General features: G+C 38.2%; 6 protein-coding genes and 1 long non-coding RNA gene across 10 annotated transcripts in view; 3 read left to right on the forward strand and 4 right to left on the reverse strand.

The window, feature by feature from the left end:
- Nucleotides 1-47,295: 47,295 nt before the first annotated feature.
- LOC118806528 (myelin-associated oligodendrocyte basic protein-like) lies at nt 47,296-47,991 on the reverse strand. Its single transcript, XM_036567957.1, has one exon. It carries the CDS (start codon nt 47,989-47,991, stop codon nt 47,296-47,298), a length of 696 nt encoding a protein of 231 aa, XP_036423850.1.
- Nucleotides 47,992-121,425: 73,434 nt separating this feature from the next.
- Nucleotides 121,426-200,419, forward strand: glra1 (glycine receptor, alpha 1). 2 transcript variants are annotated; one of them, XM_036568512.1, is made up of 10 exons: nt 121,426-122,392; nt 132,829-132,953; nt 142,832-142,870; nt 159,131-159,198; nt 165,076-165,299; nt 167,020-167,102; nt 168,570-168,707; nt 175,406-175,620; nt 181,446-181,592; nt 196,327-200,419. In XM_036568512.1, exons 1-10 carry the CDS (start codon nt 122,337-122,339, stop codon nt 196,612-196,614), a joined length of 1,383 nt encoding a protein of 460 aa, XP_036424405.1. In that variant the 5' UTR covers nt 121,426-122,336; the 3' UTR covers nt 196,615-200,419. The 2 variants fall into 2 exon arrangements, with proteins under 2 accessions (XP_036424405.1, XP_036424406.1); XM_036568513.1 differs by lacking the exon at nt 142,832-142,870.
- A 7,434-nt stretch (nt 200,420-207,853) lies between these two features.
- g3bp1 (GTPase activating protein (SH3 domain) binding protein 1) lies at nt 207,854-213,695 on the reverse strand. The gene is made up of 12 exons (XM_036568514.1): nt 213,562-213,695; nt 212,377-212,493; nt 212,147-212,228; nt 211,175-211,348; nt 210,800-210,890; nt 210,623-210,716; nt 210,314-210,524; nt 209,974-210,075; nt 209,660-209,777; nt 208,865-208,990; nt 208,643-208,752; nt 207,854-208,549 (listed from the first exon to the last, which is right to left on the reverse strand). Exons 2-12 carry the CDS (start codon nt 212,469-212,471, stop codon nt 208,334-208,336), a joined length of 1,419 nt encoding a protein of 472 aa, XP_036424407.1. The 5' UTR covers nt 212,472-212,493; nt 213,562-213,695; the 3' UTR covers nt 207,854-208,333.
- Nucleotides 212,574-217,407, forward strand: LOC118806862. The gene is made up of 3 exons (XR_005007155.1): nt 212,574-212,806; nt 216,557-216,604; nt 216,881-217,407. It is a non-coding gene; the product is annotated as an uncharacterized LOC118806862 (long non-coding RNA).
- Nucleotides 217,408-220,785: 3,378 nt separating this feature from the next.
- On the reverse strand, nt 220,786-234,523 carry sparc (secreted protein, acidic, cysteine-rich (osteonectin)). The gene is made up of 10 exons (XM_036568515.1): nt 234,402-234,523; nt 226,050-226,119; nt 225,704-225,730; nt 225,202-225,289; nt 224,188-224,309; nt 223,353-223,473; nt 222,609-222,742; nt 221,983-222,131; nt 221,376-221,524; nt 220,786-221,294 (listed from the first exon to the last, which is right to left on the reverse strand). Exons 2-10 carry the CDS (start codon nt 226,104-226,106, stop codon nt 221,266-221,268), a joined length of 876 nt encoding a protein of 291 aa, XP_036424408.1. The 5' UTR covers nt 226,107-226,119; nt 234,402-234,523; the 3' UTR covers nt 220,786-221,265.
- Nucleotides 234,524-254,581: 20,058 nt separating this feature from the next.
- Nucleotides 254,582-256,677, reverse strand: atox1 (antioxidant 1 copper chaperone). Of its 2 annotated transcripts, none has more exons than XM_036568516.1 (4): nt 256,532-256,677; nt 256,269-256,341; nt 255,484-255,650; nt 254,582-254,874 (listed from the first exon to the last, which is right to left on the reverse strand). In XM_036568516.1, exons 1-3 carry the CDS (start codon nt 256,535-256,537, stop codon nt 255,526-255,528), a joined length of 204 nt encoding a protein of 67 aa, XP_036424409.1. In that variant the 5' UTR covers nt 256,538-256,677; the 3' UTR covers nt 254,582-254,874; nt 255,484-255,525. The 2 variants fall into 2 exon arrangements, with proteins under 2 accessions (XP_036424409.1, XP_036424410.1); XM_036568517.1 differs by having other exon boundaries at nt 254,582-254,911.
- A 1,126-nt stretch (nt 256,678-257,803) lies between these two features.
- The window catches only part of slc36a1 (solute carrier family 36 member 1), a 56,970-nt gene continuing 37,332 nt past the window's right edge, over nt 257,804-277,441 (forward strand). Inside the window, exons 1-11 of one of the 2 annotated variants that reach the window (XM_036568518.1) lie at nt 257,804-258,005; nt 260,544-260,640; nt 261,344-261,455; nt 261,548-261,638; nt 262,641-262,729; nt 263,267-263,356; nt 264,642-264,726; nt 266,745-266,963; nt 270,260-270,358; nt 271,466-271,632; nt 275,435-275,604. In XM_036568518.1, the coding sequence (XP_036424411.1) occupies nt 260,613-260,640; nt 261,344-261,455; nt 261,548-261,638; nt 262,641-262,729; nt 263,267-263,356; nt 264,642-264,726; nt 266,745-266,963; nt 270,260-270,358; nt 271,466-271,632; nt 275,435-275,604 (1,150 nt within the window). In that variant the 5' untranslated portion in view covers nt 257,804-258,005; nt 260,544-260,612. The remainder of the gene's footprint in view (nt 258,006-260,543; nt 260,641-261,343; nt 261,456-261,547; nt 261,639-262,640; nt 262,730-263,266; nt 263,357-264,641; nt 264,727-266,744; nt 266,964-270,259; nt 270,359-271,465; nt 271,633-275,434; nt 275,605-277,441) is intronic. The other variant, XM_036568519.1, reaches the window with a different exon arrangement.

Consider the following 277,441-nt stretch of genomic DNA (forward strand, 5'->3'; position numbering starts at 1 on the left):
TTGGAGAACCTCCATATAATATAAAAAGATCTATAATTGAAAGTTTCTCCTAGAACCTTATGGAACCAATTCTTGTTAAAGGTGTAGTTATATCTGCTTTGTGGTTCCTATCTGGGTGTTTTAGTCATGTCTGTAGGATTTTACTACAGGCTTCCTAAAAGTGGAAGCAGGCTCAAGATTATCTTGAAGAATTTTATTCTTGAAGGAAGTTTTAAAGTGTAGTTTCAACCACTTTTTTATTTGTTTGTTTACTTTTTTATATGTGCCAGAGGAGTTATTTCAGTGTTAGTAGAGGGTTGTTTATTGGTCAGAACATACTTTGTCATTTCTGCTCTGACAAGTTTGTGAAATCCACAACAATCCTAAAAAAGGTGCCACAGATCATTCTTTGAGTAATGCCAACCACTTTTGGTTCCCTGAAAAATAGATCTGTGAGTGAGAAGAACCTTTGAAAGGCCTAAATAACCATCACATAGTATAAAGTGTTTTTCCTAAGACTTTTCAATCATGTAGATGTTCTTCACACATTTCCTTTACAGAATGGTTCTACAGGGAACAAAGAACACAGCATATCATACACACACACACACACACACACGTACACACACACACACACACGCAAACACACACACACACGTACACACACACACACACACTTTTTGTAATTAAAATGGAAGACATGTGAGTGACTGCGTGCAAAAACCATAAACCAGCCACATCACAAAACCTCAGGCAGTGTGAGCAACTGTGTGATCAGACTTAAGAAGTATCTTTCAAAGCCAGTTTCCACCACGGGACTCTTTTAAGACCTTGTCACAAAGGTCACAGATGGTTCTGATGTCATTGTACTGACAGGCCGATCTCACAAATTGTGTCACCAGGGTGTTCATCAGCTTACGCACTGCATCTGAAGATAAAGCAGCCGAATTACTGCTCAGCATTACATTTACAATGATACATCATGACATTTGATCAAGCTCAGTTCTTGGAACAAAATAATGAGTTTCTGTGAAATAAAGTTTCATCCAAATTTAATGAAAGAATATTTTCAACACAATGTAATGTCCTGTGTGATTGTATGACTATCTTCTGAATTAAACTATTACTGAACTAATCTATTGGTCATGCTTCTCTTTATGATGTTGTGATAATACATTGCATGCTAAATTTTGTATTTTTGAACTTTAAAAAAATCCTTGTAATCAAAGATTACCTGTACAAATTGTTGCTGCCGGATTAAAACTTAATGTGTCCTTTTTTGGTTTTGTTATGTTAAGATAAAAGGGGCCTATATCATACACCACTGAATTTAATTTCCTTTGCTTTTTTGAAACAAAGGACTTTAAAGTACTATGTAAACTTTAACTACATGAACCCAACGACCCAGTACTGGACCCCACTGGCAACACTAAAATCATTTTATCAATTACAGTGTGTAGAGCTGGAGCTTTCTCTGTGATACCTTATTTCTTTCACTATATAAAATATGTACGAAGCTTCTTTTATTGTTCTGTACGTGCTGTTCATAGAAAAGAGTAGATAAAAAGACAGAAAGAGCTACTTTCTTTGCATCAACCTATAGGGTTACCTTTTGTTAACCCTCTGTGGTCCACAAACTTGCCTGTTCATCAAATTTGATGTTTCTATATATGTTTCTCTCTCATTGAGACAATGCAGGGCAGAAATATGGCTCAAATATTTCCTGACTCTGTAGAGTCGCCCTTTCCATTCCATCTTATCACGAGATCGTAAGTGACTCATGTCTGGAGTGATGAGGCCATGAAGAGGTGTTGAGAAACACATCATCTGCCTCTCACCATGTGTAATTGGTGGATTGTTGTGTCAATCTAATCTAATCTAATCTACATTTTGTGTGAGACTGACCAATGGGCACTCAGGGAATCGCTCAGGATTGACCCATCATATTGGAAACTCTTCATTCTTCATTCGGTAGACACTGGAGACACGTGTGAAATGGCGTGCAAAGAGTTTACAGCTGCTGAAGTTGCTACAGCAGTTTTGGAAAGCAGCGATGAAGATGATGGAGCATTGTGATATGAAACATATGGGTATTGTGTTATACGCAAGTGCCTTGACAGTGGAATTTAAGAAGATATGCAAAAATAGAGAAAATGCCCTCAGACCCCAGAAGGTCAACGTTTCAAAATGTACCATTCACTTCCCAGTCCAAATGGTACATGCAGTTACATAGACAGGTTTCCTATTTACATTACATACAAACATTAGCCGGTTCATGCACAGCCAGGGGGTAAAACCACTTTGGTAACTTAGCCAGATTTTAGACTGTAATGACAGTCAACTGTTGTAATCTACATAGATTTGTAAATTCTTATTGACTCAATAAAAAAATGCCATTTTAGAGTTGGATCTGTTTGTTTATCTGTTTCATTTGTATATTAATATAGCATTATGTAAAATGTTAGCTAACAGTAGCTGACTATCAGTATTAGCCAATCATCAGGTCATTGTGAATGCCCTGCTAAGTTTGCTATTCACTAAATGTTTAGTTAATATGAGCTATCCAAATCACAAAAATCTGTATAGCTTGCTGACATGTCCTAAGCATTTTGCCCAACTGGTTTAGTTGTTTGTGGAGCCTGTCTTTCCTTATTTGACAATATCAGGAGCATAGCGGTACCACCAGTGTTGCTGAGTAAACAGACAATTTAGTTGGCCAGTTAGTTAAGCTATGACCTACTGAACAAAACCAATATAATTTAGTTTAGCTATCATTCATATGAATCACACACAGTGCTAACTTACTCATTACCTAACTAGCTAATGTTAGAAAAAAAAACCTATGGCGCAACCTTGTCAAAATGTTCTATTCTAGCACATATTTATAGGTAGAGTTGTTCAGCCAGCTTATTGTTCGAATGTTGCTGTTCCACCTTACATGGTACAGTAGTTACATTCTGGTGCTTCAGGCCACTGCCCACTCAGGCACCATTTAAGGTGGAATGGGAAAATTCGAACAAGAAGCTGGTGAATAGGAAGCTGATCTCAGCCTCGCCTAAATCACTTTGTTAGAAAGTGCTACCAGTATTAAAACTACAGTTCAGATGTGTTGATAGCCAATCGTCCTATCAAAGAAGCATTACATTTGGATTCAAAGTGGGCACTGCAAAGACTTCCACTGCCATTGGAACCATGGGGACCCCAGTCTGCCTTTTTAATGGCCTGGATCCATAATCTTCTGCAGTTTTTGGCAAAGTGATGTGATCCCCTTGGGATATTTAATAGTGTCCAACCATCTTCTCTGCAGTTGGTGCAATTTATCGCACAACAACTGCTTGTCATTGTTGCTTTATGCTGTGAAGAGAGCTGCTTTCTGCCATTAAGAGTGCCCCCTAGCTGCACGTATCTCTGTGATGACATTGCACAGAAACCAGTCTATATAAAAGTTTGAACAAATCGCATGCTTTCTTGCATTTTTTTAAGTGAAAAGATTAAATCCTCTACAGGGAACAAACTTAAATATTTCTGCTAATTTTAGTTTGCAATTTGTACTTATTTGCTACGTTTAACAAAAAATATAAAATGTTGCATTACTTTCGCACAGGCCATATTTTATGCTTCTAAATACGGGAACTAAGCTGCAAAATGGCTCATTTTGAAGGTATTGTATTTGTAATAGCACAAAAAAACAACACTTTTTATTCTTCTGCCTATTCAGCCTACAGCAGTTTAGCTCTGCCCCCATTATGAGGCATAATACAGGGCAGCTAATCAGACCAGAGATCAGTCTTAAAGGCTCAATAAACATAAGCAGCCTCTTTATTGTTAAAGAATGCAGAACAGTTAGTCATGTAGAAAGTATTTTCGTACATAAACATCACAAGTGAATACATAAATAGATTAATTAAATAAATGTAGGATTCTGGCTTTTTAAACTATTGGAATTTTACATTGTGTGGACATTTCATTATGAATGGACCAATAAAAATAGGTCAATATGGTTCAGAATGATTTTAAATAAAATCTCCTAATTATCATACATTGAAATGCATTTCCAAAATACCCTCCAAGCATACCTATTTTACTTAACTGAATGCAAAAAAAAACAATGTTTGGTATGTGGACGATAATGAAATTGCACAAATTTAATCTGGAATGTGATTGAATTACATGCGGCATGGTAGAGTGTTCAAGGCTGTTCAATTGCGTCAGCCCTTCAATGTCAAGCCATAATGCCCCCTGAATGGTGCTGAGAGAGGAATGACGGGCTGAGCTCCCTCGAGAGGAAGCGAGGGCTGGGAATGACAATGCCAGCCCACAGCACATGTCACCACTGACGCCTCAGAAATACAGAGAAATTGTCATTGTGCTCTCCAGTGGTGTCTGGAAGACAACTGTGGCAGGAAGTGGAAGGGACAGGAGAATGTTTGTTTTATTAAAACTGAATATAATGTTCCACGATGGCGATGATGTAGCACGTAAAGCTGTGGAGCAGGTCAATGCCACTGCACCACTCACCTTCAGAACTTCTTTCCTTTAAGCTTGGGAGGAAAAAAAAAGGCTATTAGATCAGGTACAATTCCTCAAACACACACCTGGTCCCAGCTATAAATCTCTGTCTCCATTATAGCTCTGCCAATAGCGCGGCCATGCTGGCTGCACACACTCTTTATTGTGGGGTTTGATGTATATTTCACCGAGGTGGGGGTGTGACAGAATGGGGTTGGGAAATGAGGGAGTCGCTTCATTATGGCGCCGCTGGATCGCTGAGTGGAGCCGCCCAAAACGGCATAAAATGAAGGGAATGTGGCAGGAAATACGGGAAGCAGCTTTGAATGGAAAAACAGGAGCGCCCATTTCTGCAACCAATCACCTATCTGTTTGTTTGGAGTGTTCTGCAGTGTACGAGCACCTATAGGGTCCACCTCCAGCTACGTATTGACAAGACTGCAGCAGCCACAGAGCAGCCATTAATGCATTCTTACTGAGCCTGCAGCTTTAAGACTCCATAATGGCTCCCTACCTCATATCAGAATCACTAGCCAAGCCAAGTACAATAGAATAAATCTATATACTGCAAACCCTGATGTTAGCAGAAGGCAATCGACTGTTTATAGAAAATACAGGTTTAAAATAAGCTGCACTAATATATTCAAATATTAAAATAACTTATATTACTAAGTAAGGCAACACAAATATTTTCAGTAGATAAAACATATAAATATTTTTTCCCATCACATACATATGTCATAAATAGACATATAACTGCTTACTCAAAACATTTTAAGCAACATTAACCTTTTTTCATAACCATAAAATACAGTCTTTGCCTCAAATGAACTGTGTTTTTGTCTATGGATAACATTGATGGAATATATTTTGATGGAAATATGTATGATTTACAAATCTAGAAGTGAACTGGATCTTTGTAGGTGAGCAACATTTACAAAAGTGTTTTATTGTGTTTTCATTTTACTGGCGCAGTGTTGTAAGATTTTGATATCAAGGAACTTGTCTTTGTGGAGAGGTATGAATTGTACTTGGCTTCAGTCCTCATTGCTCACTAGCAGTTCAACACGAAGTCACAACATTTTACATACAACCAGCCAACAGTGTCCACTCTAAAAACAGAATTATGGGGAAAATCTTTTTTATCTCAGTATATTCATTAAAAGATAAAAGATTTCCATTCTTCAGAAAGAGGATACACTTCACCTATATTTAATTGTGATTCCATCATAAACAACCAATAAATCAAAACATATTGTTGGGCACTTTTTGTGTAAACACGGTTAGTTTTTACACAAAAGGGTTAGGTTAGTAACTTCTGTTAAGTCATGAAGAAAGTGTACTTTAAATTTCCTGTTTGCAAGAAGAACTTTGCAAGAGCTATTTACCTGTTATTTACTTTTTTAAGGTAATAGGGTTAAGTTTGGTTTACTATAAGTGGCTTATTTGCACTTATGTTATTTAACTAAAACTGTTAGTCTGCATAATTACCAAAAAATGTTAAAATTCTTTAAAAAAATAATCCCTGCATCCTGCCATTTCAGTCATAACACATCTGTTTATTTCATCCATAACTATTTATACTATTCAGCAGGCTTTAATATTAAATTACACAGAGTATGTTTTAATGTTATATCACACAGAGAAACTTGTTGTGTCTATAAGAAATTAATATATTATCATAAGAAAGCGCTTCGGGCTTCTGAACACTTGCTAATGATGACAGTCACTCTGTTAGGAAGCTTTTATCACTAACACTATGTGATACTATGTAATCATAACAATTATAAAAACAATTGTACAATCCGACATAATACAAATCATATAAAATAAACTGTTGACTTTTTGCTACTTAACTTAGAAAAGTATAGTTATGCAACAACGTTCAAATATAACTTTCCATATTAATTTTTGGTTGTTTTTAATACCCTATATTAGACAACAAAAGCTAGTTGTAGATGTTTTACTCACTATGTCAAGTATTTAGACAACAACAAGAAGTTATTCACAGATAAATGATATACTGTAATTATCTATTTGTAGGAATTTTTTGACTTCAGTACTTTTTACTTTTTATGACTTCAGCCACCGGCATCTGTGTTCATCATTCTGGGCACATATAACATTTCTTTATTTTAGTGATTTTTATGTATGTATGTATGTATTCATTCAGCTTTCAACTAATTCTTTTTAACAATAGAAACATGTGAAGCTGAACTAGTGTGCCAAAAATTCTGCTAAACAAGACTGTATGCACAAAAATTACATTTCCTCCAATGCATCTCATAATAAAATCTATCCTCTTTATACTTACAGACACAAATATAAGGTATTGATTGAAAGTTTAGAAACTTTAGAGCATTAGAATTTCTAAACTTGTTTTAATAAGCTGTGAGTGATAAATAATAAATATAAAATTACATTTTTTTTGCTATTGCTTGCAATACCTGCAACGTCTAATGTTTAATACTGGGTAAAGGGTAATATTGTTTAAACATGTGAATGTATTTATATTTGTTTTCTCAGACCCGTCATGGTGCAGTGGATTTCAACAGTAATTGACTTCTATTCTGACACATAACAGTGAATGCTGTCACAGTCAGAACATTGGGCAGCAATATACACTGAATTCAATAATGTTTGTAGTGGTATTTGTTTTTATAGCCATATCTAATATTTGTGTCATTACAACTTTCTGGTCATATAATTTAAAGGCCACTGAAGGTATTGGTTCATAGTCTCTATCTTACTCCAAACTGCATTAACCATTGGATAGCCTGTGGCTCTTTTCTAATATCTACTGTAATCTTGCTAGTATAATTACATCATATCTCACAGAGGAGGGCTAACTCATACCATAAATAAAGTCACTGAGAGAGAGAGAGAGAGAGACTGTGAAAGAGGACTGACTCCAGATGGAAGAAAATGATTTATAACCTGTGATGGTTCTATGCCCCGGCTGGACTGTACAGACAGAACTGACTCCTCATTGAAAAAGAAAAGTCCTTTAAACAAATCCATTACCAAAATGTAACTGACAAGCAATGTTCTCCTCCTTTAATGTTCACAGCGCATTACAGTGAATTTCATTTTGTAGTGCTTAGATCCAGTGTCCCTAGACTCCTTCTTATAAAATAGACTTTTTTATCTGCAGGACTTCTTTGCAGATTATTTTCATCCTTATCATTTTACTCATGAATTGATTTCCCCGACAATAGAAAATCAAATTTTCCTCACCTTTTTTTTTAAATGAAAGAATTTGACATAGAATGTAAACGTTGTTTCAGAATGTACCATTTACCCTCCAGTCCATACTAAACTTAAACACATTTTTGTGATATCATGAAAAAAAAACAAACAAAAAAACAGCACATTTACATTGCTTACATATACAGTTGTATGCAGAATTTGGGGCACCCCTGGTCGGTTTACATGTATTGTTGATTTTCTAAGTCAAAGTTTTATTTTTTAGTATGTATTAAACTTAGCATATTAATAGAAATTGAGCACTAACATTTACAGAACAATGCCATATTTAAGTGTTTTCCCTGTAGGATTAACTTATTTTCACTTAGAAAAGCAACAAAACATGTAATTTGACCACAGAATTTTTTTTGCATATGGTTGCATATGACTGTATTTGCCATTCTGCCTACAGTGGTTTAGCCCCGCCCATTCACATGGAAGTTATAAGGAGTGTTTCAACCTAGACTTTCTAAATGAGGCACAATATAGAGCATCCAATCAGAACAGAGGTCATTTTTATATGTCAGTCTCAAAGGCACAGTAACAAAAACAGCCTGTTTAATTATAAAAGATGAAGAAAGGCTGGAAAATAGTCACGTAAAAATTAATTATGACTAGTTGGGCATATAAAATCAACCAATATTATAAACACACCTCAGGAAAAATAAATATTTGCAATGTTTTTGCATTTTCCAATTCTAATTTGGGTGACACTTTATTTTGAGTGGTCCTTTTTAGATGAAACAAATGCTCAACAGACTCAGTAACGTCAAAAACATATGAGGGTTAGGATTAGATTTTGGGTTGAGGTTGAGGTTAGGGTTAGGATTGGGGCCAGGGTTAGGGTTAGGTGTTGTGTAAGGTTGGGTAAAGTTTTGTGTAATGGAAGTAACATATTAACAATACATCTACTTAATGTAAGTAATGTATCAACAGTATATCGACAAGGTATTTACTTCAATGTGTTCAGGTGCTTCAGTGCTGCTACTTCACTGATATGTTGTTGATGTGTTACCGATAATCAGTTAAGAGTTTATTAATCATCAACAAAGGACCACTCCAAATAAAGTGTTACCAAATTTGGCATATGATATTAAGCATTATACACAATATCATTATGAAATGCTTTATGATATTGTATGGTATCATATTATGGTATTATTTGTTGAGCAGAAGTTACTGTTCTGTTTTACTGGTTTATGGTTTTCAAAAGTAGATTCTTTTATTCTTTTTTGTATTGCAGAGTTTTTATTCTTGAATCGATGTAATCCAAAAAGTGTACTCCTGCACTGTATTGTATTAGGCTTCAGAAAACAATGCCTTCTTTATTGACCATATTTTCACCATCTTTTCCATTCGTCTATCATTGAGCACAACCAGATAAGAACTTTGGGGAAAAAAAACTTTGTAGCTCCATTTCCTCAAGGCTGCTTCTAAATTACCATGCAGTTTCACGGCTTGAATCAGGAGAAAGTAAAGTCACCGTTTTATAGCCGCAGAAGCTTCTACTATATTGTCCTATTCATTGGACACAAAACAATCTCTAGTTTAACACCAAATCCCCCACCAAGCAGTAAAAATAAAATGTGGGAGAAGGGTCATCAGATTCAGAATGGCTTTTTAACTTTGGTGCAGTATAGCATACTAAATGAGAAAAATATATTTTATTGCCCTTTGAAATGCTGCTCTAAGCTTTTTTTTTCCTTCCAAGGGCAGCATTCACTCTGACCTATCAACATTCAGTCCAGAGGTAGCTATAAATTGCAAAGCTGTGTGTTAGAGAGGACTTATATTGATTCTAAGAGTGAGGAGGACACTGAAGCTCAGCTCTATTTAGATTCTTATTAGAACACACCGGCACACACTCACACAATCACATATACATTTCAGCTGAGTTCAACTTCGGAATGTGGCTTGATTGAAAGCCCCTTTGTAATAATGCAGCTTCTGACTGAAATTCCTAAGACCTGTTACAAAAAGATGTATCTATAATGAAACAGGCTTTGAGGAGAGCACTTTTGCGCATTTTGCCCACGTGGTTGATGATCCCTCGACAGGGGCTGGATCAATGGAAACAAAATGAGTAAGAAGAGCAAGACTGCAATCGTTTTGCCATTGAAAACAAAAGAGATCTCACTCTTTTAAGAAAACTCTCAAATCTTTTATCCTGCATAAAGATAATGAGCATCATTTGAGCTGTTTTTAAAGATGATGCTGTCTACATGGTTTATGTATTATAGGAAAATGGACTTTACTAGATGTGGTCAGTGATTTGAGTTTGGCCTAGAAGTTACACAATGCATAGCTGAAATTTTGGAGGGGTGCACCTTGTGGCCTCTAGGTGACCTCAACATGACCGAATGTGTTTGGATTACTTGGATCGTAAGGAGCAGAAAATGCAAGCAACTTCAGAGATTACATTTTGGAGGTGTGGATAAATGTCCCTGCAGATTTCTTTGAAAGACTATAAATGGGTCTCATGAAAGCAATAGAAGCTTTAATAAAGGAGGCAATAAGTTGACTCACTTAATACAAACAAAAGATATAGTTATTGTAGTTTTCTGTTAAATATATTTTATATTTTTTTCTTGATGCTGAAAAATGAATGATTTGTACTTAATGGCCATTTTGAGATGAATGACTTTTGCACTATACTGCAACATACATATAATAGCACTACACACTACTGATGGAATGATGGGGAAAACAAAAACAAGGACTGTAAATCTCTGATCTTACAGTGATTCAGTTTGATTACAATTCTTTAGTGAATGATTCAATGTATTATGAAAACTCTAATGTCAACACAGTTCAGGTAGATTTGATTTGACAGATTTTCTTTGCTTTTTTTGAAATAAAAGAGTTTGATACAGAATGTTAGCAGTGTTAAAGTTTCATTCATTCACTCCCAGTCCACACAGTCCATATTTGGAAACTAAGCTGCAAAACCAGCCCATTCTAAGTTCATTGTTTTTGTGATGTCATGAAAAAACAGACCATTCACGTATATCCATCTGTTTAGCCTTCAGCAGTTTAGCCCTGCCCATTTGCACTGAAGTTATAAGTTAGAGTATTTTAGTTTGAGCTGTTTTTAGAACGAAGATGTATTTTTGGCACATAAAACCGCACAAATGTCATAAGTGGATCACAAAATTAAAAAAAAAAAGTAAGATACAAGATATAAAAGATAGAATAGGGTATATAGAAAGAACATAGAATTATCAGGAACTAAAGTTATAAGGATTATAACGAACTATTCATACAGTAGTAGAATATAGATGATAAAAGCAACATGGGGCAAAATAGAATGCATAATTTATTGTATATTATTGTAACAGACTACAATCAATTATTATAGATTATAACTGATTTTAACATTCCAACACGGATGCAGTTGATTCACCATCATCACAGCGCATCAATGAATTTGTGCATGCCCAGAAAATAATTCTGAGGGGCAAATTGCTGTAATTCAGATTTGACTATTTACACACACACCCACACACACACACACACACACACACACACACATCATCTAAACTGCTTATCCTTCTGGGCTGCGGGGGGAGCTGGAGCCTATCCCAGCGGTCATTGGGCGGAAGGCAGGATACACCCTGGACAAGTCAATAGTCCATGGCAGGGCAGATTTGACTATATAAAATCTGAATACTCATTTTACAGGGTTAAACAATCAATCCCCTTTGTGTTCTGTTTACTGTAAGATGTATGATCCTCAGATAAGTGGCCTGTTAAACACACTGTATAACACAGTTTCATACGTTCGATCAAGCGTTCCAACTCCATCCATAAATTGTGAATCATTACTGAAAGAGGTTGCTTGAGTCAATCTATATAAGCTGAAGTGTGGCATTTTGAAAGAACAATAGATCATCAGGAACAGGTTGTCATTTAGAGGCGAGTGAGTAAGAGAAAGAAGAAGCTTTATATTCCTCAAGTCTGATGCATCTGGCAACATAAATGGTAAAGTATAGCTCTCCACATGGTGTGTTTTTATTGGGCAGTGGAAGATTCCCAACAGGCCTGAAATCAAGATTAATGTATTTAAGACTTATAGTACCATTACAATCGTGACTGTTCTTAGAACAGAATTTAATCCCTTAAAATCCCAGGTTTATTTCATACTAAAGCTTATTGTTTATTAACTACAGGGACTTCAATGCAAACTAGTTGAGCTATTCTTAGGTTATAGTTGTGTGTAATAAAACTTTGGGCCTGTCGGTGGGCCCTGAGCATTTAAGGGATGAAAAGAACCTTTTGCATGATTAAAGGGTTCCTTGCACCTTGGAATGGTTCTTCAGATTGATGGAAAATGTGCTGTAGATGGTTCTATATAGCACCTTTTTTTTAAATTGCCTCTTATTTGCACATGCACTGGTACAGGAGGCATTTTATGGTATAATTGTTAAAAAAAAAAAAAAAAAATAAAAAAAACAGGCCTAAGGGCTAATGCTGAGATATTTTTGCATTTTACAAGCATAATAATGGTAGGTCATTTTAATGCCATGCTTTTTGTTTAAAATGGCTTTTTGCACCATAGAATACAATCTTAAAGGTAAAAAAGGTAATACAAGGGTTCTGTAGTAAAGGAAGTGGTTCTATATAGAGCCATGAGTTCTATATAGAACCATTTGCATGCATAAATGGTTCTTTGCATGGTGAAATGGTTCTTCATGATTGATGAAGAATGTATTGTATATAGTTCTATATATAACCTTTTTGACAATGGATCTAAATAGCACCGAAAAATGCTCTTCTATTGTTACAAGCTTCACATTGCAAACCATTTTTGTTGTTATATAGAACCATTATTAAAAGATTCTATATAGAACCATATACAACACATTCTTCATCAATCTAAAGAACCATTTCAACATGCAATGAACTATTTAGCATACAAATGGTTCTACATAGAACTTATGGTTCTAATTAGAATCATTACCTTTATTAGATACAAACAGAACACAACAGAACAAATTTATACCAAACATGCTGTCAGTAAGAGTGGAAATATTAGCAATACAGAGCTACTCTTACATTGCTATAGAGCATTGTTGTTGCTTTTCATGTATGGTTACTAAGACTTGAAGAAAGACCACACAGAGAACAGCGATCATGCAGAGGGTCCTTCAAGACACTCGTGAAAGGATATCTCTATTCCTCAAGGAGCTGACTGGGATTGAATATCTTGCTCCTTCTTTTCTTTTTTTGTTGTCCTCTTGCTTGTGCGGATCCCACTCGCATTATTGATGGAGCCCGAGTCCATGTGTGGCTAGAGCTTTGTGCCTGCATTGCAGAGGCTGTCGGAAAACAGATTGATTTGTAGCTACTGAGACAACAATGATACGTTGCTATGAGACAACGGGTGTCAGCACTTGCCTCACAGACTATAGAGGGAGAGGTTTGGTGGAAGAGGTGAAGGGGATCTCGCATGATTTTAGGTCCGTCTCTTTCTGGTCATGGGCAGCATTTTCAGCAGCAGGGTCTGCATTCTATCACAGTGTAGCGCTACATGAAACAATGTTCTGGTCATTCTTTGAGATACGGCTAAATAAAAATGCAAGCCATACTAATTGTGAGAGAATTGCTGAGCAAGTTCTTTTCTGAATGATATAAAATGTATTATAGCAGGAAAGCTGGAGCTTATGTTCCACCTGCAGTAATCCCACTGTGTGGACTTCAATAGCTGAACTGTGCTTAAAGCAACGGTGGTAAAGCAATCTGTCATCCACATGAAGTCATTAAAGGTAAAGTAAATGATAATTCAAATGCCTTAAAAGTGCAGGATATTCTAAAAATGATTGTTCGGTGTAGTAAAATGAAGTGTATATATGTGTGAAAAGTAGCATTTCACTGAGTGTATTTGGGATTTCTTGGATGGTGAGAAGCAAAAAATGCAACCAACTTCTAAGACTGAACTTTAGAGGTGTGGAAAAATATCCCTGCAGACATCTGAAAAAATGAAAGAATGAAGAATGCAAGCTTTAATAAAGGCAAAATGTGAACACATTAAATACTGAACATTTAGGTTGTAATGATGGGTTGATAAATTAGACAGTCGCAGATAGAAGATAAACCGTTAGGTTTATTAAGAGGACAATGAACTGAAGTAACAATACATGGGCGAAGACAATAACAGAGTTGAATAAACAAGCGAGGGTAGTAACCAAAAAGCAAACATACACAGGTAGACTAAGCCAAAAGGAAAAAGATGAGAATTCATAATGAGGAAACAAAGCAAGGTCATAAATGGAATAGAAATTAGGGGCTATACTTTGCAAAGTAATGGTGCAAACAGACAGGCTTATATACATGGCAATACTGGTGATAGCAATCAGTATTCTGCTGGGTGGCTCATGATTGGTCGGTGGAGTCATGTGACAGATGGAAGAATTCGGTTCCACTTTATATTGTGTCTCTAATAACTGTGTAGTTACATGTAAACAACATATGCAACAACAATGTAACTACTAATGATTTAGTCACTGTTAGAGATGGATTACGGAAGTACAGCTTATGTAATTAAACATGTGTATCAACTTCAGTTTTGCCTCATGTAATTACACAAGTGTATCTTAATAGTTGTAACAGCCTATTCTCTCTCATGTAATTACACAAGATTAATAACATAAATTTGTAATCAGACTGGAACAGCATTTTTTAGACGTTTTTTTTTTCCAGCAGTAAAAGGAAATATCTAATAATGAAGATAAGGACATTACTTACACTGTATCTGACAGCTTTCCTAACATTTAGCTGTGACACTGTAACCAGTTTCAGCTTTAAACCAGTCTGTAATGTGACGGTACAGCTGACAACCCCTTATCTTAAAATGTAACTGTTATGACATTAATTAAATGTGTTGCATTAAATCCAAAGCAGTGTCTAGATTACCACTCCTTTATTTCATAGTACCTACATAACAACTACACAGGAACTGTCCACTTATTATAAAGTGTAACTTTAACATTACACCACAGGAAAGTTCCTGTGCAGAAGATACACTTGTGTAATTACATGAGGCAAAACTGAAGTTGATACACATGTGTAATTACATAGGCTGTACTTCTGTAATCCATCTGTAACAGTGACTAAATCATCAGTAGTTACAGTGTTGTTGCATAAGGTATTCTTATACTTAATATAAAGTGGGACCAAGAATTCTGGGAAGTGGAGTTCATAACAGAATGAGAGTCCGAATGAGAACCAGGAAGCGTGACACTGGTATTATGTAGCCATCTGAAAATGCTTGGGCACCCCTGGTTGAATTACATGTTCTGTTGATTTGCTAGGCAAAAATAAGTTCTAATAATCTCCTCTACAGAGAACACCCTTATGCACATTCAGTACACTATTACTGTTATTCGCTGAATTTAGCATATTTAAAAAAAGAAAGCATAAAATGTGGCATACACAAAAGTTATGGCACATTATATGTTTTATATTTATATTTTTATACATTATATTTTATATTTATATTTTTATACATTATATTTTATATTTATATTTTATATTTTTCCCCAAATATTTTGAACGTAGCAAATAAATAAATAAATAAATAAATAAATAAATAAATAAAATTTGTAGGATATGCCATATTTAGGCCTGTTTTCTGTAGAGGATGTGTTAACTTACTTTTACTTAGAAAATCAACAAAGGATGAAATTTCACGAAATGTTTACATACAACTATAGATTTGTAACTTCTGACATGTTCTTATCTTTTCTAGACTAATTCTATTGGTGCATTCATCACACAATGTAAAAAGCAGCTAGTATTTTTTAAGTGATGCCAAAAAAACATTAGTTTGCACTGTATATCACAGACTCATTGCTCGCTGATGGATACTTACATTAAGGTATTGTAAAGTATGATATCCATCACATACTGGAAAAATCTGGATTGACTGTCTTCCACTTCTGCATTGAAACATTGATGTGAGGACATTTGTATGCAAAAGTATATGAGTCATTCCGTTTTTTCATGCAGCCTCAATTTTCAAGTGATTCCCTGATGTCTGTAGGGAATGCACTGAATGTAACTCAGATTCAGGGCAAAGCTGTTTTTTCCGCAACATCTTGAGTTTGTCTGTGCAAGAAACTACATAATACCAAATATGTGAAATTAATGCTTCACATATTTGGTAAACCATGAAAACAAAGATGAGCTCACAGTGACATACAACACTACAGCATAATCTCCACTAATATAAACAGAATATGTTTTGAGAAAATCTCCACTTTTACCCTTTTCACATAAACTGAAAGCTAAAGTGAACAGCACAGCTCTGAAAGTGAAAAATCTATACTAAACACCTTGACCTTCATGCTAATTAGTCCAGAAGAGTGGCATATCCAGAGGAGGTTCCACAACAGCAGAGACACGCAGAACCTGTTAGGCCTCCACATTCATCACGACAGCTGTAGACTGGACACTAAAAAGACATTTCAGATCAGTCCGTTTGTATTTCTGTATTATCTCTGCGTATCTAAGAAAGTAGGCCAAAAAGTCTTTTGGGAACAATTCATACTTTTATCAAAGACTGCTGACAGGAAAGAAAGTTCCTGACAATCATTTGGGTAAATGCACGCAGTTTTAGCATCTGGCTTCACGCCATTTTCAGAAAATGTATGAAACCACTGGTTACTGACTCTGAGTCATTCCTTAGCCATTAATCAAATCCTTAGCTCTGCTTAGACAGGCTGGCTCTCAAGCAAAGCGAGCTGAGCTAAGAGAAGTCCTCTCTCTCTCCCTCTTTCTCTCTCTCTCTCTTTCTCTCTCTTTTTTTTTTACTTCTTCTCTGGAAGCAGTGGTGGCTGATATGCTTTACTCTGTGGGGAAGAGTAAAAAAGCTAAAAATGAAACCCATTACTTTATCTGCTCAGTTTGTGTCTGCATTTTCCACTTTTCAGTCCATTTTGGATCTTCAGCCTATTAAGTAGGTATTACATGCCCAGTAACTGAGAGTAGCCGACATGCAGGGAGAAAAATGTCTAATTATATGTCTGTTGAAATTTTAGAGAGGACACAGGATCTTGACAAAACCTCATAAGCCTGAGTCTCACAGCATTCTTCAGCTTGAAGACACTTACAGAGCTCAGTCTGAGAAAAATGTAGACTGTGAAATGTCAGCCAATTTGAAAGCCTAGACTGTCAACTGTATAAAAACTGTGAAAAATAATGAATATTCTATCTGAAATTTTAGGGATTTAAGAATCACAGGCATTGACAATCCATTTATATCCTTGTAAACCAGAACAGAATTTTAACGCTCTTTTTTTTGTTTTTTTTTTACTTCAACTGCACTATAGCATTGATATTAGGGGTGCGGGAAAAAATCGATTAGATGCATCGCGATGCGGACGTGAACGATTCTGAATCGATTCACAAATGTCAAAAATCGATTTTCTAAATATTTAATTTATAACGTAACGTTCACGGAATGCAAAAGGTGGAACTTGGAAGTGGGTAAGTGCAGCGCCCGGACAGTCTGTGGCGGCACATAACAAAAACACAACTGGATGAGCGAGAAATCCGACCGGCTCCCCTCTGCATTAAAAGCCAGGTTAGATCAGGAGTCACAACACAAATGTTCAGAAGAGCCATTTTGTCCTTTCAACAAAATTCAAACCACCTTGGGAGCCACAACATTTAATGTCCAGTATGTCTCAGTATGTGTTAATGTCCTAGTATCGACTAAACAATATAAACGAAAACGCGGACCTACTCTACTCTGCTTTAAGCTTTAGGTTTAGCCGCTTTCCTCCCATCTCTGCCAGAAAACTTTTCTTCAAAAGTAGAGCAGCTTATTGTAAAATGTCTCAGCGTTCGACTGTTTTCCGAGGCTGAAGTCGCTTCTTATTCTCCAGCTTCTTGTTCGAATTTTTCCGTTCCACCTTAAATTCTGACTGAGGCGCCAAATGTAAATGCGGCACCATTTAAGATGGAACGGGACAATTCAAAAGAAAAACTGACTTCAGCTTCCCAACTTTTTAGTGTTTGACAGTCTCGTTGCAAATTTAACATACCAGGAAACCAACTGCGCTGCTTATAAATGCGAATAACGCGTCGTTTCTAGGAGGTGACCTGCAGTCTGCACGCCGGTTCTCAGTCGTTGCGAAACAGGGCTTTCTCGCTATGTTGCACACGCCCCGTCTCGAAGATATTTCACTGACACAGCGACGTCTCTACAACGAGACCAAAACCGAAGTGATAAAATCACTAAAGAAAACGGGCAGGACGGCTGTAACGTGCTGCGTGGTCATCCACTACCACTGGATCTTATTTCACCGTAACTGCGCATTTTATTGCAGATGAGTGGCAGCAGCGTCTCATGTATTCCAATCAAGAGCACTGAATGAGAGCCTTCTAGTTCACTTGCCACATCACTTCCATTTGATTTATTAATAAAAGATATTGGAAGTAAATTCATTATGGATCATTACAAATACTTTGCTTTAACATTACCAAGTCCTCAGACAGTAAGAAAATAGAAATGCTGTATAGAAAAATAAGATGCATCGATAATCGTTTTATAATCGCATCGCAGCCCTCTGAATCGTAATCGAATCGAATCGTGAGGTGCCTAGAGAGTCACACCCCTAATTGATATCTATTTCAAAATGATATTTTTCTAAAGAAACCAAGTTTTGAATGTTGTTTAGTTTGATGTATTGAACACCATACAACCCAGATCAGATCCTAGATTGAATATATTTCTATATCTACTGCTGCAAGTACTTTGATATTAACTAATGATAAAGTTGATCTTTAGTATGGATCAGGGTTAGCTGGCAAAATGTCAACAAAAACTGCAATGATATGCAAATCATTTAAATCTTTATTTAATTGAAAATAGTACAAAGACAACATATTCAATGCTGGAACTGAGAAATTTAATTGTTTTTTTTTTTAAATATTGCACATTTTGAATTTAATGCCAGCAATACATTAAAAAAAAAATTGAGATGTGAAAAAAGATGGGTAAAATTTTGTAATGCAACATCTGGTGAAACATCTCACAACTAAAAAGCTTAATTAGCAGTAGGCACGTAGCATGATTGGGTAAAAAAAGAAGCTCTTCAGACTGCACAGGCGAATAGAGCAAAAGTTCAGGAATAACATTTCCCAACATAAAATAGCAAAGAACCTGGAGATTTCATAATCTATGGTACAGAACATCATGAAAAGATTTTGAGAATCTGGAAAAATCTGTAAGATTGTATGATTTGTAAGATGGAAGGGACAAGGCCAAAAAGCAATACTGGCTGACCATAATCTTCAGGCCTTCAAGCGGCACTGAATTAAATACAGGTTCGATTCTGTAGTGGAAGTCACTGCATGGGCTTAGGAACACTTCCAAAAAACACTGTCTGTGAACACAGTTTTTTACTACATCCACAAATGCAAGTTAAAACAGTACCACGCAAAGAAGAAATTTTTTATAAATAGGATCCAGAAACGCTGCCACTTTCTCTGGGCTCAAGCTCATTTAAGATGGATTGAGGAGGAGTGGAAAAGTGTCCTGTGGTCTGACAATTCAAAATTTAAAATTCTTTTTGGAAATCAGGGAAGCTGCATCCTCCAGGCTAAAGAGGAGTGGGACCATCTGGTTTGTGATCAGCACACAGTTCAAAAGCCAACATCCATGATGGTGTAGGGGTGCATTAGTGCACATGGCATGGATGACTTGCACATCTGTGAAGGCACCATTAATGCTGAACGATACATACTGGTTTTGATGATTACTTTTTCAGCAAAGATCTTGCTTATTTCAGCAAGACAATCGCAAACCACATTCTGCACATAGTATGACAGCATGGCTCCGTAGTAAAAGAAATCGGGTGCTCAACTGCCAAATCTGTGTTCATTGAAAATATCTGGCTCATTATGAAATGAAAAATATGACAAATATGACCCCAAACTGTTGAGCGGCCGAAATCTTATCTTAAACATGAACAGGTAAACATTTGACTTTCAAAACTACAGCAGTTGGTCTCTTTAGGTCCCAAACGCTTATAGAATGTTGTTAATTGCTAGAATTAATGTATTTATGACTAAATCTATGTTGTTAATTGCTAGAATTAATGTATTTATGACTAAATCTATATTGTGCACTTGTGCCATCCAGCTCCAACATGGCATATTATAGGGATCAAAAGGCTAAATCTCGACAGTCAGACCTTTTAAATCAAACCTGACTTACACGTGCCAACCAACCCCAAAATCAATGTGCCAACCAGCCCCACTTACATTACAACTCTGCATTTATTTTATGTTAGCTTGCTAGCATTACTTGTTGGCTTTCAGATAATCAATATCAAATATCAAAATATTGCTGATTGTCTTTCTTTAAACATTTCTATTATATATTTATTCAAGAACTTTGTTTTAGTTTTGTTCTAACACAAAAAACAAGGGATTATCCTCACCTTTTGTCAGAGCTCGTGACAAAATAGATGAAAGGTTGGGGAACCATTCTTATACTTCATGTTTGTGAAAGTTCCCCCTACTGACCCAGAAGTTACTGTGCCAACCAACCTTGTTCTGCCCTACATTAATAACATTTGTAGCGCATTCATATTCTGCATGCACCTGCAGCTATCAGAATTTTATAGCAGGAGGATTCTACATGTTCCTCATCTTATTGTTATTCAAAAGATCATTAGGTGTGATCTCTATTCCATTGCGGCTGGTACACGGTGCATGATAAAAGACAAATGTTCCGGGAGTACTGTTGCAAAAACGGGCTAATATTTTGACATGATTCGAGCTGCACATTTGTTTCGGAGGCAGCTGGAAATTGATTGGCAGTGTTTTTCACAACATGAAAAAGCACATTGTTAACAGGCTTTGCTTGCCTTTTGTACTCATGACAGCTTACATTACAGTATCAAAACTGAACTGCCTCCACCGTTTTGTCTCTTGCTCAGCCCTCTCTTGTCTTAAATAGGTGAGATGGGACTTCTTTGAACTGCACACATTTAACGCTGTTCTCTACTCTTTCATTATTCATCAATGAAGTCACTTACAGTGTGGATTTTGTGTCTCCTTTTATGGTACCATGGCCTTGGGATTTTGGAGAATAGGCTACTACTGCAGCACTAATGAGACAGCTGAGGAGGAGCGCACTGGGAAATACAACTACAATATGACTTAAAAAAAAAGACTGACTCTGATTCCAAAATCTGATTGACTGAGCCACATTCAAAACCACTGTAAGATGAGCTGACATACAACCATATGACCACAAACATCAATTGATGCGTCCATGCTCCACTCACCAATTTGTGCTTTTGTAGCAATTGTTACTTTACAGCTCTAAACAAAAATCCTTTCCATCTGAACAAAAAATTGTAGCAGACTTTCTTTTGAGCTGCTGGATAACACTGAGTTTCCAGTTTAAAATGCTACATGCCCAAGCTGGAGTATGTTGCTGGAACTAATCAAACCTCGGCAGGTGAAAAGCTACAACACAATTGCTACCATGTTAAAATTAGTTTAATTAATTAATTAGTTAATTAATTAATTACATGACAAGAAACTAAAGTCAACCTATCTTAACTATGTGACCTTTCACACTTAAAAGAATAAATATCAATGGGCCTCATTCACCAATATTGTAACAGTACAGAAGGAATCAGACACGTGCAGACTGTAAAAAATGAAGAGGCTTTACTTGTTTAAGGGGGGCCAAAGTCTTTGTCAACAAACAGGCCAAGGTCAGTTCCAAAACAATCCAAAACCAGAAAAACACCATGATAACCAAGTCAGAGTCGGAACAAACAGGCAAAAAGTCAATAAACAAGAAAACCAAACCAGAATGCCCAATGAAACACTCAGCAGCTCTGTAAACAGCAGTAATACCTCACAAAGTGTCTAAGCTAAAGCTTGGGCTTATAAGGCTAACTAAATAGATCACATGACAGACAAAATAGGTGAACATAATCAGTATTCAGACGAGGCTGATCTTGTACAGGTTGTGTTTGAAGGAGACAGAGTCACATGATCACCCAAGGGGTTATGGGAATTGGAGTCCCTGCTGGAGGAATGCATGACAAATATCTTCAAATATTTTTTCTTAAATTTGCTCTTGAGAAACATCCTCAGAAAATGTCTACATCAGATTCATGATGTGTTCTTATACTGCAGAACTGAGACTAGACTAGAATCTAGCAATTTCTTCTTAAGAACAGTTGGTAAGTGAGGTCCATTTAAATTTTTAACACATTTAAATTACACACACTCATTGGGTTGAATTGGATATGAGCTGGGAACACATTTGTGGGTATAGCAGCATGGATAATTGATTGAATTCTAATGTGCCAGGTTATTATAATAAACACTGTGCTGTTTATAGAATAGGCTAATCTTTGGTCATTATGTTGTATGGTAACAATGGCCTAGCATTAACAAACTACACTGCTTGGCAGAAGAATAGATGCCATTAACAGGCTCTCTGGACTACACTCTATATTCTCTGTAATAAGAGGAATATAGTGTCCTGTTAGAGTAGGCTGGACAGTTGGACAGATTAACCAACAGGCTAACAGACTCCTTCAGTAATGTTCAGAGGCACGCTTTGTGACATCAGCCTTTTTGAAAATGGTTCTATATAGCACCAAAAAGGGTTCTGCTGTTATGATGTCAAGCTTGTAACAGTAGAAGAACCCTTTTTGGCACTATATAGAAGTACAACACATTATCCATCAATCTGAAGAACCCTTTCACCATTCAAAGAACCATTTAGCATGAACTAGTTCTTTGAGTGTTCATGGTTCTATATGGTTCTATATGGAACTATTGAAGAACTGGTGCATATCTTTTTTAATAGTGTAGAACTTAATAATTAATAAATGCAACAAATTGTATAAAACTGCTAGCTTGGTGCTAACATTGTATAGGGAATGACATAAAGGTGCTAGCAGAAATTAGCATTACTCTAGCAGTGGGAATCAGATTACAAAAGCTGCTTCCAAAGCAAATTGCAAGGCATCATTAGTCTTTGCTGTTTAATGAAATACACTTCTGGTACATCATGATTTTATATATAATGTTATCTGGCTTGTATTGTAAACAAAATTAAAGAAAACACAAAGTTCTGAAAAGCTGGCAAGAAGATTACATATGGTCTAATTTTTTTTAGGCAGAAAAAAATATGATTTAGTTGACAAGAGGCAATTTTGGTGGAGGTGGGGCCAAATTTGGTAAAACCACTGTAATGCATGAACTCTCTCTAACTACTTTGTTATCTCCTTGTATCTAGAGAGTGGGATGTGTGTATTACTTACTTGATCTATCTCTCTTCTGACACTCCGCTCTGACAGTGAACCTTTATAAATATTACCTTATTGAGAAGATTATAAGGATTTATCACCGGATGTGGCGTAGAATGACATGACCTATCTTTGAAAGTTAAGCACTTTACATGGTGGGATTCGATATTAGAATTCCACGGCCGTCGCTGAGAACAGGAGACTGTTAATTACATTTCAGTGAACAGTCAAGGGTAATTAACCGCAGGTAAGGTGAGACGTTTGTGCAAATTATTCACGAGGTTCGGAATCTGGATCTCCGGCTTGTCATGCTCATTCCCCCTAGAGCGAGGTGGGCAGTGGTGGGTGTTTGAACACAACAATTGGGCAGGGGTCCCTTTTAAATATTGTTATCAGATCACAGTGGCAAAAGGTTACAAAGGATGAATTAGTCCCCGCTGAGAAACTATAAAGCCACCAAGTCGGCATTATTAGAGTGAGTAATGGTGTTAATTAAGATATCCATCACATACTAGGGCTAATATGAATTCATAAACAAACGGTGTTTGCGGTGTAATGAGACTATTCGTCCTGGCTGTTTTCTTCCAGCCCGTCACTCAGTCTGGGGAAGGAGCTGTTCCAAACTGCAGGGAAACAAATGCCGGTGTTTGCCGGAGATTAAGAGTCAAGGAAAAAAAAGCAGTTTTATCACCTAGTCAGGATTACACCTCACTCCTTTTTTATTTGCCAATTTCCTCCACATGTCCCACTGAGAATCATGCAGGATAAGCCCACCTGATGTAGTGGTAATATCATTTGCACAATATTTCACATAAACATGATTAACGCTGTAAGCTCAGCTCAGCGCATAAGCACACTACAAATACAACAGACTCGCAGACCTAATGATGATATATTTTTTGGTTATCTATGGAAATTAGTACCTCACAGAGCCTAAACTTATCTATCATATTCAATAAAAACTTGAAAAAATGCGATCTATCAGAAAGAATACAAACTAGCACTATTAAAGGGGAATTCCACCCATTATTAAAAAATTCCAAATAATTAAATGATTAAGTTGTAAACAAAGTCATGCAGAGTGGTTTAATGTGAAATGCTCCATTCTAGAGAAGCTCACTGATTCATAATTGTTCACAGTGGTGGTGATGGGAACCAGATGTCTGAAGCGTTTAATGCCTCTAAAAGCTACAACACAGTTACATCACAGTATTGCATGTAATGTAATTATGAAATGGTCAAGAATATGCTGTCTGATACCTGAAATATTGTTTTATGATAGTTGTGAGATAAGATTTTGGCTTAAAATATATATTTGGAGAGATACATGCAGGACACTGAAGGCAAAATAGTCCCCAAAGAATTTTTTTTTCAGATTTAACACTATTTTACCTTTACTATTTCATATTACCTTTAATCAATATTTCATATAAAGACTAAGAAGACACATGTACATTCATAGGTTATTTTGGACAGCTAATAAAATGGCTATGTTTGCATTGTATGGCCCCTGGTTCTTATCACCACCACTGTCAAGAAATCAGTCTGTAAATTTCTCTACAAATGAACAGTTTCACATGAAACCACTCTGAATGTATTTGCTTACATCTCAGTAACTAAATTGTGCAGAATTTTAGAAAAGCTGATGGAATTAACATGTTAGTAAACTGCATATGGTTGGTGTGATGAGAACAAATGCGATGAAAAAGTACTGAAAAACACACTGTTGCTGACGTAATTCTTTATTGCTTAGCTACTTCAAAAATATTGTTTCCCTGACAAAATGTTAGCTTAAGTATAGTTGTTCACATCAGTGTCCAACCCACAAAATCACTCATCTTGAATATACTTTGCTGTCTTTGATAGTACATATCCACTAATAATGTTGGTGTCAATGAGAAATGAGCTCATTGCCGTGCTGGAAAAGAATCAGCTTCAGAATCCTTCTCTAAACGCTCCTAGTGGACTGTCATTAAACATATTCAGTGCCTCTGTTCGGAGATGAATCCCTGAGGGTGCATATTTCAGAATGCTGTCAGGAGGCAGAGTGCAGACTCAGTTCAGTAGGGAGCCATACGCTAGCTTAGAAATTACCACCCACATGTAGATCACCTAGGGTGCTAGCCTGCTAGCGCTGCAACAAAACATCAATACGCATCACAAAATCAGTTCATGACACCATTTATACTGCTACAAAAAGCAAAAATCAATTTCTGTTGTTGATTTATGCAGTAGGCCTGTTTCATCACCTGAGATAATTAAATCCAGTCACTAATTATGTTTTAAAATGGATGGGAAAACATTTGTAAATGTTTGTGCATACTGAATGGAATCAATAGCCAAAATAAACATTTAACAGCCATTAAACTGGATGTGTAACATATTCATGTTGATGTTGATGTTGATTTTTATTAGCTTATAATAGGCATGTTCTTTATAGGGGGACCATATCTATGTCTTTCTTGTATTTCTTTCTTTGAGGTCCACTTGACATTTGTGTTTTTATATACAGGGGTGCAAATTTGGACTAAAAAACAAGGGGAACTAATGTCAAGAGGCTATAGTTTACATACAGCAAATCAAACTGTGTAAACTGTGTATGCCTAAAATTACACTTATCTTATTGATATCTCATGCATAATATGTCAATATTAAACACACAAAAACCCAAATAACACTATTTACAGGAATAGAACTATCTTATTCAGTATAAAGAGTTTGCTACCTATTATAATTGCATATTTCTTTTCATTTTGTCAGTAAAATTCATAGTGTTGTCTGCATGTTGCTACAAATATTTTATACCCCAATAAAGATAAATATGATAATAATTAAGAGAAAGAATGCAGGGCTATTACTAATTGTTCTGGCATAAGTAATCAAACAGTCATATAACAGTACAGAAGTGAAAACGATTCCAGAGCAGGTCAGTGCTTCTTTCTTTTTTGTCATTACTGACTATAAACAAAACAACATCCTATTTCAGCTTTAATTAGAGTTAATTTTTAATATTTAATAATTAATAATCATTTAATAATTAACATCTGACAACTCTTTTGTAACTCAGCTATACAGTATTTTCAACAACCATCCTACGACTAGCTAAAGTATCTCACATAATTTCAAAAAGTGAAGGAGGTACATTTTTTAACACGTGCACGAGCCAAATCTGTGTTTTTTTGAGTGCATACGTTCTATATGGTGTGGGTACTTATTAGTGCCTTTTGAAACTTACATACTATAAACTACTAAAGCTACACTATGTTAATTTTGGGGATTTGGAGACCTCTCTGGTGGCAATATGTAATTGCATGCAAAACAGGTGTAAGAACATTTTGTACCGTCGGTTGTGCTTCAGATGCCTTCCCTGAGTGGATAATCTGATGTTTGCGAGTGCATTAAAAGAGTATTCAAAGAGAACTCAGTCGCGTGTGACATTTATATGTAAAGACATATGATGTGATCTAAAAAACTCCCCAAACCTCTTTTAAATCATTAGTTCAGGCTTTTTATATTTTATTTTTATTTATTTATATTTTAGCATGTTTTTTTACTTCTCCTGACTCAGTAATGCTACTTCTTTCAGTTTTTACAAAAGAATCTTACATAGTGCAGCTTTAAAGTCTAATACTCTTAATAAATGGTTATTAACAGTAGCTGTACATTCTTGTGCATGATAAGTGCACACTTACTGTGTTTACAGGTCATGTGCTGTATGTTATGAGGGTTTTATCTCTGTACATGATGCATTATTATATTATGCATGCAGATAGTCATATCTGTTTGGAAGATAATGCCAAGATTTAATGGCTTTAAAATGTAATGGAGTCACCTCCTATGACTGAGGGTCAATACTCATTTCTAGATATGTGGCAAAGTGAGTAGGTGTAGGGGTCAAAGCACTCCAGTCCATTTAGACATTGGCATGAACTGGTCTTTCCAACTTATGTGTGACATGCTGCCTTAGATATACAAACAATGACATTGAAAGGATTAAGGGGATTCTGGAGGAAGTCTAAATGGCTGGAGTAATAATCCCCCGCTCGCTGATCTCAACTGATCGCCTTGGTGTCTGAACACCCTCAGTCATTTTGGCTTGGTGCAGGGGGCTGCCGGGCTCTCTCTCCCTACGTATATGCTGGGCATCCACAAATATTTCTTTGAATTATTCATGCTTTGGAGCGTGTTTGGAAAGTGCGCATATGTTTGAGATTTAATGACAGCAAACTTAACAGGTTTATTGATTGAGGCTCCATCGCACCACATCTCAAACGAGGCGCTTTAATTCACCTCAATAAATCATCAACACGACACAGACTTCACACGACACGGAATTCACATGCGGCCTGCGGATCAAAACCAGATCAAGAAGCATGAATCTCATAAGAGTTTGATCCAGGGAATTTTGAACACAAAGCTGGAGTAATTAATTTAGCTTGGGTAGGCTTTTGAAATTGTTCTGAATGGCTTTTGTTGGGTTTGCGAATGCTGGGGAATTTTTAGATTAATTAGCAAATTGATTCACTTTAATGATGACCTTGATAATTTTACTTTGATTATTCATTAGCAAAATAGAGCAGTCCTTCATCGTTAAAGTTTTTGAATGATTTATTAGAGCGCTTCACTGTCTTGGAGCACTAAACCATTCTGCCATTTCTTTTTTTGCCTGCTAATTTGAGGATTGGCTTTGTTCTCTTTAATAATGTTTATTGGTTGTAATTCACTTGATATTCTGAGAAGAATGCCAAGGGCCCGCTTGCCTTGTTTGTAGTCTGCAACTCTGAGCAGCGGCACATTCGCTGAAAATCAGAAGCAGTCTACATTTGTAAATCATCCCGACTGTTTAATGCACACAGAGACGGATATTGCTTTACGAACCATATTTCATAGTCTGTCCAATTATGCTCTGGTGACTTGAAAATGGACACCTAATTCAATTTTATGGCATACGAAGTTTGGATGGAAAAGCAGAGTGCCTCTGATAGCTTATCTCTGCTTATCCTGGACAAAAATCTAACACTGCCTGAGTGCTGTCTGGGGAGAGGTGGCGTATTAAGGTGGGCTGCTTGGAGGTGTGCTGAAAGCAGCTTAATTGCTTGTGAGGAATGCTCCTGTCTTGAAATATTCCTCACACTGCACAAAACCCCACTGTGCCAACCATCGCTGAGGTTATCCTCTTCAAAGCTATTGTGAAAACATCAGATTTACTCTTACAAGAGATCCTGGCAAGGCATTAGTCATGAGACTTAAAGGGGCCACATCCTTAATTTTTTTGGATTTGATTTATTTTCACTTGAAGTCCGCTGAATAGGCAGATATATGCAAATGCACTGTTTTTTGTAATATCATAAAAAAATATACAAAAACATGTATAAAAACATATATAAACACACACACACACACACACACACACACACACACACACACACACACATCAGCTTCTTTGTTTGATTTGCAAATTTTGATTTTCTCCTCTCTCTCACAGATAAAAGCTGTAACTACTGTTAAAATTAACAATTTTAGTGGTCTACCAGGTCTTGCACAATTGTTTGGGGTCCCTTTCTCTGTATCTTTTAATAAAGTGTTGAACTCCAGTTTTGGAAACTCCAGTTTTTTTATTCATTTTCCTTTGACCTTCCTCATGCAAGTGGATTATCTTATGTCTAAAATCACCAGAAATATCTCCTGAAAAAGAGAATAACTTATACTTAGAAGGAATTCCACCTGTTTTTCTGATTGTCTGCATAATTAAATAGTTCTGATATAAACATCAGAGTCATTCAGAGTGGTTTGATGTGAAATGCGACTTACAGAGAAATTTACAGAGAAATTTAGAGTTAGAATTGTTCAGTGGTGATGATAATAACCAGACATCTGAACCTTGTAATGCCTTTTAAAGCTACATCATAGAAAGCTATTACTTAAAATGGTTATGAATATGCTTCCCTAATATGGGTGGAGACATGTAGGCTAATGAACAGGATCGTCAACAATTGCTACAAAAGTCCATCTATGCCGACGTTACTCTGCTTGAATGAGCAGAGTTGTGAGGTATGAATGTTGATTTTTTAAAAGAGCAGACAGACCATGTGGTCCTACTGTGTACATCACCACCACTTTAAGCTTCAGTGCACAGTGTTAGCAGCGCTGCTGTGTCTCAGTGTGTTTGTGCTTAGCACCTGGTGCACAGCGTGTTATTTTGAATAAAACAGCTTTATTTGAAATTGTCCATAGACAGACCTGTCTTTATACACTGCGTTTCACATAGCATGGACTGAGCGTTTTCGTACAATGTGGTCATATAAATCGTAGCCTTTGTCCATACACAAAATACACAACGGTCTATTCAAACTTAGCATGAATCGCCAAAAAACAAGATTTCTAAAATCACACAGTGTATAGTGGAGGACATTCAACTACAGCTCAACCAGCTGAGCAAAAGATTTCAGATATAAAACTCCACAAGTGAGCTTCTCAGATGTGTTAGCCTCGAATGTGACTCCTACTGTCACTGTGCTACAGACACTGTTGTTGAAAGAGACAGATAAAGAGCGTTAAAGCTACGAAATGTAATTTATTTACAGCTGTACAGAAGTGCTTTTCTGACGTGTGACAAAAGCTGCTCTTCTCCAGTGCAATGCTACTCGATCACAGCTAATTAATATAGCACAGCTAGCTAATGTACATCGTTTAAAATCATTTAACAGTAATTTGTTATGGTATAGAACTCGGTATCGGTGATACCTAGGCTGAAAAGGTGGTATTGATGCATTCCCTAATATATACACATATACTTACTGTTAAATTGTTTATGTATATATATATATATATATATACCACAATGAAATGCGTCATTCAATTTCTCTATGACAATCTGATATCAAACCACTCTGTACAAGTTTGTTTGTATATGAACAAATTAACTGTGCTGAAATTTGTGAAAAATCTGTGAAATTCCCTTTTTAAGACTATTTTGACAGAGATTTAAAGTGCTCACTAATGTATTGTACTTTTTTATCTTATGTTAACTTTGAAACACTGAACCTAGCAGCTTTAAAAGCAGCCTGAGCATTAGACACACAGTGCTAATGTATCTGTGCTGTGTTGAACCGCTGTGTTAGTGATGTGGGCGAGGTGTAATGGCTGTGGCTTGCTGCGAGGTCATCTTTGGGGAGGACATGATTAGGCGGCTCTCCCACTCCCCTGCTTGCCAGGGGAACTGTGTGCTATGACGCTTAATGTTCCATGTGCCTCTTATTTCCACACGCTGCTGAATGGAGGAGATTGGGGATGGAAATTTCCAGCAGCGATATATTGAGAATGAACCTGTTAGCAATGAGAATAAATTGAACTGGATAAGCAGAACCTCACTTTCGAGTTAAGCTATGCAGCTCTGCATGTCAGCAGTAGGAATTCTTCACAAAAGAGAATGAGGAAGGTAATTTTCTAAGATGGCATCTACAGCAAGCTCAGAGTTACCACCACCAGTTTTCTGTAGCATTACTGTATATGTTTACATTGGAAATGAAACATTCTTGGTTATTTGAATACTTTTGAAGTACCTTAACTCTTAGGAGTCTGGAATGGTTATTGGAAATTTTTATACATTTGATTTACATTCTGTCTAATTACACGATTATGTAATTAGTTATGTAAAGAATTACCTTTACATTTATATTCTGTACTGACAGGTCTGAGTCTGCACTTCTGACTTTTTACCATTTGTTTGAATGGCAATCAGTGTCAATAACACGGCAATAATGTATAGGGATATTTCATATAATTCAAATCACAAAAAACTTCTACTTATAAACACAAATGTATCAAGACTGTTTGAAATTTGCATTTTTGGTGGAATTTCTAGATATAATTATCATAAAATGAATACAATTAACCCTTTAACATCCCAAGCTTATATGGCTTTTTTTTAGTAACTACAGGGACTTCAATGCAAACGGGTTGAGCTATTCTTAGGTTATAAAAGTGCATAATAAAACCTGTCAATGGGTTAATAAAGGTTGGATTGAACTCAAACCAGGCTTTTTATAGTCTGTGAAGTTATCTTAGCCATTGTTTCTTAATCAATACATATATTTTTGCATGTTTTCACAATTAATAACCACAGCATAATTGAAAGTAAGTGTGGTTATAATTTTTTTGTCAGAATCATGCAGTTCTATATTATACAGCTTTAAGTCTAGGCTTCTGCTCAATTATCAGAGGAATGCCTATGGTTATGAAAGCTTTACCTTTGAGCAAAGCTCCATCTATACCAGCCCTTAAAGACAGGTGGTGCATTAGAATTAGGATGAAAGTGGGACCATACTGCTCCATGTACAGTTCTATATTTGATATGCCTTATTTTCTTCCATCAGGAATATTATCGCTGTAGTAAAGCACTGAGCTTAGCAGCTGCTGATTTGCATCAGGCTGTAGGTATCAGATCTCATGATCATGATTACAAATCACAATTAATGTAAACACCCCGGTGGTAACTGTGCCATCTTCACTGTATTTGTTTTTATTTTCGCCTCAATGTGAAAGATAAAGTTAGATGATACCAGCAGCTTATTACATAACCGCAAAACAAGTCATTACCCACAGCTAATCTGCAGGTGTCATAACAACCCAGCAGGAAATCAAATGATGAGAGATTATACCAGCACAAACAGATGACCCGTCATTTCCACAGTTCATTCCTGCACTGAATATTTGATCATTATATAATCATCAGTCACAGGAGGAGCTGAACTACTTTGATGTTACACAGAGGTAAAAATGTTGGAGCTGCTTGGTCTGTCCTGGAGAACTTCAGGATTGATTGATGCCAGCCAAGGACTCTTCCCCTTGTAGATGCTCGGAGATTGCACTTCTGAGAGGAGAAATTAATCTTCGTTTGATTCCTGCTCGGCCTGGAGCTACAGCAGCACAAGAAGCCAAACAAGAAGAAGAAGAAGAAAAAGAAGGAGGAGAAGAAAGTAGAAGAAGAAGGAAAGAATGAATGTGCAGAAAGCAGATGCTACTGTCACCTTTAAACAGTTCCTGGAAGCTGTTTCCTCAGATTTGATTTGCCTCGGTTCCAGGCCCGGTGTGGGCCCGGCATTCACAAACCCATCACTATCCGTCCCCTCTGCCTGCCACCAGTGACAGCTGTACCCTCGCCCAACGCAACATCTTATTACCGCCTGCTGCTATTGTTCAGCAGAGAAACACTGGAACATCCCATCAGAGACAGGGGCTCTGGGAAGGGGGCTTAAGCCTAATGGATTAGTAATGCTACTGTGTACTTTACAGTTCTCTGTGCAAATGATGTGATTAAGAGATTACAGTGTTTGAAATGGGATTAATTGTTGAAGACTTTGGTCGAGCAGCTACTATGTATTAAGAAGGGAAGGTAAGAAGCAGCAGTGCAAATCTCTGACCTTATAATGATCTGATTCGATTACAATTCTTTAGTTAATGAATTGTGATCCTTTCTTATACAGCTCTAGAACATTATTCCAGAGAATATTAGCAATGTGAGCTTGATAGATTAAAACAAATTTGAATTAAACATAGTGTAGGCCTAGTATACTCTTTTCTTGTATTGGTTGTAACTGTGCTGTAAAAATTCATTTTAAAATCATGTTTCAATGTTTTGCTTATCTCCCTGTGTAAAGCTTTTTGAGTATTTGGAATCAAAATGAAAAATGCAATATAAATACAATATAATTACTATATTATTACAGTGTATTAATACTTTATTACTACATATTACTATATTATTATTATACCTTATACCAAATAATGATGCCAATTTGATTATTTTCAGAATTCATTTTAGAATATAGCACACAAATCTGACTGTAGGAACTGCTTATACAGTAGTGGAATAAAGACAATAAAAACAAAACACCGAGCCTTTTTTGGGAATTATTACCTTAAAATAGTCAGAGATCTTTATTTTGGCCAAAAAAAAATGAGCACAAATATTACTGATTATTATTACAGTTGATGATCAATTGTTACATTCTAAAGCTGGTGCAATTTAACCACCACCAGCAGATTAATGCATCACAGTGTATTCATGCATTTTTACACACCCAGCAAGAAGTTATTAATAAATATGAAGACAAAACAGAACACTGTTCAGAAAAAATCCAAGTGCAAAATGAAATATTCTGCATTAGTGACAGTTTGCATTAGTTCAAGTCTGTTCCTACTTAAGATTCTTCAGGCTAAATGAATGCTTTGGAAGGTACGGCAAGTGATTTGACTTAAAAGTTGTTCTGAGGGAATTTGCTTTTTGGTCTTGCACAGAGATCATTCAAAGATAACATGGTACGCCTGTAGCTTTTCTTAATGAAAAACATCCAGAGTTGCTGGCTGAGCCCAACTTTTGCGACTCAAAGGCCAAGAAAGAAAGGGTGAATAACAGAAGCATACATCAATGTCGCTCCTCCAAGCCTTGGTGATTGATGACTCCAAGCACTGGAGATTCCTAACTCGCAGCTCACTAATGTTCTGATTATGCCCGCTAGCCCATGTCGCTGAACCCCACTTCACTTTAGATTATTCAGATACTGACGAGCAGGCTCTCCTCCATCAAATAAATAGTTACCTTAAATATAGAATTAATGCGAACATGGATGACATTTACCGTCCACAGTCCTTATTCAATTCATATGCTGCCACCTCAAGCATGAAACAGGAGCTGGCAAAAGCATTTACGTATAACTCTAGCATAACATTTGGCTCTGATTCTTGTGATATGATCAGCAGCATTCTCATTGGTGCACTTAAAAGTCATAGCTAGGTGAGAGTGGTTTGCTTCTTTAGTTTTTCACTGGAGCTATGAGGCCAACATAGTTAACAAGGAATGTGACATGTAGCTGTCTGGTTAGCTTTGTGCTAACTTCACATACTTTCCTCAAACTGCATCAAGTTCTGCCAAAATGAAAAAGGTCTGTTGTGAACGTCTACCTGCCTCCTACAGTGGTGCTACAGTAGTCTTATTTTCCAAGTTAAGGACTATGAAAACACCATTCTGATGACGTTCCTAAAGGATGGAAGAAACTACCAAAAATGTTTTTAAAAACTACAAAAACTTAGTTGGGTAGTTGGGTACTTGAGGAAGTCAGACAGCTAACAGTACTGCTAGGAAGCTGAGCATCATGTCTGTATCTTTGTCACGTCTTTATTAGTCGGGTATGCTAGCAGTCAGGATTTCTTTATCACTATGGGGGGTTCCAACCGGAAATTGGAAACTACTGATAGTTGCATGATGTATTTGGATAGTGCATGCTGGGTATTTTAGTAAGATAACATAGATGGATGAAAACAACAAAGGAATCAAAATCATGATTTCTGTCAAATTGATGACACTGAGGGATGCAATGGTTTGCTGCAGTGTATTACATCAAACAATAAATACCATGAAATACATGGCCAGAATTCTCTTTTAAATAATTCCAAATAAACTCGCTCATGTGGTTTCTGGCACTATATGACACACTATTATCAATAAAAATAGACACATTTGATTTTTTTGTCTGTTTAAAGCATCTATGTTTAGGGTGTCTATGTTTGTCTATGTGTACAGCCATACAATGTCACAAAACACATATGCAAGTGTTTTTGTGACTTCATAAGTTGACATGGTTGTAGATTGTAGGCATGCTAGACCTTCTGGAAGTCCCAGATACATCACTGACTGTGAATGCCAGCAGCAGCCTAATTCGTGGGTTGCTAGAAATGGAAAACAGTGGCGGTAGCTCTATGCAAGGCCTCTCTACTGAAAGAGTCACTGTGAAACTGCTACAAGGTAAAATATATTCTAATGTGTCTGTCAGAAGTGTCAAGTAAAACATGTAAAACTTTTAGAAGCTTCAAATGTCTGTTCTTACTACCAGAATCACATAGGATTTGGAGGTCTAGCTCTAACAATCATGCTTCACCACTGCGGATACTTATTGGTGGCTTGCAACAACTGCTTTTATGTTCAGGTTTGAAGAATAGCTTAACAAAATTGGATGCTCTTGGTAATTTGCTGTGAATGCAGTATAGAAATGAGCAATAAGCTAACTACTAAACACCTAAAATACCTACTGACATGAAGCTTACTAGACTATATAGTGTCTGAGGGCCTGTTTACACCTTGCATTAATAAGCGTTTTTGGTGATCAGATCTCATTTGATTTGATTTGATTTCACTTGACTGCATAAAAATCTGCGTTGTGAGCAGATTACAATCTGTATACAATTACAATTACATCAGCAGAAATGTGTCAGCTGAGCGCTGACTAGCAAGTGAGAGGATAAACTATGAAATGAAAGATGGAGGATGCACGAGACTGAAGTTAGTCCAAAACCAAGACACATTATGCACTCCAGGCCAATAAAAAGATCCAGGTCAAGGTTATCCACTCTTATAGAAACAGGGGAAAAGAGTAAACAAAAGTAAAACATAAACAATGTATGTGTTGTTGTGTTTTTTTGCGTGGGAAAGGTACAGTCAGATCTCATCTGGTCACACTGGGGATGCATTTTAGTGAAACATGTAAGTGGAATTTGGCTAAAGTTTATCCAGATACACCTTGGACCCTAAACACATGTTAATTCAAGATGTATACAGGCTCTGAGTGTTCTTATCCCATTCAGGTCATTAAGCTGAGCTTAGTTCTTGGAGGCTGTAATTGGAGCTAGCCTCAGGTAAATATGTGGAGTAAAATTTTCATGATTATGCTGATAAGAATAATGAGAATGGAACTTTCAGCACAGTGGAGAACCAAGGAGCAAAGAACTAAAGGCTTGGGCACCATTTTTATCTTAATGACATTAATTCCTTATTACTATGAGAAGACTCACTCAGCTCTGTACTTGGGGGAGGATCTGCAATTGTGATTAATGAGAGCACTCAAAGATACTGTGTAAATTACAGAGACGGCAGGACAATGAGAGTGAGGGTGAGAGGGACAGAGAGAGGGAGAGAGGGCGAGAGAGAGAGAGTGTATAATGATGGGCCCATACTCATAAGTCAAAGCAGTGACCTCCATGCTGATGTAGAAGCACCTTTGCATCTGGGCAGTATTCTCTAGTTTGTGGATGTCCTGTTAAACTGCCGTCAGTGCTGCTGTGGTATTAGTATGCAGCGGGACAGGACTGAGCACTCGCAGATATTTATGAAACACATTAAACTCGGATCCTGGGATTCATTCCATCGCTGATCTGAAACAGCGTGTGAAATTAAAGATGTTCCCAGGTGCAATCTCCTGTATGTATTCAGCAAAACACTTCTAAAACAGATAAAGTAAAAGGTGAGATAAAGATAGCATTCTCTAAGAAAATACATGCAAATGCCGGAGGTCTCGTGTGTTGTTCATTTAAATTTACATGCCACATGGACAACACATTCTTTTGATATAAGTTAATGGAATTTGCTTTCAAAAGCAGCCCTACAGTATTGAAATGGCCTTGTGTCATTAACGTTATCTGGCCTACAGATGAAGTAAATCTCTCATGCTGTAGCGTCAGAGGTAAATCCGGTTTGTTTATTTACAAAAATGCTCAGCATTCAATTCACACCCCCGATTCCATTAGATGGTATAAACACTCATTAAATTCAGTGAGCTGTAACTACAGTCCCCTCACTTTTAAATGAATTCTTTTCTCCTTCTGCATAAACAGGTTTGCCCTTGACCAGTTGCATTTAAAATGAATGGGAATGGAAAGCTAGGCGATATTGAGAGATGCAAAACAACTAGATTTAAGTTTTGCCCAATCAGGAATCTGACCAAATGTTTCACAGAAATTCTTGAATACCCTTAAATCCAGACTTATTGTCGTTTTGCTACATTATTCAAATGAAACTATGTAATTACATAATTAATTGCATTATTGATTCCTTAAAGGGGAGTTCCACTGATTTTTCAACATATGAATAATTTGGTGGTTAAAATGTACCATTAAATTTATCGTTTCTTTACAGTGGTGGTCAAAGGAACCAGGGCTCAAGACGTCTACAATGCAAATATAGCCATTTTATTTACTATCCAAAATGACCAGTGAACCTAAATGTGTCTTGTGAGTTTTTATATGTAATATTGATAATGGTGAAATAGAAGTGAATCTGAAAAAAATTAATTTTCTTTGTGGACTATTTTTTATGCATGTAACACTCGACCATATATCTGAATATATTTTAGTTTTATACCAAAACTATCATAAAACAATGTCTCAGGGGGGTATTTGTAACCATTTCATGTGATAATGTTCCATGACGTAGTTTTAGAAGCATTAAACTCATCAGATGTCTGGTTCCTATCACCATTATTGTGAACTCATCAGAATATTGAATGACTTTGTTTACATCTTAATGATTTAATTATGCGGCGATTTTGAAAAATAGGTGGAATTGCCCTTTAATGCATTGCATTCACATTTGATTTACATTCTGCATCAACAGTTTCAAGTCTGCACCTGATTTGTTCTGCAATGTCAAGCAATGATGAAAACATGGCAAAAATGTGAAAAATTGTTTATATTTATGCAAAATGACAATAACTTTCCATCAAATTCAAATGGTTTTATATATGTCTACTTCTAACAAACACATAAACAAATTAATATAAATAATACATCGCCAGTGATAATTGTAATTTCTTCATGTTAATAACTGTGAGCTGATGTGGAGCTAATATATTAAGGGCCCAACCTTTTTATTATCTGTAGAATTATAACTCCTGGCACATGAGGCTTTACTAACAGCCATAATCACATCCATGTATTTTGCATGTGACCGCAGTGAGTGGGCTAATATATGTGCTATTTAATGGGTGGTGTAATAGACTAGCTGGGGTTTGGATAGAGATCTATCTCCATGGAGCATTAGTGAGGATAACTCCCCAAAGGGCAGAGGAATGATAAATTCAGTGTCCATTTATTTATGCACACACACACAGAGTGAACATCAAACACAAGAGGGCTCTTGGGTTAGCTAGACTGTGTTAGTAGTCAGCGTAACGTGCAGCTTTACGGTCACTTACACGTTCAAACAGAGAATGATCTTTGTCAACAGTAATGCTTCCCTGAGCTCTCTCACCAAATGACAGGCTCTTCAAATAGTTTAGGCAGCACCGCATGCAGTTAAAATCAAACCTCAAGTTGACGTGACGTGTCAGCTGGGCAATGGTAGGAGGCTGATGTATGTAAAGGAAGTGCCATCAGTGATTTTTGTGAGGATCAAGAATGAATGGGTTGATATGTGTGCACAGGATGAGCCAGTAGGTGCAAAACACACAAGACTCAAAGGGCAGGGCCACAAACAAACCAGGCCTCTCCACAGGTGTAGCACTGGCTTCTCAGTTGCATATTCAGACTATGCTGAGTTGGCAGTTTATTCGAAACATCTTCATTGTACATACACTGATATCATTTTATCAGGTCACGGCCTTTGGTACAAGAGAAGTGGGCTTGCATACTGAGGTGTTTTAATTTAAGATATTCTCCTCTGTCTTTGGTAACACTTACAGCTGAAGCCAATGGCAATTTAGCCATTTCTTCACTATTCCATGTGACGATAAAGTCACCAAGCACTACTACATGAGCAATAAATGCACCAGAATGTAGTCCATAATGGTATTTTGATAAATTTATTTTTCCACTTTGCAAAGAGTTGGCTAAGGTGACAAGATATAATTAGGAATCTAACATTAACATTATTAGCATTTATGCTAGCCTCACAAAAAATATTTCAGTATTTAAATATAGTAAAGTATTTAAAGTATATTTAAAGTATTAGTATTAATGCTAGCCTGTGTTTTATGCTCATATTTTTACCCTCAACAGAGAAAAATATCAGTTTTTTCTACACCTGATTCTGTGTAATTGTAACTAGTAAGCAAGATAGCTAATTGGTCAAATTAGACACTTCAGACATGTGCACATAAACTGACCAAAAACTAACTGAATCATTAATAGCAGTTATTATAATTGTTCCAGTGGTGGAAAATGAACTACAACAAGAGCCATAAGTTTCAATGGCTCTCGTTTAAGTTAATTCTTGTTTTTGAATGTGCAGTGGCAATAAATGTCAGTTGCAATAATTCTTACTGCTTCCTTGCTAAGCTAGTACTCGTATACTGCCATTTACACTTTCATAAATAAAGGTTCCAAAAGCGTTCTTTATAGTGATCCCATAGAATAACCAATTTTGGTTCCAAGAAGAACCTTTCACTGGATTATACTCAACTGAATATTATTAGGGAACCACCTTTGTTTCTAAGAGTGCACTTTATAGGTTTGCAGTGAGTGCAACCCATCTTTTGCTATTTGTCAGTCACCCTCACCTCATCCATCATAGACCAGATATTCTTTGGTGTGGCGAGCCATTCTCAGTACAACATGATTTTGGCAGGGCAGTGTGTTGTACTGGTACATGTTGTTGGAGTTTTCTGTCGCACTGGTGGGTTCAGAATGGTCCACTAACCAAAAACATTCAGTCAACAGTGGTCCTGCGGTTAGAAACTGTGCGATGATAAAGGGCTATTGGATGATTGATGCTAATTGTGCATGGAGCTATAGCCTCTAAATGTAGGGTGGACCAAAGGATGAGTGTTATTTGTGTGGTCAATAGATTTTTTTTTATTTGGCCAGTAGATTTTGTCCAGAATTTAAGTGTACATTCTTGATATCTTTTGATCCATTTCTCAGAGGTCTCTTGAGTTCTGCTCTGCTCTGCATTGCTCTAATTGTAGGTGGCACAAAGCCACTGCCTCACAGATGGTTCTCGGTCATCTCTTCCAACACCTTATGTTTCTCGTGTACGGAGCGTAGGTGCGGGGGCACAGCATTACGAACAGACTGAACTAATGCAGAGCTTGTTAGGAATGCAGCTCCATTCAGCACCATTAAACCAAGAATTGTCCTGTGATTTTAACAGGAAATGGTGCTATTTTCCTGAAATGTTCTGCATTTACATTGTTCTACACTAACTTTATCGTTGAGCACTTCAGCTGAGCAGGGAAATGTGTATGCAGCGTGGAATGTTTAACTACTAGTTCATTTGATAACAGTCATGAAATAAAGAATTTCTTTTTTAAGTTTTAATTTGATTTTCTGTTTCATTGATTAAGTTTAATCTATTTTCACAGCTTATTTCAGTGTATTTTGCTGTGAGACACAGGCACCTCCTTGCCTATTCTCTAAATATTGTGCTTCTTCAGTGCTGCATTTGTGATGTTTTGCTGCTCTGCTTATGCAGGCTGTGTGAAAACACTGACCTGTTAGTATGGGCACCAAAATAAAAAGTGAGATCTCACATCACACAGAGGCAGTATGTGTGAAACAGGCCTTAGTCCATTAAGCGGTGGTATAATGAGCTTAGTATAGAGGAAATCCAGTGGCCTGCACAAAGCCCTCACCTCACTGAATCCCACTAAATACTTCTTTAGGGCTGAATTGGAACATCAGTTGCAAGCCAGGTCTTCCCTTCCAACATCAGTGCCTGACCTCACAAATGCTCTTTTGACTGAATGGGCACAAATTCCCACAGATACACTCCAAAAGCCTTCCCAGAAGAGTGGAAGCTGTTATAGTCGCAAAAAGGGGCAACTCCATATTAAGGTCCAACAACCTCATGTAAGTGTGATGGTCAAGTGTCCACATACTTTTGGTCATATAATTTAATGATACAATGAATACTCAAAAGTTATTGGAGGAGTGACTTTTTTAGATGTAGATGTTAAAATTGGAAGAGCAAAGAATCTTCTTTTGACCAAAAAAATTACAACTTATTTTATTGAACATTATTAGAATTGATTATGACCTATTCAAAAAAAAATTATGTAGCTGACTCGCTACCTTCACATTGATAGATTGCAGTGCACTGCCATATTTTTACACCCATAGTAAGAAGTGATTACCAATATGAGGACAAAACATTATTTTTGCAGCTACATTCGCTGCCATTAAACAAACAAATGCCCTTTGATTTTACAGGAGAGTGAGCAATTATCATTTAATATTCCCTGTTTATATATCATGCAGGAGGTAAACTGACTGAAATCCTTTGGGCTGCAGAATAAATAAAAAACACATTGAGATTTTCTGCAGAGATTTTCTCCAACTACACTTGGATTGTAGACCTCACGTGTGACTCAAGGGTAAACACCAGCAGGATATGAAGCCAAACAATGTTGTGTGATGTGATAGCAGGTTGGATGGTGTGTCATGCGAGCAAATACACACTATGAATTAAAGAATGGATAGGCCATTTCTCAGCTCCTCTCCACACAGCAGACACTGTGCAACCGTACACATCTACGTGGGAGTGAGATGGCGTGAGGGAAAACAAAACAGATATAAATTATTTCACCTTGTGGTGGCGGAGGCAGGATAAATGAATTAGGGAGCGAGCCACCAGCATATGTCTTATTAGACAGCATCTTATTACATATTTTCCACATCTAAATGGACTGCATTTATAAATGGTTAGATTGACTCATTTGTCTTATGGAGGCCTGTGTTGCAGAGAGGAGTAGAAGCTCATATTGTGTGAAGTCAAAAAAAAAAAAAGTAGGCAAATCAAATTCAATTAAACATCATTAGACTTTCCTCTACTGCTGGGAGAAGAGATTAGATGGCTTTCCATCTTTGAGTGAAGAAACTGCACGTGTAGAGGAGCAGGGAACAGGCCGAATGGTGACGGATGGATCTTTAACACCAATGGATTGGAAAGAAATTGAAGAAATTGCAGCCGTTATCTGCACCGTACCTTCCTGAAATTCCCAGGTCAGTGTAATTGGTATTTCCCTCTTTATCTCTCAGTTTCTGCTCCACTGCCTCCTGGGCTCATGGTGTATGCGCCAAAGGTTTGTGCATTTAGTGTGAAAAGGCAAAAGATTTACACTTGATTAAAGCCTGGTTCCGGCTGAATTAGCTTTAGCTGGTGATGTAATTTTAATGATTTTCAATGAGATTCATGATTTCAACCCAATACAATTTTGCAACGTTAGTACTTTTTCCAAGTCTGACATGTAATAATTCTGGAGTGAATGACCTTCTGTAACTGGTTAAACCTAAAGCTCTTTCAGATTCATCTTATTCGGACTGATGGCAAAACCTGCTAACACACATGACTGTGCACTGTGTTGTTATTGTTATTGAGGGTGACGCCTGTAGGGTAATGCTGACATTGAACATCTGGCCTATGACAATTTAATCTGGGCTATCATTTATCTAGGCCTGTCGTACTTATTACATATTCCCCTGAGTGCAATTATTGGAGCTGATCACAGTCATTAAAGATGGCTATGCCCATTTTCCACAGTCATTAGATTTCACGATCATAAGTTACAATAAACAGAATAGGAATTGGTTATATTTCAGTCAGTTGAATCTGAGTCTGAGCGTTTTCTCTCAATAATAGGTGAGATTGTTGGGAGGGGGGCGTGAAACATGATATTTCTGATTAATATTGTTGTTCCTGCCTCTCTTGTGCACGGTGATGTAACTAGAAATCAGACAATGTTTTAGAGGCAGGCAAAAGATATCAAAAGATGAAAGCTTATGTGAAAACATGAATTATGCTTAATATAACCAGAAACATGAATTAACTAAGGCAGAGGGTCCCAACTCTGGTCCTGGAGTACCCGCTGTCCTGCAAATTTTAGTGTTTTCCTGCTTCAGCACTCCCATTTCAACTCAGTAAGGGTTTTCAAATGAGATGATTAGCTGGATCGGGTGTGTTGGGAGCAGAGAAACACATGCAAAGCAGAGGTTACTCAAGGACCAGGGTTGGGAATCACTGAACTAATGTAAAAAAGGCAAGTTTTGATTTCAAATTGACTGTCGCTAAGCGATGACCCCTGCGTTGGAATGGTGACCTGTCCAGGGTGTATCCTGCCTTCCGCCCAATGACAGCTGGCATAGGCTCCAGCACCCTCCCGCAACCCAGAAGGATAAGTGGTTTAGATGATATTTTGTGTGTGTGTGTGTGTGAGCACTATGACATGACCAGTACACCTGAATGTAAACTAGAATGGTATGTTGATGCGTCAATTGCTGTTTCTTGACTTATAAATTTATACAGACTTTGCAAAGGTAATGTAAGCTAGTTATATATCTAATGCTAACATTGGTAGCATGTATGCTAGCCGAACAAGTATTTGTTGCTCATATTTCACACTCTCAGGAGGAGCATTTGTGTGAGTGCTTGCATGCACACAACAGCGCAATGTACCATTTATACCATTTCATATCAGTTTAATCTTGGATTAGCTAATTAGCATTACAGTTAATTAGCTCATTTAGCTGCTTTAGTAATTTAATTGTTGCATAAAATAACAGGCCTAACTATTTTGTGTGTATCGACCTGCCAAATCCCTTACAAACTACATTACAGCACCTGCTTTGGTAAAACTAATCCAGCTCAAACGGTGCTAAAGATGATCAGCATGACTCATCATCCACACATGTGACGAGATAGTGCCCTTCCTCCTTCCTCCCTCAGACGACATGACCACAAGATGGGCTTTGGTCAATGTCAAGTGACTGTTTTCCACTAGATGCTCAGAATGCTCAGAGCATAGTACTACACTAACTCACTGCTTCACACACTCACAAAAAAAAAAAAAACGCAACAGCATCCCAGACTTCTCATTTTGACATTAACTGTCATTTTGCTCTATGTCACATTCTGGTAAAGCAGAGAGACCTTGCGAGAGAATGGCCAACAAAGATTGTTCTTGCAAGTGATGCAACTATCCAAGGAAAGCAGTGAAATGACATGCAGCTTTGACAGAAAACAGTTTTGTTTTATATGCCTCAGTAGTCTTGCTAGTTGGTTCATGCTTTCTTCCACAACACTGCGACCTACCATGTTCGACATGTCCTGCATTGCACTACATGGTACAAATCTAAAGTAAATATCATGGCAGATATGGGCAGATTTAACACAGCACATAGCTTATGTTCCAGCAGCTGCCTGCGGGCTCTTTTTTCTGGCTGTGTTATTGTGTTAAAGAGACTGCTATCTGCTCTTCAGCCAGGGGCCTGAGCCATGATATAAACAGCCAAATGCACCTGTATCAAGTCCCCTCTGAAATGGGCAAAGCCAGGTCAGACATGAAGTGTGGGTTTAACAGCCGTGAACTGAAGCGCATAAAGCCATCGGGACTTCTCAGAGAGCTACATGGGGCAACAGGCCTAAAGGCAGCCATGCCTGAGAAAAAGAGAGAGAGAAGTTCAGGTCAGGGTATCACTGCTGTCCTATCAAAACTTTGTAACTTGTTTGTTTTTTTTTTTTTCTTTCATTTTTACACTATTATTATTAGTACACCATATCATTGCCTTTACATTATGAGGACATCTCATGACAAATGGACCAATAGAAATCATCCAAAATTACTTGTTATATATTAAAGTCAGGAATGTAATTTACTTGTCCTAGATAGTTAGGCTGGCTTTAATGCAACTAGTTGCATGCTGTGAGTTGCCTGCAACATAATTTCTGTGCAACTTGAGAGTTACCTGAAGCAATTCAAAAACAATGTTGCATGCAACATGTTCATTTACTCCACTAGTTACTGCACTAGCAGCTTATATTTTTTGATACACTGTATCATTCATGCTATAAAGTCATCCACAAGGTACAATTTACATATTTGCAGCAATTTTATCATCTTGGTATATTTTTTCAGCTGTCACTGCTGTCCTTTTTTATCAATATCTGTCTTATCTATCTATCTAGAGTTCTTTACCATACATTCGAGGTTTAATCTGTTGTATGCAGTGTATGAAATACCCGCTGGTATTTGGGGGGGGTCCCATATTGACTGGCTGCTCCAGTCTTGGCTGGCTGCTAACTCACTCGCTATAGCTTCAATGGCACCGAAATGTTTAGTTAACAGTTTTTTATATGCTCTTTTCTAATTTAGTAATTCGTCACGTAAGTTGAGATCTTACACATCTCTTATTTGGTTTTAGGAATGAATATGAACTCTTTCTGCCAATCTCTTGGGCAACTGGGCAAGTTTTCAGATGTACAAATATGTTACAGCATATTGTAAAGTTTTTCAGAGGAATCCCAAGCATAGATACAGTTGCCAGGCTATGAAGGACTAACTGAGTAATTCGCATGCCTTTGAAAATTAATGTTTAAGTAGTTATTGCAGGTACTTGATGACTCACTCATCCTGTCTTAGAAGCACTGCAGGTCACCTCTTCTATAGGCCTTATAATTTTCCTCCTTTAGATCCCAAATGAATCTGAGTTCTGTGTAAAATTAGGGGCCATCAAGAGGGATAAAATTAATCTAGCGATAACAGCAGGCTAACAAAGACGAATAAATGCTGGTATAAGCAGCTGTTTAAACAGCTATCGGTGCTTGTTGGCTAGTTAACGCGGCTGGTTACAGAAACATTAGCTTTGATAAACATACGTTTGTTTCCATGGTTCAGAAAACGGACAAAATTAAACTACCTCCTTTTCAATCATCCTCATCAATCAGCCTTCTTCTGTTTTATTTTCTTGCCCATTGATATGTTGAAATCAGTCATTTTAAAGTACGTTGTTTGACATGATCACATGATGTGTTATCATCGTTTTGATTGGCTGTTTCATGAAACCTGTTCCATAAAGTTGAGACTCTTGCAACTTTTGTTTCAAGTGAGTTGCAGGTTGCTTTATGTTATGCAATTCAAATGCAATATAGTTTCAAGCAACTAAAACTGTGTGAAAGTTTCACCATGTAAAGCCAGCCTTACCATTGAAGATATGAGGTTTTGTTAGGACAAGCAATGACATTTTGTCTTACATCTCACATCCTCTTCCTCCTCTCAACAAAGGTATAATCGCTCAGTCCATCAGCACACAACCGAAAGAGTAAAGTCTGGCAGCGAATCACTGCAATACGGTGTGAACCATAATGGCCTTTGTCAGTAGACTGATTTGATCATTTGCAAAGTCTTAAGAAAGCTTTTGTGCAAACTTTTATGGTCAGAGTGGAAATGACTTTTTGGCGGAGAGAATTAGAGCGGTTTGATAGAACAGATCTAATCTGAAAGCCATTAGGAAACAGGAACAGACAACCAAGCTGATTTACCACTCAATTTGAAGGCTGTTTACTTTACCTCTGCAAGGTCTAAACCCTAAGAGACTCATATGCTGGCCCTCACTTCAGTTCCTCACTCTGATAAACATAAACTTACCTATTAGTTTCATAGTAATTACTGAATAAGGATTAATGACCGAATAATAGCCTGGGTCAAAGGATTAAACTCTAGGCTTAGTATTCAGTTATTAATCTTAATCCTTCTTATCCAAAAATCACTGCAAACTACTAAGCAACTACTATCTGGACCCACTGACAGGTTCTTAGACATAAAGAGCTTAAAAGGTCTCCTAAATATTTCAGTTTTTGTTGACTGTAAACTCCCCCTGCAAAGCAGTTGAGCAGCACTTCTGAGGATACATACTCTTACCTGTTGATTTTATCCTACTTTGAGTTCCTTTTTTAGCCTCTCCACCTGTCAGCAGCAGATTGTTAACAAAACAATGTAATTTCGAAACACAAAACAGGATGCAATTTATCAAGGGTCTGCAAGCAGCAAGCAACTTCTTGGCACTTAAATAGAGCTGTGCTTGTTGCTAAGGCAAAGGCTGCCTTCTAGACTTAAAAAAGCAACTGGGGCCAAGCGGTACAATTCCAGCACAGATACTCAGTATTCAGTCTGGAAGGAACGAATGTGGTGCCTGAGATTAAAAATCGATGTTGAAAAAATAAAAAAGTGAACAAAAGAGTAAAAAAGGGATGCTCTCCGTTCTCTCTGATTTCCCATTTTTAATGTAAGAAAAGATTACCTGCGGCATATCAAGGGTGATTTATCATGGTGTCAGTAAAATCCAGCTTTTTCCTATGTGGAAAAAGTAAATACACCCCTACATATATCACAACTTCAAAAGTGTCAAATTGAAATCAGGTGCACTCGATCAGATGCTAATGATTGTAACACAATTTAATATCTTGGAATAATGTGTTGTAACATAGGAGGCATTGGGGCAGGATGCAAGTGCGAGTTGCTTTTATTTAAACACAATTCAGAGTCCAAAAACACAGTAGCAGAGGTGTCCAAGACGAGACCAAACAAAGTAAACAGAACTAAACAAGAAACAAAAACAATAACCAGAGAAACAGGCAACAGCAACAGGGTATATCAGCACAGTAACAGGGACAGAAACAAAACTATGGAGTGAAGATTGGGCAGACGAAGAAGGAAACACAGAATTGAGGTTAGACTGGGCAGAGAACTGGAAGTGTGGTGTGGCCGGGAACTGAAAAGGTGGCTGAGCTGGGAGCTGGAACAGGAGAGGCCCTGGGAGCAGGAACAGGAGACATAGGAACTACAGGCGGGTCTGGAGACTTGGAAGCCGGCTGGCAAGGAGACGCTGTGCTGTCCTTGGGTACGGGCTGGACCACATTGACTGTCCTCGGGGGCAGGCGGGCCTGCTGCGATGTCCTCGGGGGCAGGCGGGCCTGCCGTGGCGTCCTGGGGCGCAGGCTGGGCCGCACCACCGTCCTCGGGGGTAGGTGGGCCTGCTGCGATGTCCTCGGGGGCATGCGGGCCTGCTGCGATGTCCTCGGGGGCATGAGGGCCTGCCGCAGCATCCTGGGGCGCAGGCTGGGCCACACCACAGTCCTCGGGGGTAGGCGGGCCTGCTGCGATGTCCTCGGGGGCATGCAGGCCTGCTGCGACGTCCTGGGGTGCAGGCTGGGCCACACCACAGTCCCCGGAGGCAGGCGGGCCTGCTGCAACGTCCTCGGGGGCAGGCGGGCCTGCTGCGATGTCCTCGGTGGCAGGTGGGCCTGCTGCGACGTCCTCGGGGGCAGGCGGGCCTGCTGCAATGTCCTCGGGGGCAAGCGGGCCTGCCGCGACGTCCTGGGGCGCAGGCTGGGCCGCACCACCGTCCTTGGGGGCAGGAAGCACATGTCAAAAGAAAACAAAAGCACATGGCAGATAAACAAAAACACACAGCACTAGGAAACCAAGGAAAAGGCAAAACACAGAAAGACCAGGACAAAGAGTGAACGGATGTTACATGTGTCTTATTTAAACCTCAGATATCTGGTCTGGTTTGCTCTTTGTTATGGGAATGTGTGATATCATCATGCCTAGATCAAAAGAGCTCTCTGACCCCTTCAGAAACAACATTGTAGATACACATAAACCTGGAAAGTGGTTTAAGAAGATTTCCAAAATATTGTAAATCAATTATTCCACTGTCTAGAAGATCATCTACAAGTGAAGAAGATTTAAAACCACTGCCAACTTGTCCAGGTCAGGCCAACCCAGCAAATTTAACCCATTAGCAGATCTTAAGATGCTAAAAGAAGTCTCTAACAACCCCAAAATTTCATCACAGGGTCTGAAAATAGCTCTTGCCACTGTTGATGTAAAAGTGCATGCATCTATCATTAGAAAAAGACTGCACAAATTTGGCCTACTTAAGAGGTACACCAGGAGGAAGCCTTTACTGTCTAAAAAGAACAATGGAGCAAGACTAAAGTTTGCTAATGAATATCTATGCAAGGACCTGGACTTCTGGAACAGTGTGCTCTGGACAGATGAGTCAAAGATAGAGTTGTTCAGACACAGTACCAGAAGCCATGTTCAGTGAAAACCAAAGACAGAATCTAATAGTAACTGTAAAGTATGTCGGTGGAAACGTTATGGTTTGGGCCTGCTTACTGCCGCATGGACAGGCTAGCTTGCAATCACAAGGTTATTCAACTTTAAATCAACTTTAAATTCTCTTTCATACCGGAGTGTTTGAGGAGAATGTGACACTGTAAGAAGATACGAAGCTGAAGAAGTGGAACTTTCAACAAGATAATGATCCCAAACATACAAGTAAAGCCACCAAGGAATGGCTCAAAAGGAAGAATTGGAGGTTTGTGGAATAACCTAGTCAAAGCCCAGATCTGAATCCCATCAAAATGCTGTGGATGGGTTTGAAACAAGCTGTACATGCAAGAAACACCTCAAACATTGCACAGTTGAAAGAATTCTGCATGAAGTAATTGGCAAAAAATTCTCCCCGTAGATGTCAGAAGCTGGTAGACAGTTATAGGAAACATCTACACAAAGCAGTACCAGTTACTGAAGCCAGGGGTGTACTTACTTTTTCAATGGAGACAATGATCAATTTACATTTCCAGATTTCTTGTTCGATTACATACTGTTTATCTGAAGATCAAATACTGATATGTCCACATATGTCCAAAAAAAGAAACACTTAATGGGGTGTACTTATTTTTTCACATGACTGTATGCCACTGAAGCAGTGAAAGACTTGAACCATGTCTACAACCATCAACCGTCAAGTATGGTGGAGAATCAGAGCAAGCTCCAGAATTTGGAGTTGGGAATTTGTTTTTGACTAAAGGCATTATGGATGCTGATAAGTACGAACTCATTTTAAAACACCATGCGCTACCTTCTGGAAAATATGTGACTGGGAAGAAATTTATTCTACACAAGACAACAACTCAAAGGCAAAGGTGGACACACTACATACTGAATAAAACGGTACTATATTTAATTGGCAAGACTTCTGTGTAATTTTCAGTAAAATATGTTTTCTGCTTTTTTTCCTGACAATGAAAAATGAATAACTTGTATTTAATTGCCATTTTGTCTGCCAATTCAAAATGAAAGGGTGGTCTCTGACAGAGTTGTCATTATCTGGTATATAAACTCTGCTTTTACTAAAGATGTCCCCTTTTTAAAGAGCATTATTTACAATAAGAGGATGTCAAAAAGGTACTGATGTGTATGTGGGTATCGATGTAGAGAGGTCAGAAATAAAAAAAAACTAGAAGACACAAGCTCTCTCACACATACTCTGTGAGAATGAAAGATGTTGGTATGCTTGTGGCAGGTGAACAAAGAAGTGGCTGCCATGCTTTTCAAATTCTTATGTTTTCTCCTCGGGTTGGAGATGGGGGAGATAGAGAGAGCAGGGAGGGATACAGGGACAGCAGCCAAGTGTGACTGTGCTGCTCGTATTTCTCTGGAAGCCTCTGTGGGCTCCTGCTCGGCGGCTGAGCTGAATACTGAACACCGCTGTGCCGCACTGCCGCTCCTACACCTCCAGGATGATAAAAAGCAACCTCTACACTCAGGACAAAGCAATGGCCTCTGCTGCACCGAATTAATACCACTCCTTCCACAGCAACAAAGGCAAGAAAACGGCCCAGTGTTTGGGCAGTAATTACACTTGACAACCATGAAGAATTATTTGTAAACAGGGTGACCTTTCTATTAATTCGATCCTTCACTTTGATGCATGGTCTCAGCACAGTGTCAGCTGTGTTAAGTGAGTTTTCATGAACCATAACGGCAAATTTCACTAATGTATGGATTTATCATACCTAATCGTGTACTGAAATTTAGCTGGTTTGAAGCATGGATACAGTGAAGTGGTTCTTAGGAACTGTCTAATTGTTTTTTGCTCTGTAGTCTCATATAGGCAGTGGTGAACCATGACTATTAGAGCTAGGCCTTTAGTTTAGGTCTTAAATGTCAAAACTCAGTCAAAAATAAGGGAAGAAATACCTCAACAATATTGCTAATTTTTTTAAGCGCCTATATGGAGTTCTAGTAGTATGTTACACTAAGCTAACAGCACCTCAACATTTTTGGTCATTCTATATTAAACATGGGCATCTGAAGCTTGTAAAAGAGATTTCATGTTTATTTTGACATATCAGCAAATTTTACTTTGTTTGTGACTTCAGTAAACAGCCCTGACATGGAGCTGTTGCTGTTTTACATTTCCAACCTCTTGAAACACACTGGTCAGTCTACCTCTCATACTTATGGTCAATGATGTATCTAGCTCTTCCAGAAGCCCTAGAGTGACAATTTTCTTCAGAAATTAAAACGTGATTGGTTCCACTGGTTAACCTGACATGTTAGGCCTTCAGCTCAGCTCCTGAAGCCCTGAACAATGAGAGAGCTAGCTTGTATCCACCTACATAACAAGGAGGAAAACGTCCTGACTGGATCATTTTCATTTGGCCATTTCAAGAATTAAAGCCTTTTGTTTATAACCAAAACCTAACAGTGAAATAGGAGAATTGCTGCAATACTTTCAGAGTTTAAATACAACAAGCATGATAATTATATTAAATAAAAATGAACTAACAATTGCAGATATGTATTTTTTTTTATTTCACAGAAATGATTAGCCCTGAGGGTTCCCCACTGCATATTGTCATAAAAAGACAACCCTCTTAAAAATAACCTTGCTAAAAAGGGTTCTTTTGAGGGATGCCATAGAATAAATGTCATTCCATAAACAATTTTTGCATTAATGGCTCTTTAAAGAACCATTTCTGTAAATTAAATGTGCATGAGTTAAAGAACCTTTTAAGTTCTGGCCTCTAGCTTGAACTCAATATGTTATTTGTTGTTTTATTGCAGTATTCGCTAATGCAGCATTATATCCCTCAGCCTCATTGATTTGATAGAATTCACTATTTCATATTGTTTTGAGGTTTTCATGAATCAATGTTCTCATTAAATTGCATTGCATAAATACATTATAACTACTGGGAATCCATGAAGTGTTAAGCAGTCCTTACTGCTAGTCTAGCTACTGATCTATAGGCTAATGAACACAACCAAGCTGTAACTCTTACCTCAGTCATTGAACAAAACTGTAAAGAAAACAGTACATCATTATTCACAGAAATAAACCAAACTAAGGAATCTGGATGACCAGCTACCTTGTTAGTTTTAGCTGTGTTTAGCTTAGACTTTTAACCAGAGCATCCCTTAAAGAACTTTGGCATAATGTATAGGTTCTACACTAATTACAGACCCTAGGACTGTATACTCAAGCCAAGAACCTCTTGGGAACCTTTGTAATTAAGATTACGATACAGCTGAAATATTAGACTGATTTCAGTCATATCTCACTGGCTCCATTTACTCTGATTAATGCTAACCCAACAGTAGCACTGACTCATTGTTTTGCTGAATAAATAAACAGCATATTCTAAAATTAAAGGACACCTGAGACCACTACAGCAAACCAAACCTCTGTGTAATAGGAGCTTTAATGTGCTTGCTGTCTATCTCCTGCTTTTTGTCATGTTAATAGCCTTGGGTGTGGAGCAGGGCGGAATAAGTGGGAAGTGGAATTGTGCACCTATATTAAGATTAAATCTAACTATTTTCCATTTGCTCGTCCACCGAAGTCTTAATCTCTAAACAAAATGAGTAGTGCCCTCCGCTTGGGCAAATACGCACTGCAAATGCAACTAATGATGTCCAACCCAATAACATTTCTTCTAATTGCGTGCAAGAGCCCCTCCCACCTTGGTGATGTGTAACCATTCTGCATAATTAATTGGAGAGCTTTAGCCATAACAGAATAGCTGGAGGGTTGCCGCAGTCCGGACACACCCCATTTAAATGCAAATCAAGCCTGGAGATGTAAAACAGAGATCTATTTTATTGTAGACTCTGAGAGATTAACACTGAAATACATTACGTGCGAGTCTCCAAGCTCAGTGTTCTGTGGACATTCAGCACTCATTACATTGGCCGGGAAGCTTGTAGGGTAGGGTCAGCACCATTGCCCAGGAGTTAACCAATGATCTAATTCTGACCAAGGTCAGGCTGAGGGGTATCACTGGGTTGATGTGCTGTAACTTGCGAGCTGGGTGTGGAGTGTCTAGACCTTCCAATCTGCCAATCAGTGAATGAAATGAGCTAAAAAGATGAAGGCTCTTTAGCCGAGGCCTTGATCCCGTGTTCTGGATGAGTGTCAATGTCTATAAAGATTCGAGGGCAGCTGTAGGAGAGAAGAGCGGATATCACCAAACCAGTGAGGGGAATAAGCTGGGAGGGAGATCAAAGTGACAGGCTCTGCAATTTAGGCCAGTGGGTTATTGCCACAGATTCACACAGAAGGAAATTAAACTAAGGATTTATTAGCCATAGATGCATTTGTGTATGGCAGTAAGATACTTTCTTACAGTCCTTTAAGGGCCCATATCCTCCATTTGTCCTGTAATTTATTTATTTCCCTGAGGCCCACCTTATAACTTTTGTATGGTTTTATGTACCAAAAACAGTCATAATTCATTTTTATATGACCATGATCCCTCTCTTTAGCCTTTAGAATGAAACCAGTTGTTTTTGTTACTCTGCATCTAAGACTGACCACTATTCTGATTTATAATAATAACCTTTATTTATACAGCACCTTTCATATAAGACAGCAGTACAAAGTGCTTTACAGTGTATTTAGAATAAATAAGAAAAGAAACAAGAAAAACAAAATAAAAACAGATTTTTGATAAAAATTTCAAAAGCTGAAACACTCTTTATAACTTAAGTGTAAATTGGGCAGGGCTAACCTGCTCTAGGCTGAATAAGTAGATACCAGAGACAGAAGTTTGTCGTCTTCTGAGTGAAGCAGGCTAAACAATGACCTTTCTCTGAATTTGTATTTGAGGGACCCAGGACCCCCCAGAAATTTGATTTTTAGACATTCAAGGGGTCCAAGAGGTTAATAAGAGGGTCCTGGGGGATATTTCATACCCTGATTTTGTCTATTGGGATTTGACTGGATTGCAGGCCTTTCAGAACCATCAATTGTGGGCTTCTGCAACACCTCAGGTGACTGCATGGAGGTGGAGGACAAAATCTCGGTAGTACAGAAGGCACGCTGGGGGCAGTGGGCGGGGTGGAGGGAAACTGTTAATATGATTTGTTTTAGGCCTGTGGTGCATGGTGACATAATCAACATCAGAATGTGAGGACACAATACAGTATGCTAAATCATGCTTAATATGACCAAGAACTTGACGTAACAAGGCAAAAGGATGATTTTTGGTATATTCCACTATTTCTTCTGGTCCATTAGTCATGAAATCTTCAGACACTGTCAAGGGAAGGTAACATTTTCAAGCAGTGTAGAACAATAAACAAGTTTTTTATGAAGTTTCAAATTGAGATCAGCTGTATTCTGTATTCTCTGCAGTGGATTCAACACCCAACAGAAAAGTTTAACTCATTATTTAATCTTGACCCTTTGGAAGTCCTACAAGGTCTAATTTGATATACTCTGATATATTATAAATCATTCTGAGATATAAAGTTTATATAGATTAATTAAGTAATAATGACTGACACAGATTTAAGAGGCATGTTGCCAAGCTAAGAATGGGCAGGAACAAATGGATAGTGTCTTAGCTTCACACACTTCATGAAGACTTAGCAGGCACTCCTGACCAGATCTTCTCCACATTCCTAATTTTTTATACATTATGAGGCCTAGAATGGTAAGAACTGGTGGACTGGCAAGGTTTATCTGTAGCAATAGAGGTCAAACAATATGTTACAGTTTCTTTATTCATGTATTCATTTAAAGCTAAAGAGCTAAAGAGACTCAAGCACGTATTAGAAGATGATAGAAAAGCAAAGACTTTCAAGATGATTTTTCTTTTAAAAATTTGGCTAATCCAAATAAATAATTCTGTTAGTGTGCAAAGAAATGCTCTTGCAATAGAACTTTAAGGCCATGTTTTATGTACCTTTTGACTAGGTGAATAGCTTCAGGCATGAACAAGGTTCTTTGGTTGTATGCTTGGTAAGGTGCAGGTATTGTTCAAGAGGGAGCAATTCAAACTGAAGAAAAAAGGACATAAATTCTGTCCTCCAGAATGCTGTAGGCCTTTCTCGTATACTGTCATTCACTGAACAACATAAAATGATGTGTATGTATGTACATGACAGCATTGGTGTACAGCAAAAGATGCTTCAGTCTAGCAGTGAGCTATCAATACAAGGAAACTTTATGAGTGCTGTAACAGATATATTTTCAGGGGTGTCACTAGAAGTTCATGGATGGGGGGGGCCTAAGCCTGTATTAGGGGGGTCTGGGGGCATGGTCCCCAAAGAGAATTTTTAGATATTGTATACCCTAATTTTATTGCTGTTCAGGGTTTTGTCACGGAGGAAACGTGTAAAATTGTTATTATAGCCATCTCTCAGATTACCTAACCCAATCTGAATAGGGCTAATGACTCAAATATATTACACAAACACAGAAACCACTGTAATAAAACCTCACATCTCTGAAATAAGGTAAAGGATGAAAAACTGACTTTTTTAGCTTGAATGTACGTTAATGTAACACGATTTTATCCCAGGTAGTGTTTTCACCACCACCTACCATCATGGCACCGGTCTGAAAAAAACCTTTTGTTGTTCCTATATAGTTTGTCATAGTTTATAATTGTTTTTATATAGTTTTTGTAGTATATTGAAAAGTAACTAGACTAAGGCCCAATCCCATTTCTTATTTTAATCCCTACCCCTTGTTTTTGAGTGTCATCTTGCCCCTTAAAACCGAGTTACAAGAACCTACAAAATGGGACCCTCAAATAAAGAAGAATATTACTTCATTAACAGGCTACTAGCGGTGCTCTGTAGGCAACCCTGCCAGTCTGCAGTGATAGCAGAGGAGGGTAAAGGTCAGCAACCTCACTGCTGGGCTTTAGTTAAATTTAGGGAATCATATCGGCCACCCCTAATTCTTCAGTGATATGAAGCTGAAGTCAGCTATTAGCCAGCTTCTTGTTCACATTTTCCTTTTCTACCTTTAATGGTACAGCAGTTACATTCTGGTGCTTCAGGTGTCAGTACTGCTGGACTATTTAAGGTGGAATGGGAAATTTAGCTAGTTAGGTACTGATACATTAGCATACCATTAGCGATTTTTTATGCATAATACATTGAAATGACATTATACTAAGATAATATGATGGTTATTGTAATTTGTAACAGAGAAAATACTCACATTTGTGGGTTTCTTTGGTCGCTTGTGCAGCATCTTGCCGGTTTTTCTTTTTTTCCTCATAATTCTCCATTTGGAGGGCTGTGTAGCCCTAACACTTCGCCCTACCCCTCCATCTCAACAAAAATTGGGACACTCTACCCCTAGACATGAACGTGCAAAATGGAGAGCTAAGGGCTAAGTGGTAGGGGCCAGGAATTAAATGGGATTGGGCCTATACAGCCATTCTCAGTTGTAGTCCAATAGTTCATAGAATTAGGGGTAATGTAGTCTCTCTCTCCACCCTGGCTGCTAAACTAACAAATGAAGCAAGTTGGAGTATGCCTTCTACTTCAGCAAACAATATGAACCGTACACTCTGTCTCTGTTTGAGTTCCTATAATAAGTCAGCAGCTTACTAGGGAAAGAACAAGATCATTTTTCTCAGTAATTCCTCAGTTGTAAGCCTGCTACAGTTAAAGGTGTATAGTTACTAATTGCAGAGCACTGGGAGTGCACGGTTATGCTGTGTGCATTAAATTGGTTAGGCTGTAGCCTACGGCAGCCCAAACCTAATTTTGGAGATCTATCCCCTGGCCTAACTTCACTCACCTCCCTCTAATGTTCAAATTCTCTTGACCTCTCTCTTGAGATGCATTAGATTAAATTAGGGATCTAAACTCTGTGTAGATCTCCAGGTGAAGAGTTGAACACCCCTGCCTATGTGTGTGACGGGGGATGGTGTTCATGAATTCTGGATTCAGACTTGGCTTGATCATGTTCCAGTACCTGATCTGGCAACTGTCTGTAAAAACTGAAATGGAGATGCACTAAAGCACTAAATCTACTGACCGGTAGCTTTTACATACCTGCCACATGAAGGAAACGCTCCACATCCTCCATATTTAAAGCAGTCAAACCCTGAAATTATGACATACTCAAAGTTTCAGTGTGGCACAGCATCCTAAACCTGTGGCACAGAAAAAGTCCAGGCTTGATTATCCAATCCTGTTCAAATGCTTCTTAGACAGCAGCCCAGAGCCTGTCTGTGCCAGGACCCGTTCCCATTTAAAAGTCTTCATAATGCATTTATGTCAAGAGTCAATAATATGGGCTGATTAGGGCGCTCCCTTGGGGCTGTGAAATGAAATGGGCCTCTCTTTGAGATGTTAGCGATATGCAAGGAGAAGGAACCTCTTCTGAAATAATACGCATTCTCCCAAAGCATGCTGAATGCATTTTTAATGATCTCCTTCGCCTTTATTACATTTTACTGCCCCAAACCTGGTAATTTTGCCAAGTGAATTATTCAAAATATGTACTGATGTACATGCCTGAAGGTAATATATTGAGTCTCATTGTTATTAGGAGAATAGAGTACCTAAATTTGTTTTAATAACACATCAAATGCTTTCCTTCTTGAAGACTTCTTTTGCTGTGTTTCCTGCATCTTTTCTAATGGAACAGTTTTAGTGTTCCTCGTAAAATTTGTTCTCATTTAATGCCCTGACCTTTATGGTTGTTCGAGCTTCTAGTCAAACTTTGTTTTAATAAGATGTTACTCCAAATGAATATCCAATAATCTGACTCCAGCCAGTGAAGGTTCATGACTGCCCATTTCAAACCACTGACAAACACAGCTTTAATCTGTTTTACTATAAATTTGAGATGTAACTGAATTGACAGGTCTGCATTAGCACTCGAACAGATGAGCCTGTCCTGCTGTCAATCAATCAACTGATCAATCAATCAATCAATAAGCTATGAAAACTTTACTTACATTTACAACCACTTTGACTCCTTAAAAAAACCATATCTGAAAAAGGGATTTGTGAGTTTGAAGAAACTTTTAAAATGACCTTCACATAATGTAAAGGTTGTTCAGAGAACCGTTTTGGTAAATCAGATGTGCAAGTGTGAAGAACCCCTTTTTCAAGTTTAAAGAACCTACATATTATATAGCGGTCCTAGAAAGAACTCTTAAATTGGTATAGAACCTTTACATTATGTGAAGGTCCTTCGAGCTTTTAAAACGTTATTCTCACCCCAGTCTCCTATTCAAACATGGTTCTCTAGGGAACTCAAAGTGGGTTCTATGGCATTTGTGATTCGTTTATCAGGAGTATATACCAATTTAACGGTTCTTCCTAGAAACTTTACATTATGTGGACGTTCTGTACTTTGAAAAGGTTCTTCACTCGTTCACATATCTCATTTACAAAAACAGTTCTCTCAAGAACCATCCATTGAAAGTTGTTCTTCTATGGCTTTGCTCCAAAGAACTCTTTTTGGCACCTTTATAGTGCATCACTGTTTAGCTCAACATTAGAAATATTGAAATAAACAGGAGCCAAACACTATCCTTTCAGCTAGCATACATTATGTATGCATATTCACATCTGTTATGGATGAAGGAGAGAGAGAGAGAGAGAGAGAGAGAGAGAGAGGGAGGGAGGAAAAAATTAGCCTGCTTAAAGGGATTCAAAATGTAACGTCACAACTCATTCCATCAGGAAAATACGGCAAAAATCCACCGCCCCGGGGTAAAATCATGCAAATTGGCCATGGCAGGGGAGTGTGGATTGGACATGACTATAAATAGGAAGGCACAGTCGTACCCCCTGGTTGTGGCAGTGGTGCTGGGTGATGGTTCTCTGCTGGGGAGCGACTAGAGGAGTTCCCCAGTGACTCAATGCCAAAACACTTCCAATGTCATGCACTGTCAGTGACACACTGGCAGTGAGCAGCCTTATGCCACTGGCTACAGTCCCTTTCCAACATGCGAACAATACATGGTACGACTAATTGATGCGTCTAAGCTCATATCTGTGATATACAATAACATTTAATAATGAAAGCAGTGCATCATCGCTGTCATGCCAAAACATTTTTTTTAGCATTGATTTTTTTACAGCATTTGAAAACACCAGCTGTCTTTCCATCAACGTTTCATAACAAATGAGCCAAAAGAAATGTCAAAAAGAACATGTGTCTTAATACACTAACATAAAATTAAGAATGTTTTCCTCCTCCTATAAAGTTACAATTCTGGAGATTTTAGCTTGAGCTGTGAGCAAAGTTATGCTATTTTGTATCTGTCATATTATCAGTGGGGGATTCTCTGTGCCTTCTAGGCCTTTAGTGATGACCTAAAGATTTACATGAATTAAAAAATATGCTTCTGTAATTTAGTTTAGCTTAATGCTATCATACTACAAGAATCTCTCAGTGATGCTAGCAGTTTAGTACTATCATAGAGGTGTTCTTTCCCCTCAGTTTTAACATTTATGGTCTGAACTGAAGAACTTTCCTTCTTTACATTCTAATCCCAACATAAGGTTCCTAAATTGTTAAGAATTAAATAAGAAAAATGGTTAATTCAAATCTTTTTCCGTAGGTTGTATGTAGACCTATTATAAAGTAACAGTAGGTTTGAAAAGTTATTACACTCAGCATCTGTGTTTGATAAGGTCACATTCACACAGAGGCTATGGAACTTTACCAGTAAATTGCTCCAACATATACTTATGAAGTAGCCCACAACAATTTACTGGAGATTATATGATTAAAATAAGTCCGAAAGCAATGTTGCACATTGTCAATAGAGTTCACAAAGCAAATTCTTTATATAAAAATTCCTTACTAATTGCATCATGACACAATACAAACAAAATCACATGAGTGTACAGAAAAGAACAGAGCTACTACCTTCCTGCAGGTTGTGATTACTAAATTAATCTTTAGCTTGAGCAAAAAAAAAAGAAAAACTTATATATGCCTTATAAATCTTTCAAAATGATTCACTGGATGAAATCATGTGAAACATGATGTTGATCTAAAAAACCTTTGGGTGTTTGGAGAGGAGACATAAATAATAAGCTATTGAGTTGTAGGTTTGATGTGAAATAGTACATTGTAACCAGGAGTAATGATGTCACAATACAAATATATACATTTTTTCACTGTCCAATATGACCAAGGAACCTACATGTGCCATCTGAGTTTTTACATGTAAAATTATGGTAAAATGGTGATAAATCTGAAAAACTTGAAAAATAATCATTTTTTGGGGACTATTTTGCCTTACAACACCCTGCATGTACATTCTCCACCATGAAAGGTTTTTAAAAATCATGGTTTAGACTAAACTTTCTCTCTAAACTATCATAAATCAATGTCTCAGGCATCAGACTGCATGTTCAGAATGACTTTGTGTACTAACTTTATGTGGTGAAACTTTTAGAGGCATTCATTGTTTCAGACTTCTAGTTCCTACCAACCGTGATGACAGACTGTAGACACATGCTGTAAGCCATATTCATTCAGACGTATCAGAATGAATGGATCGCAATACACGCACAGTCTAGCCCTCTAGCCTTACCATATGTATGGTCAAGGTTAAATATAACAAAATACTTGTAAGCTTGCAATTCATTTCTTGCTCATTACACATTATCCTTATTATTGACTGACTGCATGAAATAAATGACCTAAATGTGCATAATTATACCACTTTGTCAAGCATACTAATCAGCCAACATGATGCAAAGACCATTAGTAAGGAATAGCATTTACACAGTCACATATTACAAAGGGATACTCTCTTCTACTGTATTATAAAGGCGTATTTAAGTGGATCTGCAATGACATCTGGATACACAACAGTCTGTGAAACACAGCGAACTGGAATTTGATCAGTTCTAGGAAACTCACAGCAGGAAACTGCTTGAGTGACAGCACTTCTATCCTCTAATGTCATTCCAACAATTTTGGGTGACGAGTATGAGTGTGCTAATGAGGGAGGGATAATGCCATTTTGCCGGAGTTGGATGGTGGCCAAACCCCCCTCGCGATCTAAGCACAAGCAGAATATGGAAAGAAGATGGAGGTGGAACAAGCCTTTCTACCAAAACAGGCAGTAAGGAGTGTGTATATGTATAGTTGGAAAGAGCTCAGGTTTGTTTGTTTGTCTAAATGTCAGCTATCACTCTCCATAAAAAGAAAAAAAAACTTCTATTCCACATGAATTTCAAATTTCTATTACTTTTCTCATATGAGTACCAAGTTTAATATTAGTTTTGCAAAACTCTGATGTGTTTGGCATATAATTTATAGTTCAAGCAGTACATTTATGTCCTTGCAAAATGTCACCGCCGTCTGTAACAGGTGCATATCTTCAATTCTGAGCACATCTCAGTGCACACCAGTCTAATGTCAAGGCCAGCAAGGTCAGCAATTGTCTCAGCTGGTTACACCCTTCACATTTAATTACCTGATATTTCAGCCATTCCTGCCCAATTACTGGACAGCTGTTTTATTTCCGGAACTGAGGACAAAGTGACCAATGGGCCCACAAATGTTAAAATAGTAAAAAGGATCAGTGCTCAACTTTATGAGACACACATTTTTATTCTCTATATTCCCTTATCAGCTGTCAGCCAGAGTTCTGTGCCGTTTCTGTACAACCTTGTTTCCAAAAAAGTTGGGAAAATGTAAATAAAAACAAAATGCAATGATGTGCAAATCATTTACAACCAAAATTTAATTGAAAATAGCACAAAGACATCAAATCAAGTTATGAAACTTTATTGTTTTTTGAAAAATATATGCCTATTTTGAATTTGATGCCAGCAACATATTTCAAAAAAGTTGGGAAAGGGGCTTGTTTACCACTGTGTTGTAGTACCTCTTCATTTAAAAAAGTGTTTGGGAACGGAGGAGACCAACTGCTATGGTTTGGAAAGTGACATGTTTTCCTCCTCTTGCTTTGTATAGGATTTCAGCTGCAGTTTGGGGTCTGCTTTGTCATATTTTTATTTTATAATGAGCCAAATGTTTTTAATTTGGGGTCTCCTTTGTCATACTTTTTATTTCAAAATGCCCCAAATGTTTTCAGTGGGTGACAGGTCTGGATTGCAGGCAGACCAGTTTAGCACCCGGACTGTTTTACTATGGAGCAATGCTATTGTAATACATGCAGAATGTGGTTTGGCATTTTCTTGCTGAAATAAGCAAGACCTTCCCTGAAAACGACATCATCTGGATGGCAGCATATGTTGCTCCAAAACCTGTAAATATAGTTCAGCATTAATGGTACCTTCACTCCAGCATTAATGGTACCTTCATTAATGGCCACTTTTCCACTTTGCCTCAGTCCGTCTTAGATGAGCACAGACCCATAGGAGACAGCGGCGAATCCTGTTTATATATGGTTTCTTCTTTGCATGGTAGAGTTTTCATTTGTAATTTTGGAAGCAGCAACAAACTGTGTTTACAGACAATGGCTTTTGGAAGTATTCCTGAGCCAATGCAGTGATTTCCTCTACAGAATTGAATTTTTTTAATGCAGTACTGACTGAAGGCTCAAAGATCATGGCCAGCCAGTATTGTTTTTCAGCCTTGTCCCTTACATGCGGAGATTTCTCGAAATTCTCTGAATCTTTTAATGATATTATGTATCGTAGATGATGAAATCCCTAAGTCCTTTACCATTTTACATTGAGATATGTTATTCTTAAATTGCTGCTCTATTTGCCCGTGTAGCCTTTCAAAGAGTTTTAAACTCCTCCTCATATTTACTACTAAAAGACTCAGCCTCTCTGGGATGTTCTTTTTATGCTCAGTCATGTTACTGACCTTCAGGTGTATTTTTAGCACTGAACAACTTTACCAGTCTTCTGTTGTCCCTGTCCCAACTTTTTTGAAATGTGGTGGACGGCATCAATTTCAAAATAGGCATATATATTTTTTAAAAAACAATAACATATAACAACAAATAATTTCTCTGTTTTCAACATTTAGTATGCTGTCTGTCAATTAAATATAGGGTTTAAATGATTTGCACATCATTGCATTCTGTTTTTATTTACATTTTGCACAGCGTTCCAACTTTTTTGGAAACGGGGTTGAATCTGTACAATGAGAGAACAATAAGGCCTTACTGCAGTGTCCTCACTCACTGTCCTCAACTGCAAAGCACTTCTGTAAGCTGTTCTGTAAGCTGGTCTGGAAAAGAGCATCCACTGAATGCTAAAACTCTTAATGTAAATATGTTTTCTGTGGTGAATCACACTGGGGTAAAATGGCTTAGTGTTGAGTATATCAGTAATATCAATGAACAGTGTTGACCCCAATGTTAGTCTGAACGTTAGGCCCAATGTTAGCATCAATGGGGTTTTCCATGTTACATTCAACAGTAGCTTTAATATTAGCATCAAAAGGAGCACCCCCGCACGAGACTATTAGCCATCAGTGGGGTTGCCCAAGTAAGACCCAATGATAGCCTCGATGTCAGCATCAGTAGGGTTACTAACGTTGAGTAATGTTAGTCTCAATGCTAGCGTAAAGGGGTTACCCATGTTAGACATAGCGTTAGCCTGAATGTTAGCATCAGTGTAGTTACCCATGTTGCATTCAATGTTAGCCTCAGTGTTACTTTCAGTGGAGCTACCCATGATTGATCCAAAGTTAGCCTTAATATTAGCATCAAGGGGTTACCCAGGTTGGACGCAATGTTAGCTGTAATGTTAGTATGAGTGGTGTCATCTATGTTACATCCAATGTTAACATCATGTCAAATCCAGCATTTGGGGCCACCTATGCTAGGACCCAATGTTAGTGTTAATGTTAGGACATGTTAACATGACATGATAACATGAGGTTAACATGACAACAAAATGCCCAAAATATAACAAACAGTCATTTTTTGTAAACCATTCACAATGATTGCATGAAAACAGAATGAGTTTCTGTTTATATTTTTAAAACACATTTTCATTTAGAACAATTAGATAAAGGTAAAATGATGAGGACTTCTGGAAAAGCCACAGAGGAAGCAGACGAGTCAAACTTATTATACTTAAGAACTTAATCAAATTTCAGGTTAAGTATTTCCATGTAAAAAGCTTTGCCGTGTATTGTAGGTAAAATATCATGTATATTTACTGGGGTTTTCAAAGAAGACTTTATCCTGCTGGAAAAAAAGAACAAGGCCATGTAGTATATTCATTCTTTACCTGGAGAGAAAACAGAGTTTTCTTTCCCTTGGAAAAATGATATAAAACATGACCCATGGTTCTTTGTTCCTCTTACATAACTACTCAGTTTGTCATTGGTGGAGCAAATGTAACTTAAAGTTTTATAGTTTACTGGTGTCTAGAAAAGTAAATCAGCGTCATCACATCATGAGCTTAGTTATGTATGCATGAGCACCATAAACATGTGTTTATGAGCCCAGTATTGTAAAAGATCAGTAAGACTTACCTCCCAAGGGACACAGCATGCCCTTGTTATTTACCTGTCGGGCTACATTTCAGCCTTACTGACGATAGATGTATACGTGAGCTGAACTCTACCTCACAGTGCATACAAAAAACCTAACCTTGGCTTTATCAATAGATCCACCTTGAGGCCAAAAGCCCTTTGTAATTATGCATCTATCTCTTTTGTCCTAGTATCAATTTTCACTGCACACAAGCTCATGCTGCATTCCTTACATGTGCTTAGTGGAATCAAGATGAATTTGAATTCATTTTATCCTCTGACGCTTTTCCTTAAATAACAAAAGAGAACCTTAATTTAATTGTGCAGGGCTTTGTGTCTCTAAGCATCCTCTGAGGTTTAAACCAGCGACAGCAAAATAAGACTTGGTACTATGGCCTAGTTCATTCTGCCATTCTGATTAGCTTGGGGGTCCACATCATACCGAGCAGTGCCCATTTGTTGCAGCACGATTTATCAGCCCCCTCTGTCCCATCCATCAATGGAAAAAGACCACCACAGGACCATGGCTGACAAGATATTATTTGGATGGTGGACCATTCTCAGCTCAGCAGTGATACAATGTGGTTTGCACTGATACAAGCGTTTCAGGTACAGTAGCTTTGCTTTGGCTGTTAAACACTGTGTACACTTCATTAGAAACACCTACTTTCTAAGTCACCCTTGAAAGTGAAGAGTTACAGAATGTGGCTCATTTTTTTCATGACAAGTTATCTGAGTCATTCTCTAGTCATCCACTCATCAGCAGTGGTAACCATGGCTATTAGAAATAGGCTTTCAGTTTGGGCCATAAATGTCAAAACAAGGAAAAATATTTCCTATAAAATAAAATTTTACAGTAACTTTTCCTGTAAAGGGCCCTGACATTAAGCTGTCACTGTTCTGTAATTCTAACACTTCTGACTTTCTAACTTCTGACTTAAACATATTAGTCAGGCTACCACACATCGTCACAGTCAGTAATATATCTAGGAAGGCCTAAAATGTTTTTTTCTCTCAAAATTTGTCCCATTGTTTGGAAATCAGAACGTGTTGATGTCAATCATGTTAGTGGTTAATACGACATGTCAGAGCTTCAGTTCGGCTCCTGAAGCCCTATCCAATGGGAGAAGTAGCTTGACTGTAACTACCTAGATACTACAGAGAAAAAAAATGACTGGACTATTTTCCATTGTGTGGCTCAACAATTTAGCTCTTTGGTTTCCAACTAAAACATAACAGTTAAATAAGAGTATTATTACACTACTTACAGTATTATGATAATGATGATTACATTAAATAAAAATGAACTACAAATGTTTTTTTTGTTTTTATTTCACACAATCATTAGGCCCTGAGGGTTCCCAACTGGTCATCAGTGGTTAGTTTATGACCACAGGACCACTGTTGGCAGGATATTTTTTGGTTTGTTGTTGCTGGGTTTAAAAACCCAGCAGCACTGCTGTGGCTGATACATTTGATTCATCACAACAATCCATCGATGGAGGCTGATAAACTGTGCAGCAACAGATTGGGTACAGTCTGTACAAACTGCACTCATAGGGTAGATGTTTATGATAAACTGGCCAAGGAATGTTGGTACAAAGTACCTAATAAAGTGGCAACTCTGTTGATGATTGGCATGTTCGTATTAGATCTCATGATTATAAAGTCAGTGCTGAAGTGATAAGCTTTGGCAGCATCATTTGATGGTTCTACCGTATGACCTACTGCACTTATTTGAAGGCAACATATCAATATTCAAGTCACTTTCTTTTTCTGTGCTGTATGTCGAAAACCAATCATTAACATTAATGCAAACATTGAAGCTCCATTGACATCAGTGAAGCCTAGTGGGCAGATAAAGGGGCTCTGTGGGGGAACACAGATAAAAGCAAGTCTTCCGTCCTTGCTTATCAATGAAATGACATTGTACGTTACTTATTGTGTAGGTGTCAGGTGAGCAAATGGGTTTTTTATAGCAGGCCCATTTTTTCAATGCATAACATAAACCTAAGCTGCTATATTTCGGTACAGTCACCTTCCAAACCAGACAGGACTGTTTTAGATTCTTTTCTAATGCCTGTACAAGCCCTAAGGCCTTTGTGTGAGTTTGGATGAAATGGGCAAAAGTGCATCAACTCATACTTTGATGTGCAACAACTGAAGAAAACAGAGGCTCAGCATCTCCTGGTGTTGGTGATTCAATGCTGGGTTTAAAACTGCAAATAAGAATCAATTCTGTACAATATTCATAAGTATTGATTGAAGTAGAACAGTGCAAAATACAGTACTGGCTCCAGTAAAGAGACCCGCAGATGACTGAAATTGCTCTGTATCTATGGACACCCAATTAGCTGTAGCTTCAGCTAACCTCAGAATACTTTGATGTGCTGGCCTAATGGTTTAAAAGCATAACTAAATTAATGAACAGCTTCTGCAGTTAAGCACACGACTGCTTGAGCACAGTCCATTTGTGTCTTGAGGCGGAAGTTTCGTGATTTACTCGGAGGCTGTCTTCTCCTTCACTTTCACAGATTTTATTTATTTCATTTTCCTTTTGCATCTCATTATCTATCCATTAAAGGCAATTAGGGAAACTTTAAAATCAAAAATTCATACCAGTTTGTAATCTCCTCCTGTTTACGTCTTGCAAGGTAATACAGGATGGACCCTTCTAGCATACAGCACAGGTGTTGGGGTACAAAGTGCTATAAGCTTCCTCACACATACCATTCATGTGTATTTAGAGAAGTCAAGTTTTCAGTTCTTTTTTAGTTTTGGATGGTCAAGGGAAATATGCTAATTTCACAGCTGTGTTTCAGCAGCAGAATATGATTTTTCCCTGCAATATACAATACAATCACCATCAAAACTGTTTGCAACTATGCAACTTGGCTATTCGACACAGTTAACACTTAAACTCCAAACCCGTAGAGACCTATTAAAGCATATTCTGGGTTCATTAATGTCCAACTTCTTCTCACTCCAAAGCAAAGGACTAACATAAGGCGCGGACGGTAATGTTACAAATATTTTGTCCATTGCGAAGAAGCGCTGGGTCTAGTCAAGTCAAGTCAAAGTTTATTTAAATGGTGCTTTTTACAACAGGTGTTGTCACAAAGCAGCTTTACAGAAAAATCTGGGTCCAAGCCCCCATGAGGAAAAACTCCCTAAGAGCAAGAGGAAGAAACCTTGAGAGGATCAAAACGGTCCAGAAGGTTGAAACGTTCCAGAAGACTGGCAAGCAGTGAGCACCCGATCAAGGCAGAAGAAGCAACAGCATCAGGCTGCACAGGATGGGTGGTAAACTTAAGTGTTACAGTAGTGTATTTACTTTTTCCTGTAACAAAAGTAGTGTAATTACCATTTAGACAATGTTAATTACACACAATGCATTTAAGTTGAAGTTTCCTCCATAGATTACCAATATAGATTATCCATGACTGTTTCTGCATGTGATTTGCACTCATGTGTGCTGCCTGTGACAGCTGACTGAATAGCTTACATTCATCTTTGTGAACGTGAGCACAGCAGTATGAGCGTGAGTGTAGGCAGAGTGGTAAACTCTCAAAGCATCCAGTCTTGCTAATATGAAACTGATGGATACAGGTCCCCATTCTGAAGAAGAGAGAGCCCCAATGTTTATTTCAAGACAGCTGTTTTCAGGCTGTTTTTACTGGTTAGTTTATAGGTTTTCAAATTAAGTTGGCATCAACCGTTCATATAGAAGCAAGCAAGCAAGCAAAGTTTATTTATATAGCGTGTTTTACAACAGGTGTTGTCACAAAGCAGCTTTACAAGGAAACCAGCATTACAGAAAGAAATCCAGGTCCAAGCCCCCATGAGCAAGCCAGATGGCGACAGTGGCAAGGAAAAACTCCCTAGGAACAGGAAGAAACCTTGAGAGGAACCAAGACTCGGAAGGGGAACCCATCCTCCTCTGGTCGACACCAGATAGTAAAACATTGTTAGTATAAAGTATTATAGTACAAAAACAGGGAAAACAGGTGGAGCAAATGATTAATTTGATTAGTTTAGTTCATGCAGCAGCAGCAGCAGCAGCATCAGGTTGTGAGGGTGAGGTTTGCGCAGCGAGCAGTGGCGCCCGATCAAGGCAGAAGAGGCAGCAGCATCAGAACGCACAGGATGGGCAGCTGTTCAACTCGGCAAAGAAAAGAAAGAAAGGAAAAACACAGAGAGTCAGTTCTGTAATGGGTGGTTGATTCATTTGATTAGTTTAAATGATTGATTTAATTAATTGATAGAATGTGCATTTATCGTTCATAACTGGCTGTATCTTGACGACACTGATATGCCTTTTAAATTATGCTTATTTCTAAATAAAGTAGTAAAAACGTAGATTTTCCCTTTTTTCTCTTGTGCTTCCAGTTGGTCAGGTTTGTGTACGTTTTAGAGAGTAACACAGAAGTAATGAGTAGTGAAATAACTTTTTCTCAGGAAGTAATAAGTGAAGGTATCCCATAACATTTTGAGAGAAGTAATTAGTCATTTGCAATGGTTTACTTTTTTGAGTAACTTCCCCAACACTGTTGCCAAGAGATCTGCACCCTTCTGGATTTGTTTGCCCTTCTTGCCAGAGAACCAAGCAAACTGAACCAGGGTGTATGGAGAGAGAAACAGATAGAACTAACTGGACAAATCTAATTCATCATCACTGTGGCATTCATATAGGGATGTCTGTGCCTCTCCCCATGAAATCAGATGCAGAGGTAAAGGAAAATCATAGGCAAATTAAAGGGGAAATATCTTGAAACTCCTTCGTTGTTGTTGTTGTTGTTGTTGTTGTTTGTTTTTCTGATAAAACTAGCATTGTGTGTCAGCACAGGTAGGAATTTTGGTTCCCCTGAAAACTTTATGCATGGGCCCCTTTGCCTCACCTCATTTCCCCTAGCAACACCTGTCGCAACATTAAAATGTGCCAACCCTACTCTTTATTTTATTTTAGCTCCATGACTCCAACTCTTACTTAGCATGCAGCAAGCTGCAAATATGAATATAAGCAACATGACTCTGACTGCATATCAATATACTCTATTCAGCTGGTTGAAATTTTCAATTGCATCTCAAAAGTGTTCTTGCTGTCAAAGCAAAACTCTGTAAGGGGCTGTTTCTGACTACTTACAATAGGACAGATACATGATTCAAAGTACAATACAATTTTCATAAATGCACTCATTCATTCAGCTATAGATCATGGATTTCAGCCAATAATGGAGACATTTTGGTTTCAGTTTGTGCTTTACCCAGGCTGAGGGATAGAAAGGGAGGCTAGAGGGCGTCCTTAACATACATAGTGGACACTGGACCACTTTCTACTTCATATATACTTTCAAGTTAAACGTTTACATTTCAGTTGTCAAGAACATGAAATCTTAATACTAAACAGAGTCTACCCTGTACTGTTAATGTGGTTTTGTTTAGACAGCTGCTTCACATCATTTCCATTTGCTAACTGCAGTTACTATAGCATGAGTTCCTTTCTATTTAACAGCTCCAGTATATCTTGAAAACTCATATTTACTTCAGAAAAACTGGGTGATGTTCTGCATTCCCTGTTTTTTTTGGTGGCTTTTTCATTTAAATTATAGGCCAAGACTGGATTAAACCACTAAACATTTACAAGGGGGGAATGTATAGCTATTGGTACTGTCTCTAAAACTAGTCTTTAATTATTTTTTACTGAATGAAGCGTTTAATTAAAAAATCTTGCAGTAAGTCACATGCAAGAAAAGAAGACAATCTTTATGGGCCCCTGTCACTTTGGGGTCCTTGAAATTGTCCTAATCTTCTGACCCCTTAAGGAGCACCTGCTGACACTATAACAACATCCACAGAACCCCGCCTACTTTCATGGGTGCTGTTGTACAATGGAAAACAGACCTAGGTACTTGACCAGGTTTTGGATAGTTCTGGATTCTAAATGATAACTGTAAGGTGTTTAATCACACTATCCGGTGGAAAAGCAGCTTTAAAACCTATAACATATATGAGCTATATTGAATAACATTGAAGCAATACTGAACAACAGTGAACAGTGAACAAGAAAAAAAAAGTTAACCAAAACATTTGAGTGCACAGACACACTGAGCACCGATCATTCCGTAAATCTTCTGGTGTAAAATATAGTGCAGCTTCTTAGGAGTCCATTTCCCCTCCATGGGAGATGAGAGCCCATTTTTGCACGAAGAAACATGGAAGGAAAGTCCATCAGTTTCTCTGACAGTGAGACGGCAGTGTGTGGAGCCTGCACCTGAGCGCTGGTGTGATTTATGGGCCCGTGGTGCCGAGCCCACGCTCTGCCTTTAATTAGAAAGCAGTGAGGAAGCAACCGAGCGCTTCAGGACCATCATCCATGAACACTGCACCATCCTTTCTTACAGCTGAGAATGAAGCTGTAACATCCACCATGAGTGGAAGTTTCCATGCGCTGCTGTGATGATTAGGCAGTATCAGGCAGTAAGTCTCGCGATGTTATGCCTGAGCAGGCCAAAGTTTGTGGGTTTTGGCTTCCATTGTTTAGCGCATTATTAGCCTCACCTTGCTTTTAGCCAAACCTGTTCCAAAGAAATTTAATAGTGAAATTGATCAATAATACTGCAGTTCTAATAATTATACTAAGGACATTCCTGATGCTTCTCATGTTGAATAAAAACTGAAAAATAGCTTTGCAGCATAGTAGTGTAAGCTGATGCACTTGTGCAACATCATTATCACACCTTTAGGCGGACTTGTTTGTAAAGGTGGGCAATGTCCTGTAAACATATAACATTGCGATACTTTAAGACATTGTTAACAATACATAACATGCATGAGGTTTCCAAAGACCCCCAGTATATCAAAATTATGAATACAATGATTTTTATTCAACATTTCACATACTGCACTTTAAATCCAATTAAACAGGACTAAATATGCTCTCTTTCTAATGAATAATGCAGTTGTTCAGTGCTGATGATATCCATGAAATGCTCACACATTTTCCTGTAATGAGACAAAATGTATCACAATAACGATAAATATCATCATATTGCCTACTCATACTTCTTTTTATTGGAAGCTGAAGAAAGTGTGCTAGCTTGTACTATGTCCAGTAAAATGTGAGAAGCTCTAGGACAAAATGTACAATTTGTGGCTGCAACTACGGCCACGCAATGCTAAATGCAAGACTAGGCATGTTACAATCATAAACCTCCACTCTTGTCCAAATCAAATACAGATGTGGCTTTGAAATCACAGCTTGAAAAAGCCTAGATGTCAATGTTGAAATTCAGGCCCATAAAATGCAAGCAGATGAAAAATTGGTCTGCGGAACATCAGGCCTTCACAGCTTTCAGTAAAGGTCACAGTGAATTGTGCCAAAGTTGATTGCTGTCATTCATAATTACATAGATTAACATACAGTAAGGTCCACAAACACTGGGACTTAATATTTGACAAAGTCATATCTATCACAGCATTTCAGAGTTGAATACACATGTTGGAGTTCAGCTGGAGTGTTCTCAGGCCCCTGAAAGGGGAGGGGCTATGTAGAGTTCTACTTCTTACACTGCTCCTCCTATTTAAATGTATATATCTAAAATTACAGCTGAGTGTATGCACGTTGAGCTCATATTAATTATTTAATTTGAACACCAATATGTTATGGTAGACAGCCAATATATGAATAACTTTGTCAATGTCCAAATAATAGGCCTGACTGTATTTATAATCATTCACACATCAATATACAATGTCAGATTGAAAAATAGTAAAAAAAACACTACGATATTATGAATCCAAAAAAGCAGCAATTTAAATAAGCTATAAACAGAACTCTCTGACTAAAATTAGCATGTCTCACACAGGCTCCTCTGTCAACAGAGAACAATGCTGTTAGCGTTTAGCATAATGTCTATTCATGCTCTGCTGGAAATTCTGGCCATATTGTTGGTATCTACCATATGTGACATGATATATTAAAATAACCTGGGAGAGAATTTATGAAAAAAAATACAACCAACAGTGCTACATAAACCCCTTATAATCGGAGGTGAAACATGCTTGGGGCTGTTTATCATGCAATTCTCCACTACTTTCAGGATTTCAGCCTTCGTATTATGTTTTATTCATGTTTATCATTCCATGTGTTTCTGTACATAAGAGCAGGGGCTCCTCACGAAAATCCAAGATAACAAAAGCAAAGGTTTTGACATCACACTGCTGTAAGATAAAAGATATACAGGGTAAACACACAAAGATGAGGCTTGTTGGCTCAATACGCTTTCAAAAATAAGGGTTCCATATAGAGGTTCTTTGTAGTGATGCCATAAAAGACACACTTTTGCATCACTAAAGAACCTTTTAGTAAATGGTTCTTGTGAATAACCTTTTAAACCATGTAGAACATCAACATAAAGGTTTTAAAAGTTTTATACTGGTTAAAGCTGTTTCTAAAACTGTATGTCCAAGCCAAGAACCCTTTAGGAGCCTTTATTTTTTATAAGTGTAGAGTGTAGCAGGTACCTAACTGTCCTTTCTCTGGGGTCACATATGAACCCTGATGCTTCTAGGAAGACATTTCAATTTACTTCAAGAAGGCTGGGCCATGTTTGAGATTTCAGTACTGCAGACACAGTATACCCAGAGGCAGAAGGAGACTCTGTTTGAACCTCTTTTTTTCTAAACATCTAAGTCTTGTTTATTTTTCTTTCCTCTAGACAAAACGTGGACTTGGAGACCACTGAGCGTCTTTGATCAAGGAGGAAAATGGCTCATTTGAAAGGCCCCGCCGTTGCTTAAAGAGCTGACCTTCGAAAACTGGGGACTGCGCTACATAAATAGCTAACTCTTACTCTCTGACATTAAAGCCCAAACGTCTAACAAATGCTCCCCTACCAAATCCTACGGTAATTAGATTTAGCAGCCTTGTATTATTCATTAGCAATGTGATGGTGCAGTGCATTTTGCCTGTAATATTCGGGAGTGCTCACTTCTCATTCTCCAAAGCTCTGAAAGGTTGAGTAACGCTTCTGTCAAATGAAATCGTTTCCCTTTGGAGAATCTGCCATGATTTCAGTTCAATCAGCTGAAATTCATTCAATTACAGTGTGTGTCTGTGGACATCTCTATTCAGTCACTTCTACTACCAAAGTGAAGCTACAGAAAGACGACCAATGCAAGTAAATGCCTTTACTGTCATTACAGGCGCCTGTAAAATGGCAGAAACTATGACTTGAGAGGTGTTTGGGCCGGTATGAACTTTTACCTGTCTCTTTTACCATAAATTGCCCTCCCAGACAAAAAGTTGATATTTGAGCTTCTTTGAGTTCTTTTAAGTAGAAAAATCATGTTCTGATGACTCTCCTATGCAGATCATGTTTGTGCAAGCAGTGATACAGAGCCTTACACAGTTCCTCTTAACTGTTATTTTTTTAATGACATGCAAAATATGAGCTGGAAGCACTTTATCTTTTATAGCCTCCCTCTGCTTTGTAGACATCGAGTAATTGTATTTGCAGATCCTCAGTCAGTTGCATAGAGGAGCCTATAATTGTTGATTGTTGAGCAGAAAGTTTGAAGAGTCAGAGAATTTTGAATATAAATTGTGTATTATTGTTTGCAGAAAAATAGCTGGAGTTGTATTATTTACTTCTTTTCATATCAAAAATCAACAAAATATGTAATTTGGCCAAATGTGCCCACACTTTTGCATACAACTGTAAATGTTTCTGTGGGTCTATATCAGTTGTCATGAAGGGCTTATGTAGGTTTCATGTAACCTTGTGAACACTGCCTGGCAGTAAAGTGTCACCTGATTCTGTAATATTCCATCTAAGCAAAAGATTAACATATAGCCTGTGCATTTAGACTGACCATACTAGCACTTTAGCTAACGACTATTTCTAACCAAATAATTCATCAACTATAATCATTTGACTAATTGAACCATTGCAACTGCTTATTTTGGTCCTGTTACAGCACCACCATCACGCAATTTCTTCTTTTTTGATACAATGTTATGACAGACGTCATACTGGCCAAAATCCTTCCTGTGTATTGTAATATATCAGAATGAATGTGTGTATCATATGAACATTATAGGGCATAATAGAGTGCTTTTGTTTTTAGATATGAAGCGCCTCATGTATGTGGCTTGTAGCTCACTTGCTCACTCACCCACTCACTCATTCACATTTAGCAGGCTCAAAATTCCCCACAAGCAGAGCTATTAGCACTCAAAAGCTTTTGATGTTTCATAATAGCAGTACATCACATCAATGACACAGTGTATCCTTGCTAAGTTTTGATAATCAGTACCATTTTGACTACTCATTTTTGCTGGCTTATCCGGTATTGAACACTAAAACGCCTTTGGCAGAACTCTGGATGTTTAGTATACATTCCACTCCCTGATGAAAATATTGATAGCTGGCATCCTAAACATACAACACATATAGACCAGCAATTACCTGTTTTCTTGACAGTTTATGTTGTTGCTCCCAGCTTACATCTGGGTTAAAGACAGTGGTGGGAATGCCCAGTTAGTCACCTCACTAACGAGCTCATAAAAGGCTTATATTTAGCCACCTATGAACCTAAGCACCTTGAGTTTGCGCATTACAGCCCTCTCTCTCTAATTACCCTGCTGAGAATACACACCATCACTTAGACCCTCTTTCATTCAACCTGCCATGAGAACACAGTGCACATACAAACAAACCTGGGGCCATTTTTCCTCTTACCCATAGGCTTGATATATTGATGTTATTTTTTCTAAACCTGAATGTGTTTTCTGAGCCTAGATGTGGGCGAGGTTTTCAGTCCAGATGCTCTAATTAGGAGTTATGTGGGCACAACTCCTCTGAGTTTCGTGCCCTCTGCTAGCGCTCTTTAAAACTATTATTGCACTATGGCAAATAAGGGGCCTTCTAAACCCCACTGTTGAGTGGAATGCTAAACAATGTAATGATTTGAGCTGTTCTAATCAGGGCTCCATACTGACTAGAAGAAAGAAGCACAAAAACTGGAAGCAAACAGTATTTTGCTAGGAACAAAAAACCAACCACCAACATAATCATCCTTAACTGTTCTGGAAGAGAAATGTTCCTTTGAAATCTCTTTTACCAGTTAATGATGTTAATTTTTCATTCTGTTCAGTCCACAACTTAATGAGAATTTGAACTAGCTTATTATTTATGTCCTCACAGCTCTTTTATTATTTATTATTTTATTATTCATGTCCCAAATGTCTATGGATCAACCTGCTTTCATTTAATGTATCATTTTACACACAAAAGAACTGGCTGTTAATGACTGAAAGAGGCAGCCAGCTTATAGCACGTCCAGCCTTTTTCACTGCTGTCACTAGACAAGTTATAGATGAAGGTAAATGGAGCTAACTATACAGTGACCCCAAAATACTTGGACACTTAAACATTGGTTATATTTTAATGATGTTCTTTGGTTTACTTTACAAGATGTTTTGAAAAATGACATTTATTTCAGAGAAGAACATTTTTGGCACAACATCAAGCTGATCTTTGTGTGGAGAAATCTTAAAGAAGAACTCCAACCAAAACTCCACTAAAGCTACTGTAAAGCACAGAGAAGGTAATGTCAAAGTCTGGGGCTATTCTTCTTACAGTGGTGTCGTGAGCTGGTGTTCATTTGAACTCAAGAGTGCACAAAGGTAGGCTATTTTGAATGTAAAACTTTGCCAAAAGGAAAATTACAGTAGAATTGGCTGTGCCACTTGATTTGAAATTTTGTTTCCTAAAACAATGTCAATACCTTTTGGGGGCCACTGTAAATACTAATACATACAGTTTTCGCAACATAGACCTCATTACATTAAAGAATGCATTAGATCAAAGCCGTTACAAGATCCAGTTTCCTTGGGCATGTGCATAAATATACAAATGTTTGTACATCTATGTTTAACAGTAAATCAGCCAGCAGCACCCAGAGTAATGCTGCACTTGTAGCACACGAAAGATGCACATTAGCCCACTAAATCAAAGACATTAGTTAAGTTAGCAACTTATGTAGTCTAACTGACTGTAATACACCAATAATATTTTATTTCATTCTCAAATAAAATGGACATTGAACAGTTAGTAACGTCACACTTTGTAAGTAACTAGCATTAACTAATATAGCAAAAATAAAATCACACAATTGTTGTGTAGATTTTCTGTCTCAAATGAATTATTTCATATAATTGTGAGCTAAATGTTTAAAATGAAAGTGAATAAGGCTGTCTCAGTATCCACATCAGTACCTTGGCACAAAAGGGAGCTTTTAATTGTGCCTGGTTAGACAGCTTTTCCTGGTTTGAGTGTTCACTCAAAATAGATGTAGGTTTCTGTTCTTAATGTTGTCTGTTCTGCCCATCTGACTGACAAGCAAAGAGGTTGAAGTATGCCTCCTTAATTTAAAGTGTGTGACCCATTATGACCAGTGTTATGTCCTGTGTTGTTTTTCGCCTGGTCTTGTGTATTTTGTGTGTGCATTCCAGATTCCACTCTGGGATCCTGCTGTCCTCCACTGCATGTTTTCATCTCCTCCCTTCCACTTTTAAAAGGCACCCCAGCGGCACCATCAGAGGGAGACTTCCTCATTTACCCTCTGTTTTTCCAGTTGTACACTTTGTTAAAACTCGATCCTTTACCTTGTTTTGCTTGTTGTTGATTCTGCCTGTGTTAGACTTTGATTGAGCCTGTCCTCTGTAAAACTAAAAGCTGTGTATACATTGTAATATATTGTATATCTTAGGTGTACACTGGGTACAGGGTAGTAGCTGTCTTTTTGTTTGGGAATTGAGTTTGTCTTCGTGTAGGCCTAATCAGGGGGTAGGTTAGCACTGTCTTTTGTTATTTGGTTGTGTATAGGGTAGTTAGTGTTTGTTCTGGAGCTGGTGTGGTTTTTGTTTGTTGTGTTGGCCTGGGTTACTCCTGAAGTCTTTTGCTGGTGTTCTGTGTAACAACTTCCAAACGTATCAATTGTGGCTGGTGTTTTCATCTTCCACACCTATTTTGTACTCTTCGCTGTTTATATACACCCGTTTATTTATGTTATGGCCTGACCTAGACTGGGTCATAACATATTTGGGTCCCGGACGAGCCCCCAGTTCCTAGACTTACGACCCAGTCTAGGTTCATGCTATCACAGAGAATGAGATGCTCAGGGCTCTCTCCCATCTGACATGACCTGGAGGAACACCTGTCCAGACTAACCTGGCACTCTTCACTCCACTCTGCTTCGTTTCGCCTCCATTGTTCAATTTGTGTCGGCTTCATTAGACTTAGACAAGTGCCATTTTGTTTGGTTACCCTTTCTCCTGTTTTAATGTAGGACATTAGGGTAGCTGTCTGTATTTTTATTTCTTTCATTTTTAGTTCAGTTAGATTTGTAATCATTAGTTGTTTGTTTATTATTTTGGCATATTCTCATCCTTGAAGCCATCATACCATTCAGCTTGTCCGCTGGTAAACTTGCATACTTTTGAGAAAGTCTAAATAAACTTGCCGTTTTCTGGTTTAAATGGTGTATGGTGTTTGGTCTGGCATCACAACAAAGCCCACTCATAGTCTCCATTACAGCCTGACCCAAGGCCGGGTCATACACCAGCAGTCTAGACACGCTTCTGCATTAGATCACAATGTCTGTTTGCTGTTTGTTCTGATAGCTGTGCTTGTTGGGCTGCCTATGCTATCGCAGCCTCTCATAAATTATTATGGGCTCTCTGATAATTTATATTTTGGAGCAACAAACAGTAAAATTCCCTTGGCTAGAATTCCCTAGTGTGAACATCTTTATCAGTAACTGCTGAGTCTAGCAATGTAATGAAATGAAAATTCTTGTCGGAAACTGAAATTCAGGACACACTCAGGCAAAACTGAAAACTAAAAGAAAGTGTACTTTAATACACTTTAATTAAAGTAAAAAGGCGCACAATGCTTCAAAGATGACAATCACTGTGTTGGGAAAGAGAAATGATGCAGAACTAGAGGAATAATTTCATTTTAAACAGCTTGCTAAATAATGTTGAATGTTAAAAGTTGTAAATTATGAAAATGTAATATTTCATGGTTCACCACAGGTGTCTAAAGCTGAATTCCAAAATGGCTACAGTGTAACAACACACAACTCGCTTTGTAATATGTAAACCACATGGACTGGATGTGGAACTTGTAATGACCCCTAGCAGTCTGAAGTTTCTCTAGCCGGGATAAAGAATTAGTGTTCATTTAGAGAAGAAACAGCCATGAACCTCAGCAGGATCTAACCAACACACGTGTTTGCAGTAGCAACTTTCAAAACGAGAGGTAAGAAGTTTACTACCAAAGGACGTTGAGTTACTCTCAAGCGTTATTTATCCGATTTACACTAAAGAATTTCATTAAATCACTTAACGCTGAAAAGCATGTAAGTTAAAGTCTGTATACTGTGCAGCTCCAGAGGACCAAATGTTTCGTGATCTAATGCACAAACGTGTCTAGACTGCTGGTGTTTCTAAGGTCAGGCCATAACCAAGACTGAGAGTGGGCTTTTTCCCCAGACCTGCTGTCAGACCAAACACCATACACCATTTAAACCAGAAAACTGCAGGTTTATTTAGACTTTCTTAAAAGTATGCAAGATTACAAGAGGATAGGCTGAATAGCATAATAGCTTCAGAGATGAGCATATGCGAAAATAATAAACCAAATAATGAATAATTACAAATCTAATCAAACTAAAAATAAAAGAACTAAAAATACAGATGGCCCCTCTAACTCCCTACATTAAAACAGGAGAAAAGGTAACTACACTAAATGGTCTAATAGTCTAATAAAGCTGACCAGTGCAGGAGAGTGAAGAAAATAATCACTATCATATTCATTGCCATTCAAATTATTTGTTATGTGTTATGACACTTCATTGTTGATTTATTTAATAAAAAAATGGAAACTGGATGAAATTTTAGTGCATCGCTAGCTGAGCCTAATAACATTCCAAACCTTCCATCTAATTATGTTAGCCCTACATACAGCATATAGAAAAGGAACAGAACTGGTTTTACATTCTGTTATAACTGGTTTAGAAACATTACAATGAGGTTGATACAAGAACAAATTGGTTCTGCTTGAAGCAAGACGTTTTGTTTTTGGTTCCAGATCAGTCTGAAGATCAGTTTATGTTACAGCTCTGTGGCATTCACACACCACCAATGTGTTCCTACATTGAAAGAGAAGTCTGGAGATCAGGACTCTATTGATGGAGTGGCGTGACATTGGCAGGACCATTAACACTGGGGGAGCCAAATGAATGAGTGTGCGGTGAGCAAATGCGGCTCAAGACTAATGATGATGATCTTCACTGTGCCTCAAGGGCAAAATGTGCCTCTCCTCACCGTCAAATTAAAGGTAGGGAAACAAATACATGAGCGGCAGACACCAGCGCTTCTGTTTATTACACTAAGTAATTTACGGTCCTCAACCGCAGCATGTATTGATAATTAGGACAGGTTTCAAGAAGAGAGGAAACAGAACGTGTGCAGCTGAAACTACACTCCGGCTCTGGCCTCCGTCTAATGCATGGAAACTAATTTTCATTGCAGCATTCTAATGACTCTGTTGTGCCTCAGTTCGTTTTGTGTGGTAGGTTGTTTTCCAATGTACTATATTGCACAGACACGTCTTTCCAAGAATGCTAATAGGAGGCTGCAAAGCAAGGGGGAAGGGCGAAGAATGGACTGGGAGGAGACAACATAGCAGGAGGCAGATTCCCCTCTAGTTATTTCAGAAATATTTCCACGTTTGTGCTTCCTATCACCATGAGCAGTAGACAGTGTCTCAGCCTTCAGGATATCTATTGTTCATTTAGCACAGCCACTCAAGCACTGTGTCTGGGACTGCAACCCCATGGAGCTGTACAGACAAACAACAACAGTGCAGGCGAGTACCTGCTGTCAGGTATCCAAGTAATAGACTTGCGCAGATCTTTCAAAATGCTTTTTTTGTTGTTTTAGCAGTAGTGAGTAGTGTTAGAAGTCTCTTACAATAATCCAATTCGGTTAAGGGGCCCATATCACTTAAAACTGAATTTTCCTTTTTTAAAAAAAATTAAAGAGTTTTATGTAGATTTGAAATATTGTTAACATTTCTGAATGTACCATTAGTCCATACAGTCTATATATGCAAACTAAACTGCAAAAACAGCTCATTTTGAATTCATTGTATTTTGTGATGTCGCAATAACCTACACATTTACATATATCCACCTATATCCTACAGCGGTTTAGCCCTGCTCATTCACACTGAAGTTATACAGAGTGTTTCATCCAGGACTGCTTTTCAGTGAGGCACAATACAGGGCAGCAGGGCCAAAGATTATATATAAGGTAAACCAAGATGGTGCATGCCTTTTTGAGTCAATGGGGTGAAAAGGGGTACATTTCCTGTCTGCTTAAGATTTGAATCAACCACTTTGCCCTACTTCCGAGTGCAACCAGCAACCTGTGCAGCTGTCTGAACAAACCTGAAACAAAACTGTTTTTTTTTCTTAAAATTAGCTCAGAAAATGCAGCTTTAGGCTCAAAATACTTGCAAACAAGTAGAACATTGGCCACAAGTTGCTATAATTTTAAAGGGAAGAAAAATAATCACTGAAGTTTGGTTAGATAGGCAGAATTTGCCACTTGTGTGAATGAGGCTCAAGTCTCTGTTGTCTGCAGTCTCCAAATACTCATTATATATTACCAAAAATTAGCATTTTTAGTCATCCGTCTAATGGAGGGTCTCAAATTCAAATGACCTGAGGGGTACTAGTCAGGGGGTCTTCATCAAGGGGGCCCTTATTTAAGCACATCTTAGTCAACGCTTTTTTGTAATCCTCCTTTCACCACAAACTACCACTACAACTCCAATTACTTCTACTACTAATGATGGTGATGATGATTATGATGGCTAGTAATAGTAGCAGCTGTATTGTAGTAATGTGAATACATAGAGCATTTAATAAACATTTTATCATTCACTTGAATTAAGCAAACTTACATTTAACAGTAGAACTGCATGGGACTCTATGATAGCACTGGCGTTTCCACTGAAAGCAAGTGAAGTTTTTGCGAATGAAGTGCTGGAATAAAGACCAGTTAATACTGAGCTCTCAGTGGATTCATTTAAAAATCTATTCATGTCTTAATGCTGACACACTGTATCTACCACTATTTCATGAATGAATCAGGTACACAGCACTTTTAACTTTTGGTCTGAACTAGGATAAGAGCTAAGTCAGTTATAGCTAAAGTAAAGCCATGCATGTTCAACATGCAGTGTTCATACTATGTAAGGTTTTTGTTTGAATGGCTGGATTTAAGAATACACTGTAAATATCTGACATAGTGGGTACTTTGAGACCCCTGGTTTAACGGAACACGTACGCTTCCATTTTAATTAGTGTTTTAGTCCACACTGCTCTATGTGTATTACATCCATGAAAATGTGAGCCCTTCTGACCTGTTGTATTTATTTTCCACTTGCAAATGAAGCGGAAACTTCACAGAAATCCAGTCTAATCACACACTCCCACTTTCTGCAGCAAACTAACCCATATGAGTAAAAATAAGTAGGAAAACGTGATGATCTTACTGGCTGCAATGCAGCTCCAGTGCTGTACTAACAGTGTGTAGACTGTTCTCTGATAAAGCAGTAAATTCATTCAAAATAAACAGATCTGTTGTTTATGGCATCAAATTTTAAACCTGCTGGAAAAATGTTTCATCAGAAAAGAAAAGAAAAAAAAGCTGATATTCCTAACTGAAGTGGTTATGTGACAGAGCTGAGTCGGAGGCAGTGCTGACTGGATGAAGGGTAGATTATGATAATTACATATTTGAGATGATATCTATATGGAAGGCAGCACAGGTTGTTGGGCTCTGAGGTTATGTGGATGCCTGCCAGGAGTTACGATTCAACTAGACCAGCTCTAATTTATGTATTTTTTAAAACTTCTGTATAGGAACAATAAGTGTTCCATCTAACAGCATTTGCTAATGAAATTTACTTTATGCTACCATTTCTGTGGCTGACAAAGACAAAGGGAGACAAAGCCTCCAAATACTAAATAGGGAAATGAAGGCCAACATAATAAATGAATACTGGAGTATGCTGATTAGCCCTACAGGGCATCCAATCAAAAGAAAGGCATAAGTCTAAATAAACCTGCCTTTACATATAACAGTCTTAAAGGCACAGTAACAAAAGCAGCCTGTTTCATTCTAAGGTATAAAGAAAAGTTAGAAAATAGTCAAGTAAAAATTCATTACGCAATCAAGTATTTTGGTGTGATTCACAAATATTTAGAAAAAAACAACAAATATGGAGGAACTATTAATACAGTAGTGGAATACAGACAGTATTTGTGTTATTGGTGTGAGCTGTATGATCTAAAAGAAAGAATTTAGCTGAACGTTTTCGTTTGGAAACACAGACTCAACTCTGTAATGTAGTGAAGTGTAATGTAATGTTAGGGTAAATATACATCATCACTCTATTTGCTTGAGCATAATGACAAAAGCATGATGCCTGAGCCTGTTTCAAACCACATTCAGTGAGCCCATGCACTTTCCATGTATTTTCTTCTGGGTCCCATTCTGACTTTGGGCCTGTGCTTACTGATGCAGCCAGAGAGCACAAAAGCAAATGTTGATGTCTGGAGGCAATGCTGTGCAAAAAGCTGAATCATGCACGATGCCATCCCATTGAATCTCCGGCGCTGGGCTGGAGCCCGAGGTGCCCTGCAGATCCACTGTCAAGACAGCAGTGCATTACAGTATCATTCAAAGGTCTAGAATCACTTGTATAATAATTTTCATTATTTTGGTTCTTAAACAGCGCAGATTCAATGTTATATTATAAACCAGGCGCCAAAAAGTAGATTTTAAATGTTTAATTCCATATTTCAAGTACATCTGAGAGCCAGAAGAAGAGATAATGTTAATTAATATACTGTAATTATCAGTTTACAATCATTTTTGTCAAGTTATCTGCCTCTAAATTTGATCACTGCTTTAGAGATATTCTGGATATTCATTTTACTACAACTTTTTTTCTGTATGCTCTGCAGCTTTCTAGGTCATTGGAAAATCATTTACAGCACTGTTCATCATTCTAGACACATAAAATTTGAAAGCTGTAAATTTGCACAGGCCATTTGCACAGGCCTAGCATATTAGAACATTTTATTTATTCATAACCAATATAAAAGTAACCAAATGACTTTTATATTACAGAAAACAGTAATTTCAAATCTTTTAACATTATAATGTGATGGCAAAGTGCTTTGACACCTCATCAGCAGGGGCACCCTTGCCCTCTGTAGGGTGTTTTGCGTCATATAGGGGGCTCCAGGAGGGGGCTCTTCCCCTGAGCTGAAATCAGCGGGCCGATCTCATGGCAAGTGACATATCCGCCTGTCCCGGCCTGTTCATTAGCGGGGTAATTAACTAGGCCCCCTCCCTGGCACACATACAAGTAGCAGCTGCGGAGACACCCCATCAAACACTCCCCCCCTCGCCACCTCACCCCCAACCCGTCCCACCCACATGCACACAGACCCTCGTTTGCGAATCATTAGTGAGAATGCATGCAGGCAGACATGGCGCTGGCCTGTGAGGGGGGAGTGAATGCTGGTGACGAAGTTGAATTGTCTTCTTGAATTGTCTTGACTCCGGAGAGCAGAAGTAGAGCGCAGCGGAGAGCGATAAATCATCCCCCCCAACCCTGCGCTTTGTGCTTTGTTGTGCTTTTTTTTTTCCTCTCAGCAGGGCCCGTGATAAATAACTGTCCTCAGAGAAGGGAGCATATAAAAACAGGAAAATGAAAGTAATAAAATAAAACAATTCTGGCATTCCGGCATGACAAGAGAGGCTTTCCGCAGACGCTGGTAGAGGGAGAGGTGTGAGTCTCCTGCAAAGGCAGAGCAAAGCCAATGGAGGAAGCCGTCTGGACTGCAGGTTTATGAGCCATTAGGTGCTTTCAGGGCGGCTCTGGAGCTGCTGACTCGAGCCGTGTCGGAAAAACCTGAGGTGCCTCCTCACGCATTCATCACCCAGCCTCAGGGCATTGCAGGCCACAGTCCAATTAAAATGGCCCTGCTTAAGGCCACAGATAGCCATATTGCTCTCCCTCACTCAGCCAGACTCTCACTTCTGCTCTGCCTCTCTCTCTCTCTCTCTCTGTCAATCTCTCTCTCACTCACTCTGGAAAATATTCCAGTGTTTTTCAGCCTAAACTCTCTTTGCCATAACTGTAGCATAAGGTCAGTTACCATACACAAAATGTTGCAATGTGTTTCCCTGTGGTCAAAATCTACTGAGAATAGAAGTGCTTGGGCAAATGCTGAAGCAACTGTCTATTGGATTCTATAATATGTGTATTTTGAGTCAACAAGTTTTCTGTTCTGTTCTATGTACAGGGCAAATGCCGGTTCATCTGTACTCACACTATGCAACCTTACCTGCCCCCTATGGCAAGAATGACATTATATATTTTATAATCATTTAACAGATAAGCCTATTACACATGTAGGTGATATTCTGTCAAAGTGTGACTGCGCCTGTGTAGCAGCAAAGAGTTATGTTAATTTTTTTCCATCCATATGAATGTAATAGTAGCAGACAAAATGGCTTCAAAATGGCATAGGTTTATCCCTAAACCTTAACACTCATTAAGAATGCAAAGATTTACGAACAGGCACAATCCCAGTCCCCAAACCCCTCCTCATAGCTTCACCACCAGAGACACTGAGCTTTTTACCTTTGGCAACGCGAAATACAGCCCTCAATGCTCAAACAGATTTCTAGCAAAATCTTCAAATCATCTGTGACATATAAAACTATGCTGCTAAGTAGCACCATACAAGCTGCTTTTTTAAATCAGCGCTGAGAAAGCCTGTGTTTACAAAGGAAAAATGTGATCTCTGCTATGGTAATACATACAATACAAATATCAGTCTCTATACAGTCATAAGCAAAAGTTTGGGCACCCCTGGTCAAAATACATTTTGTTGATTTTCGAAGTGAAGTTTCAAAGTGAAACACATCCTCTACAGTAAACACACTTCTGCACTTTAATGCGCAATTACTGTTTATTTTCTGAATTTAAGAAACAGCATAGATTGTGGCCTGTGAAAACATTATGACACATTTTTTTCTCCCAATAAAATAAAAAAATAAATAGAAATTGTGCACTAACAATTGCAGAAAATGCCATATTTATGTTTATTCCCTATAAAGAACTTATTTTCACTTAGATCAACAAAACATGTAATTTGACATGGGGTGTTCAAACTTTTGCAAACAACTGTAATCATAACAAGCCATCCAGATTTTTGAATGCAAGTGATATTTAAAAAACTACTATTATCATCAAAATATTAAGTAGATTGCTTGAAGGGAATCAGTAATGACAATGCTACTGCCCTAAAAGCATATCAACTGCACAAGGCACAGGTTCAAATATTAATGAAGCCAAGAGGAGGCGGAGCCAGTGGTGGAACCAAGTGGACAGGCTCTGTTACAGTTGATAATTTACATAACATTGGTATGGAGAGATTCCTTCCTTTGAACGCATCTGTTCAGAAATCAGAAAAGAATGGGGAGAATACAGCACTAACCCAGGTGGCACCTAGCAAACGCATCTGTAAGCATGTTTACAGTCTGCATAACACCAGGAGTTGTTTTCTTTTTTCTCTCTCCAACGACTCGGCACCAGAGGGTAAAATCGCACACATAACGTGCTCGGTAAACATTTACCTCCGGTACAATGCACTTAACAGCACATGCACACTTTTCTCTGCACAGGGATATGTAGGCCTATTGTCTGAGGCTGCCTGGGGAATACATTGATGCCTTGTTAGAGGCAGAGCATGTACGGCTTGAATGGGTTAGTGCCAGCCTAAATAGAGTTATGAGTGATAGCACAGCATGCGCCACTCTCAGGTCTATGGCAACACTCCCACTGGAGCATTAGCCTGTGTAATATACAGGGTGCACTATACACTCTCAAGCTGCTTCCAAACGGCCGCCCACACCCGTGTTAATGAAAAATTACTTTCCTGCTTTTACCTGGCCTTTATCATTAGCGCAACCGTGTGGGCGCTCTGACTTATAGCTGGCATTGCCCTGTTTGTTTTATGGGCACAGGAGCAGTCCTCCCCATCACAGCTTGTGCAGCCGAAGCATCATCCTCATCCTATAATGAAGCCATTAAAAATGCTCGGCTGCTGCCAGATGGCTTGTCATTGAGGAGAGGGGGAGCGAGCGAGCGAGGCCGGGCTGCAGCTGAGGCCTGCCGAGCCGGGGATGCCTTTAAAGGTTGTTGTTGCGCTTCTTTGAAAGCAATACCAGGGAGATTAGCGGAACGGCGGTGGAACCTCAGCTTTTTCCGGAAGCTCAATCCTCGCTTCATTTTCTTCATTAGTCCACTCATGTGGGAGCACGCAGCAATCTGCCATTGAGCCACACTGCAGCACACATGGACACTCTCACTTTTCAACTACACTCTTTGAAAAAAAAGGTTCCTAATGGTTCTTGGCTTGAATGTATGGTTCTAGGAAAAATCTTCAACTGATATGGAACTTAACATCATGCGAAGATTCGTTAAACTGTAAAAAAGGTCTTCACACTCGCACATCAGTTTAGAAATTAAATCTATACAGAGCCATCCATTGCTAGGCCCTTAAAGGAACCAAAATTATGGCATCACTCACATTTACATTTGATATTCACACTGACATTTGATAAAGGATCACTATTAATTTGGAAAAAACATGCAATGTAATTTTAGTGGTGTAAGATGTTTATGTAACCAAAAACCTTTTTACAGTAGTTACACTCAGAATGTCTGGGAAAATGTGCTTTCTAGAGGTGTAAATCTCAATATTTTTAATAAGTGCATCATGAAATCATACATTTCATCATAATTCAATACGATTATTTAGTTATGATTCACAATTACTGTTAAAATACTTGGAACATGAGTGGAGGAGCTATTCACACCATAGTAAATATAGACAATAATGACAATACATCAACTTTTTTTATTTTACCTTTAAAAAAAGCTTTTTATTTTAAAAAGAATTTTATTTTGGCCAAAACAAGTTGATTATATATTGTTATAATCATTTAAAACGAGTAGGTTTTCAGGAGTTCATATGCAAAAGTTTGAACACCACCACCACCTTGAACACCAAGTTAACAAATGCTTTACAGAGAACACACCTAAATTTTTTTTTCTGCAAATATTACTGCACAACTTCTCTTTATTTAACATATTAAAATAAAAAATAAACATAATATACAACATGTACCATAACTTTTACACAGGCCTCATTTAATATTTTATTTTTTCCCCAATATGTTCAATTCATACGCATTAATTGTGCATTAAAATGTGCAGAGGTTTGTTCCCTATAGAGGACGTGGAGAAAGCTTTTATGATAAAAGTGACATAATCATGACAGTTAATATGCTAGAAAGTAATGCTAGCCAGCTACGTTCATTCAGTATTTCTCACTGCCCACCAATATATCCAATATTTCAAAGCATTTCACTGCATCCTCCTCGTGCTTTTTTTCTTCTGCCTTAATTTTTTCACTTTTTGCTACTTCTGTCCATCATCATATAATTCATGCACATTTTGTAAAGCACTGCCTGCTGTGTTAACCTACGCCAGGTTCACACCTCTGCACCAAAGTTGAACAGACTAAACTACCCACTCTACAAGACTCATTAACTGACCAATTACAATCAACCCTGGGTTGTACCAACTGAGGATAGGCCGCTGACTTAACCCATAAATTGCTACAAATATAAACAGTAACGTCTTGTCTTTATGGGTTTATATTATCCCACACGAACTAGCTTAAAGTGTTACCGACCCCCTGGGAATTCTTCCGACTCTTCCGCATCTTGGCTTTGTCTTTATCTCAAAGTTGATGTAGGTGGATCGGCACCTTCTGTTTCTGGCCTCAGATGATTTTTTTCACCCCATCAGACCCCCCGTGTATCATGCTAGCTAGCTTCATGACTGCAAAACTGCATGACCGGTTGAAAGAACATTTAAATGGAGAAGCTCCTGGACTGGAATTAAAGTGTGGGTGGGATATGTGCCCCAGTAAATGTCAGTTAAATATCACTTATTTGACCAGAGTTCACTGGCTATTATCATGTGAGACCCACTGTGAACCAAATCACTGCTCAGCCATTAAAGGAGTCCAGCAATGGATGAATGGCTTCTTTTTTTTTTAACTCTATTCAAAATGCTATGCAGTAACCAACTACAAGCAGAGTTTTAAAGCTATTATCCAAACTCAAACTCCAAATAAAGCAGAAAAAGTAGAGTGAGGAATAACAAGGTTCTGAAAGGTTATAATGTAAATAGGATCCTGTTTTTTGAACATGAGTAATTAATGTGGCACCTATCTGCCTTGTCTTTTTAAAATGATAATATACTCAGTTGGAGCAGCTGTCTTGTTGTTTACTTGCTTTGCTGAGAGTATTGCATGGCTATTGATATTACTGGGTCCTTTGTCCATCACAACTCCATTTGAATAAAGCGTCCTTTGTACCTAAAAGAGCAGGTTCCTCTCGGATGCAGACTTGCGTTAATAGACCATGCAGAAGAACTCATAACTGTGTGCTGATATCTGTGACACAATGACTTACTCCTAGAGCCATGTCCATGTACACGGAGTGGCCAGTTTTGTAGGTACACCTATTTTGTATGTCCACTCATTGGCCATTTAATCAGAAATATTAGTTGCAATTTGTAAGTGCACAATTATGGACTGTAGCTGATCTGATCTGCTGGGACCACCAGCCGACCAGTGTTGGACAATTCTCAGCCGTGAGAGCCTGGTAATGATATGTTAGAATGCATTGCTATCTGGTGCATCTGGTGCAACATCACCAAAAAAGTTCTATGGTGTGTAACAATAGCAAAACCATTTTTGGTGCTATTAGAACCATTTAAAGAATTGCACACTGTAAAAAATGGCTCATCAATTCAACCTGAATATTGTACCTAAAAACCTAAATAAATACATTGAATGATCGATTCTTTCAATCAATGTAATATTTTGAATTGAATAAAACTAGTTCAATTGCTTGTTATTACTCGTTACTCTGATGAGCCATTTTTACAGTGTACTATATACAACAGGCTCTCTACCATGGAGAAGAACCATTAAACCGTGCAAAGAACCACTTAAGCATTCATTTAAGTAAATGGTTCTCTGTGTTGTCATGGCTCTATACATTCATATACAGACTCAAAAGTTTGAATACTGCTTGTCAAATGATGTTTTGTAGTTTCTAAGTGATCATAAGTTCCTCTACAGAGAACAATTTTCTGCAAAAGTGAATAAAACAATTTCAATTTGTCACAGTAGCCATAAAATGTAATTTTCACCTGCTTCTGGGGTCCCTCGGATTTTACACTATCCATTTTCTTTTTAATAACACTACATTTTTATTTTTCAACAGAAATGTGTTACAAGTCACAGAACTGTTACAGTAACTGTAACTGTGAACTGGATCTTAGTTTCCATCTTTGTAGGTGAGCAAGCAAGTCCACATTAATTAAAGTGTTGTCATTGTGTTTAAATGCTATTTTCCATTGTGGAAGGTGTACAAGACTGTTTAATATGAAGAATAAAGGTGTAGGAGATCACTAACATAAAATAAGCATGGAAAATATGAGCTACTGTTTATACATGCTATATATACACCTACAGCATTGACCAAGCAGATCTAATAAAGCAGCCAGTAAATGTAAATGTCAGTAGGGTTGACCAGTGATCAGTGTCAGTACACTTTTGTTTACGATTCTGATTCACTGATCTTAACCTGAATATTGCATATAGCTGTGTTGTCAAAAAAACAGTAAACAATTCCATTTTACATTGACATACAATAAAAGTTAACAATGCTTTGAAAGGTTTTTCAGAGATATGAAGTATTGATATGTCAGTAACAGTACATTGAGTGTGTAGGTCAAAGTTTTCTAGATATGCTCCAGGGAATGTTATACCACATCCAATGTAATTCTAGTTTTGAGCTATAAAGGACCACAGTTAAAAATCCTTACTGATGCTGTAAAATAACCAGTAGCAAACAAAACCAATGTCTAAAAAAATAGTGTCATAAATGCTGGAGTAAGAAGAATGAGAGTCATAGTGAATCCAGCAGGCTACAACTGCAGTGGTACCAAAATAAAGCGGAAAGTAGAGCACTCGTATGTCCACTGTCCACTCTGAGGCTCAGGTCAGCAGGGAGAGACAGCTAGTGCTAGTGTTTAACCTTCAATTAATACAGCCTCCATCTGTGCTAAACCTGCGGCCTTAACTCCTCATAGCAGAGGCGCATTTACTTACTGTTATGCTGCAGTGTGCGAGACTGGAAATGGGGGGTATTGATTGTAGATGATTTATACTTATTGCCTGAAGGCAAGTGGAGGATACATTAAAATCTTCAGTGCGTGCAGTAATCCATCTGCAAAGATATAATCGCAAAAAAATAATCTGTAGACTGTTGCAGTGTATCAGACATAGAGATGCATGAGGAGTACAAATGCACCTAATGAAAACACATGGATGGACAGATAAAAGACGAAAGTATGCAACCAACTAAGCGTGTCGTGTTTTGTTTCGGTACGTTTGTGTCTGACGCAGCAAAATACCTGCATCTGCATCTGTGCATGCATAAACCTCTCACCAGCAATTTTTGCTTGCTGTTTTATTTTTTTCCGTAAGAAAGCTCCCTATAAGTAGAAACAGAGGTGCATTTTCTTAATGAATAATCGTACATCACTTTAGCAAAGTGCTCTCAGTGCTGTATGGGTGGTAGATACTCCAGCTGTATTCAAACATAATGAGAAAAAAGATTGGAGGAGCATGAAAGAGCTCTTCCAATGCTTTGTGTTTCTACCTGCCTTTTCCTCCTTAATTATATCTCACAAACAACTTCTACAGCACACTCTACCCTTCATGCTGCAGTCTTCTTTGCATTCCAATTATTTACAGAGAACAGCATTAACTGGTTTGCCTATCAAAACAGGAGACGTTATATTACCTATATATGGTCCTACTGACATTTCATTTCTTCTATTATGTCTGTGTAGAGCGCAGTATACACTGAGTCTTATTATATATAATATATCACAGGGCACATTGCATCTATATTGTATGTATTCTCTCTCTGATGTCTGTCTACTGTACTGTGCAAAAGTCAAAGAACACCTTCATGTATTAACTTCCAGTCAGAATGGCCATTAAGTGCAATTTATTTATTTTTCAGCGCCAAAGAAAAAGCATATCTAACTAAAAATTACACAGGGGCCCCAGCAGCTATATATATATATATATATATATATATATATATATATATATGTATCAGTATTTATTGTGTCTACCTTTTGCCTTAATTACAGCTTCCATTCTTTTTCAGAGACTTGCTTTCAGCTTTTCAAAGAAATCTACAGGGAAATTTTTCCACACCTCCAAAGTACAGTCTTAGAAGTTTTTTTTGTTTATCTTGTTATGTTTAAAAAGCAATGCTGGCATCTGTCTACATATTGTTCTTCTCTGTCTTTACTATTTCGCCCAATAAAGGGATATCCCAGCATTTTACACCACTGTTAATCTACAAAATAGGTTTACTTAAGCTTCCAAAATAGTTTTATTTGAAAATAAGCATAAATAAAAGCATTATACCATGATATATGCCAAAATTGTCAGTAATTTTAATGATACTATAACAAAAAGTTTTGGCCATGGCCACCCACTGATAATCTTAATGTGTATTTCAGTATAAAAATATGGCAGAACCTGATATTTTAGGACAGGTTTTTGAAAAAGTTTCCATAATGAAACATGATCATTTCCAACCCGTGATTAATTTTTTTACATAAATGGTAAAGATGGACTTCAGAGGAAAAATATAACATGAGAAAAATGTAGAATATGGGCCTTTCAAGCATATCATTACACCTGTAATTACACTGGCTTGAATAAACTTGAAATCATTACTACAATCCAAAATTTATGAATTACTTTACCCCCCACTGGGGACTATAGTTCCCATACCCACCCCAGGGTCATGATGAAAGCCATTTTCCAATTCAAATATGACCCACTAACTCACACCATGTGGTTCAGACATCCTGCACTTCAGAGTGACAGCTCCGGGATGAAGCTGTCACTGCAGCCTCAGATTCATAGCCGGGCAAATTGCATTAAAAAAAGTGTGCAGTCTTAGCTTAGTCCCTAGTGGCTGTGGGGGCACATTATACGAGGCATTGTGCAATTGAGAGAGAGAGAGAGAGAAAGGGCGAGAGAGATGGGGCAGAGACAGAGGGATGGGGCGGCACTGAGACTGAATTAGTAACTTACTCCAGGCGCATTGTCAAAGCTGCAGCATGAGGACACGACCTCCACCCTGCTACCAGAAGCTGGGGCTGCCTGGCTGGGCGAAGAGGAGGGGACTTCCACATGTGCCATACAGACCTGCTCCCCCTGGGACGCGATGACATGTAAATAATTACACTGAGCCTATAGCTTTGGCTCAAATCTACAGCTACTGTGCACAGCAACGGTGCAGCAGCTGAGCCAGAAATGCCTGCTAAATATACGCCTTTAAAATGAACACACCGTAGAATTACAAGCCCGGCTCTTTGACAGAATGATTAATCACTTGTGAAGGTGCAGCGCGGATCTCTCCACACTGATAGAATGATTAATAAGCAGTAATGTGGCAGCAACTCCATGCAATGATGCAGGATATTCAGTTGTAACATTGCAAACCTATATATATATATATATATATAGGTTTGCAATGTTACAACTGAATATCCTGCATCATTGCATGGAGTTGCTGCCACTTATATATATTATATATATATATATATATATATATATATTATATATATATGTGTGTGTGTGTATATATATATATATATATATATATTATATATATATATATTATATATATATACACACACACACGCACACACACCTCTGCCATATTGCTTATGTGTGTTTGTGTCTGTCAGTAAGCGATGTGAGAGCAAGAGAGAGGTACAGTTTATGTGTATAGAGGGAACAGTGAATAATTTTGCTGTGGAGGCTTGTGGCAGGCTGATGTGAAACAGCACTGAATGAGACCGCAGAGAGTCCAGTAAAAGCCCAGCTTTCAATTTCACCCTGCCATTATGCTCTTCCACATACAAACTGGAACACGCAATATGATTTAATGGTTAAAGAACAGCTTGCTTACAGTGGTGGGCAATAATATGATGTCACTATCAAGATAAATTATATTACGCTAACAATATCATCAGCTTATTAAAGAACATTAATCAGCTTTCATTAAAAAAACAGATTTGGATGGGGTCCTAATGGTGTAGATGTTGTAATATTGTCAGGAGACTGCAAGTTTGAGTCTAAGCAGTCTAACTGGTCCTGTTTAGTTGGATGTAGTGATGCACAGTATGTTAAATTTTGAATAAAACTATATGTAGTAGCTTTCCACTTCCATGAACTTCAACTGGAACATAGACGGGGGTTTCAATGCATTTCTAAAGACAACAAAACAACCCCAGTGTGAAATGGAACCAAAAATATTTCATTTGTCTTCAGGGCTTCTTGCCCACCCCCACGTATTGTCCTGTAGGTAATGATACAGATTTCCACACATGAGGTTAAAAAGTACCAGTACAAGCAAAATCTTATTTTTCCCAGTTTAGTCCCCCCTGCTAGCTAGATCCCCCTCATACCCCCACCCCACCAATCATGCAATGCTACAGTCTCAGAAAAATGGTCATAAACTGTTACTGGCAGGACCCCCTTGTCACTGTGGTGGTCTTCAGTACTATTAATAGAAAACACAATTGTACCATATTCCATTGAATTCTACTTTTTGGAGTTACATTGACTCCACTTGCTCTGTATTGTCTCAAAGCTTTTGATTTTATTGTTCTGTTTTAAAACATTAGTTTATGAAAAGGTACAAATACAATTTTTTTTTCTCTGGAACAACTTATTTAAGGTACACAGTTGGACCTTAAAACCAGTGTACCAGTGACAGTGTACCAAGCTTGGAGGGTGAAAACTAGCATGCGCTTCCTTCTTTTCAAACTACCACCAACACAGCATCATTGAATGGCTCTACATGCTTGTAGGAGAATTCTAAAGGCCTTGGCATACTTTTCTGCGAAGGTTACATTTGCCTGGCCTTGAGAACAATATGACGTAATTGTGGTAAACAGGAACACAGGCAGACATCGTGCGGAGGCTTTGTTTGCTGTGTTGTGCACATGGCAGCTGGGCGAGCTCTGTTGTCTCACTTAAGGGGGATCCATTTACTCTTATTATACTTACATCGTATTGCCCACCCCTACTCAATTATGTGTCTGTTTTACCTTGTATAGTAAAGATATCCTGCAGCGCTGCATGTTGTCTGCAGTCCTTCATGGGTCAGTGGATGTGTTCTGAGGCAACACTTTTTTTTGCTTTCCAGGAAGAATCTGCCAGAAACCACTGAAAACCACCTTCACTTTAAGCTTAGTCAGCAGCCATGTACAACCTGACCATCTTCACTACCATATACTGGGTGTAGCACTGTGCCGGTACAAATCCAAGTCTTAGTGCCTATGATCAATAGACTCATTGATATCTGACCTCAGCCACTCTTAGCTTACTTCTACCTTTGGGGTGAAGAGTATTCAGTAATTGACTTTCTGTCTTGTGTGTATAGCTGTGAAGATGACCATACCGCATGCATGGTTTACCTCCTGATCTCCCATTACCAACAACATGGGGTTTTAAACTCAGAACATGGACAATATGATTTATGTTATACAGTTACATAATTTTTCTAATGAGTCTATGTGATATATATATATTTGCTTCTAGAAAGCTGACATTATTTAATTAACTTTATTTTTCCTTTATTTGTTACTTAAACTCAAACAATTGATCTTTCTATACTCTGCCCACAGATGCATGTTTTTATTGTAGTGCTTGCCAGATTTTGTCAAAACACATAATTTTATAGTGGTTTTAATTGCAAATTATTTTTATTTATATGTGCATGTGAATGGTCAGACAGGATATTTTTATGTTAACCATGCTAACATTAGCATGGGAACAACATCTATGTCATTGTTGGCGCCAACTTGCCTAGTTTCCTTTATATGAAACAACATAACCAACTTAGTGGAATAGAGTTTTAAACTGAAAATACAAAACATATGTAGCAACCCCAAACAAACATTGTAGCGGTCCAATGTTAATCATTTATGTATTTTAACAACAACAAAAAAAACAGAGTTGTTCATCACTACTTCTTATTAGGTTTAATTGCATTGTGCCAACATTGTCTGACGTTACAATATTTGCTATGAATGACTGTATTGGTGGACAGAGCGTGGACGATTCTCTAAACATTTAGTCAAATATCTCTTTCATTTTGACTTTTAAAGTTGGTTATCTGGTGTATCATATTTGTCAACAATTTTGGGTCTCAAATTTCCAATTACAGTGATTAAAAAGAAAGAGATACTTCTCCTTACTGAGCACAGTATTTCTCCTGATGTTTTCAAATATTGTAATATTATGGAAACAATAGATTGGAATTTCCAGTCAAAACAGCCATTAAGAAATTAAGTTATTTTTTTTACCATCAAGAAAAAAACAGAAAACATACGTTTAACAGTTAATTACATAGAAGCCTCAACAGCTAAATATACTATTAAAGTTTTGAGTATGTAATATGTCCACACTTTACCTTTTACTCTTTCACTCCTTCACTCTTTTTAGGAGATTCACTTTCAGCTTTTCAAAGAAACTGGTAGGGATATTTTTCCACACCTCCAAAGTTCTGTCTCTTTTTTTTGTGAGGGCTTCTTGACAGCTAAATGTCCTGTCAGACTCCTAGATTCTCACAGTGGAAGGATGAACAGAAACACCTGCAAATTTTTTCAGATCTGAAGTAAGAGTGGAGCTTGATTTTCTCCTCTCTCTTAATGATGAGAGCTTTAGGTGCTGTTTATCTGGTGGTGACAGGTTTGGTGGTCTGACCCTCAGAGGTCTCCCTCTGTATCTTTCAATAATTTCTAGAACTATAGTTCTGTAGGAAACTGCTGCTATTTCGCTTATTTGCCTTTGACTTTTCCCTGTGATCATTTTATATCGAATCTCCTCAGAAATATTTCCTGAAAAATGAATAACATACTTAAATGCCATTTAAACTGAAAATAAAATAAACAAAGGGTGGTCTCTGACTTTTGCACAGTACTATAAAACATGATAAATAAATTTTAGAGGAAGTTTAGATATGACTCTCTCTCCCGCTGTGCATTTAAAACTCTCGTAATGTAATGTTTGCACTGTGACCCTTTTCCATTTAATTTCCATTCCAAAGTTGTGCTCATTAAAAGACTCACTTTTAGGCCACACCTACTCCAGCTGCAGTGGCACATTTGTTTGATTTGATTGGTAAAGATATCATTGCTACATGACTGCACTCAGCACTGTTGCTGGTTCATTTGCATATTAATTGAAGTCTTTAAGTACAGTTTTTTGGAATGATTGGGGGAGTAATACTTAACGCCTTTCTCTTGTCCCTGATGACTCTAATCCTGGTAATTCTACCATCAGGAAATGGTGTGCAATTTATTCACTGTTTATAGGCCATTGAAAAGCTGTTAGTTGCGAGTGGACTTTCCCTCCATTATGACAAACACACGTTGAAGAATTTGATTAGACCACATCTAAGTGAGAAACAAAGCATGTTACCAAGTCCCAACGGTCGCACTAATTAAGTTATCAGTCACCTTTAGGGCGAGAGCTCTGGTCTGCAGCCAAGAGATACATCTAGCCAAACGGCGAAGTATTAGAGGTCTAACAATGCGCATTTTCACGTGTTATATGATTTTTTTCAATTATAAGGTCAGGATTCAACTTCATGTTTTTATATTTTATGTGCTAAAAATGCCTTGATTCTACTGATTATTGATTTTACTGAGTATTGATTATTATATTGTCGCTGTCAAAAAAAAAGTATCTCAATGTTTTTTTTTATTTTTTGGTATCTACATCATTTGAGCACACCGGCTACCCTTTATACTGTGTGATTTTTTTTCTTTATTTTATGATAAATGGACCAACAGAACTGCTCCAAAATTGCTTGGGAAAAAAAAAAATTACATTAACTTTTAATTGTAAGCTTTTAAAGTAGACATAAAGAAGGTTTTGGCTTTCTCCTGTAAAGCTGACATTTTGGATTTTGGATACTTGTCTTTTTTTAAACAGTGACAATATGAGTTCTTCCCATGTCTGCCATTCCAGCCCTCACAGAATAAACCTCAAAAACCCAAGAATTTATATGTGACTTCAAAAAAAACCCTAGTCATTTGAGTGTGGCTGCATGCATAGCATAGACCCCAGCTCCTCCTCTCCCTCTTTACTCTAACTGGATGCACTGAGATGCACTGCCAGGTTTGATCATTGACAGTGGTTTCGATGAAAGACAGAGAAGACCTCATGCTTTCTACGAAATAAAAAAAGCTGTCCATTTTTATTTAATATAATCATGCTTGTTGTATTTAAGCTCTGAAAGTATTGTAGTAATACTCTTATTTCATTTGTGTGTTTTGGTTAGAAACATAAGGGTTAAACTCTTTAATTGTCCACCAGAAAATTATCCAATCAAGATATTTTTCTCTGTGGGATCTAGGTTGATACAGCTATGTGAGTTCTGTCATTGGTTAGGACTTCAGGATCTGTAAAGAAGTCATAACAGGCCAGATTAACCACTAACATAATTTGGAACTGGCAGTCACGTCAGGCATTCTGGAAGTCTTAGATTTGAACCCTTTTCAAGTAGATTCTATATAGAACCATATCCAACACATTCTCTATCAATCTGAGGAGCCATTTGATGATGCACAAAACCCTTTAATTGTGCAAGGTTTTTTAATGGTGTTCATGGCTCTATATAGAGCCATTTTCTTTACTACAGAACACTTGAAGAACCATCTTTTTAAGAGTGCACAAACTAATGAAAGTAATCATAACAAGGTTTAATTAGACATGGAATGTCTTTTACAAGCTTCAAATGCCCATATTTAATCTAGAACTGCCAAAAAACTTCTTGTGTATTACTGTTAGCTTAGTGCTAACATAAAACTGTAGCTTAGCACTAATATAGAATCCCATGGGGGCTATTAGAAATGAGCATAATTGGTTTACTGGTTTATTTATTCAAAAGCCTTGCTTTAACCGTCACGGATCGTCACTGCAAATGAGAGACCCTCAGAAGACACTCAGGGCAATATCGGTGATGTGGCTTAGACTGTTTCCATCATCCATTTTTTAGATTTTTCAATACAACACTGAAATCATACAAACTGCATGTGGACTCCTTACCTGACCACAACACCAATACAGAAAACTAATATCCTGCAAATAGACTAAGCCATCCCTGAAACACATTGCTGTAGGGCATGTTTCTCCTGAGGGTACACACACAAAGGCCTGTGCTGTATTTGCCCCATAACTCTTTTACTTCACTTGCTTTTTGTGTGAGTGTTGTTAGCCTTGTTAGAGCAAAACATATAATGATGCAGCTTGGCAAAACTGAACATGCACTGTATCTTATCACTTCAGAACCTTTGCTGTGGGCTAGTGTTTCTGTTTGCTTGACAACTCATCCTGAGTGCCATTTCGTTGCTCTATCGATCGCTAGATAGCTCCAGTCCGCCTGCTCTCATGGAAGCCGCAGGTACTGACGTCAAAAAGGAGGGGCAATACAAAATGTGTTCCAGAACAGCTCACAGTGAAAAGCAGTTCTGGCTGGCATTGTGGACAAAATGAAAATGGACAGAACAATGGAGGATAGCAGACAACAAGTAGAATTTGTTTAAAGGGAATTCTCTCTGAAAGAAATTTACAACATGAAGGACTATTTGGAGAAACCACTCTCTCCACTAGAACATGAAGTAAAAAAAAAAAGGTTACTTTAGCTTTAACCCTTTGAATTGCATGTTTGTTATTTATAAATCTCAAAGAGCACATTTAACAGACAAAAACATGTTTAAAAAAAAAAAATTCATGCAGTGTAAACTTTATCCATAACATACCATTCACTCTCCAGACCATACAGTCAATATTTTCTATATTTAACTATACAATATATAGTTAAAGGAATATATATATATATATATATATATATATATATATATATATATATATATATATATGTGTGTGTGTGTGTGTGTATTTCTTTAGTTAATATTTCTTTAACTATTTATTGTATAGTTGGCTATCCTGTATTGTGCCTCATTCAATATCATTATTATTACTATTATTACTATTATTGTTATTATTGATATTACAAAACAAAAACTTACGCATTTACATCATCCAACAGCAGTTAAGCTTACTCATTTATGTCAAACTGTTAAAGTCTTTCAGTCTGGACTGCTTTTTGATTAAGGGACAATACAGGATAGCCAATCAGAACAGAGATCATTTGCATATATCAGTCTTAAAGGTGCAGTAAAGGAAAACAAGCTGTTTAATTCTAAGGGATATTTTACATGAAAAATGGTCATGTAAAAATTAGTTATAAATAAGTTTTTGGCACATAAAACAATACAAATGTCATACGTGCACCTGAGCAAATCAGTGCTCACTAATTATACATTTAGTACACATTATTACTCTTTATTACTTCTTTGGACATTCTTACTACTAATATGACACTAACACTAATATGTCGGTTATATCGCTATGAGAGTGAGTAATTAAAGAAAGGACCTGCATACGGATAGTATAGTGGGCTAAACTATACCATTTAACAGAATGAACTAAGGCCAACAAATCAGGTGGGCATAGCTCTGTGTAACAACTGAATTATTTAGTAGAAAAATCCTCTAGCACAAATCCCTGACTCAATCGCTTACATGTTACTGTTCTCATTGACACAGGTAATGTGATTTTATAGGCTACCGAGAGTTGCTTGATTGACAAACAAAAGCACAGCATGGCCAAACAATAGCAGCTAAGCCTCAAATATACCCAGTATGCCTCAAAAAATTGGAGAAGAGCAAAGTCAGAATCCAGATATAGAGCTATTTCTGAGGCTGTTAAAGTAGGCGGCCTGGAATATTGTTATCTTGGGGTTTAAGCTATCTTGGTCCAGTCTTACTAATTATTTAAAATATCCCCATTTCTGAAAATGTCTGCAAAATCTGTCCACAACTAAACATACAGATGTAAGGTGGTCATATTACTTAGAGTGGTGGTCACAGAGCTGCTGTATTGTGCTCTGCTTCTCCTAAACTAGTCATTTGCCGTGTAACGCATGTCAAAGTAGCATTGCAGCAACAGCGCTGCATGCTCTAATGTAGTGCCAGACAAATGTCTGTGGCATATTTGCTCGCTGAGGAATCATTAGCGCACAAATGTTCCTAAAAGCTCTGAGCAGTCTATGTATAATCATTAGTGCTTCAGCCGAGGGGAGACACAGTAGGGCTAAGTGTGGTTTGCCTCAATTCAGCTTAATAGGCCCTGAGATGTAGCACTACATGGTCTTTAAGGAGAACCTCACTGCTCATCTGAGCACTTTTGGTCGAAAATAAAGATCAGAACTTCTCAATAAAGACACCAGAGAAGCGTTAAGCAGGGAATTGTAGATTTTTTTTGTTTTTAAAGAAAGCTATTCATTTTGAGGTTCAAGTTAGAAGAACACAGGTCTGGTTCCTGACATCTTGCTGCACTCTAACTGTTGTATGGATTTGTTCAATTCCACCAGCAGCACATCTGATTTAATGTAATGAAGTATTGATTAGATAAACTAGGCACTGAAAGGTAACTGTAAATACTAGGCTTCTTCGAGGAGAGGTCTGGAAATGGTCAATACAGCACACTGACAAATCAAATCACAATTGTTTATTTGTGTTTATTATAATAGTGTTTTTAAATAAATAAATGCTTGCTTCAGATAAGACAATTTGTTTTACAAAATGCAGGTATGTTTTTTTATTTAATACATCATCATTATTATTGTATTTAAACTCTGCAAGTACTGTAGTTACACCCTCATTTCATTGTTCAGTTCTTGTTGGAAAGGGTTAAATATCCAATTGGTCAGGTCTTCAGGCTGAACTAACATGTCAGATTACCTGCCAACATAATTAGAAGTGACAGTGGAATCAAACACAATTTGATTTACAATGAATGGGATCAACTTTGTATGAAAAAAAAACTGTAAGTTCTAGGTACATCATTGACCGTGAATACCACCTGCTAACCAGGTTTCAGTCAATTGTTGGAAGTAGTAAACAGTGTCAGTAGTTCTGTATTATGACTCGTTACTGAAGGAGTCACTGTAAACTTGAACAAAGTAAAATAGATATTGACTGGTCACTTCATGATTTACGCCTCCTTGTATCTACACTCACTGTCTATTATATCAGAACCACTTAACACATAAGTGCACTTTGTAGATCTACAATTACAGACTGTAGTCCATCTGTTTCTCTGCATACTTTGTTAGCCCCATTTTACCCTGTTCTTCAGTGGTCAGGACCCCCACAGGACCAACACAGAGCAGGTGTTATTGGAGTGGTGGATCACCGCACAATATTAGTTTGGAATATTGATCAAATGTAAACATCTATACGATGCCGATGCCAATTCTGATATCATCATGCATCCCCAGTGCTAAGATTAACTGTTGTTCAATTGTCATATAATCTGACCCACAACTAAGGAGCTGCTAAGTTCTTTTGATATACATACATTTTTTTACTAGAATTGACTGATTGCTCTGTACTAACATACCATTCTTTCATGTAAGGCAATATTACTCAAACTGTCCTTGTTTTGCAGTGACTTCACTATTTTAACATTATTAAATGATGCAGGATATTATACGTTGGTATACAGTACATGCAGTTGACTGAATGACAACAATAAGAGACATTTAAAGAAATAATATCTCACTATCTGCTGCATCTATAGCATATAGTTGATTACCACAAATAATAATTTATTAAAATAAGTGCAGTTCTCTGTACTTCATAAACACCAGAAAACTCATTGCCTCAAAACACACTCACAATAGACGTCAATGGGCAGGTGCTGAAGCAACTGTACATAAAAATACAAAGGATTATGCTAGAGTATTCCCAATGCTATAAGTTTGCTGGCAGCCTGATATCCTAAATATGCCATCCGTGCACAGCATCTGGCTCCAAATTTAGGAAGTATGGGGACAGTAATCTACTGTGTGACACTTTCAGTACATAGGATTTAATTTTAGCTGCACTACAACCTGCAGTCTCGGTCTATATTAGGTTGTATGCAGCCATTGACCGTTAGTTTGGGGGACTGTTTACACTCCAATACAATATGTCCCAAAACTCCTACTTGCAGCATCTCTATGCATTAGCATCCCTCACAACAACAGCATCGTGTACCGTTTATTTTATTCTGCAGTCTAGCCTTGGCCGCAAAACTAATGCGGGCGTAGATGGCCAAGATGATAAAAGAATAATTCAGGCTAGGTCCTTGATATTGATAAGAGGCTCTACAGCAAAGCTGTTGAGTAAATTGTATTAATCTTGCTGCGCCATATATCACCACTCAACACGATCAGACGCAGGATAAGGCCTGCAACAGAAGCCTGTCCCAGACGAAATGAAACTATAAAATACACGCCTCCGTGTTCTAGGAGCCCCCCCTCACAGCCGCATTTCTTCTCTCTTCTTCCAGGCGCTGGCTTGCCAGAAACTGTTTACTTCACTGCTTCTCTCTCCATGTCCAAAAAAAGAAATTTGTCATTTTGTTGGTATCCAGAAATATAAGATATTACAGTACGCAAACTTTCTTTTGCCTCTAGGTGAACAAAAGAACTAATGAGAACATCATTTCACTAATGAAGGATTAGTCATTGACACAGAGCCTCTGAGGGCTGTTCTTTGGACATGAAGAATGACGCTGTCATCCGGCTTCGGACTACTAAAATTGCCTGAAACCCAGGGGTTTGAGTTTTTTTTCATCCATTCCGCCTGCTCGTGTCTGATCTTCAACATGTACCTCTTGCATCACAGGACGCGGCGAATTTGTAATCGAGCTGCGGCCTGTGTTGCTGGCACCGAAAATCCATCATGCTCAAACTGCTATTGATGTGAACGTCAGGACCACTGAGAAACCATCTCGCAGTGAGCCGCAGAGTGCACAACAAAGCACTCACTATAATTAGCGGAGAGACCCCGGGCCTGCATCCTGTGAGATCACCCTGATGGCACTGGACGTGACAGCTATACCACCGGGTTGTGAAGCTCTCTGCAGTGTAGTGCCATTGAGAACTGATCAAACAACAAAATGAACCAACTTTCCAATAATCGGCAGGGGAGGCATAAGAGGAGTCTGTGAGCTGTGTTTACCTCTGGGTTTTATTGGGCTGTTTGCGGTTTGGATGAAGGCTCTGAAGTTAAGTAATGTCACTCTCACTTTCAGAGCAGCGCAGGACGAAATTGGGCCTGTCAGCGTGAGCGAGGGTTTGCTTGGTAATTTGGAGAGAAGAAAGGAGTCGGAGCTCGCTACTGTTTTTAAGGCCGAGAAACGGGCTGACACACCGCCACACATCCACAGCACTAGTGTTTAAGAATACGCTTGGCCTATTCAAGTTTATCTTGTGTGAGGTAATATGTCATAGCATATACAAACATGCTGGAATTCAACTTCATCTCTCAATAAGTATGACTTATTCAACATCAGGCTGCTGACTAGCAAGCAGAATTACCATCGGTGTTGGAAAAACTGCTAGAATTTTCGTTGTTGTTACCTTCCTTATTAACTCAGAGCACTGAAAAACAAAGGTAAACACCAACAGTGAGGAGATCATACCTGTCCATGGCCCTGTTTACACTTAGCATAACATCTAATCACCATGATCTGATTGTAGTGACTTAATTAAATCGTCCATCAAAACAGCACGTTTACACTAGCATTTTTGCTGGACCACCTAATGGGCATGCCAAGAAGAGGCAGTTTTGCTCACTGACTGACAAACTTTGTGGTGGTAATGCACCCTAAGTTAGTCACCCAGTAAAAGAAAACTTGGACACCAGCTTCTCATACTACACAGTGTATCTTTTTAACTTTTTATTTAAAATGGTGCATGAAGAGTTAATTAAAATAAGCGATGAAGAAGCAACTGGGGAAACATCTAAGCAAAACAGACATAGCACCATCATTTGCTGTTTAAGAGAACTTTTAAAGAATGATATTTAATACTGCATTCCCTGTTTAAACGGTCACTCAAGTAACCCTTTTTCTCCCAGTGTCCAGTTAATGGACTTTTACTTCACTTTCTCACGCTGGATTTAGCTTATGAGATGGTGAGACGTCTTTTAAGCAATGTGAGATTGGCTATGTAAGATTAGTACAGATTGTTTGGGGTTTAGAAAGTAACGTAGATGTAGAGTAATGAGAAATGTGAGATTACTGTTCCTTGGAAGTAATAAGTGAGGTGATCCCATTACAGACTAAGAGAAGTAGTAATTTGTAATGGAATGTTTTTTAACATCAGCTTCTTATGTTGGAGCATAACCATAGTTTTGTGTTCTTGGAGCAGATTGTGTGTCTAGCTAAAAACTCAAAAAGGCTAATTTTGGACCATATGTTTGTCAGCTAGTTAACTTCCCTGTGGAGTATGTTTGTATATTGTTGACCCAAGCACTCAAATTGGCTTGACTGTAAAAATGCAAATGCTGCTACAGGCTTTATAACAGTAATACTGAATTTACAAGTGTGGGGTTAAAGAGTGTCATGTACTGACTACTTACTTTTGAAATGGCTGCTTTGCCCCTGGCGTTATTTACCAAAAGTTTTCCCTTGCGGTCTGGCAAAATTAGACTTTTGCTCTTTCTCAAATGTAGCTTCTACACCCAGACTTTGATTGGATCTCCTCATGCAGTATTTAAATGTTGCATCATTTAGACAGCTTGTGGTAGTAATTTTTAATAGTTTAAGTCTTTAATTTTACAGTATATCAGCTAACAACATGGGAGGATCTGGCCCAGAGAAATCCTGCTTAGGGCCCCTAAAATGCTAGAGCCGGCCCTGCTCCTACAAGGTCAACTCTGATATAGTCTTATATACTCTCATACACTGAATCATTCTGGGATCTAGCGAAAGATTAATGGAGATTCAAGGAGCAATAATGACAGACACCATTTCACAAGGCATATTATAAATAATGAGATCAGGACATAACAGTGAGTTTGATAAACAAAATGACTGTTGAATTTGTACTTTGTAGTAGTTTTTGTAGAACACCTATTTTATGATGTAGTCCCCGCTGAGATACATTTCTTAATCATTTTTGTGTAGATAAATTGCAGGCTAATGAGAACTATGTGTCAGAGGACTGTATTTACATAGTGAGATGTAATGCTGTATGTGGCAGTCCTGGCTTGATGACTCATCAAGTGCTGCACGATTTTTTTTTGGACTGTTTTTTGCACGATGCAGCTCTTTTTTGCTCGTTCTGACTTCTCGCCTGCTACATCTGCTCATAATGCCCTTTGGGAATGCAGCTGGGCTGCGGCCTACAAGGAACAATATAGATGAAGAGCAGGGAGAAAATCATATATATAGCTTTATTCCGGTCATATTCCTGAAGTGTCATTAGACTAGATTTGATTTTGTGTGTGCAGTTACATTATGAAAAATACAATATATAACACAACTGCTTGAAAAACATGTAAGCTGTACTCAGATTGCACATATTAAGTAAAAGTTCATCTGAGGACTGTTTCACAAAGCACGGCTCAGATGACCACGAAAATTCCCATATCCTCTCTCCGTTTTATGAGACGTGTGTAATATGGGCTGCAATAAGCACACTGAGTCTACATTATGGCGGCTCTCAGCACGCAGCAGGCACTTCTAATGAGTATATTCCCTCGCTGCAGGGTGGACAAGAGAGTCTACGATTCAGCAGAGTTGTCTTAGCTCGCAGCTTCTTCTGGCTGACTCCTCTCTCTCTATCTTTCTCTCTCTCTCTCTCTCTCTCTCCCTCTATCTTTCTCTCTCTCTCTCTTGGGCCACTCAGATCTGTTTGATAGCATTTAGCAGGACAAGCAGATGTCAACTGCCACTGACCTTGCCAATTATCGCCCCGACAGAGAGTTAATGACAGAATTCCTATTCACTGCTGCTGAGGAACCTGAAGGCTGAAACACTGTGCTTTTATTCCCTGCCTGTAAGCTTTATCAATCTTCCTCATGCCATGTCAAAAATGTCTATGCAGCAAGTTAAACCTGCTACCATAATTACAACATAGGCTAGTTTACTCTAATGCAAAGGGTGAGCAATATGGAAAAATGTAAAAGTAATATCACAATACCTTTGCATGCCATATGATATGTTTCACCTTTTTTTTTAAGTTTGTAAAAAAGTTGGAAAGAACAAAATGCACCAGCAAAACACAAGTGCCATATTACACATTAATAAATACAATAATGGCACAATACATTGACTTCCAATCAGCTACTTGTTACTGTGCAGTTTATGCAGTCATAAATTGTAATTCAACACAATAATGACAATATATTGTCATATTGTGCACTTTTACTCAGGACAAAAAGGATTTATTAACTGCTATTCCTGATTTCAAAGTCACATAGAGATTGTCCTGGATAGTTGTCCCATAATAAAATAGCTTTTTCAGAGGTTGTTGAAGTGAGTTTTCCAGAACTATAGCGCTCATGTAAGAGATTCTAGAAGGCCTAATAAGGGCTCTTGCATTCCAACTCAATAGAAACCAGTTAGAACAAAATGAAAGAGTAGTTCATTTTCTTCTTGTTACATGCAAGCAGGCCTATCAGGCCTACAGTGCCCTTAACAAGTATTTGGAAACTTAGCCAGTTAACCATTGGTGAACTTTATTCCTTCATAAAATGTTTAACAGAATGATATTTGTTTGAGAGAAACATCACAACATCAAACTGATGGTAGACACCTTTGTGTGGAGGAATCCGGGAGAAGAATTCCACTAAGAGTACTCTACAGCACAGAGGTGGAAAACTCAGAGTCTGAGGGTGTTTTTCCTACTGTAGTGTTGGTGAGCTTGTGTTCATTGATGGAGTTGTGAACTCAGAAGGCATTTTGAATACAAACCTTGATCTGAAATTTATCAGCTGCCTTTTGAAAGAATCCTTTGACAGAAAGAAATGTACAGTTTTGGAAAAGCCATTTTTGAGTATTGCATAAATGTCCAGAGATTTCTGGCGGCACTGTATAATAAAACAGTTTGGAAAGCTTATTATTTCGAATGACCCAGAAATTCATAGAGCTCATAATGCAAACTCCCCTTCTGAAAATGCATAAAATAAATAAGCACAAAAAATATCATATACATACTCTGGCATTGGCCACTTGCTCTGTGTTTCAGGAGGGGCTTTGGTGGTGTGGTATGTAAAGCTGTGCTGCACATTTCACTCCCCCCATAAAAGAGACATTTGTTGTTGTTTTTGTTGCTGTTAATGTTGTTGTGTGGTAGTTTAAGATGCATGTTTGAGTTGATCATGTTTTATTGTGTTGGACTGTGGGTGCCACATAAACCTTGTAAAATGATACACTGAAGAAAGTCCCCTGAAGATGTGATGTTAATGCAAGACCATTTTGGTGTTTGGAGGATTGGAGGACATAAATAATAAGCTAGTAGGCAACTAGTGGGTGGTGTTGGCTTCCACAGAAAGGAGTTATTTGGCTAGAAGTGACCTTTCATGCTATTCTGGCTCTTTTTCAGTTGCTTTTTCTGCTTGTTCAATGAAAGAGCATTTTCCTGAGCAGAGATAGTAGCATTCTCTGGTTCTTCTTCATGATGCCACAATACTTTGAAAAAGCAAAGTTGGCAAGTGTTCCACTGATGCTAAGAAAAGCAAAAGGTTCTTTGTGTGATGGTATAGAAGAACCACTTTTGGTTCCCTGAAAAACCTTGCAGTGGATGGTTCCTTAGTGAACCATTCTTGTATTTTTTCCTTTGTTACAAACAATTAACTTTAAAGAACCTCCACATAAAGTTCAGGGAAGGATCCTTAAATTGATTTAGAAGCTTTACTTCATGTGAAGGTTCTTAAAATCTCACACATCTATTTTTCATGCAATGTCCTTTGGGCAACCAAAGTGGTCCCTTTATGGAATTTATAAATTATTTTTAGAATGCATGCCACATAAACCTCGTAAAATGATACACTGAATGAAGTCCCATGAGATATGATGCTGATGCAAAACCATTTGGGTGTTTGCAGCTAGTGGGCAACACAATGAAAAAACAATGTTATTAAAAGAGATTTCAAATTAGCATTACTGTTTTAGAACAGTTAAGGACAATTACATTTTCAGGTTGCATTTTTGTTCCAAGCAAAATACCATTTGTTTGCAGGTTGTGTTATCTTTCCTCAAACTGCTCAGAGACCTGGGCCTAAGGCCTGACACAATAAAAACACAACTTTAACACAAAAAAAAACTTCAGTTGTGTTAAAAAGACTAAAAAAATGCTAAAAATCTAACATCATCTCTTTATAGACTGTGGAAGTGGTATTGGTCCAATCAGCTCCTTTGTCATACGTCAGCACAGAAGTGTCTACTAATCAATGTTGTTAATGCAGAGGTCACACAATGTCTGAACTCAGCACACAGTCAAATTCATTACTCTTCTACCTCCAGCATGAATCACTGAGTGTTGTCAAATAATTCTTGAGTGAATTTAGGCTTGACAGAGAAGGTCATTTAAGATACCATCACTCAAATAAGTCAGCAGGTTTTGGATAGATGTTTACTTTGGTTACCAGTACCAGTTCTTATCATTATTGAAGTGTGTCTCAATGTTATCGTTCAGAGCATCAAATTAACTTGTGTAGTCTAAAATTCACAGCACGCCACCCTGAGAAATACCAATTTTGCTTCTGAGAATCAGTAAGCTTCATCCTTTTCATAAAAAAACTGCACAACTTAAGTTCGACACCTGAGGGGGATGTAATTGTATCCTTCCCAGACCAATAACACAAGCAGACTGGTCTGATGCATTATTCATGTGCGTTCTCCATGCTGTAGTTCAAATTAGAGGTCATCTTCTGACTGAGAGCAAGGTGGTATTACGCCAGCTCGCGGGAATAAAACTGTGGCTAGGCTGGGCAACAGGGCCATAAAACTTTCATTGTATTTACAAATTCAGCCATACACTTCAGTTATCTGACAAGCTGTTTTTCACAGCCTCCCATCTCTGCGTACCTACCGTAATCCATTCCCCCTTTTAACATTTTCCAGGTGTGCTCACTGATCGTTGCGTTGACTATGCTGTGGTCAATAACCCAGCAGGTTCAACTGATTGCTGACTATACTGTGCTCAATAACCCAGCAGGTTCGCCCTAGGTGCACTAGTGTACTAGGAGCACAATTAGGGAGAGTGGCATACTCATTTCTCCTTCTGAAGTGTAAATGTAGTCTTTGACATTCATTCTTTAGTACACCATACGGCCAAAAATATGTTGAAACCTCTGCTAATTATTCACTGCATTCACTGTTGTTTCAGCCACATCCACGCTGTTGCCAGCAGGTGTATAAAATCAAGCACATAGCCATACAACCTCCATCGACAAACACTGGCAGTTCAATATGCCATACTGAAGTGTCTTTAAACTTGTCACAGTCATAGGATAACACCTTTGTCACAAGTTAATTTCTGCCCTTCTGCCCTGATCTGCCATGGCCAACTGTAAGTGCTATTCCTGTGAAATGGAAGCGTCTAAGAGAAACAACAGCTCAGCCGTGGCAGTAGACCATGCAAGCTCACTGCCAAGTTCTGAAGTGTGTAGCACATAAAAATCGCCAATCCACTATTGCATAACTCACTGCAGAGCTCCAAACTGCCTCTGGAAGCAACATCAGCACAAGAACTGTATGTTGGGAGCTTAAGGAAATGGGTTTTAATGGCCGAGCAGGTGCACACAAGCCTAAGATCTCTATGTGCAATGCTAAGTAAAAGCTACCTACCGGAATGCATAGTACCAAAAGAAAAGGTTTGGTGGAGGAGGGATGATGGCTGTTTTTCAGAGTGTGAGTTCGGCCACACTCTGAAAAAACTTAGTACCAGAGGAGGGTAACATCAATGCTACAGCGTACAAAGACATTTAGACAATTTTAAAACCTTGCATCTCCATTTCTGACGATATTTGAAAATGCCTGTTGTCTGTACATTATGTGTAAATTTCAAGGTGAATGGACCAAATGAAACAGCTCAAAATTATCTGGAAAAACCTCTGGTTCCATTGACTTATATTAAAAGTAAGGTATGTTTTTTCCTTCTCCTGTAAAGTTACCATTTTAGAGATATGAGTTTTGTTTCCGACAGCAGCGTTATGCTTCTTTCTGGAAACGGTTTGGGGAAGGCCTTTTCCCATTCCAGCGTGACTGTGCCCCTGTGCACAATGAAAGGTCTACAAAGACATCATGTGACGAGTTTGGTGTGGAGGAACTCCAGTGGCCTGCACAGAACCCTGACCTCAACACCACTGAACACCTTTGAAATGAGCCAGGTCTTCTCAGTGTCCACATACTTTTGGCCATATAATGTATATCATCATAGAATCACCATGTTTGTCTATGTAATGAAAATGATCTGCTGTTCATTTTCAGTGTATTCCAGGTTCCGCATACATAAGTTATCTTTAGTCAAAAGGGCAACACTTTACTGAAGAGCTATATGATACCTAGATTTACCTTTAATGACAACTGATATAAAACTACACAGACTTTTATAAAAGCTTATCAGTTGAGGTAAAATGATATTAAAATTGACATTTAAAAAGCTGCCTGACCACTGAGGCTTGTTGGAATAAGCCTTTACAAATGTTCATGTAAGTTTCTATCAGTTATTATGAAAGGCTTATGTGGGTAGCATGAAGACTAATGAAAGTTGTCCTTCAAGTAAACTGTCACCTTCAAAAGTCCATACAGACCCATTAAAATGGTCTGTATGGACTTTTGAAGGTAACAGTTTTTATTGTTGTGTGTCATGCGAGCCCCAAGGACATTTTGTACTGAAGGCGCAACAATCTGTGGCAACTGAGGACCAGCACTACAATTTATCTGTCTGCCAAATTAAGGAGATTGCAAAATGTGGTCCCCTTGTGTGAATATGAAGAAATGTGGCTTTTAATGTGATTGCCAGTGGCAGCTGTGCTATCACTCAAGGTTAAGGTTGGTTGCAGATAGGGAGCCGTGTACTGCATTATGTGAAAGCATTTGTATGGCGATGCCAAGCATGCATCATGGCTAGCTGTATTGGTCTGAGGAGCACCTGTTAAAATTCATGAGGCAGGCCTTACGTAAGAGATTATTGCTAAGTACTTTCTGCAGTGAGCTAAGATCTACTCCCAATTTAGCACATGCCAGTTTCTCCATGGATACGAAAAATTTGTCATTGGTGTGTGCAAGATCTGGCAGGCATCCAAATGCCATGTTTACCTTAATCTGACTCCTTTTACTGGCTGGAATTTGCATGACTTCATTTCCATCACCGGTAGCATTGCCTGCTGCTCTTTAAAACCCAGCTTATAGCAGAAACGTATCTTAGACGGCTACGCAGTTTCCATATATCTCCCGGCAGAAAACATCCTTCACATATCAAATAAACTGATGCGTTTTTAACAAGTCAAGACAGCTGCCTCTTGTCTCGTAAATGATACAGTTTTTTGAACAGGCAAGACTTTCGGGAGCTGCTTGTAACGCAAGTCACCTAACAGAGGCTTCATCGAAGTTTCAAAGGAATTTGTAGAGAAAGCCATAATCTCATACTGTCTTCTTCTGATGCATCACTCGACATGACCTACATGTACTCTCTCTAATCATACTGAGCCGGGATGAGAAGCAGAGAATGTGATCTCTCACTCTAAGACAGGTGGATTTACTATGCACTTCACAAATGCTAGACATTTCTCCCGAAGACGGAAACCCCACACTGCATTCTCAAAGAGGACTTCAGCCAAGAATGCTAAGTTGCTGACGTTGTTAATAATGGTTGAAAGCTAATAGCCACCAGTTACCGTTATCTAGGATCATGCTAGTTTGTGGCTACTAGAAATCTATCTACCTACCTATCTACAATACTTTCAATGTTAGAGTCAAACCTTTTATTTATTTAATTTCCAATCAGAATGGCCATTAAGTATAAGTGAATATAATTTTTTCAGTATTTATTTCAGTGTTTTTTTTAAGAAATCTGCAGGGAAATTTTTCTATACTTCCAAAGTTCAGTTTTAGAAGTTGGTTGCATTTTCTGCTTCTCAAGATCAAAGTAATCTCAACTACAAATTTAGACTCATCAATCCATAAAAACTTACTCCATGTTTCTGATGTCCAGTTTTGGTGTAAATTCGAGTGCACATTTTCTTCTTTTTTGTCTATTTCCTTTTTTCAGTGATAGTCTCTTGAGTTTACTTTAAAACTCATAGAACTGAATCGTCCTCTCACAGTGGAAAGGATGGACAGAAAGATCTGTGGATTTTTTCAGATCTGAAGTAAGAGTGGAGCTTGATTTTCTCCTCTCTCTCTCAAAGAAAGCTTCAAGTACTGTTTATCTGATGGTGACAGTTGTGGTGGTCCACCAGGTCATGCACAATTGTTAGAAGAACTTTTTGCTTTAGAAATTCTTCCGTTATTTTCCTTTCCCCATTCCTTATGCAAGTGTATTATCTTACATCTGATTTTCTCAGAAATATCTTCTTAACCTCATTTTAAGTGCACATGAGAAGGAAGTTTGAAAGGCAGCTCAGGTGTGTTTGGGTAGTTGTTTGTGTGAACGTTAGTGTCTCTTGGAAGGGGAACAAAATTTCAGTGACTCCACTAGGAAAAGCTTTCAGTTACACATCTGTAACTGGCTGGTTTTAGTACTAGAACAATGGAAGTGTTAAAGTGGCAGTAGGGCACAAAAGTAAAGAGTGGACAAGTTAAATACTGATAGATCAGATATTGTACTTAGTGTTGAAGGCTTTTCTGTAATTATCAGTTAGATATATCTTTCCCACTTTTTCTGATGCTAAAAAAATAAAAACATCTACTTAATGGCCATCCGTCCATCCACCCATCCATCCATCCATCCATCCCTCTGACTTGCAGGCCTGCACTGAGTAGTTTGACACTAAACAGGAAGATCAAAGGATTAGCATCACTGAGGTAAAATGACCTCTTAGAGCAGATGTTAAAATGAGCGAGCTCTGACAGTTGCTGTTCAGACCTAGCATGTGTGACCTGCTACAGTCGTCTCTCTGGTGCGTGTTTGTTCCTGGATGCAGTGTCCCAGTCACAGGTGTGCCCATTCAGCGTGCAAGATCAAGGCAAGCTGCCATCCTGATTCATACTGTGAAGAGTTGAGTGAGTTCTCCAGTTGCTGTGAAGGCACTCGTGGGTGCATGAATGTTGATACGGGCAGAATGCAATAAGGAGAAAGCAGGGGGGGGGATTTCAGAGCCATCATTGCTCAAGTACACTTGCTGCTTGGTTTCCAGAGAACTCACCCTTAATGATATTTTGAGTTTTTGCAGAGTCCAATTTCTCTTTCACTTATTTAAGTGGTAAAGTGATCCAACAGAACTCTACTCCTCATGTGATGTTTTGTGAGGCTATATGCCTAAGCATGCACCTAGGCATGCAGACTGCTTCTACAAACAATAGGATGTCACCTGTGCAAGTCCAGTCCAGTTCCAACATGACTGCGTACCAGTGCACAAAGCAAGGTCCATAAAGACATGGATGAGCGAGTTTAGTGTGGAAGAACTTGACTGGCCTGCTCAGAGTCCTGACCTCAACCCGATAGAACACCTTTGGGATGAATTAGAGCGGAGACTGCGAGCCAGGCCCTCTCGTCCAACATCAGTGTCTGACCACACAAATGCGCTTCTGGAAGAATGGTCAAAAATTCCCATAAACACACTCCTAAACCTTGTGGAAAGCCTTCCCAGAAGAGTTGAAGCTGTTATAGCTGCAAAGGGTGGGCTGACATCATATTAAACCCTATGGATTAAGAACGGGATGTCACCCAAGTTCATATGCGTGTGAAGGCAGACGAGCGAATACTTTTGGTAATATAGTGTATATACAATGAACTTTGATATATATGGAATGAACATTGATATATATTGAATGAAAGTCGCTGTTGAAGGGATTGAGGAAGGCCAAAAAAACTGTGCATCAATAAATGGGCATCAACAAACTCCAGGTAGAACTTAAAGGAAGGGAATTCTGATAAAGTGACCAGTATGTATATACAGTGATCCCTTGGACAGAGTGATCTGAGAGTGGCTGATATATGATGTGAAGCTACAGATGGGTGGGTCTTCAATATGTACATAATTTGACATGGTGCAGAAGAAGAGTCAGATGAGGCCATAATTTCTGTTTGAAAAATGCTCTTTTATTGAGAGCAAGGGAAAACAATCTCACCTGAAAAGCAACTGAAAATTGAGGTAGGTCACTCCTAGCCCTACTCTTTCTTCTGATGGTTACCAACACACTCTAACTAACCCTGAGCTGGACACAAACTAACACAATAAACACATACACACACTGTAACTGAAGAACAACAACATAACAAGATTAAAAAACAATGTGAACAGTCTATTTAGCAGGTAGGGGAGGGCCAAGACTACAACACACACAACCCCTAAAAGTCCCTCTCTGTCTGAACAAAACATTTTATAAATTATAGTATCCATATATATCAATGTTCATTCAATATATATCAATGTTATATATAAAAATATATCAACATATAACTATTATATATATATATATATATATATATATATATATATATATATATATAATTTCTACCATTTTACTGTTATCAATACTTTATTACACAACAAACAATCAAGGTAACACTAATAAACATAGGGTCAGTTTACCTTCCATCTAAATAAGTCTCCTAAAAGAAAGTACATTCTGTTTTTCATGCATTTTTTTTATGTATTCTGATCATTTTGGTTTTATTTTGGAGAAAAGTCTTGTGTTCCCTTAGCAACAAATTGTGTGCAACATAATGGTTTGAAATTCTGAGGAAAGTCAAAACTGATGTCATCTGAAACAACTGGGTACATTTCTTCGAGTAAGGGGAGGGATCAGGTTGGGCTCCGCAGGCTCATTTGGCCAGGACATTTAAACACCCGAAAACAGAGCTTTTTAATGGCCCATCGCTCAAATGCCCTTCCCTACGCACTTCAACTCACACAGCTGACACACAGTCCAACACCTGACACAAACATTCCAAAGCACCACTTTCTGCTCCGCAAACTCACTTTTTATGAACTAGAGGCTATCCGTAACAGCACAGCTCGGCTTTAATAAAAACCCATGGCCAGACAGGCACCATCTGAGACAACATTAAACTATCTCATAAAGCGCAGGCAGGCAAAGCCAATGTGGCTGACATTCAAAATTGGTTGGCTCTCCTGTGGCGTTCTTTATTTGCTGCAATCAATGGGACTGGCTTATTAATGAAAACAACACCTTTACTGTCATTTCTGTAAATGGATTATTCTGTCATTGCAGAAGTCTGCAGAATATTTTCTCTCTGTAGTACTATACGTCAGTCAATCTGTTACTGTGTCGAAGATGAAACCTAGAAAAAGCATGCCAAATAAACGCAGCCTGTACTGGATATTATCATCACTACTAATCTATAATTCATTAACCAATTTTGCATTCAGAATGCTAGTTGATTCTTAGAAAATGAGCCAAAATCTGTCGGTTTTGTTTTCTGTTATTTATGCAAGTACATCCTTATATTATATTTAAGGGGCCTACATCCTTACATACATTTTTCTTATCTCTGATCTCTGCTCTGATTTTTGGCCAGGTGTTGTGCCTTATTAAAACTAGTTTGGGCAGAAACACTCTTTATAACTTCAACATGAATGGGTGGGGTTAATGTCACTAGTGCAAAATAAGGGGAGGCAGAAAGGAACATATACTCTCCACCTTTTAAAATTATGCAGGGTAGAAAACTGTTGAGCTTGGCCTGCTGGAGTCTCTGTTTCACCGCCTTAACACTGTATACTGTAATCAGTCTGTCTTAACAGAGCTAACTGCCTGTGTGTTTCTCTGCTGAGCTGAACAACTGCCCATCCTGTACGGTCTGATGCTGTTGCTTCATCTGCCTTGATCAGGAGCCCACTGCTCGCCTGTTTCCTGGACCAGTCTGACCACAACGGAGCTTCCTTCTGTACAATGCTGTGCAAACCTCACCTGTATGAACTGACCCTCCTGATGATGCTGCTGAATTTTTTTAAATCATAGACATTACTACTACATTACTACTGATGTCACAAAAATGCGTGGACTGGGCTGTGAAGATTATGTATTAAAACTAAAATAATGCTGAACATACTTTATCAAACGCTTTTATTTCAAGAGGTGAGGATTTTTTTTCCCTTGATACAGGCTATATAAACCTGCCTATAGTCTACTAGCCTATTCAGTTCTTTAATGTAAGGGCAAGATTTGGATGTAACAGAACACAAGTATTTGGAGAACATTTTACATATTAAGAATACAGAAATTAAGTATCTTGATTCAGTCCAAGTTACACTGTAAAAGCAGTTTTCAGAATACAGTTACCTTTAATATTTTTTGGAACATAATTTTACAATACTTACCGGCTAAATTAAAAATATATATACCATCTTTAAAAGAAATACCATCGATGCTTGTTTATTAACTATTTTAAAATATGTACATGGTGTGTGAACACGTACTCTAAAGAAGAACTCAAATAATAGCTTCTTTACAAACACTGAAGTTCTTGCTAAAGACTGAGTAGACTGATAAATCAATGTGATGAGTCATTAATTAATCTTAGTGTTACTGAGCTCTGCTAAAGCCTGAATAGACTTACAAGTCAATGTGACGAGTCAGTTATTAATCTTAGTGTTACTGAGCTCTGCTAAAGCCTGAGTAGACTTACAAATCAATGTGACGAGTCAGTTATTAATCTCAGTGTTACTGAGCTCTGCTAAAGCCTGAGTAGACTGATAAATCAATGTGACGAGTCAGTTATTAATCTCAGTGTTACTGAGCTCTGCTAAAGCCTGAGTAGACTGATAAATCAATGTGACGAGTCAGTTATTAATCTCAGTGTTACTGAGCTCTGCTAAAGCCTGAGTAGACTGATAAATCAATTTGATAAATCAGTTATTAATCTCAGTATTACTGAGCTCTGCTAAAGCCTGAGTAGACTGATAAATCAATTTGATGAATCAGTTATTAATCTCAGTATTACTGAACTCTGTTAAAGCCTGAGTAGACTGATAAATCAATGTGATGAATCAGTTATTAATCTTAGTGTTACTGAGCTCTGCTAAAGCCTGAGTAGACTGATAAGTCAATGTGATGAATCAGTTATTAATCTCAGTGTTACTGAGCTCTGTCAAAGCCTGAGTAGACTGATAAATCAATGTGATGAGTCATTAATTAATCTCAGTACTGGGTTTTCCGTCCACCAATTTTTTGCAAATTTTAAAAATACACAAAAAAAGAAAAAGGCTGAAATTTGAAAAAATGAGTTTTAAAGAGTTTTACATTAGAACGAGGTGGAAATATTAGAATATTGCTAAAGCTGAAAAGTGAAAAAGTGATGGAAAATGTTTTTTTGAATAAATTATGTCGTATTAAGCTGTAAGTTACATGATACTTTGATTCCTACAGACGGTCTGATCAGGGTGCTTGGTTTTTCAGAGGTTGCTTTCAACATTCTGAAATGCCTAATCTAAAGTGAAAAGTGGCTCTGTACAATGCAACGCAATTGCGTTCTCAGATGCAAGGTGGACGTTGTCGGGGTGGTACAGAGATTTCAGCCCTCATTAGGTGGGCTGTTGCCCATCCTGTCCGGTGTCTCAAAGCTGCAGATAACATGGCCACAAAAAGATGGCAAATGGTTGTAAAGATAATTCTATTTATATTAATATAATTATATTCTGCCCTGCGATGGACTGGCGACCTGTCCAGGATGTATCCTGCCTTCCGCCCAATGACAGCTGGGACAGATGGGTCTGTGCTGGGCCTGTGTTTTCCCAGCACCCCCAGCGATCCAGAGGGATAAGCGGTTTATAAGATGCATGTGTAACTATATTCTATAATTACATTTAAAGTAAAAAGTGAATCTTTCCATCTTGCTCTTTTCGATGCAGCCCCTAATCATGGTAGCCTACATTATCAAAAGTTTCTTTTTTTTTCTGCCAAAATTTTGTAAATGCACATAACATTTGCAGAATGTTTGAATGGAAACCAGATCTGGGTTACTGAGCTCTTTTAAGGAATTATGAAACTGAACAGTCTCCTCAGTAGTGGACATGTTCATGAGCAATAAACTTACAGTAAGTGTTGCACTCCACTCATGCAGGTGTTTTGTATACATACACGTCATTAACTGAAAATCACATAGCTACTCACTTTATAATCAAATTTGCAAGATTTTGTTACTGGGGTATGGAAAATTGTTTGCTTTGTTCCTGAGATGGCTGTGGGATTATGGGAGCAGCAGTGCACTGAAGCAGGCAAGGACAGCCAAAATAATGTTAAGAATTTTATAACTTCATTTAAGCAACTAAAAACAGTGTGAATTAAAATAAAATTACAACAGCAGAGGCACAATGCACCTTATTAATATCTTACCTTATTAATACCTTCTGCCCAACTGTATAAGAGGTGATTGTGGACACAGGTGAAAACGCTACAACTAGCCTACAGACTACTTAAACGACTCAGCAGTAATTAGAGATGTAAAACTTTTAACTGCCACGCTCTTATAAGAGTGATATAGTCTATATTGTCTCATGATTGGCTAATGCACTAGTTACACACTCCAGGCTGAAATGCTATTCCCCTTAGCTCAGTGGCTCATTGTAATTTCCACCACACTCTTCTTAAAACTGTTGCGAAGCATAGCGGCCAACGTTGAAGTAACACCTACAGTGTTGAATTAACACCTACCGTGTTCATTTAAGCCCAGCAGGACACCAATGAACACTGTTAGTGCAGTCAGCACTGGTGGGGGGGTTTAGCTGTCTGCTTCACGTCCGCCACTCTGTGAAACTGCAGGCGTCAGAACCAGCATCACGTTTCAATGGACAATTGAATTCAGTGAGTAGAGAAGTGCAGAGGCCCGCTCTAGGTGTCCTCTCCAGGAGTCTGGTATATCGATCGGCTTGGATAAATAAAAGACAGGTGGCGTGCACGGTATCCGGACTGCACAATCTTCCATGAAATAAAAGCTCTTTTCCCTACACATGTTAATTTTATACACATGTGAAATGATTTCATTGGGGTTTCATCACCCAGAATATGCTGATTATGATTTGAAGAGTTTCATTCTACAATGATGCATCTCCTTTTAGAACACAGTTTTTGGAAGGAATGTATAACAAAAAAACATTTTTATTTCACCAGTCAGTATTAATCATAATGCATGTGTAAAGCCCACTTCCAAGATCATATATTATGAAAAAAGAAAAGAAAATACTTGAAAATAGTCTATAATACATTTTTGAACAAACCCTTCAGTTACATATTTCAGTGTTCTTTAAAACCCTTTTTCTATTACAGTTTTTCTCGATTGCTTACACATGGTTATTGCACGCTGGTACAGTTCAGAATATCTAAAGCTCAAGTGTTAACATCAAGGTAGCAAGGCTCTGGACACATTTCCCTCCATTTCTTTCTCATAAGACCCTGCCTACATACTTTTTTTGCAGAACACTAAATAGAGTCCTCCATCTCTAATCCTGAAATTCATGATGATCTCTGATGAAATATTTTTAAAGATAAAGGCAGATAGTCAGAGACATTTATCATAAATCAAAATATAAAAGAAATATAGTGCAAATACAAATAAATAATGTATTATGCATGTCTTACTTTCTGCAGTGAAGCCACACAGTAATGTTTTGTATGAACTGGCTATACCTGCCAGCATTCAGCCAACGAGCCCCAGCAGCAGACACACAAATAAAAAACAGCAATGCTGCCTGCTGTACGATCAAGCAAGCTGAAAGAAGAAGAGAGGAAGAGGAGGAGTGTGTAGAGACAGAGAAGGAGAGAAACAGTAAGATGTCGGTGGTCTGTGCTGAGCCTGTGTTGTTCTGCTGAAGTCATTCTAGAAACAACTAAGGCTCTGATTTACACCTCCCACCATACTCACCAATTCTAAATCCAAATAAAGAAGCTTTTCGCTTTTGCTTTTCTCTATTTAAAGTTATGGAGAATGCATGTAGCATCAACAGAGTCAGGAACTGAAGACTGTAGATTTTTAAAACACTGGCTGATGTAGATCACTTATGGAGATGAGAGACAGGATCCAGCATCTACTTATTATCATTATTATTCTTTATTTACCTACTTATTCATCTATTCTTAGAAACACACTGTAAACGTTTCCAATAAACCTTGTTTTGTGCTCTGAGTTTATTTTTATGCTCTTGAAAGTGTGATGAATATTTTATTTTTATTTCCAATGGCCCACATTTATCAAGCATCCCTGAGTAAGAGCACTGATGTAAGATGAGGTCTCATCAGGTCATGGAATTTTATTCAGTATTAATTAAAAAGCATAATCTGATCCTAGATCAGTATCATTACTCTAAGAAGTTTGAGAAATGTGGGCCATTGTCTCTGTATGTCTGCAGTTTCTTCAGCTCAAAGACAGCAGCAAACCCAGAAAACTACCTTCTCAGTTTCTTTTGTGTGAAAAACCTGATTTGCTGTAGAAATATATATGATTGATGTGACTGGTATTTTGATGTGATTACTATGAATACTGATGGTTTTGTAGCCAGAGGCTCATATTGCTCTCAATAGGGAATCTGCTAAATGTGTGGAGAGTATTGAAAATGTGTTTGTGCATTTGAAAGCAGAGAAACTGTGTCCCAAAATGTGTTTAAGCAATCAAGAAAAACTGCAAGCTGCATGTGACAGCGGCGCATTTAAAAGTAAATTGTGGAGGCTGCTGCAACGCTATTGCCATGCATGCATGGCACGAAGAGCAGCATGTTAATAGCAAAGCTCGCCTCCAATCCGGTGACGCGGCCCTTGTCTCGAGCTCCGTCCTGACCAATGAGAGCGGCGTGTGGGCGTGGCCTGAAAGGCGAGCTGCTTTTTTGAGTTTAGTAAATGACTGCAGCAGGGAACACGGAGGGCTTTGGCAGCGATTACGCGGGGCTTCCGAGCGATGGAAGAAGCTCTACCCACCGCAGTTCGCGCCGCTCCGCATGTGTCGAGGGGATTCTAAACGGAGGAAGAGAAAATAAGATGAAACCGAAAACGAGCCGCGTCTCCTAAACTCGACCAGACAATGGAACGAGCTCCATGCAGCAGTAACGACTCACCCCTGGGAAACAACTACGTAGGAAATAAGAGCACCTGCAGAAGCACATCAGTCAGCGCCGCCGGGGTCCCTGCGACTACGTGTGGCTGGAAACACATGGTTTTACTGGAATGCACGTTACTGAAAGCGTGAAGAAAGAGTAGCAGCGGTCGCGTAGGTGCAGCCTGTAAGAGATTCTATCATTCACACAACTTCTGTGGGATTCCGCTGCTCTGAGGCGGAGGAGGAGGTCGAGAGTTTCATTTGATTCAAACCGGACAGACTTACGAACGACCACTTTGTCAGCTGCACTCGTGAAGGAGCGAGTGCGAAGCCTCTGTGTGAGAACGCCGGCTATGGATTGCCCAGAGTGAACAGCTGAAATTTCCTTTCCTCCAGTTACCTCAGTGTCTCCCCCGAAGCAGCTCTCTCTAACCGGCTGCAGTTCCGCAAGCTGCTCTGCTCTCTCTCTGTCTCTCCTTCTGTCTCTCTCTCTCCTCCTCTCTCTCTCCGCGGTATTGTAACGTGAACTCAAGCCTCGCGTTGTGCTAATCGATAGCCACTGTCTGGAAAAAATGGTCGCCTCGTCTCTATGGTCTTAAACTATTTTTTGGCTTACTTTTGGATCTGCTGTATCCCCAACGAGCCACAGAAGAATCCATCATCACCACCCCGCAAGTCTGACATCTCAGCAGGAATTGTGCTAACGGTGGCCCAAAGCTCCTGAGCCTGCCAAAATGTGCAGATTAAACGCACTCGGGATTTATCTGTGGGAAACTATAGTGTTTTTCAGGTGAGTCCCTCTGTTATTGCATTGTGAGACCATTTACTTTGCGGTGGCTATTGTTTCACATGGCTGAGGTCAGTCTCTCTCCACACTAAACCCCTTTAGCAGGACAGTTTGAGGTCGAGCTAGTGAGCTAGTCCTGGGTTAGTCCATAGATTCTCGTAGGCTACGTGCTGGCTTTGCACATAAACTTGCGCGGACAATTTTGTAATATTTGTAACCTGTAATTCCTTCACATTCAGGCAGCTGCATTACGGTCCCGGGCCAACAGCGACTACTAGTGGCCGCTGAGCGCCATATTCAGTTGCATATGAAGAAAAGGACATAATCAACAGGCTTATGATTTGAAGGGGACTAGTGAGCACAAGCGGTGTAATAGTGTACAGGATCTATATATGCATCAACATGGCAGTCCTTTATTGTCTTGTTTTTGTTTTGGGTGATGAGGCTAAAACTTGGCAGGGTGGTCTCTGAAGAGCCTTAGAGACGGTGGAGATATTTGCCATATAACACCAGTATTACGCCATTATATAGTATAATGTTAAATATATTATAAGTAATAACTACAATATGGTGTTCTATCCTAATATTGAACTTGGTTTCTGAAATCTTGCTTCTTGACCTCTGTGGTGCTTCACCCGAAGGTTAATGTTTTAAAGAAAATCCAAAAAATGTCCAATCAGATGCTTGCCTGACTATGTCCTCGTCAATAGTCTCTGAACCTTATCACACAACACAACAGCATCATTCAGTGTGTTCCTACAATGAAGAACCATCTTTGCCCGCTGTGTCTTTAATGATCAGTCCTACACATTGTCTCCATACAGTATATTTTCAAACCTGAAATACTGTGTTTTTCCTTTGCATAGTGGCTTGCTATAATTATTTTGTATTCTGCGTGCACCATTAGTTCATGAACTGGAGTCAGGATATTGCAGCTTCAGCGTTTGCTGCTGAACTTTGCAAGTTCCCTTAATTGATATCTCTTTCCCAGTCTCAGCCTGCACCCCGGACCTCATTTGACATGCAGACTTATTACCAAACATTGATTACCCTGTCCACGCCAATATCACTGATGAATACAAATTGTGCACCAACATGATTTTTTTTCCTTCTGTGAATCGCACCATTCTAATTGTTGTTCGTGTTTGCTTTCACATTATCCATGCTTGAGCTGTCATATGAGAGGTTGCCTTCTGTCTGAGAAGGGGGATGTCAGTGGAGGGGCTGATGCATGGCTAATACTGAAATACTGCCCATGCAGAAAAAGACATGATATTGTATCATCATACAGAGAAATTTGCCATCTGTAAGAAGAATCGGCAATTTGTATTTGACAAATTCACCTTAACGTTTGAAATCTTTAACGTTAGTCTGTATATCATGCAGCAGTGCATATGCAAAGTGCTGTACTGAATAATATATGACTAAAGAAATGCTAATAAAAACCAGCTATGGATGGCGTTTGTGTTTGTTGCCTGTTAAAACTAGCTTGGGATTTTAAAAATGCAATATACTACAAATTATTCTTTCAGTACATCATGAACGTGAGACCTTGTCCTCTTTCCTATGAGACTGGTTCTCTTGTGGCTTTTGTTTTTTTGCTCTGTTCCTTGCTCCTTTGTTATACGTGCCTTATCATTGCAATTGGGGATACATAGTGTTTAATGGAGATCTGTAGACCGGAACAGTGAAATGCAAAAATTAATATCTCAATGGAGCTGTTGAATTATATTATAAATGAAAAGAATAATTATGCACAGCACCTTTATAATATTCTTATGAATATACAAATGATTCCTTTTTTTATATGCTCTTCTACCATTTTGCACCCTCGGTATCTGTCCCTTATGAAAGCCCTTATGTTGGTTTAGGGGAAGCCCCAGCATGCCCTTGGGTCGGCCTTGAAAATGCCAGGACGTGGCTAGTTTGCCTCACTGCATGTGCTTTGATTGCATGTCATAAGTTAGGCCTTTCGAGCTCACTTCTGAAGACTAAAATAGTAAAAAAATAAAAATGTGCACTCTAAGCAGTGATGTTTAGTGGTAATGGGGCTCAGTATGTCTGGTCTGATCACTCGAGACCCTCTGTGGTAATTAGCCAAGCACAGTCGATGGCAGTGGACCAGTGCTTGATTTCTGTCTCCTCAGCATTTTATCTGGACGTAATTATCTTTGGCATTACAAGCAGAAGAAACAAAAGAGAAGAATGTTCACTTATAATTCTAAAAGCCTTTGACCAAAAAGTACATCGCCTTCTGCAGTCGAGTGTTATTCTCGGTGTTATTGGTTTCTGGAAAGTTCAAAGGCATTGTAATATATTATTGACTAAAGCAGACTGAGACTGATTGCACTTCACAAGAATCAGTTTATTATCAATGAACTATCAATCTCACTCATGGGGGGAAAAAGGTGAATCAGCAGTGCAGTGCACTCCAATCAGTAGAGCCATAACTCAGTTTGGTTTTTAGGATTCTCGGAACCTCTTCTGTGCTTATTGAGACTGACACTTTGGATTTATCCTGAAGTTGTAGGAATGCAGAAATAGGTGGGTAAATTAGTGGGTAAAATAAAATATCACAATATTTGAAACCATTTTCAGGAGTCATGATGTGTACCACGATATAACATCTTTTTTTCTGAGGTTGGTGAGCACACTGGAATGCATGAAAAACAGTTTTAAAGAGCCAATTTTATGTAAAACCAAATTTTGCCTGCTTTTTTTTGGAATAAAAATTTTGATTTAGTATGTAAACATTGTTAAAAAGGTACAAAATGTACTGTTTACTCCCCAGTCTATACAGTCCATATAAGGAAACTAAGCTGCAAAGCCAACCTTTTTTTGAATTGTTTTTGTGATGCCATGGAAAACCAATGTATTTACATATCCAGCCTAGAGCAGCTTAGCTCTGCCCATTCACATGGAAGTTATAAGGAGTGTTTCAGCCTGGACTGGTATTTTGAGTGAGGCACAGGGCAGCCAGTCACAACAGAGGTCTTTTACATCTATCAGTCTTAAAGCTACAGTAACATAAAACTGTTTAATTCTAAGGATAAACAGAGGTTGGAAAATGGTTGTGTTAAAATAATTAGGACTGTTTTTGATACATAAACCCACACAAATGTCATTAGTCAACCTAAAAAAAATGAAATGTAAGAAAAATGTACAATATAAGCCCTATAAATGAAATTATGCATCTGTTAGTGCAATCTTTAAAGAATACAATTTAAGAAGCAGCGGGAGAGAAAAATGACAAAAAATACATTAATAAAATAATAATGGCTTAATGATTAATTAGCTACTCGTTACTGTGACGTTTATGAAAATACTATACTCTGTAGGAATGCAGAACGAAACCAGCTTAAAAAGTATTGGCATTTAACAGATCGTATAATTTGACCAAACCGATATGTGATGATGTATTTACTGTACTCAGGAAGAGCAGAACATTTAGGTGATGCTGAGGAGAATGTCTGAATTTGTAAAAACCTTAATAAATACATTTCTCCATCTAGTCCCAGTTTTTACATATAAATGTTTATTTATCTACATTGTTACTAGCGGATACAGTCTTATGCAAAAGACTGAAGTTCCCTGAAGAGAATTAATTTATTTTCACATAGAAAACATGTAATTTGACTGTATGAAAAATATCAGACATCAGCATCAGCCCACAGTTTTCAAAACGGTGCATTCTTAATACCCTAATTATTGTTTTTAAACAGCCTCTCTGAAATTGGTCTAAATTAGTCTTTTTATTACGCATGTAGTTGTTCTGTGTTTTAGAAGTAACAACGATGCCCCTGGTATACTCATAAATCATCAAAGCATATCACAATGTAATTTATCATGATAAAGACAACATACAGTATTGTCCAACTCTAGCTACAAACCACATTATCTCTGTAAATCCCCTGTATTGGTTTGATTCAGTGCTGCTTCTCGTGTTCTTTGAGCAAGACTCTGGCTGAACGGTTTTGAGCGAGAAATGGCCAGAGGAAGAGGCGTATTGGAGCCAAAGAGGTCTTTGATTTTTCGAGTGTTACAAAATGCAAGGATAGGATCAATTAGGATTTGGTTCTTCTGAGGCTCTAAGAACATAATGAGCTACACTTAGGGCTAATGATTGGAGCTTCACATTAAAGCACGCAGGTCTCTGGGTTGTTTGCATATTATTTTCTGGCAGGATGCTCTTCCCTTTTTTACCCTGCTGCATCAGCACTAGCGTCAAGACCTCACGACTGCTTCGACCAGCATCGATTCGAATTAATTAGAACAACAGCGCAGCTCTGATCTTTAAAATCTTTAATCACTAGACGTGGTTTAGTAGTGGGCTAAAAAAAACGAGTCACGCTAACCAGCGCGTTCACGGTGATGAAGCTGAAATGAACAGATAGCAGAAAAGCAGAACAAATCCCTTGAAAAGAACGAGCATCCCCTGATTTCACACTGTCATAAAGATTCCCTCAGCAGTACGAGTTCATGTAAGGGAACTATAGGGATTATAAATATGTGAAAGGGGCACAACAGTCAGGCGAACCATGACTAATCTTGTGTTTCCACTGCGAGGGTATGTCCAGCACAGAGGAGTCAGATGAGGCTTCTGTCGGTCATGATGGGGACATTGTCTCTATATACCATGCAGTCATTGGAACATAATACTCATGGTGTTATATTTTACATTTCTGGATAAGCATGTCTTTTATCCGTCTACACAAGTACAGAACTGTACAAAAGTTTTAGGCACCTGATAGATTTTAACAAAGAGAAATCTGAGATATCGACTACTTTTTTTGGAAGCAAGACATTTGATACTTTTTACTAGATTTATGTTTATTGGTGTTTAATCTGTGATATATAGATTTTACAGGTAAAACACACACTTATTGCAATGACAAATAGTTTTAAACAGTTTGCTTAGGCGCCTAAGATTTTTGCACAGTACTGTAGTTTGTAGTTCATTCTATTATGATTATAAAATTATGGTTCTCTTTTACATGCTGACCTTTTTATTGCTTCTTTTACTGACCTTTTTTCTATTTCCTAATCTACTGCAATTAATTATAGGCTATACAAACAGAACATTACCAGCTACTTAACTACACACATATATACTTCGGAAAGATTATAACATTAAAGCATTTAACATTTAATTTAGGCAAAGTATGTTGGGATACTTGCAAGTGAAAGAAACTGTGGTACATGGTTAGGCTTGTCCAGAAGTGCCAGTATGCCAGTTCGTCACTATTTCCAACCAAATGAACACGTAGAACCACTGGATGTTAGATGTTAGACATTATATGACGTCTGTGCAGAAAATAGTTACCATTGTAAATTAAATAATATTAGAAGCTATCCCAGTTGGTAATTCTGTGATAATTATATTATCCTCATGGAAAATGCAAGGTATAACATTGATATCGTTTATGAAATAATAGAACTGGTCCAAAACAACTTGCATACATTAACATTTGTTATGTCATTGGCAATATGTTAACTAGTACTTTATTTACTAAACAAGCACATTTTCATTAAGATCATTATATAATTTACCTTAGACATCATTTTTAGTTACGCATTTGATCAAAATAAGAAACATACTGCATGATATACAGATATACTCATGTGATATGGACAAAATACTAGTGTTGTGATTATATTGCTAGATGTTGCACATGCAGTGTGCCTTGCAGTACAAATGCAATGGTGCGCCAGTCTGACATGGATAAAAAGGGAGCTGCACTGATTTTTCCACATTTCTGCATAATTCAGTGGTTGAGATATAATTCAGTTTGATGTGAAATGGTGCATTGTAAAAAAAAACAACAAAAAAAAACATACTGATACTCAGATTTCTTTACAGTGGTGGTGATAGGAACCAGGAGTCACAATGTCTAAAATGCAAATGCAACCAATTTATTTACATCAGAAATGATAAGTGAACCTACACATGTCTTCTGAGTTTTATATGTAATGTTGACAATGGTACAATAGTGATAAATCTGAAGAAAAAAAAAAAACAGGTTTTCTTTGGGGACTTCTTTTGCCTCATTACATCTTGCATGTACCTCTCCACAATGGCTGAATGATTAAAAATATTTCTTAGGCCAAAATCTCAGGCATCACAAATTTCTTTTTCTGAAGTAGCTTTAAATTCTTTGGATGTCTGGTTTCTATCAGCACCACTCTGAACAGTTCTGGCTCTAAGTTTCTGACAACAGAGCATTTCACATCAAACATTTTTTCAAAAATCATTGAAAAATCAGTGGAACTCCACTTTAAACTTTGGCTTACTTGGACCCATAATAATGAACATACGTTGGATTGAGTGAATATCTTAAATCTGGAACTGTGATTGGTTGGGATGCTCACAGCAGACATTAAAAATAACAAATATAAATAATTGTATAACAAATTGCAACCTTCTAATATATCAATATTGCAAAAGCTAATATTGCAATAATGATCAGCAAAGATACATTGTGCAGCTGTATGTTTTTAGGATTTGAAAAGTTCACTGGATCTTACATTTCCACTGTATATCCCCTGCATGTAGGCTAAAAGCTAGAGAAGAGTCTGACTGACATGCTGGTTTTGCAGTTTGCCACACCAGTAAATGTTAATGAGCTGTAAGCTAATGATGTACGGAACAGGATGAGGCTGACTGCTGGTTAACTGAGAACTGAGAACTGCACAAATTCCACAGAAATCAAAGGGAAACCAGATGACGCACCAAGACAACTAGAAAACAGAAAAATGGATGAATGGAGCAGTGCAGCAAGTGAAATTGACGAGGTTCAGTCTCAAGGACGTAAGAGCGGTCAATATACCGCTATGACTGTGTTATGATCATTGGTGTCCTTTTGTCTGACATTGATTCTGTGGGCAGCAAAACTGTCCTTTGGGCCAATTAATTGAAATCATTATGTTAGGCGTATATGTGTGTGTGTGTGTGTGTGTGTGTGTGTGTGTGTGTGCGTAGTGACGCTGAACATGAAACCGTTGTCTGGGGAGAAAGTCCATCACTGAACAGCAGCTGTATGAACAGGAGTAGTGACCTTTAGACAAGACAGCTGACGAGTTGTGCAGGAGAGTGAGAGACGGGATCAGTACAAAGAGAGAGAGCAGCGATGCAGAAGGCCACACTTCATAGACTCTCTTTATACTCTGTCTATTGATTTTATTATAGAATAAGAGCTTGTGTACATTTAAAAAGGAATATTCTCCCGTTTGCCTGTTTTCTAAGGTTGTAAGTCGACTAGCTGGATGATCAGTTGTAGTGTTCTTGCTTGACTAAGATTCTGGCAGTCGACTCTTTGCATTTATTCATTGCTTAATTTATATATTTGTTTATTTGTACAAGTGAATCATACTTTCACTTGTGTAATAACAATAACAATTACAGTATTGAAAAACTGAAACATGATCCTTTGTTTCTCCTTAGTTTCATTGACAGTCTCTCATTTGCTATCATGGACGGGGCTTTTTTAAAGTTATTTGTAAATTTTCAGGGTTGTGATTTGAGGTTTATTTGCTAATCAGCTGCTGCAGCCAAACCAATGTGTAGCTTATTGTATTAAGAAATTTTTACATCTAAAATAATGGAAAATTAAATCCAAGCTTGACCTCAGGTATCATATCAAACCTGAAAATATGGATATTGTAGCACTATTACTAAAAGCTGTAGATATTCCTTGAAGTTTAGACAAAGTAACTAGCAAATTTGTGTATAAGTTCAAGCACTGTACTATTTTACTGAACTTATTATTTACATGTAGCAGTCAGGGAACTGAAGAGCAAGGCACAACATGGAGATACAGAAAAAAAAAGGTTGAAAAGATCATCCATATGGGTGCATTTTGAAATTTGTAAGGATGATTCCAAGAAATTAGAAAGTAAACTCTTCTTTCTTTACAAAAACAGTGTTTTACTTACAGTGCAATATCAAATATGATACTTCACTGCCATTGAATAGTATGGAATCACTTATATGCAATATTAATCATTTGTAGGGATGCAAATAATATTGGAAATATACTGGGATTGACAGAAATTTAGATTTGACTGATATTTCACATCAATATTTGATGCTGTTTTTACTGCATTTTGGAAGAGCAGCATGTTTGTTTGAATCTGGGCTACTGTATATGTAAAATATCTGCATTTCATTCACTTTACTGCATTTGTTACTAGGGTGGGCAATATGACTTATTATTGTGAAAAACTATGTCACAGTATGCTTTTCTGAGCCTATCATGGATATCATCAGTACTTAAAGAACACTGACTAATAACATGGTTTATTATAAAATAAGCGTAATTAGGCCTGTTTAAATGGATTTAGTGCAGTGTGTAAAACATTGAATACAAATCACTGTAGTTGTAGATTTATTATTGTTATTATTACTATAATATTTTTTATATATATGGCACTACAGGTTCTATTTTGTCTGTTCCAACTTAATAAATCCTAGAAAAACTACACATCATGAAGCATATTGTGCATTGTGAAATTGTCTTGAAGTATTGTGATATAATATTTTTTCCATATCACCCACCTCTATGTGTAACCCTGTAGAAATGAATGTTTCTCTGTAATGCTAATCCAGGTGGATTTTATCCCAATTTCTACATTGTGTGTAAATGTTTATGTATAAGCCTCAGCTCATACGCCCATAAAAAATATAGGATATCGGCGTTGACCCACAGTTCTCATATTGATGCATCCCTAATAATGTGTTGTTTATATAATATATGTATATATGTGTGTGTATATATATATATATATGTAATCTAATAAGTTACAAATAAGTTAAATACTGTAAACTATACACTGTAATAATCTATTTACAAGTAATTTTTTGTCAAGTCATCCACCTCAAGAATTGATCACTTTTCAAATATGAGGCATTCTGTGTGTAACATTTACCTTCATTCTGGATGTTGCACAGCTTTCTCAGTCAATCAAGAATCATCACAGTTCATCATTCTGGACACATCTAATGTCGTGTCATTTGCTTAAAAGGTTCCTAGTTTTCTACTAATGATCTGAAATCTGTGAAATTGCACAAGACCGGCACACCCAGTTTATATATATTTATACACATTTATCTGAAAACAAATTAGTTTTATATTGTTAAAAACATTCCAAACTTTTGCACTGTAGTGTTACATAACTTTGGGACAGTGTGAGGAACTGTCATGCTAAATTGTAGCTTAAAGGTTTAATAAAGACTTCCTCTTATAGTCTGTAATGATATGAAAACAAGCAAGGTCTATAGTACAGCATTTTCTGATACTACAGACGTCTGCATGTCAGAAAACTCCCAGTCAAAGTACATGTCAAGTTGATTTCCGAGGTGAAAATAACATTCCTGATAGGGAACTTAGTTAAAAAATTTTAGTGTTCAATTTCTGTTTATTTTCTGAGTTTAACATATTGGGGAAAAAGTAAAACATAAGATACAAAATGTGTAACGTGCACAGAGGCCACATTTTATGTTTCATTTTTTTCCCATGTTAAATGCAGCAAATAAACAGTAATTGTGCAGAAATGTGTTCTGTGTAGAGGATGTTTTAACTTATTTTCACTTCAAATCAACAAAAACATGCAAATTGACCAGGTGCACCCAAACATTTGCACAGAACTCTGTGTTATTTATTAGCCTATTTCATGCTTAAAATGAGGCCGGGTTCATCCCTGCATGTTTTCATAGGTCTTTAGAAAATCATAGTACTTTAGAAAATGAGTGGCGTGTCCTGCTCCTTGAACCCTCTCAGAGGGTAAGAGAGTATCAGTGGTGAGAGTGGAGGCTGGAGTGATCCCCAGGCTGGTTAGTGCCCTGTCATTTAGAATGAGTCGGAAGAGCCGCTCACAGTGAGACTCACTCACGTATTACTAATGGTGCCCATGATGTCTAATGACCGATTACTGTAATAGGCCTATATGTTCATAGGTTCAATATTCACTTTTACTCATTACTCCAGTAGATAGAGAAGGATGAGCTTTGACCAGGGAATGGTCACTACATTAGGCTACTTTGTTCTTAAATTGCTATTTTTTTAGCTCACCTGTAGACATCTACACAGAAGACTTTGTTAGGCTGTGTTTAGGCAGCATTGTGAAAAGCTCAGATTGATTTTTCTTCTCTAACGGAGCCGTATATGATTGCAGTACAAATCGGAACTGAAAAGAACAAGTTAAACGTGTTCGGTTGTTGCTTAACTGTAAAGAAAAAGTGTCCAATATTTTTAGGAATGGAGTTAACAGCCTGTTTAACAAAGCCAAATTTTGTGATTTTCAATGCAATTAAAAAGCAACAGATCAAGTAACACACCAGTGAGCCAGTCTTAGCATTTACTGTCTGCACATTGTTATTCAGCTGGTGAAATGATAATATAATGCACCTGTCTTCTTCTCTGTCCCTCTGTCTTATTTCTCAGCTTGGCAGCGTCCCAGCAAGCCGCAGCCAGGAAAGCTGCCTCCCCCATGCCCCCTTCAGAATTCTTGGACAAACTCATGGGAAAAGTGTCTGGTTACGATGCAAGAATCAGACCTAATTTTAAAGGTAGGTGCAGCCACCGAGACACCATTGGATAACACAGGAATGTAGCCAAGCAATGTCTGCAAAAAAACAAAAAAGGAGGAGGGGATTGAATAGATTTTGGAAATGTGTCTTTAAGAGCTGGGGATCCAGTCCAAATTACATATTGAAGTAAGTGCATTGATCACTGGTCAAGAAAAAGCCACGGAAGCAAGTGATCAATTTTGCTATTGATCCAAAATGTCTGCGCCATCCACTGAAATGCTTGAGCTTTACTGGGTTTCCCTCCAGAAAACAAGGTATCATTCTCCATCTAAAAATCAGAGTTACAAAACCAAAGCATTCCATCAGCTCTCTGCAATGCCTGTTCCAGTTTGAATCGCACTCCAAAAGAATTACTGAGAAATCACATTTGCATGTAAACAGAGCAGCGAGCTATGTCCATGTCTCGATTCAGCAAAGCATGACATAACATTAGCATCTGAAATCGGATATTCATTTCTTTATCCTTTATTCGGAAGTGATGATCCTTGTGCTGAAGATTTTAAGAGGCTGTTTCTAAGCTGGCTACATTCCTGTATGAGGTTCAGAACCTTGATTCAGTATCCTGAGAGTATGTCTGTGGTGGTACGCAACTTCTGATTTAGTATTCGGTGTGAAATGTTCGCTGAGAGTGTTAGAAATGGCCTGATCCCAAACTAGAGGCTCTGAAAGATACATGTCAGAGGTTTCCTTATTCAGCAGCGTTCAGCACTGCTAATGATGGCAGATTTAACACATCAGATTCCCAAATTATACATAAAACAATACAAAGTACAAAGTCAAGTTCTCTAATTTAAAATTAAAGGTTTGATAAATTTACTTGTCCTATTACCTGTTCTACTCTCATTACTTTTGCAGTTTCTTATTAATAGCATAATTACTAAGCACTAAGTATTAATAATGTTGAAAATGATGGATGTTTATGTGCCAGACCCTTTATTGGTTAATGTGTATTGTGCAATAATAATAATAATAATAATAATAATAATAGTTCTAGAATATCTCATGAAAGGAAATAATAATGTTAAATAATAAAGACTGTGTGTTTTTGTAATTGAATATTTGCACATCAGTGTTGTAACAAAAACCTTGTGTCTCAGAAAGGAGTCATTCTACTATTGCGGTGTCCCTCAATATTAAAGCCATTAAAATGAGCTCAAAAAGATGATGCCTGTTTATTCTTTGTTCTTTGTTCAGCAAAGAAATTATGACAGTTCATCTTATTGAATTTTTGTTTTTTTGTGTTTTTACTCATGTATGAAGTACAGTATATTATGAAATACAGCAGTGACTTCATAGATAGTAGTAGTATTATTTTTATGTGAAACAACAATTTTAATGCTTGTTTGTGTGTCTATTTTAATTTCATAATAAATCTCAAGGGTTTTTTGTCAGTGGTGTTACAGAAACGTGTCATTAAAAAACAGGAAGGTCTTTTTGAATTATTCTTGTATGCAAGCAAGACTGATTCCAGAGAGACTCCAGAGTGAAATTGTTATATTTCTGATATATTTGGCTAAAATACTGACAGCTTCATATGTCACAAAAAAGATTATCAGTGATTTTACTCATGAAACATTGAAGTGATTTTGAAAATTGAAACAAAATAACAATATGAATGCAATATTTGTCGTTTTCTGCATACAATATGTCTTTGAAACTAGGGTGCCTTATATTTTAGAAAAGCCCAAATTTTTGTCAGTGGTGTTACTATAACAGACTACAGGTTATCCTTGAATTACGCATCAACATTCATACCCTGTTCGACACTGCAATTGTAGAATGACTTAAATGGTAATTTTTACAGGACGAGAAAGTTAAAATAAAACAATTTTATCCTGAGTAGTTTTGGAACATTTAGATGTGCTAATTCAGTATAAAATATCAATGCAATGTAAAAAGCCACTGTCATGATTTAATGGCATCAAAAAATTAAAAAAACTAAATGGAGATACAAGGTTTTGTTTCAACAGCAGCAATATTATAATTATGTAATATGCATATATGCAGTTATTTTATACCCTTATATTTGCATATTTGTGCTAGAAGGACTTGAGTATAACTTGAATGGCACACGTTTATCAAATGAAAACAAACTTGCAACCCATAGTGAATGTTCTAATATAGACTGAATGACATGCTTACATAGAAAAACAGTCCCAGCTGTTTGTGTGATTTTCCCTGTGACAGTGGAGGTAGGTAAAAGTGATGTGAGCGCGAGAGGAATGTTTGTCGTGACTCTGTCCAAAAAAACTTCTGTTAAACCTGCCTGAATGCTCGGATAGAGAAAGCCTTCCCCGGTTCTGTGATGGCGTGCATCTTAACCTTGCTCATGGCAAAGGTTGCCGTTTTTTGTGCTGTATGCAGAAATGTTCTGCTACATTGAAAGATAGCGCTGTTAGCGTTTGGTGAATGCATTCTGACATTTTAAGCTGTGCTACGCTGCGCTCTTGAATATTGTAACCAAAGTCTTTCTACAAAGTTGGATAATTGTTTTCTCACCTGAGCTGACCTTTGACTGTAAGATATTCAACATATATCAAATTCATTGTGGGCTGAACCTCAACAGTACCTGTTTCGATTATGATAATTAAGTCATCATTTCTCATTTCAAATTTACAAACAGTTGGAAAGCAGAATTAAGTAATGTGATGTCATCATTTGAGAAAAGCCCTGGCCTTTCCAGTGTGACCTTAACACAAAGGAATTAACATCATTGTCTGAGAGCCAGGAGGCAGCCCGTAGTCACATGACCCGACATTATGAAATTCAATGGTTCGTCATGGCTGTCAGGTCAACAGCGTATGAGCACATTGAGCCGGAAGCTCCTGCCTTTTGCTCCTCTGCCATAGAGCACAGTAATGAAATTCATGCGGCGAGGGGCCTGACACAGTATCTCTCTGAAACTGCGAGGGTGTCCTCAGCCCAACTCAGCCTGAGTGAAGGTTACTCCCAAACAAACACCATCTAACGTGAGAAGACATTTGTTTCCAGCTCTCTGGAGGAGCACACCTCTGCACATTGGCACCTCTCCTGCTAATTTGGTGCCATAGCAAGCAGGGGTGGGGGGAGGGAAATGGGGATATATAAGAATTGCCTGAAGCTACGAATGTGCCAGCATGAGCAGAAACTACACTGATCATGACTGGGACCCACTGTGGGGAAATCCATCCAAATCATTTTGCAGGAATACAATTGAAATGGAAATAAAATCTTATCCTGGCATATTTGGGACAGCCCACATAGTGATGACCAAGTACTGCTGCATTTACATTGGTACTGTTACTGTTACTGATCTCTCGGCTTATTATTCAGTTGTGATAACATAAGTACAAACTAATATGCAAGATGTAATTATTACAATTATAAATCTTATAATGATTTGATTTAATTTTGATCCTTTATGGAAATAATTCAATGTTCTATGAAATCTCAAATTTTACTATAATTTAGTTTCACATGATTGTTTTAATGTGATTCAGAATTACATTTAAAAACACTTTGGATACTCTAATTTGACTGGAGGAACTGATTATACTAGGGATGCACGACTGGAATTCACCAGGATCGGAATTAATCTGGATCAGAATCAGCCAGTCGGCTACATTTGGAATGGAGAGATTTTTGCTCCAATCATATGAATGCTAATCGGTCAATTTACTATTTTGTTATATTCATATTAGGGTTGTGAAACGATTAAAATATTAAATCCTGATTAATTGCTGCATTTTGTGTAGTTAATTGTGATTAGTCACATTTCTCCATTTAAAAAGCAATACATTTTGCTGGATATATATGAGTGGACAAAATAATCTTCAGACTTGATATAATTAGCTAATGGTAGAAGCTGGGAATAACTTAGTTATAGTTTTACTTTTGTCAATACAGCCATCAGTGGAACTGCTGCTACACCTAAACTAAAAAAATTATGCATGACTGATTACGCTAAATAGCCTCATAGTTTCATTGAAGCACTTTATTTTAACAGATTTTTCTGGTGTTTTCAGAAAAGTTTCATGAAGTTTTTTGAATGCTGGTTTGGCCTGTTAAATAGCAAATAATGTTATTTATGTTGCAATTATGGCTGATAGACAGTACTAGAAATATGCTAGCATGCTTTATATGTTCATATAGCCCACACAGTGTATGTTTCGGGTTGAAAAAGGGCTAGTTTGGCTGTAAAAGAAATATTCAAAATTGGCCAAAAAAGATTCCGGATCGTTACATTCCTAGTGAATACAGTATTGGAATATCAAAACAGTACACCAAGCATGATTGGATTCTTACAACTGAAAATAGCCTGAGAATTTCATGTTGACCAAAAATGAATTCATACTGTATTCCAAAATTGATGCAGTTGAATCTTCACCTTCAGACTGATGCTTTTTTACACTTCTAGCATTCATAAGAGTGCAGAGCTGAAGTGTGGGCCCACATACGAATTTTAGGGGTTAAAATTTTGCCAGAGTAAGATTTTTTTCCTCGCGCAGTGCTTGTTGACAGCTGCAGGTACTGTAGTGTAAAATGAATGGGGGAGTGGGAGAGTGTGCGGCAGTGCTAGTAAGATAGGGGAGTGGGTCTCTCCTCCACACACATGCAGGGAGCTGGGCTGTGCTGTAATCTCGAGCCTCCGCTGATGAACGCTGTGCAGTGCAGCTGCGGCTCCGCTCTCCCCGTTAACCTTGTCCCTCCTCATCAGTCGCCGTGAGGAGCAGCGGGCTCGACAGCCATGAGGTGCAGCGCATCCCCGCCAAATATCACTACCATGGGTTGCTTTTGCCTTGTCGCAGTCCTACCACCCACCAACAGTCCCCCACCAACCCCCTCCAGATTCTCAAATGAGCTACCACGATGCATTACAGTGATGATCAGTGTAACGCTTTATAATGACTGTCACTTTGCTTCTGAATGGGTCCTTTTAGACAGGTGTACCTTCGTAAATATACAGTCTGCTGCGGTATATTTACTGACTGCTTTTCTTTTTTTGGATGTTCTGTATGTCTACGATACCTTGCTGCATTTCCTCCCCATCCATATCTTAACCTGAAGAGAAGATAAATGAATTGCTGGTGGAGCTTGAAGTTCATTTTTTGTGCTATCTGCACCTGTTAATGGGACTTTAATAGGATTGATGAGGATTCTCTAATGAGTGGGAGTGTAGCATTCACATACAACTGTAATGGTGAACCTACTTGAGTGTTTTTCTGGCTTGTTTAGAAGATCTACAGATATTGTTAAGATTAATGTGTCATGTGTAAGAATGCAAAATAAAGGGTCTTATAGATAATTAAACCGTGTAGCAGTTCATACAAGCCCTTTGCTCTTTATTGCATGTTGTTGCCATATGGCAACATTTTTTTTGCTTATCTACAATATAAAAGGCTTTTCTCCTTTTCCTTTGGGAACCTAAAGGCTTTATGTGTAAAATAATATAGTTCTGATCACTTGCCTTTCTGTTGCAGTCTGTACTTCTTTTTCACACACATCACATGAGGCTGGGCTCCTGAAGTGTGTATAATTCAGTATTTATACAAAACAACTTTGAGAAAACAAATTTAAACACAAACACTTTTCTTTTTAATAAATAATTTAGATGTTATGGATTTTATATAAAACAAAAATGTATTTATTGCCATATGGCAACAGCACGCAATAATGGAACTGCAGTGTGCAGTGGATTGAATGGGAGTAAGAACACACTGCCACTGGACACATTGGACACATTTTCAGATCCTTTTTACAAGTTGATGTTTTAATCAGTATAATATTCACATTTTTCTGTGTTCTTAACACATTTACACATTTATGGCCGTCATGCAGGTGAGTTTCATCATATCTGAATAATGAATGTGTCTATATGGCAGTGCACTGGTTGACTCCCATTGTATGCATTGCAGACTGTAGTTCTGTTGTCACACCGTTACCATATGGCAACAAAATGCAAAGTACCCCCTCAGTTTTTAAAATTAATTAATTAACTAATTAATACATTTTTGGTCATGTATATTATATAATTCATGTATTAACGGGAAGAAGTCAAGAGATGTTGCTTTTGTTTTGCTATACTATCCAAACCTAATAACTTAATAATAGTATAATATTATTTATATTTTGTATCAATAGCTTCTCAATATTTTTTTCTTTACAATGTCAAGCAATGACAAACATGGCAAAAATGTAAAGAGTGCTTTTACTTCCCCAAAACAAGACTGCACACAATCAGATCATAATAAAATATCTCCTCTTTTACATACACAAATGTGATTATGACTCACAGCACTCAGTGAGTTACATCATTTGTAATTGCTGGCAATAAATGTGACTAAGGCTTAATTATTACTCGCTTGTTACATGTTGAAAAAGATAAGTTGATTCATAGTTTCCAATCAATGCCACATTTGTGTTTGCAAGCAAAAGAGGAGATATTTTATTCTGATTTTGAATTTGATAATGCTATTGTTGTGCACACAGTCTTATTTTGGTGTTCTGGCTATTTTTGATACTAAAATAACTGGAAAAATTCAGAAGCATGGACTCAGACCTGTCTGTACAGGATATAACTTAAATGTAAATGTATTTTATTAATTTTGTAACTACTTACAAACAGTATAGCAAACAGCAGTAACTCTAGACTTCTAAATGTAAAGGTGTGCCTGTGATGGATTCTCTCCTACCAAATACTGCAACCTTTCCATCTTATGTTGCAAAGTATTGGGTGAAGGTTTGAACTGTATTTCCAGTGTGACACTGACTGTCACAAGGTAGGAGCAGAAATATTGTTGTTTTCCCCCGGGAAGAGAAAAGGCAAAGCTGTACTGCAGGATGCTGCAGGCCAGTGAATATACAGAGTGATAGAGCAGTCATCCAGCACAGACGGAGAGTACGTTAGATTCGATTTTAACATTTTATACACATTTTAACTCCTTTCATACAGATTGTTCCAAGTCTCCCAGGACTGGAGGAACTGTAGAGCGTGGGAAATTTATTCTATAACTGTTTAAATTTGAAGTCAGCGTTGCGCCACCACTGCAATTTGGTTCTGTTTACTCAAGGGCACAAGATTAGAACTGGGCATGGAAATATGCCAACGTGTATGTGGAGTATGTCTGAGCTTTAATCCCTCAGTGTACACATATACTGTAATTTATGTGAGTAGATAAGTGTTAGAGTAGATTCTGTATTTGCTTTTAGTTTTATAGATATGTAGAATATTCTGTTGTATCTAGATGAGCTCCATTCATCGTTCTTTCATTTTCAGGTCTGGGTTTAGTATGTTTCATATCACTGCTGTTGTAACAACCTCATATCTCTGAAACAATGACTTCATAGAAGAAGGAAATACCTGGACGTCCTGATTCAGTTTTTTTTTTTATTATTATTCCCTGATTTGATCTGAGTACCTTAACATTGAATCGGCTGATATCAATTAGATCTTTTCATAGATAATACAGCCACACAATTTGCTCTGCTAAATAATACAACAGTAAAATCAGTCAGCTTTATTATGTATATAATGTGATATTCTAGACTGACTTTTTTGGCCTGCTACTTTATTTTTAATGTGTTTAATATTGATTATGATCCATTTTGATTGAACTCCCTGATTATTTGGCTACAAAAAAATATTTAAAGCCATATATCTATGCTGCGCACGCAAAATCATTTAATGGAAAAATCGTATGCAGATGTTTGGACGCCGCCAGACATGTTTTCTTGATTTTCTAAGTCAAAAGAAGTTAACACATCCTCTAAAGAGAACACACTTCAGTACATTTTAATACACGACTATTGTTTATTTGCTAAATTTAACATACTGGGGAAAAAATGAAAACATACACATGCATTTATATTACAGACATTTTAAATGTTATGCTTTATTTTTTCCTATATATTCAAAAATAAATAGAAATTGTACACTGAAATTTGAAACACTGAAAAATGTCATATTTAAGTTCTCTGCATACAATGCATTAACTTATTTTGACATAGAAAATCAACAAAACGTAATTGGCCTGAGGGTGTTCAAACTTGTGCATATGACTGTAGAGGTCCTCAATAAAATGGGCTATGTACCTTTTGTGACAAACATCCAGAGTTACATCCATATGCTTTTAAAAGTATAACATAACATACTTACTCGCTAATATGAGCTAAACTTTCACATTTTTCAGTTCTGTTAAAACAAAAAATCTTTGACTGAATTGTTGGTCTGTATATTTTCTCCTTCTTTCTGAGTAATTTCAGTATTCAAATACCGCCACCTTGAACGGCCGACCAAGCGCTCGAGAGCCCGAGCACATCCTTAAACATTGTGTCCTTGGGCTTTAATGTAAATAGAAGTTTTGTTTGAACTGTTGCTGGTTGACTTTTTGTAGAAAGAAATGTAGCTCTTTAGCTGAAAGTTTAGGACAGATGTTTGTAATTGGCCAATATTTAATACAAAGCTTTAAGAAAGCTCGCTCAAAGCCGGGTCAGAGGTGTTGAGGCTTGAATAGTTCATATAGATCCTCCTCACAAAGGATAAGCTTCTTTGGATGTGCGGGATTACTCTAGCGCTGGGGATTGGGGGTCATGTCGAATGATAGAAGGAAAAATGCCTCGCATTACAGAGCTTAAGTCACCTGTCTCCAGCAGTTCATGTTTATGCCAAGTAATTGCGTTTCATTTTACGAGTGAGTTCCTTTGCAAGTAACACAGATGGATTACTGCAGTCAACAAGAATCTTTCATCCGGGCACATTCTCATTCCTCACCAGGCAGATAATGATGATTTTGCCTTACAGATGCACAGTACTTTCTGGAGCACAGAGCAATGTGTGTGTGTATGTAAGTGAATATGTGCCTATAGAAAATCCCCCTATAATATCCAGCATAATCCTTTTTACTCAACAGGGAAGCCAAGATGTTTCTCAGACTTGTGTGTGGTATTATCCATTCCACCATGCTTAATGGCATTTACTCTCAACAAGAAATTCATTGTTATTCTTTTTAGCCGTATTAATAATGCTTCTGATTTCTCAAACCGGGGATAAAATACGCTTATTACGTGGTGCTGCTATATGTATGTGGTAATAATGAGAATAACCTCAGCATAAGCTGGCAACAGGCCAGTTTGTATAGGAATTTTTTTCAAGGCGAAAGCCAAATGGTGCACTGCAACATGTATTTCTGTCTGCTTAAAAATACATAAGGGAAAATGCCGCAATTTGTAGATGGCACACTCTAATGAAGCATAGTAGGGCTACAGTATGTGCGAGGCATTCGCTTCGAATGCCCTCTCCACCTCCGAGTAAGTTCCCATTCCTTTTGTATGGCACAGTCCCGCAATCTGTTGGGAGTAGATACAATCAACGGAAAGTAAAGGAGCCTTAAGGAAAGGATTACGGAAATTGGTTTTCTTCAATTTACCAGCCGAGAAAAATGAAAAAAAGCTAAGTGAAGCCAGTTTGACATGTAGTCTTTGCATTTTCCCTTCTCTCTAGTGTATTGCATCTCTTAGTGCATTTTGCTAACCCACCTTTGCCTCCCATAATGAAATCTGCATTGCAACCCCCCACCCCCACCCCCACCCCTCCTTTCATTTCTATGCATCGCCTTCTCTCCTGCCCGCTGACCTTCTGGACAGATAAGTGCATCCCTCCTACCTGCTCTTGCCTTTAGTATGTTGGCCCCAGTCTTTCCCTGCCATACACTTCAAAGCCCAAAGTGTTGGCAAGTAAAACTAATCGAAGGATTGAGCCATGCTTCTAATTTTTCTTTCTTTCTTTTTTTTTCTGTTGTTGTTTCTTCAGAGGAAATAACAACAATAACATTATTGCTGTTAGAATACTATGTGTTTAATCCTGATCTTTTTTTTATTAGACCCACAAGGCTCCAAATCGGATGGTACTCACAAGAAAGGTACTTCCTTTTTCTTCAATCCAGGAATAAGCGAGCTTAGTGGTTAATGCACCTGGAGCAATGTCCCATTAACTTATATAAGGCAGCACCTAGACTGTGTGCAGTTTCTGGGCTAAATGGGCTATAACAGTACCTGTAGATGTGTTTCTAGATCATTCTCTCTGCATAACATTCTTCTGAGACACTGATTGTTTGTGAGATGCTGAAGGAGAGAGTAATTGAAACCCACTGTCTGCATTTTAATAGTAGAAAGTCAGTGCAGCCAGTTCTGTTGGTCAGACGTTTCTCTCTCTGTAATGTAAGTTAGTAAGAAGGCTGAGTGACAGTTTAAATGTCCTGAGCACACACTCAGATGGCATCTGATGTCTGTTTTTACACTGTATCCATGTGTATAGCATACTTCACTCTTAGAAATAAAGGTGCCTGAACGGTTCTTTGGAAATACACTAGCATTTAGGGATGCACTATGATATTATAATCGTATTGGTATCAACAGGTAATTGCTTTTATATATATATATATTTGCCACTGTATATATTATATTTGCCACTGTATTTGTTGATTTGATTTCTTTATCTGTACCCTGGAAAAGCAGAATGTGTAGGTGATGCCGGTCTACTGTGCTACACTGTTTGCATTTTGTTCATTTTACCTCATTTGTTACCCTACAGAAATAAATGTTATATTTCTCTGTAATGCTAATCCAGTTTGATCAATTTCTACATTTCAGAAATTCTTATGAACTGGTATTGGCAGATATGTACATCAAAAATATTTCAGATATTTCAGATATTGCAATTCCCAGTTCGTTGCATCCCTACTAGCACTGAAAAGTTTGGAATCAGTGGTCATGTTAACAGTTTTTGTTACTGTATACGCCACAAGGACTTACACTGGATTGAAATATTACATATATTTTAAAATTCAAAATATTTAAAAAACTCTGTGAACAAGAAGTTATTAAATGATAAATAATAAACAGTATTGATCTATTTACATTTTTTTGCCAAGCTATTCACTTTGATATTCTATCTCCATTTTGAAATTTGCTGAATTGTGGACAACTTTATTCTCAATTTTTTTCAGATTTCTCTGTCTTCTACAGCTCTGTTCATCATACTGGATGCATCTAATGTCTCTCAATATTTTTACATGCTCCTTTGTTGCACAGGACTAACATATTTTGCACTTTTAACAATCAAACTTGTTTTATCTTATTAAAAACAGTGATTCCAAACTTTTGAACGTTAGTGTACAGTGATGGGGAAAACGTTTCATTGGTATAGAATGTTTGTGGAGGACTTTAAATATGTTCTTCGCACTCACACGTCTCATTTACAGACATGGTTCTGTAAAGAACCAGTCAATGAAAGGTTCTTTATGGAATCATAAGTGGTTCTCCTATGGCTTTGCTTATATGAACCCTTTTTGGCACCTTTATTTTTAAAAGTGTATTAGGGCTGCACAATATATTGTTTGTTAATTATTATGACTGTGCCATACTTCTGTTGCTAATATGCAAATGAACCTGTTAATAAATCACAAAAAAAAAATCATTGTTGTGCTGTAAGCATCCTGAACAATGTCGTATGTTCCAGATGAGTTTCTCACTCTGTTTTGATGAATTATGAAACCCAGCAAACGTCAATAATTATGGTCAAAGTAATGCAAGCCTGTCTTTAACCATGTTACATCAAAGTGTTTTTAATATATCACAGTCACATTATGTCACCATATAATTACTATATGGTATTTTGTCCATATCTTGCAGCCCTATTATAGCAGTGGTTTGTTTTAAGATGGCTACTAGAAGTACATCAGTACATTTGGCTCAGTGTTCAGAAAACATTCAGCCTGGGCTGTTTGCTATTAAACCTGGCATCCCTGTGGATAATGGCCTTTTGGATTTTTGCTCTGGTTATACCCTGCAGTTCCTGATGCTGTATTGAGCTGGCGAGCTTGGCTTTAGAGCTAACGTTGTTGAATGGTATTTGCCCTTGAGTCTCAAGAGGCAGGGCTAGGCGTTATCACTGGACCACTGATTTTCCTCGATTGCTGGATTAAGAACAAAATGAGTTTTCACACCTGACTGAGTTCAGCCAGAGGGGTGAGCAACACTGCTGTATTTGTGCAAATACACACCATTTTTGCTCATTAACCCCTTAAACTGTAAGAGCCTGTATGTGAGCCCACACTTTAGTTCCTCAGCCTCGTAATTACATATCGTCGCTGACTTAACAAAGCCTCATGTCTCTAAAATAGTAACTTTTCAGGAGAAGGAAAAAGCATTCTCAAGTTTTAATGTAAATTAATGTAACAAGACTTTTTTTCAAGCATTTATGGCCCTTTCTGTTGGTCCTTTCATCATGAAATATTCACATTTTCTGACAAAAAGTCAGAAAAGGAGATAACGTTTTGCTCAGACAGTGGCAATATATAATTAGTCTTATAGTATGTGTGTGTGTATATACACACACACACACACACACACACAGATCAGGCATAACATTATGACCACCTCCTTGTTTCTACGCTCATTGTCCATTTTATCAGCTCCACTTACTATATAGGTGGACTTCGTAGTTCTACAGTTACAGACTGCAGTCCATCTGTTTCTCTGCATACTTTGTTAGCCTCCTTTCCCTGTTCTTCAGTGGTCAGGAACCCCATGGACCCTCACAGAACAGGTACTATTTGGGTGGTGGATCATTCTCAGCACTGCAGTAACACTGACGTGGTGGTGGTGTGTTAGTGTGTGTTGTGCTGGTCTGAGTGGATCAGACACAGCAGTGCTGCTGGAGTTTTTAAACACTGTGTCCACTCTCTGTCCACTCTATTAGACACTCCCACTTTGTCAGTCCACCTTGTAGATGTAAAGTCAGAGACGATAGCTCATCTGCTGCTGCACAGTTTGTGTTGGTCATCCTCTAGTCCTTCATCAGTGGTCACAGGATGCTGCCCACAGGACACTGTTGGCTGGACATTTTTGGTTGGTGGACTATTCTCAGTCCAGCAGTAACACTCAGGTGTTTAAAAACTCCAGCAGCACTGCTGTGTCTGACCACTCAGACCAGCGCAACACACTAACACACCACCACCACATCAGTGTTACTGCAGTGCTGAGAATGATCCACCACCCAAATAGTACCTGCTCTGTGAGGGTCCATGGGGGTCCTGACCACTGAAGAACTGGGTTAAAGGGGGTTAACAAAGTATGCAGAGAAACAGATGGACTACAGTCTGTAATTGTAGAACTACAAAGTGCACCTGTACAGTAAGTGGAGCTGATAAAATGGACAATGAGCGTAGAAACAAGGATTGTCAGTACAGCAACATTGAACAATTGCAATTAGAATAAAGGCCAATTATAGAGAGCCTGCAAACAACAAGCAGTATAGTAATGGGATAAACTGCATAGTAACAGTAGGAAGAGTAGAGACCACAATGGAAAAAATCTGAGGGCTTTGTGTGTATCCCTAACCATTTCTGTTTTATATTATAGCATAATCTGCTTTCAAAGTGGGTAGGCTGTTTGTTTTAAAAATATGGTCTAATAAAATCAATCAGTCAAAGAAGTAACTAATTGTATGTCAGCCCATTATGGTCTTATTTGATTAGTTTATTTTTATGAATTGTTTTTCCTTCATGCTCCTTAAATATTTGAAAAAAAAGAAAACTATTGAATAAATAAACAAAGACCCAAATTGTACTCTTATAGGTTGTAGGGGTGTAACAATTCTTTAAATCCATGGTTCAGTTCAGGCCTCGATTTTTGAGCCATAGTCTGGTTCATACATCTTTTTCAGGGGTAAATAAGAAAAAAAGGGAGAAAAAAACGGGTTAAAATTTTACACTTGCGTATTTTATTTAGATAAAGCTAGGGTTAAAGCTGGGTTTCATCTGATATAAGGCTTGTGCTTTTCTCAGCTGTCATATACGGTAAATGTTGAAAAGAAAGAAGAAGTTTAGCAGTGACTGCAGTCGGAGTCCTCTGGGCTCAGTGCTGGCACTGAATTCTTATTAGAGCCCTGTTATTTAGCTTTATTAAGAACTGTTCAGCCTGTTATAGACGCGCCTCGCTCCCGGATGCAAAAGCTTTGTGTTGAGTAGTGCTGAACCTCGGGGATGTTTGTCAATGCGCCAGCTTCTCAAATGAATAGGAGCAGTATCCACAAATCGCCTTACAGGGCATTATTCTCTATTCATCATCCAGCTTTTAATTATCATTTATCCTCAAAAAAGATTAGCACTTGGTCTTTGTAGTATTCTTGACAAATGCCCTGAAAATTGTTTTATATATTAAACTGTTTTTTTTATTAATGATTAATTGGAGCTATACATTTCTCAGCTGAATTGGAAAACTGTAGTTCTGCTCTGCTTTGCGCTCTCAACATGTTATTATGATGATGTTCACCTTTTAAATAGCATCCTGGATAGAGATGTAGTGGATTTCAATACTTTCTTTGGACAGAAGCAATTTTAGGATGGCTGTTACTCTTCCAGCTATTGAGTTCCACTTAATTTCCTGCTGATATATGTACTGTGCTGATATTTAAACAGATATAGAGTATGGGAATACCGGGGGGCTGGGGGGGGGCTGCGGCTCAAAATAAGAGCTAGTTTGTTTTAATTTTTGCTTCAACAACAAAGCCACCCAAAGTAAACATTGACAGCCATACCCCTGTATATATATAAAAACGAGGGCTTTCTTATTCACAGATTCAGTATAGATTTATAACATTTTCGTATTATAATTTTAATATTAAAAATACAATTTTATGTAGGCAGGTTCAAACAACAAATAATTAGACCTTAAATATTTACAAAGATTATGTTATGATCTATTTAAACCCAAGGCATTAATAAGCTAAAGCATGTTATAAGCTAAATGTGTACAAAATGATTAGTAAGCTACATACAAAAGTACATACAAAATCATCATTTACAGGGTCCTTTCTATCAGAGGGTGGCTGTCCCAAACCCTAACCCCTAAATTTCAACTTGTAAAAATAATAATACTTCATTGTTTTTTGTTTCATTTTTATTTATTTATTTTTAATGCTGTCCCATAAATGGAGCCTTATTTCAGCCACACCCTGCATTTTAAAGCAAGAAGCAGAAAAAGACTGCATCCTTGTACCTCATGGTCACATGGTGAGCAGTGAGATCTCATTGTTTTAAAGGAAATGTGTCCCAAAGTCTGAAAATCAGTGTAGAACATTAAAAATTGTCACTACTGAAACACATTTTCTGCAATTAAGTAAACTTTTTTATGTTTTAATAACAATATGATGATGTTATATGTTCAAACTGTTCAACTGTTTGCCAGACAAATACTGGCCAGTATTTTTGAGTTAAAATTAGCTGACATAGTAACTACCAAAACAGTCACTATTGAAACATTTGGTGAAGTTTCTGTAGTGAGATGGAGATGGAATAGTCAATCATTTATTTTAATTTTAAGGTAAACATAATTAAAGCGTAGTGCCTTTCCAAGCAAAAAGATTTTAGTCTGAAATGTGTTTTGAACTCTGACTTTGAACTAGTTAGAATGCCTCTTATACATTTTAGTAGAAAGACAAGCCATATAGTTCTGCTCTAAACGAAGGCTTAATGCAGACTGTTGCAGACATACATTCAGTGTCAACAGTCTTTGAACTTGATGCACAATCACTAACTGGTTGATAATCAGGACTAATAATACATGAGAATTTTACGGCAATGTAACACTTGGAGAAGCTGAATGTCTCAGAAAGTCACACTAGTTGCTCCAAATACAATCATTTTGGGTTTTCAGGCTGTCCCACTGTAATAGGAGGTTATAAGCAGCTTTAGTGCAGAAATTCTATAGTTCTAGATAGAATTATAGTATAGTATAGTACAATTCTAGAGTGTTATGGTCAGTGGACATGTCATTTCCTGAGGTGCTGTATAATTGCTGGGATAGTTGAAGCAATCTCTCAAATTAATCAGTATACATTACAAAGTTCAAAGGTCACAGTTTTCTGGCTGTAGAGGTAATGCTGTTTAATACTATGCCACTAGCACAGCTTGTATGACAGCATCTAGTATTTTTCAAAACTTATCACTGATGAGCTGATGTGATTCATCACCCCAAAAAGAAACTCAAGAAACCATTCAGGAGACAAATTCAGAAATGTTTCCATCAAAATCTGTTACACCCTCGTAAAAAAGCAAAATTTAAAGGATGCCTTTTAAAATAGTGTAGACAGCTGTAATAATCCCCTGAGATCATGCTGTACACCACAATACAACACAGTACAGTGAAATGCTGCTGGTATAGAGCAGGGCTGACAGCCAGTCATATGGTCACAGTCGTATCTCCGGTAACTGGCAGGCAATTTAAAGCTGTGCCATTTCTGCTGTGGATTTCACTGACGGAATATGGGATGCAGCCAAACCTCAACCTAATCTTGTGTAACCCAGTACTACCCTTTAGGCCACATTTAAATATGCTGTGAGTTGATGCAGAGGTGAGACAATGAGGTAGTTATGAGGCTGTGGTTTTTATGAGAGAATCTTGACGTTTGGTACTGTCACAAATGATATACAGAAATATTGAGGCACAATATACATACTGTGTTAATTAAAAGCATTATGTTAATTATGTGGTGTAATAAACAAAATAAAAAAACAGACTGAAGTGAACATTAACAAACCAAAATACTTTCTTAGAAGAAGATGTGAAACTGTGAAGCCTGTAAGAGGTCAAGTTGTGGACTATGTTTTTTTAGTCAACAGAGAATGTCCATTCAGAATGCTGTGGAGTCCAGGACTAGACTTAGTTCCTGCCTTGAAATTGACCTGTAGTGTTATATGTAATTTTTAAAAATTGCGTCATTGAGTTTAATTGGTGTGCACCACCGATATGGGAAGTGTTCTTTTTTCTGTGCATATCTGCGACGGCAATGCTGATGTTAATACAAAACATGTAACGCAGCACTGCCTATACATTCTGCTCATACAATAAATACGTCATCAAATATTGGTAATACAGATATGATTCTGATATCATTGCGCATCCCCAGAATTTTAGCATATTAGCGTTTTTTTTTTTTTCATCAGTTACTTCAGAGATAACCATAGGTGTCAGCCCATACAGTGTATGATGTATGTACGTTTACGTTGCAGTGTTGGCGGTAAAGGGCTGTATAAGGCAGGGATAAAGAAATATATATATATATATATATATATATATATATATATATATATATATATAAATATATATATATGTGTGTATATATATATATATATATATATATATATATAATCTGCCCAATGATTTTTTTAATTTATTTTATTTTTTTTATACTAGCCTAATAAGACGGATCAGACTGCAGGTGGTGAAGTATAAGCATAGGTACAGTTATGTGCAGAAGTTTAGGTGCCCCTATTTAGTTCAGGTTACATATGTTGTTGCTTTTCTAAATGAAAATTATTTAAAATGTGGCTTGTGCAAGTTATGGCACAGTTTTTTTTTTTCAAATATGCTAAATTATGCAAATAAATTGAAACTGTGCACAAAAACATTGCAGAAAGATGACATATTTTATTGTGTTCTCTGTAGAGCAGTGGTCACCCACCCTCCTCCTGGAGATCTACTTTCCTGCAGAGTTTAATTCCAACCTGCATCTAACATGCTGCCTCCTCCCCATACCTACACTGTTGCATCTTATCTCAGTGAGCTGGAGCAGGTGTGTCAGATTCTGACTCTGCAGAAAGGTAGATCTCCAGACCCAGGATTGGTGACCACTGCTGTAAAGAATGTATTAACTTACTTTCACTTCAAAAATCATCAAAACATCTGACCGGGGGTGTTCACACTTTTGCATATGAGTGTGTACTGATTTATGAAATTCTCATGTCGTGCTCATGCCATACACAGACAAAACAGATACAGCCTCGTGTGAGAAACGAGCCAATCAGAACGTCATTCGGTTGTTTAACTTGCATTATTATAAATGCATTAGTAAAGATACATTTGCTCCCTGATCTCATCTTGCAGATGATACTACATCATCAGAGACTTTTGTTTTGTCAGTTCACCACAAAATGCAGCGTGACTCTGTTTGCTTGCTCTCACTCTCTCTTACTCTCTCTGTCTCTGACTGCCTTTTGATTATGTTTGACACCTAAGAAGTAATTAGTATAGATATTAGTATAGATTACTAGAGTGATATGTTACAGTATAGAAAATCAAAACTGGATAAGTTCCTGTCGTTGCTAAGGAGTGAAGTGGTAGAATTCTTTGGAAGAATATCATTCAATTTATGCTTTTCAAAGTGAAAATAAGTACACCTTCTGCATATTTTAATGCACAATTACTGTTTATTTGCTGAATTTAACATGCGGCCTTTGCAAAAGTCATGGTTCATTTTATATTTTGTTTTATTTTTCCCCAATATATTCAGCAAATACACAATAATTGTTCATTAAAATTTGCATGAAAATGCAAATTTGTAATATATCATTGAGTGTGTTTACATGCACTTGATAATCCGATAAGTGCAGAAAATCAGATTTTGTCAATAATCCTATCAACGTGTTTATATGCACTTGAGTAATCAGATAATGGGGAAACTCAGAGTCTACATGAGTCAGACAATAATCGTATTTCTGCTTTGCAACCAGCCAATAAACTCACAGAAGATGTAACTTAAATGTACTGTAAAACTCAAACTTCATGCTGCGGCTTTTTTTTTTGTTTTTTTAAATATCGCACCACTTTACCTGAAAATATGAATATACATCATCTAGAAGATGAAGAATATTTAAATCCTTCATTTCGTTGAGATTGTAGTTGGTTTCAGTGTCGCTCCAAAAGTGTTTTGCTTCCATCTTGTGGCAACACTCCTTGCTTATTCCTGGTGCCACGGTCTGTTTTGCAAATGCGCAGACTGAGAAATCTGAAAGAAATCAGAGTAAGAGTTTACATGCACATCCAGCTCTTTTTATTGGATTTCTTAGTCGGATTTCTAGACCTTACTCCAATCCAAGAAACCGGAGTATGCTGTTTACACTATCATTTAAATAATCAGATAACTGCAGAAATCCTATTATGATTGGATTATTGGATCAGTGAATTTATACAGTTTGGAGGCTCTGATTATAAGGGTTAACGTCTCTGGAGGTTGACACGAATGGCTCTGTGAAACCATGAACAGAACTTTAGAGTAAACACCTGCATGAGGTCATTGACCAGTGTGTCCTATCCATCTGAGCTGAAGGGAAAAAACGAACCTCGTAATCCAGTATAATCACACTGCAGTCAACTGGTTCTCTATTCTGGCCTGTGTGCTGCAGCCCTGCTATTGATTTATGTCCCTCTCTGTGCACACTCCTCCAAGGCTGTCATGTCCCCCCGTCACTCAGCGCTAGCCTTAAGGGCAGGAAGGGATTCTGGTAATTTAGCAGCCTGTCATTACTTATAGGCATGTGACAGTGCAAGCTCAGACTCTCTCTCTCTTTCTCTCTCTCTCTGCGGCTGGCTGTCACCGTGCAGCCTCGCTCTCTCCTATCCTGGCCCACCGCTGCCAGGCTCTTATGAATTTTAATACAATCCTTCTAATGGTGAGGGTCGCCTCTAGCTGAATGAAACGTACAATGATGGATGGTGGGCCTGCCTTCTAGTCTCCTTATTTGGATGTTGTTGTGGTTTAGGTAGGCAATCTTAAATGGAGCATAAATGGAATGCAGAAATACATAAGTGCTTCAAATTTTCAGTCAGGACAGTGTCTGAGAACAGTAATCAGTGTTTTTTTTCCTTGGCTGTGTTTGTAGAGCTTGTTTGGTAAGCTGTTTAGTTTATAGTGAAGGAATCTACCAATTGTAATCATTTTTTTTCTTTTGATTAAGTTGTTTTAGGTGTGCACCAAAATGGGAAATAGGGACAGGTGTTGGTGCCTGACACTTTAGCTGTATTTGTCAGTGCTGCTTTATAAACGTACATTTGTACATATAAAAAGTACAAATTGGAATTACGTCAACCTGGATTAGCATTACAGAGAAATGTACGTAAGATAACATTTAAACATCTGTCCAATGCTGATTTTTTTTAAAGCAAATATGTGCTGATACCAGTATGATTCTGATATCGTTGTGCATTATAAAGCCAGTTAAGGAAGCTATTTCGATTTTAGATTAGTTGAAGGTATCTGCTGATCTTTTTTCCCCATCTGATTGGTTTGGCAATCTTATTGGACTTTAGCTAAAAGTGTAGTACTGTCTAAAAAGTCAGAGACCAACATTGATCTATGTAATTTCCAGACAAAAGCTCCATTAAGCACGAGTTATTTCTTTTTTTAGCTTCAGGAAAAAAAGCAGGAAACAGATTTAGCTGAAAATGACACAGAAGCCTCAACAACTAAATATAATATCAGATCTTTCAGCATTTAGTCCACCGTTTACCTTAATTACAGCTTCCATTCTTAGCAGGAGACTTGCTTTTAGCTTTTCAAAGAAATCTGCAGGGACATTTTTCCACACCTCCAAAGCATTGAGTTGTCTTCTCACAGTAGAAGGATGGACAGAAACACCTGTGGATTTTTTCAGATCTGAAGTAAGAGTGGAGCTTGATTTTCTCCTCTCTCTCAAAGATGAAAGCTTTAAGTGCTGTTTATCTGATGGGGACAGTTATGGTGGTCTACCAGGTCTTGCATGGATATGAGGAGATCCATTTGCTCTGTATCTTTTAATAATTTCCTGAAACTCCAGTTTTTTTACTGATTTTACTTTGATGCTCCCCTTTCTCATGCAAGTGGATTATCTTATATTTAATCTCCTCAGAAATATCTCCTGAATGAATAACTTGTACTTAATGGCCTTTTTGAATGGAAATTGAATACATGAAGGGTGGTCTCTAACTTGCACAGTACTGTTTCTACAAATGATAATGATTTTTTTCCAATTTGGTTGTATTTGTAGAGCTAGTTAGGAAAGCTATTTGAATCTCTTTCCTCAGCATTATTTTATCCATAGGCATTATAAAGCGGTTTTCTCTAGTTCACACTGGGGAGTTGTAAAGCTATTCACCATGACATTGTGGGAATCTGTAGAAAATGACTCTATGAATACTCCCATGTTAACACCAAATCCCAAGCTTGCTGATGCAGTGGAGAAAATGTGGTTCTCCGATTTGTCTTCCAAAATGTTTTTTTCTGTAAAAGTGAATACCCACCAGGGCTATTCGCAGCTTCAGTTTGAACTTTCTCTCTTCTTTTAGATCAAGTGGGAGCTTGACATCTTTTTTTCTATATCGCAGTAGCTTCTATATTGAGGTGCAAATTGAAAAACGCTCTGTGCCAGTAGACACACTGTGAGTCAGCTCAGACGTTTATGCATGAAGAGCAGCAAAGGGCTCTTGACATTTACCCCACTGTTGACATACAGCACTGTGCACTTGTAGAGGAGGAGACTGAAGAGCACTTTCTCCTCTTCTTCACAGAGGGCAGAGCGAGTAGTGCTCTACTTGTCTATGTGTGAGGGCAATATATTGTATATTAGTGCAATAAAAAGTGAAGTTGCCGTGCCAACACCTTATAGGTACAGCCTAAGCGATATGAATATTTAATGTGGCCTGGCCATTGTGTTTCTGCTGAGAGCAGCTGGATTTTTAGCCTAAGCAATATCATTAAAATTTCTTTATTTATACGGTGCATTTTCATCAGGGGCACTCTACTTATCAGGGAGGCATCTTGAGTGGCTGTTGATTGTAATAAATTTGTTCCCTTTGCTTTTTCGAGGGGTGTCATGTGGGGACACCACTTTAGACACAGTGTTCTCTTAGATAACTGACTTTAAAGGGCCCGTATTCTACATTCTTCCCCACACAACTCACATTGTGCAGCTTTATGACCATTATGAACATTTCCCCAACCTTTTTTTATGCTTTAGAATTAAACAAGCTGTTTTTTAAAGGTACTGTGCCTTTAAAACTAATATGTGGATGAGCTCTGTTGTGATTGGCTGCCTTTATTGTGCTTCGTTCAAAAATCCAGGCTGAAACAGTCTTTATAACTTCAGTTTGAAGGGTGGAGCTAAACTACTGAGGGCTGGATTGATATATGTAAATGTTAGTGCACTGGATCAGTACTGGCATTTGTACTGACCTTATTAAGCGAAACATGTATCGGCAAGATGTGACTAATCCACCATTAATACTGTTTCTTAGACACAGTCAGTCTAAAATACAGCTAATGATTAAGAATGATTGTATTACAGGCAAACTTGTTTGTTTAAGGAGACTGCAAGTTTGCGAACATGAAATAAAATGTGTTTCTCTACAAGGTGCTGTAGCGTGGCAAAATTAAAGCCCCTCTGAACAAAGCCTGACTCTGTGCAGGAAGGCTTTTCGAGTTCTGTAGTGCTTCACACCAGCAAATACATATGAATGGTGTAAAGTTACTTTATTAATGGTTATTTATTAGATGATAAACACCATATAACACATAAATAAATGGGGAAAAAAGCGACCTGTTGCTTGCCAGAATCATGAGCCCACATTTATTTTTACTGTTAAACCTCTTGTTGCTTATTTATCTTACTTTCTCTTCTTCATCAGTCAGCATCAAACCTGTCAGCTTCATCAGATATTCATATTCTTCAGACATGACAGGTCACTGCTGGCCAGTTTTAAATGTGTTATAACTTCTTATTAATGGTTTTAGTGTGTTTATGACCTAATTAACCATAAATAAACATTTTAAACCATTCATAAACCCTTTAGGTAGTTTTGTTGTAAGTGGTACTGTTTTATCATACAGTATAATGTAGATTTTGAGATAAAAAGGTGATAGTTAAGGTGCCTACACTGATGAAATTAACAGTTATAACATCACACAATATGACATCACAAAAACAATAAATTCCAAATGGCCTATTTTAACAGCTTAATTCCCATATATGGACCATGTAGACCAGACGGTGAATGGTACATGTTGAAACTTTAACAGTGTTTACATACTACATCAGTGTCTTCAGCAAAGAAAATTCAGTTTTTCGTTATATGGTCCCTTTAAATCAATGCCTTGATTTGGTTTGACATCATTCTCAAAGTTCTCTGCTGCCAACAGAGCTACTGATGACTTGGCTGAGACATTGTGGTCTGAAAGCAGCTATAAACGAGTCATCATGCTGAGTTGCAGCGTTGGTTAATAAAATGGTGAATTGCTCTCCAGGCTCGCTGCACTCTCCTCTGCATTTGCATCTGTGGGCAAACCTGTAATTTGTCTGCAGCCCATGAAGGTTATATTCACCCAGGGGGAAGCTGGAAAAGTGATCTATTGCCCGTAAGTGACAAAAATAATCCCAGTAATGAATCTGCGAATGTCTTCATTCAGCTTTTTAAGAACAGAATTGTCTCAGCTTACTGGTAGCTGCCATTGAAGAAGCTTCGAGAAGCCACCCTCTTTTGGATTGGCTCTTTCCCAAGGAGGGGAGGCAGTGGGGGGCGACAGCGCAGCCCTATCGGGGTGGGATTGTGTCATGTTTATGATGGCGCAATATACAGAAGCGCAGTGAAACGTGTGACGCTTCTTAACTACTTCATTTTGTGCACAGAATGTGTGGGGTGGTATGGCGCTGAAACGAGCATTTGATTCGCTAACACGGAGCAAAAAAAAGAAAAGAAAAGTCGACTTGAGCCGGCTGTTGCGGCCCTTTCTCAGCGTGTTGTGTTCAGGAGTGCTTTGTTTGCAGGGCCCAGCAGATCATTTGGCAAAAGCCTGGTAAAGCAAATCATTCTGGGCAATGAGTCACCCGGCCTGACAGTTAATGAGCACTCTCCCTTTCCCTTCTGCTCATTGGAGGGGCCGGCAAATGAACTGCAGCGGCAGCGAGGACGCTACATCTCCCTATAGCACTGCGTCACATGCAGCCAGGAATGTCAAGACCAGACAAATTATTCCAAGCAAAGTGTTACCCAGTGGAGAGAGAACACCAGCAGCGTAAGGATAAGAAGCCACCCAGTGCACATATAGACCAGAGTGGCCTTAAAGGAATACTCTAGTAGTTTTCAACCTGATCTCTATCTGACACATTTGTGGAGTTTGGTCGATTCACCCAGACCAGAATTTCAGCATGTTTCCCTGAACTTAAAGAACAACAGAAAACCTATTGGCTCAAAACACACTTCTAATAGAAACCACTGGGAGGTTGCTTTAGCACTTGCTCATTGGTTTCTTTTATACATGTATTTAAAGCAACTGACCATTGTCGTTAGAACTTAAATCGGGCCTGATTCTGAACTTGAACACAGCCTGAGAACTTCCTGTCCACAACCCCAATCATCAAGTTTTGCGTCTCAACCTGAACTGAGCCCAGCAAAATTTTGTCCGAACGTGACCCGACCCAGACCATACCATCGAGTCCAAAACTGACTCAAGCTCAACAAAATTCTTTACAAAACTGACCTGAACTGGCCCATCATCATTCCCAAAGCCTTTTGATTTTAATGATAGTGCCACTTAAATTAGCATGTAGCAACAATAATGGCTATCATTAGATCCTATATAAATGTAATAAAAAAGACTATAAAATAATGACATCATAATATAGTCTGTCCAGGATGAAGTTAGAATTCCACTTTGCTTTCACAAACATCTCAAACGTTGTTTAGTCTGGATAAACTTTTCATACTGTACATACTCATGATGTGCAGTGATATAGTATGTTGTTAGGCTTCATCTGTTTAATCCTAAAACAAACATATTATATGTAACATAAAAATATCTTTTTGGCCTAACAAATAAAATATAAATGTTCTTTTGACTGCAATAAACTGTACTTTCCTGAACTGAACTGCATTATTTACCTGGCATCCATTTTATCACAGGCATTGGTCCTGTGGACCTTGTTGCTATATTCTGTCCACAACATGAGAAGGTGTGAATTTGAAAACACGTTTTATTATTCAAAATTTGAATAATAAAAAAATTGAAAATGTTTTTATTATTTAACATTAGCAATGGGAAACTGGTAGGTGTTCATGTTGGAGGAGTAAATGAAGCAGACAGTGTCGGTATGGTGTTGGATGCCAATGAGGCTCTGTTGTCTTCTGAACAAGGTCTTTTCTCCTCAGTGAACGATGCACCAGCACGTTATTTGTCCTGCTGAGTTCATGCAAATATGCCTAGCTCTAATGGCCTTCTACAGAGATTAGACTGAAAAACACTGGACTATTCTTTTACAACATGCTGATGCTGATTCACACCATTTTTTTGGAAATAACCCTGGTGTCTTGTACAATTAAGCCTGATTTGTTTCATTTTTTTTCTTATAATGCAAAACTTCAGGCTGCATACCAAGATAAAAAGGTCCACTGGGTATATACTTTTATATCGTAGAGGAAATTTGCAAGCCTAAAAGTGATTAAAACTGCACTGATAATCTACCTATTCAGCACTGTGAAATGCTCTATGGCTTTGGACTGTGGGCAGAAACGGAGTTGCATTTTCAACAGGCTGTTTAGCAGGCCTGTGCGTGACCGTATTGGAAGCGTGGAGCAGTTTGACAGAGTATTTATGAGGTTGTGAGCGCTGCGTCACTTTGAATATCCCCTCTCCGTTTTATACCGCAATACAGAGGTGATGGCGTCTTTACTTTTCATTCTTCTGTTGCAAACATAGGGATTCTGTTATACACTTTAGCACTTCTGTCTCCTTGAAAGACCTTTGATATTAAAGCATCTTGGCAATCATACAATAGACATGGACCTCACAACTCGCGTAAAGAATAATGGCTGGCTTGTTTACAGCAATGCCCTCTCAGGTTTCATTGAAAGTCTGTTCATGCCATGGTCTAATCTTATTAATACTTGTACTAGCAGGTATTCCGGCCCACTGAGGAGGGTCACCTCAACGTTGCATTATTGTCTCTAACCTTGAGGCTGTCCTCTGAGAGGAATTTATTTTAGCTTGTCTGTTCACAAAGTATCTTTCCTTATCTGACAACAGACTGTCTTTATTTTTAGGGAAAATACCTTTAGCCAGTGTCACCTTGGTCAGTTATGTATTTCAAGGTTAATGACTGTAGTCTGTAGTTTAGGATGTTAATGGTATTGAAATTGACTTTTGCATGTCTTAAGCGTCAAAAGAAACAAGCAGGTAAGTTCTGAATTGTAAACTTCTGATATCAAATGCTGCATAAAGTTTAACTGAGTATATGGGGTTAATTTGTTATTGTTAGCTTGACCAGTATTACATCCTGCCTGGTTAATACGTCCTTTTTGCTTTTTTTCCACAGGCCCCCCTGTGAACGTAACATGCAACATTTTTATTAACAGTTTTGGATCCATTGCTGAAACAACAATGGTGAGTCTCATATTTATTCACTTGCATGTAAAACGTAATACAGTACTGTGCAAAGTCAAGAGACCACCCTTCACTGAAAAAAAATAATCGTACATCGGTTGCATAAATAAAAGTTAGGTTTACTTAAAATGATGTTATCATGTTCTACACACTAAATTTTCATTTGTTAAATCAACATAACGTTTTGATATTAATTTAAAGCTTTTCTTTAATGTAAAGCATATTATCCATTAAACATGACTTTATCCCAAGACGGGTTCACTGATAAAATCTGTTTTTAAGGACTTGGGCTTCCTTGGAGAGTGTGTTGGAGAGTTCCAGCTCCATGACAACCTTCTAAAGCACTTTGAAGGTGTACTTGAGTTCAGGAGGGTAGTTTAGGTTCAAAGCACACATTAAGGTCAAGGTCTGGTTGATCACTGGCATCTCTTTGTTTGAAAATATATATATTCCCACTGTGGTCTCCTCAGTGGATCCCTGGATGAGGGCTTCATCTGCCAGCCTGCACAATGATATTTAAAAGATATTTAAAGACTGCTAACATTAGCATAGCTAGTGAATAACAGTTAATGTTAGCATTGAGATTGACTTTGTTTTGCTCGACATCACCAGCAAATAAGAAGCTAAACTTGTTAAAACATGGCATGTAAACAGACTACCTCTAACTCTGACTGACATTTAATAGGTTTCAGTTACCTTCACCATGTAAAGTGCTGTCCAGATTCACAGTAAAGCTTCCAAAACGAGGGAAAAGATGTGTAGTATGCTGTATGTATAATTTCACAGTGTCTGTTGGAGACTGTATCAAGGAGCTGGGATAAAACAGCTACTTTTATTCTTCTTAACATGACTGAGACTAGCAGAATTACAAGATTTAAACATGTTCAGAAGAGAAATCTAAGTCAGTTCTGCATATTTGCAAACTGCATATTTGTAAATTGAACAACCCTACATCTTCCATTTTTCCATTTAATTTCCAGCCAAATTTGCCATTTTCCAAATGTCTGTATAATTAAATCATTGAGATGTAAATGAAATCATTCACAGTGGTCTAATGTGAAATGGTTCATTGTAGAGAAACTTACTCTGATGTCTTTACAGTGGTGGTGATAGAAACCAGGAGTAGCCTTGCCTACAACACAAATACAATATATTTACCATCCAAAACCACCAGTGACTTCTGACATGAGTTTTTATATGTAATGTTGATGATGGTAGAATAGTGGAACATCTGAAAAAATCTATTTTCCTTTGGGAGTATTTTATCTCACAACCCCAGCATGTACTTCTCCACCAAGAACAGATTTTTAAAATACATTTTAGGCCAAAACTATTTCAAAACTATTGTAATACAGATATTATAATTAAATAAAACTATTAATACAACAAAAAATAGCAGTCAAAAAATTATAATATAAAAAGAAAGCTAATGAAAATTTAAGAACTATAATAACCTGCTTAGGCAGTGTATTCATAACAATTTCATGTTATAACTGAACTAAGAAATCATTTAATTATGTAATATGCAAAAGCCTCAACTCTGCTTTCAGTTTTTCAAAGAAATCTGCAGGAATATGTTCAGTTCAGTCTTAGAAGTTGATTGTATTTTCTGCTTCTCATGATCCAAGTAATCCCTTAACGTTACTCCTCATTTCAAATGTCGTTTTAGTATTCTAGTGCAAATTTTCTTCTTTTTTATCTATTTCTTTTGTCCAGTAACAGCTTCTTGACAGCTTCATATCCTTTCAGACCCATAGCATTGAGTTGTCTTCTCACAGTGGAAGGATGGACAGAAACACGAGTAATGGTGGAGCTTGATTTTCTCCTCTCTGTCAAAGTTGAAAGCTTTAAGTACTGTTTATCTGAGAGGAACAGTTGTGGTGTCTACCAGGTGTTGCACGGTTGTTAAGGGTCCCAACTTTTAAGAATTTTTATTAACTTCAGTTTTGGAAACTCCTGCTTTTTTTTGCCTTTTTCACCCATTTAGCTTATTTTCCTTTGACTATATCTTCTGAGAAATATCAAGAAAAATAAAATGAGTAACTTCTACTTAATAACTTCATAGTTTTGATTGGAAATAAAATAAATGAAGGGTGGTCTCTGACTTTTGCACAGCACTGTAAAAACCAATTCTGAAGTTCTTTCTTAGCAGGAATTAGTTATTCCATGGCATACATTTTGCCCGAGTTCTAAAGGAAATGCAGAAAGGATTCTGGCAGCAGCCTGAATGCCTTTGAAAGCCTTTGCCTATAGGCTGTGGTGTCACATTGCTGTTTTATTGAATGTTTGATTAAGCACGCATAGTGTGTGAGTGCGTTTTCACACTCATACATGCAAGAGCTGACTCGGCATTGCCCTAAAACGCCCGCGCTTTTGATTCACACGCAGTCCGACAACTTCCCCTGCTAGGTTGTCGGATAAACTGTACACAGAACACCCTATATTACTTAAGGGTACAATGGGAGGTGATGAAGCACGCCTGCTGATATCTATTCACACCCTATTACGAGCACTTCACAGTCCTTTCAAATGTTCTCCAGGAGGCCTATACAAGAATCTCAGACGCCAAACCCTGCTACTGAGCAGCCCAGAAACTGCTGTGGCCTGCAGGAGCAGCTCATGCAGAACAAATGCAGCATTTTCCACTCCTTTTCTCCGCCACAGCTAGTGGAATTGATCCGAGTGGCCGGCACTCACGTTCAGACCCGTGAGAGGCTGGCCAAAGGACTGGGGTGAGGCGCTCGCAACCAGAATGACGTCAATAAATCTTTAGTGCTTATAAGCTTGCTGAGAACAATCTTTCATGCCGTAATGATCCGCCCAGCTCCGGCCACTGCTGGGACCAGCAATCCCCCCTGGACCACGCCTGTCCTAATTGTTTACGCCGTTTTGAAGGTACGATGCCCAGGGGAGTGGTGAGTGGCTATTTAATTAGCTCACCGGCTCTTCATTTTCTAGAGGAGGTTAGAGAGCGAGCACATAAATCCAAGAAAGTCTGCCATTTGTTTGCGGAGTTAGTCATGGCAGACTCGTGCGAACAGCCAAACTTTTTCTAATATGTCACCGTCAGGAAGGGATCTGGCCTTGGGCTTGAATCACATTATGTGTGGGCTGTTGTCATAAATCAGTCTCTTTAGCCTGGAGAAATCATAGAGGGAAATATGAAGTCTTTTTTTTTACTTTCCCCTTTAGTTTGTGCTGATGAATGTGTGCCCACTCTCTGCTTGTTTGCTAGATCATTCTGTTGGAAAATAGCTATGCCTTTGAAGGGTAGCCTTTCGCTTTAGGCACACTGTTCTCTGTCCAAAGATTGGCTGCAGTAATGAATGTCAGATAACCATAGTTGACTAGAGAGAACGATTTACAGCGGACTGTGAAGCTCGTGGTAATCTAGCATGCTCCTAAAACAATACGGACAATAGCGCAGGCGAGCCGAGCACCTGAGAAATCACCTGAGGCCATAACATTATAGGAAATGTGCACCACTAGCTTGCCGTGCTGCACTGCTGTTTTTCCAGTGGACATATTCTGTATATTTATTATATAGAAGTTGATTGTTATTTTACAGCGGGCGTGGGTTGTTTATTATAAGGGAAAAATATTGACATGGTGAAATCAATAAAGACTGCTACTCCGACTGTGCTGTAGCGATTGTTCTTTCCGAGACGTAAATCTAATAACCTGAAACAGATGATTCTCCTCCGTCAAAATATTTTGTAATTTGCCGGACTAAAGGGTCACCTCACATTAATATAATTGCCCTGGAATGTTGTGGCTGATTGCCATCACAAAGGTCACCTGGTATATTTCCTCCTGCGCTGATAAGTCACCCAGAGGTGCGTTACTGCCCAGACAGTTTAATGATCTCCCAGAAATGATAGAACTGCATGACTGTTTTTCAGAGGAGCTCACAGTCACGACTGGCAGTCACGATTTTGGGAGTGAACTGCTGCTGCTTTTATGGGGTCGGTTTTTACACAGCTCACATTTTGCCAGCCTGTCTTCACAAATATCGATTATTCTAAATTATATTTGGAAAGAAACGCACTGATGCATTCAAATCACATTTAGCCAAATGATGGAACTGCACTATGTATTGTTTGTTAATCATAATAACATTGGCTTTTGTCATACTGATCACAGAAAGGCTGCAGTATGCAGATCTGCTCAGACACAAGAATTAGTTTGTGTGCTGTGAGCATTCTGAATCATAGCTCTGGATGAGTTTCTGTGGGTGAATGAATACATTCCCACAGTCCAGCAGACACAAATATGCTTTTAAAATAAAATGCCAAAAAAGGGTTTTTTGGAATGAACATTTGGTTCCCTAAAGAACCTTACAGTGGATGATTCTTGAAAGAACTGTTTTTTAAATGAGATGTACGTGTATAAATATGAAGTACCTTTTTAAAGTTTAACATCTTTTTAAGTTTAAAATCATGACCGAGACTTGGACAAATAGGGTCAGATTCCAAACTTTGTAGCAGCTGAGAGACAAGTTCAAGACCAGATCAACAGTTTTTTAAAGAATGTAACAACAAAATAAATACATGAGTAAAAAAGAAATTGTGGTCAGTTATATAAGAATATAAAATTATGTAGTAGTAATAATAATAATAGTAATGATAATATAAACCAATCTAACCTCTAGAAGGAGATCATGATATGTTTAAAATATATTTGTCCCTTCTTCTTGATCTTAATGTTCTTAATGCAGTGGCAAACCACAACTATTAGAGCTAGGCTTTTAGTTCAGACCATAAATCTTCAAATCTATGATAATGCTACAACAGTGCACTACAACGATGCTAGTTCCCCTGTAAGATTTCTATAGTATGTTAGTGCTAAGCTAACATTGGTTTACATGAACATTTTTTGGCAGTTCTAGATTGAACAGGGACATTTGAAGCTTGTAAAAGAAGACATTTTTATTTAAGTCTTGCAACAGACATTTCCATATGTTTGACCATGTATGTTGCACTTTTACAGTGACTCCCTCAGAAACCAGTCCTGGTGTAGAGCCTTTTCTGCTGTTTTTCACTGGTAACATTTGACTGAAACCCCTAATTACTACTTGTATTGACAATCAGTTATGTATCTAGGACTCCCAGGAAGCATAGTGACAGTGACCCATTGGGATTCAAAACATGTTCGGTTGATTCCACTGTCACTTGCTAAATATATCTGGACGTTTCATAGGCATAGTGTGCTATATTATGGTAATGTGTAAGGCCTTCTGTCTAGCTCCTGAAGCTGTAACCAGTGAGAGAGCTGTATCTACCTAGATACTACAGGACAAAAAACCCTGACTGGACGGTTTTCCATTAAGCGTTTCAGGATCTTGAGCTTTTCTAACCAACACTTAATAAGAATCTTACTGCTCTTAGAGTTGAAATAAAAGTATGATGATAATATTAAATAAAATTGAGCTAAAGACAGAGTAAAATTACTGTTGAGACCAAGACAAGAATGAGATCATTAATTTGTGTTCTCAAGACCACAAGACCTGAGAATTGAGTACTACAACACTATCTTTATTTGAAGGTGTTTTCCTAGAACCATACATCCAAGCCAAGACCCATTTGTTTTTAACCTTTGTTTTGGTCTGAATAATGTAGACAAATCTTTAACCATTTTAAAAAGAGGATTCACCTCAGTTTTTAATATATTGCATGGCATATTGCAATATTTAGCAGTATAAATATAAATAGTAAAATAGTATTTTGTCTATATAGTGCAGCCTTACTATATGGGTAGATTGTGCTGAAAAGCAGCAGCGTAGACTGGCAGTGCTGATGCTAGCAGAGAGCATGTGGAGGACATGCTGTGCTCCTCTCACCTTTGTTCTGTTGACATTGCTGCGCTTATGTGTCACAGGATTACAGAGTGAACATTTTCCTAAGACAGCAGTGGAATGACCCGCGGCTGGCCTACAGCGAATACCCCGACGACTCGCTCGACCTGGACCCCTCCATGTTGGACTCCATTTGGAAGCCTGATCTCTTCTTCGCCAATGAAAAAGGAGCCAATTTCCACGAGGTCACCACCGACAACAAGCTACTGCGGATCTCCAAGAACGGGAACGTGTTATATAGCATAAGGTGAAAAGTGTTGTATTAGAAAGCCTGATTTACATAATGAGATGAATTGTTTATTTAGGTTGTATCACTTGAGGCTTTTTTCTTTTATAGTGTTTCATTTTTTGTGATAAAGCTCAGACAAAATAGATAATAGCCTATGCATTTCTAAAAACAGCAAACAGTCAATTCCAATTTCCAAATTGATTTTAGATCTCATCTGTCCTGCAGCACAGTGTTAAACAGGGCTTGGAGGACAGGAGTGTAATGAATAGCTTTGTGTAGAGTCTAGAGCTTCCTCATCTCTTAACTTGACACCATCAAATGAACCCTTCAGTTCAGTTTGGTCTTGGCTGTGAACTTTAAATTGCGCCAGTCGCGGTACACTTTGATTGAAAATCGCTGGTAAATAACTGTTATCCTGCCGTGGTGATGCTATCACAAGATGGACGGAACAGTATATTTGTGAAGTGCACTGCCTCAGACTCATTTCTGCGCCAAAACTAGATGTTGGAAGAAAGACTGCGTTTTAAATAAGCCTCGGCTTATGCTTAACACTGAGAAGCTGCAATAACAAAAGGATGTTGTTATTTGATACTAGTTATTTCTCACTCACAGCTCACTGAAATAAGCAATACTCTTAAAAGTGTGGACTTTCAAAACATAACCCATTCATATTTAAGTAGAAGAGGATGTTTTATGGTGATTTGATTTTGCTTTGTCACGTTTTGTACTGTGCTTTTCTCATTTCTTGAAATGGTTCATTGGGATCTGTAAAAGTCGTCATTATTAAGTTTGGTAAAAAAAATAATAATATACATAAAAAACATTTAAACCAGATGTAGTCAATCAGCTAAGAAATGTTTGCTATGCAAATTTTGCTTCTAAAATGCCGGAGGATGACATTACAAACAAACACTAGAGGTCAATAGTCACCCATATCTTTTCTGGACATATATCCCCAAAACTTCTCTCAAGCTTCTCAAACCATGTCCAGGCCATGCAGACTAGTCAGAGTGGTTTAGGACACAATGTGACGTCCTGTAAGCTATAAAAATGAACAAATCTGCACTGTGTAGCTGTATGCAGCATGCAGCCTTTATAGATAACAGGTGTTGTGCCGTATTCTAACTCTCCATTGTATGTGCCCGTGTCATGCAGGCATAAGGAGACTACAGATTACTTTCACCACTTTCACTTCTGTTGTTTCTATTCATAAACTTCTATCTTAAGTTAAAAAAATCAAGATTAATAGTTATTTATAAAAAGAAACAACAGAAATCTCGAATGTAATCTCTAGTGCCCATATACCTGTGTAAGTGAGTAGGCACAACACCTGTTGCCTGAAGTGGCTGCCTACACAGTGAGGTTTTGTTCATTTTCATATATCATACTGTGCTCTAAACCACATCAACAATTTTAAACAACCTTACTGAAGACTTTGATTAGTTTGAGAGAAGTTTGTATTAACAAAAGATTTGGGTGACTACTGACTTCTAGTGTTTGTTAGTAACGCTTCAGCTCTAAACTAAAGAAGCAAGATTTGGAGACCAAACATGTCTTAACTGATGGACTTCTTTTGAAGTAAGTGGAGAATTTTGCTAGTTTGATTTTCACCATTTCTTTAATTTTTTTCAGAATTTTTTTCAGTATTTTATTGTGTAGATTCTGACTTGTTGCGAGAAGATGATTGATATTGAATTTGCTTTTTGTAGTTTAGCTGTGATGTTCTTGTTATTAACAGGATAACACTGGTTCTGGCCTGCCCTATGGACCTGAAGAATTTTCCTATGGATGTGCAGACCTGTATAATGCAGCTGGAGAGCTGTAAGTACGCCCTGCTCCTCACGACCAGCCAGCCAGGATTTATTCACTGGCTCAGAGACGGATGCTTTGCTGGCTCGTAGGAAGAGATGAAGAGCACAGTGATTTAAGTCCTGCCTTCAAGTAGATCCAGCAGTCAGTGGGGAAATGCTGCAAGCTCAGGCTACTGGCTGCTCCTGCCCGTGCACTTATAGATTTTTATTTAGTTATTGTTCTCAGGGGTGCGGCAGATTCAAGCAATCCGGTGCTTAGTGCGAGAAACCGATGTCAGAAGTTGTTCAGTGTGATTGGTTATGTGATGCCTGTTTTCTCCTTTATGAGCTTTAATCATTCCAGATTATAAGATTCACCTTTACTCTTGAGTGTTAACACACTGTATTTGCTTTATGGGAGGGCAGTATGACAAATGTAATCATTCTCGGGATAAACTGTGGCACAGTGCACTTTTCCTATAGTATGCTATAGGTACTGACTGTATGCATTACTGTGCAAAATCAGAGACCGTTCTTCAGTTATTTCATTTCCAGTCAAAATGGCCATAATTTTACCAAAAGAAGATATTTCTGATTAGATGTAACATAATCCTCTTGATTAAGGAATGGTAAAGTCAGTGGAAAATAAAGGAGTTTCCAAAACCAGAATTCAAAAATTATTAAATGACATTGGGAAATGGAATTCCTAACACTGCACAAGACCAGGTAGACCACCAAAACTGTCACCATCAGATAAACAGTGCATAAACCTTTCATCTTTGAGGAAAATGAGGAGAAAATCAAGCTCCTGCTTCAGGTCTGAAAAATCCACAGAAGTTCCTGTCCTTCCCCAGTGAGAAGACAACTCAACACTATGGGTCTGAAAGGATGTGTAGCAGTTAAAAATCTGTGATTAAAAAATGAAATAAAAAAAAAAGCTACTGGAGATCTCAAAACAATGAACTGACCTCCCCAGAGTCCAGACCTCAAAATCACTGAATGCATTTGGGATTATTTGGATTGTAAGAAGTAGAAAATGCAACCAACTTCTAAGACCGAACTTCCCTGAAAAATATCCTTGTAGATTTCTCTGAACTGAAAGTAAGTTTCCTGAAAAGAATGGATGCTGTAATAAAGGCAAAGGTGAACACAGTAAATACTGAAAAAAATACATTTTGTTTAGTTGTTGAGGCTTCTGTATAATTATCTGTTAAATATATGTTTTCTGCGTTTTTCCACGACACTGAAAAATGGCTGCTTTGAATAGAAATTAAATAAATGAAGGCTGGCCTTAAAACCTAATTACAGAGAGCCTGTAAACAGCAACTACCAATGTATAGTAACGGCATAAAGAGTACAGTAAAAAGTAACTGGATGTCAGCCCATTATGCAGTATATTAATTTTAACCAATTTTATGATCTTCCTTTCTCTACCTTCTTAAATCAAGCATGGTGATGTCACATTGCCCAGCTTCAACTTGCCTCTCTTTTCTAACAGTTGGCTACACGATGAATGATCTGATATTCGAGTGGGATGAGAAGGGGGCAGTGCAGGTGGCTGACGGACTGACGTTACCCCAGTTTATTCTGAAGGAGGAGAAGGACCTGCGCTACTGCACCAAGCACTACAACACAGGTCAGCTGCTTGCACACACATGCTGAGATTGTGCATGTGAGCCTCCCCTGCCATTTCTGGAGTGCAGAACCAGCACAGCCCCCAACATACAGAAACACTAGGGCTGAACTATATAGGCATATAATGGTGCTGTGATTAAATTGCTTTGTATTGCAATTGTTTTGCCTTGCAGTGTGTTAAAAATGTACTGTTCAGCCAAATGCTGCAATATAGTTAGTCTGCATTATTAATTCACTTTTGTTTGATGACATGAATATTGCATTAGGGCTGTCAACTGATTAAAGTAATTAACTGTGATAAATCACATGTTGTTGTGTAGTTAAATGCGATTATTTGCATTTGTCCTATTTCCTCAAATTTGACCCTAAAGAAAGCTCTTTTTTTTCATTTAAAAAGCAGTGCATTTTGTTCTAGCTGTATGAGTACAAAACAGGATGAACACAGTTTACCAGTACATTCTGTTAGATTAGAGTTGCTCATGAACTTTGCAGTAAACACAGCCAGCAAGAAAATGTAGGTTATTTGCAGGTACATTGGCCAGCAGAGAGTCAGCACTACATGCATTATATCACTGTCTTCTGCTGGCTGCAAGTTCAGCATGGATTTTATATAGTTCCTGACATTATGGTGTAAAGTAAGTCTACATGATTCAGCAGTGAGTGTGGGCCTTCATGCTCTCTAGTGATACATAGGTGGGCCTTGCGGTGGAAATGGTTGAGAACCCCTGATATATGACAGAAGCACAGCGTTACTTTCTGCTTGCTACTGTTTAAAAGCTGTATTTGGATGAGGGGGCTACAGTGACAGAGTCAGTCACAGAAACATACAGCACGCAAGCAGTTGATTTGAAGGAACAAACTAGGAAAATGCATTAAAAACATTAGTACCGTTATTATTGCATTTAGATAGTTATTCATGTTTACTTTGACATTACTGACCTACACTCATTACCTCATGTACAGAAACATTTAGAAGTGTGACTGCAGTAGGGCTGCAAAAAACTAATAATAATAGACCAATAATAGATTAATCAGCTTGAATGTGGTGTATAAATATAAAGAGCTGTAACAATGAAATGTTTGCCGATGTTCTAGCAAACTGAGGTACTCTTCACCAAGAGCTGTATCGCTACCATGGGAAAAAATATGGAGCTTTGTTTAAGCCTCCCATAATTTTGAGCTACAGTAAGAACTATGTAGTAGCTAAAATAAGTGATATAATAACTATGTAGGTTACATACATAGATTAACAGGTTTCCAGAATGAGCGGATGGCATTTTTTCATGTGAAAACTAGCCTTGGGGTGACAAACGATATTATCGAATATCACGATAATTTCAACCAGTCATGATATTAAGTAAATTATCGTCTTATTTTTTATCATGTACCCTTGCCATGTGACTTTTCTCTATTTTGGTCATTCTTTATATTTAACCATTGACTTTGTACAAGTATTCTATGGTAGGTTAAAATTTTAGACCTATGCAATAACAGAAAGAATGGCATTTAAGTATAGACCATGCAAACATAACTAATCAACTACAAATATACATTTTTAAAATGCCACTTGAAAAGATTAGAATGTAGCGTTTCAGTCTGGCAAAGAATGCTGGGTATATGCGAATGAAACACTCCGCTACATGTGACTTTCTCCCTAGATGGTGAAAAATAGATTAGCTTGTACAGAAGAAGGGTGCTACCGCGCCCGTTTGGCAATATTTTGGTTTCCAACCAGACGAACACAGAGAACCATTAGATGTTAAGTGTTACATGACGTCTATGCAGAAAACCGATCATCACCAAAGGCGGCAAAACAGTAAGTACTTCACAGTACGAGCTGCCAAGCCATAAGTACTTCAGCAAGACAGTGGTGCCTGAGATGTATAATAATGTTAATTGTGTATGAAACAATCTAGGTTGTTAAAGACTATAATCATAATAATATTAATAATTATTATTATTTCTTCTAACATAACTGTTTTTTCCAGAATTAAGATTCACTGCTATAATTCTCCTTTGCTGTTCCACTGAGATGCACCTACTCACTTGGGTTGTCTTCGTAAATTAATTTTTAACACGATAATATCGTTTATCGCGATAATTCTGGAGACGATAATTGTTTGTCTAAATTTACATTATCGCCCAAGCCTAGTGAAAACTGTTTCTAAAATGAGTTATTTTTGAAGCTAATTAAACATAGACAGCTAGCTAGTGAATGTAACAGAGTGACAGGAAGAGCTGATGAATGGTCAATAGTTTTTGAAGTAGCTGTTAAATGCTTTTCATTAACCAAAACTGATATGGCTTAGAATATTCCAGATGTTAGTAATGTAACATGGTGAGTTTCGGTGATGTAGGGGTAACATTAGCTCACTCTGACAATTCACTAACAGTGCGAACTGCACATACTTAGGGAGTAGTTTGCTTTGTCAGAACATCGACACGGAGGGAAAGGTACCGTTTACTCACCATTCTGCTGCTTCAGAATCGACAATAGCATGTTTTGTTTTCTGCTGGCTGTAAGTAACGCTGTCGCTGTGCTTATGCAAATTTTGAGGCCCACAGGTGGGAATGCACAAAAAAAATGATTTCTCAAGTGCTGACAGAGAAAAGCTGAGAACTATGACCTGGACAGCAGCTTAAAAATAATAAATGACAAAGTACAATAAATAGTGAAATAATCATGAATAAAAATAATATTGACTAAGCAATCAGTTTTAATTCAACTGTTCGTTCTAATTTTTGGAAGCAAATGAAATTAAGCTAAATATATTTCTCTGTGCCTTCTTGATCACAACATTAGGCTATATTAAATGTTGTAGCTGGAAAAAAACTGCTGGAAAGCACAGCAATATGGAACATGTGGATGAGTGAAATTTCAGGGGAGGCAATAAAAGATGTATTAGAAGAAGCTGCAGGTCTTGTGTTAATATTGGTTTCCATTTGAAAACTTTTCATATGTCTTTCTTATAATTGTCAAATATTTCTTCACTAATGTTTATGACATAAAATGCCATTACTATCCCACTTTGACTTAAGAACCATTGGCTCCCCCTCAGTGTAGGCCCCATGCACCACCAGACAGTGCGTCCAAAAGATTTAGAAACCCTGTTTTATGTGACTACTTTATCCTTCATTTTAAGAAAATGCTTCCAGGCTTCACTTCTTTTTAACTTTCAACCATAATTGGACATAACTGGATGTCACTTTGAAAACATACACGAAAAGCTGACAGTGGAAATGTTTGTAGACGATTTTTTATTATCAACATAATAATGTCAGATAACTGTTTCAGATTAGTTAGGGGGCTCATTTGCATATTGCAGTCCGTAATATCAGAATTGCACAAGAATATCAGAAAATGATACTAACAAACAATATGTGGCGCAGCCCTAACACACACACACAGACACACACAGCTACACAAACCTCTGCACACTCATGCTGAGATGGAAGATTATTAAAAAAACAAAACACAAACAAAAACAAACAGAATTCCACACACACAAGGAAACACAAACACAAAGCCATACACAGCCATACACATGCACACACATTATGATTCTTTGTTACAGTGAGTGTTTTGAGCAGATAATAGTGTGTGGCTGCAGTGTAGAAGCATTGCGGCTATGCTCTGTTTCTCCTTCATGGTCGTTCAGTTGGGCTGAAAACCATCTGTCCGGTCATCCTCGCCAGTCAGGATTTGTTACTCTCTAGATAAAGTGGGAAAAAGGGCTGAAGGCCAATCTAGTCAGGATCTAAAATAGAACAGGCCAAAACAGAAGGGACAGGGGGAGCATGGCTCTTTTGTTGTCTCCTCAGAAATTAAGAGGTGTAGAGTGTGTGTGAAGAAGAAGGTCATCTGGGCGATTCTTGCGTCCTTTCATGTGTAAAATGCAGTCACACATGGCTGTATCAGTTGTATAAGCCATATTTGGACTATGCAAAGCATGCAGTTTATTTCACAAATGCTCTTTGACATCACTACATCAAATAAATTGAATGTTCAAATCCATATTTCAGTCTATCCATTCAAATACCATATCTGAAACATTTTCCATTCGCCAAACAAAATCCAGGCAATTCGGCCCAGCTTGACACCACTCAAGTGATAGAGCTAGCTGTCGGAGAGTGTGCGCGAATCTGTCTATCTGTCTACCTGTCCGTCTGTCTGCCTGCCTGTCTGTGAGGAGCTGAAGCTGGAAGGCTGGCTACGCTCTCTCACTCTCTGCAAGCTTCATCTCCCGCATAATGAAACAGATTAGAATAAGCCGAGCGAGCGGACAAGTTCAGACTACGTTCGCTCTGAGATCAGATGTCCTCTCTTACTCTCATCCTTTCTTTTCGTTCTTCCTGTCTTGCTCCTTGTGTGTAGTCAGAGTATGGACAGGCATGAAAAACCGACTGTCCAATCAGTCAAAAAGATATAGAACTCGAGTACTGTAAAGCTGATGTCAGCATATTTTTTGTGTAGGTAAATAGTCTTTAATAGAGACGTGGCATGATTTTTTATTTATTTTTTTTTTTTTACATGGAATAAAAAAAATCACTGTCTGGTTTGAAATCACTGTGAATTTTAAGCAGAGCGCCAGGTCGCTGTACCACCGGCGTCAACTAATCTCGAATAGCATGTTACAACTGGATGCAAAAGTTTGCTTATGTAGTGGGGCTGAAAGAATTTTATCACAGTTATTGAAATTTGAATGAGTACAATATTCATTAAAAAGTGAAAGTTCATGAATGTGAGGCTTGAAAAAGGCTTGAAAAAGCTAGCTGATATTGCTAAAATGTTAGAGCAGTTGCAAAACACTATTGCCTTTTTTTGATATTTTGGTTTCTGTAGTCATTCCAGGTAGTTGCTATGTTGTTGCTACAAGGTTGTCAAATTGTCTTTGGGGCATTGCTTGTTTGTTGCTTAGTTGATAAGTGGTTGTTGCTATGCTGTTGCTAAGATATCACATTCACGATATTGGTCAGAAAAATAGCAATTAGACATTTTGTCCAAATCATTTAGCCTTATTATGTCGTTTCTGACACTGTATGACAAGGATGCGTGAAGCAAGGGGGGCTGAGGGGGCTGCAGCACTCCCCAGATTTCAGTATTGTTTAACTGTAACTGCTTAAAAACACACAGAACTTGAAAATATTTTAAGCATAGCAATGTCCAGAGTGTGCTTTGTGTAAAGTTTGTATTTTTATTTTTGAGTTGTTAATGTATGTTCAGAGTCTGCAGTAGCTGTGCACTGTTACAGTTCATGCTGCATTTAGAGTTACAACACAAGCAGGTTAGGCTATTTCTGTGCCAGTGCCAAATATTGCCAACTCAAAATTTTCAGTCAACATAGTTATCTTTTACTCTCATCAATTTTTTAAACCACTGTAATAATAAACACTCCTGCTAGATGTGCACGTGTAGCTTAACTAAGGGCGTGACACAAGGTGGTTCTGTGCCTGTCATCTACAGTCTGACTGAACGATGCTCAGCTCATTGGCATAAAGTTCATCCACTCGTCCAGAGGAGAGACAGTGAATCAGCGGTTGCTGTGTTGGTCATATGTGTATGTTTGCATTGTCGTTTCCCACCACAATCTAGAATGCTATGATACCTTCTGTTTCATGTAAACTGTCCAAACAATTCAAATGAAAAAAAATCAAACATTTAGCATGATGCCACGGTGTACATTACCCATAGGCTTCTTAAAATTTCAGTGCATCCAGCTTAAAACATCTTCCTGTGTCCATGCTGTATGATGTATTGTTATCTATAAAAATGGCCGGCTACTATTACTTCTTACCTACGTTAGACTTGTAGCTCCTCCTGTACCCTTGCAGCAGATCTAAAGTAGCAGATGTCAGAAACCAAACATGTCTTGGCTGATTGCGTACATTTGAGGTGCTGGGTAAACTGTGTACATTTGATATTTTGCTTCACTACTCCTTTCATTTGTTGCCTATTTCTGATTTATTAGCTGCAGTCTGGTTTGATTTGCCATGTCCCTACTGGCCTATGCTGTGGAATCTGTTTACTTGTCTTTGTTGCCTTTTAATCCCACACCCCCCACTGAGTCCCTGTGGAGAAGCTAGACCGTAGATGTAATTTTAATCATTGCACTAGTTGTTGTAGTGCCACAACTGTATCTTCTCACTTTCTGCTCACATACTTGTTTACATCCTCAGTGATTATCATTTTTTAGCATTCTGTTTGCTGTGTTGTGCTGACTGTAGCCTTAGCCTTATAAACAAAAACACCAAAAGCATTGTCTCTGTTTAGCATGGAACATTTTAATGTGCATTATTAATGCTGCGCATTATTAGATGAACTAAACGAATAATCTTGCTGATTGAACACAAGTGATTGTGATACTGCGCTGCTAGGCTGTACTGACTATAGCTTCATAACAAATGCAGAGGCTTAACAATTCCAGTAGCGTGAGTGGTGGAAGCAAAGTTAAATAGACCCAAAGCCTGGTGATTCTTGCACATTTGGTTGTGTTTACTGTGCTTACTTTGTTGGATTTTAATATATTGTATGCCATGTGAAGAAATAAGGAGTCTTATGAAAAAAAGTGCTGTGTAAGATAATGAATATATATAACAAGTGCAGATGTCATATATATATATATATATATATATATATATGTATGAGAAAGGGAATCCCTTTGCCCAGTTTGAACTGTATTTGTATGTTGTGTGTTTCAGGGAAGTTCACGTGCATCGAGGCTCGCTTCCATCTGGAGAGGCAGATGGGTTATTACCTGATTCAAATGTACATCCCCAGCCTGCTGATTGTCATCTTGTCATGGGTGTCCTTCTGGATCAACATGGACGCAGCCCCTGCTCGTGTAGGCCTGGGCATCACCACCGTGCTCACCATGACCACCCAGAGCTCAGGGTCCAGAGCCTCTCTGCCTAAGGTTAGCCTAGTCAACAGCCACAACAATCAACTCTCACTCTCAGTAGCTCTCTCTCTCTCTCTCTCTCTCTCTGCTTGTCTAAAGCTCAATATTCACACATGTTGAATTTGATGCCATAATGATTGCAGGTCGGAGTACATTCTGAGTCTATGGTAAAGCACAAGTGCCATGAGATACTTAATACCAGAGTACTTAATAAGACCAGTGTTTAAAGCGGCACTATATCACTTTTTTTTTTTATTGAAAGAAGTAGCATTACTGAGTCAAGAGAATAATAAACAGTATGGTGTCTGTGTGCTGCTGTGAGTCACCCTGGAAAGCCAGAGCTAGTAATTTAAAAGTCAGAGGTATTGGGTTGGATTTTGAGGGAGTTTTTCAGACGTCATACGTCTATATATATATATAATAACGTCATGCACAGACTCCAAAAAAAGGTCCAGCTCTATGTTTAATTCTACAATACAAAATCAACATTATACTGATGAAGATATGATGACGAGAGTAGATTATTGACTAACTAATGTTTTTCTGCACATTCTCTGCCTCTCTCCCTCTCTCTCTCTCTCTCTGTGTGTGTATATATATATATATATATATATATATATATATACATACACACACACACACATACGCACTCAACATATATATCATCTGATAATAACCAGGTTTAATGGGTGTGTTTGAGTAGGGAAACTACCAGATTGTGCTGGACCCCCCTGCACCAAACGAACATCAAACTGTATAAAATCTTTTCTTTTGTACTGGAAAGAATGCTGTCTCTCATCTTCACCCTCTCCCTCTCTTTATCTCTCCTATCAGATGCTCTTATCCAGAGCAGCTTAATATTTTAGACAGATGTAGTGATAGGAGTCTTGTTTGTATTACTGCCTGAACAAGGAATTGGACGCTGCTCTCCTGTGTGCAGAACACTGTACTGTCTGACTTATTTACACACATATCCAATTTTGTAATGAGGCTTAGCACACCCATACTCACGATACAAGGAGGGCTCACATGACTGCCTTGGACTTCAGGAGACTCAACTACGAGCATAAAAGGCATATTAACATCTAAAGTATATGATGGTGATCTTTTATCTAAAAATAAATATTGTAAATACATTTCAAATATTTGATCCATCACGCAGCCCTTGTTTGCATTAATAAAGTTAATAAACCCATGCTTTCTGAGAACTGGTACTCTAAGCTAAAAGAATGTTTTCCAAAGCCGACATAACATTTAGTTTTTATGTATTTTAAACTGTTCTTTCAAAGCACTCTGAAGCACCCAGCAGGTGCTGTACATTACAGGTTTTTGTATCAACTATGTTAAAACTAAAAATCAATATTGTTGTGCAACACCAAAACTAATATACTGGTATAAACTGTATATTGTCCAACACTACCTAATATTTCACCAGTATTCTTTGAATGTTATTGGTTTTATGACAGCTGAATCAGTAGAAGACACATTTGAATTCAGCTCCAGTAACCTAATTTAAGTGATATCTCTTCTTAGCACCTGCAAGTGGTGTATTTGTCACATTGATTATAAGCCTTGAAATTGAATTGAATTGATTTTCTAATTAAATCTGCTCACACACTCCTCGACAGCATGTAATGACCTTTTTGTACATTATGGAAGATTCTGCATACTGTTTTCGGAACAGATAACATCAAATGAGATGAACCGTGTGTCTGATACTACTTTGCTATAGTCAGACAATCATGCCATTAATTATGCAGTACTATGATTCAGATGAAATACAAGAATAGTGGGCGTCATGATATCATTGACCCACTTGATCACAATTTTCAGTATTTTTGCAGTACAGTTACAACATAAAAGAAAATGTAGAAAAAGCACTTTTAAATGTTGAAATCATTTTACCACAGGTTAATACTGTTCATCTTTTAACAGAAAAAACACAATTTAAAAATCCAGTTGTTACTAATTATTACTAATTGATGCAAACATACAGGCCTATGCAAAAGTTTGTTTTTTGCAAAATGTTTCATTGATTTTATGAGCAGAAATAAGTACACATTCTCTACATAGAACACACTTCAGCACATTTTAATGCACAATTACTGTTTTTTGGTGAATTTTACATGGTGGGAAAAAAAAGGTTTTATATTTTGTTTTAGCTTTTTCCACTGTGTGACAATAAGCAAATAAATAAAAATTGTACACTATTTGTACTGTATGTACTATATTTAAGTTTGTTCCCAGTAGAGGATGTTTTAACTTATTTTTACTTAGAAAATCAACAAAACATGTAATGTAACTAGTTGTGTTAAAACTTTTGCATATATCTGTATGTTGCCCTGGTGTTGCTATGCAGTAGCCTATTTACTTCCACCGTGACTTACAGACTCTACATTTACTGGAATTATTAACATTTGGAATCTGTATGATTATCATTGGGTTTTATGCAGCGGTATGTCATTAAAACCAGCAACTGTCCCTATAGAACAGAGGTTGTCGGCTGGTGGAACTTGGTCCAGATGTAGACCTAGCAAAGTATTTCAGTGGTCCGAACCGTGATCTTGAAAAAATACTTTAAAAACAAATGAACAGAGAAGTGTGCATTGATTCTCCCCAATTCAGGTTCAACACTGATCTCATCTGTTCAGAGTCAAAAGTTAAAACGTGAAGCACCACTGAGAAACAAAACATCACATTAAATTAACCCATCCACAAAGTTCAGTTCTAAATACAAATAAAAAAAAAAAACCAAATGCTCAACATGAAGGGTCCATCAGAGCACTCATGCATCTCCTGAAAGCAAGTTTTTAATCAATGTATTATTATTATTTTGCATTTTATTTTACCGTGTGAAAAGACAGGAACTTTTCTTCTGTGAACTAATGTCTTATTTTATTTTATTAATAACCAGTTATTCATGTTTAAGCATTACAAATGAATTGTCCTTGCCATTTTATATTAGTCTGTTTATCTGAACCTTTGTTAAGTAACATATTAACTAGAACGTCACAGATTTAAGTTGAAACCCATGCTATAGAAGATAATGGTTAACACATGCTGTCATGCTTAACATGAAAAAGACTTCTAAAAGAATCTCTCTGTCGGTCTCATGGTCTCTCTCTCCTCCAGCCTGGATTGAGAGCGTAAACTGCAACTTTGCGTGATCTGGCAGTGTTGTATAATTATATCCTGTATGTTATTCCCCAGTGTTTGCAGACATTAGGAGATTTGTTTGCTCTAAAATTTGAAGCGTGCTTCTTATTCCATTGTGCTGTCACAATAATCAACGCATGCCCGAGACGAGAGATGGTGCACGCATACTGTATTTAGAGATGACGCACTGATTTGCTGCATTGGTGCTGGACGCAGATAGAAACGGCAGCATTCAGCCCCTTTCCTCGCGGCATTTATTATACTGCTTCCCCTTTAGTCCTACCAAATTTATCACGTATATCCTTGGTTCATCAGGATTCTGTTCATTCGTGCTCTTTTTCTCTCTCCCTCCTCACCCCCGGCCCCCCAACCCCCTCTTTTCCAACCATACCCAAGAGAGTGATGCACATTATTAGATTTTTAGGAGAATGTTCATGTTCTCATGTACGACTCGAATTCTGATCTTGTAAGGTGTGTTATTACAGTCTCGCATCAGGTAAATGAAGGTGAAATAAGCTGTAAATGTGGAGCATCTGGGAGAGAGAGGGAGTGTATCACCAGCAGGCCAGCTCTCTCTCTCTCTCTCTCATCACTGGAGTGATGTCTCATGAACCATGCTCTCAGTAATGCCACCTATGTTGTGTTCACTGGCTCATCAAATGAAGTGAGTCTCCACCAAACAGACAAGCCTGCAGCTGAGCCATTTTATAGGCCGAAGACACAGCTTTCAACAAACTGAGCGTTTACGCAGATCACTGTCTGCTGATAATCAGATTTAAATTAAAGTGGCTTTGTTGGCATTTGGCATGGCATATTAATAACTGTTGCCAAATTACTAATAAGGATAATGCTGTGTATACACTATGAACACAAACCACACACATGCACGTCTTTACTATATGATTGCACACGTGCAATCACAGATGTTTTCACCATATATTCAAAAGAATTCAGGCACTCCTTCTGACTGAATTTAGTAAATATATCTAATTGTTTTGCAATACAGTGACTCCAATTTAAATTGCAATCATTTTCTATAAAGTTGAGGCCTGTTTTTTGGCTTGATGCTTCAAAACTGATCATAATGTGCCAGACTATCAGTTATTTTTGGTTGTGTTGTACCTGGCTCATGGGTGTTTAGTTGCTTTTGTTAGGTCTAACTCATCTACAGTTTATTTATATTAGGTTAAATCTCCCCACTGAAAACTTCTTAAGACAATGTATTAATGTATCAGCATTGTTGATAATGTAGTCTTAAATAAAACTGCAGCTTTTGCGATCTGAAAATTGCACCCTTTCAAATTGCAAATTGGATATTAAAATGGTGAGTATTTCAGCCCTAGCCAGGCATGATCTTGTAAATAGAATACATGTCTGGGGACAATGTTAAACTTTTGGTGATGGATTGTGGCGAAATCTGCCACAAACAAGGATATGCTCCCCCTAAATCCCTTTAATAAATGGTCTTTTAACATCCAGAACACAATTCTACACAACAGTCACACAAGCAAAACAAGGCAGACAGCAAAATGCTATCTTTAGCTAACGTAACAGTTTGTTCCTTGCAAGAGGTAATGTTTACGTTACCACACTTAATGTGTTCTCTGCACATGCAACACACATCTTCATGCTTAATGTAAGTTTTTGGGGGGGTTTTACATCCATAGGCTAACGACAGGCTTAATGTCCATTGGACAGTGTTGACAAGCACACCATCGTGTCATTGGCGTTCTGCGTTCACAAAGCACTGGATTAATTTAGAAACTTAACACTCAAGTTTGTTTTCACCCTAATATGTTTGCGCTCCCACCAACATTTATGCCAACATGGTTGTCTCTAGACGTTCTTATTGAGAAATCATGCCTGGTCCCACAAGACTTCAGTAAATTTAGCTACTTTAAGGCGCACTCATTGTTGATGCTTGTTCAGTTGCACACAGAAAGCATATGTACTCACTAAAGGAAAGTACAGCCAGTAGAATGGGATGGTTGGTTAATCTGTTGGATTGTTGTTGGATTGGACTGCTGCTGGACTGCTGAATGAGCAGGTGTCATTTGGAACAGGAATGAAAGTATATTTGGGGAAAAATAGAACCAGTACACTGCAAATATTTGCTTCAGCAAAAGAATCCTTGATAGCACTATAAATCAAAAATGCCATTATATCAAATGAAGGCTGTAATGTCTTTCGGGTGTTTAAAATCCCTGCTCCGCTCCCATCTGCTGCTGAATTTTATGGAATCGCAAGCAGTGCATGTAGTCAGTGGTAGGTTGTTGCATAAGGTGAAACTGGATAATCATTTATGTCCTGTATGTCTTTTTCTTTTTTTGCCCCACTGTATCACTGCCAATGATGACAACTGTATACATATTTTGCTGATGAACAAAAATCAGGAAAAATAATTCATTTTAAAATCTGTTTTATTCAGTAATATTTTGCCCCCTGCATCAGGTTGGCAAGAGCACAATGCTTCTGCCTACTTCCCTGTCTGAGGAAAAGCCTCTGGGGGTTTTTGATTAAAATGGGCTTATTTTACGAGTTTCCCAACTGGCAACTTTTGAACCCTTCGGCTGAGGAGTGCGTGACTCACCAGTGAACCGTGGGCCAGAGAATGACTCAACAGCTATGTTTTCTCTATGCACACACTCCGCACTGCCAACCCTGTCTCTGTCACCCTGCTTCAGGTCTCCTATGTGAAAGCCATCGACATCTGGATGGCCGTGTGCCTCCTGTTCGTCTTCTCTGCTCTGCTGGAGTACGCCGCCGTCAACTTCATTGCCCGCCAGCACAAGGAGCTGCTGCGCTTCCAGCGGAGGAGGCGGCACCTCAAGGTGAACAATCTCTCACTCACACACTGAAGCACGCCGCAGTACTGTGATAATTCCTTATGCTTAGTGATAGTGATGCACTGAAATTTAAATTCTTAGCTGATACTGAAACACCCTGTGCAAAAAAATCAAAAACAAGTAAAAAGGAAATAAAAAAAAATATTTTTTATTTTGAAAAAATAATTATGATTCCAATTTCTTCACAGCCAAATTGACTATTCGCCAATTTGTAAGGCCAATTTTAATTAGCCTTTTTTGTAATCCAACACTGTGTTGACTAAATGAACACTAGCACATTTCCAGAACTTTGTATTAGCCACATCTGCAATATAAACATTTGCTCTTTAAGTATATTTTGGTTTTTCCATCTGAATTTACATGACCAAATCGTACGGCAAATTATTCAGTAACTGCATGAAATAAAAGTAAGTTTTGTTTTTGTTTTTTTTTGTAGTGAAAGCTCCCCTCAAATTAACAGAACATGCTCTTTGTATTATTTTATAAGAATAATTTTTACAGAGCAGATCACTGAAGAGACACCATCTGTTTATAGTTTATAGCTCAGATTTGTGAAAAATGGGTCGACTTTCAGTAGACAAAAAATTGTTCAGAGTTCAGCTTCTTCTATTATAAGGGTTTAAAATTACATTACCCATCTATTTGACTGGAAAGAAGACAGTTACAGCTCTCATATGAAACCCACCTTTTGAATGTAGCTTATGAAATATGAAAGTTATGAAGAATATAACGAAGTGCGTTTTGGAACCACCTGTGGTCTCAAGGAGTTGAAGAGGTTAATGGGCCGAACTGCCATTTTAAATGTTTAAATTTTAAAATCAGTTGACTATGTAAATAACAAATGAAGTGCTACATCAAAAATAAAAAGGTAACTGGCTGTTTTGCACAATGAGTTATGTATAGTCATGCTTTGACATCTGGTATAGCAGCAGCATTCAAATACAGTGTGAGTGCAATTGCCTCTCATGTTATTTACGTCATAAAGCTGCAATACAGACCTGCCAAAATAAAAGCAATAAACTGTCCAGTTGTTCTTATTGTGCATTACTATGAAAAATCCCTTAAAAACGCTTTTGTTATTGAGAAGTTAGTCCTTTCAGTAGGAACTGAGTTGCTGCTGCTGTTTGAATGTGTCAGTGATGACTGGTACAAGGGAAACAGTCTCTTTTCAACCTCAGTTTCTCTCATTACCACTGAAATGATTTGCAAAGTACTATAATATTTTAATGTAGGCCTATTTAATCTTTTAAAAATGCAAAGAGGATAACTTATGTTTTTCAAAATTATTGGCATTCACACACATACACACAATCGAAAGTTTGGACACACCTGTTAGATTTTCGTAAACACATGATTTAAGGCCATGCTTAAATGCTTGAAATTTGTTTCAAAGCCAAATATAAAAAATGAAGTTGACACTTATGCATTATATCATTGTGTGCCTTGTTAAAAGTTTACTTGTGGAATATCTTTTCTTGTTAATGTGTTTTAGCCAATCAGGTGCGATGAGTAGTGTGGGTCTAAATAGCTCTTTTTAGTAAAACACCAATATTTGAATAATTCCATGTACATTATTTCATAGTTCAGATGTCTTTATTGTTCTTCTTGGATATGGATAACAACATACTCCTACAAATCTAGCATACCCCCCACACAGACTTAGACACACTTCTCAAACGCACACTACGTATGTAGCAATGGACTGATCAATGTTTTTGGGGCCGATACTGATTGTCTTTCAGCACGATTGGCCGATAGCCGATACCAATCAGTGTTTGCTAGTTGTAACTTTTGTGCACTGCTCTGAGTTCTGCAATCATCCAGACCTACACTTGTTTGGGCTGAAACCATGACAACATAGCATGATTTGAATGCATCCTTACAATGCAGAAAATAGAGCAGGCTCCGATTAAAAATTTACACAGCGTCGCAGTCCATCAGTTTTGGACTTGGTATGAAAGATGGCATAAATATACATGTGTTTGTTTTCAGAACTTGACGTGCATTTTTTCATCCATAAAAATTGGACTCTGTTTGAATAGGCCTTTAACCCTTGTCAAAAGTCCATTGTTTGAACGAGGAACTGCAGAATCCTATGACCAAGGAGCCTCATGCAGGTTTGCAGCAATCCTTAAATAGGGCTCAGGTTTTTTATGTTGCTGACCAGCTCTCTCATGACCAGCTAAGTTAAAGAAATTGATCGACTGGCTATGTATCGGTATCGGCCGATTTTTAGCCCAAATATGCAAGCAGCTGATACCAATACATAGCCAATCAATCGCTACATCTCTACCTGCATGCTTTTGATTATGCTTAGTCCAGACACTCACACACACACCCCCTCAAATCTATACCTATATGCACACTTGGTCCCTGTACACACGCTGCTTAATATTCCGCTTAGTTAAATATTCACTTTGTTAAATATTCAGAGCCTCTGTGGTTTAATGTTTGCATTTAGGAGTACAAAACACACAGGGAGTTAATATTTCATCAGGGAGAGTGCTGAGCATAATTAGATTCTGGACAGAACAGCGGTGTCTGTGGAGTAGCACTGCTCTATGGCAATTCAGTGAGAAGCACCCTATTTCATAACATCGGCTTTAAGCCATGCTTAGACAGAGTGGCAGGATAAAGAGCTGTTCAATTTCAAATGAAAACATCTTGACAAGCATGTTAACCAGGTGCAATTCTGGCAATAATTATCTTACAACAAGATCATCTACACAAACATAGTAGATACCAGCTAAGTCCCAATCTAGTACTTTTGCCCCGCTCTGAACTGACTACCTTCATGCTGATAATGATCCATTCCAGTTTGGTGTTTGTATGTTCACAGATAATCAGATAATACAGACATATTATTTATTGTCGCTGTCAAAAAAAAACATGAGGTTTTTTTTTTTTACTTTTTTCTACTTTTCTACACCAGTTGTAGTCCTTTACATTGTGTCAAAAGTTCATGATGGATGGTCCAATAGAAAATGTTCAAAATAACTAGAATAAGATCTCATTGCATTAACTTCCATTAAAAGTTAAGGATGTTTTTCCTTCTCATGTAAAGTTACCTTTTTTAGAGATACAAGTTTGATTTTTCCTGACAGCAGTGAAATGGTAGTCTGCTAATTAATACTACATCTACATCAACAATAACACTTCTGGGTAACACTTTATTTTAAGGTCTGCCTCTTAACAATTTACTATTAGCAAGCAATAAATAATACCCTAGTAAATATAACCATATTTATAATCAGCGTATAATTGTATTCATATGTTCTATCATTTAGTTATTAAATGTTGGTCACTTTTCAGTTACAAGTGTACTCATTCATGTTCTGTTATCTGAATATGGTTTGTGTGTCCTGTGAATCAGAACTCACTTAAACACAAGTTCATATTACTAAGTAATATGTTCCACTTCTAAGTTATCATTTGCACACTATTTTAAAGTTGTTTCTAAACATTTGTAAGCTCCTCCTTCAACAGTCTTCTGGATCATACGGCTGGCTTTGGGCCATTCTCCTAAAGAAGTTCTGTGAACTTGTATTTAACTAACATTGTACTACAAGGCTGACAATTGCTTTCTTCAGGTACTTTGCAGTTTTTAGCTCAAGTGCTCTTAAATTTCCTATGTATGTGTTACAGGCATCAGCAATTTATTATTACAGTTTAAAACACAGTGGCCACTACTGTAAAGTTAGTTGGCAGTTGTTTGAGTTCTGATTAACAAGACATACACATTTAGAACACGTAACATGTAGGAAAAATGTGGCCATTTAGCATCATTTTCTAACAGGTTATGTCGTTGTAAATTCAGATAATTATTACCTGTTTTTTACTCCTTGACTAACATTTCACATTAATGCATTAAGAAGGCTTGCAACTGATAGATTACAATTATGTCTAACTATTGTCTAATCAATTAATTAGACAGTACTTAACAACTCATTTCTAGAAGACATTATTAACATGTCATTTAAATGCATGTATACCAAATTTCTAAGCCTGGTTATGAATATATTTATTCGCTAAGGTATTATTAATTGCTTGCTAATAATTAAGTAATCATTAAGAAGCAAGCCTTAAAATAAAGTGTTACCGCAATCTGACTGATTTGTTTTTTGGCCTGTTTTTTTTTAAATGACCATTTTATAGTACAACCCCAATTCCTAAAAAGTTGGGATGCTGTGTAAAATGTAAATAAATGTAAATAAAAACAGAATGCAATGATTTGCAAATCTCATAGACCCATATTTTATTCACAATAGAACACAGAACACATTTCAGATGTTGAAAGTGACACATTTTACCATTTCATGAAAAACATTAACTCGTTTAGAAAATGATGGCAGCAACGCATCTCAAAAAAGTTGGGACAGGGCCATGTCTACCACTGTGTAGCATCCCCTCTTCTTTTAACAACAGCCTGTAAATGTCTGGGAAGTGAGGAGACCAATTGCTGAAATTTTGGGAAAGGAATGTTGTCCCATTCTTGTCTGATGTAGGATTCCAGTTGATCAACAGTCCTGGGTCTTCTTTGCTGGATTTTTCATTTAATGATGCGCCAAATGTTTTCTATTGGTGAAAGGTCTGGACTGCAGGCAGGCCAGTTCAGCACCGGACTCTTCTTCTGCGAAGCCATGCTGTTGTGAGGGATGCAGTATGTCGTTTAGCATTATCTGGCTGAAATATGCAAGGCCTTCCCTGAAAGAGACGCTGTCTGGATGGCAGCGTATGTTGCCAAAACCTGTATATTTCGTTAAGCATTAATGGTGCCTTCACAGATGTGGAAGACACCTATGCCATGTGCACTAATGCTCCCCCATACCATCATGAATACTGGCTTTTGAACTGTGTGCTAAAAACAAGCGGAGTGGTCTTTTGTCTGGAGGACACAGTGTCCATTATTTCCAAAAAGAATTTCAAATTTTGATTCATCTGACCACAGGACACTTTTCCACGGCTCAGTCCATCTTAAATGAGCTTGGGCCCAGTGAAGTTGGTGGCATTTCTGGATCCTGGTTTCTTCTTTGCATGATACAGTGTTCACTTGCTTTTGTGGATTGCATGGCGAACTGTGTATCACGAGACAGTGATTACAGTACAGAATCCTGCCTGTTTCCAACTTTTTGAGATGCGTTGCTGCCATCAAGTTCTAAATGAGTTCATGTTTTTCATGAAATGGTAAAATGTCTTACTTTCAACATCTGATATGTGTTCTGAGTTCTATTGTGAATAAAATAAGGTTTATGAGATTTGCAAATCACTGCATTCTGTTCTTATTTACATTTATTTACATTTTACACTTTACACAGCGTCCCAACTTTTTGGGAATTGGAGTTGTATGTTTAATATTGCCTTATGATCAAATCTAAATCACCTTCCTGATGAATTTGGCACGGTGTTATAAATTCTATAAACTTTGTGTGAAATTACCATGTTATAATGTCATTTTACAATGTATAATGTATACACCATGAGTTCTTGTTGCTCGATTGTGTGCACAGTAGCTGCTCCTTTCTCTCAGATTTGAACGTACTGTTTCTTCTAATGCTGCTTTAAAACCAGAAGCGACGTGGCTGGTAAAGCAGAAAGTTTCTGAGATTAGTTCGTTTTCATCTGATCACAAATCGTGAGTGGTTAGAGTATATTTTGAACATGCTTTTGGTGGCATGTCACTTGCATAAAAGGTATAAAAGCTGCACACACACATTTAACATGCCAGTCTTTAATCATGGGTAGGTCATACAGTGGAAACACTGGTGCTGCAGGTATCACAAATTTTCATATTCTATTGTAGCTCCACACTGCAGAAATTGAAATTTCTTTCTTAACGTCTGAAAATGTGCCTCACAGCTGTAGGTTGTGAATAATGTCCATTTATTACAGTGGCATAACAAAAGCGCAATAAATGAGATAGAAAAATCAGAACTGGGTGAGGCTTAATATAGCATATGCTCAATCCATTAACATATGCCTGGATCGGCTTTGGGACATCAACAGTAGATACTGGACAACACTGATAATCATATAGTAGATAGCGACAACACTAATAGTATAGTACAGAACTGTCTGCTGCCACTTAAATAAAACGGATCAAATCCTATTAACTGGAATGAGTCTGATCAGAAAACTGGTAACGATTTGAAACATAACCACTCATAAGCTCCCCACTGCAGCGTGCTTTGCTGTGGTGAGCGCTTTCCAGAGGAAGGGGTTTACAGTTATTTCCACAGTAAAAAAATAAGCTCAAAATAAATCCTGAATCCCATTGTTGTAATCCCCAGCCCAAAAGGTACAGAAAGATTAGTGTCCTCTTCCCCCAGCTCTCTCCAGGTAAATCCAGCACAGAAAACTACACAGCCCATGCTGATAGCACCCTCTGCCATTCAGCAGCCCACAGCAAACAGCACCACCTGCAAATCCAACTGTTTGGCATGAATGCCCTAAATTCCCCTGTCCACTATGGAACTCAACCTCATGAATAAGTTTGTGGGATTCCAGATGATATCACTAGAAATATGATTTAAAATATTAGCCTACATTTAAGCGGAACTGCAGACTCAACTTTAGGCATGTGGTACAGCCGAATGGGAGTAGTGATGATGCACCAGAACAGCATATGAAGGAGGTTTACTGAACCCACTGTTGGAGACTATTTAAATGTCAGAGAAAACAGTATGCAGTTCATGTGCCTGCTTGCTATTTCATTATCCCTAAAAGCACTGAAACAGTACGAGTCAAAGGGCGATTCCTTAAAAAACATGAGTTTTACACTATCAAAACATTTCATTGGAAATAACAGAATGACATTATGAAATGGAGAGCACTGATTACAAACTTTAATGAACAGTTCTGATTACAGCTAAGTTGGCAGATGGCTGATGTTTTAGCCGATACCTTTTAGCCAAAGTATTTTTGAAAGAAACAACTAACAAAGAAAATAAAATTGTTGAACTTTGCAGGCCAAGTGAACAATTCACCTTTAAAATATATTGTTAAATTTGGAATTTTAGTTTGCACCTGGAAAACAAATGATCAAAGCAAAAGTCACTAGTGATGAGAGAAATTTAAAGCTTAAATGTATGTGTGTTAATTGTTCTATACCTGATGATTACTAATCTGCATGATAGTAACATTTTATTATTTAGGGAATTACTTACAGGATGTTATTCCCATATTCTGCTGGATAATGGCTAAATGGATCATCAATTCTTTTGCTCAGTACTGAAATCACACTTTACAGTATGACAATTATTCAGCTAATCCAGGAAATTTTAATATCAAAATATTCATCAATTTTTTCTTTGCCATTTAAAATAAACAGAAAACTGTTTTTTTTACAATGTACAATTCCATTTCCAAAAAAGTTGGGATGCTGTGCAAAATGTAAATAAGAACAAAATGAAATGATGTGCAAATCATTTAAACCCTATATTTTATTGACCATAGTACAAAGACAACATATCAAATGTTGAAACTGAGAAATGTTTTTTTTTTAAAAAATGTATGCCCATTTTGAATTTGATGCCAACAACACGTTCCAAAAAAGTTGGGACGGGGACAACAAAAGTAAAGTAATGCTAAAAAAAAACAGTAGTAAAAAACAGTCAGTAACATGATTGGATATAAAAAAGCATCCCAGAGAAGCTGAGTCTTTCAGAAGCAAAGATGATGAGGGGTTCACCACTCTGTGAAAGACTGCACGATCAAATAGTGCAACAATTCAGGAATAACGTTTCTCAACCTAAAATAGCGAAGAACTTTTGCTTTTCATCCTCTATGATACATATAAACATTAAAAGATTCAGAGAATCTGGAGAAATCTCTCTATGTAAGGGACAAGGCCAAAAACTAATATTGGCTGGCTGTGATCTTTGGGCCCCCTCAGGCAGCACTGCATTAAAAACAGACTGATGATTCTGTAGTGGAAATCACTGTACAATGCCAAACCACATTCTGCATGTATTAACAGCATGGCTCCGTCATAAAATAGTTCAACTGGCCTGCCTGTAGTCCAGACCTGTCACCCCTGAACCTTTGGTGCATTATTAAATGAAATACCTGACAAAGGAGACCTCAAACTGTTGAGCAGCTGAAATCCTATATCAAGCAAGACTGGGAAAACATTTTACTTTCAAAACTGCAGCAGTTGGTCTCCTCAGTTCCCAAACACTTACAGAGTGTTGTTAAAAGAAGAGGTGATGAAACACAGTTGTAAACATGCCCCCGTCCCAATTTTTTTGGAACATGTTGTTGGTTAATGTGTTAAAAATGCTCAGTTTCAACATTTGATATGTTGCCTTTGTAGTATTTTCATTTAAATATATGGTTTACATGATTTGCATATCATTGCATTCTATTTTTATTTACATTCTGCACAGCGTCCCAACTTTTTTGGAAATGGGGTTATACATAAAATCTACATTCCATGAAATATATAAATCTTTGAATCAAAATGAGACCGGTCCTTAATCATGTTGAATGTTGTAAGTATTTAACGTAAGCAAAATTTAGGCACGGTGCTTGGGCACCCCCTGACAATCATTCAGTGTCCCCATTAGCATCCCCTGAAAACTGTTAATTGAAAATTATGTGAATACAAATTGTATTCAAGGTCAATTTTCAATTCTGTGGTCTAGAAAGATAGCGAATGAGAGACGCTCTGAAAAGTCAGACAAGTGCATAGGCGATACAGTTTCAAATTTCATTACGTACTGTACTCAAATATTACACAATTATTGTGAAATTGTGGTGTGAATTATAATGCGATGACGAGAGTATAGCCCTTCACAGCTCAGTGCTAGGAATGAGGGAGAAAAAGCCTGTACCACATTGTAGTATCTTAGTTCTCCATTGGGATGCAGAGCACTGATCAATGTTTAACAGGCTGAGCAGTAGCAGCAGGGCTGCTGCAGTATCACCACCCCAGCTAATGAAGCTCCCTGGCCATGGTGATCCACAGCTGGGGTCTGACCCTCCATACTGCCTCGCAGGGGCCATCACTCAGCCGCCACCGCAGCCCAGTGCTGTCAATGCCCCACACTCCACAATAAAACAATTCCCCAGCACTGGCACAGGAGCTTATTGACCCACTCTGCCTCTCACTACCTCAGAGAACCAGGCAGGCAGAGAGCAGAAGCAGGATTCCCCCTGCTGGACAGCATCGAGACCAATGGCAAATGGTGGAGTGAGCACCTCAAGAGGGATTTTATTCAATTGGGGTCACATGACATAGGCTGGTTAAAAAGCAAAACAGGGCATCAGTGCATGTACCTTCAGACTAGTATGGAATTCAGCACTATTGCAGTTTGCAATTACTGCACTGCCGTCAATAATCTGCAAAGGTGCCATTTTAAATAACCTTAAACACCCTGCATAGAGCAAAGTTAGGGCTAAAAGACAATGTATATAAACTCCTATTTGGGAAAATGGGACTCCTATCAACTGCGCAAGACCTGGTAGACTGCCAAAACTGCCATCCTCAGATACACAGTACTTAAAGCTTTCATCTTTGAGAGAAAAAACAAGCTCCACTCTTGCTTTAGATCTGAATAAATTCACAGAAATTTCTGTCCGCCCCTCCATTGTGAGAAGACAGCTCTAAGGATCTGCTATGGGTCACCATGGGTCTGAAAGGATGTTCAGCTGTCAATAAGCCATTGCTAAGGAAAGCAAATAGACTTAAAAGAAGAAAATAGCTGCTAGTGTTCTCAGAACAATGGATTGACCTACACAGGAGATACAGACTGCATGCTTCTGTTTTTATTTACCTTATATTTACCGTAAGCAAACAAATGTTTACTCTTTGTGCCTATCCAGAGCTTTAGGAATAACCAGCTGAAACACTGCAACCTCTTGGGTGCAAATGCTGTTGCACTGTCTCAAAAAAAAAAAACCAACAGGAGCAGATTAGGGAGTAGCTTATTGATGGCGATTAATCAGCTCGTTAAGGCTGATTGCTGCTTGGGTGGATGACTCGCGAGAGACTGTCTCCCCTCTCAGCCTAGAAGCACCCTTCCAACCATGAGTACAGCTGATAAGGGTGAGGATTATCTATGTAAATAAGCAGAGAGTGAAAACTAAGCCACTGTTAGGGACCATGTTCCGATTGTGTCCTCGGGTGGAGCACTTTGGCATGTGTTTTGTAGGAAAATGCAGGTGCATCACAGAGGGCTTGTGGTTGGATGGGGAGTAGCCTAAATAACTGTCGATAAAAATGGGCAGTAATGACTGGATTGAGATTGGAGTGTAGTGGAGAGTAACGTTCACTCCTGAAATGTAGGATGGAGTTTGGTGGTTTTGTACTCGTTTCCGTTTATTGTTTACAACATAAATGAAATAATGAATTTGAGTCACTGGTTTCACACTGAATTAACGCCATTTAAAGCAAATAACAACTCATTTTGTAAACATAATTTCAGAGAGAAATCACGCCTGTTTGGACCATTTGCATAATACATGCATATTCTTTGCTTTTCGTGCTTGCAAATTCATTCCAATCATACAGCATCAACTAATAGCTGATAGAAATCTCAAAGACAAGTGATGTTATGTAAATGTAATGCATTGTAATGGAATATGGGCCGAGGGTACAGAGATAAATGGAAACACGTAATGCATCATCCTGGCCTCGATGCCGATAATGCTAAAAGGTGACGTTCAGGAAACAAGCTGTTCTAAGAGGAGCATCTGCACCCAGTATTGTATGCAAAAATATTTGGTATATGAGAGATAAAGCCGAGACTGGCTGTCACATAGTGAGCCGTTTAATATGTGACATTAATCACACAAGCTCAGCGGAGGCTGTGGATGCATCACTCGCGAGCAAATGCCTTGATGGATGAAAGAGCCGAGAGGTATGTCGCCATGCCGATGAAACGCTGGAGTGAGCTGCATTCTGATGGCCAGCTGGGGGGACTGCGTTTTACTAGAAAACTCTTAAGGACACAGATCGCTGTTTGGCCCTGTTGTTTCCTTCCTTTCGTCAGCCGGAGAGGCAGGGGGAGAGTGCCTGGCACACTGTAGTGTGCAGTAATGGCAGCGTTTTAATTAGAGAGTGAGGTAATGAATCAGGCCGGGCCGGAGCGGGCGGGGGAGGGATGGGGGTGTTGGGATGACGCAGAGCTGCAGCCTCGCAGCACTTGCTCCTTTTGCAGCTCCACGTCACGTCCCCACGCCACCACATTAATCATATGGCAGCAAGAATAAAGTGGAGCATCCGTAATACTTACAAATGGCGAGTGGGTACGATGCTGAAGGACGCACGGAGGTCATAGCACCACAGCATTATAAAGGGTGCCATGTACTAAACGGGGGGCGATAAAGGAGGGAAGGCATTTCCTTCATTCCCACTGATACGCGCACACACACACACACAAACATGTCCGAGTGTGTTCTTCCATTTAGCCCTGCGCGCATTAACAGTTATAAATGGGATGGCAAAAAGACAAGGACAGAAAGAGGACGAAGTGTCTAAAAATGGAGCCGAGCAAAGAAAATGGCTGCTCTCTCACTAAACAGACGCTGCCTCTTCCCCCCACCACGTCTATATTCTCAGTGCCAGATGTATGTATGTGAGAAGGTGCCTTGCCACAGCTGCAATATGCGATCGCAGCACATCTAAAATGAACTTTTAGTTTACTAAGGCTGTAGCTAATCACGCAGATTGCACATGGGACCACCTACTGACTGCTCTATGTTAATTAAGCACATGGTTTAAAAGGCTCCATAAAGTTTTGGAGACTGCAAGCCCAGGACAAAAGAGAAAATGCAGGCTTATTCACGAAGAGAGAGTGGTATTAATACTGGAATTAATGTTCTTTCTCACTAAAACATTCTACTTCTGCGTAAACAATAAATGAAACAATTTGTAAAACAATAACACAAATTAAACACCACTGGTCCAACGAAAAAGTCAGCCTGAAAAATACATAAACATGCCAAAACGTATACCTTATTTTCTGAGAGGATGAGAGAGAGGATATTCATTTTTCTCCATTCAAATGGAAAAGGCTACCTGCCAAACTAACAAATCGCTCCTCTACTAACCAATTAACGTCAAGTACGTGGATAAGCAGCCCACATAGGTGGGGGTGACAGGATGTAGGCATGTCATGCAAAGTTCTATAGTGCATTGCCATGTGAAACCAAAACTGGATAAAATTTATACAATGTAACACAAACATGAACCTTGGTTCAGACCTTGGTCCGGACTTTCAGGTGTGAAAACGCCCTTAAAATAGCCATTGCAGTTGTATTTGATGCCTCGCTGATCCTCCATCTTTTGGATCCCAAAGGAATCCAAGCGCTGTGTGAAATTAAGGGGCATCAAGAGAGGAGAAAATAAATAAAACAGCTACATGGACCACGATAACTGCAGGCTTGTGAAGAAGAATAAATAGTTGCACAAGCAACCGTATAAACAGCTGTTACCGTTAGTTAGCTAGTTAAGGCAGCTGGTTACAAAACATTATTTTTGAGAAACGCATTTATTACGGCTCAGGTAATGGACAAAATGAAAAACTACCAATGCTGCATCAAGTTAATTAGGTGATCTAAAATAAAAATCATCTGTTTTTTCTTGTCCATTAATTTGGTGAAATGTTGTCTGATATGGTCACATGATCTGCTGTTTCATAAAACGTGTTTCACAAAGTAGAGATGGTCGCAAATGTTGTGGCAGTTTCAAATGAGTTGCAGAACATTTTATATTATGCAACTCGGTGAAAATTTATTTTCATGTAAATTTCACCATGTAAAGCCAGCCTAAGAGTTCTGAGAGTTGAAATTCTGATGTCACTCGGTTGGGTAAAATTCTTTCAGCACTCTTTCAAATGTTCATGTGTTTGAGAGATGGAGATTGGCTTCTCATGTGGCCCTCAGTGCTGAACATTTGCACCCTAATTCTGAGACCAGGCATTCCATAAAAAAAGCGCTGCTTTAGGTTTCTGCTTTTGCGAGTTTGATTATGCTGAAATATTGATGCACAATTCGATGTAATTAATCTTGGTGCTTGCTTTGATTCTGCATTCATTAACACAGAGAGTAGAATTTGCTCAGTCTTGAATAAACATGGGGAAAGGCATTGAGGTCATTCCATTAACTCACCTGAATGACCGTAACCTCTGTCTGCACCTTGTGCTCTCTCAGAGCTGCTATGTCAATAATTAATTCCCATAAACTCATGTAATCCGAATAAAGCCTTGCAGTATGGTAGATATGGCCCACAGATCAGCCCAACAGGATTGAGTGAGTCAATAAAAGGGCACAAAGGGCTGCTCTTTCTATTGTATTTAAGGCTAACAGGAACAGGTTAGTGCACAGAAAATGCCCATTCGGACCCCTAACAGATGGTGGTGTTTAACAAACATTCAGAGGAGAGAGAAAGGGGTTAGTTGTCTATTGAAGGTACTGAGCGCAGGGTGCAGGCAGAGGTTGCGGTCGTTCAAGTGAGTTAATGGAATGACCTCTGGGCTTTTACCCATGTTTATTCAAGACTGATCAGATTCTACACTCTTCTGTTAATAATGCAGATTCAAAGCAAGCACCAAGATTAATTACCCCCCTCCCCACACACACACACACACACACACACACACATTATGATGTAGGCCTTCAGCAGGGAAAGTCATGCCAATAAACTTCACACAGGTGTTATTAATTATTAATACCAACATCTGATTAGTTGCTGTTAGGTGCTTTCAATTATTAATACTAAAATCTGATTTGCCACAAAATATTATAAAGGACTAAATGAAATTTTCTTGGGACCATTCCAGAAGCTAAAAGCCTTGGGTTGAAAAGCCTTCAAATGTTACACGGTATTATTAATATTAACATCTGATGAGTCACACGACTCAAGCTTAGTCATCACATTAGTGTCCAATTACAAAGTTTTAGTGTGTGTTGGGAGCATCCTAACCAGACCAGGGCAGTAACAGAAAAACAGAATACAGAAAAAAGTAACAATATTCTTTTACAGTTACCAAAAAATATATAATAACAATATTGTGATTATTAGCAGAATTACATTAAAACCACTCTTGCACACCAAAAACATTTTCAGATGGTGAAAAATACACTTCTCACTCTTTTCAATTTTTGCAAACTTTGGCAGGCCACATGAATTCAATCACTGTTGTCTGTGGTTGGTAGCAACCGTTACTGCTCTTAGCAACTTGTAACAGATGTCAAAAGCACTAGTCTGTCTACTGCTTAGTCGCATATGATGCGTTCAGTTTGTCTCAGCTATAATAATATGACACTTTGTTTCATAAAATAGCCTGTTTTTCTGTTTGTCTTGTGTAAAGACATTGAAATTTAGTTGAACTTTGCATTAAATCAGATAAGTAATTCAAACTTAACTGCAATTAATCAGTTTACATTATTTTAATATAGTATTTATTTGATTTAGGTTACAGCTTACATCTCAACAGGTACTCAGCAATCTGTCCTGGAAAACATTTTTAAACTTTCCAACCTTGATCCTAACTGTACACACCATTCTGTGGGTGTTTTAATGAATGAAGACATTAAGTAATCTGACAAATGTTTTTTTTTCCTGCAATAAAGCAGGTTAATCTTTTCTCTTGCCAAATTAAGGATTCACTAATGCATTCTTAATATATTGCAAGGAATCGCAGTCATGAATAGAAATATAATTACAAGACAGTATTTTTTCCATATTTATCTGTACCCCTGGCTGTATGTGTTGCAGGAGGACGAGGCAGGAGAAGGCCGTTTCAGCTTTGCTGCGTACGGCATGGGCCCAGCGTGTCTGCAGGCCAAGGACGGCATGGCCATCAAGGGCAACAACAACAACGCCCCCACCTCCAGCATCCCGCCTGAGAAGAGCGTGGAGGAGATGCGTAAGCTGTTCATCAGCCGCGCCAAGCGCATCGACACCGTGTCCCGCGTGGCCTTCCCCCTCGTCTTCCTCATTTTTAACATTTTCTACTGGATCATTTACAAAATCATTCGCAGCGAGGATATTCACAAGCAGTAAAAACAAAGTCCTGACCGAAAAAGCCGCCGCTGTCGCCAACCACCACCCACCCCCTGCCCTCCTTTGCGCCCACTTCCTTTCCTCAACACTCACTTGCTTTTGGTGGCAAGTCCTTGGCAGAGGTATTTACTGATATTCATTTTCTTTTTTTTCTTTCGGCCCTCGTTCTCCTGAATAATCCGGACCTGTGCAATAGCAATGCAGTAAAATGCATGATATATGAATGTGGCAATATATTTACTAAAAAAGAAAAAAAAAATCAAAATGACTACTTAATAAGTATTAGACTTTTACAGACACATCTGGACTTCTGTGCAGAAGGATGAAATCTAAGGGGGGGGTTTGCTCTAGTGAGACTTTTTTCCAACTTGAAGACATACTGCAGCATTACTAGAATATGAAGGAGAGACATGCAGCACTGTAATATATCATATATTTAAAACAAAACTGAAATTTCTTCAAGAGAGGTTACTGGAAATGGAAAGATTACAGATTATGACACAGTTCGGTGCTTCCATAAATAAGTAATGCAAGGGCCACTGATGAATATATAGATGAATGGTGATGTCATGATGAATTCCTGTCATGATGTCAAACTAGTGATGGAAGCTTGATGAATGCCAGTCAAGAAATATTGTTTGTAACAAGCTGTGGTCAATGTGTTCCTCTATCTGTCCTTTAGACATTTTGTTTTGTTTGTTTTGTCTGATTATATGTCATTTACTCATGTGCCAAGTGAACAGCATATTGCTGTAACATTTTTCGTCAGCTTTTGGGGTCAAAAAATTTACCTGCACCCCTTCATTGCTTTATTATACATGGGCTTATTCTGGAAATGCTCTTTACTGAACAGGAGAGACACATTTAAAAGACATAAGACATATCTTCACTCTCAGCTCTGTTGGTCTGCATTTACTTTTCACAGTGTATTTGACAACAACCAGAAAAAAGACATGAAGACTTGAAATGGGGAAAGAAAGAAAAAAAAAAAAGTCATTGCCTACCCCTCATAAGTTTCACGTTTAATGACTCAACCTCAGAAAAGTGTTATTTTTATAAGCAGCCAGTGCCATCATACACCTAAAAGTATATTTAACAGAAAAATATATTTAACAACCAAATGTGTATTACTATGTCTTTTAACTATAAAACAAGCTATGTATTGTGCAGCAGAGTAAATTATTTGCAATGTATTTAAACACTGATTTTGTTTACAACATGCTTTGATGGAATACATCCTCATTTGGCTTCTCTATGCAAGAACAATATATGCAATTATTTTCATTTGTTACCATTCAAGAAGTAAATATGATTAGTACTTTTTACAAGTGGCCAATTCCACATCACATTGCCATGTTTTATATGTATTTATTTATAAATCTATATATTTATTTATTTGGCTCAACAAAGCACTCCAGACTTTAAAAAACCCAACTATGCATGGCAAGGCTAGCTTCTTTATGTGGTGCGCATTATCCTTTGGCAATTTTTCACTTTTCTAATGTTTTGCTTTGAATTCCTGAGACATGCACAAGCATAAGGAGCAAGAGGCTGTGTGTGAATGATGATGTATTACCATTCCTGAGATTTGTGCAGTGTTACATTTCTTGCCAAATTCTGTTTATCCACTTTTGTTTTGTTTTCAGAGCCAAAGAGTAATCGTGTTAAAAGTATTGCCATTGCCTTTCAGGTTTGGAAATAAATAACCTGATGTAAGAGCTTCATCTGTTAATGATAAATATGCAGATATTTTTTATCTCTACATTTTTGATTTGTGTCAGTATGTTGTTCATGTGTTACTGTCCTTATTTGTTTAGAAAATCGATATAACTAACACCCAGGTTGTAACATTTTCACATTTTCAAATCACTTCTGTATAACAAGCATATGCTTATATTTTTCAGTGTTATAGTGTAGATAAATATGGAATGGAAGTAAGAAGATTAAGGGATTGAGCAACATTTTATTTAAAGGCTACCTACATGACATAAAATCTGCATAAGCAGTAAATGACATTTAAACACCAATACTTCAGTATTTATAAAAAGCTGTTTAGTGATTAATAATCACTGATGAATTATGGTATTTTGGCCATGAGATATCCTGGTTAGTGTGTTATGCTGGAATGACTTGGGTTCGTTGACACATTTGCTCATGTTTTATGCTTTAGGTTTATCGGTAGAACAGCTATAAACAAAATGCATTTCCCTGAAATAGGCTTGTGCTAAATTTGAAGGGCTATTTTAAATTTTTGGGACAGGCACTGCTCAGATTAATTCACTTTTTTAAGCATTAAAAATCAGTTCATCCATTGTAAATGAATGTGTACTGCTTTAAAAATGGGGTCATGAAACTGCAGTCCTGGTGGGCTACAGAACGCACAGTTTAGTATTTACCCATTTCCAAACAGGCAAGTTAGCTTATAAAAGGTTTAATAATTAGACTTTGAGTTAAATTTGGTTTGCTGGGACAGAAAAAAACCTAAACTGGGCGGTTCTATGCCCCAAGAACTGCAGAAAAAAACTATTCCAAATAGAGTTTCTTTTCACATTATAGTGCTGTTTGTAATCATATAACACGGAACATGCTTCATTACCACCTGTTTGTTCTTGATATACCTTTTATTGCTTTATTAAGTACTGCAACAACCTGTTTATTACAGTGATCAGCGATTCATGCTTAACCCCAACATTGGCAGCTGGAATACTAGTCAAGTGATGTAGGTTTTGATCTTGACTCAACCTCAATTATCTTACAGATGAAGGTCATTTCCCTTCATTCATCAAAGTGTTCACGCTCTCATCCACATCAATGAAGGGATCCATTCGAACAGATAGAGGCACGCGATGTATATTGTACATTTGAAATTTGCAATATTGCTTTATACATTTTATGATCATTTTTGTCAGCTGTAAAGCAAATCTGAAAGTGAACAACTTTAACATGTCAAGATTTGCAAAACTGATGCTCAGTTCAGTGTTGCTGTTTCACAAATTCCCTCAATGATAAACGCTGCTTAGAGCCACCTAACGTAACCATGCTGCTGTATTGTCCTTTATGTGTATGGCCACAGCCGGAGCCCCCACCGTCCCTCACCGCTAGCTACAGTTTTAGAGACTGGAGGAACCTGGAGCAGTTCACAGAAAAACTAATACTGACCTGAGAAGAGGACAGTGCAATGTGCAACATCCGATAACGTGCAACAGTGAACCCTTATGAGGCGAAACGATCATGCGAATATCAATTAAATGTTTGCATCGGTTCCTGATATGTTAAATTTATGAGGCATGATATTGGTTTTGTTTACTTCTGTATGATTTTATATTTTCTGATGTCACCTTCTTTGCCATTTTACTGTCAACTATCCAAGAAACGATTCACTGAGAGTGACTATGGGCATGGCCGTTTCACTTGACCTCTGTACACAAAACTGTGGAGAAGGATTTGTTTTTTGCACAAGCTGGTATGGCCTTAATTTTTTTGGGTTTACTTGCTTATATTGTGTATTTGGCACTAAGTGCACCTCTTCATTTGCTAATTCTCATAACCCAAGAGTGCACTTCCAGGCAGTGAAAATTTCAGCAAATCCTTTCTTTTTTTTAATTTCTAAATCTGAAACATGGAATATTTTGCATGAATATTAAATTACAATGGCAGATATTTTTGGCTTGTACAGAAATGTGAGCAATTTGAAGAAAAAAAAAGGAATGTACAATTTCTGCTGTATCTGTATATAATTAAATATTTATTGAATTATGTCATTATGCTAAAGCTAATTCTACTATTAAAGGTTTTCTGAACAAAATCTCCAAACTGTTTTTGAGAACTGTTAAGGTTGTGGGAGTTGGACAGTTGTTTTTTGTCACTGAACTCGAGGGTCTTTGTAATCATAAAAGATTAAAAAGCGTCCAACCCAAATAGCAGAGAAAGACTGAGGAAACGAGGCTCTCTGGTGTTTTTGAGTGCATTTGCCATTAACATAATTTACAGTACTATGCAAAAATATTTCTTCCTTTCATTTATTTGATTTCCAGTCAAAATGGCCATTAAGTACAAGTTCTTCATTTTTCAGCATCAGCAAGAAAACATATTTAACAGAAAAATGCACAGAAGCCTCAACAACTACACATAATATCCACCCTTTGCCTTTATTACAGCTTCCATTCAGAGAAATCTGCAGGGATATTTTTTCACACCTCCAAAGTTCAGTCTTAGAAGTTGCATTTTCTGCTTCTCATGATCCAACTAATCCCAAACACACTCATTGGTGTTGAGGTCTGGACTCTGGGGTGGTCAGTGCATTGTTCTGAGAACATCACCAGCTTCTTTGTTTGATAAGTACATCTTGATCTCAGCAGTGTGTCTGGGGTCATTATGCTTTTCTCTCAAAGTACTGTTTATCTGACAGTTGTGGTTCACCAGGTTATGCACAGTTGTTAGGAGTCTCATTTTCTCTATATCTTTTAATAATTTTTAAACTACAGTTTTCCGAAGTCCTGTTTTTTCACTTATTTCCCTTTGACTTTCTCCTTCTTTATGCAAGTGGATTATCTTATATGCAGTCTCCTCAGAAATATCTCCTTTAGCCACTTTGAGCCACGTGAGAAAGAAATCTGCGAGGCAGCTAACGTGTTTGGGTAATTACTTGCATGAATGTTAGTATCTCTTTGAAGGGGAACATACAGCCAGTGACACCTTTGAAAACAGCTTTTGTGTTAGTTTTAGGACTGAAAGGATTTAAGAGTTAAAGTGGCACAAAAGACAGATTTAATGTTAGACTTAGTCTTGTAGGCTTTTGTGTAATTTTCTGTTAAATGTGTGTTTCCTGCCTTTTTTCCTGATGCGGTTTAATAATTTCATAATTTGTAATTAATGGCCATTTTAACTGGATATTGAATACATGAAATGGTGGGCTCTGGCTTTTGCAAAGTACTGTGTGTTATGATTTTTTGCCACTGTCCTTTTTCAAACTTTCTGTTGCTAAAAGAAATCTTGATTCTTCGGTAAAATGAACATGTTCACCTGCAGGAAAACAAAGCACATGAAAATGTTAAATATTTTCTAGAATAAACCAACCATACGCATTTCCTTTTCTGCCATTTCATTAAAACCGAGCACTCCTACAATCTTGTTTTTGCTGTGGGGTACAGGAGCACAGAACGTACATATTTTGGTCACACAGTCATAATTTTTGAGCAGAGTGCCTCAGGCTCCACACAGGCAGCGAGGACGACTTTCTCTCGGCTTATTAGGCCGCTGTGTCTTCCTCCATTTTCAGCATTTGGCCTTGTGATCTTGCCAGCCTCTAACTGACCGCCCAATATTTCCTGCTCCTTTTTTTATTGAAACCACTTTACTGTTCAATGTGATGTAAAGCATTTAAAGCATTTATATATATATATATATTCAGGTTTGCTCATAAATATTGCTTAATCATAGAAACCTACTACAAGCTTACTGATAGTAATAATATATACCAGAATGTGTTTAAATGAATCTTAAAGTAAATACTAAATGGGATTACAATAGAATTTAATGCGGTTTGCAGTTAAAAAGCATTAATGCATTATTATTTCTTCGGTTAAAATGTTCACAATCACATAAAAAGGTCAGTTAAGGAGCTGCCTCTAATGGAACATCCCTTTTTTAACCAAATTTGATTGACGCACAGTTTGACTAAATGTAAAAATCACCTGCTTTGTCTCGTGGCTCTCCTTGCCATTGCTTTCAAATTATGCAAGTGGATTATAACCCACAAAGGATTCGCTCAATCAATTTCTCTTCCCTTGCTTGAGTAGCGTGGACGAGACCACCCTCCCCCCATTCCTCCAGACCACCCGGTCCCTCTGACCGCACTGCACTCCGCTACACTGCCACTAGAATTACATTACAGCTGACATCCAAAATCACCCCAGGGCCCGGAGCCACTGAAACATGAAGGCTGGGACAGAAATTTGTTTCTCTGTGTATGAAATATGAATATTTGCCATCCTCGCTCAGGCACAGCTGCATTTTCTTCCTGTACAGCACTTCATTATCAGTCGAGAACAAAAACTGATGGCTTTTAGGAGGCAGCATTTAGTCAAGCTGTCAAATTTGGATGAAAATAAATGAAGGGCATTCGATTAGGTACAGCTCCCTAATTGACTTTCCTTGGTTTCTGTGATAATTTGTGATTTGTAAACTTCCATATTAAGGGAATACTCCAGCGTTTTTCAACCTAATCTCCATCTTCAGCATTTGTACCACAAGGCTGATTACCATCGACAATCATTTCTGTGCGTTTTTTGTACATCAAAAAGAACGAAAAGCCCACTTACTTGAAACACACTTATAACAGAAGCCAATGGGGAGTGACTGAATTTGGTAAAAGGAAATGCAAAAAAACAATCACATTCATGAATTCTTCCGTCAAAGTTATGTTGTAAATATGTTGTAAATATGTATCATTTGTTTATTCGGAGATGGTACTAATACTACTCATCATGCAAAGATACCAGCTTTACTGTGTTGCTTCATTGTTTGAAAGTTTCACTAGAATAAAACAATCATGTCATCCTAAAACCTGTACTGGTAGATTGTAATGGTTGTAGTTTCAATTTTGCATTACATAGAAATGGAGACTCGAGAGCTTTATACAACAGCGTATATGTAATATATTTAACTTAATCATCCATGTTTAAAGTGATTTGTTAAATAATTATTCCCTACAACAAAATATTAGAATACAGAACATGAACTTAAGAAGCACTGCCATCTGGTGGTGAACAAGAAAAATAACAAGCTAGCCGACAACATAGCAACCCAACTGCCTAGCCTGCTAGCTTGTAGCTACAGGTCACAACAATTAAATTGGGGTTATACAGGATGTGAGAGTATAAATAAAATAATAAATATAGCGAAATGGCTTACCTGTAAAGAGTATGGCCACAACAAAATGTACTTTGATTTGTAATTTCGTCAGTTTACCTGTCTAAATAAAACAAGTTAGCACAGCCTCATGCACCTTCAACAATGAAATGACTGAAATAACTCATTCTGAGAATCCTAACTTCGATATGTTGGTCTCTAAGTAGTATTATTTATGAATACAGAAGCTAACATGGGATATTTTTGTACTTCACGGTGATATTTTGGAAGTGTAGCTACTCACCCACAGCAGTGCACTCAATCTACCCTGCGTAAAATTCCTTTATTAAGAGGAAGCCAGAGACGTTATAGAGCAGGAGACCGTCCACTGGATGGGCATGGGAAAGTTCGAAACGCTCAACATGGTGTATGTTTGCGGAGAAAGTCCCGCCCTTCAATAAAAAGAGGAAATCAGCTCATATTTCCCCATTATATCAAAAACAGGCCTGCAGAACGGCAGAGAGTCCACTGTGAATGAAGGTGAAGGGAGTTAAATAGTTAAAAACAAAAAAAAATGAAGTTTTTAATTACTTGCCTAGAAATTTCTTTTAAGAAACTAGAAGCTTGTATTTCACAAAAAAAGCACATGTATGTATGTTTCCTAATTTCTACAGCAAACGGGTTTTGGGCAGCAGGATGCTAGCATTACTGCTACTGAGGGCTAATTGGTTAGCTAGTGGAGCTAGCTCACTGACGTCATGAACGTAAATGAAGCGCCATTTTAAACTCCTATAACTGGAGTTCAAAAGCTCTTAAACAGCAGTGTTAAAATGTTTTATGCTGCTCTGTGTTCAGGAAATGAATGTATTTTGTACATTAAAAATGTTTAAGTATTTATAAACTATAATTTTGCTCAAACGCTCCATCTTAACTCATTCATTTTGGACTCACTCGGGAGCGCCCTCTAGCGTTTGAGAAACCCGAAAGATGTTACAGAGTGGTAATTCTCTTCTCTACATGTTCTTTGGGAAAGCCCCGCTGTTGTGGAGATCTGTTTCTGAGGTTTTTGTCAGATTTTAGGTTCAAATATTTTGGTCTCATATGGAGGGAGCCTGGACAGACTTTCCTATAAGGACTTTGATAAGGCTGGCTTTACGGTGTGAAACCTTAATGCAAGTTGCCGGCACTGTACCAAAGTCCTTATAGGAAAGTCTGTTCACTCGATGGCCATCTCAGCAATGTGGCCAGGGAGTTATTTCCAGTCATACAAGACAAGACCCCTATCTCTTTCAATGGGAAGAGACCAAAACTGAAACTAAAAGCAGCATTTAAGTTTTTAATACATATTTGAAATCTGAAAAAATCAGACAAAAACAGCAGAAATAGTTTGTGGCATTTGGCTAACTTTTCAGCTTGTTTTGGCTACTGTGCTTGCTCCACAATGTAGGAGCTAAGTTAAGAAAAGCTAACTAGTTAGTGAACTGATCTTACCATTTTTTCTGTAACATTATTTATTGTTATTAAAATTATTTTTATCAAATACAGTAACACATAAAGTTTAGTTTACCTTGTTAGTAGCCTTTTAGTAGTTTAGACATTGAGCTGTTAGGTTTTCCACTCAGTTTAACTCAAAACTTCCTCAAGCTCAGGAAACTAAAACAACACTATCCTCCGGATGATTAGCAGAGCATGTCTTTAAACTGAATATTCCTCAGTAACACCTTCTCACATAGCCTAACAATTTGGACTAATTTACTGCCACCGCCATTCTCACTGCAGGTTTATTCTGAGGAGTTCTGTCAGATGCCGTGTTTGAAATGGTCCCCTGATCACTATATCCTACATTTGAAAGTCTGAATCACTGTATAGAACTCTATTATAAGGAACAGAGCTTGTGATGGTAGTGATTTCGGACGTCATATGGGTTTGCTTATTATTGTACGAAAGCATATTCTGTTGCATAAACAGTATAAACGTCATGCCAGTTTGACTGAATTATGAGTATCCCCTGTCCTCTAGGGTACATCGGTTGCACACTACTTGTTGTGGTGTATTCTGGGATTGTTTAAGTGCACTGGATCTTTTGCACTATAGCTGCATTCCATGTCACAGGGTCCCTAAGCAGTTCTGTTATATTCCCTGCACACTTGAGTCTGGGACGTTGGTTAAGGGAACTGCAGCTGATAAATAAGTTCATTCAGAACGTCCTGCAGCGTTATAATTAAACACGCATCTTCAAGAGATATGCAATGACTCATGGGTAAACTTTCCTGCAGATTTCTATGAAGTGATAAACGGTTGTTCACAACTCCTTGTGCTGTGCCTCCAATGGAACTTTTTTTACTCTCTATGGTTTGGAATCACCCTTAAAATGTCTGAAAACCTTGTGCAGTACACTTTGCAGGGAACTGCGAGGGTGATTGAAATGCACCTTATGTTTTTGGCCACCACTGCAAAATGGCAGAACCCCAAAATAGTACACTAAATAGTAAATAGGGCAGTCATAATTTTACAAAAGTGAAACATAAGCTTTGAGACAGAAGCTCCTGAAATGACTGAAATAGTAAACAAACACTGTGTTGAGGTCTCTACAAGCCCAGGGTTTTTGTGTTAAGGGTTTTCCAGCTTGGGGGCAGTCTGTTTGGTGGGTCACTGCTAGCCATATGAGGGCATCTTGAGCTCATGTTGGTCACTGGGGTCTCGGCTGGAATACCAATGCTGGGACCACCTGCTGGCTCACTATCCCCTACCGTACACCACCCACAGCAGTCAACAGACAGCCCCTCACTCCTAATCCAATTTTTCAGGTGATACATTCAGCCAGACTCTTCATTTTTATGCAGAATTATGCAAGGCAGGATTTCTCATTAGTGCTGGCTGTCAAACAGTGCCGCAAATAAGTCTTCGCCCTCATACAATGTTTGTCCAATTTGCAGAATTATTGCACTTTCTCCACACCAAATGTGCTCAGTGCTTTTTGTGGATTTGCGTCATTTAGTACAGGAGGTCTGAGAGAAGAGGTTATGGTCATTTACCACTGCCATTCTACTGCCCAAATGGTTGCTGTAGTACTACATCCCATCTCAGAGCCAACAGTACTAGGCTTGGAGGTCAGTTGTAATAAAAAAAAAAAAAAAGCTTTGTTTGATATAGAACTTTTACAATATGTGAAAGTTTTTTTTAAATCTTAAACACTTCCACATCTCATTTACAGAAAACGGTCTCTATTGATCCATCCACTGAAACGTTCTTTGGGGAAACAAAATTGATCATTATATGGCAAGAAACTTTTTTGGCATCTTTATTTCCAAAGTCTTACGATTATACGTTAATATTACTTTTTCCTGCCTGCTGGTGCACAGAAATCAAATAGTAACAATAAAAGACAGTAATTTTGTCTTTTAAATTTGATTTCACATTGACGAAGACTGTTCGACCATACCAACAGTCATGGCGGTCAGCTATTTTTTCTTATCCTTAACAGTGAATCTTCACAGTGAACATTCTGCCAAAATAGCAATTTTCCTTCCCCAAAACAGACTTCAGGTAATACAAGGCATCCCTCACCATCAGAAAAATACTGGTCAGTCCCTTGTCTTGTTATAAAAGAATAAAATGAAGGGCTGTCTCAAGGCTGGCAGAAGAAAACAAAAAACAAACACCTGGATGATGGATGACCATGAAGTGTGCTGGAAAGAAGTTCCATGAACAGATGAATTAAAGAATGGAACTTCTTGAGTGACAGGAAAACTAAACATTGAACTTCTTAACACTTCAGCATGGTGCTGGGAGTGTCAGGATGGGGGTGCTTTGCTGTATTCCAAATCCAGCTGGCTCATTAGTGAAGAATCCTGTCTAAAGCATTTAGCATAACATTACGCTTCAATATGCATCAAGACAATGATTAGAAGTTCATGAGCTTGAAAATGAAGAAAAATCTGGGAAAGTTCAGACTGACACCCCAGAGAGAGACGCAGCTTGGGCTATAAAACTTGCTGCATAATAGACACCACTGCAATTCCAACAGTAGCAGGAGTCTGATCAGTAATTACAGCAAGCATGAGGTTGCCCTTATCACGAACGGGAAAGCTTTTAAATATGAAGCAGTAGGTATCAATTTTATTTGTAAATTGAATCATTTATGTGCTCACAACCTGTTGTGTTACAACCGAGACAGCCAAGACAGCTCTAGCAGTAATGGGGAAGGGTAAAAATAAATGAACACAAACAGATGCCTTGAGGATCTGCAGGCACCTCAAAATATTTTCCTTTAGGTTGAGTGCATGCATGCTTTCCATTTCGCTGTGATGGGCAAAGTGCACCTTTAGATCATTAGTGTTTGGAACAAATATCCCAAGCAGTGCAGCCTTTAAATACAGAACAGACACAATTCAAAACAGTACATCAAGTTTATTTTTGTTCTCTCATCAGCAGAGTTGTTAAAATATGTCGTCATTCTTGATGAAGTGCAACAGTAGAAGGCAAACAGGATTCTTTACATGCTAGATAGTCACTCATACACAACCATGATTTGACTTGGCAACAATTCCAAATAAAACCATACTTGCACTTTGACCTGACAGCGGGCGCTAGCAATACACAGGATTGCCCGAGCAGTAAAAACACGTTCCTTTAAGAAACAGGGAGAGAACGCTAAAACCAAAAAACGTTGGGTTTTACCTTTTCCACAATTCAAGTAGTTTTTGTTTGTCTACAACAAATTCAAGTTCAAACTCAAATACAAGGAGGAGTCCAGATAAAAGGGGAAAAGCCACTCCACAGCCCAGGAGTGGCCTGGAAACAGGGATGAGGGAAGCCGTTTGTTACTCAGGGTGACTTGCATCAGCAGTGATTGGACATGAGAGCTGCTTCACTGACGTGGTCCACTAGATCCTGCTCCGCGGCCAGCACCAAAACTGGGCTTCTGAGACATGCCCCCTCTGGGTGGTGGACCCCTTGGCCCTCCTATCCTGTCTCGAGGTCCGCCAGGGCCCCTAGGGCGGATGTCCCGACGGTCTCCTTCACGAGCTGAACGGGTCTTCTTTTCCTCCACGTTCAGACGCACGTCACCTCGTAGCTTTATGGGCTAGAATTAGATTTTAAAAAACCTTATTGATGTGCCTGACTTAACTAAGAACAGAGTGTCAGTTACATACTGAAATCTGAAAATCAGACATACCCGGTTGCTCAGGATCTTCTGTACTGGTTCGGAATCATCAAAGACCACAAATCCAAAGTTGGGCAGTTTGCCACCACTGTTGATCCTCAACTCCAGTACTGTGCCATACTCTGAAGACAGACAAGCTGCGCTGTTAACACCACTTCAAAGCAAATCTGATTTTACATAAGCATCATGCAAGTTGAAGTCACAAGGGAAGAAGACAATATTTAAAAGACTCACGTTCAAAGAACTCCTTAAGCTCAGCCTTGTCCACATCATGAGGTACATTTCCTACAAAGAGTTGCTGGCTGTCGGGATACCTGACCACCCGCCTCACTTCAGACTCCCCACTCTCACCTTCTCGCACTGCAAACAAGCATGCCCAACATTGCAATTTTTGAAATGAAGCCATGATCTGCATAATATTAACCTACTAATTTACAATATAAAAACTTTTAATTTGGTGGGAAGAGATGCAATTTGTTCAGTAAGGACAGAGGAAGGGTACTACACAGAGCTGAAAACATGCTGCAGGCAGTTTCACTTCATACCAGGAAATTTTTAAATTAAGTTGCCAGGGAAAAAAGCCATTCAAGTGTGGGTCTTTTGTAATTACTTTGATTAAAAAGACCTAATTACTTCCCCTAAGGGCATCCCCCTTACAAAAGGCAAAAAAAATAAGATGCAACAGCTCAGTTTTAGGTACTGGCTACAGTATGCCACATGCTGTACATTCTAATAGAGAAGGAAACCTGGGGAAAAACAATAGTATCTCTTGTGCTGCCAAGGGATATGCAAAGCATGTACCCGTGTGGTCACATGGAAAAACCATTCTGCTTTGAGTATGTTAAGTGCAGTAGTGGTTACCTATACTGGTTGTATAACTGCACTACACTGGAAATTGTCTGCTGATGTGGACCTCATTCAATTCAACTTCCGATCCTCCCTGAGCACTTCTCATGCAAGAGTAAAAGAAGCTACACTGAAAAGTATTCAGAATTGGTCAATATATGGTGTGTACACAGTACTGCATACCTCCTGGTCTTGGTGCTCTCTGTGCTGGAGAGGGTCCTGGTCTTTGGTCACGTGGTCTCTGGTCTCTTTGAGGTCTCTGTGCTGTGGTCTGGGTTTCTGTTTTTACTTCCACACGGGGCTGCAGAAACAAGACACATTCAGTGCCACATTTGTACATTTCTCCATAAAAATGGGGAACAAAATATGCTAAAAGTGAAAAAATTCAGTATGTAATTCAAGCCTAAAAAAGAACAACCAATTTCCACACAACCTGGCCTCCTCACAAGAGTCAAAGGATGTGAAATTAATGACCAAAAAGCTGTTTGACAGTATACCTGAGTTGCTGGAGCTTTGACTACGTGAGGGGGAATTCCTGAAGGTGGCACCACTCCTCCTTGGGGGAGATTCTTGCTGGTGACTAAAGCCCACGAGAAAGGCTGAGGGACAGAATAAAAAAAGCTCAATCGTGTTCTTTTATTAACAGAATAAATTTCAATAAATAAATAAATAATTCAATTCCCCTTTCCAGTTAATCTCTGGCATAACCCACATGTTCTGACCTAAATCTACAACTTGAGGGTCTGAATTTTACCCTATTGGAACTAGATTTCTAAAAGCAACTTCAGAAGTAAAGCCCACACTGTGAACCAAACAGTAATAAAAAGGTGGGCATACTCGGTTGTCCTCTGGTGCGGCAGGTGCAGGGTCAGCAGGTGTGGGTGAGGGTGGAGCTCTCTGGGTCTTTTCCACAGGATGGGGTTCTGTCTGACTGACTGGCTCCTGTTTCAGCTCCACTGCAGCTGGCTCAGGCTCAGGCTCAGCCTCTGGCTCGGCCTGGGGCTCTGGGGTCACAACCACCTCCTCCTGAGGGGCCTCGGGCTCCGGGCTGAAATAGTGCACGCATTCAAATGTTATAACCGCCAAACCTGCCTACCAGATTTAATGTTTTCTGTCAAGTGGAGAGAAAACAGAACAAGATAGTACCAAGGTGTCTGTTCATAGAATGCAGCGGCCTCTTCTTGTGGCACTTCAGGGGAGTTTACTCTCTCCTCCAGCTCCTCCACTTCCTCCTCAGACTCTGCAAAGGAAAAAGATGAATGATGCCATCTGCTATGCAATGGGGCTGCCTACATTAAAGGCCCATTCATTTTAGTGACTCACCCTCAGGAGGTTCAGAGTCCGAGTCTCCAAAGACCTCATCTTGATAGCGGAAAATGTCATTGTGTACGTAAAACTTGTTTGCAACAGTGCCCTAAAATGGATGACATTACAAATAACAAATATTAGGAGCACATCAGATGGCCAGGATATTACAAATTCAGAACCAAAATGGACTCAAATTACCACCAGCATAAGTGAGTAACTTGTTTTGACACTACTGGCTGCATCTACAAATAAATTTAGACTTTATAAAAGCAGCATTAACAAAAATTCTGTTTGATAACATTACCAGTCTGTATTCAAACTCCAATAGCACCATGTTTTTGGAAAGATCGATGCAAAAGCCAAAAAATAACATATGTACGCATCACATACCTCAGGGGCCAACACAAAGGTCTGCATGAATTTCCTCATGGGTTGCATGTTGTTGGACAGCTCTCCCATCACCTGCACCACAACCCCCTCGTTCAGGGTCGCATGGGCATCAACATGCCTGATTTTAGTGTGGCAGTCGTGGAAGCTCAGTGCCATCACCTTCTTATGAATTTCCTGTACATGGAACGAAAAATGTGTCAAACAAGCTTCTTATAATTTCCTAAAGCGTACAAGCACATGGGGTGAAATGATTCACAAAATTCATAATACACCTCTCTGATGACCTAATAAAAATAAGAATGAAAATGGCTTGTGTTAATGTTCAGTTTATTAAATCATTCAACTTTTTAAAATGCAAGGGTGGGCAATATGACTTATACTTCATGAAAAAGCAAGCAATTGTTGATCTCACCAGAACTTACAGAACACTACAAAGTTAGCCTAATTAGTCCTGTTTAAGTGGATTTAGTGCAGGGCAGTAAAACATTAAAATCACCTGATTTGTAGATTTACTATTATTAGTTATAGTAGTACTTTTTAAAATGTGGCACTACAGGTTCCAATTTCTATTCTAACTTATTAAATTTCAGAAAAACTAAATACTGGATGCATTTTGTGCCATGAAACGTGTTAAAGTACCTTGACAATATTTTTGCTATATCGCTCACCCCTTAAAAATGTACTATGTATGTTATAATAAGGGGCTTACCCTTCCTGAACTTTATTTTTAAAAGTTTCTTTTCCCACCCAGTGAGGGTCTGCCCTTACTGTGAGCTTACTTGTTTACTTTTATTTAGATTTCATATAAAAGCAGTTTGAATGAGTACTTTATTAAGTCCAATGACTACTGTTTAATGCCTGTGTGTACGGAATTGAGAAACCTGCACTGTATACAATGTAACATGCTGCACTGTTACACTACAATCCCAGCATGAATCATGAATTAGACAAACCGAGTCTTAGTTTACATACCGACTGTCCATAGACTGCCTCTGCTGGCTTGCCATTGTTGTCCAGACCTCCATGCACATAAGAGGAGTTCTTGCCATAAAACCTATAAATTCAGAATCACATGAGCATTTAAGACTTACTAACCAAAAAATTACCCTGACATACACATCAACTATACTCATGATTAATGCATGCTTATGAAAAATTCATTTTTATTTAAAATTACATAAATATTATGCATAACATTTTACCTGTGCAGGTAGTCAGGAGCCTGGTTCAGAAGGGTGTAATACTGTCGGACAAACTCTCGCCCGACAAGCTGGGCACTTGGCTTCTCCATCACCATTTCTTTGGTCAGCTGGTTTCAACTGAGAGAAGAAGACCACGAGTAAAACACCCAGTAAAACAGACAGACAAAAATCAAGGCCATCTGCTTCATTACCTGTACAATCAAACCCTCTAAGCCCATCAAGATGGAGGAGCGGGGACTGCCATTCGCTTAGATAACCGATGGTCGCTAATCGTTTCTATCAGTAAACCTTGTTTCCAATAGCAGCGCTCGGCACACCCTTTCAGTCATCAAACTGCACGCCGGCAATAACGTGAGACGCTGCTAGCCGTCTCGCTAACCAGGCCCATGTGATTAAGCCATGCTCAATGATGCCTCGTTGCCAGCTTGAGGTACGCTTTGTTATAGATGTGTTAACTTAAATGATCAATCCATCACGTAATAATCGCTATAGCGGTTATATAAGGCAGTAAATTCCGTCGACAAATGTGATTACCGTAATATTTATAAAGGTAACTTCGAAAAATAAGCACGTGTTCTCCATTAATTCAGATTAGCAGAGCAAGCTAACAGGGCACAAGTCGCATCGAAGTAAGGTATGCTTGGGAGACCTTTAGACAGACATAATTAGAATAAAATAAGTAAAAGACTACACTAATATGCTCTTACACCCAAAACCGCAAAATGTATATCGAAATTAGGTCGAATCCTAGCATTTCTGTCTGCCATTATTCGTAGGCTACGGCTAACCGGACAGCGCTGTAACGTTAGCGGATAAGCGAACGAAGCTCTGACTGAATTACAATGGCTTTAGCCTAGCACGCTAACGCGTTCAGCCTCTTCCTGAACATACCCACAGCCATTTCATGCGGCGTAGTTCGGTTATCTAGATAGCATTAGTAATGAATCTTATTTTGAGACAGAAGTGACCGAAATTAAACGAACCGACACATCTAAAGATAATTTCCACCGTACGAATGAGGAGGTAATGTCCATTAGCGGCACAAACCGAAGCCGCTAAGCTAAATAGCAACGGCTAACAAGCTAGTTAGCTACCGAACACGCGTCGCTAAATATGTAGGTTATATTTTCCGAGATGGAGAAAAATGTTTTTGTTTTATTCTCAATTCATATTTAGGGTTCTTACCAGGAGGGAAGATGTCGTAAGTTCCGTGAAGAAATGTCTAGCGAGTTTATGTAATCGCCTCCTGCGCCGGGTGGAGTGAGAATGGCAGCGCGTGCTTAGCCGGTTTCAAATTCGCCCTAACTGCGGCTACGGCGGAGCTGCACGCGATTAATGGAGGCCAATGGACTTGCGGAACGGAATCGACCCAACCAATCAGCAATCGAGCGGTCAAAATGGCCCCCAAGCTTACCCAATCAAATTTGACATTGCTAATTCACCACAGCCTATGATGTAGGAGTACGGTCAGATTTAATAGGGTAATCGTGGAGGGGTTTGGTCTATTATGGCCGATTGGTTGGGTTAATGCTATTGTGAAGCAGTTCCACCATACTGTGATCTGAAAGGATTACTATACAATACTGTGCTAAAAACAAGATTGAATATGACAGCTGAAAACTGCTGTCAAAAACAATTGCACACTGGTTGATACCGCAGTCAGAAAGCAAATTTATGCCGTGCAATGGTGTAATCGAAAAGCAGTATTAACAAGCAAGCTTAGGTCATTATCAGCTTTCTACAAACTAAAAACCAATATTATTATTATTAAGAGTTTTTATATTTTATTTTACTGCAGTAGCTGAAAAAAAAAAATAATAAAAATCTGTAGACCCCTATCATTATATTGTTAACTGGTTTACATATATATACCGATCAGGCATAACATTATGACCACCTCCTTGTTTCTACGCTCATTGTCCATTTTATCAGCTCCACTGATCATATAGGTGCACTTTGTAGTTCTACAATTACAGACTGTGGTCCATCTGTTTCTCTGCATACTTTGTTAGCCCACTTTTACCCTGTTCTTCAGTGGTAAGGACCCCCATGGACCCTCACAGGGCAGGGACTTTTTGGGTGGTGGATCATTCTCAGCACTGCAGTAACACTGACGTGGTGGTGTGTTAGTGTGCGTTGCGCTGGTATGAGTGGATCAGACACAGCAGTGCTGCTGGAGTTTTTAAACACCTCAGTGTCACTGCTGGACTGAGAATAGTCCACCAACCAAAAATATCCAGCCAACAGCTTCCTGTGGGCAGCGTCCTGTGACCACTGATGAAGGACTAGAGGATGACCAACACAAACTGTGCAGCAGCAGATGAGCTATCGTCTCTGACTTTACATCTACAAGGTGGACTGACAAGGTAGGAGTGTCTAATAGAGTGGACAGTGAGTGGTTTAAAAACTCCAGCAGCACTGCTGTGTCTGATCCACTCAGACCAGCACAACACACACTAACACACCACCACCACGTCAGTGTTACTGCAGTGCTGAGAATGATCCACCACCCAAAAAGTCCCTGCCCTGTGAGGGTCCATGGGGGTCCTTACCACTGAAGAACAGGGTAAAAGTGGGCTAACAAAGTATGCAGAGAAACAGATGGACCACAGTCTGTAATTGTAGAACTACAAAGTGCACCTATATGATCAGTGGAGCTGATAAAATGGACAATGAGCGTAGAAACAAGGAGGTGGTCATAATGTTATGCCTGATTGGTGTATATAATACTTTTAGGCTCATCTGGACAGCCTATGCAGATCCCCATTTACCTGGGCCAGCAGTAAAAACAACAACAACAACAAAAACACATCAGCTTCAACTTAGCTTGGTTCTAAGCCTTATGTTGCAACAGCTGTTCAGAATCACTTTGGATTCAAACCAACTGGGGGGAACTACGTGAACAAAAGTCACACTGTTTAAAAAAAAATGATGGTTAATATAGTATATAAAATGTACCCCAATTATAAAATTACCTTCAGTGGATTTCAAATAGCAATGTAATCTGTTTAATTACTCACTAATTTTGTATCTCAAACAAGTTGGTCGTCTAAAGGTATGACACTCCACCCACTAACATGACCTAAATGTTTAGGTTAAACCAATAATTATATGTCATATTTAGCTGTCTGTCATGCCAGTGGCCAAATAAGAAGCTTACATAGATTCCCAAGAACCTCCAGTAATGCTATCACCATGGCAACGTTTACATGGTTGCATGCCATCATTGGCCACATACACTGATTACACCAATTCTGCTATGAGGCACAGAGCATGGTTTTTAAACAGCAACATGTAAACACAGCATTAGCGGTGTAATACCATAATCTAAAAGCAAGATTAGATTATGATACTATAATCTTAAAGCGAATTGCATGGCCCAGTGCAGCAGAGAGACTCCTGGCATGTCTTATCTTATTTTAGGAAAAGTGAATGTGACTGGGTTTGCTTTTTACTGTGTTGCTCCAATGTTTAAAGATTGGATAAAACTTCGAAAGAACAGCTTCGATAAGATGTTCTTTCCTAAGACCTGTTACATTAGAATATAATGGCTGTAGTTTTGAATTTGTATAATATAGTCATGTATTTCAAATGTTTATTTGCAGAATTCAGCAACTGCCCAATGCCTTCTATTTGAAGTGAGTTTAGAGCGGGCAGCTTTTCAGTTCCTTTCTAAGTACAGAGAAACATGTAGAAATGATTTTTGGTAATCTTTCGTATGATACAGATGCAGTGGATAGAGATTAGGTTGAAAAATCAGGGGTGCTCAGTCCTGGTCTACCACCCTGGAGAATTCAGAGCCAACACACCTGGCTCTAACATTCAGGTGTCTCTGAAGGCCTTCATTACCTGCATCAGGTATGCTAGATTAGGGTAGGAGCTAAACTCTACAGGGTGGTAGATCTCCAGGACCAGGACTGGGTACCCGTGGCCTAAGTATTTCCTGTAGACATGGACCTGTAAAACAGGCTCTCAATCTTAGTCCTACTGCACTGCTGCCCTGCATAGTATAGTACTTTCCGTCTAGTATACACAGTTGAACTCTTGTTAATTAGCTGACAATTTGAATGGGATGGGTTGGGGCTGCATAAACACTAAAATGTGCAGAACGGGGATACTTCGGCAGAGATTTGGGAACCATTCTTTAAAATAATTGTAATGAATGTTGATTGTCCACTAGGGGACGCCACCTCCCATTCCAGAGGACAAAGGACGGTCCATTGAAAAGGTCACCATTACATTCTTATTAAAGGAGGTCATCCAGGCAGCATATTTTAGCTAATTACAACATGTTCATGTGAAATCAATAGTAACTTAATGCCATAAGCCAGATCAGTATTAGTAACTGTATTAGTTGGCTAATAGGCTACTAACCACTTATTAAACCTACTTCTAACGTAACTAACTCATATTTATTCAGTGATATTCTTTTAAAAACTCTTCATACATTACATAAATGTATGGGTTTGCTTGAACACACATGTTTCTGACTTTCTCTATACAGGGTTAAACTTGTTATCTGCACTGTCTGGCTTGTGGGAGGATTGGAAACTTGAGGTTTTCTCCTCCTCCCTGTTGTGGAAGGGGTTGGGCCGCTCCGTCTCTTTGTGCTTGGAGCTCTGCCATTGTTGGAGATTCCTGAACAGAGTGTCTGGCTAGAAGGGTAAAACTGGTGACTGGGTGAAATCAGCTCACTGTAGCAGGGCTTTTCCCATGCCTGCACTAAAGCTCATCACTCTACAGGGACCAGTGGCTCATATTTCCCAGGATATTGAGCAATATACATGTGTTCAGCAAATGAACCAATGACCTGCTGTTGGTTTTAGCTCTAGAGGATCCTCTTATGACAAAAACAACTATGGTAATGATACAGGAACAGGTGTATTTTGCATATATACAGTTGTATGCAAATGTTTTAGATTTTCTAATGAAAATAAGTACACATCTTCTTAGGAGAATACACATCTGCACACTGTAATGAACAATTACTGTTTATTTAATACATTTAACACACTGGAAAAAAAACAGTCATGAAATGTGGCCTGTGCAAAAATTATGGCATATTTTATATTTTGTGTTTCATGTTCAGCAGTTAAAATCAGCAAATAAATACAAATTGTGAACTAAAATGTGCAGAACAGTGCCCCTATAGCCGCTAGTTCCCTGTAGAGAATGAGTTATACAATCAACAAAACACACATACACACACACACACATACACACACACACACACACACAACAAACAAATATCTTGTATCTCCATTTTTTTTTTTTTTGCATTTTTCAGTTTTTGTCATAATTTGAAAATACCCGTTGTCCTTTATATTGTGTATAATTACTTGGAAAAAAATCAGGTTCCTTTGACTTACATTAAAAGTAAAGCATGTTTTTCCTTCTTCCAAAAAAATTAGGACGTTGTGCAAAATGTAAATAAAAACAAAATGTCAAGATGTGCAAATCATTTAAACCCTATATTTAACTGAAAAAAGTATGAATACAACATATCAAATATCAAATTTTATTGTTTTTTGAAAATTATTTGCCCATTTCGAATTTGATGCCAACAACACATTCCAAAAAAGTTGGGACGGGGACAACAAAAGGCTGGTGAAGTTGTGTAATGCTAAAAAAAAACAGCTGATGGTTTATTGGCAACAGGTCAGTAACATGATTGGGTATAAAAAAGCATCCCAGAGAAGCTGAGTCTTTCAGAAGCAAAGATGATGAGGGGTTCACCACTCTGTGAAAGCCTACACGATCAAATAGTGCAACAATACAAGAATAACATTTCTCAACTTAAATAGCAAAGAACTTTTGCTTTTCATCATCTATGATACATAATAACATTAAAAGATTCAGAGAATCAGGAGAAATCTCTGTATGCAAGGGACAAGGCCAAAAACCAGTATTTGCTGGCCTTGATCTTTGGGCCCTCAGGCGGCACTGCATTAAAAACAGACATGATTCTGTAGTGGAAATCACTGCATGGGCTCAGGAACACTTCTGAAAACCACTGTCTGTGAAAGCAGTCCATCATTGCATCCACAAATGCAAGTTAAAACTCTACTATGCAAAGATGAAACTATATATAAACAGGAACCAGAAATGCTGCCACCTTCTCTGGGCTGAAACTCATTTAAAATGGACATTGTGTCCTGTGGTCTGACAAATCAACATTTGAAATTCTTTTTGGGTAATCATGGATGCTGTGTCCACTCAGCTTGTTATCAGTGCACAGTTCAAAAGCCAGTATTCATGATGGTATAGGGGAGCATTAGTGCACATGGTATGGAAGACTTGCACATCTGTAAAGGCACCATTAATGCTGAACGAAATATACAGGTTTTGTTAACATATGCTGCCATCCTGATGACGTCTTTTTCAGGAAAGGCCTTGCTTATTTCAGCAATTGATGATGCCAAACCACATTCTGCATGTATTACAACTGCATTGCTCCATATTAAAAGAGGCTGGGTGGTAAACTGGCCTGCCTGCAGTCCAGACATGTCACCCACTGTTAACATTTGGCACATTATGAAATGAAAATACAACAATGGAGACCCCGAACTGTTGAGCAGCCGAAATTCTATGTCAAACAAGAGCGAGAAAACATTTAACTTTCAAAACTACAGCAATTGGTCTCCTCAGTTCCTAAATGCTTACAGAGTGTTGTTAAAAGAAGAGGTGGTAGAGGTGGCACAATGGTAAACATGCACCTGTCCTAACTTTTTTGGAACGTGTTGTTGGTATCAAATTCAAAATGGGCATATATTTTTGAAAAAATAATAAAATTTCCCAGTTTCAACATTTGATATGTTGTCTTTATAGTATTTTCTTTTAAAAACATGGTTCACATGATTTGCAAGTTGTTGTATGTGTGTGTGTGTATATATATATATATATATATCTGTGTGTGTGCGTAAAATGGGCATATGTTTTTCAAAAACAATAACATTTCTTAGTTTCAACATTTAATATATTGTCTTTGTAATATTTTCTATGAAATATTAGGTTTAAATGATTTCAATGTCATTGCATTCTGTCTGCAAAAGTCTGTGTCCCAAATTTTTTGAAAATGGGGTTGTATCATATAAATTTTCTGTTTTTGTATATGATGAAGTATAAAATTTGTTATGGCTGGCTGCAGCATTAAGCGAGTTGTTACTTAGCAACCAGTACAAAGTGGAATCTGTGCTTGGGTAGAATGCTTCTCAACCAATCAGGATGTGCCATAGTTATGTAAATTGCTATTATTATATTTAATAAATTGTTCACATTACTGTAGTTCATTATAAGGCACTTATATGATATACTTATATAGATTACCATAGAGATAATAAATGAGTACAATACTATACTGTACTAGTATTATAGACTACTATTACTGTTGCTAAGACAGGCGTACAGGAATATTATACAAAGGTGAAAGTATTATAGATTATTACTGAAGGATTACAGTGCAATAAAAATGGTTTAGTTTCCAACTGTATTTCTGCAGTTCCTTTATATAAGAGGAGCGTTTTGAATTTTGAATGGTTACTACAGTTTTGTACTACCCAGTCACTACAGACTTCAGTTTCTGTCCACTGCACAAACCTTTAAAAAGCTGTTGTGGCCTTTTTTCTTCACTTTGCTCAACACACCCTGCATTACACATAAATGTAGAAGCTGTGGGTCATGCTGACCTTTTTTGTTTAAAAATAACCTCTTAATTGTAGGATATAGAAATACCCTTTCATGCCAAAGCACAGGAGAAACATTACATAGATGCCCACTCCACCCTCAGGGAAATTGCAAACATGTGTGCTGCAGATCTTATTTTTTTCTTAGCACATGCATTTATATGGTAGCCTATTTTCATGCAGCTTTCACATCTATGATGCGTCCATTAATACGTCCATTAAGCACATACTTTGACAAATTTAACCAAATCAGGTTCAACCAAGGAGAACTGCACAAATGAGCTGATAGTAGGCTTATTCAGTGCGGGCTTTGCTGAACGTGAACCATGACATGAGAAGTGTAGAAGCAGAGGGAAGACAGATATCCATAGCAGAAAGATGAAACATTGAGGAAAATGCATGCAATGTTTGGGTTTGGAAATTTCAGTAGCTTTATTCATGTAAAGAGTGCTCACATTGTGGCAAATACTGTAAATGTACGCAAACAGGTTAGAGGGACAAATGTCTCATCCTGCGAGATTCTTTTCCCTTCGAGTTCAAATAATATTTTCTTGTATTGTTCAAATTGCTTAATACTCAACATGGTGTCCTGTTTTTTTCGACAAGACGCAACAGGCAAATAAACAGACCTTATTATTATTAGTATTATTATTCAGGGCTCAAATTTAAAGAAGCTCTAACCAAAAACAGTGTATCCCCCACCAAAAGAGTGCAACAAACAAAAGTAAAAGGTTTATAAAGCAAGCAGAAAGAATATTTATTTGGAAACTTTATTTTTGTCTTTTTACAAGTTTCTCAGTAACTCCGAATTGACATTAAATTCAAGCCCTGATTCCTTGAAAAATATGTAACTCTTTGTGCATCCAATGAAAAAAAGCCTTTCGACGTACAAAGTCCATCATATCCTTAACATCACCCTCCTCTGACATTTCAAACGTCTACTCAGTTCCATCAGCTGGCTTGAGCATTTGCACAATATTGGAAAAATTGCAAGAACAAAACAAAACAAAACAAAAAAAATATGGGAACTTATCACTTACTGTGATGGTTAGTGTGGACTGTGCATGTTCTTTTTACAGTTTAAATTTTAGTGGTATACATAGGTTACTGGAAATCGCAATTAGCACCATTAATGTAATTTTAATTTAATGGCTAGCACCTCATCCCAATAGTAGGCTAACTAGGAAGTGTTGATGGTGGCCACGATTTAGATGACGAGGTCATTGTCAATGTCCTCTGCAAGAAGAAAGAAAAAGAAGTATTAGTGAATGAATTTATTCAACCTCGGAAAAGCCTAAAAGCGTGATTGTGACGTACGCTCTTTGATGCCGAAGCAGCTGGCCCACTCCTCCAGGGCGATGTAATTGTCCTGGTCAGCGTCGCACTGCTCGAAGAAGCTGGTGGTACAGTGCTCCATTGGGATCAGAGGGGCACGCAGGGGAGCCAGCTCAGTGTGGGACAGGAACCTGAAAAACACATGCTTTGGTCAAACACTGGAGATGGAAACACCAGCCATCTTTTTCTTCCATGGCATTTAGCAGGAAAGCCAAAAATAAATGTCAATGTTTGCAGAGAACAGTTTGTTCTACAGGTTCAAATAGATGTGACTTGAACATGCCAGAACAGCTGCAAAATAAGCTATACTGGTCCTTTGGGACATTTAATTTGGCCCGCCAGCGAGGTACCCCAACCCCACCCCCTCACTTAATAAGAGAACAAACATGTTTATACTAAATATAACTTGTTTACTCCTTCTTTTCTGTTTATTTTTATATGAACAAATGAAGTAGTGTGATGTCATAAAATACATATTTGTATTTTTTTTCCTTTTGGCTCTCGGCCCACCACAAACATTGGCCCCCAAGACAAAAAGTTTGGGCACTCCTTAACAGAATAGCTTTTAAAAAAATGTATGGCCGCATACCCGTCCACGGGGTGCTGGTCAAGCTGGCCAAACTGCCAGTGCACGGGGAAGATGTACATGTTGTAGTTCTTTTCGAAGTCCAGGGCCAACAGGTCCAGGGAGTGGTCACCAGCCTGGAGCCTCTTCTCATTCTCATAGATCTTCTTCACCTGAAGATGGAACACAACATGTTTTCAGAGCACAGAAGACACGTATGTTGTCAATTGTAAAATAATATTTTAATAAATATAAGTAAATAAAATAATAAAATGTTATTACGTTTTCTTAAAATTTAATACAATTATTAAATAAAAAATGTACAATTTGCAAAGTATTCATGGTTTATTCTAGTGCATGGTATGTCAGTCATTCCTAAAAATAAAGGTTACAAAATAGTTCTAGGCTTAGATGTACGGTTCTGGGGAAAAAAAAAATGGTTCTCTAAATAACCATCAACTGAAATGTTCTTTACAGAACTAAAAGTGGTTCTTTAATAGTATCCCTTTTTGGCACCTTTACTTTATATCCTCCCTGGGAATGAAACTGTGATGTTTATTGACTGCACTGACTGCAGGCTAATGGTTTTGAATAATTCATAGGTACATTAAATAATGTATTGAGACCAACGTTGAGGAGAAAAGACAGACCCTCAGCTTCTGCTTCTCGTTGAGCAGGTTGTTGTCCTCATCGCGCTCGTACAGAGTGACCAGCACGTTCTTCAGCCAGTCCCTCATACGCAGGGGGAACTCGTTCAGCTCGTTGTCCAGACAGGGGGCAATGTCTGGGGAACAGAGCCAGCAGAAATGGTTAGCGGTAGCCAAGTGAAAACCAAAATACTACAAATACCAGCACGCTTCTTAATACTGTATACTAAACGTCTCGACTGGCTGTGTAGCAAACAGTCTGCTATGAAACCGTGAAATGTGTCTTCGGTGCTAAATATATCTTTAAAGGCTGATTTACCTCATAGCTTACAACTATGCTAGCGCTATTAGCTAATTCACTAGTATCAAATACGTTTTTCTCAGTTCATCTGCAACTCAGGCACCCTGCAGTGAGGCTTTAGTTGCAGCAGGATCTCCATCTGAGCCCTTTGGTCCAGAAACTTGGCCCAACCCAGGGAGATTTAAGAGGGGATTCTCTCTGTTTTGTGGAGTAGAGTAACACGGGCATGCTAGGGCCTGCCCAATGCTCAGCATGTGCAGTGCCCTGCGAGGGAGGCCTCCAGCCTGGAGCTCATCAATCATCGCAAAGCACTCAGCTTTGCCTGGCTTTTATGGCCCACACCATGACTGGCTTAAATGTTAAACATCCTCTGCGGCAAACACCTTGCACTTTCAATTTATCACGATTTATTTTTTTTTTTTACCAGACAAGTGATGCACACTTACATTTGCAGGGTCCGATGTAGTCCAGGTGCAGCTTGTGGCCCTTCTTGGTGCCCTCCAGGGCGCACTTGGTGGCGAAGAAGTGGCAGGAGGAGTCATAGGTCTTGTTGTCAGTGCCACAGACCTACAAAGTGCAAGAAGGCAACTCTAAATGCCACGCTTTCCAACCTGGAAGATTTAGATTGCTATTCATCAAAGAGGTGGGCGTGCCTGGCAGCAAAAATTTCTTGCTATGAAACACAAATATTCTTTTCAGTCAGAGTTCTGACTTAGAAGAATGCTGTCCCTGCAGTCCTAGGTATTGCTGTCAGTCTTCATTTATAGTCTAGGTTTGATAGATTGACAAAAAAAAAGGAAAAACAATCAAGACATATTTGGTGTCCTTGCTTTTCTTCTTTACTCTTGCGCTGGAGCCACAAAGCTAATGTATCTAACAAGTATTGGAAGCTTGTGAGCATAAATTTACTTGCTTAAATCTTCACATAGTTGTTTTGTACCACACTGAGATGTTAACATAACTCAGATAGTCTTGCTTTTGTTGTTTCTGACACTGTAGGATACCGTTATAAAAATGGACAAAAGTACATTGATTAGCTAATACGGCATTAGCAGCATCTTGAGGCCTGAATTATACGCTTGTTATGAATAACTTCATCTTTGCATGATGCTAATTGGTGAGATATAAACTTCCATTGATTGTTATCTACATAGCCTCATAACACAGACATGGCTGATTACACTTGGGGTAAGGGGGGATTTTTTTTGCCACACCAGTCTGTTATAATGTGTTATTATCAATGCCTGAGCTCCATAATGAACCAGCATTCAAAAGGCTCACATGCTCAAACTCTCCATCGGGGGTGGGGCAGGTCAGAGGATCCTGGCACACACACATGGGCTGGTTGCTGTCATCGACCTCACACACCTTGCCCTTCTTGCAGTGATGGTTAAGGCAGGGATCTAGGGGGAGAGGAAATGTGACAGTTTAGCTAATATGTTTTTCCAGCACTTTTAAGCACACAATCCTTCTTTTCTCAATTTCCCCTCTCTGGTTTAGCTCTTTTGTGACTGGCAGACACATTACATTGCTGGATGTGTGGCACTTAAACATGGTTTTCTAAGAGCGTAGCCTGGGTAACTCATAATTATAGCTGTCTAGATTTGACTTATGTGCAGTCTGTCATTACCAGAGGCATCATAAGGTTGCTGCTGTATAATTTACTCATTCTAACACAATGTGGTTAGCTGAGTGGCAGTGGGGATTCAGTTTTTCTGAAGTAAAGCGTTTCAATATACGGTCCTCATAACAAAATCACTGGACCTTATATGGTGTGGCTGCACTCTTAAAAAGCTTACATCATGGAAAACCAAATAGTTTTCCTAGTTTTTTTTAAATAAAATAGTTTTATATAGTATGTAAACATTTCATACAGTCCACATTTGGAAACTAAGCCTTTTGAATGCATTGTTTTTGTGACATTATGAAAACCAACATATATATACATATATATTCGCCTATTCATCTTACAACAGATTAACCCTGCACATTCACTTTGAAGTTATAAGGAGTGTTTTGGCCTGGACTGCTTTTTAAATGAGGCATTTTTGAATGTACAGCCAATCAGGACAGAGGTCATTTGCATATACACGTGTTAAAGGCTCTGCAACAAAAACAGCCTGTTCATTTCTAAGGGCTAAAGAAAAGTTAGAAAATGGTCATGTAAAAATTAATCATGACTATTTTGGTGCATAAACCTACACAAACGTTAAATAAACCTCGAGGGAAATAAATACAAGAAAAATGTCAGACCTAGCTAAACCTTCTGACATTCTTAATGATATTTACACTTACTCTCTGCAACAACATCCTCCACAACCTCAATGGCCTCATCAAACTCTCCAGTCTCCACTTGGACTGGGTTGGCTCCCACTTCCAGCTCCTGAGTGAGGAGAGAGAAAAGCAGCACTGTTGGAATTGCACATATTGCCCATCACGTTTGCACAATGCGTTTTGCTATAATGGCTGAAAATATCATAAGACAATGTCAGAAACCAATGGGAGTAAATGTCCTATATTTCTCAACAGGCGTGCAAACAGAGGGCAAAAATAACAGGCTCCGTGCCCACATGTGGGAAAGCAATGACACTTAATTGCTTCCTTTCAGTTATATTTACAAACTCTTGTGGATTTCGAGCCTCCAGGGACTTATAACAGGAAGCTGCACACAAAGTTCTATGTGCATATACATATACACATTAAGACGTGCTGCCATATAGAGAAAAGGCCCATTATTTCTTGTTAGAACCCTAAAGTTACTACAAGCCTATTTACATCCAAATTAAATGGGTCTTACCTCCTCAACAATTGGCTCCTCCTCTGCCTGCAAAATAAATGGTTCAAAAGACCATCAGTGCCTGTAAATTGTTCCGGTGTGATTAGATGCCTACTTTTGTTTGTATCAGCTTTGCTGACTTCAGCCACCAAAGGAGTTGAAGCTCTGGATTAATTTAATTAGTTTAAATAAATAAAGCAGCTTGTAAAACCATTGAATCATCAAGTTCACTTTTATTACATCTTCCAAACACACACACACACACACACACACACACACACACACATAGACACACACACACATTGTATAACTGTACACCATAGCTATACAAACACACACATAATGCATGTAAAGGATGTGAACTTACTGGAGTGGCCAGGGCCTTTCCAGCCAGGCACAAAAGGAAGACAATCCACACCCTCATGTTGGGATTCAGCCTGCAAGTAAAACAAATGATTAAAAAACTCAGCTTATCTGATGTAATGTACATCATGATCACTGTGATACAGCAGCAATGATCTGACATCTGAATCATCTACATGCAAGCTATGGAGCTGAGAAGAGAGTGCTGGTGAAACACATATATTTTGTATATTGTCACTGTCACAAAAAACTACAGTTTTTATATCATTTAAAAATGCCAGCTGCCCTTTACAATGTCATTTCATGATAAATGTACTAACAGAAACTTTTGTTTGTTTAACCTCTTAAATGGGCAGTTTTATCACACAATTCTATCACCTGTCCCTGTAGTTGATGAATGATAAGCCTTAGTATGTAATAAGCCTGGGATTTTAAAGGGATAATATGGAAGATTCTAACTTGGTACAGGAGAAATATTTACTTCAAAATATGACTGATTTTCTTAAAGTATTGACTTAGTATCTCAAAAAAGCACTTATTTTATAATGGGCTACAAAATCTGAGGAAAATAATTATTAATTATTTTGGGATAATACGAGATACTAAACCATTATTTTGCAATTGTACTTCAATATTTTGGGATAAGTGATTATTTTGACATAATAAGTCATTGTTAAGAGATACTGTCATTATTTAGACATAGAAAGACATTATTACAAGATACTATGTCATTATTTTGACACAGTAAGTCATTATTATGAGATACTAAGTCATTATTTCGACATAGTAAGTCATTATTATGAGATACTAAGTCATTATTTTGACATAGTCAAAACTTTGAGGAAATGTTACTATTTCGAGATACTAAGTCAGTACAAGTACATTTTGAATCACAGCTGAAATCATATTTTTCTTCTTTTTTTAGCACCGGAAAAATTCTTTATCAGACATTGCTCATCTTATACTGTGATTAGATTTTGTGAATAGAACAAAGTGTATGTTCTGCATGTCATTCCACAGACATTAGACTTTTGACTTTTATACAAATTTAACAAACAATATTAATTAGTAATTAGGGGGTTAAAAAAGGACATGGCAGTTTTGTAAAGGGGGAGTGTTTTTTGTCATTTATTCCCTGAAATTGAGCCTTGAATATGAAACGTTCATAGGACAGCGAGAGGCTGGGGCTTGAAGGCCCCATCTGCTCTCATTCACAGATATGGCAGCAAACTTCAAGCCGCGCCTCATACCCCATTCCCGCTGAAGTCTGTCTGTGCTGTGAAATCAATATTACTTCCATTCACTTTTCAGATTTCACCCTTGTAGCAGCCTTTCGCGGAGGGGATAACAGCTAGCATTTTCCCATCAGACCTGCCCTGTATACTCTTTGACGGACGACTAGGTGCCCAGCAGTGAGCGTGCTCGACACATGCATCTACAGGGAGGCCAGACTCAGCGTCTGATTGAGATAACAGCTCCGAATGCCTTTGTACTGCGGGCCCTCCGAATGCCTGCCTGTGGTTCAGAGGGTCCCTCCAAGAGGGGCTGGAAACTGCACTATCCTGCAGGTCGATAAGGCCCTTTGACTGAAGACAAACGGCTCTGCCTTCTCTTTGCTCACTAGCCTTGTCTCCTCTCTTCTGCAGCAGACATTTTCCCTCTCGCTCGCCCCCCTCATAACACTGGTAGTCTTTGTTTATGGCTGGACGTTCAAAGAAGCCACAAGCCTGCTGTCATTCGGTGATGGTATCACATGATCGACTGTAGATGTCTAAAACGCAATGCAGATGAAAGCCAGCAGCACTTTGTTTTGCCTTTTAACTATGCACCGAGGCAAGCTGCAAGGCTTAAGCTCAGGGCTGCTATGAAAATACACTGAGACAGCCTGCCATTTATGCACATGAAAGACAAAGATTCGCCGTTGAATGAAATGACTACGATTGCACTGGTGTATAATAAGTATCTGTGTCAAAGCTGAACAAAGGAAGCATTCACTGGCCCTCAGACTTTGTTCAAAGGCCGTACAGTATGACCATGCTATAGCTTATATGCTGTGGAGGCTCTTATGTGACGAGCACCGCAATTATTTGCCACTCCTGAAGCTGTGATGGATGTGTTATCACATGATTGAATATGGAGAGGGATTATTGCGTTTTATCTCCACGTTCATAATTGGCCCAGCTGTAACGTTCTTGGGGGATTTATAGGCTCCTTGAAAGCACTGACCCATGAACAATTTGCCCAGCAACTAACTGAAAAACTCTCCTGGCTCTCTGCCACGTTTCATGATGGTGGAATTCTTGTGGCGCTAACAAAGAGCTCATAGCGCGCTCCACATTCTTCAGCAGAAATGAGTCAGAGATGCTTGTCGATGTAAATCCGGTGTTGTTTTGACTGCTATATCATAAATGTCATATATTTATAAACAATCACAAACTGTCTTGTCACATTTGTGTCTCACTCTTCAAAATAAAGGTTCCTAAATGTGTCCTGGCTTGGATGTGCAGTTCTAGGAAGGACTCCTCACACTCTTCAAGGAGCCTATGGTTCTTCAGAAACATTAACTGAAAGTTTCTTGAGGGAACCATATATGGTTCTACTACAGCAGGGGTGTGCCAACATTTTGTCTTGAGGGGCCAAAAGAGTTCTTCATACTCTTTAAAGAACCATTGAGATGTTTATTAACAAAACAAAACAAAAAAAACATTAACTGAAAGTTTCTTAAGGGAACCAAATATAGTTCTATTACAGCAAGGGTACCCAAACTTTTTGTCTTGGGGTGCCAGAAAGGTTCTTTATACTCTTTAAAGTACCATTGAGATGGTTCTTAAAAAAAAATAATAACAATTGAAAGTTTTGAGGGAACCACACATGGTTCTACTACAGCAGGGGTGCCCAAACGTTTTGTCTTGGGAGGCCAAAAAATGTTCCTCGCACTCTTTAAAGAACCATCTCGGTGGTTCTTTAAGGAAACATTAATTGAAAGGTTTTTTTTTTCATGAAGCAAAAAAATGTGGCTCTACTATAGTAGTGGTACCCAAGCTTTTTGTATTGGAGGCCCAAAGTGCAATGCTTGTGGTGGGCCAAGGGAGAAAAAGACAAACTCATTTTTTTAAATTGCTTTATGCACTATATTTTGCAAGAAATATACTTAAAAATGCAATTTTGAAACAAAAAAGGATTTAATTAACTATATATAGTATAAAAATATGTGCCTTCTCATTGGATAAGGGGTTAGGGTTATTGTGGAGGGCCAAATCAAACGTCTTCATGGGCCACACCTGTTCTACGGCATCTCTCTAAGGAACCTTTTTGGCACCTTTATTTTTAAAGGTGTAGTTTGAAGGTTTAGCTCACAAGCTAGAACTGAGAAACTGGAACGAGTATTCACATGCTGTTTCAATATTATGAAGCTCCAGGGAGTAGCCCATTATTAAGAAGGAGTGTCATAACGGTGGTGAGCTGATGAGCAGTCTGTGCACAGGCCAATCCTTTAGCTGCAGATGCTTGCTGCTGTGTCGATGTGGCACAATCTCACATTTCTCCATGTTGCTGGGGGAGATTTGCCAAACTGGGCTGGGATGTCTGTGCGCTGGGCCAGCCAGGCCTGGGACAAGCTCAGACCAGGCCTCTTCCCCTTTCTGTTTTCACTGGAAAGGGAAAAAAGGGCTTGTGCTCAGAAACCGATGTCAAGCAGACAGCCTGCAGCTCTGATGCACGTTAGAAGTGGAAAAACACAGAAGCCCTGGCTCGCCCTGCGAAACGTTGACATCTCCAAACGTGGCGCACAAGAAATCTTCACTGCTCAGGGAGGGGGAAGAAGGTGTTATTTCACCAGGAGCGGCGTCTGTTAAGGCAGACAGTTAGAACCTTGGCAAGAGAGTGAAGGAAATGACTTAGGATCGTCTCCGTCTGTTTAGCCTGGAGGGGTCAGTCCGTTCCCTTCGAGAGAGGTTTTAACATATTTGCATGCTATTTCTTTTCCCCCAAAAGAGGCAAAAGGCTGTTAGCTGGATGGACTTTGCTGACGTAACAGCAAAACAAGCTGTTTTATTTGGAAAGTAGTGCTCATAATCAAACAGGCTTGAAATTAGTTGACGGCAGCTGCATAAGGGCCGTCTTTTTCCGCTCAATATTTGATTTAGGGGTTAGTTAGGTAAGCAAGCAAGCTGTGGGGCGTCAACCCGGGAGAAAAACAGAAACACAGTGCTCTGCTTTTGCCTTTTTTTCAGGCAAAGGATTAGGGAATTCTTTCTGCTTCTCTGGAGTGACTTAACAGGTGGTGTAGAGGCTGGAAAAACAGTGGAGCTTAGAGACCGTAGCAACAAATAAGTGAGACCACTTTTTCCCCATTGCTTAAGCAGTTCAGCATGAAAAAACTTAATGGGTTATGTGCAAAACAACATGCTACGTCCAGATATATGCAGTAATAGGCTCAGAATTGGGAGGCTGGCTCTGGCTGTATAAATCAAAGCCACAAAAAAGATCCAAGCTAAAGTTTAGCCTCCTCAGTAAACACTGAGCACCATAATCAGTGCCCAGTTGCAGGCCCATGAGCTCAGGGGGTGGTATGCAGCTTTGATTTATGGTGCAGGAAGCCACTTGGCTTAAAAAAAGTAAACTCCTGCGCAAGCCACCTGTCCATTACTAGGCAATTATTCCCCTGCGTCTGGACAGCATTCAGCACTGAGCCGAAAAGCAGGTCCCATCCTGTCCAAAAAACAAACAAGAAACATACCAGCAGGGCAGCCACATGGAAATGAAATGATCCAAAAAACCTGACAAAAGTTGACAAGCTTTAAAAAAAGCATCTTTCAAACTGGCATGGAAAGAAAGACCACAAATGGCCTGCTGGGTGTTCTGTCCAAAAACACCACAGGTGTGTTGGTCATAGGCTGCCTTTGATGGTCTGCGGTTTGCAGGAAATTAACATTTCTCTCTCCACGTAACCTCAACCGCTTTTTTTCCTGCAGCTTCAGATGGGCCCCTCAGGTACTAAGCCTCCATTTCATTATAAAGAGAAAGGTGGGGAGAATAAAGTAGCCACAACGCGAAATCCCATCCTCTGCTGAAAAGGCTGCCATTGACATGCCTGAAGGAAGCTCTGAGGCAGACAAAAGAGAGTCAGAGCAGAGCGATGGAATCCTTGTAACCTGAGTTTTGCAGTCACCTGACCTTTCAAAGCACCTCCTGCCCATCCCCCCCCAACACTAACTCTCAGTGATTCACCCTGCTTCCATCCTGTTCCCAGAGCCAAGCCAAAAGAACAACAGCTGTCTGTGGAAATGGAGCTTTTCTATAGGGAAATCTCTCTCCCTCGCTCCTCTGTCTGCTTCCATCTTTTTCTTCTAAAGTCAAATCCACATTGAAAATACCAGCTGCCCTTTACCTTGTGTGAACATTTCATGACCAAAACTGATGTTTTTTAACAGATGTTAAGAAGTTTTTTTAATAAAATTACTGGATGCAACACATTTTTCTTACAACAGTGACAATTGTTGATGAGTGAAGGCTTATAGTGAATTTACTTCAACTGTGTATCATTTCCACATAAATAATATTATACACACATACAATTCAATGTAAAAGCAGATGTGGATAGTAACTGAGTTACAAATTTCAATGGATTTGTACTTTGCTGAGTATCTTAAAATTGTAATACCTTTAAGTAATTTAGGGCAGAAAAAAGGAGGACCTTCCTACTCAGGTACTTTTTAGTCATTAACACTTATTTATTAACAATGGTGGATAGTAATGAAGTACTTGAGTACTTTTTTGAGTCTGTAATTTATTGAAGTATTTACATTTTTTGAGACTTTTACTTTCACTCCACTACATTTCAAAATAAAATATTTCACTTTTTACTCCACTATTTTCTGAACAAATCCATTCTTGCTCTAAAGTGAGTAAAAATAGATTTTTTTTTAAATACCAACTGCCCCCAATGATACATTTAAACTGAAGCAAACCAATCATAGAACACCTTGCACTAAAAACCTTGCACTAAACCCCTCCCCTAAGCACTTCTGGAATATTGAAAATGTAAGTAATTTCTGATTAATTCCGTGTCTTTAGAAATCTTTGCCTATTTTTTAAACTCTATTTTTCATGTCCACTGCCACACAGGTCTTAATAGAAATAGAACAACATAAAGTAACTTTAAGAGCTAGTATAGCTTCTACTTTTGCTTTTCATACTTAAGTACATTTTAAAGCAAGTACTTTTTTACTTGAGATACAAATAGAGGACTAATTTTACTTGAGTTACATTTTACCAAGGGTATCTCTACCCTGACTCAAGTACTGAAGCTGTGAACTTTGTCCACCACTGGTTACTAATTTCTTAATTGTGACACGTCTGCGTTTTATTTATTTAATTAATTAATTAATTTATTTATGGGTGACAGCATCAGTGATTGGTCATGCCTTCTTACATCTGCAGTTTATTATCTCATTTTAAAACAAAAAGGGTCCCAAAAGAGAAGAATAACACCTAATAAACTTCAGTTCTTCTGCTGATAGATGGATGTATTGAGAAGATCTACTTCAGTTCTGCAGATGATTTTTGACCTGATAATTGAAAGCCATGGGTTTAGGCTACTCAAGCCACCTCTCAAACTGAAAGACAAAATTATGTTGATGTTTTATATTTTATTACTGTTGAAATTAATCAACTAAATTTAATCCATTACTTTTTGAGTGTGCTATTAGTTAGTGTGTCTCTATAAGGGTTAATGAGGAATTTGACTTCTTGTCAAGGGTTGAATTGATGATGATAAGGGTCAAGAATGGGGCTAAAACCAGATTGGTGCTAATCCACATTCTTGTTTGGTATTTGTACCTCCCCCAAACTGAAGTTTTTCAAATTAGTACCTATGTTTACTATAAATGCTCTCTATATAGCTTGTGAATTCTCCAGGCCTAAAGGTTCGTGTTCTCTGGTTCCATGCCAACTGATCTGCTGGTCATTCTCTCTTTGGGACAGCAGCGAACTAACGCCTCTTTTCTCTCTCACCCGGCCTTCCACTGCAACCCTGAGAGTCTTTTTTTCCTGGCTAAAGCTGCTTACTTCTGTTTGCCGGTATTTAACCCACTGTGGCTCGAGAGCAAATGTACCATTTTGATTCACATGTCAGTGTCACCCAAACAGAGCGCTGACAGCATCTGGGCAACAGCCCTGTGCTAACTGCCCAAAAGCTGACTTGCTGCATTCTTGGATTGTTTTTCAGCCCTACACAACTGTCAAAACACGTAAGAGCTTTTAAATAAAGGCCTTCTCTCTGTTAAGAATGGAAAAAAAACAATCAAACCATCAGCTGCAAAGTGCAACAGTTTCAGCCTGTTTTAGTGTGCCTTCACCTTGCAGTCATCAGAAAAAAAAAGGGTGAAATATTGAATCTCTCTCTTTGATTTGCAAAATAACACCACAGCGGGTAGCACATTATCTAAAACTAACATATGTTATTTTTTCAAATAAGTAAAGAAACAAATAAAATGTCCCTGTATTATGGAATGTGGCTGCGTTTTTTTCTTTGGCAGCAGCAGACAGTCTTTATCTAACAGCATCCCAGCATCCCATCCGGCAGCTGTGGACGTCAGTGCGTTCTCACGAAGTTCTTGTTTGTCAAGAGAATAGACATCTGTACAATCTTAATGCAGGCCCCAACAGCTGGTGAGAACTGCCATGGCAACTCGCATTCCTTTTGACGAGAGTAAGTGTGTGTGTGTGTGGGGGGGGGTTGGGGTTTGGGGAGACTGAATGAAAACCGACTCTCCTTCTCTTCTCTTCTCTCTCTCTCTGTCTTTCTCTCAGGCTTTGTAGCTCAATCCCCCCCTTCCCCCACCTCCTCCCTTCTCTGTGTCCCCCCCTTCTGTTGCCTATGTGGCACAATGCTTTAACACTGTGCTACACTTAAACTGAGCGTCATCACTAAATTGAGATGTGCTCTGCGTGAAAAAACAGAAAAAGAACCCTCAGCAACTACCTTTCTAACTTTATTATAGACTTCTTGAACAATGCATTTAATAACTAAGAGATATAAAATATTTAGATAGACAACTAAATTAAGTACAATATACAATGAACACATTCACTTGTGGCTTAAAGAAATATAAACATATATGAAATAATGAGGTAGTAATAAGATAAAAGACAAGAAGAAAATGCAAAAAGAAAACTTTCTGTTCAGTAATATGGTTTAGGATGTGTCACTAAATATCTAAAGCAAGCAACAAATCAGTGAAATGACATTTGTCTTCCTTTTACATTTTGAAACAAGGCTCTGGAAGTGGATCTGAGCTGAAGGTGAAGATGTAGTCCTGGAGTAGTAATAGATGATAGGGTGCAGTGCTCTTACCTTCTGTTCGGCAAGCCGAGAAGCCAAAGAGAAGTCAGCTGGTGCGGGGGTCTGGAACTATCTAACAGCAACACAAGTTCACGCAGAAGACATTTGCAGTGGGCAGGCCCAGTTAACCCCCCCCTCACTGCACTGGAGTGGGACGTCCCACAGTTAACTCTCTGTATCCAGTCAAAGATCTTTGTTTCTTGCCATGCAAGTCAGGTCTGCTGTGCTTGTTTAAACAGACGGTGAACTTACTTTTTGAAGTTTTATACTGTGCTCACAATTAATGACAGGCAGAATGAATTCAAATGGGAATGCTTTGGGTGCAGTTTTCAGCTATTTAGAGAAACTGCTTAGGAAGTTATATCATGGAGGACTTGCTAAAATGTGTTTCAGTTAAAAGAAATAAAGTGTTTTAGTTCAATGTTTTTGGATTTGGAGTTCATAAAATGGTTAAAGATACAGAGAAAATGGGATTTTTAATAACCATACAAGTCCTGGCAGACCACCAAAACTGTCACCATCAGATAAACACTACTACTTCATCTGTAAAGAGCTCAACTCTTCCTTTAGATCGGGAAAAATCCACAAGTTTTTCTGTCCATCCTTCCACTGTGAGAAGACAACTTAACACTATGGGCCTGAAAGGATGTGCAGCTGTGAAGAGGACATTGCTACTGTCAAAGAAGTTGCTGGTGTTGTCAGAACAACAGACTGACCAGCTCAGACTCCAGACCCCAACATCAATGAATGTTTGAGATTACTTGGAGCATGAGAAGTAAAAAGTGCAACCAACTTCTAAGAGTTGAAGTTCTAAGTCAGGTCCTTGACTTTTGCACAATACTGCATATAGTTTGATTATAATGTTATATGGTGGTAAATGTGATTTAATTGCTATTTGTTAAATCACAAGTGTTGTGTGCTTTTTATACCTTTTTTACTATATGTTCACTTATATTTGCCATGTTTGTCTGTAGCATATGCTAATGCTACTGAAATAATGTAATGGTGTATTTCACATTAAACTTCACTTAGTGCTGGGATCCTAATGGCCTATGCAGAGTCTGCTGTCCCCTTAATTTGTTTCTGAAGACACACGATGCTTTACTGCCACACAATAAGTTTGGTAATCAATACAGCTGTGTGTACAAAAGTGAAACAATAGACTGTGTGATGTACGGACAGAACCATGCATGACAGGACAATAGAGCAATAGGTGCAGACAACAGGACAACTGTGTTCTTATTTTAAAGATCAGCTTTAATGCTTAGTTGAATAATTGTCTTATGACTTCCACAAAAAGGACAAAATAATAACAAAGTTTTGTCAGAGTCAAATGAATATCCTGAACTGACCACACTGCCTGTAAAGGATATAAAAATAAACTCTCTACCTCATGTGACTCATCTTCAAGTAACCTCAGGCATGGTTCTCACAAATACATTTACAAAAATCTCATTTCTAGATATATTTTAATGCGCAAGACCTTTAAGAAGTGAATGTTACTTAAAAAAGTTAAATTCTTTAAAAGCCCAGTCATACAGTCACATTCCTCCATTCTTACTATTCTATCTATGTGTTTGTGTAAACTGTGGGTTGCTGAAAGTACATCAGGCTAAAGTAATCACTGCAGCTGTTCTATTCAGCTTCAGGCCTCTTTTTCTTAGAGAGACTGGTCTGCTATGGATTGCTAATGTCTGTACTCTCCCAGTCTGTGGACGAGTAAGGAGAGAAACATCTGGATGAGAAAAGGCTGGAAAAAACAGCAGCTATGCAACGTGGCATTTTCCATTCTGGCTGCAGCAGACTGAGCCGGAATGGGAGCAGGCCGTGGTGGAGGAGGTGTAATTACTCAGCCTCTCTCAAGCTGCAGACGTGGCGCTGTCTACGCAGCCTAACAAGTCTTCACATGGTCATCAGCTCACTGGAACACCCTATCTAATTACAATTAGGTCTAATTGTACTGGCTACCATCTGCAGATCACAAGCAGAAGCACCAGAGCTGTGTTTGGTAACTTTATAGAACATCTCTGCAGATTCTAGTTTGGGAGCTGCATGCAGTCAGTCAGTTATGACATGTTTAATGCCTGAAGTTTGCTTGTTTTGATTTTCCACCTGAGCTACAAGGCTAATTTAGCTTACAAGTAATGGAAGCTTATACCCAAGAGTTAGCAAAACACATGATAAAATAATCACACACTTGCCTAGAAGGCCTGCAGTTTGCATGATGCTAGCTGGCAGGCAGGGGCCTGTGACTCACAGAGGCCCTAAAAAATTAAATTTAATAGAATATTTGGGTCATTTTTCAATATTAAATTATTAACCTATCATTAATTAACAATACTTGCTAGCAGTGAATTGCAAGTGAGGAGTGCCAGTGTAGCATTATGTCTCAGCGTCCTAAAGAAAAATCTGGTTTCCAAAAATGAACAGAAAGAAAAGAAAGACAGGAGAGAGAAAAGAACAGGTGACAGAATGTCACCCAATTTTTCACAAGGAAAGGTGGGTGTAGTCCATGAGTGGTGGAAATGAACCTGTTAGCTTAATCCATGGTGAAACAGGCTACTCCTAATATCGTTTACTTCATATCTTCACAAAAATTCAGAATGTTTACATTTCTCTCTTCTTTTAGCCTGCATTTAATCAATGCAGCCAAACTTATAGTGAGTTAATCATACTAAATCAGTTATCACTGCCCCTCCCTGGTGCCAGGCCCAACAGATGCAGCTTCAGGCCCTATAGCCCTACAAGTGAATAAGCCCTACTCCCAACTGAAGAAGAACGTGAGCAGCATTGTGTTGAGTGGCATGTCAGTTGGCATAATAGCAGGGGGACCATGGGAATTTCTTTTTTGTTATTATGAAGAAAATAAAAATGAATAAATCATTTTCAAAGCTGTTTACATGCTGTAATTATTTTTCAGCATGTGATTTGTGATTTTAGATGGCCTTTAGCACATTTCTTATTGAGGGTGTGAGTTTTGCATCAAACAGTATATTCCACTGTATGCAGAATGTGCACAGTGTTATATTTTCTTTTCATGGGTCCCGAATTCCCTGGTGGTGCTCCTGCTGGTGGGATATAAGCTTCCGTTACTTAACCTTATAGTTCAAGTACAAAACTAAAGAGGCAAATTTGGGAAGAAGCAAACCTTTTTGAAATGGATTCTATATAGCAACAAAAATGGTTCTACTACTGCTACAAGCTTGACATTGTAACAATAGAAGAACCCTTTTTGGTGTTATATAGAACCCTTTTCAAAAAGATTCTACTTAGAACCTTATACAGTATATTCTCCATCAATCTGAAGAATCATTTCATGATGCAAAGAACCCTTTAAGCATGTAAATGGTTCTTTGAGTGTTCATTGTTGTATAGAACCATTGTCTTAACTAAAGAACCCTTGAAGAAACATCTTTTTTTAAGAGTGTAGGCAGTTGTTTTTGTTAGGGAAAACTGCATGTAGTTGTTTTACACTGTTTCTAAAGCATATGCATGAACTCAAGTGGTGTTTAAGGCACCCCAAGTCCAGCCTACAGCCCACTCAGCCAATGGAGTGTTGCAGTGGAGCAGGGTCTGCCCACACAGTCTCCATGGTGACGTATTCTGCAGCAGTTTTCCATGTGTTTAAAAAGTACGTCAAAAGCAGTTAAGAAACTCCACAATTGATAATAAAAGTGGTAATTCGCTTTCTAGTTTTCTTAAACGTCAGTCGTATCATTTGACCATTTTTTTTTGACGATTCATGGATTTGTTGAAAACTTCAGTAAGAGAGCTTATTTTAAAACAATAAATAAGCACATTTAAAAATTTGAAAATTCAAATGAACATTTACATATGAATGCAAAAATGGCTGCTTTTAGGTACTTTTTGCGTTTGCCATCATTTGTGGAAAGTCCTCAATTTATTATGAAGTGAATTTCATATTTTAACACCATGTACTGTACAAAACAGTTTAACCAAAGGACGTTTTACAGTTTGCAGTTGCACTACAGTTATTTGAGCTGATCACAATCAAGCCAACCAAAGAGGTTCTCTTGGCTAACTGAGATCATTCAGGGTAAGGGAACTGTAAATTTCATTTTTGGCCACACCAAAGTGTCAATACAAAAACTGTACTTCATAACCTCACATTATTTCAATAACAAAAGTAGTTTTATGTTGGCTTTGGAATGCAGCTTCTACGTACTGCATCATAAATGTGGGAACATGATTTATTTTGGACTGTACACTTTCTCTGGCCGCTTTATGGGAAATACCTCCCTTTGGGGCCATGCTTGAAAATAAAATCTGAATCACGCAGCAGACGGTATGATTTTGACCATCATTTCCTCAATAAAACTCCACAGACCCTTAAAAGGATCACAGCCACGGAGGGGGACACAAGGCCTCTATTCATTCTGCTTCCTGTTTTGCCTCTGTGTAAACACTGGGCACATTGAACCCTGCAATAGCAAATAATATTAAACATGGGACTGGAATAAATTACAGCACCTGAGTTTACAGTGGAGATAAACCAGCCGCACCACACCTCCACTCAGTAAACAACAATACAGCTTCACCTCCGACCTCTGTGAGGTGCTAACAAACGCAGCGTAAAGGTGTAAACTTTGTGTTAATGGAGAGCATTTTCTATTTAAAATCACAATAAACTAACACAGTAGCAGCATGTGTGATGTCATAAGCTGCCTGAGGAAGAGCACTGGTTTTCTTTCATTACATCACCTCAAAGGCAGCCCACAAAAAGCAACACAAGGCTCTGCATTGTCTCAGATTATTGGTTTGAGTCTGTAATTTTGAAATGGACAGCTCAACACTGGTAATTCGAACAGCCGCTAACCCTTAGCAGTCTGAGAACTTAACCCTTAGAACAGCTATAATTGCTGCTTTGGTATAGTACATACACCGATCAGCCTTAACATTAAAACCAGTTTCTTGTTTCTATGCTCATTGTCCATTTTATCAGCTCCACTTACCATATAGGTGCACTTTGTAGTTCTACAATTACAGACTGTAGTCCATCTGTTTCTCTGCATACTTATCCTTTATCCCCCGTTATATCCTTTTTTACCTGTTCTTCAGTGTCAGGACCCCCATAGGACCACCACAGAGCAGGTATTATTTGGGTGGTGGATCATTCTCAGCACTGCAGTGACACTGATATGGTGGTCGTGTGTTAGTGTGTGTTGTGCTGGTCTGAGTGGATCAGACACAGGAGTGCTGCTGGAGTTTTTAAACACTGTGCCCACTCTATAAGACAAACCTACCTTGTGAGTCCAATTTGTAGATGTAAATTCAGAGACAGTAGCTCATCTGTTGCTGTACAGTTTATATCGGTCATCCTCTAGTCCTTCATCAGTGACCACAGGCTATTGTCTGGATATTTTTGGTTGGTGGACTATCCTCAGTCTGGCAGTGACACTGAGGTGTAGAGACAGGTTCGAGTCAGCACTTCACACCTTTTTTTAGTTTGTTTCAATGCCACAAAAAACAAAAACATGACGAAAATATAATGGATAATTCCATTAGCCTTTCCATAATTCTTTTCACTGAGCATGATTGTATGCACAACAATGACATTCAGCTTTTTTCAATGAGCTGTAAGTGAGAAAGAATTAAACAAAATGTAAGTCTTTTGGGAAACCAATGAGAATCCAAAGGAGACTTAAAGCCACTGTGTTTAAAATTTTGTTCTGATGTTAAAGATATGCTGTGGAAAAAATGTTCAGCAGTGTTCTTTTCAAGAAATATGTATAAAATTATACAATTTAATAGTAGATATATGCTTCAAAAAATCCATGCTGCTCCCTGCTCACAACTGTGTGGGTGTGTCAGACCACATAACGATTCACAGTGGCGTCTCCCTGGCAACGTAAACAACCTAGTGTCGGTGGCAGTGGTGAGCGGCACCGCCAGTGATACTAGAAATGGATGCAGCAGGCAGGGTCGATGTGGTTCAGCCCTAAACGTTTGATTTTGAAAAACAAAAGCACCCCTGATAGGAAAACAGGCCACTTCGCTCTTGGCTCCTCTCTTAATGGTGAGGAAACAGTGTAAAAAGGAGAACAAGTTGTCTAATGGTCATATTAGAGACCTAGTTATATTATGTAGTTAATGTTAGAGAACTCAGTCAGTTAAACGCTGAGGTGCACTGTTGTTATATCCGTGTCCTATAGCTAGCTAACTGCTGGACTGTGCTTCTGAAACAAAGGTCACACAAACTTTCGGAATGGAACTGTAGAAAGGTGGAACAGAAATTTTCTGTGTGCCATGCCTGTAAAGTACAATTACTTTGATGTTGAGGGGTAGCTAAGGCAATACTAAGCTAACATATCATTTCAATCCTACACTCCAATCCTAAAGTAACACTTTGGAGACCTCTCTGGTGGAAATATGTAATTGCACTCAAAGTGTGGAAGAACGTTTTGTAATGTCGGTTATGCGTCAGACCCCCACAAGTGGATGCATCTGACTTTTGCGAGTGCATTGAAAGAGTATTCAAAGAGAACTCAGTCAAAACTTGGTGAACGTGTCTTCTGGGAATGTAAGTGAATTATCCACTGTTGTCATCATATCTTCATCAGTATAATGTCGATTTTACGTTTGAGACCTAAACATTAAGTCGGACCTTCTTTTTGAGCCTGTTTGACGTAATGGCTTAAAGATGTATAACGTGGTCTGAAAAACTCCCGCCAAATACATCCTAGTACTTCTGACTTTCAAATGATTATTTCATGCTTTACACGCTACAAACAGAGGTGTAAAAAACCTATAAATACAAAAATCGATAAATTAAATATAAAATCGATAAATTTAGAAAAGCTTGCATGACCAACTTGCTGGGAGTCTTGGCTGAGACCCAGAGCAGTCACTTTATGCGAAGGAGAAGAACATGAGTAGCTGTCATATACACATTGCTAACTCTGATTAGTACTTTAGGAGATCTGACTTTATCTATGTCTCAAACTTAGTCCCACCCAACTCTAATCACACAGAAAAAATGGCAGAAGAAAAAAATTTCCAAAAATCTCTCTTTTTGCCAGTTCGTAATAAAAAAACACGACATATATAGACAATGTTTCATGAAAATGAGTAGCCATTGACTTTAAGAAGGTCAGAGTCACAGTTTGGCAAAAAAATCAGTTTTCCCTGTTACCCCAAATGCTGTCGATCAGATTAGACATGTTTGGTGTCTGATGTTTGCTTCTTTAGTTCTTGCATTGGAGCTTCAAGGATAATGTAGCTAATACATAAGCTTACAGCCAAACTGCATTACACTTATTGCACTGCATTACTGCACACACTTACCTCACACCACAAGTTATGTAAGCTCAAATAGACTCACCTATGCAGCAGATGTGTGTAGTTTCTGACACTGTGTTATGTTATCTATAAAAACAGACAAAAGTACAAACAAAACTCAGGCTGAAGATGGTTGCTACTACTGTTTTTGGCTGTGCAACATATGTTTGTCCATTTTTATAGAAAAGAGTATGTTTAACAGTGAGAAGAAACACATAATCAAGTTTGTTTGAGGCTTGTTACCAACTTTACACAGTATGAGGCAACTATGGCGGTCCATTTCTAAATGTCTGCATAATTTAATCACTGAGATGCGAACAAAGTCATTCAGAGTGGTTTGATGTCAAACACCTAATTGTAGGAAAACTGACTGACTCAGTTTTCTTTACAGTGGTGGTGAAATAAACCAGTCATGATGTCTAAAATACAAATATAGCCATTTTATTTACTATCAAAATAACCAGTCAACCTACATGTGTCTACATGTGTTTTTATGCGTAATGTTGATGATGGTAAAATAGTGGTAAATCTGACTGTTTTCTTTGAGGACTATTTTGCCTTACAACACACATGTACCTCTCCACCATGAATACATTTTTAAAAATTATGTTTTAGGCCAAAATCTCAGACATCAGGCTGTGTGTTTGTAACTATTGCATGTATTTCTGTGAGGGAGCTTTTAGAGGCATTAAACTCTTAAGACTTCTGGTTCCTATCACCATCAATGTGTCCAATTTGGACTCGCTGGGCTTTCTCTGGAATAGAGCATTTCACATCAAACCACTATAACTTTTGTTCACATCTTAACCATTTAATTACGCAGAAATGTTGAAGATTCTGTGGAATTTCTCTTTAAGGACTCCAGTCAAGATTGCCAAAGTCCATATCTCACAGGATGTTTATAAAACAATCATTCTGAATGTCAACAGCTGTAACAGGTAAACAAAGTAAAGAGGGTGCAGTGGAGCTTTGGTTGGAGGACCCCGGTCTTTTGCTAAGAGATTGAAGGAGAAAGACACTTCTGCAGGATGCATGCCTGAGAAACACAATGGCTGCTCATCCTTTCCTTCCTCTGCTTACTTCCCAAAGAGAGTGACAGAACCGAAATGAAAACATGTGGGGGATCAATCAAGCTGGAGGATAATGACTAGGAGACAGATGGAGTGAGTGAATGGAATGGTGAGCATGGAGAGGTTGCGCTGTCTGTAACTTTCTCTCGCAGCTGTTAAGTGGGTGTAATGGCAGCGGGGCAGGACGGGGGGGAGTGGTAGAGGAAGGGCTGTCTGTGGTGGGACGGCTCCCGGTGCCAGCGTTCGGCCTGGCTGCTGGAGAGGAGGTGACGTGTACAGAGGAGACTGAGCTACTGCTGCACATTGTGTTCTGGCAAGAAGGCTGTCCGCAACCGGCTGATGAAACAGCACGAGCAGAAGCAGCAAAGGCTCCGTGAACGACTGAAAACAAGCAGCATTGTCAAGCTTATGCTAAAGCTGTGCGTATGTTGCACCTGCAGAGGCGAGATGAGACATTTTGAGAAATGAGAAATTTTACAGTTAGCTTTTTATTACATGAAAATGTACAGTTTAGCAATAATCAGTTCAAGTGAAGATTTTTTTCTTTTTAGTTCAGATGACTGCTAATCATTTATATTCTGCTTCTCTCTCATCTGTTTCTGATTGAATCCATTTTCCTTTTCTAGATAACTATATTGTTTTTTTTTTCTTTTTCTTCCTTTCCTTTCTGTACACAATATTAGAATAAAAGTGTCACAGTGATGTATTTCTAATATTTAGTTTGGCCACCGGCAGCTCAGCTGCCCTAAAAACAGCCTTGCAGGAAACTCATTTCAATATTTCACTCTTCCTCATTTGTTCTTCAATAGAAAAGGCATTTGGTAGATTAAAACGCTTTAATAGGTTGGTGATTAGAATATAAAAGAGTAAAATGTGATATCCCATTAATGTCCTTATATTGCCACATCATCAGTTTTTACCTCAAAGGCCTAATCTGCATTTAATTACTGAGCCAGCAAGTCTGTCCACTGAGTGACATTTAAAGGAGAATACCATTGAATTACTGGGTGCACTTTTTCAAAGATAAATAACTATAGTAATGTTGTCTGTAACTATGACAACCGGTAAGTAATGCAACTATATTCTTGAAAATAAAGGTTTATGAATGCATTATGTGAAAGTTCTTGAAATTTAAAGTATTTTACTTCTTTCTCTATGTTTCACTTATGATGTTTGTGCAGGCTTATACACCAGAAATAGTCACATTTATTTTTACATCATCATTTTCCAACCTCTCTTTATCTCTTAGAACTAAACAGCCTGTTTTTGTTACGACCTTAAGACTGGGCACATGTAAATGATCATTGATTGGCTGCCCTGTATTGTGCCTCTTTCAGAAAAGCAGTCCTGGGAAACACTCCTTACAACCTCTGCTGCCTTCAAGTCATGTTGTATCGTATTTACAAGATGAACAATAACAATTACGATAACCATAAAACCACTAATAATTTCATATTTATTAGCAGGATTTTTTGGTGAACCCTGACTTTCCGAAATTGGGGACGTACCAACAAAAAAGCAATGGTAGCCACTGATAGCTGTATTGTAAACTGGGTGTATTTTAGATATGCATGAACACTGCAGGCTAAAATGTCTTACTCTCATGCATAAGCAAATATACTGTAGCTGTCATAAAAAAAAAACTCATATCTCCATTTTCTCCATTTTTGAACATAATTTGGAAATACCAGTTTACAATGTGTCAAAATTTCATGGCAAGCAGAACAATAGAAGTGGTCCACAATTACAGTAACAGCTTGCTACATTAACTTACATTGCAAGTTAAGAGTGTCTTTTATTCCTCCTGTAAAGTTACTTTTAAGGAGATACTACAGTGGCGATATGCTATGTGATGGATGTATATGCTAGCTGGATAAAAACGTTACTCATCTAATGCACATTTTCTGCTCTTTATTTTTTGCAGTAACACTAAATAAACATTCTCTCTTTGATGACAGAATATCAAAAGTAAACAAAAAAGCAGTTTGTCCAGCTCATTTCTGATCAAAACCCCCGAAACACGTCACGTCATACCTACAGCCTTCGAAGTTGTTAGGAAACATCTATAGCAGACCTGAAGGCAGTGTTTAATGTGAACGGGCAAGACTAAACTGCTGGGTAGGTGAATATAAAATAAATGAATTCATTTTCGTGACAAAAACAATTAATTCAAAATGGGCTGCATGGACTCGGGAGCGAATGAAACATAGGTGATAACTTCATTTTTGAACAAACTCTTTTTTTTTCAAAAAAAGCTCTTCATGGGCCCTTTAAATATCTAAGTTTGTAAACTATAACAATAAACTCAATAATTATCTGGATGATGAGTTGTAGAGAGGGAACAGACTGAGAAGCTGTAGATTTGCACGCCAAGGAGTGGACTTGGTACTTTGTAAAGGACTTTGTGAATCTTCTTTTTGATTAACTCACCTGATTGCACTTGCCTCTACATGTGCAGCATGCCAGTGTACACATTTGTGCACGCTATGCAATTTAAAAAGGAAGAAGGAATGTTTCTCTGCGTCCCTGGGCCGTGACTTAACACCTGAAGTCTTTTCAGCCTTCCACGTCAGAGTATTCTGGAATTGAAAATTTGACGATACGAATGAAACAATGACTCAAATCTCAAAAGATTCCTCCATGTTAATTACTATGATAGTTAATGCTGGCTTGAAAGATTGGGTCATTGTTGTGTTTACATGGGGTTGTGTGAACCGTCTCTTCCTCTACTCCTGATCTTCTTGGCCTGATGTTGCAGCCTAATTCTGATCTTGTGATAGCAGTGGAAATCTGAGGGTTTCCTCGTAAACAGAGTTATGTCTGCAGGTGCCAGTCTCTCGTTTTTTTTTTCGTAGATGGAGCACTGATTGCGGAGGAACACAGGGCAGTCTAAACAAACTTCTGTTGACTCTCTGGCTAGGTGGAATACACTATCTGATCGCATTCATCTGAATGCCATATATTAACACACCCTTGTCTGTGTAGACTGTGCTCCTTTTCAAGATGGAGAAGTTCTCAGATACAAAAAGAACATATTTCAATGTCTAGCCTACACTCACTGGTCACTTTATCAGGAACACCTACCATACATATATGCATACATGCAGTACTGTGCAAAAGTCTAAAAGCAAAAGCACACAGGCACATTGTTTAAATACATTTATCTTCGTAATAAATGTGTTTATGCCTATAAAAACACATATGTAAATATAATGTAAAGAAATTTATTCCAAGTGATTTTAGAGCATTTCTATTGGTCCATTCATCATGAAATTTTCATACAGCATAAAGAACAGCTGGTGTGTTGAAATAATGTAGAACAATTCAAATTGACAAAAATGGAGATACATAGTTTTCTTTGAACAGTGACGATATACGATATATGTTCAAAAATGTCCAGACCCCCATTCTAATTAGTGAATTTAGCTACTTTAAGGTGCACCCATCACATACACATGCTTTCAAGTGTGCATACACAACTTGTATAATCTCTGTAGAAAAGCATTGTCAATAGAATGTGATGCTCTGGAGCAGCAGAACATGGGCCTAAGGTCACTAAACCCAATGCCAACCATTAGCTAGAGGGATATAAAGTCAGCCAGCATTGGGTTGTGGAGAACTGGAACTGTGTTCTCTTGAGTGATGGAGGCCCATCCAGTACCTTTGGAATGAGCTGGCATGATGTTTGTGATCCAGAACTAATCCCCCAGCATCAGTACCTGACCTCACTTATGCTCTTGTGGCTGAATGCAATCAAATCCTCACAGCAATGTTCCAACCTCCAGTGTAGATCCTTCCCAGAGGAGCAGAGGCTGTAACTGCAGCAAAGGACAAGCTCCTTAGTAATACTCTTGATTTCAGAAGAAATGATGGACAAGCAGGTGTCTACAAACTTTTGGACATATAGTGTATCATTAAAATAAATGCATACAAACATAAATACAGTAAAAAGTAACAGGAATTCCTTTTTTCTGACAAGTAGTTAATATCTGATGAGCTAGTTTGAATAACAAAGTTTGTTTTCAGATTTCTGTCCTAGCCATTGTGTGGATTTGTTATATTCCACAACCAGTGCATTTGATTCAGTTTAATGAAGTATGGATTAGCCAACCAGTTGTTCAAGTAGTGTACGAGTTGTTCGAATGTCAGCATTTGGGAATATATATTACCCATATTGAATATTTAAATTGGACAGAAGCCTCAACAATTGAATATAATATCTCTTTTGAAGTGTTTAATTTCTCCACTGTTTGCCTTTATTAAACTTTCCATTCTTTTCAGTTTTTCACAGAAATCAGCAGGAATATTTTTCCAGTTCAATCTTAGAAGTTGGTTGCATTTTCTTGCTTTTCGCAATTCAAGTATTTCCAAACACATTCAATGATGCTGACACACATATATATATATATATATATATATATATATATATATATATATATATATATATATATATATGTGTGTGTGTGTGTGTGTGTGTGTGTATCATTAATCTACTGATTAATGTTGTGAATTCTCTCCTTCATTTTTTCTTTTGAGAACTAGAACGCACAAAATCGCTATGTGAGGTGGACGCAGTAATTTCTACTCCCTTGTGTGGATTTACTTGCGCGTGATCTAGAGAGAAAGCTGAAATGATTTTATGCTGCATGTTTGTTCTTATCACTGCAGGTACAGTATGTCCTTTGATTTTACCAAATGATCTCTGTCTGCCAGGGTACACAGGATATGAATGGAACTTTTTTCATTCAGCTACACACTGCAGCCTGCTGGCCAGATGAGGATGGTCAGGCGTTAGGAAAAGCCCTTTCATTGATTTAATAGATCATTGAATCGCCTCGCTACTTCAGATGAACAGAAATAAAATTATTTATTTTCTTGAAAAATAAAACTGTGGCCTAATTATAACATTGTTTCAACTGGTTTTAGTGTGAAGGCACTCATCAGGCAAAACCTAGATTGATTTTTGAAGGTATACACACAAAGCCATTGTTCGGATATTTAGTTTTTTGGGCACGGTTCAATTTGCCACATGTGCTCTTATCGTAACTATACTAATAGTGCAGCTATTAAAATTACACAATTTTCATTAAAAAGCTATGTGCAATTTGTTGAATGCATCTTTGCTTGATCAGTTGCATGACTTACATAAAGATGGTGTAAAGAGCATTAATGTGGTTACCATGCTGTTTTGAAGTGTAATGGAGTGTTAGAAACATTCTGGCAGATAAGGAAGGCACTATTATCCTTACTCAGATAATGGAAAAAGGCTACATGCCTGCTAGTTCTCTTCATGTGTGTGTGTTTGCAGTGTGCTTATCTGGTGGGCTCTGTTTGTTGAAACTGCTGGAAGCAAACAGGCTCTGAGGCAATCTGGCTCCCTTTTTGATTTGGCTGTCTCTGTGCTGACCATACCATTTGGATAACAAGTTGTCAAGGAAGACCATCATCATCAAAGCTCACCTTAATTATCATCATGTAAACAAGACAGGGGGTCATTTCTCTTGCAATGGCTGAAACAGAATAATGTCTCTGCAATGGATCACCCAGAAAGAAACAACTGAAATTGTCAGCATCTTAATGGAGAGACAGGAGACTTTAATGCAGCAACAACATCATTTTTGAATAAGAATCCACACAACAAGACTGAAAACTTGGGGCAAAAAAGGAGGACTGGAAACTGTCATGAAGAATTCAGTGAAAGTGTTGAGCACCCTCGTCTGTGTGGAGTTCCTGTTGTACACTGTGTGCCTGTGTGCCCCTCAGTGGCTGGTGCGGCCGGGGGGTGCATGCGAAGGCCTCTTTGCCGTCTGTGACACTTACGAAGGCTTGTTCAGTTGCACCACACTTCCAGCCTGGATGGGTAAGCATTCCTTGCATCTTATCCTTCTGTTCAAAAGCCTCGCAGACATCCTAGATGACAAAGAATCAATTGTACTGCTAACAGTGCAGGACAATATATTGTCTACATCGGTATACTAGTACGGGTGTCACTCAGCACTATTGATTTGTAGTTTTAGCAGCATTGATACATAGCAAAAACTTAACTACTGTGTATTTCCTTTACTGGATGTTTCAGATTGTTTTGAAAAAACAGTTTAAATAGATACAAATTTTCCTTTCTGGAATTGTGGTTTATATCCGGTTAATGCATAATACGTTTAAGGTTCACTTTGCAGAACAGAACAGTCCAATCACATCAAACTTTGATTTGTAAGACATGCTTTTGGCATAGAGTCGTAGTAATCTTCATTTTTTACTTTATTATTTTATGAATTCAAACTTACATATCATCTAATACTGTGACTGCATAGTATATTCATTAAATATCACAGTACAGAGAGCACTAACTGCAACAATGCCAGCAGGAGTGGAAAATACTTTTCTGCAATTGTGTTTTGTTACTTTACTTAAGTATTATTTTGAGAAGTTTGTTCTTTACTCAAGTATGTTTGTTCTTTAACTCAGTTACATTACCAAGAAAAAAAAACGACTTTTCACTCCCTACATTTTCCTTTAGACCTTTGAAGTATTCATTATAAATCTCAAAAGCCAAGAGCTTGTCATTCAAATATATTGTTTTGACTAAAACACACAAATTCATATTGTAAAATAAAACTGCCCACAACTATGATTGTTTGACTTTATGCAGCCACCCATTAGTCACCATACACCACCCCATTTAAGACACTTCTTTACTTTACACCCAGCTTTATTTTTGGGACCATGCTTCCACTTGAAATTGAGTAAGATTATGACAAAGTACTTACAATTTCACTTAAAGGGGAATTCCACTGGTTTTTCAAAATATCTGCCTAATTAAATGGTTGAGATGTAAACAAAGTCATTCAGAGTGGTTTGATGTGAAAGGCTTTATTCTGGGTCAGAATTGGTTACAGTGGTGGTGATAGAAACCAGACATCTGAAGAGTTTAATGCCTCTAAAGGCTCCCTTACATAAGGTTATAACCTGAATTGGTTAAAATTACTCTGCCTGATGCCTGAGATATGACAGTTTTGAGAAGATTTTGGCCCAAAATGTATTTCATAAAATACGTTGATGGCTGAGATGTACATGCAGGGAATTGTAAAGCAAAATAGTCCCCAAAGAAAACTTTAGTTTTTTTGCTTCACCACTATTTTACCATTATCATACATATAAAACATCAGAAGACACATGTAGGTTCAGTGGTCATTTTGGATAGTGAACATGGCCAGATGTGTGTTGTAGACACTGTGACTCCTGGTTCCTATCACCACCACTGTAAAGAAATCAGTTTCTACAAAAATTTAAAAAACACTATGGTGAAATTTCCCAAATTAGAAAAAGTTGTGATGGTATGGAAAATGCAAATAAAAAAAGAAAGCAGTGATTTCTAAAATTAACTTTGACTTGTATTTCATTGCAGACAGTATGAACACAAGATACACTAGATGGACAAAGGTATTGGGACATCCCTCCTAATTATTGAGTTCAGGTGTTTCAGCCACACCCATTGCTAACAGGTGGATAAAATTAAGCACATAGCCATGCAATCTCCATAGACAAACACTGGCAGTAGAATGGGTTGTACTGATTAACTCAGTGACATGGCACTGTCATAGGATGCCACCTCTGCCACAAGTCACTTTATGAAATTTCCTCTAGGAGCAAAAACAACATGAAGCAGCAGACCACACAAACTCACAGAGCAGGGCTGCCGAGTGCTAAAGCGCACATTGCCTATCCTCTGTTGAATCACTCACTAAAGAGTTTTAAACTGCCCCTGGAAGCAACATCAGCAAAAGAACTGCATGTTAGGAGTTTCACAAAATGGGTTTCCAGGGCTGAGCAGCTACACACAAGCCTAAGATCAAAATGCACAATGCCAAGCGTCGGATGGAGTGGTGTAAAGCAGGCCACCACTGGACCCTGGAGCTGTGGAAACGTATTTTGTGGAGTGATTAATCACACTTCTCTATCTGGCAGTCTGATGGACAGGAGAACATTACCTATCTGACTGCATTGTGTCAATTGTAAAGTTTGGTGGAGGAGGGATAATGCTATGGGATTGTTTTCCAGGTTGGTCTAGGCCCCTTCGTTACAGTGAAGGGAAATCTTAATGCTTCAGCATTGCAGTGCTTCCAACTTTCTGGGAACAGTTTGGGGAAGGCTCTTTTCCAGCATGACTGTACCCCAGTGCACAAAGCAGGGTCCATAAAGACATGGTTGGGTGAGTTTGGTGTGGAAGATGATTGTAATCATGATTTGATACAGGAGCAGCATCCAAGAAATAGGAAGGGACTTGGATATTTCCCCCACTACGGTGCAAAACATAATTAAAAGATTCAAGGAATCCGGAGGAATTTCAGTGCTTAATGGGCAGGGATGCAAGCCTAAGCTGAATAATGGTGCTCTCTGATCCCTCAGCACTGTATCCTAAGCGATATAACCACATGGGCTCAGGATTACTTTAGCAAATCTTTGTTACAATAAGCAGTTATGTCTACAAATGCCAGTCAAAAACTTTACTGTGCCAAAAGGAAGCCTTATGTTAACTGTGTCCAGAAATGCTGTCAACTTCTTTGGGCTCTGAGTCATCTGGGATGGAACATCATACTGTGGAAATGTGTATTATGGTCAGACGAATCAGTATTTCAGGGTCTGTCATGGTATGGGGTTATGTCAGTGCCCTTGGCATGGTTAACTCACACTTCTGTCATGGCATCATTAATGCCAAAAAGTGCATAGAGATTTTGGAGGAACATCTATTATCTCTGTCCAAAGAAATATCTCCAAAATTATAAGGTTACAGGAGAGGGCAAAAACATTCTTCACTTTCAATGTACGTTAATATACAGAGTGTTTATTCTCAGCAATTTAGAAGCATTTCTATTGGCCCATTCATCATAAAATTCTTGCATAATGTGAAGGACAGCTGCCATGCTCAAACAATGCAGAAAGGAAAAAAAAAATGGAGATACATGTTTTTCTTCGGACAGCGATGATATGCTGCCTTCAAGACAACTTTTTCCAGGGGCGATCACGCAAATTTCAACAAGACGATGCAAAACCACAGTCTGCAAACATAGGCGTGGCTGTGCAAGAAGAGGGTGTGGGTGCTGAACTGGCCTGCCTGCAGTCCCTAACTGTCCCCAGTAGAGAATCTAGGGCTTATTTTAAAATTTAAAATGCGACAACGAAGACCTTGTACTGCTGTACACCTCAAAACTTGTTTGCATTAAGAATGGGACAAAATCACCCCTGAAATGCTGCATCACTTGGTGTCTTCAGTGCTTAAACATCTTTCAAGTGTTGTGAAAAGGAATGGCAACATTACAAAATGGTAAATGCTTTACTCCTCCAACTTTTTTTGAAATATGTTGCAAGAATCAAAATTGAAAGAAATGTTTATTTTGAAAAAACAATAAAAATCATGAGGTAAAACATCAAACAATGTGCTGTTGTATTGTTTTCAGTGTAATACAGGTCAAAAATAGTTTACAAATCACTGTTTTCAGTTTTATTTTACTATACCGTCCCAACTTTTTCCTATTTGGGGTTGTATAATTTCTCTTAACATAGAGTTCCCCCTTAAATTAAAAATCAGAAGTCTTTGGGAAAACTATGCACAAGAAGTTGACATTCTTTGGTTGATATGAAACAAAGGCCTTTGTATTATTTCTTTCCTGCTTAGGCTCGTACAGTCTGACTTGGATGTTCCTGGCAAGCTCCTCCACACTTTCTTTGGCCACGCTTGTTGCCATTAAACCAGCTCTTAGCAAAGGAAAGCGAGCCATTGTAGCCCTTCTTTTAAACGTCATCTCAGGTAAGAACAAATGGCCCATTTGAATGTTTGTGTGTTACCGGATGTGGGTGGAATTGCTAGCACTGATTTACACAATTAACAGAACAGCGTAGCCAGGCACTGATGTTGCCTGGCTGGATTCACCCCCACATCTGGCAACACGCAATTACTAATAAATCAAAATAACCCTCACAGATCCTGCCAGTGTGACCAGCTTTGTCCTTGGATATGTCCTTTATGATTCAGTCTGTGGTAGTAAAGTATGGTTGTGTGTACTGACTGGAATTTTTTATTGTTTCTGACTGACATTTCAAAATGTTTCTATTTTAACAGTTGCGTTTTGCGTATGCGCCCTCATTGCCTTCATGCTGTACATTGAGGAGCATTTGCCTGAGATGGTCAAGTTCCTCGGTTGGGCTTTTTACATCTGCTGTGCTACTGTCCTCTATGCATCTGTAGTGTCTGTGGCCCTCGGACTGGTGGGAGGCTCCTCAAGCATTGAGCCAATAAGCCCACATGACTGTTCAGGCTTGCCACCTGTGTCCCCTTAGTCCACCAAGCCATTGCCCCTAAACCCTAAAGGGCCAGTTTCCCAGACCCAGATTAAGCCAAAGCCTGGACTAAAACCTATTTCCAGTGGAACTTCTCCATTGAGACTGAGTGCATGACTATCCTTAATCCATGTCTGGGAAACTGGCAAACTGTTTTGCTCAACAAACAGAAAATCATAGCTTGTACATTTGAAAATGTATATTTGGATGTGATACATTCTACTGCAACACAATAAATTGCCAAAAGTTTCACCATGTTCTTCATTTCTTCTTGTCAAAAACACAAGTTAATATTCATTAGGCCATTTTCCTAGACTAAAAAGAATTTCCATTTTCAATTTCAATTTAATTTACTTTAAGCCTGTACTTATACTATGTCTGATAAACCAACCCATGCAGCAGGATTAATTCTGTGATAGTGCTGTTCCTTTAGTAAAGTGTAATATTGCCCCCAACTGGCAAAATAAGGGCAAGTAAATTTCAGACCATACTAATTTTAATAAAATAAAGAAACAGAAATCTGCAATTTCCCCACATATACCAAAGCTATCAAACAAATTCTACGCATTCACTTTTATATCTTAGTCTATTTCACTGTAAGATATTGTCAATCGTTAGATGAGATGCAAATGTTATACATTATGTTTCAACAAATTACAATTAGTAGTTAGTAACTAATTAGTAATTAGTAGTTTGGAAAAGTGATATAAATGCATTGAAATATACACAGCATTGAGAAAATTTTAGACACCTGAGAAAATTCTGTTTGAAAAGCTATTTATCTGAGCAGTAAGTGTTTATTTGCTCAGAAAAAAAAAACAAAACATTAATATTAGAATAAATGCAAACAAAAAAAAAACGTAGTAGTGATTTTATGTCTGTCAATGTATTCAGGTACTCATTTCCACACCTCTCCTGGGGGAAGCCCAGTGTTACTTTCAGTTATCATACAATATCTGGTACTCATTTCCACACCTCTCCTGGGGGAAGCCCAGTGTTACTTTCAGTTATCATACAATATCTGGTTTGGCTAGTCAATCCTTCATCAGAAAGGTGTGTGGGTGATGGAATTCAAAAAAATGTAATCTAGTCAAAATTTAGAACGAAACTTTTGCTCTTCAAACAAAATTCTTTTGTTTTATTGTATTTATGTTTATTTGCATCTATTCTAATGGCACATAGTACTTTTTCAAACACAAAGATAAATGGCTTTAAATAATGTGCCAAGGTGCCTAACACCTTTGCACAGTACTGTATACACCTATGATGAATGTAAGATTTCTTGCTGTCAATCTGAAAGCATAAAACATTGAATCAATTTGCATATCTCAAGCAGAAAATAGTATATTCCAGTGTGCTTTCTCTACACTGAAACAGTAGTGAATGACCATGCTGCTTGCCTAAACTTTAAGTGCTTTAGATCTAATTTGAACAGACAGATCTTAATCAAAATTACGAGCACAAGAAAACAAAAGTCTAAAACTCAAACAGGGCATGCCAACAGTGTTTATTTCTGCATGTGTGTATGTAAACAGGGTCAGCAGACAATTAAGCAGCAGTGGATGCCTATTTAATAAGCTGTTTTAATGCAACTACAAAAGAAACAATTATATATATATATTTATCTAAGCATTAGATACTAATATTTCATTACATCAATTAGCTTTTGACTATATTTTCATGGTACACAGCAGGGCAGGTTTAAGACGCTCCTTCCACTGGTCCCCAAAGTCACACCTTCATTCTTGAAGTGTAAGATCACACAGACGGCCATGATCTCCCTGTCAAGCGGACAAGTACAAATGAAAGGGACTGAAGCTGAACGGGGACACAAAAAAACAAAACAAACAAACAAAAACAAACAAACAAACAAAAAAACAAAAACCACATATTGAGCCATTAAATTCAAAATGCACATGAGGATGAACTAGAAATGCCAACTGTATGCCTACAGTAGCTCCACAACAGTCTGCACAGTGAGTTTTTCTAGTTTGAAGAACAGGAAAACCCCTATCTGATGATGCATCTTGAAGATTCTCTGTAGTAGATACCTGAAATTGTACGTTTTTCCATTGGCTTACTACTGCAGAAGAAAGCCAGATAGCTAATCTTACTGCAAGGAAGCTGTATTACGTATTACTTCTTAGCCTCTACATCAGTGTTTTTTAATCAGTATATGATGCATTTGTGTAATACATGTTAGGTAGTGTAGAGATGAACAAAAACATAAGGATATAAATCTGTGAATTTTGAATTGTCAAACTGATGAAGCTGAGGGATACAATACTGTGCTACAGAATATTAGATAACATGACATTACAAATAACAATGCTACTGTCAGGCTGCAGTGACCTTATTAATGAATGTTAAAATGTTGAAAATAGGCTTACACGGTCTTCAGAACAGACAGATCTGTATGTTTTCAATCTTGTCTATTTTGTGCCGATGTAGGTGACAGTTTTCCCCGTCTTCTTCAGTGTCTCCAGAAGAACATCTTTATCTTTGTCAGACTCGATGAACACCTTCTTGTTAGGAAGGTCAATGTCAAACTTGACATCTGTTGAAATGAGAAACACGTTTAGAGCACAAACACAGCACTTATTCAAAACTGAACTCTGACCTCTACCTGTCACAGCTCCTTAACTGTGTATTTTTACAAAAACAACTGTTACAGATGAAAAGTTCTGTCTACCTCACTGAGGTTAAAATTATATAAAACTTCTGAATAAATAAATAGCTATGGGATATCATTATAGTGCTATTTGAGAAGCAGCTTCTGACTGCATGTTTAACCCAGTTCAGTTTAAGCTGGACTTACTTAATCACTTCTACCACTGCTTTACTTGTAATACAACGTTGAATATCGCTGTTGTCGGAAGAAAACCTCGTATCTCCATTTTTGACGGTTTTCAGTTTTTGACATAATTTGAAAATACCTTTCACCCTTTGTATTGTCTGTAAATTTCATGATGAATGGACCAAAAGAAGTGACCCAAAATGACTTGGGGGGGAAAAAAGTCTGGTTCCACTGACTTACATTAAAAGTCAAGTAGGTTTTTCCTTCTCCTGTAAAGTTAACTAGTAACCATTTTGGAGATACGAGGTTTTCTTCCGACAACAGCGATATGTTGAAAATGTATTCACAAAAACACTCAAACGTGCAGTGCAGACCTACCTATTTTTTTAAGGACTCGGGTGACTGCACCAGAACATCCCTCGCACGTCATATCAACAAAAAATTCGTGGGTCTGTGGAAAAAATAACTTAAACGTTAACGTTATTTCTGGTCACCAGTAACGTTACTCCTCAAGCTGAAGTAAGCAAATCCAACAGGCTAGCGAGCTAGTTAGCTAACTAAACAGTCCAGGAAAATTAACCCAAAAATCCGTACAGAACAGAAACCATATCGGCTTTTATCAAAGATAAAAACAGACTTACAGCCATGATCCGACAAAGCTTACGGACGATCAAAGCATTCAAGTCCACTAATTCTCCTGTTAAGAGACACAGTGAATACCAAACGCTATCTCAAAGTCTGGCACTCAGCGGACCGGGGGGACGTGTGACTTTAGGGATGATCGATAAATTACTGCAGCTTTCCTGAAGCGTTTAGTACAATACGGACTGTCATACACACTCAAAAACGGTTCTTCAACGGTTTTTAGTAAAGGAAATGGTTCTTTTCAGTACCACGGGTTCTATTTAAAACCATTTCATGCTTAAATGGTTCTTTGCATGGTGAAATTGTTCTTCAGATTGATGGAGAATGTATTGCAGCGCACTGTTTCTCAGGCCTGGTCCTGGAGGCCCACTGCCTTGCACTTTTTAATGTATTCCCTGCTCCCAACACACCAGATCCAACTAGTCAGCTCATTTACATACCATTCCTGAGTTAAAGTGGCTGTGTTAAGGAAGGGACAGCACTACAATGTGCAGGACAGTGGGCCTTCAGGACCAGGGTTGAGAAACACTGTTGTAGCCTATATAGTTCTGTATAGAACCTTTTTGAAAATGGTTCTATATAGCACGAACAAGTGTTCTTTTGTTGTTACACTCTCACAAAAAAGAGGATTCTCCAAGGTTCTTTAGCAAAAAAAAAGGTTCTATATAGAACCATTAACACTCAACCATTTGCATGGTTAAAGGGTTCTTTGCATGGTGAAATTGTTCTTCAGATTGATGGAGAATGTGTTATATATGGTTCTGTGTAGAAACTTGTTGAAAAGGGTTCTATATAGCACCAAAAAAGTTTCTTCCGTTGTTACAAGCTTGAGATCCTATCGATAGCAGAACGCTTTTTGGTGCTATATAGAACCCTTTTCAAAAAGTTTATAGAACCATATACAACACATTTTCCATCAATCTGAAGAACAATTTAACCATGAGCTGGTTCTATATAGAACTCAATGTTCTAAATAGAACTATTGCTTTTACTAAAGAACCATATATCTATATATCAGCACAATTATTTCAGATTTCTACAACTTACTGCGTGTAAGATGTTTGTAACTTTGACATTACATGGATACCAATTTTTTTGCAAGTTTGGAGTCTTAGAACAGGCCTTTCATAAAAGCAGAAGCTGCACGTGGAATCTAGGCAACTTGCAAGTGTGCACGTTTTTTCAGGCTTTATACAGAAGCTCCCTGGAAGCTGCATCAGCTGATCAACACAATCATGTGACCGCGGACTGAACAGTAGAGGAAACAACAAGCCGCTGCAGGCTGCAGAAAGCAGAAAGCGGGCGGGCGGGTGGAGCAGTGGACTTCAAACAGGGTCAAGGAAGGACCCAAACGGACCAGACTTTTATAACCTGGTACCTGCTTAAGTTATTACTGGAGAATGTGTCGGGCCAGTCACAATTACTAGCGAGATAAGCATCAATCTCTGCCAGAGTGCTGTGGACTTTGTGGTAAGTCAGCGTCACTTCACTGAAATAATCAATGCGGCTCTTATAGTAGAATTTGGCTGCAGTAGGAAGTGAATGGAAGCCGGGTTTTCAGTGAAAGGACTGGACAGATTATATTTGGGGAATTTAAAGTTGAGTTATATGTGCACCTGCTGTTCGTACAAGCTGATTAGCTGGGGGCTAGTGAACGTGAGACACGAAATTAGGGGTAGCAGTTATTATGCTCTGTTCAGTATCAGTGTTTGTGCTTTACCTGGGAGGCCTTTGTAGTTTTTAGGCTGTAAGGCGATTATACTGCTCTGCATGTGGTGTCAATATAAATTGCTGGCCATTGTATTCATTAGTGCTGTAATCCAGGCAATCCTTGTTTCATATATGAACTAAACTGTTTATTCTGCTTTAAGTGAAACACATGAAGTATTTAATATCTTGTGCTTTTTTTTCTGATATATTTAAAAATATGAAAATATATTCTGATATAAAATAATACCAGAACATATTTTCAACATATAGCCCTTTTGTATAAGGAGAGCCAATGTTCTGTCAAAGAGAAGTGATCTGTGTCTACAAATGCTGACTAATGAATATACAGACCAAACATATTCTCTGGTTTGTAATGCTGCAACTGTGCCAACAATAGTTGTCAACAACAACAACAAGGGAGAGGATATAGAGAGATCTTAAAAGGAAGGTTTGGTTATGATGAAAGCACAACAAAGTAAAACCAACAAGTCACGCCTTTGACATTTGCAGTGGTCAGCAGGTATTATATAGCATCCCTTTGTGCAGTGTGCTGATGTATGTGCTGCGGCTTCACAGAGATGTGAAAAAATTACTCAGCTAAATTTAATATTGCATAACAAGATCAGTTGAGCTGTGTAGCATGACACACTTCCTGGGTTCAGTGTCACTTGTACATTTTATGAACAGCGTTCACGTTGACGGGAATGTTGGCTCTTCACATCCAAAAAGGTGAGGTCACAGTATCTTGCGTTCAGCTTTTGGACCCTATCAGCAATAATGCCATATCTATCAATTTACATAGGTTTCATCTAGACATGTGCTGATATTCAATGATACGATATACCACAATATTCGTCAGAAGTGATACTGTTACGGACAATTTGAAATACTGTTATTGCATTTTAGTACAACAAGTTGCACTTTCACCAGATATTTTTTTTAGATATGCAGAGTAGCTCTGGTTTCAGACCATGGTAGGAGAACTGTGTAGTGACATACTGATCTCAGGCTGTATTTGATGTTTGTACAGCTGTTTTGCTGTATTTTTGGCTTGAGCATCTTTACAACTCACAGTAATGGTCACAGTGCTGTCCTTTCATACTGTATGTGCTGCGTAGGGGGTCTGTCACCCGCCTGGGTGAAAAAAAAAAAGGGGGACGCCAAAGACATGGTGTCCATTAAGAATGTCAAAAAACAAGATTCCAGAAGTTAATCAAGATTGCTGGGCCATTATAAAAAAAGAAACCATCAGGGATGCAACAATTCCCAAAATCAATAACCACCATGACAACAAAACGTGTCATTTGATCAGGGGTGCCAAAACTTTTGCATGCAACTGTATTCAATCACACAAATTATGAATTTTTCCAATAACTTTTGAACAGTAGTGTATCAAAAGAAAACAGGTTTGCAGCACATATTATATATAATTCTACAATTTTTTTGCATATGAATATTACAAATGCATAACCTTTTCCAATAATCATAATTACGACCCCAAAATATTACCACCAACACATTATAGCTATTAGAAATGACTTTCAGGACAATACATCTGTTTATATGTATTATATTAATACAATATTACGAAAAGATCATTAACCAGAATAGGTGATTTTGTGAATATTGTTATTGTCAACTTATACATGGAACAAAGATTGTCTGGTTGGCAATATGTATATAATAATTTATTTGCAGATATTGTATGTATACACATAGTAATATATTAGCCCTACAGCCTTAAAACAACTACATAGACTGCCCCGATATTGACCCTGAGTGGGACATAACTGCTACTGCTTTTGTCTTTATACAAAAAAGCTTGCCGTTTGAATAATCAGCAACATACTTTAGTGCAAATTAATGCAAAATGTTCATATGGGTGTTGTATCTTTGTTAATGTAGGCTTACTTCTCCCTCTAAACAGAGTGTCAGATTTATGTGACCTGCTTAAGGGTTGTCACTGTCATATTAAGTGTTCTTATTTGTTGGGTAGAATGAAAGTCGGTTTGAAGATAAAATCTGACAAGTAGTGCACCTGGTCTTTGCATCACGCACAACATATAAAAGCTGCACTGTGCGATGACTGGACAAGGACTGCATTTCACATGCACAGTGATCTTTGTCTTGCTTTTTAGATTTTGAGGAAATAAGAGCAAAGGGAGACAAGTGCCTTGTACTTTTGTACCCCACACACACACACACACACACACACACATTTTCTAAGCTACTCATACTTTTGTACAAGGAGAGTAATAAATATAACAGTAATAATGGATGATTTCTCTTTGATCGCAGTGACTGTGGATGGATTGTCTCTGCAGTGAAGCTGGGGACCAGTGAAGCGTTTAGACAACCAGAACAGCCATGGATTCAGACATCAACTATCAGGATGGTAACCAAATTTAGCCTGCATTACGAGAACATTTCAGCTACTGCCTGTTTTGCTTTATTAAATTAACCCCTTAAATGGCCAGTACTCCCGGTGGGTCCAAAGTTTTACAACACACTTCTATAACCTAGGAATAACTCAGGCAGTTTGCGCTGTAGTCCATGTAGTTACTGAATAATAAACCTTAATATGTAATAAGCCTGAGATTTTAAGGAGCTAAACTGTAGTTTGCACATGTGCATAGCTGTCACTGTGCTTGTTTCTAGTGCAGATCAGAAGTAGGGCTGAATGAGTTGGGGAAAATTCCTAATTGCAATATTTCTGGCCACTATAGCAAATATTGAGGTTTAAACGAGATTATTTTCTACAAATTAATCTCCAGGACTTTTTTTTCCAAGAAGGCTAAAACATCCATTTTTTTTGGACCTGAGGGATGAATGCTGAATGTAGTTTGCCAGACTGTCTGCGTTATTAAGTGGAATTTCCCCACTTAAAACTAAAAAAAATGCGTTCTTTCAAATATGCCTTTTTCTCAGGTATATTTTCTCTCTGATGGTCAGCTCTCAATGCTTTTGCCCCCTCACAATATCCAATGTAGCAAAACTCTAACCTTGTTTAATGTCATACGTTGTCTATATAATGTATGACGTATAATTTGACGTATAAATGGAAACATGATTAGGGATTTGTTTGTATCTTTTCTAAGGCCCTGTGTTCTCCCGAACAGAGGAGAGCCCAACAGAGGATGACGAATCTGTCCACTCACCCTCACGCATGCAGAACGAGTATGAGCGAATTGGGGGCAGATCAGGATCCTCGTAAGACTCATCACAATGATTATTTCGCATGAATGGTTTGAAGTTGTTTTGTCTTGGCCACTGATCTCAGACCCTGATTCTCATCTTTGCAGGTTTTTACAGACCTTAATTCATTTACTGAAAGGAAACATCGGCACTGGTCTGCTCGGCTTGCCTCTGGCTGTAAAGAATGCAGGGCTTGTGGTAGGATGTCGTCATCAGTTTAAACTAATTACATTTGCAGATACGCATGTCTGCTGTGTAGTTTTCCTCTGTTATCTTTCCATACCACTTTTTAAACTAGCATTAATGGCAGATTTTTATTTTTGAGCAGGATACTTGTTTTGTCTTGTTCTGGCTTAAGTACATACTCTCAGTCAGTTTCACTCTCTACAGGGAAGCTCTACAAAACATTATTTTAGGAGATTTTAGGTGTGTCCAGAATGATGATGAGAGGTGTAGATGAATTCATAATGACTGCATAACATTGAGGATTCACAATAAATGTAGCATCCCGCATACAACTGGACAAAAATTGATGTAGATAGATAATGACAGTCTATAATTCACAGTAAATTAACTCAAAGTCCCTGAAATTTTGAATGAAACGTCAAAAATTACCTTTTGATGTCTAGTTTTTCAGATTTAAGTCTACATTGAATGTTATTGTTATATAGAGTCACATACAAACTTCATGTTTTGTTTATTTTGTAGGTGAAAATACTTACACGTCCTCTATAGGAAACAAATTTAAATATTGCATTTTTCTGAAATTTTATTGGGCAATTTCTGTCTATTTGCTGAGTTTAACATATGGAAAAAGGCATAAATTATAAAATGTGCCATAACTTTTGCACAGGCCACATTTAATGTTTTATTTTTTCCAAAATGTTAATTTCAGCAAACAGCAATTGTGCGTTAAAATGTGCAGACGTTTGTTCTCTGTAGAGGATGTGTTAAACTATTTTCACTTAGAAAATCAACAGAACATGTCATCTGACCACAGGAGCCAAAACTTTTGCATACCACTGTATAAAATAACACAAATGATTAATTTCTCCAAAACTTTTGAACTGTAGTGTATCAAAGGAAAAACAGAGTTTTGCAGTGCATGTTATATATAATACTACTTTTATTTCATGTATGAATATTACAAATGCAAAACTTTTTCCAGCCAGTAATCCATCTTTCTTCATTTCTAAACAGATGGGTCCACTGAGTCTCTTGGTGATGGGCATTGTAGCTGTACATTGCATGAACATCCTGGTGAAATGTGCACATCATCTAAGCGCTAAGTAAGTCTTCGTGAAGCACCTGTCACTGTTTGTTTGATTAGAGTTTGTTTGCTCAGTTTTATATGACGGCCTTTGCATGTTCTGCCTGACTTGGATATTTATACCTGTCGACTGTAAGAGCTTCCAAGTTATTGATGTAAACTTTATACATTACTGTACAAAAGTCAGAGACCACTCATCCTTTATTAAATTTCCAGTCAACAAAGCCGGTAAATGCAAGTGGTTAATTCTGCAGCGTCAGTTAAAAAAAATACAGATTCCATTCTCATAGCTCCCCTAATGTTCTGGTCAGAGCAGTGCTGTTACATTTTGGTTGTAAGGACCCATTCAGTACAGCAGAGACCCTGTGTGTTTGAATAATAACATGCCTGAAGCTACCAGTACAATAATGTGTTGTTCTGCTCTCTTTAATAATTGGCACACTTAAATGATATGCTTCCCCAGATGTTATGAGATTCTAATAAATGTGCTTAGTTGAACATACATTTGTATAAAAATGTCCTGGTTAAAGGTTTTTTGTCTCTTTTTATTCTGTAGGCTTGGCAAACCATTTCTGACCTACGGGGAGGCGGTAGAATATGGAATGGAGAATGTATCTTGGTTGAGGAACCATTCTCATTGGGGAAGGTGATGGATTAACTTTGTTTGTTCATCTCCATTTGTTTCAAGTTTATTTTTCATGTTCCTATTTTTTACTTAATTTTATGACTCATTTCCTTTATTGTCCAGTCCAAAACCCTACTTCATTTTTTTCTTTCAGTCTTGTTTAGATGCACTTTTCTGTAAAGCATTTTGAGATGCATGTCAATGTAGGAGAGGTGCTGCACAGATAGAATTATTAGAAGAAATAATATTATTGTAGTAGTAATATTATTTCAAGTTGATGATTTCATGATCTCATAGGCAGGTTTGTATGTCCTCTGTTGTCAGCTCTAACATACAGCACTGTGCAAAAATCAGAGACCGCCCTGCATTTATTAAATTTCCAGTCAAAACAGCTGTTAAGTCCAAGTTATTCATTTTTCAGGAGGATATTTCTGAGAAGATTAGATATAAGATAATCTACTTGCATAAGGATGGGATGGATGAAAGGAAAATAAGTGAGAAAATTTCCAAAACTGAAAGTTCAAAAGGTTATCAAAATATGCAGAGAAAATGGAACTCCTAACAACCATGCTAGACCTGCTAGACTTACAAAACTGTCACCATCAGATAAACAGCACTTAATTTTATCATTGAAGACAATCAAGCTCCGCTCTTGCTTCAGATCTGAAAAAATCCACAAGTATTTCTGTCCATCCTTCCGCTATGAGAAGACAATGCTATGGGTCTGAAAGGATGTGAAGCTGTCGAAGTTTCTGAGAAAGAGAAATAGACAAAAAACATGAAAAAGAGCAAAGAAGCTACAGAGTTCAGACTTTAACATCACTGAATGTGTCTGGGGTTATGTGGATCATGAGAAGCAGAAAATGCAACTAACTTCTAAGACTGAACTTTGGAGGTGTGGAAAATTATCCCTGCAGATTTCTTTGAGAAACAGAAAGCAAATCGCCTGAAAAGAATGAAACCTGTATTAAATGCAAAGTGTGGACACACAAAATACTAAACAAATTGTATGCTGAGGCTTCTGTGCAATTTTCAATGAATATATGTTTCCTACTTTTTTCCTGATGCTGAAAAACACATTACTTAATGTCTGTTTTGACTGGACATTAAATAAATGAAGGCACAGTGCTGTAGGTTTATAAAGAACTAGTTTGGAAGGTTCTATACCTGGATGGTCAGGTCCTGTGTCCTTCACTTACTTTACTTGCTCCGCCTGTTTCTCAGAAATCTTTAAAGTGCTGTCTCGTGGATGTACTGAAGCAGTTTTTCGTTCTCTTTCTTTGGTTCCTTCTGCTTTTCCTGTTAGACGAGTGGTGAATTTGTTCCTGATCATCACTCAGCTGGGCTTCTGCTGTGTGTACTTTGTATTCCTCAGTGATAATGTCAAACAGGTGAGAAACATCTCAAAGATACCTCTTAGCCAACATCAGCAGCCTGAATCATTAGGTTGCCCTGTTTTTTATGTGAATTTAACACCTTTTCAATGTTCTCTTAAACTCTTAAAATGTTATAAGCCGTGCATTAACGCTGATGTTGTCTACTGAATACACGCAGTGTGTTCTCTACATAATTGAAGGACAGAATTTTCCCCTGCACTGTCAAGTTAGAGACACTAACTTAATAGTTATAGTGATTTAGTCATGTAGGTCGTTGCACATGTTTATTTATGGGCAATGTGCAGTCAACACCCACATTTATGAAATATGAGAGAAGGTGGCTCATTTGAGAAATGCCTGCATGTTAGTTTTGTGGTCTACTGTGTTTAATATGTTTACAAAAGAATGTGAAGACAGTAGCTTTTGACCAAGCCTTTACTGTGTCAAGGATATAAACTGAGCCTGATGGCTTTTCTGCTGCTGTTATTTTTCTCACCACAAGAGTGCATCGTTGGCCTTTAATATACCTTCTAGCATCAAGTTAAGTGAAACTGGGGTCTGTGTAGCCAGTGCAGTTGAACAGCAGAGTGATTTTACTTTGCTGAGACACAGAAATCAACTAATAAATGAATACAACACTCAAAATGAATACTTTCTCTGGAATCCTTCAACATAAGCAATGCATTATATCCCAAATTCTGAGAGTGCTGTGAAAATCTTGACAAGTTTTAGAAGATTCAAGATTCTGCGCTATTTTTAGGTAACCATACAAATGTAAGCAAATTGATCAGGTTGAGGATTTTTTAAAATAAAAATTCAGATTTTTTTAGTCTTATTCTATCAATTGATGCATGCTTTCGGATGATTCCTAAGTGGATTTAATCTTTTCATCAGAGGCTTTTGCCTAAACTTGTGGAGTTCGTGCCAGCTTGAGTACATGCTGTTATTTAAGCATAATGAGGACATACTGTTTCAAATACTGCAGTTCTGCAACTCATATAAAGATTTCACAGGCTCTATTTTTCATTCAAATTGTTATGCTGGCAATATAATTTGTAAAGACAAAATTAGAAAAGAATGTAAAATAGAAGCACTAGTGGTGACTTGTGGACCCCACTGTATGTGTGTTAGGCATATTTTATGTAAACATGTTAAACAAAAGAAGATTCATTTATTAAATCACTGAGTCTTATTTTACAAAGTTCAAGACAAATGACAGGCGTGTAAACTATGTACATGTTTGAGAGTTGATTTGTTAAGATGTGGTAGTATATTTTGCAAAAATGCTGAGGAATACATTTAAATAAGGAAAGGCAGAACTGAATATCGTGCTCAGATGTGTTTTAGCTTATGGCGTTTTATTGATTAATTTTAAAATCACTCCTTTTGCCCTTTGGTTTAAGGAAAAGTTTTACCAAAAATCTATTTTACATAATTTCCCCCTTAGCTAAAGTACAGTCAATCAACCAAGACATGTTTAGTATCCAGAGGTTACTTCTTAAGTTTTGCACTGAAATGATGGGGCTAGTGTCACTCACAAATAATAGAAGTCTGTGTCACCCAGATGAGAACATCACACACTTGCCTCAAATGTCAAGTTGTTAAGTCGTCTTAAACAGACTTGCTTTAGTGGTTTCTGTATGATATACTGTTATCTATACTGTTATCTATACAAGCGAACAAAAGTACAGAGAAAGATTTAGACTTTAAAATGACTGCTGTGCAGTGTGTTTAGCTGTGCAACGTACCTATTTCTATAGAAACCACGTAAGCAAGTCTGTGATTATTTAACAGCTCAACATGTTTTAAGACAAGTGTGTAGTGATTTAGGCATGATGCTAATTAGTGGTTTTAAGCCTTTCATTATTTGTTACCTGCATTGTCCTTGTAGCTCCAGTGCAAAACTAAAGACGAAAACTTTACCATATGTTTAACATATCTTGGCTAATTGGTTACAGGGGTTGAGTAAATGTAGCTTTCTGCAAAACTATTCCTTTAAAGTCCAGAATCTCATGTTGTCCTATTTTGCTCAGGTTATAGAGGCTGCCAACGGGACCACCATGAACTGCAACACCAACCAGACTGCTGTGATCGTTCCCAGCTACAACTCTCGTCTCTACATGCTCTTCATCCTCCCCTTCATCATCCTGCTGGTGTTCACCCGCAACCTTAAATTCCTGGCCCCTTTCTCCTTCGTGGCCAACGTGGTCATGAGTGCCAGCCTGATCCTCATCTACTACTTCTGCCTAACGGTACCCACACACACACACAGACTGCTGACTGTCCTCCTGATGTGATTCTGTCTGCCTGACACTGGCAATCAAAATTAAAAGACCCCCCCCCTGACATTTCATCATTGTATTATCTGTGTGTTGACTATGAGGTGGGGGGGGTGGGGTGGGTTAGGTGAGGCAAGGGTTTAGGGTGGGTTACATACTGAAAAATGAATCCCCCTCACTTTTAAAATGAGGCCCCTGGCCGGATATTAAAAGAAGTTGTAATTATATCTGTAGGTCATATGTATACTAGATGTTTCAGTGCTTCATTTTGTTTTCAGTGGACTTTTGAAACATGCACAATGGCTATAAAATGATCACATTTGCGAGCACGCTCAGATCAATCCCCCCTGGACACACACCTCTCTTTCTTTCTCTTGATTGAATGCTGGTGGTTATGGATGAAGAGGCAACTGCAAGAGACAGCCTTTCAGGATGGTTTCTCTGCTCAGTTCTTACTGGAAGCGTTTAATAGCTGGATAGCTGCCTGTGAAATGTGGGTTGCTGCTGCATGCAGTAAGAAGTTAAGAGAAGTGAGTGAGGCTGCTCCGCTCTGATTTAAAGAAAAAGTTAGATTTAAGAGTAATCTGTATGAAATGATTGGCGAGATTTGTTTTTGGAGAAGATCTGGAGAATTTCAGAGAGATTTTTTTTTTGTTTGTTTGGAGAACTTTTTCCCTTACAAAGTAGTGCTAGTTTATTGCCATACTCTTATGTATCTACTGCACACAGCATGAATATGTCTCTACGTTTGCTTCGTCAGTGCCTCGCTGCTTGAGGGGCATGTCTGTCTACACACAGGATGCAAATGACCCTGTCAATCATGAAATCGCTGTTATTAGGTAAATAATTTTCTTATTAAGGGGCAGATTTACTAACGTTTTGTGCTGTCGGAAACTTGTTGTTAAACAGTGGCTGTTGTGATGTACTACGAAGGGGCAAAGGCCGTTTTCGCTCTTGTAATAAGATGAAAGGGGCGAAGCTGCTCTTTGGCGCTTTGCCCTTTCAAAGTGCAAAATACTGGGAGGAGATTATTATAATGAAGCACTTATTCTGATTTACTAGGGCTGATAGTAAACACTGACTGCGTTATTTAATGCCTCTGAAAAGCTTGTCGTATTTTTGGCCCTAATGTTGTTGCTGAGAGAGAAAAAAGAAAGTTTATCGCACACATTCGTTGATTTCCACCACACCTGCTATATCATTACAAATTTAACTAAGGAAATAAAAAACTGAACCAGTTTGTTTTAGTAAAACAATGTTTTAAACTGGTGTTTCCTAAAATTCAGGTCTGTTTTACACTCATGAAAGTGTCTTCAGAGCAGGTTTTGTCTAAATCGTAATTGTTTTCTCCCCGGACTGATGTGAAACTCTTTTAGCCTCGCAGTCCCTGCACTGTTAATGCAAATTGTTAGTTCATTTGGGCTGTGGCTGCTGTCACAGAAATGTCACAGCCATGGTTTGATGCAAATGCAATTCAGATCTTATAGTTCCCAATCAAGCAGGAAGCTCTCAGTAAATTAAACAGGCGTTTTACAATATCTTACAAATTCTATTTGCACTCAGCACCGAACTCAAGTTCAGCTCAAACCACCAGCCGAAACTAACATTTGTTTCAAAATGGAAAGTCAAAATATTTACTAAATAATAATAATTACTAGTGTCTAATTTTTTGTTATTATGTTGAAATAATGATGCACTTTCTCAGTAATAACTTGTCATTATTTGGACCTACTGAAATAAAATTCAAAATCTCAAAACAAAAATGTCAATATTTCAACCTAGCAGGTTACAGTTTGAACCAGAATCAGAGGATTAAAAAAAAGGTTTTGGCTGCGTCCCAAAGCACTTCTAAACTTTACGTAATGCACTTCTAATGGTGGTGCACTGCTTTTTACACCCTATTTGGTGATGTGGTATGTGATTTGGGACGCAGCCTTTTCTGTTACCTGTCGGAAACAGGCTTCCATATGAAAAGCATGTAAGTCAAACACGTGGTTATATAGTGCTGCTTATATGTTAATTATGAAGTTGCACCTGTTTTCATTTGCATGGAAGTTCTTAGTAGATAAGCTCTAAATTTGCTACGACCACAGGCACAAAATGTCAGTAGTGCCTCTTTTAGTAAATCTGGCCCTAATTAAATAATTAAATATTTATGTGATGTCAAAATATTGATGTGTACTTGAAATGCTCCTCACTCATTTTTGATCTGTTAATAATGGCATCCAGTGACATGCATTCTTGCTCAAATAGGCTATTTTTAAACACTACTGGGCTGTAAATACAGAGATTAAATGTTCTGAAAATGCTGCATTATGCAAGAAAGAGAGAGTTCTTCCAGGCAGAACTATGTAGGCAACCCTTGTCATGTACTGAACTGTGGAAAGTTGCTTTTGCTTGATTGGTCAGTGCTATGTAATTTGCATAAAGAGGAATCCAACTCAACATTTATGCCACACCACTATTCAGTTTCTCGACGTTCCTACTCTCCACTGAAAATGGATGGGAGCTAAATTTGATGTAACTAATTTTTTAAAGAGATTTTTAAGAGTGCAGTCCTGTCATTTTCTCCACTGTTTCGAGTTTTGAGAGGCAAATGCAGCACATGCTCCCTCCACCACATGTGCAGCAGCACAGCACTGACCTTTCCGCAGTCCGTGCTTCAAGCAGTGCTTCAAGCTGCTTGAAGGAGAAGGGCTTGACTTTTTCAGCCAAAACCCATACTTACATGTGCTTAATGAGAGGGGGAAACAAATCTATTTGTCCTTCATTCCCAAAGAGCATTCCCAAGGATTCCAGCCACAGATTGAACATGGTACAGCTGTGATTTGAACATGAACGCCTGCAGCGTGGCTTATCTCTGCAGTGGAAGATTCAAAGTTGGCAGATAAGCTCCACACCAGGGAGATCAGCCTCAGAAATGTTTACAGAGGTGCTAACTGCCTGGAAAAATTACTTCATCTAAATGTCTGAGGATTTGCTGCCTTTTCAAATTTGTTTCAAATGAAACAATGTGGATTCGTTTCTTTGTTTCTTGCTCTCTTCTGCAATCTTGTGACACTTCCCAGGGAAACCACTACTGCACAGATATCTAATAAGCCTCTCGCATTATTTGATCAGTCGTCACCTGTCTGATGCTTGATATGTTTGCATTTGTATGTCTTCTATGTTCCATAACTGCCTATACTCAAAAGACATTATTGTCTTATTTTCTTCCAAAGTCGTAATGTTATTCAGGCTTGTCCATGCTTTTCTTTTTTCATTCTCAGCATATTCCAAACCCTGTTGACCTACCGAAGGTTGGAAGAGCCGTTGACTACCCACTTTTCTTCGGAACAGCCATATTTGCCTTTGAGGGAATCGGCGTGGTGAGTTTTCATATTCCTGTACTTAATAAAGCATCTTACCAATGTATCCATCATTATGTCATCAAAAGTAGTGGTGAAGGCCGTACAATACAATATTGTCAAGGTGTTTGAGCTATAATGTGATTCTGTTGCGATAGAATGTACAGAATGTATTGAGATGTATTGCAATTTATTATCTTTGGCTGCAAATTATAGATTTCAGCTAATGGATTTAATACAGTAACAATACACTGAACATCTTAATGGAGAAGTGTGAATTGTTTTCACAGCAGTGGGTTGTCACCCCTCATTGCTCAGCAGCAGCTCAAAACAGAATCATAGCATTTCACACACAGAAAGACAACAGTGCCCTAGTTAATCTGATAATTAGGGATGCACCGATACCACTTTATTTATATTTAAAACGTATTATTATTGGAGCCACAGACTTCTTGGCTTGGTGGAGGCACCTGGCCACAAGACCATATCGCTATCAGATGCAGCTTACTAGCGGAGGCGGGACTAATGGACACATTAGCCTAGCTAGCAGGCTGCTATAGTAAATGCTAAACCAGGGTAAAGGATGAAAGTAAGATCATTAGAGACAGACAGTTCCTTACAAATGTCTCTCTAATGTTCACTCCTTCAATAACAACCTGGACTAACATTAACTCAGACTGTAACTGATTACACAGTGGGAGATCGTCTTATTCAGGTAAAGAGCTACCGTTACTGTGTTTTGCACATTGTGCGCACATTATGCTATCTGGCTTATTTGTGTCATACTGATGAAACTAATATCTTAGGAAGAATCCTAACCGATATATCACTACTATTGCCTTCCCAGCAAATACTGGTGTTACAGTTTTTGCAGTGCATCAGAAATTGCTTCATGATCACATATTCACTATTACAGTACAGTATCAGTATCGGTACTGGTGCAGCCCAACTGCAAGTTTACAAAGATAAAAGATTTGATTTGTTTATATTCATTAAAAATATCCCACTCATTTTCCACCAGCAGAATGAATGAAGTTCACCCAAAGTTTAGTGATGCTATACTTTTTTTCTCCCATCCTTAATCAAAAGCAGCCTATATTGTTAAAACTGTTTCGTCTTATCTTGTAGGTACTTCCACTTGAGAACAAAATGCAGAAACCTCAAAAATTCAGTTTGGTCCTGTTCCTCGGAATGGGCATTGTCACTATGCTGTACATTTCCTTGGGCACCATTGGTTACGTCACTTTCGGAGATCACATCAAGGGGAGCATCACCCTCAATTTACCGGACTGCTGGTGAGTTTCTCAAATGCATCACTGTGTTTCTGATGAGCTTTTCTTCCACTCTCAGTGGAAGTGACTCATCCCTGTCATGACTTTTTATCGATCCATCTCTCACATGCTGAATTGGAAGAGATTCAAATGCTTTACAATAACGAGAGGCGTACGGGCTGGATGAAAAAAGCCAGGTCTTAATATGCTGTCAAGAAGAAGCTTGAATTATCTGAGGGAGTGGCTGTATTCAGGCCCAGAGCGGCCGGCAAGCCCCCTGCCTGCCGTTGCTTCTCGACTTTAATCTCCTCAAGGCTCTGCCGTGCATTCTAATACACTTTACGGCTGGACGCTACATGCACCATCAGTTGAGTGAATTTTCAGGTGTTGAAGGCGGGCACACTTAGACTGTTTGATCATAGAAGAATTCAATTTACAGGAGTGAGCCTACCGCTGCTCTCCGTAATCGAGTTGGGTAGTGGAGGCAGGAGGCAGCTCTTAGGCGCTCTCTCTGGCCTGGGATACGGCGGCAAGAGTGCAGAGGATGCGGCCCGAATGGGTCACTGAGTGCGAGGAAGAAAAAGAGCTGACCAGAAAAGCTATCATAGAAACTTGGGCACGGAGCCCAGAAAGGCGTCCGCTGAGATTGGGCCTGTCGGCGTGCGGGAGTCCACAGAGAACGATAAAGACACAGGCTCTGTGTAAATAATAATAGTTAGGGCAGAGGCGTCAATCACCCTCCCAGCTAGGAGAAATTAGGGACGTGTGGTGATTTCAAGTGTCTCACAGGAAACAAATGAGTCATCTTTGGAAACGCTGCTGATTATATACGGCATCAGTGACAGTTGTATGTGTATATGTGTATTAGTTGCCCTGTCTGTCAGACAAATTCGGTGTTACAATGTCTTCAAAAAGGCTTTAAAACTGATTTCTTTCACTCCTTTCGCTGGGTCCATAATCTTCCTTGAAAGCTAGAATCAAAACTAAACTGAGTCATATAATGCTACTTTTGTTAACATCTTCAAAGCACTTATCAATTGCAATTGTATAAACAGATGGTTCTTAGAAAAGCTTGGGCCAGTATTCAAAAAGTATGTAAGAGTGGGAGTTCTAACCTACAATCTTTATCGTTTAGAGTTAGAGACAGTAGCTCATCTGTTGCTACACAGTTTGTCTCAGTCGTCCTCTAGTCCTTCATCAGTGGTCACAGGACGTTGCCCACATGCCGCTGTTGGCTGGATATTTTTGGTTGGTGGACTTTTCTCAGTCCAGCAGTGATACTGAGGTGTTTAAAAACTCCAGCAGCAGTGCTGTGTCTGATCCGATCATACCAGCGCAACACACACTAACACACCACCACCACGTCAGTGTTACTGCAGTGCTGAGAATGATCCACCACCCAAATAACACCTGCTCTGTGGTGGTCCTCACCAGGGTGAAAGGGGGCTATCAATGTATGCAGGGCAACACATCACCAGATTCTACAGCAGCAGACGGATCTGATCTGGTGGTAAACTCTTTATCCTCATTTGTTGCTTGGTAAAATTCTACAGTTTGACTGGATATAAAGCAATAATTATTTGTAACTAAGTTCCCTCGTAGTTTTCGTGTGAAAGTAATGCCTTTTTAAACTTGTGGAACACACTGATTTCTGTGAGCTGCTGAAACCACTGAGAGCTGATTAGGGAGCGTCTACAAATGACGATCGTCAAAGTTCGAGTATGAGGCTCCAGTTTGAAGCCTTATGAGCCAGTACAGCCTTTTAGCAGATAGAACTCACATGATGGACAGTTAGAGTTTTTACAACTTCTATATATGATTATGGTTGAAGAGGGATCTCAAAATAAGATTTCTCCCAGACTGATCTTTTGACTTTGCTATGTTAAACAACAGATTTCTAACAAAGACGTCCAGGAGAGCAATGTAGTTTTTGACTATATGGCATTCGATCCAAAGTACTGGGTCATTCTACATTGATTACTTGACTGTGTTTTAGTCTTTGTTTCAGTGTACCAATTTTTTTTTATTATTTTTCTGTTATTCTTCCTCAGAAACCAAAGCTTGATTTCTGGACTTTAAGGTTTGAGTATAGATGCTTAGGATTAGGTTTAGGTTTTGAGTTAAACTAATACCCCACCTTTTTTACATAATTCGGGCTTGGTGAGTTTACCATTTATCCAGGGGTAGGAATCTACAGAGCCCTGCTGGTGACATCCATTATAAATAAAAATAATGCATGGCTTTGACTTACTAATGCGTGAGAATGAGATAATTAAGTCGTGACCACGAGATCCTAATGCTTGACCGCGACTTAGTAAGGTGCGGAAATGAGATAAGCCTTGGCCGAAACTTAATAAATCATGATCTCGTTCCAACGCCTCACTAAGTCGTTGCCTGGCATTAGGATCTCGTTCCCACATGTTAATACAGTGTGGCCATGTATTATTTTTATTTATATGGGATGTCACAAACAGGGCTCCGTAAGAATCTAATGAAAACTTTGATAAAATATAGAGAAGAAGACAAGAAGACTCAAAATTACAGTATCATAATACTTGAAAATCTTTTTACGATACGTGTCACAGTATTAGTTTTTTGCTACGTTAGAACAGAAAAAAGCCCAAGCAGTAGCACATTTAACAAAAAAATGTAAGGATGCACAGTTGGTCAGTGTTATTTATTTTGTGATTATATATGATATGCTTATAAATGACATCATTTATCACAATATCAATAAAATATTGTAATATTGCCCACCACTAGAGTGAGGGCATTCATTCTGTGAGAAAATGGAAATTTTATTCAAGGAAATCACTCTGAACCCCCACATTTTGTTTCTGTTAGGGAGGCCCCCTTAGTTAAATAGGAGGTCTGGGACCCCCCCCAGCACCCTCTCAGTTCAAGCACTGCTTCTGTTGTGAGTGTGCTTTGTGTTAACAGGTTTCTGTTGTTTTTAAATGCAGTAAAATGCTTCAGAAATACTGTCAGTGGTGATCAACTGTTGGCGTCAGATGTGGCTGAAAAACAGTGGAATGTTTTAGATTTGCAACAAGTGTTTGATAATACTCGTTACATTCACTAATTAAAATATCTGAAAAATTGAAAAAAGGTTTGATATACCGATACGTTTACCACTTTTATTAGCCCATGCTCTTCTGTGTAAAAGCAAATATTTCTCAAGCTAAATGCTAGCTAGTCACCAGCAGCACACAGCTGCCAGCTCTGCACAGCGGCCTTGGAGATTGTGATTTGGCAAAGTTTGTAAGACCCTCATATTTTGAGAAGACGGTATCGGTCTTAACTCCAGGTGCAGTACACGTACATTTCCTACTGCTCTGGATTGATAGCTTGCTAACAAGTTCTCAATTGCATTAGCTAGAATGTGTGGTAACTAGCTGTCTAGAGCTGTAGGAAAGTTATTCTGACTGCACTGGGCGTTTAAGTTGTGGCTGAGTTTAGTGCATGCTCTGATAGAAAGCAGTTTTGAGTAGCGTGAAACCTTCGTCACTCCCTCATTCACTGACAAGAACTGATCAAAAAGATTGTATTTTCAAAAAGAAGCTGTTTCCTCTGCTCTCCTGCACTGCTCACTACTGTTCGCACAATTGACAGAAATCTGTTCCTCTATCCTCATTGCCCTTCTGACATGCTTTCTGAATACTGAGCCCCCCCCGTAAAGGGTCAGCGTTGTGCCTGTATTGTGGGTTAGTATACGCAATAGAAGGCATGTACTGTCCGTTGCCATAGTATTATAGGTCAGTATGATACTTGCTTTGTGAATGCTGACCTTGCTTACAGTCTGCTGTTTGTTTGTTTGTGTTTGTAGGATGTATCAGATAGTGAAGCTTCTGTACTCGTTCGGGATCTACATCACGTACGCCCTGCAGTTTTACGTCCCGGCTGAGATCCTGATTCCCCTGGCTGTAGAGCGGGTGGACCCCCGGTGGGAGCTGCTAGTGGACCTCAGCATCCGTGTGGGTCTCGTCATCTTCACATGTGAGTCTTAGCACAAAAATCTCACCCACAGGAAGCTCTCTCGCACAGCCGATCAAAAGTCACTTATTGTGTTAATAGTTTTTGTTATTTTGTTCAGTAGTAATACTTAGACAGTAATAGACAGTAACTACACCTGTTGAAATATTGTAAACTAGACATTAAGGGACTGGTTTGGCACTTACTCTAGTTACAGTTGATCAACCAAGACATGTTTTGTGTCCAAACCAGATTTAGTTTAATGCTGGAGCTACAAGGCTAATGTAGCTAACAAACGCTGGAAGTCAATAGTCACCCAAATCCTTTCTGTTAAAACATCCACAAAACTTCTCTCAACCCGCTCAAACTGCATGCAGGTCTTGGATGGCTCACTGTCTGAAATAACTGTCTTAATTAAGGTTGTGCAGACTTGACGGTGTGGTTTAGGACTCGGTATGAAATATAAAAGGAAAACTTCACTTTGTAGCCTGACATAGCAGGCAGCTGTTTTAGGAGACCTTGATTGTAGTTTGAGAGGGTTGAGAAGGGTTGAGAAGTTTTGGGGATGTATTTACAGAAAAATTTTGAGTGACTACTGACTTCAAGTGTTTGCTGGCAGTGTACGCCTCATAGGTCCAGTACTAAGGTAAAGAAGCAAAATTTGGACACCAGACAGCTTGGCTGATTGACTACATCCGGGTTCAGTGGAATATATCATTTAAAAATGTATTTTTATATCTTTATTTAATATTTCAAGTGTTTGGGGAACAATAAGAAGTTGTTTGCATACTATAATAATTATTTAATGTCATTTTTGATGAAGTTGTCTGCCTTAGTCTTTTATCATCACTCTTAAAACACAAGGCACTCTGGATATTACTTTTATTTCATAAACGTTTTACAGGAGTCCTGTATAGCTCCGATGAGTTGTCTGGACAAATATGAAATTTCTCTTTTAAACTAATTCCTGCAAGTTATTTAAAACTTAAGAAGTTCTACAACAATAGCATCATATTGGAATCCTTTTATAAGAATTGGTTGTTAAAAACAATTGAATCCAGGATTTAGAACTCTGATGTACCATGTCATTGTTCTATAAGCAAACCTACACACACACCAGTGGTTCTTTGACAAGAGCCAGTAGTGTCTGGATGCTGGGGAGGGTGTGCTCTCTTCTGAGGTCAGTGGCGTTCTCTCTGCAGCTTATTTGCTCAAACATGCACTTGTGTCAGTTTGTTCACGTTTCAGCGAAATTCAAGGTTATGTATGCCTTTGAATGTCATCTCTAGATGAAGTCAAAAAGAGGCGTGTATTTTCTGTTTTTGTTGGGTTTTTTTTTCTCCTAAACCATTCATTTTTTTCATGAACCTGACATTTCATGTTGGATTGTGTCTAGGGGTTTAGCCTTTGTCTGAACACTGGCTGACAAACGATGAATTTGGATGGAGTGCTGGTGAAATTAAATGTTTTGTGACGTTCAGCTGACAGGCATATGTACGGCAGCGTGTGATGCGTGTGTGTGTTCACTGCAGGGGGCTGTCAGGTACGGAGACCACAGTGAGTGTGTGTTCTGTTGCCTCAGGTAAAGGGAATCACGTTTGATGCTCCCGAACACGCGAAATCGCTCTTTTTAGTGCCGGTGATTAATGTGGCTCGCGTGCCGCTGCCCCGTTTGCTGGGCCGCATTGAGCCCCGTTCCCTTTATAGACATCCTATTTTTAGCAGCGTCTGAGGATGACTTTTTTTTCCATAATATTGATTCCTCTTGCAGCCTGAGATTCTTAATTCTCCTCTGTCTCCGAGTGCCTCACGTGAACAGCAGGCAGTGCTCTGTTCCGGTCACAGCGGCTCACGTGGCCAG

The sequence above is a fragment of the Colossoma macropomum genome, unplaced genomic scaffold (assembly GCF_904425465.1).
Source record: "Colossoma macropomum unplaced genomic scaffold, Colossoma_macropomum, whole genome shotgun sequence".
In the NCBI taxonomy this organism is placed as follows: domain Eukaryota; kingdom Metazoa; phylum Chordata; class Actinopteri; order Characiformes; family Serrasalmidae; genus Colossoma; species Colossoma macropomum.

Coding starts and splice junctions, on each gene's coding strand:
- sparc (XM_036568515.1), bottom strand. CDS start 226,106: ATGAGGGTGTGGATTGTCTTCCTTTTGTGCCTGGCTGGAAAGGCCCTG. Junction 223,474..224,187: donor CCGATGGAGAGTTTGAGCAT/GTGAGCCTTTTG, acceptor TGCACTTTGTAG/GTCTGTGGCACTGACAACAA. Junction 222,132..222,608: donor ACGAGAAGCAGAAGCTGAGG/GTCTGTCTTTTC, acceptor TTCCATCTTCAG/GTGAAGAAGATCTATGAGAA.
- glra1 (XM_036568512.1), top strand. CDS start 122,337: ATGTGCAGATTAAACGCACTCGGGATTTATCTGTGGGAAACTATAGTG. Junction 142,871..159,130: donor GGATGGTACTCACAAGAAAG/GTACTTCCTTTT, acceptor TTTTTTCCACAG/GCCCCCCTGTGAACGTAACA. Junction 175,621..181,445: donor CCAGAGCCTCTCTGCCTAAG/GTTAGCCTAGTC, acceptor ACCCTGCTTCAG/GTCTCCTATGTGAAAGCCAT.
- LOC118806528 (XM_036567957.1), bottom strand. CDS start 47,991: ATGTGCTTCCTGCCCCCAAGGACGGTGGTGCGGCCCAGCCTGCGCCCC.
- atox1 (XM_036568516.1), bottom strand. Junction 255,651..256,268: donor CCGAGTCCTTAAAAAAATAG/GTAGGTCTGCAC, acceptor TCATTTCAACAG/ATGTCAAGTTTGACATTGAC.
- g3bp1 (XM_036568514.1), bottom strand. CDS start 212,471: ATGGTGATGGAGAAGCCAAGTGCCCAGCTTGTCGGGCGAGAGTTTGTC. Junction 211,349..212,146: donor AGGCAGTCTATGGACAGTCG/GTATGTAAACTA, acceptor TTCCATGTACAG/GAAATTCATAAGAAGGTGAT. Junction 208,550..208,642: donor AGAAGATCCTGAGCAACCGG/GTATGTCTGATT, acceptor ATCTAATTCTAG/CCCATAAAGCTACGAGGTGA.